At 42.8% G+C, this 285,233-nt stretch overlaps 5 protein-coding genes across 5 annotated transcripts in view; 2 read left to right on the forward strand and 3 right to left on the reverse strand.

Moving 5' to 3' along the window:
• The first annotated feature begins 33,355 nt into the window (after positions 1–33,355).
• PSMD6 (proteasome 26S subunit, non-ATPase 6) lies at positions 33,356–41,906 on the forward strand. Its single transcript, XM_065407472.1, is given in 9 exon segments — positions 33,356–33,381; positions 33,384–33,503; positions 34,588–34,793; positions 35,560–35,705; positions 36,965–37,184; positions 37,301–37,409; positions 38,638–38,806; positions 41,391–41,468; positions 41,600–41,906. Coding segments are annotated over 9 exon segments (1,167 nt in total). The 5' UTR covers positions 33,356–33,359; the 3' UTR covers positions 41,697–41,906.
• Positions 41,907–54,955: 13,049 nt separating this feature from the next.
• ATXN7 (ataxin 7) lies at positions 54,956–185,345 on the reverse strand. Its single transcript, XM_065407691.1, has 13 exons — positions 185,174–185,345; positions 155,003–155,095; positions 138,048–138,296; positions 137,228–137,296; positions 107,723–107,827; positions 68,357–68,609; positions 66,502–66,764; positions 65,604–65,686; positions 63,448–63,713; positions 62,311–62,509; positions 61,075–61,196; positions 57,311–58,250; positions 54,956–55,672 (listed from the first exon to the last, which is right to left on the reverse strand). The coding sequence occupies exons 3-13, from the start codon at positions 138,283–138,285 to the stop codon at positions 55,655–55,657; spliced, it is 2,556 nt and encodes an 851-aa protein (XP_065263763.1). The 5' UTR covers positions 138,286–138,296; positions 155,003–155,095; positions 185,174–185,345; the 3' UTR covers positions 54,956–55,654.
• A 3,461-nt stretch (positions 185,346–188,806) lies between these two features.
• On the forward strand, positions 188,807–205,906 carry THOC7 (THO complex subunit 7). The gene is made up of 8 exons (XM_065407806.1): positions 188,807–188,969; positions 189,831–189,948; positions 192,880–193,007; positions 193,381–193,467; positions 197,190–197,247; positions 204,033–204,099; positions 204,246–204,315; positions 205,529–205,906. Exons 1-8 carry the CDS (start codon positions 188,951–188,953, stop codon positions 205,594–205,596), a joined length of 615 nt encoding a protein of 204 aa, XP_065263878.1. The 5' UTR covers positions 188,807–188,950; the 3' UTR covers positions 205,597–205,906.
• Positions 205,907–208,520: 2,614 nt separating this feature from the next.
• C7H3orf49 (chromosome 7 C3orf49 homolog) lies at positions 208,521–241,502 on the reverse strand. Its single transcript, XM_065408273.1, is given in 8 exon segments — positions 208,521–208,585; positions 208,588–208,726; positions 209,933–210,046; positions 210,706–210,810; positions 212,842–212,972; positions 215,806–215,943; positions 218,984–219,052; positions 241,442–241,502. Coding segments are annotated over 8 exon segments (822 nt in total).
• A 43,646-nt stretch (positions 241,503–285,148) lies between these two features.
• Positions 285,149–285,233, reverse strand: part of SNTN (sentan, cilia apical structure protein) — a 4,944-nt gene continuing 4,859 nt past the window's right edge. The window contains exon 4 of the mRNA XM_065408760.1: positions 285,149–285,233. This exon is cut by the window's right edge and continues 74 nt beyond it. Within this exon, the coding sequence (XP_065264832.1) occupies positions 285,149–285,233 (85 nt within the window).

The following is a 285,233-nucleotide window of genomic DNA, read 5'->3' on the forward strand; positions in this document are numbered from 1 at the left end:
TGCAAGCCAGTGTCTGTAAGGCCCTACCTGTCTCTAGGCCTTGGTTTCACTTTTTGGTAATGGGGATCATGCGGTTTACTTCGCTCACAGGGGTAAGGTTAGTCTGAAATTATGAGACAAACACTATGGTGATGAGCATCCCAGAATAAATGAATGATTTGGGACCCTCTGATACCAGCTGTGACAGAGATGTAAAGTACTTACGTTCTGGTTTCATTTGAGGCCACATTTCCCAAAAGGCCTCAGCCCAGAAGGGGCCTGGCCAGTTTTATGTCAGTGTAGCCCCACCAGTCAGTGAGGTTGCACTGCTGAAAAGACAGGGTAAGGGACGTATCTGATCTTCAGCCACGCAGGCAATAGAGCTGATCAAAGAATGCTAGTCGGATAATTTACTTGCTGCATTTTGCACACATGCACAATAATGGTGAACTAGAATATCTGCACTCAATTATTTATTTACTTACTTATTTATGGCCTCTAAGGACTTACATTCTAGCCCACAACTGAGAACTCCACAACACTGCATCTGCAACCTACCCTGTGAGCAAAATTCTTATCCTTTTTAGGGACTTAGATAGCCTCCGTTACCATAATATCTGAATACTCCAAAATGGTACCGTACTTATCTTCATAATGCCCCGGTGAGGTAGGGAAGTGCTGTGGGGAACTGGCAGACTAAGTGACTTGCCCAAGATCAGGCAGCATGCATGTGGTAGAGCAGGGACCAATCTAAATCATAGGCTAGTGCCTTAACCACTGGACCAAGACAAGTTTTGAAAATGTGGCTTTAAGGTTGGGATTTGGCTCTCATCATTCTTGCAAGGCTGTAGAGGAGCCTCCATGGGTCCGGTGCATTAAATTCAACCATCATTAATTCATGATGCTTTATTGATACCCAGACATCAATCAATATTATTTACTTGAGTGAGTTTTGAGTTAGCCTATGAGTGCAATTTCATTTTGCTACAGAAAAAAGCCTTCCAATGGGGATTAGGAGCATGCTGTATGAAAGCAATATGCTCCAGGATACATTTTGGAGAGACATTCAGCATCTCAAAAATAGAACTAAAAGTGTTTGTGGCAAGGAATATGCTTAATTAGATTCATAGATGAGAACTCACCAGCTGTTCTGCAGACAACCAGAAATATTTGAGATTTCTTCCAGCTCTATGGAGACACAGAGATTGGCTTCTCTCCCTGTTGTTCACCCCAGTCTAAAAGAGCCTTTGCACATATATAATTATCTGTTGCTCTGGTTCAGACAGGTCAGAATGTACACACAATCTCTATGCACAGAGCAAATTTGGCAGGGTTTTTTCCCCCCCAGCACTGCTCACTTCACTTTTTGACACATCTTAGCTACATTTTCATGCAAAGGACTTTCTGGATGTTAGACATCGCACACAGTTATGAAATGAAAATATTTCAGATGGAAAAATAGCTTTTCTTTTAAGAAAGCTTTGTGAGCTTATTAAAAAAAACCCCACTCTGCAGATAACTGTCAAATGAAAAAAATCCTTCCTACTTTCTCAAGGATATGTGTTGCTTTTGCGTAGCCAGGCACTCTCTGTCCAGTCTCCAGTAAATTCTAATGGGGTCCTTCTAACTGGGAAAAAGATAAATGACTTCTAGCATTATCTAGGAAGCTTGTAACAAATCCATATGCTGCAGACAGACTATTATAGCTAAATCACACCTGGAGAGCAGCTGTGACTAGAGCCATGTCCTTTAGTGCCAAAACCCCAGATAGAGAGTAAAAGCCATGGTGCTGAAGAACTCCATAATGTCCTGTTAAGTAGCAGGTTCTGTATCCACTGGTGGGCAACAACAGTCACTCACACACCAAATGCTTGTAGATTAGGAGCTCCAACTAGGCAGTGACTGCTCTCATTTCTGTGAAAACAACAGTTTGATAGGCTCTGCATACATTAGTTTTGTTATACGATGGCAAATGTTACACGCCGTGTGCCTGATCTCAGAAACGTTTGGCATGCCGTTCCATGAACAAATATGCAAATCAGGCACCGGTGGCCAATCAGGTGCAAAATTGACCATTTCTGTGCATTAGTCCCTAGTTAGCAGGCAATGGCTGAAGCGTAGCCGAGGAGCACAAAGGCACACAAAGTGAGCACCTGGCATTTTGGAAAAAAAGGCTCTCACGAAGGCTTTGTTTTCACACGCTGGGGCGTTTTTCCATAAAGAAAGAGCAGACGGAGCTTTCAGATGGAATGACCTTTATTTTCTATCTGGAGAACAGCAAAACAAGAACAGAAATATCTCCACAGGAGAGCCCAGCGAGCAAGCGAGCATCCCCCTGCAACAAGCTACATCTGACATGCAAACAAGCAGCCAGAAGGGAGACTCTTCTTTCCATTTAAATTGAGAAATGACACAAAAAACAAGTCATGACAGATAGAAGCTACGGGAACCCCACACTGGGCTCCTATCAGTTAGTTTTCCATGAGTGTTGCTTCTCCCTTTAAATAAGACAGAAGCAGAAAATGGTGGCTGTTTCACTGCAAACTTTCCAGCAGGGTTTTCTCTCACACCTGCATACAATGGACCTATCTGTAGTTTGCAAGATCCAGGTCACCCCAGACAAATCGTCATTGTCACAAGGACTGCTCCTGACTATGACAGCAGGAACCTGGTTTAAGCTGGAGTAGACGGTCCTCTTCTGATGTCTTCTCTTTTGCTGCCACCAGAGATTTAATAACCATCATCCCACCAAGCTCTAGGAGCAGCCTCCATCCTTTAAGTTTTGACTCGTGTGAGCAAAGGAGTTTGTGGGGAGGGCCTCTTCTCCATTTGAAGTCAGACAGGCACAGAGCAGGCCCAACCCCCCTCCCTTACACTCTCTGTGTTTGAGTGGTTCATAGCGCTCAGTTAGGGAAATCCCGCCAGGCCTCAGGGATGCACAAAAGTCGGGTTTATCACCCAAAAGCAGCCTGTGGACGCTGCCAGCATTGATGATGAATAGTGCTGACCCTAAGTATCAGGCTGCTGATCCCTATCACCGCTCCTCTGCATAGACAGACACAGTTGGAATCTGAGGGAGAGGCAATATGTGCCTGAAATACAGTGGGCCTCAGTATAATGCACTGTATTCATTAATGTGGCCCATTGTGAATACAGCTATAGCATGGTAAAGGCAACGTAATGGGATGCTAAATGTGTTATACTGTTCAGCCACAAGGTGCTGCTATATGTAAAATATCTTATTGGAACTCAGCTATGCCAGGCAGAGCATTAAAGCATCCTATGATGAACACATCTAGGGTGACCAGATGTCCCAATTTTATAGGGACAGTCCCAATTTTTGGGTCTTTTTCTTATATAGGTGCCTATTACCCCCCACCCTCTGTCCCGATTTTTCACATTTGCTGTCTGGTCACCATAAACACATCTGGTTTGTATCTTGCTCTGTGATCAGTCCATATCTGGTACAGAAGTACCTGCCAGGCAATACTGTGGTGCTTTTATGATGACCACTGTAATTAGGTCACCTCTGTGACACAATGGTTATGTGGTGTCTGTCTGCTATTCCTAACAAACCAGACGCAGGTGACTGTGTCCAAGTTTGTATCAAACAAGGGGCCCGTAACCAATAACTTATTAAGAAAGTACGATAGCATAAAAATTCTGCTAACCAGGGAACAAAACACTCTGATAAAACGCACTTTGCTCTCTGATGGAAAGAAAAGAGAAAGAAAAGGCTTTTTTTTTTTTTTTTTACAGACTTTTACAGACTTTTTTTTAAAGTTCTCACTCTACGTCCTCCATGAAGCATCACTGACCACCACCAACCTGGATCTTTCCCTAATTTGCAAATGGAATCCCAGCCTCTTAGAATGATTGGCTCTCCTTGGAAATGCCTGTTATTTTACTACAAATACAACCAGGATGTAAGGGTCTTAAAGTCTAGAGAGTCATATGAAAGTCACAAAGCTCAGACAATTTGTTTTCATTTGGAAAGACAAATTCCTTCAACAAGGCTGTAAAACTTTTATCTTTAGTCTAACAGTGGGAGCAACTAGAAGGATGAATAAATGTTCAAGGAGCTTTGAAGAGCTAGCGTCTACACAAAGTAGTAACACTCATTATTCAGTTACTACTCTAAATGGCATCTATTGGTCTCCCTTGTGCTCGTATGAGCCCATGAGTCAATTGATTTGTTAGGCAGGGGTTGGTGGGTTGCGTAGCACTTAGGCAAATCAGTATTCAAAGTCATTCTCTGAAAATGCAGAAGTCACATTTGTTACAGTTAGGTACTACTGAACAGAGTAACAGGTTTCAGAGTAGCAGCCGTGTTAGTCTGTCTCAGCAAAAACAACGAGGAGTCCTTGTGGCACCTTAGAGACTAACAAATTTATTTGGGCATAAGCTTTCGTGAGTTAGAACCCACTTCATCAGATGCATGGAGTGGAAAATACAGGAGCAGGTATAGATACATGAAAAGATGTGATTTGCCTTACCAAGTGTGAGGTCAGTCTAACGAGACAATTCAATTGACAGCAGGATACCAAGGGAGGAAAAATAACTTTTGAAGTGGTAATGAGAGTGGCTCATTTCAGACAGTTGACAAGAAGGTGTGAGTAACAGTAGGACAGTGCGGCCCAGTGGCTAGAATCCATGTAATCGCCCTCGGGTGCAGGGCAGGGTGGCTCAGCAGCCAGTGTTCAGCTAACAACCCTCAGGTTCAGGGCGGTGCGGCCCAATGGCCGGAGATACAGCCTAATGGCTAGAGTCAATATGGCGGGGAAAGGTGAGGGCTGCCACCAGGGCGGGTGACAGCCCAGGTAGGGGGGCCCGGGCCCACCCAACTCCACCGGGCCCCAACCCAGGGCCCTAACAGAGACGGAGCGGTCTGTCACTGGGTCAGCGGGGAAAGCTGACATTTTGGCAAAGCTCAACAGCCATACACCAGGAAATAATTCTCTGTAATAACTCACAGCCCTCCCCATCTAGTGTCCCTTCACTGGCCTTTGGGGATATTTGCTACTAGCAGTCTCAGATTGGCGACATACGATTGTAGGCAATCTCATCATACCGTCCCCTCCATAAACTTATCAAGCTCAATCTTGAAGCCAGTTAGGTTTTTTGCTCCACTGCTCCCCTTGAAAGGCTGTTCCAGAACCTCACTCCTCTGATAGTTAAAAACCTTCATCTAATTTCAAGCCTAAACTTGTTGATGACCAGTTTATATCCATTTGTTCTTGTGTCAACATTGGTGCTTAACTTAAATAACTCCTCTCCCTCCCTGGTATTTATCCCTCTGATGTATTTATAGAGAGCAATCATATCTTCCCTCAGCCTTTGTTTTGTTAGGCTAAACAAGCCAGATGAGGTCTCTTCAGTGCCTTTTATAATGGTAATAACACTTCCCTATATCTAGTGGAAATACCTCGCCTGATGAATCCTAGGATTGCATTAACCTTTTTCATGGCCACATCACACTGGCGATTCATAGTCATCCTGTGATCAGCCAATACACTCAGGTCTTTCTCCTTCTCTGTTGCTTACAACGGATAAGTCCCCAGCGTCTAGCAAAAATTCTTGTTGTTATTTTGCACTTGCACTTGCCCTTGCAGTTTGCACTATTATTCCATTTCTATTACTCCAGTTTTCAAGGTCTTCCAGATCTTCTTGTATGATATTTCAATCCTCCTCTGTACTCCTCTGTACCTCTCAACTTTGTGTCATCCACAGATTTTATTAGCACACTCTGACTTCTTGTGCCAAGGTCACTAAAAAAGTGTTAAATAAGATTGGTCCCAAAACCAAGCCCTGAGGAACTCCACTAATAACCTCCCTCAAGCCTGCCAATTCACCTTTCAATATGACCCGCTGTAATCTCCCTTTAACCAGTTCCTTATCCACTTTTCAATTCTCATATTAATCCCCATCTTCTCTAATTTAACTAATAATTTCCCATGTGGAACCATATCAAATGCCTTACTGAAATCCAGGTAGATTAGATGTACTGCATTTCCTGTGTCTAAAAAAATCAGTTATCTTCTCAGATAAAGAGATCCGGTTGGTCTGGCACAATCTACCTTTGTATTTTATCCCAATTATCATTTGCCACTATGTCCTTAACTACTTTCTCTTTCAAAATTTGTTCTAAGACTTTGTATAGAGCTGAGGCTAAACTAACAAGCCTATAGTTTCCTGGATCACTTTTTTTCCCTTTCTTAAAAATAGGTATTATATTAGCAAACCAATTATAGGGTATGGCCCCCAAGTTTACAGATTCATTAAAAATCCTTGCTATTGGGCTCGCAATTTCATGTGCCAATTCCTTTAATATTCTTGGATGGAGATTATCCCCGATTTAGTCCCATTATTATGTTTGAGTTTGACTTTCACCTTGGATGTGGTAATTTCCACTTTCATATCCTTATTTCTATTAGCCACCCTGCCATTACCCTAACCTCCTAACTGTTAAAACACAAATTTTCAACATCACATGTCAAAACATACAGTCAATATCCTTAAATCAACAAATCATACATGTTTTTACTATTCATTCGCTAGTTAATTTGTAATAAGCCTAACTCAAAAGTCTAAATCACTGGATTTTGACTCTAATGAGTTCTAAAACAACATTTTTCTTACTTTGCCTATCTGTAAATTTTGATTATTATCAATGGAAATATATCTTTGTCAGTTTGGGTGTGTATGGTGAAATCAGTACTTACCGATATTTATCAACAAAAATCTAATCCTTGCAAGCCTAGTTATGTTTCATCACGGCTTAAACTCAAAATATGCTCCACTGAATTCGATTAAAATGTCTGGTTTGAGGCAGACAATCATCTCTACTGTAGTTTGCGAGAAAGACTCAAATTTTAGGATTTACAGGAAAGGTTCACTTTACTGCAGGTTTGAGAATCCGTTCTCTCAGAGTTCATTGGCATTGCTAAGTGCTGTTAAGAGCCAGAGCAAATACTTCTCTGGGCCTCCATTCACACGCAGTGTGTTTTAGATTACATGTAAAAGGATTCAAGAGAGAAAGCTAGAAAAAAAGGGAGTAGATTAGAATGAAAGGAACCAGCATATGGAAGAATGGAAAAAAACAGTCAACTCAAGGAAAAACAACACAAGTACAGTAAAGCGGAAGAGGTTTTACAAGTTGGCAGGGTTTGGTGTTGGGGAAAAATAAAGCCAAGAATTATATGTGCCAGAATGAAAAAGATAGTGTATCAAAGGATCAACACTCAGCACTTGAAGGAAGCATTGTGAGCAAAGCGGGGTGGAATGGAGTGAGTGGGAGAAGGGGAAGAGTAGATGAGGAAATAACAAAAAGATGTTGAAACAAAAGCCAATTTTTTTGCATGAACCTGCAATAAGAAAGTGAACATTGAGCCTAATCCGAAATGTGACCAGGATAAAAGGAATTAAAGGTTATCCCCAGTTTTATTGACATTTTCTAGAGCTAGTGACCTGGTAGTGTGGCAATACACCGGGTCTCCAGGTAGTTCTAACCTCGTTCTGAATTACTCAGATGAGCAAGAGGAGAGAGTGCTATGAAAGCTTTCAGTCCAGCCCCTCGGGGGTGTGCAGACTTCATTTTGCACTCCAGCATACCCCTATGGCCAGAGCTTTCTCAGATAATGGAGTGATGGGTGCGCTCGGAATACCTAGCTACAACGACAAAAAGACAGACAGATGGACCCCAAAATACAAAGTCTGATTACAAACTACAAAGTGAAAATAAAGGTGTGTATCTGGGATGACCACTGCTACTTCAAAATCAATGGAAACCATTATATGGATCAACTGGGAGGTGGAAATGAATGAGGCCAGAGCTAAATGTTGATTCCAACCGGAAACTGTCAGGAATGGTAATAAAAAAGATGGATCATAACTATGAATCAATTCTTGAAACTCAAACCACTATGCACAGGGAATGCCAGCAATAAAGGCCATATTAATACTTAGGTTTACTGGCAATAAATGTTGTGGGAGTGGGAGGGAAATTAGTAGGGAGGCTGAAAGGAAGAATCAAATCAAGAGAAAATGACAATATCCAAGTGGAAATTCTAGTCAGCTAAAAGCAAGTATTTAAAGCAGGGGCGGACAAACTTTTTGGCCAGAGGGCTACATCGGGTTTCCAAAATTGTATGGAGGGCCAGTTAGGGGAGGCTGTGCCTCCCCAAACAGCCAGGCGTGGCCTGGCCCCCACCCCCTATCCGACCTCCCCTGCTTTTCGTCCCCTGATGGCCCCCCCAGGACCCCTGCCACATCCACCCGTCCCTGTCCCCTGACCGCCCCCGGATTCCCCCACCCCTGACTGCTCTCCACCGCCCCATCTGACCCCCCCTCCTTCCTGACTGCCCCCCCGGAACCCCTGCCCCCATTCAACCCCTCTGTTCTCCGCTCTCTGACTGCCCTGACCCCTATCGACACCCCTGCCCCCTAACCACCACCCCGAACTCCCCTGCCCTCTATCCACGCCCCCTGCTCCCTGCCCCCTTGCCGCGCTGCCTGGAGCACCAGTGGCTGGCGGCGCTACAGCCACGCACCGCGCAGCCCAGAGACTGGGTCAGGCCGGGCTCTGCAGCTGCGCTGCCCCAGGATCTCGCAGCCCCGCCGCCCAGAGCACTGCGCCAGCGGAGGGGCGAGCTGAGGCTGCAGGGGAGGGGGAACAGTAGGGGAGGGGCCGGGGGTAGCCTCCCGGGCCAGGAGCTCAGGGGCTGGGCAGGAGGGTCCCGCAGGCTGTAGTTTGCCCACCTCTGATTTAAAGCTGGGGTGAAAGTGAGCCGGTACAGGCCGGTACTCTGTAAGAACCCACACCGGCCTATACCCAGTCCACATCCCTACCCCTTTTGCATCCCCTGTCGGGGGCCCTGCCGGTAGGGTCCGTACCGGCAGGGCCGCCGACTGGGGAGGGGAATGGGCAGCAATGTTAAAGGGAGCAGCTGCCCTGGGGCCGGTGATTTAAAAGGGCCCGGGGCTCTGGACGCCGCTACTGCAGCAGCGGCATCCAGAGCTCCGGTCCCTTTAAATCAACACGGGAGCCCCGGGCGGCGCGGGCCAAGGGCTGGCTGGGGGATGCTGACCCCCAGCCCCACCCCTTCCGCCCAAGGCCCCGCCCCTTCCGGGGACCAGACCACCCCCCCCCCCCATACCGGTAAGTGTCCTCAGTTACTTTCACCCCTGTTTAAAGTAATCCTAAACTGTAGATACCTACCAAAGCCAGAGTAGACTGAATTCTCTATCCAACTAACAAAGCTTAGTATAGGTTGTTACATGGCTATTTATGAAATAACCGTGTGTAAAGATTTCTATAGGTACCAAGCAGTTATTGCAGTGTTTCTTGGGGCACCCAGGACCGAGAGTCACCTTGTTACCCCTGCCACCAGCACAGGTGCGGCGCTGAGGAGCAAGGTGCGGAGGCTATCACCACACCGAAATTTGCCGCAGCCCGCACGTATCCCTCCCTCCCAGTGCAAAGGTCAAATATTACGCAGATACTTCTGCACTGCTGCTGGTGGCGGCCCTGCCTTCAGAGCTGGGTGCATGGCCAGCAGCCACCACTGTCCGGCTGCCCAGCTCTGACTGCAGCACCAGCAGCAGCACACAAGTAAGCCCGGGAAGGGGACCAGGATGCCTGAGAGCCTCCCCCAGCCCATGTCCCCACCCACCGGGGAGCACTGCCCAGGGCAGGTGGAGGGTCTGGGGCTCCCCACAACGGCCCAGATTGACCCACTCCTGCCCTGGCTCCTGGCCCTGCTCCCCACAGTCGCTGCTCCCTGAGGGCTAGGCTGGCCCTGGAGCCAGGTCCCCCCCGCCTGGGTGGCTCTTACTGGCACGAGCAGTTGAAGGGTGCTGGAAAGCTAAGGAGCAGCCGCAGCCCCGGGGCCCCAAGCAGCAGCAGGAGGAGAGATGGAGGAATGCCATGGCCACCCGCACCATGGCACCAGCCAGCACAGCAGCCGCTCTGCACTGCACAGCTTCAGCTTCCAGCCTCCAACCTGGCCAGGGGGCAGGGCCTTGGGGGAAGAGGGGAGGGGAGAGGAGGTGGGCCTGGCACTTACCTGAGAAGGAGAAGGGGTGGGGCCATGGAGAGGGGCAGGGCCTCATGCCAAGGGTACCACAGTCTCCCAATTTTCTGTCTAGGCTAGCCCACCTCAACCCCAAACCCCCCTCCCCCCCCCCAGTAAGAGGCTGGTGTCATCGCTGCACCAGCAGGAGGGAGTCATGCTTGTGCTGTCTGACACCACCAACTGTACCACTCAAGTACTCTCTTCTGGCCTATGCCAGACCTTACTTTGCTTTGCAAGTCAATAGGTGCATCCCAGTCCCTTTGAAGCATTCCCCTGCGATATCTAGCCCCTGACACTTGTTACCCACAGAAATACCAGGTCTGTTGTCAGGTCTACTGCCAGGAAAAGTACACACGCCAGATTGTAAGATTCAGCTCAGGACCCAGTTCTTTGCTTAACACCATAGCACTGAGATATAGTTATAGTTATAAATAAATTTATTATCAAAGTCTAGAGATTCAAGAGATAATGAGTAAGGATATTGGAAACAAATGGTTAAATATAAAACAAAATCATAACTCACTTTCTAGAGACTAAACTTAACTATGGGTTAACCTCCTGTCAAAAGAAGTTTCTCTCTCCACCTAAGTCTTTTGAAGCATTTTTAACCAAGGTTAGCCGAGATCCCTTTTTTATTGATGTAAACACACTGCCCATTTCCTTCGTGGGTGCAGGATGAGAGGGTGTCTTCTTTGCCTCCTACATATAAACTCAAAGTCCATTGTCTCCTGTTCTCAGAGACAGGATAACTACCAGTGGCTTGTTTTTTCTGTGCAGTTTCCCTATTGACTTTGCATCTTTTTGTTAACATTTGACTTTGAATGTACATGGGCATTCACTGTGTTAGCTTACAATGCTTAATTTCTTACCTCCTGTCTGGAGGAAAACCTTTTTCCACCTCTGTTGGTGACCAATGCCTTGATACAGACTTTAAAAACATATTTTTCAGTATATATGCACATAACTCCTTACATAGTATCGTACATACATTTCACAGTGATATTAAAGACCAGTGTGATCATGGCTTTCATTTGAAACCTTACAGAACATGGGGGATCCAGTGGATATAGTGTACTTAGATTTTCAGAAAGCCTTTGACTAGGTCCCTCACCAAATGCTCTTAAGCAAAGTAAACTGTCATGGGATAAGAGGGAAGGTCCTCTCATGGATTGGTAACTGGTTAAAAGATAGGGAAAAAAGGGTAGGAATAAATCATCATGTGACACCCTGGAACCCCCTTATTGACCACTGTCATATAATTAGGATATGTTTTGCACAAACTATGCCTTGTGAGGTATCATTCTAAAAGTCTTGATCTGCTAGACATTAATATCTCATTGGATTGTATGTGCTATCCTCGTATGTGAAGTTACGACCTTTGGCTATGTATCTGTTACAGAAACGTGTTGTGAGGTTGAAAACAACCACAAGCAGCCTTTCAGGTATAACAGTAAAAAGGCCAAACAATGTTTATGGATTATTGAGGAAAGGCACACAAGCACAAGGATTACCCCAGGAACTGTGTACAATAGAAACCTCTCAGAGATCGTTCCCATTGTGTAGTGCTGTTTGACCCAGGTCACAGCAAAAGAGCTTTCCAGCAAGTGAGAAGATATAAAAGGGTGATATCATCATCATGATGTTACCTTACTCTCTCTACAACAACACACCTGGAAACACCTGAGGAACAAAGACTGAACGGGGGGAAGTGATGGTCCCAGGCTAAAGGGATTTCTAGCCTGTGTATGAAAACCTGGGAAACCCAAGCTGCAAAGCAAAGGCAGCTTGTGCCTTAAGAATATGCCAGTGTGTTTATTATTCAGGGTAAGAATTTGCTAATTCATATCCTACCTATTTAGTATATTAAGCTCAGTTTGCATTTTTGTTTATTTGCTAGGTAATCTGCTTTGATCTGTTTGCTATCCCTTATAATCACTTAAAATCTATCTTTTGTAGTTAATAAACTTGTTTTTGCTTTATCTAAACCAGTGAGTCGTAGTGAAGTGAATGAGAATCATAGCTCAAGGGGCAAAGGCTGTTGCATATTCCTCTCCACAATGAGGGAGGGGGCAAACTTCATGAGCTTACGCTGTACAGTTCCCTGTGCAGTGCAAGATGGTATAATTTTGGGTTTATACTCCAGAGGGGGTCCATGCCTGGGGAGCTGGGAGTTGCCTTGGCTGTAGCCTTCCTATGCCGGGGCTGGTCAGAGAGCCTGCATGTAACTGCAGCTGGGTGTGTCCCTACCTGTATGCATGCTGGTGAAAGTGCAGGCTGGAGGGCTTTGCAGCTTGTCACAGCAGTAAAGTGTGAGAGCGAGCCCAGGCTGGTGGGTCAGGGGGCTCAGTGGTACCCCAGTTCCAGGTGGCACCCCGGGGGAAACCATCACAAGTCAGTTTTCACAATGGAGAGAGGTAAATAGTGGTGTCCCCCAGGGGTCTATACTGGGACCAGTCCCATTCAACATATTCATAAATGATCTGGAAGGGGTAAACAATGAGGTGGCAAAATTTGCAGATGATACAAAACTACTCAAGATAGTTAAGTCACAAGCAGACTGCGAAGAGCTACAAAAGGATCTCACAAAACTGGGTGACTGGGCAACAAAATGGCAGATGAAATTCAATGTTGACAAATGCAAAGTAATGCACATTGGAAAACATAATCCCAACTATCCATATAAAATGATGGGGTCTAAATTAGCTGTTACCACTCAAGAAAGAGATCTTGGAGTCATTGTAGATAGTTCTCTGAAAACATCCATTCAATGTGCAGCAGCAGTCAAAAAAGCGAACAGAATGTTGGGAATAATTAAAAAAGGGATAGATAATAAAACAAAAAATATCATATTGCCTCTATATAAATCCATGGTATGCCCACATCTTAAATACTGCATGCAGATGTGGTTGCCTGTGACAGGGTTGGGGGGACCCTGTCCAGTATGGGGCTAGTGTGCCCCATCTCCCTTAGGGTGTAGGTGCAGGGTGTATGTCACCAGCGTCTATGTCTCTGTAACCAGAGTCAATATACTTGCCTCTATTAGCGGGGCATTGAGGCCCAATGGCCAAAGTCAATGTATTAGCCCCGCTTAGCAGGACAGTATGGCCCAATGGCCAGAGTCAATAGATCCTCCCTCTTGGCAGGGCAGTAAGGCCTAGCGTCCAGGGTCAATGGATTCATCCCTCTTAGCAGGGTAGTAGGGCCTCGTGGCTGAAGTCAATTAGAACTGTCCCAGTTCGCAGGGCCGTAAGGGCTAGTGATCAAAGTCTACGGATTCATCCCTGTCCGCAGGGCAATAAGGCCTAATGGCCATAGTCAACGGATTCACCCCCGTTCACAGAGCAATAAGGCCTAGTGGTTAAGTGGACTCAGTCGGGGAAGGAGGCTGCCACGCCCAGAAAGGGATGTAGTGGCAGCCTGGGTCCTCCCTCTCCACCAGGCTCCAGCCCAGGGCCCTGGTAGTGGCAGGAACGCATGTCACTGAGTCAGCGGAGGTTAGGGAAACACAGAAACATGCTGACTCAATATTCTGGTTCACTAACCGGGCCACTATTTGTTTCCCCTGGGCCGCTTCCTACTGTGTTTCTCGCTGTTGCAGTCTGGGCATCTCGGCTGTCACTGGGTTCCGCAGGCTGCGCTGTCCCCCAGCAACTCTGGACTCTGCAGGACCTCTGCGGGTAGCCTGGCGTCTGCCTGGTTGCAGCATCTCTGGCTCCCACAGTCTCTGGCATCGGCTGATCCTTGGCTGGAGCCAGCAGCGTGTGACCTTCCTCTCCGGCGGGCAGCCCCAACTGAGCTGAGCTGCTCCCTTTTATACTGGTGCATTTGGAGCATGCTCAGAAGAGTTGAGGGGGCGTGGCTTCCTCAGCGCACAATGTAGGGTTAACCCTTCCCAGTCCAGTGCGGGGCGAGTGCTCCCCGTCACATCGCCCCATCTCCAAAAAGATATATTGGAATTGGAAAAGGTTCAGAAAAGAGCAACAAAAAATATTAGGCATATGGAACAACTGCCATATGAGGAGAGATTAATAAGACTGGAACTTGTCAGCTTGGAAAAGAGACAACTAAAGGGAGATATGATAGAGGTGTATAAAATCATGACTGGTGTGGAGAAAGTAAATGAGGAAGTGTTATTTACTCCTTCTCATAACACAAGAACTAGGGGTCACCAAATGAAATTAATAGGCAGCAGGTTTAAAACAAATAAAAGGAAGTATTTTTTCACACAATGCACAGTCAACCTGTGGAACTCCTTGCCAGAAGATGTTGTGAAGGCCAAAACTATAACAGGGTTAAAAAAGAACTAGATAAATTCATGGTCGATAGGTCCATCAATGGCTATTAGCCAGGATGGGCAAGGATGGTGTCCCTAGCCTCTGTTTGCCAGAAGCTGGGAATGGGCGACAGGGGATGGATCACTTGATGATTACCTGTTCTGTTCATTCCCTCTGGGGCACCTGGCATTGACCACTGTTGGAAGACAGGATACTGGGCTAGATGGACCTTTGGTCTGACCCAGTATGGCCGTTTTCATGCTCTTATGTTTGGTGAACCAGGAGGTACAGACCAGAATCAAGATATTCCTGTAACCCTCTGGCCAGTTGTCAAAAAGGGATACTTGAGTCACAGTTACGACATAAGAAGGCCACCAGGAACTAATTGCTGAGATTTACACTGACATGTGCAAATGCAGGTGCAGAAATTTCAGATGAAATAGACAACTAAAATGATTACCAACAAAAAAGAAAACTGTATAAATCCAAATCAAACTGATCAAATAAGAGTGACCACATGTTGACCCTCACCTCCCCCCACATAAAAGACAGAACTCTACAAACTCCAGAGTACCAGTAATTACAGGAACTATGCTAGAACTTAAACTAATACTAATTTAGCGCTTACAAAGGGTCAAATCCTACAATAATTTCATTCACTGACCATGGGTGTTTGCAAGAGGATCATCTCCTCCATCGTGTTCCTTTTCACCCCACAAGAGCATAGGATCTTTTGTTCACAGGGAGACACAGAAATCAGCATTAATCTCCATCTCAAAGTGGAATGTCAGTTACAGCTGCATTTAAGGAAGAGAAAAACAGATTAAAGGAAAGTAGCTATGGGAAGCTGGGCAACTACAGTTCTGGAAATTTAGGGTCTGATCTTGCTTGGTAGAGGCCATCCTGAACAACCATTGAGTTGAGATGCTCAGCACCTTGTAAGATTGGGGTCTTATGGTACACAGGCCAAAGGCTGGTAATTAGCAGAATTTCCATTCAAAGCCATTAATTGGAACTCACTGACTCTCTCTGGGTTGTTCTCCCTCCAAATCTGTATTTCTCCCCCTTTCCCAGGAAGAAACAGAAACCCAGTCCTGTTCTTTCCAAAGTTCCCCTCCTGTGTATTTATCCTGATGTATTGTATCCCATACACATTTGGTGGGATACAGGCTTACTGCCTAGCCACCTTGGGTTCCCTTCATCTATAGAACACCTGTAATTTGTCATGAAAGTGATATCACAAATTTAATATGGATAAGACTATTCAAAAAAATGAACATTTATATGTTCCAGGACAGTCTGTCGGGACTTAGACGTGGGTGCTTAGACCTAGTGGTCAGAGAAGGGGTGGTCAGGGCTAGTGGTCAGAGGCAAAGACAGGTGTCAGAGCCAGAATCAGAGTCCAGGAATCAATCCAGGGGTCAGAGGCAGAATCAGGGATCAAGGTCCAGTGCAGCAGCCCACCATGAAGTATCTCACTTGCTCAGACAACTTCCTGTGCTTCCTTCTGGCTTAAATAGTGTGGTTGGACAAATCGGTGGGGCCGATCATCATCCCCAATCAGGATCCTCCTGGGAGGTGGCTCTGGGAGGGGTCAGAGTTCTGCTAGCCCCTCACTTCCAATAGTTCTGGATGAAATATCTGGGGGTGGCCAGGGTGTGAGGGCTGCTTGGGAGGCTATGGGCCCATGTTTGAAACCTTTAGACCCTTACACACTGTCATAACCACAAACAACACTATATCTGCTAACGTTTACAACCCTTAAACCCTCACTGGATAGAGTTCATCCAGGAATCATGCTCAGTCAGTGAAACCAAAGGCACCTGATGTGACTTTTAACTTAATGTTTTATTCAAATCAGTGGGCATTATGAAACTGCTTTCCAGGCACATGTACATTCTGCAGCAGTGAGCAGAGCTGAAATTCACTAACCGTTAGGGTAAGCCTGATCCTCAGCTATTGTAATACAATGTTCTGAAACATTAGTACAATTCTGCTTGTTTTAAAGGATAACATTATATTGCAGCATAGTTGGCATCAATTCCTCTGGAGACGAGTGTGTGTGTGTGATTTGATAAGGGATCAGGCCTAAGGAGAGTGTATGTAACACTTCTTTGCTGGGAGCCTTTCTTATTACATGACGTGAAAAGGACTTACTCTTTGCAAAGAGAAAAGTGAAACAAATTAAACCCTCAGAGTCCTTGAGCTCGGAAGGGAACCTGGTTGCAGAGAATTGGAAATATGGTACAACGTTTTCAATGATATCTAGAATAAAGCAGCACACTGTAAGGAAAAAATATTCAGAGGGCAAAGGTGGTTACACTGTTCCATGAAATCAGAGTAGAGGCATGTGAGCTTGCTAACCTAAATCAAGCATTGGAAAATACCAAAAGAAAGGACAAAAATATTGAAATATTTCACAAATCCCATTCTCCATTCCAGATCATCTCAGTGGAAAGGCTTAACTGTAAAACTAATAATTCAGCAACCTGGTGATTCAAGCAATCATTCTGTCTCCAGCTCATGTAATAATGCCAAATCCAATGAATTCCAAGCAGATGGTTTATTTAAAGATCATGTTGTACATGGTATAATCAATATCCAAATTACAGCAGGAATGTTGCAAGGAAAAAAAGATATAATTGTACACATATGAAAACCCTCCAGTTTGGACCTAGACAGGGCAAGGGTAATCAGCACTTCTTAAAGTCTTAGAAATGCAGTGAAAGAGCTGAAGTGCGTGTAATTAACAGTGAGAGTCATTGTAGCAAAGCAGATAAAGTTAATTATACAGTAAAGGAACATTTTTATGCAGTCGATGTGGTAGTAATCAGAATCAACAGAAAAGTCCAGAAGGAACTGTGTACAATACGAACAATGATTTGGTAAAAGTGTACTGCACAAATTACTTAAATAAAAAGACATAATATATAGGCACACAGCTGGGGAGGGCAAATGGTAATGAAGAGTCATGGATTTTTGCATACTCTAAGTTATTTAAGAAAATAATGGGCCTCATGCTGCAGACTTTACTCATGCCAAAGTCTCATTTACTTCATTCTAGAGGCGTTCTAGAGGTTACACTGAGATTTGCAATTATAGCAGGGAACCAAAGCCCAAATCCATTGCCCATCAAAGCCAATAAAGATATTCCTACTGACTTCAATGGATGTTGACTTCTAAGGTATTTAGGTGTTACTGTGAGCCAACTCCTAAGTGCCTAAATCACTTTTGAGAGATTTAGGAGTACTTGTGGCACCTTAGAGACTAACAAATTTATTTGAGCATAAGCTTTCGTGGGCTACAGCCCACTTCATCGGATGCATAGACTGGAACATATATTGAGGAGATATATATACACATACAGAGAGCATGAACAGGTGGGAGTTGTCTTACCAACTCTGAGAGGCCAATTAAGTAATTAATTGATGAAGTGGGCTGTAGCCCACGAAAGCTTATGCTCAAATAAATTTGTTAGTCTCTAAGGTGCCACAAGTACTCCTGTTCTTTTTGCGGCTACAGACTAACATGGCTGCTACTCTGAAACTTGAGAGATTTAGTCTCCTAAATCAGTTAGGTGTTGCAACAGTGAGTACAGCAACACCTAAATACCTTTAAAAATCTGGGCTCAGATTATTTTGTTATATATGAAAAATAATCTGTATCCCCACCAAAGTTCATCCATTTACACTTTGAGTAGAGAGTTACTTTCCAGAAGTAAATCTGTACTTTAGGAGAAAGGAGAAGCTAAAATGTCCTTCTTCTGAAATTTAGACTTGCAATCTAGCATTTCCTTAGGATTCTTCTAGCTAATAAGTGGCTTGGTTCTAACAGTTCAGAGTTTGCATCCACAAAACTGTGGCCAGAACTTCAGATGGGATGAGGCTCTGGCATATAATGTCCAAAATGTAAAATTATCTTTAAGTTGCATTTCAAAAGCGTAAGTCGGAGATTTCCCTATTTTAATGTATATATTTATGAATGGTGTTTGCCAATTTCCCCTGCATTTTAATATTAGTTTGGTTTGGTAATATACATATTATGACAATCTTAACTCTATACTGATGAAGTACCGTATTTTATACTGGAACCAGAGACGACCCTTGCCTGCCGAGAGGGGGGGGGGCGGAGTGAGGGCAGCTGGCTTCAGCAGTGTTACTGAGCATGCTCAGTCTGTGTGAGCATGCTCAGTACAAGTCCAGCAGCAAATCGGGGGGAGGGGCACGTGACCCCGCATACCCCTCCCCCCCCCCCACGTGTCGCCTCTGGCTGGAACATATATAAAGATCAGCTTTCATCTAGTGTATTCACTGACCTTTTGGATGAGTGGGAAATTCAGCTTTAAATTTCCACGAGACAGAATTGTGATGAGATTTCCCCCAGATTCTGCACTGTGCCCACTTAGGTATCACACAGCTAACACTGAGCAACAGAATCCAGTGAATAGGGAACCAGACTGGGACTCAGGACATCTGGATTCTGTTTTTGGCTCTGACACTGACCTGCTGCATTTGGCCGTGTCATTTCCCCTAGCTATACCTCCGTTTCCCCTCTCAAACTTCTCTCTTGTCTAGTTAGATTGTAAGCAATTTTCGGCAGGAACTGTCTCTTACTATGTGTCCAGATCTTTGTTGGTACCTTTAGGTTTTACTATCACACAAATAAGGGAACGATAAAATAATAATAATTAATAGCAGACCCTGGGAGTTTCACCCCAGTTTTGTAGGGGGATCCTATAATGGAGTAGAGACAGTGTTGCAGCTTCTGTACCCTCCCCCTCCATGCTATCAGTGGAGGGGGTGTGGCTGGGACAAAAGTAGGGAAGGGGTGGATGGGTCTCCTTCACACTCATCTGATCTATAGCTAGTTTTGACACCTCCTGACCATCAGAGGCCAAAGGTCTCTCTAACTTGTAATTAATGATGATAGTTTAGTTTGCTTCTTCCCATGCTAATAAATTCCTTAAAATGGCCATTTGTTAGTATGTACTGAATAACAGAAAAAAAAGTTTAAAGAGACTTATTATTAGGACTATGTGAAAAGTTGTATCTCAAAGCATCATGCTGAAGTAACAGGAGGGGACTTGCTGATCGGAAAACATCCAGCTAATTTTTTCTAAAAAGGCTACAAACCAAACCCAAACCAATTAAAATGAAACAAATGTCTGATTGGTTCAATGAAATTAGCAACGTGGAGATGCCGGGAATGGGCACTCAGTGACAAAAGAATTCATCCAGTCCCCAGAAAGATTCAAGAAATTCTTGAGATGGAAAGATTACAAAACAAGGTCATTTTCTGGATATCATTTGACTTAATAATGTACATGGGAGAATGTGGGATAAATACTCTGTTGGCTTAATGCCACTCAGATAATGGAGTTACACCAGCAGAGATTTTGGTCCTGTATCTTTAATTTATCAAACACAAAGATTATTATTTTTGGATGTGAGAATTTCCACAGATTGTAAAATGTCAACAATAATCAGTTATTAAAGCAGATCACAATCTTCTAGACGACATATTCAGAGACACTCCCTGCAAAACACCCCCCTAGGTTTCAAAAAAGATACAGAGATATATATTAATTTGATAGGAAGCATAGATCTAGGACAGATCTTAGAGCTACATTCAACAGTTCATAGCAGTGAACTGAAAGATAAAGAATGAATGTCTCAAGTATCATCAGTTCCAAAGTCAAGTTAGGGCAGCCTGGAAAACGAAACAAGCTGTCCCAGCATTGCAGCATGGTTTCAAACAGTCTGAGAAAAGGTAACTGGCATTTGAGAGAAGAAACTGCAGCTTGGAATGTCATTCTGTACAAAGGATACTTAAGCATAATATCAGACACCACAATGGCTGAAATACTACAATTAGTCCATGGTATGTACAAGTATGCATTTGCAATGCAAAGGCAAGGGATGCCATGCTTGCAGATGACCCTGAATTCAGAAAGCAATGCTCTAATATCCATTCTGACATTTGCACCAAACACAGATGTCGGGGCAGAAAAGAGGAGCAAGAGCCCTCAGCCTCAAAGGCGCCATGGTAGATATCTCAGCCACAACGTCCCTAGTCTCACAGGGTATGTCTCTATTGCAACCCACGCTGTGATCGCAGCCTAGGTAGACATACCTGCACTAGCACTGCGAAAAATAGCAGCCGAGATGAGGTAGCACAGGCTTTGGCAATGCAAGTAGCTACCCATGTTCCAGGAGGGCTTGTACAGCCTGTGTTGAAGCCTGAACCACCACATTTACACTGCTATTTTTAGCAATGCTAGTCCAGGCAAAGCTGGAGCAGGTATGTCTACCCGAGCTGCAATCACTCCTTGGATTGCATTACAGACATACCTATAGTGACGTTTCTTCCTCCCACCCTTTTGAGATGGTGCCCAGAGCTCCAATACCAAAAATTTCTTGGTACCCTTTTTTAAAACTTTTTTTTAGTTTGATGGCAGTGAAGAGAGGCACTGAAGTGTCCTTGAAATGAGGATTACTTGAGACTGAGGTGACAGTAACAACAAGGACCTTGTACCGATTTCCTTGGCATCAATGAACACCTGCAGATTAAGTGAGGACCTACACTGGCTTTTGGCACTGAGAAATCTTTGTCACTGCGAATGCTTCCTTAGTATCCAATTTCTTAGCTACCTGCAGAGCAAACGGCACCAATGATGGACCCACATCGATGGGTTCCTAATAAGTGAAAAATCAGCCATGGCACTGGTGGAATTCTAGCATTGGCAGGCTCACTTCTTAAAGCTGATGTTCTCAGTGCCAATGAGATTTCAGTCCTGCAGAAGACTTGGGACCTACACTACTGCCCTGGAACCTGATCTATCTGCAGTGGACTTTGACCTCAGGACTGTCCCTGACTTTGAAGCCCAAGATGGACTGCTCTGTCCCTTCATAGAGACAGATGACTGATCTGACATTGGATCCAGCAACCTGGCACATGAGTGCTGCTGGCGAGGAAGGCCCACAGCCTCCACAACCTGTCTGGGTGGGCCTGGGGTGTGCACCAAGCAGTGATATGAGGAATGCTCTTCCCCCAGGCTGAACAAACAATCAATATGCTTCAGGAACATGAAGGCCTACAACCCATATCACTTAAATCTGCCCTGCTTATCTGAGTCCTTGGAGATTGGACCAGCCCTGACCGAAAGCTCTGAGCACCCAAGGCCCAGAATAAACTAAATGCCAAATCATGTAAACTATCTAATATTTGCTAACTAGCTAAGTACCTAATACTCTAGAAATTAAGGGAGCTGTGGATCAGAAGTTGCAACATGCACTGACAGAAGGTCATTACATCCACCGCTGGGCTTGGGAAAGAACGAATGTAGGTGGCTGGGGTCACATGACACTTTTATAATCTCAGCTCTACACAAGGAGTGTTGCAAGATGGTGTTTGTCGGCTCTAAGAGGCACTGGTATCCTGAAATTCCCAGGGTCAGAGTCCAACGTCCCCCAAGTGGGAACATTCACAGGCAATCCGTAAGGAGAAACAAGCATTCTTGATTTAAGAACAATGAATTTGGACAGATGAAAAAGAGGCAAAATCATCTCTATGGTAATTTCAGGCAGCCTACCCCAGACTTCCACAATTATGGCTTTAATTACCTAAGCATTTCGACAACTGTTGCTTAGTGATAATTTGGCGGTACCTGATCATTTTAGTTAGGATTTAGTGATGACATAGTTTCACTTTACATTGTGAAAAAACAACAAAAAGGAGAGGTAAAATTATGCTTCAATATTGCTCTGAAACACTGTCACCTTGTGGCAATTTGCAGGTGTAGCACTTCACATCACAGTGCAATCCAGATCACTTCTTGAGACTAGGCGCGGTGCTAGAAATAGATTACAGTTCAGAAGAAAGGGGTAGGAGGGCTCTTCTTTTGTCAAAGCAGTCCACCCATCCCTGCTACAGACCAGTATCTGTGGCTGAAGAGATGAAAGCAGGGGATTGACTGAGGATTAACAGTGCCTTAGCCCACTCGCTGAACTACTACTGTGTTTCATCTCCTCATCTAAAGCCAATGAATTTTGTCCTGTAACTCCTTCCAGCTACCCAAGCCAAACTTTTTACCTCACTACTTACCACTCAGTGGGCCAAATTCCTCTCTCAGTTACCATTGGTGTGACTACAGAGTCTCTCCGCTGACTTCAGTAGATTGTACATGCCACCAGTTCTGCATGAAGAACAGTTGCCAGACTCTGCCTTTGATATATGCAGCTCACTTACAAAAGGGTAACTCTTAACAAAAAATCCCCATGTTGTCACTGGAGCACAGGGCAGACCTAAACAAAGGAGAGGTGGGTAATAAACTCCTCGTGAGCTAAGGTGTTCATGCATAAGTGACTGTCTCATGGTTCTGGTACACTGCACTCTCAGGAAACAGGAGTTAGCTAGCAGTGGCTTCTAAAGTGTCATAAAGCTGGTCAGTGGAGCAAGCATATCAAGATAGGGTAGAGAGATGGCAGGAGAAGAAGCATCAGTGAGCAGGGAGTCTAAAGGCAAAGAGAAACTCCTGGCAGGACCACATTGCTGCAGCCGAAGAGGGCGAGGCCTCCAGTGCTGCCAAAATCAGGATAGCAGTGTTGGGCAAGATAGGTTCATGGCCCTGCCTGACGCTCCCTTGACTGAGAAGGGGTTAGTACTGGGTTGTTGGAGGAGCCATCTTATGAGAAAAGAGAGAGAGGGATGCCAGCAGCAGCAATACCAAGCCTTGCTGTGGAAGTTGGGCTCCCACCTTTCAGTTTCACACCAAGTATTATTTGCCTGTAGTATCTGTCAACATAGACAATATCAGCTCAGCAGCCACAGGCACATTTCACCATCTGTGAGTGAAGACGGGACAGTGTGTAAAACCCAGGCGCCTTCCTTCTGGGGAGTTTCCACCTGTTGTTGTGGCTGTTCTGGGTCTGAGCTGGTTATGGCAGAACTTTTGATGACTGAACTGAAGCAAGAAAGCTCCAGAAAGACTATGCAAGGCCCTTTTATTATCCCAGGCGGCAGCCATAGAAAACAAACCTCTCCATGTAAAGAGCTGCCTCATCTTTTGGGTTTCCAGGTTGAATTAAAAAGATGAAAGGGATTTTTCTTAGGAACTGTGTTAACGTCCTATGAAAGCACATGTTGGCACAGAAGTATCTGGAAGTACACTGCGAAATGCTGTAACTTAGTGGTGGGGAAGGGCTGGCTGTTTGAAGGGCAACAAGGAGGATAGTGTAACATAACTGGCTGTTGCTCTTAAATATGTTAATGTTGTTATACTTCTTGATTTAATAAACATATGCACCCAGAGGGGACTGGAGCCAGCTGGCAGTTTTACCAAACAGTGCCCTACCTAGTAATCCTTTCAACTAAATGGTAAATATAATTACTTTCTCCCTGATAATAATGCCGGCATCGGTAATTTTCACTCCAGGCATCTGAAGAAGTGGGTTTTTTTACCCACGAAAGCTTATGCCCAAATAAATCTGTTAGTCTTTAAGGTGCCACCAAACTCCTCATTGTTTTTACTTTCTCCTTGTTATTTCTGAATTTAGGACCACACAGATACAAGAACAGACAAACATGACCGGCTACAGTGGAATTGTGAAGAGGCAGAGGGCCTGTCAATAGAGATCTACTGTAGTCCCATTGAGGTCAGTGGAACTGCTCACATGCTTAAAGTTACTCCTGAGTGTCAGTGTTCACAGGATTGGGCCTAACAGGACAAAGAAAAACAATAAACTTGCTGGAGACCTTCTGCTCAGCAGCTGCCGCTGGCTAGGTGCCAGGCTCAGCACACAGTCAGGAAATGATGGGCAGCACTGCATTGTCCTTTTTTAATGGAGGCAAACCTCCGTTTTATATGAAGGTCTTTAGGAAAATCAGGGAACTTGTAAAAACAAATTTGAGTTGTGATCTGAATTTTGGATAATACGAAGATTTGCATATTTTGAAACTAAATACTTCACATATTATTCGCTTCTACCATATCACCTGAGGTTAATAGTCTGATAGTTTTCTATTCAAACTATACCTTCCACGTTCACACTAAGAGCACAGCAGAACTATTTAAAAATGGATTAACTAATACAACTGCATAAATATGGCATGTTAAGCCATTTAAATAACCATGTAAGAGCATCTACATTACCCCTCTTCAAGCACTACACCTGTTCTGGAATGGATGAAGTAATGTGAATATAAAGAAGCATCCCAGGAGTTCTGATCCCATTTCCCCATCTGACCATTTCAGCTCTACTTTTTGCAACATAGGAATTTATTTATTTGGATTCTTTTAGAGATCTTAATCCGAATTAGAATTATTACCACCAAATTAAGCCTTATTTTCTTCTTATAACAATTGGTGATATAAGAATTACCTCCCTGAATTCTAACACGTTTGGCATTAAAGACCAAAGGCAGACAATTAGGTTCCTCTCCTCCTAGTTATTGTTTCAAGCAACCACTAGGTAAGGGAAGAACAAAGATGCATAAATTTAGAAAACTGTGGGCTAAATATTTAGACAAAAATTGAAAAAGAAATTAACTAGGTTTTCACATATAATTGCCAAAACAAAATGCACCACTTTAACAATAATAGAAAACCACATTGAAAGTAAAATCAACTGTCTTATTCTCTTTTCACTCATAGCAACATACTGTTATAGGTTGGGCTAAACCTCATTGAATCTGGTGGGTGCAGCTGATGTCCATCATTTAAGATAGTAAAAACAGTTAAGCTCATTATGAAATAATATCAGTGTCCACTCACAACAAAGGCATGTCCAAGGCCACTCAGAAATGTGAAGTATGTGGGCGAAGGCCTTCACCAAGTATTGGCTGAATGAATGTGGGTGGATACTGGCGGAGCTAATTGACAGGCTAGGAGTGTATGCGTGTGCCTTTTCAAGCATATCATGCAATTCACAAAAGGAGGAGTCTGACACAAATTTTCACACAGGGCTATTGAGAAAGCCAGCCCCACACTCATCCGACAGCAGCTGCTGCAGTCCCACAGATTGGGCCTGGCTTCTTGTTCCAGGTGTTGTGATGTAGCACTGCAATCCCATGTACCATGCCGCAATGCCACACACTCAAAATTGACCCAGTCGCCCCTCTGTCATGATGGAAGAGTGGCCGGGCTCCAGGTGGCAACGCTCAGAGTGGGGAGCTGGGCTGAGCATTGGGACAAGAGCCACCACTGCCAGGAGAATGCATGGTGGGCTTGCTGTCCAGTCCACCACCGCTTCACCTCATCTGGATGCAAAACTTGATTCTGGCACTGGAGTGGGGGAAGACAATAAGAAAAGCATATAGAGACTGAAGGAAAGGAAGCTACAGACACAGCCTGGATAAGCATGGTGTGTGGCCCTGAGAGAAGCTAGAAAGAGGATTTTGGGGTCTGGCTAAGAGAGGATTAGCAGCTGTTGTTTGGTTCCTCGTGTGTTCAGGGAAACAGGACTTTGTACATTCTTTGTAAACAAACAAGACTGCACCAAGGTACCTAACTCCCTCATCAATTTCTTCTCCTAACTGGGCCAGCCTACAAAACCCAGAGTTATTGGGTGGGCACTCAAAAGGGGTAACAATAGTTAGGGCCTAATTAAAAAGTGGCAAGTCAAAAAGAAATACTTTTTCACACAATGCACAATTAAACTGTAGAACATATTGCCATAGAATGTTGTTGAAGCCAAAAATTCAGCAAGATTTAAACAGGGATTGAATATTTGTATGGAAAACAAGAATATCCAGAGCTTTCAGTTAATGCAAACAGACGTTTTGGAAGAGATATAAGCCCTCAAGTTTTGGGGTGAAAACTAATCACTAACTAATGGGGATTAGTTAGGAGACCTAATATGGGGGGGGGGGTATATTATCCCACATCTGCCTAATGCGAGGTTGCTTTTTCTGAGGAATCTGGTGCTGGCCAGTCTTGGAGACAGGATACTGAACTAGATGGACTCTGGATCTGATCCGCCTGGCAATTCCTATGTTTCCAATCCTGTCACAATTATTCACAAGGAATTCTTAACATTGTAAACAGTTTCATTGAGTTTAATGGGAATAAGTCTGTGTCTGAACAAGAAAAAGAGAGTCTGCATGTAAATGTGTGTGCAAGGGGAGTCTGTGTGTGTTGAGACATTAGCCATATTTATCAGACCACTGCAAACCAGCTTTTGTATTCTTAAATTATACCATCAACAAACAACATACCACAAAACCAACACAGATTGCCCAAAATATATCTGGGCACAAGAATCAAAAGAAAAATACAAAAGAGCCCTGAAACCCTAGTCATAGATAACCTGAACAAACGCTATGACCAACAGGCAAATGACATAAACATCGATGCAAAAGACCTACACAGAGTTCTCAGCAGAGCATCAAAGCAATCCCTAACCATACAAGCAGCAAAAGAAGACTGAACATTCAAAAAGAAAAAAGAAGAAAAAGAGTTTGATATAGGCTGTCATAAGCAAAGGGGAAAAACAAAGGAACTCTCCAAATTAAAACACTGAAACAAACACTTGAAGCTAACATATCTCATACTCACCACACCACAGCACTACTAATTAGTGCTTCGACAGGAATAATAAAAAAATAGATCCCATTTTAAAATATTTAGCACAAATCAAAGACGCATTGGGTAACAATTTCTATTGGCAAACCTGTCAAGAATTTAAACCCAATAAAAAAGAAAAACTTTAGGAATAGACAGTAGTAAAATCTGGACAAAACAGTTCTTTCCAAGATCTATATGAAGAAATCCAACCTCAAACCTTATTCAAGAACACAAGACCATAATTTTTAAAAAGATTCGACTTGAAAGTGCAGTTTAAAACCACCAAACCATTCCGGAGATCCCTTTCACAATACTCAAACTCAAGAAAATCCTTCAGAAACACAAATTCAGAAAATATAGGTAATATTTACAAAGACACTAATGGCAGTTAGGTGCCCAACTTGCATTAGCAGTCTGTAGGAATTAGGTGCTTGGCTGCCATTTTTGCCTTTGTAAATTTACTTCCATCTCAAATTGATACTGAAACACAACATAGAAATCATTTAGAAAGCTTTTTAAATTTTTAGCCCAACCTCCCCAATGTCGACACTTCCCTCAGAAAAGGTCAGATGGACTAATCATTCCAAAAGCAGAGAGAGACCCTCGACTCAGACAATCTCGGAGGTCGTTATATTACCGACAACATCATCAACTGTTCTGTAGCACCCCCAATGAAAACAATAATACATTTGAGTCTAGCCAGTAACAATGTAATAATAAAAAGCCAAACTGTATTAAGCCACCGATTGCATTTCACCCAGCAGATGATCAACAAACATATTAAAAAATAAAAGGGGATGAGAGTTTTCTGCTTTTTGTAACTTTTAAAAAAGCTTTTGATTCAGTCTGGCACCCAGGATTGACTCTTAAATTGATACTAACTGGAATTAGTGAGAAAACATGACACTGTATCAATCTACCAACCTATCAAATACAGAAGAAAAATAAACAATTTTCAAACAGCCCTAAGGCAAGAGAGGGGAATAACACAGGGATGTAATCTGAGCCTAAGCCTTTTCAGCATAGCTATAAATGATTTATCGACTCTGCTGGAGCAGTTCGCAAATTCAAGACTTCCACTAAACAACACAGAGATAGATTGTCTAGTTTTGCTAATGACCCAGTCACACTATCACTCATACAAGATTATCTGTATGTATAGTGCCATCTGGTGACTCCAGATAATGTTACAGTCTCCAAACAAAATCACACCACCAGAAATGGACTGAAATACATGGGCTTTATCATAGAATCATAGAATATCAGGGTTGGAAGGGACCTCAGGAGGTCATCTAGTCCAACCCCCTGCTCAAAGCAGGACCAATCCCCAGATAGATTTTTGCCCCAGATCCCTAAATGGCCCCCTCAAGGATTGAACTCACAACACTGGGTTTTTATGTGTTCACTTGGGAAAATATAACAAAATTGAGATATTTGGAGGGATAAAAAACAATCGTAAAATTTTATTAGACAGAAATTGAACACAGTCTAAATTATAAATACATAGGCCGTACTGCCAACCCTGAATGTTCAAAAATAATGTGTCTTGTCTATGTAAGTGGTTTCCTACATAGGGGCCTTAGATTGTAAAATCTGTAGGGCAGTGACTACTGACTAGTATAGTACCTAACACAATGGGGCCCCATCTCAGCTGACATCACTGGGGCTACCACAATACAAATACCTAATAACAAAAACAGTTTGCTATTCTAATGTCCAAACTACAATATTGTATAAGCTCAAATTATCACAAATGCCCAGACTTTTCACTAAAAATAAGAAGTAATGATGAGGCTGGTAGGTCTCACCTATATGCTCAGAGTCTAACTGATTGCCATATTGGGTTTCAGGAAGCAATTTTCCCCCAGGTCAGATTGGCAGTGTGTTTTGCCTTGCTCTGCAGTACGGGTCACTTGCTTGTTGAAGTAGAGTAAATGATGGATTCTCTATAACTTTTAAAATCTTTAAATTGAGATTTGAGGACTTCAGTAACTCAGCCAGAGGTTATGGGCCTATTGCAGGAATGGGTGGGTGAGATTCTGTGGCCTGCGATGTGGAGGAGGTCAGACTAGCTGATCAAGATGGTCTGTTTTGGCCTTAAAGTGTATGAGGGAGAAAAGAAAGCTACAGCAGAGATAACATGTTTTACACAGTGTGATGCTAACAACAACAGATGAAAAGTGTTAGAAAAGTGTGAAATATTAGAGCTGACAGAAATGTTTCACATTTCAATTAGAAATTTGAAAATTTGGGGGGGGGGGGGGGGGAACTGGTGGCTTGTGCATGTGTCTCCATTGGTGGAGTCTGATTATACTGAGGTCATGGTGTATTTGGGTCTCTTAGTGGGAGGAGTCAATGTGTGGGGGAGGAGTGTCTGTGTCAGTGGGAGGAGTCTATGGTGAAATATTTATGTCTCATTTGAAGGAGTCCGTGGGTGCATTGGGGGAGGGGAAGGTGTTAGCATCTGGGTTCTCTGGGTGCATCGGTGGGGGGGGGGGGGGTATTGGTGTCAGGGGGTTCTGGGTGCATTGTGGGGGTTGTTGGCCTCAGTGGTCTCTGAGGACATGGTGGGGGTCAGTGTCAGGGGTCTGGCGGGGGGGTTGGGGGAAGGTCGGTGTCTTGGGGCACCATGGGGGTGTCAATGTCACAGGTCTTGGGGGGGCATCAATGGTCTCTGGGGATAGTGTGGGGGCATGTCGGTGCTGGGGGGGTATCTGGGGTCATTGAGATGGGGTGGGAGGGGTCTCTGAGGGCACCATGTGTGGTGTCGGTGTTGGGGGGGGGTGTCTCCAGTTGGGGGGGGGTGTCTCCAGGGCATTGTGAGGGAGAGGGTGTTAGGCAGGTGTCGGGGTCTTGGGGTGTCGATGTTGGGGGGTGTCTCTGAAGATGTTAGGCGGATGTCGGAGGGCGTTATGGGGGTGTCTCTGAGGATGTTAGGCGGGTGTTGGGGTTCTCTGGGGGCGTTATGGGGAGTGTCGGTATCGGGAGTGTCTCTGAGGGTGTTAGGCAGGTGTCGGAGTCTCAGGGGTGTTGATGTCAGGGGGTGTCTCTGAGGGTGTTAGGCGGGTGTCGGGGGGGCGTTATGGGGGTGTCGGTGTCGGGGGGCATCTCTGAGGGTGTTAGATGGGTGTCGGAGTTTCTGGGGACGTTATGGGGGGGTGTCAGTGTCAGGGGCGGGTCCCCAGGACGTTGTGAGGGAGGTGTCAGGAGTCTCTGGGGGCATCGTCGGGGAGTCTCTGAGGTTGTTGGGAGGTGTCAGGGGGCGATATGGAGGTGTCGGTGGGTGTCAGGCGGGGTCTCTGGGGCGATATGGGGATGTCGGTGTCGGGGGGTGTCCCTGAGGTTTGTTGGAGGGGTGTCGGGAGGTGATATGGGGGTGTCGGTGTCGCGGTGTGAGACGGGTGTCGGGGGGCGATATGGGGGTGTCGTGTCGGGTGTGTGAGGCGGGTGTCGGGGGGCGATATGGGGGTGTCAGTGTCAGGGGGCGATATGGGGGTGTCGGTGTCGGGGGGTGTCCCTGAGGTTGTTGGAGGGGTGTCGGGAGGTGATATGGGGGTGTCGGGGTGTGAGACAGGTGTCGGGGGGCGATATGGGGGTGTCGGTGTCGGGTGTGTGAGGCGGGTGTCGGGGGGCGATATGGGGGTGTTGGTATGTGAGGCGGGTGTCTGGGGGCGATATGGGGGTGTCGGTGTCAGGGGTGTGAGGCGGGTGTCGGGGGCGATATGGGGGTGTCGGTGTCGGGGGGTGTCCCTGACGTTGTTGGAGGGGTGTCGGGAGGTGATATGGGGGTGTCGGTGTCGGGGTGTGTGAGACGGGTGTCGCGGGGCAATATGGGGGTGTTGGTGTCGGGGGGTGTCAGGCGGGTGTCGGGGGGGCGATATGGGGGTGTCGGTGTGTGTGAGGCGGGTGTCGGGGGCGATATGGGGGTGTCGGTGTCGGTGTGTGTGAGGCGGGTGTCGGGGGGCGATATGGGGGGGTGTCAGTGTCAGGGGCGATATGGGGGTGTCGGTGTCGGGGTGTCCCTGAGGTTGTTGGAGGGGTGTCGGGAGGTGATATGGGCGGTGTCGGGGGTGTGAGACAGGTGTCGGGGGGCGATATGGGGGTGTCGGTGTCGGGTGTGTGAGGCGGGTGTCGGGGGGCGATATGGGGGTGTTGGTATGTGTGAGGCGGGTGTCTGGGGGCGATATGGGGGTGTCGGTGTCAGGGGTGTGAGGCGGGTGTCGGGAGCGATATGGGGGTGTCGGTGTCGGGGGGGTGTCCCTGAGGTTGTTGGAGGGGTGTCGGGAGGTGATATGGGGGTGTCGGTGTCGGGCGTGTGTGAGACGGGTGTCGCGGGGCAATATGGGGGGTGTTGGTGTCGGGGGGTGTCAGGGCGGTGTCGGGAGGTGATATGGGGGTGTCGGTGTGTGTGAGGCGGGTGTCGGGGGCGATATGGGGGTGTCGGTGTCGGCGGGGTGCTCCCTGAGGTTGTTGGAGGGATGTCCGGGAGGTGATATGGGGTGTCGTGTCGGTGTGTGTGAGCGCGGGGTGTCGGGGGGCGATATGGGGGTGTCAGTGTCGGGGGTGTGAGACGGGTGTCGGGGGCGATATGGGGTGTCCGGTGTCGGGGGGTGTCCTGAGGTTGTTGGAGGGGTGTCGGGAGGTGATATGGGGGTGTCGGTGTGTGTGAGGCGGGTGTCGGGGGGCGATATGGGGGTGTTGGTGTGTGTGAGGCGGGTGTCGGGGGGCGATATGGGGGGTGTCGGTGTCAGGGGTGGTGAGGCGGGTGTTGGGGGCGATATGGGGGTGTCGGGGGTGTCCCTGAGGGTTGTTGAGAGGGTGTTGGGAGGGTGATATGGGGGTGTCGGTGTCGGGGTGTGTGAGACGGGTGTCACGGGGCAATATGGGGGTGTCGGTGTCGGGGGGTGTCAGGCGGGTGTCGGGAGGTGATATGGGGGTGTTGGTGTGTGTGAGGCGGGTGCTCGGGGGGCGATATGGGGGTGTCCAGTGTCAGGGGTGTGAGGCGGGTGTCGGGGGCGATATGGGGGTGTCGGTGTCGGGGGTGTCCCTGAGGTTGTTGGAGGGGTGTCGGGAGGTGATATGGGGGTGTCGGTGTCGGGTGTGTGAGGCGGGTGTCGGGGGGCGATATGGGGGTGTTGGTATGTGTGAGGCGGGTGTCTGGGGGCGATATGGGGGTGTCGGTGTCAGGGGTGTGAGGCGGGTGTCGGGGGCGATATGGGGGTGTCGGTGTCGGGGGGTGTCCCTGAGGTTGTTGGAGGGGTGTCGGGAGGTGATATGGGGGGTGTCGGTGTCGGGGTGTGTGAGACGGGTGTCGCGGGGCAATATGGGGGTGTTGGTGTCGGGGGGTGTCAGGCGGGTGTCGGGAGGTGATATGGGGGTGTCGGTGTGTGTGAGGCGGGTGTCGGGGGCGATATGGGGGTGTCGGTGTCGGGGGGTGTCCCTGAGGTTGTTGGAGGGATGTCGGGAGGTGATATGGGGGTGTCGGTGTCGGTGTGTGTGAGGCGGGTGTCGGGGGCGATATGGGGGTGTCAGTGTCGGGGGTGTGAGAGCGGTGTCGGGGGCGATATGGGGGTGTCGGTGTCGGGGGGTGTCCCTGAGGTTGTTGGAGGGGTGTCGGGAGGTGATATGGCGAGATGGGGGGTGTCGGTGTCGGTGTGTGTGAGACGGTGTCACAGGGCAATATGGGGGTGTCGGTGTCGGGGGGTGTCAGGGCGGGTGTCGGGAGGTGATATGGGGGTGTTGGTGTGTGTGAGGCGGTGTCGGGGGGCGATATGGGGGTGTCAGTGTCGGGGGTGTGAGAGGGTGTCGGGGGCGATATGGGGGTGTCGGTGTCGGGGGTGTCCCTGAGGTTGTTGGAGGGGTGTCGGGAGGTGATATGGGGGTGTCGGTGTGTGTGAGGTGGGTGTCGGGGGGCGATATGGGGAGTGTCGGTGTCGGGGTGGGAGGCGGGTGTCGGGGCGCGATATGGGGGTGTCGGTGTCGGGGGGTGTCCCTGAGGTTGTTGGAGGGGTGTCGGGAGGTGATATGGGGGTGTCGGTGTTGGTGTGTGTGAGGCGGGTGTCGGGGGCGATATGGGGGTGTCGGTGTCGGGGGTGGGAGGCGGGTGTCGGGGGCGATATGGGGATGTCGGTGTCGGGGGGTGTCCCTGAGGTTGTTGGAGGGGTGTCGGAGGTGATATGGGGGTGTCGGTGTGTGTGAGGCGGGTGTCGCGGGGCAATATGGGGGTGTCGGTGTCGGGGGTGTCAGTGCCGGGGGTCTCTAGGGCGCTGCGGGGGGAGCCGGGGCGCGGCCAGGGGTCTCTGGGGCCGGGAAGCCGCTCCCCCAAGCCTGCAGGGGGCGCTGCGAGGCGGAGCCGGGGCGGAGCCGGGGCCCGGGCGGGCGGAAGCTGCCGCCGCCGGTTTCCGTCTCTCGGCGGCTGAGTCACTGGCCGCGCCGCTCCCCGCCGCCGGCCGCTCGCTGCCCGGCCCCGCCATGCCGCTGGAGAACCTGGAGGAGAGGGGCTGCCCAAGAACCCCGACCTGCGCATCGCCCAGCTCCGCTTCCTCCTCAGCCTGCGGCCGCAGCGCCCCGACCCCGCCGTGCGCGAGGAGCTCATGGCGGCCGTGCGGCGCCACAGTGAGTGCGGGCGGGACCGGGACCGGGCCCTTCCCCCACCCGTTCTCGCCCCGGCCCTTCCCCTCCCCCCTCCTTCCCCCCCCACCCCCGGCCCCCGTTCCTTCCCCTCCCCCACCCCTTCTCGCCCCGGTTCCCTCCTCTCCCCCCCCCCCCCCCCGTCCACTCCCCTCCCCCACCCCCTTCTCTCCCTGGCCCCATTCCCTCCCCTTCCGATCCCCTCCCCCACTTCATTTCCCCCCACCCGGCCTTAATCCTCTCCCCCACTTCAGCCCCCGTTCCCTCACTGGTCCCCCCTCCATCCCCTCCCCCCCCACCAGCCCCTAGCCCTCTCCCCCCACATCCTCCTCCCCCGTTCTGCCACATCCCCTAGCACCAGCCTACAGTCCCCATCCCCCACTCCCCACCCCCCAGTTCCCAACCCCTCCCTCCCCAATCTTCCCACTGCCAATCCCCTTCCTGCCCCCTCCACATCCCCCCAACCTCAGACCCCATTCCCTCCCCCGCTGAGGGGGTGCAGCCTGGGGCTTCTCTCCTTGCCCCGGTAACAAGCTGTGGGGGGGAGAGGAGAGGGAGGTCTGTCCATAGGGACTGATCCTTTGGGGTCAGTGTTCACAGCATCACCTTATTCTGTGGGGTGTGGGTGCATCTCAGTCTCTGTGCCCCATGGTCTCTCCTGCTGAAGAGAAATGGCTGTTATTTATCTTGCAGTAGCACCTAGCAGTGCCGGTCCAGCTTCAGGGTCCAGTTGTGCTCTGTGCTACATAAGCAAGTAAAGAAAACAGCCCCTGTGCCACACTAGTAGCATGGCAAGAGTCAACAGGTGGATGACAGCGAAAGAGCAGGCTGGGGCCCAGGGAAGTGAATGAGTTGTGCATAAGAGGCAGGAGACCGTCAACCAGGAAGAGAACCTGAAACACAATCTTCAATGCATAGTGTCTAAACACCCTTTTAACAGGCAGCTCCTGATAACTAATCTGGTTATATCCCTCCCTCAATGGGAGTTTTCCTTTAGCACTTCACACTATTGATATGTGATCCTGCAGCAATGTTTATGACAGCAAGAACTACCCCAATTCTCTTTCAGATATGGCCCCATACTATGAAGCACTCTGCAAGCCGCTTGACTGGCAGATGGACATGGAGCTGTTGAATAAGATGAAAAAGGCGAATGAGGAAGAGTTGAAACGTCTCGACAATGAACTGGAAGATGCTGAAAAGATCTTGGGGGAGAGTGAAATCCGTGATGCAATGATGGCCAAGGCTGAGTACCTGTGCCGAATTGGGGACAAGGTGAGTTAAAGGCCCATGTTCCTTGGGCTGCTGTCATTAAAATCATTCTTCGTCTTTCAAACCAGGCAAATTCCTATGCGTTCCATCCAGTTAGAGGAGGCCCACTGACTCATGATCTGGAGAAAATAGAACCACACCTGGGTGGGGTGAATGGTGAGATCTAAGCAGTGCAGCAAGAGAAAGGAAAGGGATGTAAAACTGGGAAGTGAAAGGCAAACTAAGAAGAGAACAAATAAAAGTTTTCCATTTAAAACTTTTCAATACATTTTGTAGACAGTATTTTCTACCTACCTAGTGTTTTGTTTTTAAGCTGTTACATCATAATTGCATATGCAATGTGAGTTAGTTACTGTACTCATATAATCATTGGGGGCTCTGTTAAGGTATTTTGGGAGTAACTTTTGGAACTTCAGATTTAAACTTTGACAAGTTGTGAATGTTAATCTCCTTTTTTGAAGAAGGTTGGTATTTTAATTATTTAGGATAGACAGTTGTACAGTTCTGTTGTGGATGATACACCTTGATGAGAGCATGCTAACTTAGTTTAAACTGGCTTTCTAAGATGGCTGCCAGCTTTTTTAAGAGCCAAGACACATTTCACTTGCCTGTGGTTTTTTTGCCCCCAGAGTACTGCTAAAATGTCCTTCAGCAAGATAAATCTGTACACTACCCTGGTAACACCCAAGGCAGCTTCTCTTGATAAGACATTTTAGTGGGGTGCCAGTTCCTTTTTATGTTCTAATATTAGAAAATATTGTCTTGTTAGGAAGGAGCTCTGACTGCTTTTCGTAAGACGTATGACAAAACTGTGGCACTGGGACATCGTCTGGATATTGTGTTCTACCTTCTAAGAATTGGTTTGTTTTACATGGATAATGACCTCATCACACGGAATATTGAAAAGGCAAAAAGGTACCATTGTTAGATTTGTGGCAAATATCACCTTTTGAAGTAAAGCATCATTGGTTGCAATGTCTAACAAAACACTAGTTTTGAAGATAGCTATAGAACTGCCTGATTGCTAGTGAATAGGTTTGGCTTATTTGTTAATAATTTTAAAAAATAGTACTTATTCTTGTTATAAGTGCACGGTGCACTTTGCAATCTGAAAAATCTGAGTTCCTGCCACATGGAGCTTATAATTAAAATAAAGTGACATTTGTATTCTCATTATTTACTAATTTTCAGTTAAATCTAGTTGTTATACATTATGGTCCTGGGTAAAGTGATAGACACAAACGATTATAACCAGGGCTTGAAAAACTTACCAGATACCCATTAGCCAGAGGACTAAACCTACTAGCTAGAGTTAGATATGAAAGATGAGTGGATGCTACATCAGTTAGTCATGGGACAATCCCATAGGCGAAATGCTGATAACCTTACAGTCTCCAGCTGCTGGGAGTGGGGAGGTGGAGGTGTTGGGATTTCTGTGAGGCTGCTTGTTGCCCCTGGACACTACCTGGGGCTTGAATCTTTTGTGTCTGCTCCTGACTAGCCTGTGTTTGATGAGTTTGAATTTCCATACTTCTTCCTGCCTGTAGTTGCTAGAAGGGAGAGGAACTTTTTTCCCCTTAACACCGTGGAGCTTTCAGGCTGCTGTAATGAGCTGGTCTCCACTACTGGTTCCTGATCATCTTGGCTGTTGCAATGAGAGATCTTTGACTTTACTTTTCCCTCAGTCACTATTTTTTGTGTTCTCCCAGAATGGCTCCTGGACCTGCCTCTGCTGCTGCTTGTGGCTACAGCAGCATTACATGGCTCTTGAAAGTTTCACTGCTGCCCATAGGTTTTGGGGGGTTTTTTCCTCGCATTTTTTTTTTAAAATGATTTTAGTCTACTACTGGTGGTCAAAGCTGTGAGCAACAGAGGCATTGGAGTGTGTGCCTGCAGACTCAGGATCACAGTACTGCATAGGTTCACATTTGGAAGATTAGCATCACAACTAAATAGGCTAGAAACTTTTTAATTTTTTAAAATGTCGCTTGAATTCTGGCCTCACGGAGGAAAGCGTCCCATCTACCACCGACAAGCGCATTTTTGAAGCCCTAATTGTTACGATATAGTGTACTTCATAACTAAGATTTCCTCATGCACTCTAATCTTGTTAAATGTACTGCACTCATTTCAGATAATGAAAACAAGTAAATATATATCTTATTTGTTTTAAGTCTAATAGAGGAAGGAGGAGACTGGGACAGGAGAAATCGTCTAAAAGTCTACCAAGGGCTTTACTGCGTAGCTATTCGAGATTTCAAACAAGCAGCAGAACTCTTTCTTGATACAGTTTCAACATTTACATCCTATGAACTTATGGATTACAAAACATTTGTAACATATACTGTCTACGTCAGTATGATTGCATTAGACAGACCTGACCTTAGAGAGAAGGCAAGTAAAGCAAATGACTGCACTGATTCAAGCTGATCAAATTATTCTTAATTTTTTTTCTCTCTCTCTCTGATACTAGTATATGAAATTTCTAAATGTTGTTTGATTGCTTTCAGGTTATTAAAGGGGCAGAGATTCTGGAAGTGTTGCATAGTTTACCAACTGTACGACAGTATCTCTTTTCACTCTATGAATGTCGTTATTCAGTCTTCTTCCAGTCATTAGGTAAGGATATTTCATACACCAGTATCTTTCCCCTGTGTTTCTCATTAGGTCCTGTGAGCAGCTTGCTGCAAATCATAGCTGAGTTTTGTAGAATTGCCTAGGGGATGGGCTGTAGGTATAGTTAGTATTGTCAAACCCCTGACAGTTAAAATCATCCATTTACTTTAGGTGAATCATTCCTAAATACCACTCTCCCTTGGCAGCACAGTGAGGTAGAGTAAGCTGCTCTTGCATGGATTTATGGCTCTCTAAAATGTTTTTCTTATAAAATGAGCATTCTGAAAGATGGCATCTGGTTGGATGAGGGAAGGTTCTTACAGGGTGCCATCAAAGAGCCAATTTGCTATCTTTGGTCCTAATTGTGTGGTCAGACCCATAGGCTGTATGCAAATACAAGACTCCTGGTTGTGGAATTGGGACGGTAGTAGTACTTAACTCCATTAAAATGGGAATTCTGAAAGGCTTCCTTTAAAAGAGAATATAGTTTTTTATAAAGTTAAAACACTGGATGCATCAGGAAGCCAAAGGAGTCTAAATTCTGTAGGTCGATTTTTAAAATCTGAACTTTCAGGTTTAAATTACAAAGGGGAGATTTCATAGCCGCTGGCTATTTAGGGCTGTTTTGAACTGGTTTCTATGGGAACAGTGCAGAAACGAGGAAAGAAAACAGTTTTAAAATCCATGCTTTATCATTGGCACTGTTCTGTCAATTTTTATGCTGCTGGTTTCTGCTCCAGTTTCCATGAAAATGGCTTCTAAGGTAGCAAAAATAAGACTTAAAAAAAAAAAAGTCTTCCCCTTTACTTTGGGGAAGACTGGAGCTGAATGGCTGCCCTGCAACCAAAAGCAGAGGGCAGAAAATCTCAGCTGCTGTTGAGAACTGCAAGTGCCAGTCTGATAAAAACCAAGAGCTCCTGAAGCGTCTGTAGTTTCTTAAAGCCAATTTAAGACCCTCTCAATAGAGAAGTAGTCTTACCCTCAACTATTCTATTCTTAAGAACAAGTTTTGATAAAGCAAACACAAACCAAGTACTATCAAAGATGTGAGTATCTACTTTGATTGTGCCTTTGTATCTCAATGCACACATACGGGACACAGGGATCCAGTACAGTCACATACCATATTATGTTGCTTATTGAACTTCGTTATGTGTTGGGTTTTTTTGTATAAGCAGGAACAGATTAACTCAGAGATTATAGACTGTATTTGTGATTTTTATCTTTTCAGCTATTGTAGAGCAAGAGATGAAAAAAGATTGGCTGTTTGCTCCTCACTATCGTTATTATGTACGGGAAATGAGAATCCATGCGTACAGCCAACTCCTAGAATCCTACCGGTCACTGACACTAGGGTACATGGCAGAAGCTTTTGGAGTTGGTGTAGAATTCATAGATCAGTAAGTTAAAAGTAACTTTTGTAAGTTAGAGACTTTAGTCATCATTTATAAAGTAACGAGTTTACAATGATCCTGCTACAAATAAACAGACGATACCAAAAAGAGAGAAGAGGTATTTACTTAGACCATCCACAAACCAAGTTATCTGCAAGATTATTTTTTACTAGTCTCATGTTTAAGTGTAGAAATCAGTTTAACTTTAGTCTGTTTAAAAAAAGTCCAATATTTCTTTTTCTCTCTGCATAAGAAATTTTATATTTAGTTTTTACACATGAAGCATCATGAGATAATATTTTCTTAAGGTATCTTTTTTTCTTTAAATGATAAGACCAAGGGCTATCTGGATGACTACAATTGAATTTAGGGAACGAGGCTATAACACAGTTAAAAGTTACGATGTAGATGAGACTTCATCATGTTCTTTAAATTTTGACTGTCCATGTTCCAGTTTTGGGACACTTAAGTTCCATCTTCACTACAAGTTTTAACTGGATCGCCTGATTCACCTATAATTGCTGTGTTGATTGGACCTGATATTTGTGGTTTAAATCAGGTAAAGTGTAGGCAGCTGTTGTGCAAGCTTTCCAAAATCACACCTCAACCTGCACTTGTTTGGTCTCACCTTAGAACTGGAACTACAACTAGTTTTCACTGTGACCTAAATTGGGATTTGAAGCTAAATCTAGGGTGAAAGATTAGTGGATTTACCTCTGATACCTATAACAGCCAGCTTGTGTTTGAATACCTCTAGAGGAACAACTTGCTTCCGTCTATAAGTATTTTTTTTAAATATTCCCAATTAAGAAAAAATAGGCAGGAATCTGAGTCCTGACTGAAATGTACATAAATAAATTAGTAAAGCAAAAAATGAACATTTGAAAGGAAACTGAATATGATCATATTAATGAGATCAGCACTTAAGTTATACCAGTTTCTATTAATAGTGAGAGTAGATAGTTATTAATGATTGTAACTTACCTGGTTTACTATAGGTACTTATCCATGTTGTCATGCTCTACTATGGGAATATGGGTTTGTTTATTTTCCTAGCCACAAACAGTTCTGTGGAAACAGATCAACAGGAAGAGTTTAACCAATCCTTATCAATTCACAGGCACTTGTTCAGCACCAGCATTATTTTTTCCTTACTATCCACACTTTGATCCATAATAAACCACTCTAGTTCGTTTTATTGCGATATGGCCTCATAAGAATTAGTTGGACCAGGAAACAAAATTAACGTGAGCAGCAATTTATTAAGCAAATAATCTAACATGCAGGGCTACTAGGAAATGGCAAACAATTTTGTACGGTTTCTCTTAGAAAAACATATAAAATTGTTGACAGGTTGTGTTAAATCCGCTATTTTCAATGCCAGGCAGTCAGACAGGTTTTCCACTTATTGTCCAGTTTTTGACTCCTCCATACCATCAGTCTCTTCTGCTGTGTGTTCACATTCTAATGGACTATTTACTGGAAGGATTCAGGGTTTAACCACATGATCTTAGGAAATGGTGGAGAGCAAGTCACGAACTGCTCTCTGCTTTCCTCTACATTAGAAATGTTAATGGTTTTTAATAACTTGTGGGGGGGGACTTTCAGGCAAGGGACTAGGGTGGGTAAAAATGTGTAGTCAGGCTACTCTCCGTTATAGGAAGGGCTGAAACATGAGAAGTAGGCTGTACGGTTGAATTTTTCAGAGGTATAGGAGGGCAGTGGCAACTGGGAAGAGGACTGTCTAATCAGCACAGGTGCTACTGCCCATCACTGAGGATAGTTCATTTAACACTGCTGGTGGGATAAAGATACAGAATCAGAACAGATGTGCAGAAGGAGGAAGTGGGAGTGCTCAGAGCTGGTAAGGAGACTGTTGGCTCCTCCAACTGGCCCAGAACGTCAGGAGATGATAGGTGTGGCAAGAGGTTAAGAGAGACATCCATGGATTTTGGATTGAATGGGCTGGACATGGTTTGTAGTAGGAGAAATAGAAATGGTGGGGTAACCATGTTTGCATTGTGGCCTTCTGACAACTTACTTCAACCTCCAGAATTGAAAGGTGGCTTTCCACAAAGCATCAAATACATCATTCTGCACTTGGTGACGAGACAAAACTCCCATTGGCTTCAGTAGGAGCCTGGGCTGAAAAGGGAGTTCTAAATAGAGGGTCCTTATCCAGATTCAGAGTATAAGGGTAATCTTGTTAGCTTTTAGGAAGCAATGACCCCGTTATTTAATGTAATATCTAATTTTGTAGTTGCCCTGCCTTGGAGCCATTCCACTAATGTAATTGTAGACAGTGTCAAATGCTCAGGAGCTGTACAATAGAATAAAAACGAAGTGTACACAATACACCACCACCTCCTCACGTCCAAACAAATGAGGTGCAGCTTAAAAGAAGAAAAGGAAGTAGAGGAGCAAAGGTGGAACATGAAAGGCCCTTCTAAAAATAGCTGTGGGGGAAAATGAACTTTAAAGCATTTCTTTAAAAGTGGGGTGGGAGGAAAACAAGACACTTTGTGGGAGCCTGCAACTCTTTTGTGCAACATCTATATATTTAACATACTTTTTTTTTTTTTTTAATTAGGGAGCTTTCAAGATTTATTGCAGCTGGGCGACTGCATTGCAAAATAGACAAAGTTAACGAGATAGTCGAAACTAACAGGTACAGTATCTATAATCTGGTTTATAGGCTGTATATTCTAATCACAGTTACTAAATTGACAGCGTTGTTGAAAAGCTTGTCATGGTTTAATGTGACTTCTCACTATAAAACCCTTTCTTCCTAATTTGTAGGCCCGATAGCAAGAACTGGCAGTACCAAGAAACCATCAAGAAAGGAGATTTGCTGCTAAATAGAGTTCAGAAACTTTCCAGAGTAATTAATATGTAACGCTTTTTAAAAAATAACGGAATGCAAAATTTAGATGTTTAAGACCATTTTGGAAGTAATGTGTACTGTATGAGTTGATATGCGGTAGCTAAGAAAATTATAAGTGAGAAGTAGGGTTTTTACAGTCTGCTTCATTATGTAAACAACTGAACTGTATAAATGTTACAGTCATGGTTTCAGATCCCAGTTCATTAAATATATAATACAGTGGGATGTAATGTGCTACGTTCATGTACAATGTTCAGTATTTTGTTTCATAGTAAACTATTATGTTTAGAAAGCAGGGCTAATATTTGAGAGAGATATAAAAGAACTAGTGACAGTCCCAGAATTACTCATGGGACTTGTTCATTTGTGCCTAAGAAAACTAGATAGTTTAACAGTAGAAGGAAATATTTACAGTATAGTAGTACCCAAAGGCTTCGGGGCCCCATGGTGCTGGGCACTATACAGAGAGATTCCCTATCCTAAAGGGATTACAGTCTAAAGACACTGACCGACAAAGAGTAGAGGGTATACAGCAGCACACACCCTAACCAATATGGTACAGAATGTGCATAGCTTTGTTAGTTACATAGATTGTAGCTTTAATTCATTAAAGTAACATTGTCGTGAAAATGGTATATTTGCTAGCTGCCTACTAATGCTATATGTGGCAAAGAACATTGATCGGTTACATTATCTGAGCATTACAGTTGGGGTTAACCACGGAGTTAGATTTCCAAGTTTCAGAATGATGGTATGAAACAGTGGGAGACACTAATGCCATTTGATACATCAATCAGCAGTATAAATCACACACTGTAGATAGCCCTGGGCAGCTGTGGAGAAAGAAAGAAAATTTTACTCTGGTTCAGGAGTTGTCCCAATGACACACAGTTCTGTCTTTAACAAGAGCCTCCAGCAGCTGCTTCCACCATCCTTGCTTGAGTTGGATGGCTCAGAGCTTTCTCTAAAAAAGAAGAGCTCTCAAGTGCAGTGATATTAGCTGAAATTCGATTCAAAGTGCTTGGGAGCTACACCTTTTTACCTTGCATTCATTGCTGGTCTGATATCTGCTAGGGAAGATGCTCACCCGTGTGCTGATGGGTATCAAAACCCTTATCTGGGATGTATGGAAGGGAGTGCAGGTGAATGGAGGATAGAGGACCATAATTACACTCTATCTCCACGTGCCCTGGGGGACTCTGGGCATCTCCCTATGTCTGAGTAACTACCACTTTGCTGGCCTGCGGAGGTTAGCACTCTTAGCAACAAGCTCGGCAGGTGAGGGGTCACTTTATATCATGATGCTGTAGATCACTCTTCACTGGATTGTTCTGGAATTCATGCTCTAGGAAGTTGGGTCATCCCCATCCCCTCCCCCAAATACCTGAATTTGTAATCAGCTGGTTGGGAAAGACGAGGTGGCCAGCTCACCCATAACTTTTTCTAAGCAATACTAGTGTGGGCAGTGTTAAAAAATGAAAAATATTTCACACACATTCCCTGTTTAAAAAAAAATCCTGATCTTCATTAATTTGCCTCGCGTGGTCTGAATAATGGAGGAGAGTGTTGAGAGTTCGTTGCTGTGGCGTCAGCTCAAGCAGTTAATTACGTGTTGGGACAGTGGTAGGTGCTCTCACAATAATTGCTGTGTTTACAGTGCTGGAGTTTTAATTTGAATCCAGATTCTCTTTTCATTGTATTAGCAAGCCTCCCTTTAATACAGTATTTCGCTCACAGATTGTTTTCATTGCTGTGAACAGCTGGTTGCTGCTTTTCCTAACCTGCACTTGTTGTATATTAGATGAAGAGTAGCAAGCTGGTAGTGCTACACTTCAGGTTAGTTCTGGCTGGCCATGAGCAATCTTTTTGCCTTTAATTCACTCCTGGCCAGACCACACTACAGATGGCAGGAGCCAGAGGCTCAAGTAATGGGATTTTGAAGGTTGGTGGTGAGACTGTTGAATAGAACTTTTGGGGGGTACAGATTAATTTCCCCTGCTCAATAGTTCTATTTGATACTGCTTAAATAACCGATAGTGCTTTGATATGACTGTTTCTCTAAACCCCATGATGCCATGAGGTGGCTCCTCTCCAAAGGAAGAGAAAAATCACTGCCCTTTTTTACACAGCTCTTGTAAGTAGAACCTGCCAAAGTGAATCCTTTTAAGACAATTCAAGCTAAGTCAACAGGATCATCATTCCAAAAGCTGTCTTCAGGGACTAATTAAATGGGGCACAAATGCCACGGCTTCCTCCTTGTAGGGCTAGCCTGCATTTTGTTACAGAATTAAACTTTCACTAAAATTCTAACTTGGCTTTTCTATTTTCACATACATATTTCAACCCTACAGTGAAGAGAACAGACACCCTCAAAGTATGGATATGGAGTTACAGTACATGCCCAAATAAGACCTTGCAGATATTTTAACTCAGTTAAGAACAAGGGAAGAAACTAAAACATCATCCTCAGTACACCGTAATGCCACCCCCCCGTTCTGTACCTAGATTCCTTGAGGAACTGCCTTTATGTTTGTGATGAAGCTGGTTGTGAAGACTTCACATCGTTTTTTTTTTTTTTGTTCCTGCCAAAATGAAAGTGAGCAGAATGTTAGGATATTGCAAAAATAAGTTCACTCTATGAAGCAAACTTTCAGAGCATAAATAACGCACCTCCTAACCGCCAAAACTGAAGATTATTTTTAACTCTGTCTGGGATAAATTCAGTCTAGTAAGGTTAATCAAGGTGATTAGCCTTATCCCCTGGACCATTAATTGCACTAAAGACAAGTATACATGGCCTCATCTTTTAATCCCTCTCCTCTCTCATTCCGCTGCTCCCTACTCCTTTCGCCACAGGAGATCGCATGCTCTGACCTACACAGCCTCTGTTGTCACTCCCTGACCTGAGCGGGGTCAAAAGCTGGCAGAATGAGTCAGGAGAGTTCATACCTGACTGATCTCAGGCTTTCAGCTGTGCTGCGGTGATCATAGTCATAGGTGACGCTGAGCAGGGAGAGAAATCTTGGCCAGGTGCACTGCTCAGATGACACTGGTTGAAGGCCAGGCCTGTCTGGATTCACAGAAGACCCGAAGAAGAGCTCTGTGTAAGCTCAGAAGCTTGTCTCTCACCAATAGACGTTTGTCCACCTTGCCTCTGGATTCAGAGAGAGCAGCCACGGTTTATGCCGTTTACCTGAATGAGGAATATAAAGGTGGTGTACAATTTTTTCAAATGTCAGCGAAACAGTAGGGGGAAGAGGCCAGGACATTCACAGGCAGTGCACTTCCCATTGTATTTACCTATGTGTCTTGGGCATCATCACAGCGAGAGGTTCTGGGACTGCTCTAGCTCATCGCAGTGTGTGGTACAAATCTGAAAACAGGCCTTCCTGCAAAGATGAAGTCCAAAGATTGCAAGAATCCCACCCCAGTCATTCCCTAAATTCTTAGTATACCAGGTGCTGGAGAAACTCCTCAGTGGTCAAGGAGTTAACAATACAAACAAGACCTTCTAGGGTCTGTCTATGCTGTGCTTAGATCCCTGCGGCTGGTCAATGTCAGCAGACGCGGGCTCACGGGGCTGTTTAATGGCAGTGTAGCTGTTCAGGCTTGGGCTGAGGACCAGGCTCTGGGACCTCTCAGAGCCTGGGCTCCAGCCCAAACCCAGAGGTCTACACTGCCATTAAACAGCCCAAGTCAGCTGGCATGGGTCAGCCACAGGTGTGTAACCTAGATTGCCCCGGAGATTGGGGTAAGTATTCTTTTGCTTCATGCCCGTGACTTGTAGTTCTATCCTGGTTGCATGGATAGCACCTTACACACTTGCTCTCATGCTTTGGTTTTAACACCCCCCCCCCCCAAAGCCACGTAATCTGCAGGCCCAACTGCACATATTTTCCCATAACTCAATCCCACCACAACCAGTGTTGCTTTTTGAATTCTCTCCAACGCACTGACATCACGCTGGTAGTGATGTAGCCAGAACCAAATACAGCATTCAAGGTGCAGGCTCACCAAAGGACTCAATGCTTCCTGATCCACCTCTGTCTGTGCAGCCCCTCAAAACCAAACCCAGAAACACTTACGTGGTAGAAAACGGCATGCTCGTCTCAACCACGCTTTCAGTAGCCACGGGAGGCTTTTGCGGGTTCTGCTTTGCAAATGCGTGGCCTGGATGTTCACTCTTGCCCTCGTTCAGTTGTATTTTCCCAGGGGGTATCCCCATTTCTCTGACCTCTAGGTCAGAGGTGGGCAAACTATGGCCCGTGGGACCATCCTGCCCGGCCCCCGAGCTTCTGGCCCGGGAGGCTCGCCCTGGCCCCATCCCTGCTGTCCCTCTTCCCCCGCAGCCTCAGCTCGCCACGCCGCCAGCGCAATGCTCTGGGCAGTGGGGCTGCAGAGCCCGGCCTGACCCAGTGCTCTGTGGTGGCGGCGGTGGCGTGGCCCGGCTGTAGCGCCACCAGTGCTCCAGGCAGCGCGGGAAGGGGGCAGGGGAGTTTGGGGTGGTGGTCGGGGTGGGGGTGTGGATAGGGGTTGGGCCAGTCGAATAGGGGCAGGGGTTCCCAGGGGGCAGTCAGGAAGGAGGGGGGGTTGGATGGGGTGGCAGGGGGCAGTCAGGGGCAGGGGTTCCGGGGGCAGTCATGGGACAGGGAGAAGGGGTGGTTGGATGGGGCAGGGGTCCTGAGGGGGCCATCAGGAATGAGAGGACGGGTTGGATGGAGGGTCGGGGGCGGTCAGGGGACAGGGAGTGGGGGTGTGTGGATGGGCCAGGGGTCCCGGGGGGCCGTCAGGGAACGGGGGGGTTGGATGGGGCAGGAGTCCTGGGCCGGGGGGGGGAAGATAGGAGGTGGGGGCCGGGCCACGACCCCCTCCCCTAACCGGCCCTCCATACAATTTATGAAACCCGATGCGGCCCTCAGGCCAAAAAGTTTGCCCGTCCCTGCTCTAGGTCCTAATCTAAGGGTGGTTTTTTTTTTGGTGGGAGTGAATGGGAAAGGAAAAATAACCTCAGATAGATACGCCTACACAAAGCTCTCAGGCTTAGGGAACGAGGAAGCCAAGACCTGGCAGAAGCTCCCTGGAGGATTGTGTGCAAGCTTCTGCATTTAAGTGTCTTTACTTAAAACAGAAAAGCCGATCTCCAAGTGCCCTCCCCCACCAGGACTGAACCAGGCAGCCAGAAAACAGGTTGCTGTGTCTCTCCCCACACTCGTGAGCATACCAAGTGGGGTACTGACGGGAGTCCCTCCTGTCTGGCACTTCTACGCCCTGGGATGCGCCCAGCCCAAGCAGGTTTGCAGCCTGCCGCAAGAAATGCTAGAGGCTGAGCCTCCGCCCGGCTGTTGGTACCTTGCTTTTCCCTTTGGGCCGAGGAAAGCCTGTCCCTTTGCACTTGGATGAAGGGACGAGGGAGGTCTTGAGTAGCTTGTCAGTAACACACACCTGCACCGTGGTTGAAATCCTTTTGTTTACCTGCTGCTCTGCTGGGCTGCCAAAGACTGTCTTGCTTCTTTCACTGATGTGCCCTGCCCCATGATGTACCATCATCCGTGCACACACTTAACATGCTCACCTTAGCTGCTTCACGCAGGTGTTTCTACTGGGGGCCTCACACTGATCTCTGCAGGAAACCACTCGGGTGCCTTTCTCCAACCTTACACTTCGCTACACGCCTGGGAATCGACACTCGATCTTTGGCTACTGTACAAGTGTCACCTGTCATTGAAGTGGGGGTCAGGAATTGGGGCACGTTGGGTACCAGGTCAGAGCTTGCGGCTTTAAAATCAGCTGGACATGCTCCAGCCTTGTTTACGCTTGAAGCTAACCAGCGTTGAGCACCAGCTCAGCTCCACTTACTGTCAGAAGTGCGTCGTTTCTGGAGGGTGGACGAGCCCGTTAGCTGCAGTCCTTGAGCTAGGTTTCAATTTGCCTGCATTTTTAAGTAAAATTTCTCAAGAGCCTCTCGACAGCTAATTTGGGAAACCAGCAAACCACAAACAAATGCCATTCTTCTTCAATAAGCAGCCCATGCTGCTGCTTAGTGGTGAATCAAATATGTAATTGTAGCAGGGGAGCCAAACAGCCAAGAACTTGGAACAGCGTTCAGTCAAATCAGAGTCCAACTGCAGATTGGGCAATTGATGGCACGACCACATGTCTCTGATCAGTTGTTGTCGCAGGAGGTTTGTGATAAAAAGCAGAACTGGTGGAATAATTTCCCCTGACATGCAGCGAAGGGCTGGTTGCTAGATTGGCCCCTGTGGCAGCTGGTGCAAATAGGAGCGGCTCAGAGTGGAAGGGTAAGCGTAGTTCACAGATGGCCCAGGATTGTGGCTTGCCATGGCTTGGAGCCACTTTTCCACTCGCTCCCTGAGCCGTGCTGTGCACTCTCCAGCTGCAGCCGCCGTTTTTTCTATATATTTTGCAGAATCTGAATCCATCCTGGAGGCGGCAGAAATACACTGAGCAGGGAGGAGATTGACATCTTTAGGTTATACCAACACGCTACCAACCTTGATTCTCATTTAAAGGGATTCTGTATGGGAAGTGTTATTTACCCCTTATTCTTCACACAATGCAAAGTCAACCTGTGGAACTCATTGCCAGGGGATGTTGCGAAGGCCAAAAGTATAACTGGGTTCAAAAAACAATGAAGTTCATGGAGGGTAGGTCCATTAATGGCTATTAGCCAAGATGATCAGGGACGCAACCCCATGCTATGGGTGTCCCTAAGCCTCTAACCGCCAGAAGCTGGGACTGGATGATGGGATGGATCACTCGATAATTCTGTTCACGCTCTCTGAGGCATCTGGCACCAGTCACTGTCAGAAGACAGGATACTGGGCTAGATAGACCATTGGTCTGATCCAGCATGGCTGTTCTAATGTTAATTTGCTTTAAGAGCCCTGCCATTTTCAGCAGGGTAGACATTGCGAATGTTATCTGTTGGGCCCAAACTTTTCTACTTTACAGCCTTCTCTGCTGCTGTAAACTTGCTCAAATGCCGAGCAGGGGCAGGAGAGAAACTGCTCTTTACGGGCGTTAGGACGTCAGGTGGTGTGACTGGGCTGGGCTTACCCGTGGTGCTGCCTAGCGGTTAGGTCACTGGGTCCCAGCTCTCCCATCTCCAGTGTCCCTGGCGAGCAGTGACTCCAGCGGTGTTGCGGTCCCTCTTAGGGTAGTTAGTGAGTCAGTCCTCTGGCCAGGCAACTAGTGGAGTCATCCCCTTCCGGGGTGACGATCCCAACAAGACATATACATCCACATATGTCCCCATAGAAGGAAGTCTTCAGCCCACCTCTGGGCCCCGGTGGGTTGCAATAGCTCTATTCCCCCCTTCTCTCCAGGAGGGTGGGAGATGGGGTCTGTGCCCCCTTCATGGTTGGTTGATAGGGAAGACTGGGCCCAATCCAGGGCTCTATGAATAGCAGCAATACCAAGCATCCAGCAGGGCTCTGAGACTGCCTCCCTGGGCCACTTCCTAACACTTTCCCAGTCCGGGGCATGGCCGCAGTCTCAGAGCCAATCCAAGGGGCGGGTTCCTTAAGGATAAGCTAGTCACTCCTCTGGGACCTGGGGTAGCTGCTGCATGCAGACCCCTCCTTTCCTTCAGCAAGGGCTCCTGCTGTACCCTTACTCCAGAGATCTCAGGATAGATGTGTCCCCCTACCCTATCTGCTATTTGCCCCCCTTTCTGAGCTGTCTGGCTCTCCTTTGAACTCCTCCACCTAGACCAGCCAGGACCACTTGAGCCATGAACTGCTCCTTAACCCTGGCTATGTAACCCATCCCACGGGTTCCATCCTACATGGGTTGGGCACCTGAGCAGGCTCCTCATGGGACACCTCTTCCACTGTAGCCTACCAAGGTTCAGACAAGCAGAAGCTAAGATATACAAGAGAAACATCATCATCACACACACACACGCACTTCAGTACATCGTGGGAAGTGACACCATATTGGATGATGCCTGTCCTGAGTTTGATGCACCCTGCTTATGGGGAGCTTTGAGGCACCTTCTTTTCTCTCTTAAGAGCAGACATTTAGATAGCAGCCCTTTCATAAACTATCCACCCACCAAATTCCGGGGTAGGTGAGGGATGATGCCCATAATCCTACCTTTAAAAAGTAAAATAAAATGCCAAGATAACCTTCCAACTGTGAACCGAATGCAGCTGCCTCTTGCTGAGTCTGCGGCCAGCCTGAAACAGTAGCTCAGAGTCGCAAACTCCCTTGTCTTGCGTACATCTCATGGGCCAGCCATCTCTAAAGCCCAGTGATGAAACTTCAGTGTCAACATTAACTATTGTCTTGCTGGTCATCTTAGCATATAGAAGGGAGCGGAGCCCATGGGGAGGTGACAACTGGAAATACCTACAGGAAAGGAAATGCAGAGGGAAGAAGAGAGGAGAAACTCAGACAGGGAAAAAGGTGAGAAGCAGAAAGGAGACTGGGGAAGGAAGAGACACAAAGGTAGAGGTGGGTACTAAAGGAGTGCGTATTTTCTGAGTGCTACTGAGCGGGACTCAAAGGCAATAATAAATAATGGTAACGACACAAAGACTAAATTTTACACTTGACCTTGACAAACATCCTGTTGACCCTACGGGGAGATACACTGTGGCCTGAGGGGAGCTTGAAGCCTTAATGGTATAAACCACAGATCATCACTTAAAATAGAACGTGGACCTTCCCAAATGAATGCCCCGCCCCAGGTCGATTCGTGCCATTGGTTCGAGCTTAGCACGCCAGCTAACATTTGCTTTTTGTAAGCAAGCGATTTGTAAGTTAGAAGGAATCTGAAACAGCAGACGCCAACAATGAGTTCCAAAGAATGTCATCGGAAACCGTTAACTCCTCAACTACTAGATGGAGGAACTGGTGACTTGCCAGAAAATAAAATCTTTACCTCAGAAGTGGCGTAATTTTGGTTATAAAGAGCTGTTTTGTGTCTAACAGAGGGCTATAAATCCCACTTTACCTGAGCAACTCAATGCATCCTTTGCCCTAAGAGTCACTACGGAAGCCTACATAATAAACTGAGAAGAAAACATTAAAAAACAAAACAAAATGGGAACACTCCTTCCCACGCACAAACCCACAACTTTTGTGTCAGATACTCCTTTTAAAAGAAAAGTTTGGGGGAAAAAAATCTTCCCTTTGTGATAAAAATGACAGACACAATTACTGCTACTTAATGCAACCATGGAGCATCACATTACTAATGAGACTTTGACCAAAACTTATGCCCCCATCCTGCAAACTGACCCATGTGGGTGGACCAGCCCCATAGGTCTCCATCTGAGTCCATCCACTGATCAGCTTGCAGGCTCAGGGCTTTCGATATTGAGTGGGATACAGAACTGCTCACTCAGGCAAATTCTCATCACCATCAATGGGAGATTTGCCTGAATAAGGAGTGCCAGATCCTATTTCGGAGGCCATTTCTATTGATTAATGTTCTAGGAATACGTATGTTGATAAAATCAGAGTTCTGTCACACAATATTCCATGCCTGAAGTGAAGCAATGAATTATATTTTGGTAACCCTACGCCCTGGTATCTTTCTGTATTTTTTCACTGCAGAAACGTATTTTTAAAATAAAGAAATATTGTTCAACACACTGCATTTTGTATTTCAAAACAGAAATATTAAAAAGCTTCTTCCAATCATTCTACTTACACTCCATAAAACAAGAATCTTAAATAAGCAAACTTTCTGTGAACAGGGAAAAGTACTTAGACACTTCTCAAGAATATGCCAAAGTAAACAAGGTTGTACTTTTTAAAGGATCGGATGCTACCAGCCTCACGTACACGGGGGTAAGGGCTGGCAGAATCTGACCCAAAGTAATTCTCTGAAATTAGTTCACTAAGGCACCAATATGGATGTCTACCTTCAATGCTAAATTGTTTTGCTTGGTACTATAATGAAGCAGAAACATATAATGTATTTCATGCAACCAACCTCATTTATTGAAAAAGCCTAATTTTATTGCCTTGTTTAGTAACATCTGTGTGTGTAATTTTTTTCATGAAGCAAAGCACAACTTTTTCTTATAAATAGTATAAATTATTTTATTTACAGAAACTTGTTACAAAACAAATAGACTATATATTTATTTTTCTTTTAAATATCCAAAGTAATTTTTCTATCCCATGACATTTGTTCATGTACTATACAGCAGCCACCACAAAGTTCAGCTGATCAGATGCTCTTGATTATGTATACAAATTATCAAACTATTCACACATTTTACACAGGAGATTGCTTTTTAGAACCAGGCTCAACACTGAGCAGGATACTTTCGAGGCCTACATTCACATTGACATTATGTAGTGCTCATTTTTAAATTATCTTTCAAACGTAAAATATTTCGCACAAAATGTAAAAATGATTTTCTGCTCAACAGTGAAAAGTTAAGAATTTTTCAAGCCCGATTCCCTCCCCCAGGACAGAATGAGTGAGAGACAACAGAGATTCCTTGGCAAGAGAACTCTTAGAGGAAGACAACTGCCGTAGAAATGACATTTGGAAATCACACATTTTTTTAAATTGTTTTAAGAGGTACTTATCTGGGTTTTTTTGTTTGTTTTTTGTTTTTTTTCTGGAATACAAAATATTTTAAACATTCTCTTTTTCTAAACTATATCGTTTAAGAATGAATAACCAAAAAAAAGGAGACAGTTCTGTAAATTTCTGTTTGAAAAAAATATTTAACCCTTGGCATTATTTTGAGATGCACTATTAATGGGCTTGTTTCAAAACACGTTATTCTATTTAAAATGCTTTACAAAAATCACCAGCATCAGTCATTTTTGTTTTTTGAACCCCTTCTAATTAAAATGTTAGAAATATATAGGTGGAAAAAGCAAGCTCCAAAATTTCAACTGAACATTCAAGTCTTTTAAGGAGAAGCTGTCTAAACAGTCCAAGCTTAAAACTAGTTATATCAGGCACTTTCAGTTTTTCCATTAGTTTTAAACCACATGAGACCCATACAAATGCACGCGCGCGCACACACACACACACACACACACACACACACACACACACACACATACTAAAAAAAAGAGAAGCAGAGTGTCACTTAACTAAATGTAGTCTTCTGGGAATCAGACAACTGATAAGCAATGCCACCTAGACAATTTAGACCCTGATCCTGCAATCAGATTCTTGTGGCAGACCTCTGCATGGGTCCAACTACAGGATCTTGGCGTTAGTTTGTAGGTATCCACTCCCAAGACACTAAAAGGGACACAACTTTCACAAAACAAAGGCATCCCTTAATTTGCAAAGTAGGCATGTTACTGTTAGCTTGGCAGTGAACCACTTCAAATTATAAAAAAGGTATTTGCTATTTTTAATTAATTAATAAATAAATACTAGATGATCTCAATTGTACCAAAACTGGATATAAGAAAAAAAGACCTGTGCAAAAATACATATTTAAATATGTACAATCAATTAACAAAATATGTCTTCTGAAATAGGGATACTTCAATATTTATAATAGAACAAGAAATTCCAAAATAAAGATACAAAAGTATGTTGTTTGTATAATTCTTTGTTCATCATTGCAGCAATATTTTAGGTTAAGAAAACTGCAGGAGTCATAACGAGACGTTGGAAAGCCTATAAAAATTGTATCTCTTAAATTACTACGAAAATCTGTCTAGAAACAACCCAGCCACTGCAAATTCAATTTTGCACGGTAAATTAATTTTAAGCTTCCTTAAATATTTACAGTAAGAATTATGAGAGACAATAAAAGCTTCAGGAACCGGGTTCTGTTTAGAACCAAGATCTAACCTGTAATATTTAAGCTGGTCTGTACTCAAGGGCAGATGAAATTTAAAATGGCCTCACTTCCTAGTCCCAATAGATTAAAACTACGAGCCCTAATACAGGTGTAGTTAAAACCCGGCCCTACATGAAGCACAGAGATTAAATACTAACTTTCAAATGTCTGCATGGTTTTGAATGAGCTTTGACTTGCCATTAAGCTTTCAGATCAACATAATTTTTACACAACTAAAGATGTTCCATCACTTAAAGCCACAAAGGTTGATGAATATACATTTCTGTTCACCTGAAATATAAGTCTATCCAACCAAATTGCACTTGTGACTGAAACATGTAGGGGTGAAACCTTGGCACCACTGACTTCAATGGGGCCAGAATTTCACACCGACTGTGCAGGAAACAATCCTTTCAGTTGGGCATCATATTACATCTTCAACTTTTTGTTCCTGAAATACAGTTAGTTTATGTTTGCATAATAAACGTCTGAAGTGTTTTTTCATGGTGACCTTTTATATAAACTCAAAGCTAAAGTGTCTGCATAGAGGCTCGCTGTTGTTTTGCGGTACATAATAATTCTGCAGCAAGTTCATGTTAACTTGGAAACGTGAACAGGTAACCAACCAAGCACCTGCTGCTCTTAGTGGCTTGAGAATCCCTGATGTACGATGTGCCACCAAACTGGGAAGAAGAAGGCTGGACTGCGTGAATAATTTGATAGGCTCAGATTGTCTGATCTCAGCAATATCTGGTGCCCCTTTAAGGCAAAAGAGTATATTCTTGATTTAGAAGTTGTTTTCCTTTACTTCACCCCTTAACAAAGGTTCAAGTAAAGTCTCAAAATTCACTGTTAAAAAGCTTACTGAAAATATCCAAATCAATTACATTATAATAATGCTAAAGCCCTTTAAAGGATTTCATTTTTGAGATGTTTTAAAACAAGATACAAATCTCTCGTGAAAACTGACCGTCTGGACTGTAACATAGTATAGTCCCCTTTATTCATAAAGCATCTGTATCTGAGAAAAAGATGATAGTAACCCATCCAGGTGGACTTAAAGCTGAACTCAGTTGCTAACTAGCATCTAGTGCAGCATTCTGAAATATCTGATTGTGGGTAGCTGAAAGCATGACAAGTGTTAATGATTTGATTACAAGAACAAGGCATAAACTAACTGAAAAGCTTCCAGAAAATCTTTAAATATTTTAAATATTTAGTTTTAAAAGGGCTGTTTTTACAGGCCGGAAGGTACAACCAACCTAATTCAACTAGTAGAGTTCTTCTTTAAAGTAACAAAGGCTTCTGGTATACAGTATAGGTCAAAAAATATGTTCTTTGGGAATAGTTTTATAGGTTATTTGCCTTTGTTGATTTGATACTTTTGCATTCGGATTTCCTTCATCAAAAGGAATTAACAATTTTTACTTTCTTTTGCAATAGAATCTTATTCAAAATAATAATCGCTTTTCCATCAGGCAAGTACAACATTATTTTTATATTTGTTTTTTGAACGATGGCCTCAAACAAGTTTTTAAAAGTTTTTGAAACTCCTGACAGCTTCTTATCCCAAATTACTTGCAAAAGGCTGGGCAAAACACAGACTATTTAGTTTCTGAATTGTGCTATTTTTGTGTTCCATTAAAGGAACACTGCTATAAAAACACTAAAGCCATATTCCCTTCTTGAGGGCTTCTTTTCATTGTGCCTAACACATTGTACCCCCACTGGAGGGTTTCTTTCAATTGACAGCGCCTATCGGGTGGCTAATAACCTACAAAAGACACCACCAGCATAAAAAGAGTCCACAGTAATGGTTGTCCCCAAACATTCTTTTGCCAGCCAATCTATGTCAAATAGTGGCAAGATGATGTACTCCCGTAGGTAACATCTCACAGATTTGTAGCAAGCAGTCCAGACCACTGTTAACACTGGTAAGAGCAATTACGTGGCTGAACTTCCATCCAGTGTCCATTTACAATATTCACTGCTACAGACATGGCTTCAGGGAAATTCCTTGTTTGAATGACAGTCCAGTAGATTTCCACACCTGAGGACCATGGAAAGCTGGGATAACTCAAAGGCATCTTGGAGTCCAGAATTCCAGATGGAGGTTTTGCTTATAGTGAACGTTGTCCAGTTCTTTTCTCACCACGGCATATTCAGCTATCAAGGACGTGCCTTTGGCTTTCAAACAAAAAAGAAAGCTGTGTAAGCAAGCATGTTGTAATAGATACAGTAAAGGCCACATCAGGCAGGACCTTTCTGGACAGCAAGAGAACACGTCAGAGGGAGTTACAAGGCACCAGGTAGCACTATTAACAGCCAGTCGGCTTGTTTGCATCTGGAATTCTAAAGTTTCTGCCTTCCCAAGTAATTGTGCTCTCCAATTACACTCCTAAGTGGCTGACTGGTGTCGTAGTCATGACAACAATAATCAGAAGCACGAAGGTGTGACTTTCCTCATTTCTTAAACGTATACATTCAATTTAGTTATTTCAAAAGTAGCTTTTCCCCCATTAGGTTGCTGAGTTAAATGAAAACCGTCAGGAAGTACCAAAAGTGAAAGTTCCTAGAGCAATGATGGCTGAGCTGTATTATCCATAGATAGTCATTTCTTCTTCCTATACAGTATGTACACTAGTCAGCGTACAACAGCAATGATAGGCCTGTTCTTTGGAGGAAAGGGAAAATTCAGAGACCTGTCTAAGATGGACCTTTGTGAGCTCCTAACACTTCTGTTATATGAACTTCCGCAGTAATGAGGAAAAAAGCAAAGGGGGGAGGGGCTTGTAGGACTGGCGGAAATAGAAAGAAATCATCAATATTTCAACACAGTAGAAAACATAGCATGGGGAACAATCATGCAATGTCAGGGATCTGGATGATCTGATAAATCTTCTCCTTATCTAGCTTCTCTGAGTCTATTTTTTCCCTTTAAATAGTCTCTTTTCCTTCAAGTGATCTTCCAACCTATTTCTCATAGTTTTGCAAAAACAGCCTTATCTGATTTTTCTCTGTTATTTCCCATTCCTCTCCTCATGACCCCACTATGCATGGCAAAATAGTTTTTAAACAACACATTCATTTCAATGTGATTCTATTTTGAGAAGTAACTAGTCTATAACAATAGGACCCTACTCCCTCGCAAGATCTGATCCCTTTGTGTTTTCCTTGTAATTTCTGCTGGTTTTAAACTAACAAAAGTAATTGTTAACTACTCTTTTCTCCTGCTCCTACTGCAGAGCCAGTCAATAGAGCTCTGGGGAAGGAAGCTGTATTTTATTGCAGCTGAGTTGTAATCAAAACGGTTAACTATGTTCTGATTGTAGAATGCTTATTGGTGTGGAGATGGAAGTCAGAAAGTTCCCAGCCCGACTTCCAGATACTTGGCTCAGTTTGCGAGGCTGACACTCAGGAAAAATATTTTTACTTGTGAAGTGAGTGAATTTCATCTGGGAGTAATTAGGTAATAATTATGGAACCCATTATGCCACTTTTAAACGCAACTTTTCAGAGTAAAACCACACTTTAAAAAAAAGCGGATTTGTTGTAATAATCCGACAGCAAAAGATTCACAGTGAAAAATGTTTAAAAAGAGTAGCAGTCAAATAGGAAAATAGATATCCACCTTTCACTAACAGAGTGTCTAGAATCCGCTAGTCAACCAAAAACAACAGGACACGACCTAGATGTTGTAGGGGTCCCTTCTGGCCTTAAACTCTCTGACTATGACCAATATAACCATGTGCAGTCACCAGTGCAAGTCTGCAGATTCCAAAGCTAATCTGTCAAGTGAAATATCTTCAATACAAAATGTCATACCTGATGAAGAAGAGAATTGTTCATCAGTCCCTGTGTCCCTGTGATTGCACTGGTGTGTTTTGCATGAACATTGTTCACCGATGGCAATTTGGCAACCTTGTTTGATTTGCTGCTGTTTATGCTGCTTGAACCAGGTGAGCACTTTCTTTTCTTTCCTATGAATTTGTCCAGGGAAGTGTGTGCATGTGAAAAACTGCTGTGTGAATTTACAGTCAGTTCACTGGCCTGATGAACAAATGGCCCTAAGGAAAGAGTGGAATCACTACTGTTCATCATCACACTCATTCTTTTTATCGATTCTGCAGGGCTTCCAGTAGGAGGGCCCCTCCCTGATTGGTCATGTTTGAGGCTACCAGAGTTAGCTTTGCTTGTCATACAATTGAGGCCAACACTGTGCGACGAAGATGTCATCGATGAATGATAAGAGGTCCCAGAGTTAGCCACACAGTTTTTCCTAAAGGACTCTGTGGAATGAGACGAAGGTGCTAGCAGTGCGGAACTGTTTTTACGCTTCTTTCCTGAGCCGCCGCTGCTACTGTTGCTACTGGTACTGTTACAGTTGGCGCTGCTAGCAGAAGATTCCTTAGGTTTAAAAGACTTGCTGGATTTCAATTTCTGAGGTTTGCTGAGCATAGGTGAAGGTACTGAGGAAAGCACTGTAGGTGTTGAAGGGGACGAAGACACTTGTCTTGATTGCATACTGCAGACAGGGTCCATTGCACCCAGATTAGAAGGATTGGCATTTAGTGTAGTTCCATGTGATGGGACTGATTTACTATTAAGAGACACACAGGAAGGAGAAACCAATGTTGGTGATGACATAACCGTGGTGGGTAAAAGGAAACCTGCAGCACTGACACCATACTGTGACGCAGGCATTGAGTTTGTCCAATGCGGAGCACGAACAGACGCCGTGTTGCTAGATGCTGGGGGAATTTTCCTAGAAAAGAAAAAGAAGAAACGGTTAGTGCTCTTTGTGCACGGACACCAGGCTCTGGAAATTGTCCTGCAGTAGAATAATCCTATTTGCGTTTGTTCAGTGCAAAAATACTGACCTTATCAAACCCTAAAACATTTTGATAAATTAACCCAACTACGCTGCAAACAAGCGAAGCACTGCTTAGTGATCCTCTCCCTTTGGTGGATGTATACGTGGTTACTTATCTGTAACTGGAGTTCCCTAAATATCACTGTCTGCTCTTCTGGGTGAGATTTTCAAAAGTGCTCACCATAGGCCTAACTCTGCTCCCACTGAAATCCATGTGAGTTTTACAACTGACTTCAACGCGGAGTTCCCTCTGCCTCATAGATCTTGAGCCATGGACAGGCATCAAGTCACTAGGGGCGTCCTGCCTTGAAGCAGTAACCTCGGCATTACAAAGGAGGCGCCAGGACAGTTCTCAGCACCAACTGTGATGCCAACACCAAGAGCTCTTGCGGAAGTGTTGTGTTGAGGGGTGACGAGCAGGACCCTCGGGTTTATGGGGAGGTGCCACAGGAGCCTTTTTGACCCCAGAAGGAGAGGAAAGCAAATAGAGAAAAAGACCATAAAAGAACTGCTCTCACTGCAACAAGCTTTAGTGACTGGGCTGGAGCTGGCACCGTTACGGGCTCTGGGATAGCTTGAGCAGTGGGAAATGATGACTAAATGGGACCTGGATCCAGTCCAACCAAACAGCACCCAAACAGAACGCCCCAACTAAACAATTCAAGTGCTCATGACACTCCTGCTCCCTGCCTTGCCACTATCTCCTGCTCCCAAGTCCCCCACAATGGATACCAAACACCCTCTACAGCAGTGCTCTCCAACCTTTTAAAGCACAAGATCACTTTCTGAATTTAAGTGCAACCCAGGATCTACCCTGCCCCTTCCCCGAGGCCCTGCCCCACTCACTCCATTCCCCCCTCCCTCCGTCGCTTGCTCTCCCCCACCCTCACTCCCTTTCTCCAGGCTGGGGCAGGGGCTAAGGCAGGCTCCCTGCCTGCCCCGGCCCCACGGTGCTCCCGGAAGCTGCTGGCACTTTCATGTGGCCCCTGAGGGGGGGCACGTGAATCCACGCGCTGCCCCTCCCTGTAGGCACCGCCCCCACAGCTCCCATTGGCTGCAGTTCCCCATTCTCGCGAACTACCGGTTGATGACCACTGCGCTATAGGGATACCTGGAACCAAATTGTGTGGGTCCAGTAAGACCCTTCTTAATCTAGGGCCTTGATAATCTACCCCTAGCCTTGAGGATTATTCATGATGAGTATGATGTTGAATGCTTTTTCCTAAATTCTGTATACTACACTGCCAGCCTCACGCCTGGAATTATTTCCATACAACCTGGCCCAAAGCAAACCTTTTGAACACGATTTACCTATTGGTGAAAAATGTCTTTGTTCCAAACACATATACTACAGTAAAGCTCATCTTTGAAAAACAATATGACTAAAGTTATCCCTACTGTGTCTCAACCTGTTTTTTCCAAAATCAGAGAGAACTGTTAGCCCCAAAACTCCTCAGACAGGAAATCCATCAGTCTCAAAGAGCAACGCCACATGCACATTAACTGTTACAGGAAATAAATGGGGAATAACTGGCTAGGTGGTAGCCCTGCTGAAAAGGATCACGGAGTAACTATCCTCTTTATAACAGCCCATGGCATATTCGAAGACTTATCAGGTTGTCGTGTTCTCCCCTCCCCGGTCTTCTTGTCTCAAGACTCAATATGGCCACTAGTTTTAAGTTTTCCTCATAAAAGGTTTAGAAAATCTGCCCTATCATTTTTGTTGCTCTCATCTGGACTCTAAGAAAGATTTGGAAAACTGGGTAAAGTGTGGCCACAATACTCTGGCTGAGGCCTCACCAGTGCTGAGTAGGGCAATTGACTCATGTTCAGTTTATGATACATTATACGCACCCAGATCTGAAGATAGGACAAGAAGTAATGAGCATAAACTGCAGCGAGGGAGGTTTAGATTAGAAATCAGGAAAAACTTTCTAATTAGAAGGATAGTTAAGCACTGGAATAGGCTTCCAAGGGAGGTTTTGGAATCCCTATCACTGGAGGATTTTTTGGAGGTTGGACAAACACCTGTCAGGGATGGCCTAGGTTGACTTGGTCCCGATCAGCACAGGAGGATGGACTTGATGACCTCTCAAGGTCCCTTCCAGCCCCACATTTCTATGACTCTAGGACTAATAATTACAATTCATCACAAACCACATTGCTAAGAAAATTTAATATTGAAGCTATAAACAAATTAAACTACTAAAAATATTAAGAAAACCAAAGCTATAGAAAACAGAGATGGGATGAAAAGGTACAATTTGGATGTAGAACATGGATTCAAAATTAATGTTTGAGGATGAATCATAATTAGGGTTTGAGGAACTAGAATTTTAGAAACTGCTCAAGAGATTTCATCTCCGTGTCCAGCAGGAAAGCACAAGTTGTCAGCCGTCATATTGTTTTAAAGAGGTTCTAGCTACTCTCAGCGCAGCACAAGAATACAAAGAGAGGAGATCTGTGGGTACAGTTTTATGAATAAGTAAAGAATATAGTCTCCTGGTGAATGTAACTCAATCCCCTCCTATTCTCCAGATGACAGTTAAAATGGAGCTGTTGCTCACATTTACCATGTTATTGGGAGGTGCTAATTTAAAAAGAGGTCTTTAATGAATTATTATTACAACAGGAAAGCCATTTTTCTCTCAAGCTTTAATCTATTTGTATGATAGCAAGAATAATAATACAAAAAACCCCTTTCATTTCTACTCACTTCCACATCTGTGAATTAAGATGCTTGTCCACCATGAAGTTAAGTGCACATCGGATATGGTTCCACCGCTTATCAAACACGTAATAACCTCTTCCAATTTGCCGGCTCCCAAATGTGCAAAACTGAAAATACAGATTTTATTTTGGTGTTTTCTAATTTTAATAACAACTCTCTAAATAATAAATTAACACACTTAATTACAAAGCAATAATACACAGGAAAAGTCCAAGGACCTAAGATGGCAAACATGTACATTAGGACTTTGATCCTTATGGCCCAAAAAGTATGTTCAATATATATTCCCAAATAGCTCAGGCCCAACCCGGAAGGAGGACCTCTGAGATGCTGCCACCTTTAATTGGAGTCACCTTGATTAAAGAGAGGGGGAAAGTGGTAGATTTTTTTTTTGAGGGGCCATTAGGTTTGCAACCTTCTCCCATACTTGCTCTGACATTCAGGCCATGCTGTACGGTCTATGTGAGAAGGCCCTGAGGTTTATGGGGAAGCTTCTTTTGCTCTGAGGCTGAGTCTTGTTGGGAGACAGCTGCTGGTTTTTAGGTGAACTGGTTTTTTAAATTTTGTCAAAGGCAATTAGGATAAGATATACATTATATACAGGATAAGATGTACCTTATATATCTAAATAAATAAGTTAGCTCTCTATAAGAAATTGCTTGCAGTCATTTAAAATCTGTTTTTTAAATGATTCCACTAAAAGATCTAGGAGTTAAATTACATCACATGCACAAATATTTTAGTGAATTTTTTTTTTTTTTTTTTTGCTTTTGGAAACGAAAGTATGCCACATGTACCAACTGCTGCCAAGATTTCCACATTAAGCCGTGTTACTGCAAGCCATTATTTCTATGCAAAAATAAAGCTAGCACTGTGATTTAAAAACAGATCGAATACTGAAAGTGTTATTAAACCATACCACTATTTTGCATGTACCGGTTCCACATCTACCCTTTTCTCAAAACACTTTAGAATGTTTCCGCTTCCACCTCCAATATTTGTGGCATTTTGATTTCTCTTATGTTACAGTGGAGATATCTCAGAATGTGTTCTCAAAGCACACTGACTCTGATAATTATGATTAAACCCTTCCTGCCTATTCTGTAACAAACACATTTTCCAGTGGCATGAGAACATTTTAGTGAACCCCCCAAAAATACACTGAAAAACCGTAATCGATTTGTTCACAAATTCAGAACCAGTAAAGGATGTAGAACATACAGCGGCTGGCTGAGGATGATGACCTGAATAACGACAATCCAGTTTTTCAACATGTTCTTCTTTTTCATCACACTCTCCCTCATCGCTGGATAAACGGGATGCTGGCTCAGCTGCAGGCAACGGAGGGTGTGGAGATTCATGGACCGCAAGAGAGTCACTAGGGGCATTTCCGCTGTGCTGGGTTGGACAGCCTGGAGGCCTTGACAAGTAAATACATGTAAAAGGTATTACTGAACAAAGGCTACATTAGTAGGAATTACTTATGCCTGGAATTTTTTGCTTGGTGCTTTTTTTTAAAACCAGGTTTTCCACGTTTTCCTTTCTGTCATAATACCAGTATTTCAGAATTCTTTTAACAGTTACGTCTCACAACTCTCCAGGAAAAGGAGGCATCATTATATCCATTTTGCAGATAGGCAAACTGAGACACAAAGATTAAAGTGGCTTGTCAAGGCCACTCAGCAAGTCAGTAACAGAGCCAGAAATAAAAACAGTAGTCTAGTCCCAACTCCCAGTCCCCAACCACTTCCACCAGCTACTCCCAACCGCTAGATTTTCAGTTGTCCCTTCTTTTTCTCTCCTCCAAAAACTGCTGGGTATTTTAAAAAGCTGGTAACCTACTCATTAAACAAAGGTATCGCCTTCACACCATCCTGACTTACTGCTATTCTGGATCCGGAGGTAAAGCTAAACTGGATGCCTTAAATTAATTTACTGTTGCAACTTCTTCATTTTGCATTCACTTCCTTCTCCTCTGTACTCCTAAATCACATTTTTATTTATCCATTGCCACCTTGCTGGAGCACCAACACTGAATAGCTGCTACAGAAAGGAGCTTCTGGTTTGCATTTACTCAAGCCAGCATTTACCTCCCTGGGCCACCCATCAGGGCCTCTTGTTAGAAGGGCAGGAGATACAGCTCACCAGACTAAGGAAGGCTATGTCTACACTACGGGGCAGTGTAGACATAGTCTAAGATCCAGTGTGGAATTTTTGAGTGAGCAATCAGGCACAGAGCAAGAGCCCTCGGTTGCGAATGAATCTGCATTTCCCACATGGTAGCACTCATTGCCATCAACCCGTCAAGTTGCTCCCCAGACTAATTTCACACTTGGTGGATAAACAGATTTCACTTACCTTGGAAGACTGGGGGGGTGAGGTTTGGGTTTATTAGGTACTAAAGGCTTTGATTCTGTAGGAATAAGTCCATGAGAATTTTGGTGCAGCTCCTGGGAAGTTTTAGAAGGTGAGGGATGTGGTTCCCTGAGAGGGGGCATCTGCTGATGATGATCCGAATGTCGAAGCAATTCCTTTTCCCTGGTTTTGCTTTTGTGCTCCGCTAATAACAAATCAAATCGTTTTCTTCGACCCTGTACAGCCCTCCGCTGGGTTAAGGAATGTGTCTGCAAATCAAAGCATCAAACATTAATCCAAGGCAATTTGATTTGCGGAAAACAAACACTCAGATATATAACAATTCTAGAACGGAGGAAATAAAGCAAGGGATGGCTTTTACAAGAAACGTCAAGATGGTCTAATGGGTGTTTATATTCCTATTTGATAAACCAATAGTAATTAAAGTCAATGCTCTCTGTCAAAGGTCTAATAAGCCTTGAGTTTGAAATTCAAACCTTTTTCAATGTCTCACTTTCATTACTAATCCAAGAATGCTACCTGACCATTCATTTTAAATCATGAAGCACAGCACATGGTCTTCTCTTAAGAGAAAAGTACCAATTTTTTATGTTTATTTGTGGGAATATTGAACATAAGTTGTAAAACATACTTTTTAATAAAGAGTACTAAACTTAATAACCTTGTAAATGTCTTTGCTTTTGCAAACTAATGTATTCCCGGACATCTACTGTATGGTAATGGATATTAAAACCACAAAGAAACAGCAGAATCAACAATCACAACTCCAACAAAGCAACAACATTCAGAGGTTAAGGTGATACTATATCAGGTTGTCCCATTCCTGAAAGATCCTGAACACCCAGTGGAGTTAAATCCATGTAGTGCAAAATCTACATGCAGTAGGATAAAAGATTGTTTCCCTTGTTTACATGTGCTAAATTCATTCCCAAGGCCTTACTTTCACACAGTTTGAAGGGCTCAATAATTTGTATTTATTGTGGAAGTAAACAAGCCTATTTTCCACCTTAGTATTAAGCTCTGAAAATATATGAAAACAATATTTTTGAGAGGTAAGTAGAGTGGAAGGAATTTCTATGGGATGCTCTTATTTTCTTTAAAGCTTTTAGTTTATTTCCCTACTGTACAATCCTCTTTTAGAAGCGTGACACTTTTCCTTTGGGAGAACAATAGCGTTGTCCCGTGTTTTCAAGGAGGCATTACCTTCAAGTTTTCTTCCTTGTCATTAATATCAGTTATGTCTACACTGGTTCCGGAGGTGGTTTATTTGTTAGGTGGTCCCTCTTCTGGCAGCCCAGCTGCTGTGCCGGAGCATAGCTCAATATTTCAAGTTCACACGATTCATGTCTTTACTTTCTGTAACTTCTCAGGGACAAGTGATCGCTTTTGTTCAAATTGATGTTTAAAGCCTGGGTTCACCAGACTAACTTTTTAAAAGATGTTTTGTGTACAAAGTTTGGCCTACTAGACAGAGACTCTTTAGATAAGGACTTCTGAGAAAAAGAGTTGAAGCAATATCAAACTACAGTCCAAGGAGGCAGCATCATTTGGGTTGATACAACCACCTTCTAAAATCTGCTTCAGACTTGGTTCTCCTGTGGGAAACATTTTGCTTTGTCTAGGTCCCACATAAAGCAGTGACTATATTTTTAATTTCTTTGTGATTAAAATTAATCTTTATAGCCAAAGAGACATTCCCCAATAAGAACATCTAACAATTTTAAGATGGGTAAAATTACATAAGATGGGTAAAATTGAGGCCTGAAACCTTCTGTCTGATCCCAAATGAAACGTTACATTTTCAAGATTTTTTTTAAGCCCAACTCTGGTTTACAGTGGAAAAATCATCAGACCCTACTTCTAGATGTTAACAGTGACATTATTAATTGTACAAATCCTTAGACTTTTTTAACAGCAATTTTTATACATTAACATAATTTAATTAAAACTTTGGAAAAATATTTTTTCCCACCAGACCTAAGATTTTTACCAGTCTCCATCACAGTTTTATCAGAGGATATCATTTTCAATGGACATCACTGAAGTTTAGCAGTAAGCTGAATGATGTTGTTTTCTGTCATGATGCGCAGAAAATTCAAACTTTACTTCATAAATTTATTCTGAGGAACATGTCCTACCTTGCATGTCAAAGACCTAGTACAGGGTTTCTTGGTTTCCACATCAATGACGCCACAGTATATATCAGGATCAAACTCTCTCTCTAGCAAATACACACAAATATACCATTATTGTAAAACAAGAGATTAAAAAAACATGTTTTGAAAATATTGGTCAGAATTTTAATCATAATATATATAACTGAACCTGTTCTCAAGACACATGCATTTAATAATAAATATTAGAAATTGCTGAATTTTAAAAACATTTTCTTTTTTACTAGTTTCTGACTGGTTGAAACTTAAGCCCCAATCCTGCAGCAGGATCTATGCAGACAGACATTTATGACTGGGTAAAGTCTCACAGCAGAATCAAATTCTTCACAGCAAAGGAACATGTATTCATGTAAAAATAACACCAGACTTAAAAGGGCACCATATCAATTTGAATATTGATGTCTGAATTTTTTAATCTAAGATAAGTAACACCCAAAATTACTGTAACTGAAAGATTAGAGAAAACCATTTCCCTATGTTTCAGTTTACTTTGTGTAAGCCATTCAGTTTCCTTTGTACGGGTGGGTCTTTCACACAGCAACAGAAAGACATTTATGGTAATAGGAAAATGTAACTGTAAACCCCCCAACATTAGGGCACTCACAGGCAGGTATAATACCTGAAGCACACTGTCAACTCTTTTTAAAAATTAACTAGATATCAAATTGATGGTGTCCCTTTAAGAATGAGTCACTTTAAAGGGGAACATTTAAGACCAACCCCAACACGTAACTGGTCAACTTTCTGCACTGTAATTAAAATCTATCGACTACCTGTTTAAAAGAATGGTTTTGGTTATATTTGTATCTTCATACACTACTACTACTATTATTAATATAGCAAACAATATTTTTTAAATTACCTGACAATCTTTTATGTAAGAATTTCCTATTATTTGTACTATCTTCTGGTTTCTTTTCCAAAAATGGAGGCACAGAGAGAAGACCTTTACCAATCAGTATCTGTCCAGGGGAAGGCAAAGGTGGCTTTGGTATTGAGGGACAATTAAGGCCAGTCTTTATTGAGGAACTCACAGTAGTAGAACAAGTTGGACCAACAGCAGTTTTCAATAGTGCACCATCTATCTTTGGATGAATCTTTTCCACTTTGACAGATGGAGTCATGCTGTAGTTAGTGGGAAATAAAGGAAAAGGCCATTTGCAAATAACTGTAGTACCCTATGGTCATGATTGTCCAAGCTACCGAATAAGTGCTCTATTACTCGAAAATATTCTGAATTGTTCTATTCACAACAAAAACATAGGTAATAATATTTCTGCCTCTTTCCCCATTTTTAAATTTTAGAAGTTGTTCATTTTATATATATTTTTTTGCTACTTTCTGATGTCCACAATAAGATGAAAGTCAATCCTTTCCTGCTCTCTTTACACTATCTCTTCAGAAATGTTTCTACAGCATCAGCAAGGAACTGAAGCTGTGTGGTTTAGCAACACAGACAAATGTACATTACACAGTTATAGTGTATTGCACAAACAGCTGGGATGGCCCGATTTTGGCAGAAGACCCAGTGAGAGACGCCATGTTCTGATGACAGCAAATTACGGTGCTAGTACAGCAATCAGATATGTGCAGATCAACCCTTATGCCTGTGTGTGAGATACCACACAAGTCTGGATCGGACCATGCATATCAGATGATAGGATCTGGACCTATATTGGAAAGGTCTTCACTGAGAAAGATTCAAGCTGCACCTATGTGGGATTTCTCCTGGAACAATGCTGTTGGTTTGCCTACCCTCTAGACCAGTGGTCTCCAACCTTTTTATGCCCAAGATCACTTTTTGAATTTATGGGCAACCCAAGATCTACCCTGCCCCATCCCCGAGGCCCTGCCCCTTCCCCAAAGACCCGCCCTGCTCACTCCATCCCCCCCTCTCTCCGTCGCTCACTTTCCCCTACCCTCACGCACTTTCACTGGGCTGGGGCGGGGTTTGGGGGTTCAGGAGGGGGTGCAGGCTCAGGGCTGGGGCCAAGCAGTTCGCAGTGTGGGAGAGGGCTCTGGGCTGAGCCTGGGGCAGGGGGTTGGGGTGCAGGAGGGAATGAGGGGTGCAAGATCTGGGAGAAGTTTGGGTGCAGGAGGGGGATCCTGGCTGGGGTAGAGTGTTGGGGTACAGGAAAGGGTACAAGGTGCTGGCTCTGGGAAGGGGGTCAGGGCTTGGGGTGCAGGAGGGGTTTGGGATGCAGGAGGGGGCATGGGGTGTTGGCTCTGGGAGGGGGCTCAAGATGGGGCTTGGTGCCAGAGGGGGTTTGGGTGCCGAAGGGGATATGGGGTGCTGGCTCTGGGAAGGGGCTCAAGGCTGGGACTTGGGGTGCAGGAGGGGGCTCAGGGCAATGGGAGCTGCAGGGGCGGTGCTTGGAGGCAGAAGCAGCGGAGACCCCTGATCCCCGCTCCCCCCCAGCCGCTTCCGGGAGTGGCATGGGGCTGGAGCAGGCAGGAAGCCTGCCTTAGCGGCTGGCCCGCTTCACCACCAGAAAGCGCAATTAACTGGGAGATCCTCTAAGATCGACCAGTCCATCGCGATCGACCGGTTGGTGACCACTGCTCTAGACCGATCTCCTCTACAGCCTTTCCAACAGATCATTGCATTTCATCTTTCATAACCAAACACACAAAATACTTAAAACTGTTACAAATTTTTGCACCAGCTTCTGTGCAAGTGATAACATTGAAATTGATTCTCAAAAGAACATACTCACATTTTATCGTGGGGAACTTTGCTATGTTGTGCCGGATGCAGTAACCTATTGTTTCCACCGATCTGCAGCTTGTCTTTGGGTGATTTCAACAACTTGGAATTGGATGATGATGCACTAGTACCTCCACTGGATGAGCGATTGCTCCCACTTCCACTGCTACCTTTGCTCTTTGAAGACAAAGATGAAAAGAGGGAAAATACTGAAGAGGAGGGAGGGGTCAAAGGCGGCTTGCTGGAGGAGCTGTGTCTTCTTTCTGAAAGGAAAACCAGTGTTTGTAAATTTCAGAGTAAACACAGGAACATTTCCAAAGTACCATACTTCATCATTTGCTCCATTAAAGTTGTTCCTTTACTCGTCTGAGGGCGCCCTACCCCACACAAGCGCTATAGGATTCAGCACATCACAACCATGGAGTTCTGAGCTCCCTTCAATGCTGCTCCCTAATTAGTCCCTGGAATGGCTTTTAACTTTGTGAGGTTCATTCCTCCACCAACAATGCTTAGCTGAATAAGCTGCCCTTTAAAAAAATACTCCCATGTTCCTCTCAATCCAAGGAGCACGAGACTGGGAATCAGATCCAGGTCTCCCACATAGGGAAGCACAGAACTATCCCCTAGCCCAACCAAGCTTAACTCTCACATTTCATCAAGAATTATCAAATGTTTTGTTCTAATGCCTCCTAATAGGGTGAAAGAACTTCCATACTAATCTTTTGCCACTGCCTGCTAACTCTTAGCTCTGGAACACTTCTAGATTTATTCTGTAATTTTCCTGGGAGCAATTCTACTCCCCTTTCATAATCTGCCCAGACCAGTTACGGCAGAATTCTATCTTACAGCATCAGACATCAGTGACTCATTGCATTCATAGGAAAAATAATTATTCAGGTGTGTGCTTTGTTTTTAACCAGGAAAAAGATACCTGAATTGCTGAACAGAGAGCAGGCAGGTTACCATGATGCATATGTCAGGGAAGAAATGACTGAGTTTATGGAGTTATATTTAATAAAAGGATAGCCATGGCATTAACATAAATAAAAGTTTAGCTATATTTCATTTCAAATGTATAGCCTGTAGATTTTAAATGTGTGTATGTTATTACAGTTAATCGCTGAGTACCACTGCCTGCATACCTCACAACTTCATGGAATATCCAGTTCCACCTGCGTACAACCATGGTAATAAGCCATTCGCTCACCTGATATCTGGGTAACCCAAACTCCTGGTGGTTCCTAGATAACACTTATAGGCAGCTCTCCTGTTTACAGGCATGTCTGTGTCTCCACCAATCGGCCAAGTGCAGCATATCAGACCACAGAGCTAGGGTGCGTGTGTGGGGCATGGAAGGGCACATACTTGTTGTTAGTAATAATGTTTCTTCTCAGCCGATACTGTTAACATTGCTTAAAGCCACCCATTTGGCTATTCCAATCTCAGAAATGGCCACAGGGCTATGACAAAACCTAATTAAACTGGCAGGAAGCTTGCCCATCAAGTTGCACTGAACTCTGTCACCTGTTAGGCACACGTAATGATCATGTCCACCACTCCATACATCCTGCATGATGGCCCATCAGGCCCAGGGGAATGTGCAATACTTCGCTGAGGTTCTGTTAATTCAATCCAGGAAAAAAATTCCTTCCCAGCCCCAAATATATCACTCTGTGACCAATCCGGACACCTCAGTCACAGGTTGAAGCCATCCACAGAAAGTCACCAACCCTGTGCCAATGTAGCCAGCAACAGCACTGCCACCCCCAACTCTCAGCAAGAGTGTCAGGGGAGAAGTAACCATGGAAAAGTGAGTCAACTTCTCCTCACTAGGCAAGAAAGGTAGGGGGAGCGCCAGACTGAGGCCAGCAAACTCTATCCCCATGCATCTGGGAGCAAGAATTTTAAACATGTTCGTCGATGCTGAACTAAAGTATTTATAAACAGGTTAGTTATAAATGAACTGGTTAGATCAGGAAACTAGAGTCATGAAATGGGGTCTGTAACTGACTCACTGAGTGACTCTCAACAAGTCCCTTATGCTCTGTACCCGTTTATCTCTCTGCGAAATGGGTATAATACTGACAGCACCTTACAAGGATATTGTCAGGTTTTAAATAATGTTTGTAAAGAGCTTTGAGATCTTCAGATAACATTTTCTACAGAAATATAAAATAATTGCAGTAACTATCACCACTTTTTCTTTAAAATACCTGATTTAAAATGATACAAGAAATCTTCTATGATGTCCAATATTAACCACTTCACATATTTACAAAACTAGACATTGTACAAGAGTTTCAAGTGAAGTGTATTAGCATCTTATATCCTAGTAAATGGATGTGCTTCTAATATGACAAACTGTTTATTGCCAAATGTCTTTTTATAGCAATGGCAAGAATCCCTGGGTAGCTTTGATAAGTTACTATTTGAAGGCCATTAGTTCAGTGAAGTTTTATGATGCAGCTAGGCTCCATACATAAACCATGACAGAATCGTTGTGTGAATTACTGAGATAAATTAGTCAATATCCCCCAAACTACTGTATATTTAGCAAATTCAAAGTCCAAATGCTTGTCACTGTTAAGAATAGTTTTTGATAATTTCATAGGTCACCAATGTGATCGGTTTTTAACTTAATTCAATTTATTTAAAATAAGAGAAGGGTGTTACTTCATTTAAGTGTATTTGGAGAAGAAAAAAGGATTAGGATAAAAACTGAGGTTAAATATTACCTTGCAAGTCATCATTAGTGTTAAACTGTGTAAAATATCAATTATATCAATTAATCCACATGATCTGAATACTTTTTTTTTTCTAGTGAGTTTAGTCAGGGCTGTTCAATTAGCCCTGGATTAAGGTTGGATTGAAAGATGGCCAGACTATACTGTTGTTTGTATTGATATCATAGAAGGAAAGCCAGTCTTAGCATAAGTAAGATAATACAAAAAGAAAAACCCCTTTTAATTGGTGATAATTAAAGACCTGACCGATGGGGTTGAGACTGTTAATCAAATATCAGGGTTACACACCATACGGAACAGAACCAAGTTGTGATAAATGTTTTTAAAACAATGACCTGAATCAGAGTGTTTTCTTTTGTACAAACCCTGAAAACATTTGTCCCTTCATGGGGATATCTTGATTTTGCAGACTAGATATTTATACTAATATGCAGGTTCTTCACTAACTCAGCGGCATTGGGATATTCCCAGCATCCACAATAACTTCAAACTCTAGACTGCATCCACACTTGGAATTTTAGGGCATTTCCACAGCATTGCTCTAGCACCAACAGAGCTTCTCAGCAAATGGTGAGCCCTAGAGTAGGCCAACCACCAACGTTTTTACCACTGTCCATTAAAATGAGCTACGCTAGCGCTGTACATACAGTTGAACTAATCCCCAGCCAGCTCCAACAGGTGAGGATCTAGCTTCCTGTACAGAGCCTAGGGCCTAATAACCAGAAGTAGAACTCTTCTTTGCCTTGATGCCTACAAAAACACCTGACAACATTTAGGCTGCTGCCGCTTGGAGGCCACAGCCTACCATGGTGACTAATGTTGTCCTACTTTACTCCCCCACTGGTCTATATCCATCCACTGTCTCTCGTCGGACACTCATACTGTAAACTCTTTGGGGCAGGGCCCGGTTTTTTGTTTTCTATTTGTACAATGGGGCTAGGTATATGACTGCGGGTCCTAGGCACTGCGATGATAACGATGATAAAATAATAATAGACTTGTTCGAGCATGAAGATTGGCAACTTTTTTTCAAAGTAGGGACAGTATTTAGGGAGAAGGGCAACTAGAGAGTTCAACATAAAAATTGAGGTTTTCTAAGATATGTTTCAAGCACCAATAGAAATGCTTATTTTAGAAATTTAGGATAGTAATGCAATCTTTATCCTGCATATCGCAGAGAAATCTGGTGCAGATGCTATGACAATAGTGTAGTGTATATAACGTACTAGTAATTACAGTAGGAACAGGTTTTGAAAAATGTACTCACCAACAATGATGGAGAGAAAGGGATGCTAATATATTAGTTTCTGTAGATTATAATCTTTCATTTTTTAAAAAAAATTAAGTTTCTGGCCTTTATGATCGCACAGAAAACCATCCAAATGTAGTTAACTAATTACAATGTCTTCCTGAGTCTGCAAGTTTAAGTGGGGGAAGGAAGCGTGTGTGAAATTAACAAGATTCTGGTCACTATCACTGTTCAGAACTCTGTGAACAGCAGCAATAGCAAGCAGTGAAGTTATTCGTGAGGTAGTAGGACCCACTTGAGAGCAGTGTCACTGTGAACCACATGGATCAAGCTTTTGTGTAATTATGGGTCGTCATTTGAAACATTTTTCTTATGGTGGGTTGAGACATAACAGAGGCATTCTGCTTGTGTTGTTTGTTGCAAGGAGTTGTTGTGAGCTGGTAATGCTAGCTGTTGCTTGTATTTAATGTAGGTTGTATGCTGAAAGACTTGGCAACAGGCAAAATGAATAGGACTCTCTGGCAAAAAATTAATACATTTAAAGTTAGGGGCTAAACCCCAAATTTAGGTACCTAAATAAGCAGCCTGATTTTCAAAAGTGCTAAGCACTTAGTAGTTCCTGCTGACTTTGAGAGCTAGTGGGTACTCTCACACCTCTGAACTCCTGCTATTTTTGCAACATCTTTTTCAACAGAGCATGACCAAAACGATATGCCAACATCATGGGACAGAGAGATAACAGTCCCGCTTTATGGGACTTATCCATCATAAGAATGAGACCACTAGTAAGAATGACACCTACAATACTCACATACCCTTCGACCCAAGGAACCCCAAACCAACCAGTGAATGTACAAACAAAATCTGAAATAAATCAACCTACAATCAAATAATTGGTGCTCAGATACTAACTATAGCGATGGGTGGCAGTATAAACCGTATGAGAGATATAAAGTTTTGGTTTAGTTATATCTGGAATATTGTATTTGATTTTGGGTTGTTCAGCATCAGGAAGAAATTGACCTAATGCTGCCAACTCTCACGATTTTCTTGTGTCTGGTGATATTCTTAAAGACTTAGCATCTGCAGTCACGAGCATCTTTTTCCTCCCTAGTCCTCAAAATCCTTGAGCAGAGCTTGAAAACTTTAATCCTAAAGGATTAAACATCAGAAAACAAATAAAAAGAACTGCATATTTTCATTTTGATTATTAAGCCAATCTCAGGTTTTGAACACTTAGGGATGGCAATACTGTGAAAAAAGGAATGAGTTCAGATAACACAAACAAAAAATGATGAAGGAGCAAGCGTGTTTATTGCACGTTTTACTTTTGCTTTTCCCCCCGGTTCACATATAATACAGAAACAGCTTATGAATTTCTTCAATCTTTCCAATACTATTCACCAAATAACGTTGGCTAATTATTTCCAATCTGTAGATTGTATCCATGCAGTTCACCAAGAATATTCAGTACTCGTTTTAGCTCTTTTGAGTAGTTTTAGTTAGACTTAGCACACACTTCTGTCCTGAGACTGGAAGAGTGTAATTCAGAATCAAGCTTCCAGTGAGAATACTCATTTATTAATTCAAAAATTTGTTGTTAATATTCTCCAATATATTCTTAAAATTAGCTATTTCTGTTTATATTCCTGTCAGCAAACTCATTTTCTCAAAAGAACCAAAAAGGAGCATTAACACAGTCAAAATGCTCTACTTACGAGGAACGATTAGAAGAACCAAATATGCATTACTTGGTTAAACTATAAGAAGGAGATGGGAAGAGACATGACAACAGTCTACAAACTAACACCAATGCTGGAAAGGAATTAAGGACACAAGTAGGAATAATGAGATGAAATTAAAGGCAAATTTAGGTGAAATATCAGGAAAAGATCTGGAGATGAAAGGTCTGTTAGGCTGGGAAACTATCTCCCAAAGGAAGTGGTACAAGCTCTACTTATAACTAAACTCCAGAAAATATACAGTAGGGGAACAATCCTGCCTTGGCAAGGTCGTCTCTAATTTCTATGGCCAATACTGAGACTGGTACTGACAATCAGGAGACAGATGCAGTTTGTCACAGATGCACAACCGTCACTGGAATGTGGGGCATTTGCGGGCAGAAGTGAGGTGCAAAAGGGGTCAGTGAATTTATAAAATAGGTTTTGAATTTTAAGTCATCTTTAAATTAAAACCTGAGCACCAGTATGTTAGTCAGGATGATTTATTTTTTCCACGTATTGTAATACATTAAAAGATTTGTGAGAAATAATGCAGAACACAACAAAACATTTTCAGAAGAATAACTGTAAAAGTTTGTATGTACGAAGTGTTTACCTAATTTAGCAACATTGAATGTATTGTATTGTATTGCATTGCGGAGTTGTGGAAAAATTACAGACTGTGGAGATTACATATAGTATTTTGTTCTGATCTCCATCTCAAAGAGCCTTACTTGAACAGTTTTGGTATATTAATATATATTCACAACATGAAAAAAACAAACAAACAAACAAACCAAGCTTGTTTTAGGCTTTCTTCTCCTGTTGCAGATGCTGCATCTGTTCTGGTTTGGGTATATGAGTCAGGAAAATGCCCATCAAACATTAAATGAGAACCTCTTACACTATAGTGTGTCCATGAAATGTGTTATAAAATATTAAAACAGTAAAAGTAACTAATAGTGTAATGCTGGAATACTTGGAAATGTGGACTCAATTTCTTTTATGGTGGTACATTATCAATAAAATAAAATGAGGCCTTTTCCCCTCAGCTATTTCCAAGCCTTTGATCTCTAATTTTGGGTAATCTGCTCGTCCCTGTTTGCTGTTGAATGATTTACCAGAGGTGGGGATACTATTACTACCGGTAGTTTGGGAAGATACGAATGGGAACCAACAGCTGCACTGTTCAATCACATTATTCTGCCCGCACATTTAATGATAGTATGTCTCAATCTTGGTGTTAAATTCACATTTTCAAGTGCGATTTGTTTAAACTGTGTCATGTAAAAACTAGTTTAAGGAATACAGCAGCTCTTCCTTGTGTGAGAAAGTTAATACTCTTCTCCAAACTCGACCTTCATTTTAAGGTACGGCTATGGTGAGACGTATTTAGTATCAGTTTGATAGTGTCCTTTAATGGAATGATTACCATACAAACTTACTGAACAATCGAGAAGATTTGGCATACTATGCTAAACATATGACATTGCTGGACACTGCTTAATCATCTGCCAATATATTACAGTTCCCATTTGTCATGATCTATGACTCAGTCTAAAAATATTTTAAAATAATTATGTTCAGGTGTTTTACAGTTTCTATAACATCCTTGTTTCCTTCACTTCACATCATTCTCCCCAAATCAAAAAACCTATACGTTAATAATATCTGATGTGTCTTTTATAGGACAGCTCAAAAGGACATTTCAAATGGGACAGCAGTGATTTTTCAAGCTAATAACTTAGTTCCAGTATCAACAATCTTTTTTAAAAAAAATCAAAAGATGTAATCTAGATTGTGGACAAACAACTTAGAAGTATTGTGTTACCCTCTTACGACATGTGCTAGACACAAAACAAACCTGCTGCCACACAGAAAAGTAAAAACGAAACCATTCCATATTTTTTGGACTCTCCAAGGGCTCAATCCTATGAGGTGCTGATCACTCTCACCTCCCCATCCAAGCTCAAGACTTCGCAGGAGCCTCAAATAAATATTCAAGCACATTTTTAATGAAACCTTGACAACCCCCTAAAAAAAAATCTTTACCAATAATTTGCATGTGGCTCATTTTCCATACAGTGATTAAAAAATTACATAGATCCAGAGTTAGAAACCCCCTGGAAAAGGGTGTACATTTTTGCAATTTCTATTACTACAAGATATGTTCCTGAGTACCAATGGACTCATGATAGAGCAAGACATTTGTGTGTGAAATGATTACTGCCTAAGCAAGACAGAATATTGCAATAGAAAGGAACATATTCACTTGAAATACATTCAAATTTAAAAAAAAATTAAGCAGTTTCTAGCACTTCACTTGCCCCTTAGTTCTACTGCCAACGTTTGTGGTTTTGTAAAAACATTTCTGTTTTATTCCCTTTTGCTGTGTGAAAGCCTCGCATGCAGAAAAAGGGAACCAACTGACTACACAGGGAAAACCCTTAAATTAACTATACTCAAAGTGCTGTCAAATGCATAAAGTACGCCGGAGGTGGGGGAAAGCAGCTGATTACCCTTTTCCGTTAGTACTAGGCTGTTGTACCACTAGTGGGTAAACAGTTTTCAGACTAAAGTGTGATTTTTAACCTTACTTCCCCTTAAGACTCACACCACATCAGAAGGTATCTCTTGTATAAAGTTGAAGAGATTGTTTTATATACATCAGCACTCTCATTGCTGTATGTTTAACACAGCAGGTAGCGGAGCAGCAGCCTTTACAGTTTTCCAAATGTTCTGTTCAATAATATACTTAATTGAAGAACCAAATCTTTCAGACACTTTTGGTGGTTTTCATTATTGCTATATGTCAATTAATAGGCATGGGCAACAGAATATAAAATGACACATCGAAAGTTTTGTAAACTCAAGTTTTTGCACTGACTCCTTATGTAAGTGTTGGGCAATGAATCAAACTGACCTGTGCCAGTGCTAATAGACCACTCATTAAAAATGAAGCAAACCCACTCAGCTGAACACACAGAAATCTACTTCTATGAGAAATGCTGTAACCTTAATTTTCATTCACAAGGCTAGAGCTGTTTCACTTACTTACATGTAAGAATTTAGTGCAGATAGTGGAAGTACTTCGACATACATATGTTTTTGCTACAAAGAGTCAAGAATGGTTCTATGTTTAAAATTCATTTTGTTTGCTGTTTCACACTTCTAATTTCTCCTACAAAACAAAGATAATAAAAGTGCTAACTAGAACACTTAACGTCTTCCACTAAGTAGAAGTCCCAAAGTGTATGATTTTCATATTTTTGCTACTCTTCAATTGTGTTGTTTTATTGTTAAAGTGTTCAGACTGCCCCATACAGTATTATACTATTCAGACAAAACACTGAAATAACTAGTTTTCACACAAATCCATGTGAACAAGGAAATTTAAAGTTAAAACTGATGCTTCTTCCTACAAAGTATTTAGATCACTGTGGAATTCTATGCATCAGGCAGTACTGTAGCTACAGAAATAACTAGGTACAACAGAAATAACAGGAGTACTTGTGGCACCTTAGAGACTAACAAATTTATTAGAGCATAAGCTTTCGTGGGCTACAACCCACTTCTTCGAAGATGAAGATTCAGACTTAATTTCATATTTGCATTTCATGCGTGTGTGTCAAATGGAACGTAAAAACAATATTTTATCGGTTTCCTTCCTTCCATTGTCAGAGAGGTGCATAAAGCTGATCCAGTTAGAAAAAGGACACGGATTAAAAATAGTATTGAAAAACCTCAAAACAAATACCCATAGACACAGTACACCGGGTTACTCCTCCTCTGGGGCTGCACTAGCAACACGGGGCTGGCTGACAGCAATCACCTATGAGCTACATTGGTCTGCCGCTCACTCACTCACTGCTGCTTCATTATCATGTTCTAATCATGGGGCCTAGATACAAGGATTCTGCCTTAATCTTCAATTGATGTTCCTTTAATCATCAGATCAGTTTTGTTTGCCTGGTAAATCAGGACTGGGTCAGTTCATTTTCTATTGTGTTGTGTTTTAAAGTATGTTATTTATTGAACAGACTGTGTTTAAACAAATGATATTTCCCCAAACAAGAGATTTAGAAGGACAAATCCTTCAGAGAGCACAGGTTATTGATCTGATAGATTACCAAGGCTCATTAAGCGATGTTCCAATCTATCAAGCCAGTCTGGCTGTAATGCATGTTCACTAGAAACTTTTACTGAGAATTCTTGTTACATTTTTGTAACAACGATAATACAAGTGGCCAGCAGAGGATATTAATGTAATAACTACTGTTGAGCAAAATATCAAAGGGTAGGTAACAATATAGTTTGTCACATCCTTCACACAAGACTTACACGACAAAACCACTGTTTTGAGGTGGGTTAGTTAAGGTAGTATATAGCTAACTTTGAAGTGTGACAAGAAATGCAACTCAACTGCATAGCACATCCTGTAGGTCCATGGTTCTCAACCAGTGGTACATGTACCCCTGGGGATAGGCAGAGGTCTTCCAGGGGAGTACATCAACTCATCTAGATATTTGCCTAGTTTTATAACAGGCTATATTAAAAGCACTAGAAAAGTCAGTATAAACTAAAATTTCATACAGACAATGACTTGCTTATACTGCTTTATATACTATACACTGAAATGTATGCTCAATATTTATATTCCAATTGATTTATTTTATATTGTATGGTAAATATGAGAAAGTCAGCAATTTTTCAGTAACAGCGAGCTTGCATCTGAAGAAGTGGGTCTTCACCCATGAAATCTCATGCTCCTATACGTCTGTTAGTCTATAAGGTGCCACGGGACTCTTTGCTGCTCTTACAGATCCAGACTAACATGGCTACCCCTTTGATATGTGACACTTTTGTATTTTTATGTCTGATTTTGTAAACAGGAAGTTCTTAAGCTAGTTGAAACTCAGGGTACACAAGACAAATCAGACTCCTGAAAGGGGTACAGTAGTCTGGAAAGGTTGAGAACCACTGCTGTAGGTATTATGGCATTTTATGTCCGATTGTATACTCCTAGCACAATGGGGCCCCAGATCTTGGCTGGGGGTCCCTAGGTACTATAAATAAATAATACGCATAAACTATTTAACTAGGAAAACAGTAATAGAAAACATTCCTTATGTGCAATGTGGCCAAGTTAACATTGCTTCTGCAATCTTAATCCCTGCATTTCCTGATTTAAAATAAATAAATAAGTATGCTTACAACATAGTGTGTACTCTGCTTTGCCTGTGATTCACAATGCCGTCATTTAAAACGCTGAGTAGGATCTGTTGGTGATACTTCATTAAGAGTATGTCTAGTGTACAATAAAAGGTGTGTCTTTTGTTAGTTAACACGTTTTAAAACCGTCGGGTTCCCCTCCACAGCTAATAGATGTTAAAATACAGCTTGCCCTGTCCACACTAGAACTTCAAAATGTGTTAGCTAACATGAATTAAAACTGCACCTTAAGATGAGTGGAGAGGCAGAGGAGTGAGTTCACATAGGTAATGCTCTTGTTCGGCTAGAGACAGTTTTCTAGCCATTTTTATTGAGATGCTTGTATCTTCCTCGGAGAAAAAGACAGGGGCTTATTTTTTTTAATTTAAAGCTTCAAATTTGCATAATACTGTCACAACTACAAAGGCCCCACCCACCTCATCCCTCAGGAATGAGAATTCACAGTTCTTCAGATTTGCTCCTGGGATGTTAAAAGCAACTTTCTGGAAGATTCTGCTGGGTCCATGTCTGTGAGGCAGCAACAATCTCTCTCAGGCTACTGTGCCTCCCGACAGCCTCTTCTGACTGAGCCCTACGGCCAAGCCAGACCGGGAGAATATGCAGCAATATCAAAAAAGAGGTGAGACTTCATTAGACTCTGCTGAAGTCTTATTTTAGCAAATATTGACTGAGCATATCAGAAGAGATTTTTCAGACCCTAATACACTGAATTCTCCCCCCCCCCCAACCCCAACCACACGAGAAATTACTCCTCACTGAGAACTATATATAACGGTCTTACATTTTAAACTTCAGTTGTTCTTATGCATCCTTGTTTTAAAGTTTTCAAAAAAAATTTTTTTTTTTTTTACTGCTTTAGGGCCTCATTGTGCTAGGCACCGTATAAACTGAAAGGGAAGAGTATATTTTTTTCTTCCCTCCCACGGTCATCAAACTCAAAAATATTACTGAAATTATTTTTCCTCAAAACTGCCCATAAAATAATCACCCTCAGGCAGAGAACAGGAGAAGATTTCATAAACGTTTAGAAAAGTTAAGAGCATCTGAAAATAGAGCGCTATCAAGCAAATTGTTTTGCAGCTTTAAATGCAGCTGATAATTCCAGAGGTCTTGCTATAGTAAAAAGAATAATAATTAATAATATCCAGCATTTATATATTAAAAAAACAGTGCCAACCTTAACTTCATAACACCCCTGTGAGCTAGGTGAGCATCATTCTTCCAATTTGCATATGTCAAGAGGCGCTGATGCAACTTGCCTAAGGACATACAGCAAGTCAGTGGCAGCGCAAGGATAACATATAACTAAGAATCTCTTGGTTCTCAACTCTGCGCTCATCTCCTCTGATTTTGCTGCCTATTCATTGCTATTGCAACAGCACCCTGAGGCCCCAATCAGGGATCAGGCCCCCTTTGTGCTAGGCACTGCACACACATACTCAGTGAAAAAACAGTCCCTGCTCCAAAGAACTTCACTATTCATTGCTTAAGTAAACCTGCTTTTTCCAACGGATTTTAAATCCAGACACAAACTAGGGACTCTGGGGTAACATGAAGCGAATTCCCTGAGGCACAGAATTATAACAGCTCTTCTTATGCCTGTTGACCCAATTATAATGTTGTGATAAACAAAATAACCAGCAGTTTCTGATCATACTGAACAATTGGGAACATACGAAGAAAGTCTGGTTAAGTATGTTGGCCCATAGTGATCAGTATTAAACGCAAGAAAGATTTAAAAAAAAAAAAAAAAACAGTGAAATCAGTGTGATAGGATTTCAAAATGGGAATGATACTTATAGATACATGGCTGTCAGTGTATGTGACTTGTTGCATTCTGAATAAGCTTCATAGCAAAACAAAACGTGCTCAATACCTTCAGGTTAGAATCTCTATTATTTATTTACCACTTGTTTGTTATGCTGCACAGATATATATATATATTCTGGCTATACATTAAATTCAACATATGAACAAAAAGTCATCTTAATCTGCTCATTTCTACTATTTTTGGTAAATACATGAATTAAATACCCCCCCCCCCCCCATGTCGTGTATATGTGGGGAAAACTGCCTTTTTTCTTTTAAACCAAAGGTAAGAGAACAATTATTCCTAGCATCAAGAACTGGTAAGAGAACAATTTTTATATTTCTGCCCTAAGCTCTATTTAAAAAAACAAACAAAACAAAAAACAAAAAAACGACCAAACCAAAAAACCCACTCCCTTCCCTAATTTGGAATTTTATCATGAAAATGTACAACTAAACCTAACTACAGCTGAGACAGCACAACACTATAATATCCTGGTATCTTTGATATTTCAGGTATACCAACTCAGCAGCCATGGCTACATCACTATTAAAACTGGCAGTACAAAAGACAACAAAAAAACCCCACAACAGATTACAAAGAAAGATTACTTAAGAGGAAAGAAAAACCGTGAATGGCCTATAAAAGTTACTAAGAATATAGCAGAAATATGGTAACATTAAAGATCTGTTAAACTGAGGAACTCTTACTTGCTACCCCTCCTATCTTTCCCTTTCTCTCAGACTCTATGCATTCCTAATGCTAGTTTTAAATTTTTCCATATAGATGACTAATCTGTTTAAATCCCAGATAAATACAATGCGAGGGAAGCTCAGTAATAAATTTTTACAGAATTTAAGATCTCTTTTAACTTTTTTTTTTTCCAAAGCCCTCAGGGTTAAAAATAACTTTCAAAATAAGAACCGATGGCAGTGCTGTTTCCCCAAGTCTGCAGAAAGACATCTTCTGGCTTTTTTTTACAGCTCTCCTGAGAAGTAAAAGAATGAAATGAGCAACACTCTGATCAGGTGCTTTTCAGCTATTCAGAACCTTATGGGTCGCATTGAAAATGTCAAGAACCATGTGGGAAAGTCAGGGTGGCAGAGGCAGGGTCTTGAATTATTCATAGGGCAGAATCACTAACACAAAATGGAGCCACAGACAGGGGCAGTCTGGTGGCATAGGGCCTTCAAATTTACCATATCCCTACTAGAAAGAGACTGATGCAAAAGATGGAGCCACTGAGCACAACTCAGGGATAGCATCCAGGAAGGAATCCCAACACAAACCCAGCAGCTCGACAAGAGGTCAGGATGGGATGGATTTCTCACCAGGAAATTACCTCTGGAGTTTGAGGTTAATAGATGTCTTGTAAATCTGTCAAGCCCCAGGTTATTATGGAAAGATAGAGCATCTGCGTGGTCTCAGATTGCAGAGATTACAACATCCATAGTAGAGTATATGAACACAAATCTCTGTGTTGCCTGTTGAGGACATTACAATATCCGCATGGTTTGATTACGATATCAGGCACTGTATAACCTATACTTTTGCCTATACGGAAATTCACTGGTGTGATTTTTACCAAATCATAGCTCAGTTTAGAACACAGTGATAATATATAAAAACGCTGGCAAACAAAGACAACCTCCACCTAACCAGCAATGTACATTAAAGTACCACAGGGGTCATAACAAAGAAAAAGGTTGGGGAAGTTACTGGGGAATTCTCACACCCGCACTCAAGCCAAATGACCTTAACGAGATATTATGGGTTTCCAAATCAAACAAGCAGGCAAAAAAGCCATAGAAAAAATCAAAGAATGCCATTGTAGACATTCTTATTGAAGGTTTTACAAAAGATGAAGTGTTGGAAAGCATGGAAATACAGACCTAAGGTAATCTGAACAACCTTATTTCTGACTCGGTATCTCTGCTCATCCTCCATCCAGCAACTACAACAGCAACAAAAAAATGGTTACATTACACCAGTACAGTGTTCCTCTTCAACTCTGACAATATGAGTTACACGATCTTACTACATACCGGTAGTATAATACTGGTGTATCATATTCATTGAACAAATGAAAACACCACTTACCCACTACTTGTGCCACCTAAATGACTACAGGCTATGCTCCAAACTTATCTTTCCATGAAGAAAGAATATCTCGTCACATACTAAAAGACCTACCCTGTGTCCATTTTGCTTTCTGTGCCCCTTCACACACAGTTGTGAATTTTACCAGATTACTCTTTTACTATCTATCTACAGTAGCTTGTGTCACCTATAGTTACCAAAATCTGAATCCTCATACACTGACTGGTAGGGTCTGTGTACCCAGCCAGGAAAATCATGTTGAATTTGCAAACTTCTCAAAATTTGCAGCTGAACCAATGTATAAGGAATTTTAAAATGGCCCAGCTGCTCGAGTTCCTGATAGACAGGTGACAAAGATATTATTGCAATGAAAAGATTTCCATATGAGAGGAGAATGAAAAACACTGAGACTGTTGAGTTGTGAGGGGAGATGAATCAGAGGAAATATGATAGAAATGTATAAATAATTAATTGTGTAAAGTAGGTAAGTCAGATCCACCTTTTTACAATCTCAGAAAACAAAGAGCACGGGGACTGTCACCGCAAAGAGCAACTGCACCTGAATTTCCCTTTGGTGGCCCAGCGAAGGCACACCCTCTTGGGCTTCAGGCTCCCAAACTGTTGCTTCTTGGGAGAAGACTCCCATCCCCATCCATCTCTATCTATCTGTTGACTCGTATTTTATATTTAGATTATAAACTCTTTGGGGCAGGGACTGTCTTTTTGTTCTGTGTTTGTACAGCACCTAGCGCAATGAGGTCCTGGTTTTTGACTAGGACTCCAAGGTGCTATGGCAATACAAATAAATAATAATAATTGTTTACACCAGATACACTTAAACTGTGGAACTCATTGTCACAAGATATCAGTGAGACCAAAAGCTCTCTAGGATTCAAGGAAGGATAAACATTTACATGAATAATTAGAATAACAGTTATATTAAATGTTATACAAAATATATAAAACCTTTATGCTTCAGGGCATAAGATAATCATTAATTGTTGGGCTTTAGAAAGGAACTTCCCTTATGGACAGGTAATTCCACTATTATATATGAGGGTATTCCTGCACTTTCCTCAGAAGCATATGGCACTGAACGCCGTTAGAGATGGAATACCAGACTAGATGGACTACTGGGCTGATTCAGGATGGCAATTACGAAATGCTAAGAAATATTAAGTTAAAAGACACAACAAGCTGCAAAATCAGTGTGCTTCTCATAGTGACTAGATCGGGGAAATAAAAAGGTGTCAGGGATACAGGGCCAGAGTTCAGACTGATTGGGGTAACTCTCCATCTTCATGCTTTCCAATTTTTGTTTTTGTAAATGGCAAGCCTTAAGAATTGTCACATTTCCTTGTGGGGAGGCGGAAGAGACAGTAAATTATAATTTTTTCAAGGCTCTTTGACTTAAGATTCCCATAAGTATGAGAAACCTTATCTCCACTTTAAAGTTGTGTGTCTTGGAACATAATATTCATGCTGCAACACCCAGGGCAGAAGTGATAGCATTTATTTGTTTTTGTTGTTTTATGTAATGCTATTTTACACTGGTTTTATGCCTTTGTAGCATGAACATTTTATTACGCATAGGAAAAGAGCAGTCACGGGTATTCCATTAATTCTGCAACAGCTCACTTGGAGCACTAAATATATACAAATTTGCTAGGCTTCTGCAGAGTATGTTTACTACGTACTGCCTAAAATGTTACAACCAAAGTTTTAGTACACACAAAGTCTCACTCAGCCATTTTAAATTTTATTTTAAAGGAGTCCAGCAGCCAGCTGGGACATGACAACCTAGAACTAAAAATTAATGCACATCGAGAAATAAAAAAATATAACTGTAGTATTCAATACATTTAGACTAATAATTTATTCTCATATTTCAGCCCACTGAGTACCATTAAAGGGAAAACGATCACCCTGCCCACCCTAAACAAAAGACCTGGCTTTATAACAGGGAATGCATTAAATCTCTGACTTTTAAATTACACTGCTGGGTGCCACTAGGAAGACAGTTAAAGTAAACATGTTCTTACTAGTTTATCTCCTTAATTAATAAATTGACAAAATGATACTGAAGTGTATAGAAGATTGACAGAATTATAATCTACCTTTTTAAATGTTTAACTGCTGTTCCTGTCCTCGTTAAAATAGTTTCTTTAAATAATTTGTTTTGGATTTCACATTTCTGTAGGGAAACAGTTTTAATTTAACAGATTATGCTCTGTTCTCAGCACTTCCTGTGTCATGAAACCACAGTTACCACAAATAAGATACGGTACTTCTCCCCCCCTCAGTTAAAACTTTTTAAAACGTTAACTCCAATTTTAGACATCAACTAGGTAAACAATCATATTACTTTATAGTACATTTTAAAAAGAACTACTGTTTCAAGATACTTAGATGGTTTAGTGCAAACCTCAGCATTTTGAGTTAATAGCAAACTCAACTCCCATCTGCTTTTGAACTTTGGCCAAATCTCTCAAATGACATTTCAGAATGGTTTATGTGGGCCGTTTGCAGCAGTTAATCCCTCATTTTGAGATTATCCACTTTGATCAACTAACTCTGCAAAGGCCTTCTACACAACTTCACCAGTGTTCAACTCCACCCCTGGCAGAGTATAAACAAACTTAGAAAACGCACAAAGTATACGTCTTTTAGTTCCATGTAGTGTTAGTACAGAACTATACCAACCTTCTGCAACCTCCATGCAGATCTGGGCTCTTTGCCAACTCCTGCCTCTGAAAACTGCACAAGAAAAGTTACCCAGAGCTTTCAGCCCTGTGCAAAAAGAAAGGCTGTTCTGGAAAGCCTTCTTGTTAACTCCCATTCACATAATTTGATTGTGCTTCATTGCACCCTTGCTACTAAAGCCTTGCATCATAATTTGGGTCTGCCCACAAACTCCAAACAAGCTCCATGTTTGGGTTTATGTAACATTTGCTACTACAGTAAAGTGCACTTGAATCACAAAGGTCCTGGCAGATAAATAGTAAAACAGGAGGTGGAGTCTAATTTTATTTAATATGGTCATACCAGGAGTCCTTGCTGATGTAAATTAATCCTTCTATTTTCACAGCAACTTGTCAGAGTTTGAGAAGGCAGCACTTAAACAATTTATCACATTGACATGCTAATCACTTACTATCCCAATTTTCTGACAGTTTCTTTAAAGTAACCTTAGCACCCCAGGTATATTAACAGATGTATATTACAATAAACATATAATACTTAAATCTATCTACAATTACCAAGAATAGTAATACCCCAGTTTACAGCGATCATGTTTAAAATACTCAAGTACAGAATGAATCTCTAAAATTACCTTTTACCACTGTACACTGCAGTTTTTAACATTTTCAGATTGTAGTACACGTTATACAAACCTTTTATACGCTATTTTTATGCCAAAGCTCTACAAGAAAAATATGAATTCCTTCCCCATAATTATTGTATGGGTACTAATAGGTGAAATAATGATTATACTCCTATGACTGAAGACTAACATAGAACTGATTAATATTAAGTACTTTGCTGTTAACTCTGCCTACCCCATTTAATGTTATAAAATCAATATTCAAGCAGCCCATCTACATCATAGCAGAAAGAAAAAAACTGGTATATCTGACAGTTTGCCAGCCAGAAGGTGGTTAACACCTGAAGTCATGTATTTGTTTATTATTCACCTCTCCAAACATTACTTAAATTTCCTGGGTAGTGCTAAATTACTAACTTCAACTCTATTTCCTGACTAGTCACTTAAAAAGTTCAGTATACTACCTGACGGAAAAGCATACAGGAGAAGTGGTTTGTGGGTGGTTTCGTTTGGTTGTGCTTTTGTTTCTTTGTTTTATCAAAGCCAAGATTTCTTTTCACACATATCAAATTGCATTCAAATACATTTTTAAAAAGTAAACAACGGCTTCCGTCTTTGAAATACAAAGGTGCCCAGAGGAAAGACATCTGGCTTGTACAAGTGTCTTTGTGTTGTCAGTTTACTTGTTTTACCACCAAGAATGGCTAGCAGAAGCAAGGAACAGCATTCAAGCAGCTTCCTTTTAGGAAAGCACAGAGCCTGGGGACTACTATTCTAATCAAACAGATTAGAAACAAATAAATCAAGGCATTGCTGAAGCTCACTTCACATGTCTTGCATGTTTAAAACACCAGATAGCAATCAGTATTTCCCTTTCCCGGGAACTTCAAGAAAGAGTGGTAAATGCTATCTGACCATTAACCACATGAAAAAAACAACTCAGTATGACAAGGACATTTGCCTGGATTTTCATTGTGAAAATCTACTTCACTCCACCTATAATCCACTGTTAAAAGTAGTTACCAGCAGCATATAAGTTTTGTTTGTTTGTTTGTTTTGTATTTACTGCATAATATTTTAGTGCACCACCAACAATTACATTCTGGTAGTCCTCTGCTTATCTTTAATAGTACACAGAATTCAACTACTGTGGGGGATATCAACATTGTTGTCTTTGTCCCCTTGCCATCTCACATTTATTTTTCTTCATTTCTGTCTATTCCCTTTTAGGAGCAGCAAGGTGATGATCACAGAAGTGCTTTATTTGCAGAGCAGGCTATGGACTAGGATCATGCAATCACAGTCAGTTTCATTCTAAGGCAGTGGCATTTATAAAATCATCCTGCTGCTGACTGGGGGGGTGGGGAGGTGAGTGATGGCAAAACAGGGGCAGGGAGGGGAATTAGGAAGCATGGAGGGGTAATTTTCCATGGGGAGAAGTTTGGAAAAGGATAATGGAATGGCCATACAATTGCTTTGAGGGAAAGTGCTGTGATTTTATGCTTCTTTACGTTGTGCTAGCTAGCAACACACATATTCACTACCTCAGTATCAGAGCTTTTTTCACACATTTTCCGTAACTTCTTCATAGCTGGCTGACACGTGGAGCATGATATGGAAGCTTCCAAGCAACTTTAAACTCTGTCTTTAGTAAATCTCTATTTATTTTGTCACAAGACTTTGCCTTTACACTGCCCAATGTATGTCCCACAACTTAATGGCATTTTAAAGGGCTTTTCTGCTACAGCAAAAAAAAAATAAATACTGTCTGTACGATAATAAAATTGAAAAAGGCGTTGAGTTTAATTTCCTTATGATAATAAAGGTCTTAATAGGTTTTTAAGTTTTGGTTTCTAAAAATTCTGTTCAAAATTCTCGAAAACATAAAAAAATAATATAGTTGAGATAAACAATTTAAGCTGCCGGTTAACAGGATCATTTCTAGGTTAAGAAGCCTAAAATTAGCCCTATGAGCTGTGGTTTAGTCTGTGTGCATCCACGTCACGCTGGCCTCAACCCTCCCCAACACACTCTCGCTTGTCTGCTCCATTCTAGGGAACAGGAAGAGTACAGAAAATGACAAGAATCTTGCTTTCTAAGTGTCAGCCTGCTTACAAGAATGGAGCAGACAGCTAGGAGCAGGGAGAGGAAGAAACAGTGTGATGTGTCCCTGCAGAGAAAGCGAGTTCCCTGGTCTTTGTTATTGTAAGATCACCCAGCAGAGTAATGTCAATTTAAACTACACTGGAACTATAATACTGGGAGAAAAATGGCTTCCCTTGGATCAGCAGAGCGTGAAGAAAAATGTGCCCCCATCTCTTTACTGCGTGTATACAGCAATACAAAAAGGAGGATGTATGTCAATGGATTCATATTTTTATGCACACACGGAATACCAGATAGCATGGTAGAAAGGTTTGTATTGGCATAAGTTTTGGGATGACCACACTGCTTGTCAGCGGCAACATTATATAATGCAGATCACCTCAAAGAAATGCGAATGAAACCATTATACCACAATATAATATATTCTGCATATTTCATACATGATGCAAAAAAACGGTTTTAGGAATGGTTAGAGAGCTTTAAATACGTTTAATAGGGCTATTTTTTGTATCATGCTCCCTGTAAATCCAGATATCTTATTTACCAGGTGTGATGGTTGTATAGCTGTTATATAATAATCAAAGAAGCTAAGAGGTAGTTACTGGATAACTATAGTGGGTTATTAGAATTTCCTGTATGAATGTATTGATCTAACTTATACTGGGGTAGTGGAATGTTTCTGAAACACCTATAATGATAGAATTCAAGGAGAACTGTCTCCAAGAGGAAGATAATGGCCCCAGATAAGGTCACCTCACCATACATGAAAGACAATGGGCAAAGTTTTGCAGAGCTTACATCCTCCTCACAAGCCTTGTTCTGCCAATGCTAGGAACGAACAGATCACAGGGCTATAAATGTTAAAATAGTGACTTGGTCTTGGGGAAAGGATGTGATCCAAAGGACGAGTAGGCAGCATTTAAATGACTCTCCCCCTGAAGGTGAGAGAAATGGTTTGTGAGTTAAGGAAATGGTCTAGGACAGCAGACCCCAGAGGTCTCTGGGGAGCTCCATATGAAAGATATCTGGTATCTAGACATGCATGTAGTCTGTTTAATTGATTTAAGACTTGTTGTCTCTGAAATGCTTTTGTTGTAAATATTTTGCTTTAAGGAGGCTGTTTGATTACTGGTTACCTCCATTGTTGCTCCCGGAAGGAACAGAACTGCAGGGTCTGAGCTTAAGTCAGGCCTGCTGAGGTAATCACAGTTGATCACAGGGGACTGCAGCCCAGACTTGGTTGGAGAGTAGGACAATTAGGTGATTCCACCCCAAGATAGGGGTGACACAAATCTAAAATTTGAGAGGGGGTGCACTCAAAGAGACTGGTGGGGGGGATGATAGGAGGTGCAGTTAGCCTGGGAACTGAGACACATGAAACCAACTATACAGGGATCAAAAAGACCCATAAAAAAAACCACTGTACCTTATATCAGATTTTAAAGTCTGATATCTCTTTTTCCAGAGCTAGAAGTGGGTGCTCCATGTTCTCCTGTGAACTCTCTCAGCCCAATAGCATAAACTTCTGTTTCTAGTCCCTGCAGGGACATCAAACAATTGACTTTGGAAGTCATGACATTTTTGTGTCTAGAAAAACTGCCACTGACCCAGGATTCAGTATTTCCTCTCCTGGGCCTCATACAATTGTTTGTGTTTGCTTTTGTTTGTTTGTTTTTGTTGAGTTTTTTGGGGTAGGTGGGTGGGGGGGGTGTTGAGGAGAGTGGGAGAAAAGGAGGAAACGTCTCTGGCAAGTTGATTTAAAAAAAAAATAGCAGCTGCTGGATGCTGCTCCGTGTTTGGAAAATTAGTGTAAATCCTGGAAAGATGAATTGGGGGCAGAGAGGTGGTGCGTGATAAAGTCACTGGTGTACGATCAAGTTATACTGTTCTGCAGTCTGTCACATGGCTATCAACTCCGCATATGCAGGTACATTTATACAAAAATCATATATTACTAAACACACACATCATACACACACTAACGCTTATACATTGTCCTATAGATTTTTTTTGTTTTTTTTTTTACTATTTTCAAGGATTACAAATTTTACGGAAATAGATTTCTAGTAAATCTTTTCAATCTCAGCTATTGCTGAACATTGCTACTAGGACAATCGGGGCTGGGCTGCAGAAGTAGGAAGAAGCTCAGTGCCTTCCCAGTGCTTCTAGCACATTCTAAATAGCCAAAAAGCCTCTTGCTTCCCTGTATACAAACTGGTGGCTCTGCAGAGAGAGAGTGATTGCTACCAAAGATCAGTAACTGGCCCCACTGCACTATCACTATGCATCTGGGCATTATGGGAAGCATGCTGCCTAGAAAAACACTCCCTCCTCAGCAGCAGTCAGAGTCCATACTACACAAAATTTAGTGAGCAACAGTTGCTGTAATATTCACTCTGTGACTAATGTGATGCGGACACCGAGGCTTACAGTATTATGGACACACACAAGTTATACCAACTCCCTGAGCAACAGAGAAGTGAGGAATATTTTTAGAAGTTGATAAGAAGATAGACGGCTTTGTGGCCCAGATGCTGGGTTGTGGTCAAGGAAGTGACAGTGCAACTACTCTATGGGGAAAGGTTTGCACAAAGGTGGCTAAGAACCACTCTCCTGATCCTGGGCCATTTGTGGGTCAATATACACCTCTACCCTGATATAACACTGTCCTCAGGAGCCAAAAAATCTTACCGCGTCATAGGTAAAACCACGTTATATCGAACTTGCTTTGATCCACCAGAGCGCGCAGCCCCGCCCCCCCGGAGCGCTGCTTTACCGTGTTGTATCGGAATTTGTGTTATATCGGGTCGTGTTATATTAGGGTAGAGGTGCTGCCAGGGACCATCATGGCCAGCGGGGTTTACAATAGGCTGGCAATGGAGGGCAAAGGCGAGTTGGCCAACTCTATGCCACCTATAGGTACACCACCTACTTCCCAGAAGTGTGGTGAAGCTGAATTAATGTTTCTGAAGCACTCAATGCTCTGCAGTTGAAAGGCACAGAAGAAATGAAAAGTATTACTTTAATAACTTCCTCCTCACCAATGCAGCTAACATTAAGTATGTGTGACACATGTGGCAGTTTCCTGCAATATCTGTGGGAGACCTTACTGAATTAATTTAAGTGTCTTTGGGGACAACTGTATGAAATGAATGGTTTATGTATTATTGTGGGCTGGGATTATATGTAACCTCTTGAAGGGGGAGATGTGACAGATGTGAGACCTGGGGGGTCATAGGACTATATTGAACAAGACAAGAATGGACACTTGGAACAAAAAGTGCTAAGTGGTTTTTCTTGGGAATATCTAGGGGGAGGTGAATGTAAATTCCCCACCTCTGGTTATGCAAAAACCCAGCCTGCCTTTTGAAGCTATGCTCTGAGGAGGGGCCATTGTCTGATGATCCCCAGTTACACGAGACCAAGATCTAAGTATCACACTGTATAAAGGAAAGACTGAACTATTCATGGTTGTTTACTGGTTCTAAATCTGAGGCAGTTATAAACTTTTAACTACGGGGGAAACCCAGTTGTGGGTTTTGAAGGACTGACACCTACAGAGCCTAAAGTTGGGGTTGTGGTGACCTCTGGTAAGCTGTTTAGCATGCGTATAGGTTCTTTTATTGTTTTTACTGTGTTTTCTCTGTAATGCTTTTACCTTAAAAATAAATGTGCTTGCTTATAAAGAGTTGTGCAGTATCTTGTAACTGCAGACAGTATGCTACTCATAGCCACTGGAGAGAAAGCAAAGCAGACACTGGCCTGTTTAGACAGTCTGGCTTCCTGGGTATATCACAGTGTAGATAGGGAACAGTGCAGCCTGAAAAACCCTCGCTCAGGAGGGAAAGAGATGCAGGTCTCCACCCAAGAGAGGTGACCGCTAAGGAGTCAGGAGCCTTTGCTGAAGGGAGGTACATCTCCTACCCCACCCACTGAAATAGCTGCATAACGGTGATTACAGACTAAGGCCTCATCTGACTGACAGACAAGGTTCCTGGGAATTACTGGAGCCCCCTTAGCATTCATGGTCACATGAATTCCTATCTCCTAAGATCAGGAGAATGTTCTTTTCTGGTAGAGGCACATGAAGTATATCTAGCTGAAAGAGAAGTCTCCCATTTTAAGGCCACCCTGTATATTTCAGAGATGTGAGCCAAATATTTCCTGACAGCACTTGCCTGTAGTGAGTGGAAGCTCAATTACATGGGAACTGCACTGCCTCTGCAGAAGCCTTGCCCAATGCCAATTCCCAGTAATCAGGGAGTGGAATGAGAGTCTCCCACCACCGCAGGAACAAAAGGATTTATTTTATTAACAACTGGGGAAAAAAATTCTCAAAGCCAGTCCTTATTTCACCCCAACCCGTGCCAAAGAAATGAGTTATTAAGGCACTGGAGTAACTCTTGTAGGTTGCATGACACCACTGGGGGTGGGCGTAGGGGTGGAGGGGGAAGGCAATAGAAAGACAGAACCGAGTTCAGGGAATAACAGCAGGCAGGAAATTTAGATGAGCTCTTTACCTTTGAGCAGCCTCACAATACTAGGTACACAACATTTTTTCCCCCTCCAAACTTCTTTTGGCATTGTGCAATGGATCGACCTGTATTCTCAATGTCAATCTGCTGCACAGCCTCCATATGAACTTTTGGGACCAAAACGTTGCATAAATTTTAGGGTGGGAAAAAACCTAAAACTACTATTTTGTCAAACTATGTATAACCTGCATCCTCCAGGTGGGAACAATATATCCTTCCAGTTCGATCGAAAGGAACTAATGTAATATTTTGGGTATCATTATTACTATCCCAACTACTCAATGGTATTTCACATATTCAGCTAGGATGGCATCTTAGGCTTGTGTGGATACGTGTAATATTACATTTATCTATTTTAACTTTCTGCCTTCTAAATTTTCTAAACCTTGAGAGGATTTATAGTTTTTGGGGAGTTTCACAGTGCAGAACCCACATTATTTTCCAAAGGAAATCATATAAAACATTAATGTGTTTTATTAAGTGACATGTTCAGTACACACCTAGCTGTTATAGAGAAGAACACATAAGGAAAACCAAAATTAGATAATGAGTAGAACATTACTTGTTAAAATGATTAAATATTACAATATTAATTACAACTAGACATACTGTGCAAAGTTCAGAACTCTAGAAAGACTTTAGCCTCCATTGTTGTTGTTGTGACACTTTTTATAGTACTACAGAAAAAGCAATAGTAGAAATTCAGAAGCCAAGCTGACAAATTTTCTTGCAATTATCTAAACAATTTGACTAAAACAGACTTGGGGCCATTCCTGTAAGTAGAGCCAATTGGACATTCTCCGATGAAACCAAGTTTCATCAGAAAATGCCAATTAGTTAAACCCAAAGTGTTTCGTGAAAGCGAGCTAGAAACTGCCTAGTTCTCAGCCAGCTGCCTAGTGGGCTGTGGAGAGGCCTGGAATTCCAGGCTGCCCCGGGATGGAGAGCCGAGGTTTCCAGAGTTTGCTGCTCCAGGGCAGCCTCATCATGCCAGGGCTTGTAGGCTCCCTGCCATGGAGCTGACAGACTGGAAGTCCTTGGAGCTGCAACTCTAACTGCAGCTCAGCTGCTCACTCCACAGTAGGTAGCCTAGAAGGCCCAGCTCACCCAGAGACTCTCACGACTCCCAGGTTCCCTGCTGCAGAACTGGGAATCTAGAGATCCTGGTAAGGGCTTTCAGGGTCTGTGGCTCCCACTCCAGGGGAACCAGTTGGTCCTGGAGTCTGGAAGCCCTGGCGTCTTCAGGCAGTATGCATGGTGGAGCAGTCCCAAAGCCCCAGACTCCAGGAGCCCAAACACTGACAATGTCAATTTCACTTGGCAGCGGCTGTCCTAGGGAGAAAATTTCACTTCTAAATTTTTTTCCCCAGGATTTCCAGTTCACAAGAAGTTTCTAAAACATTTGGTTACAATCCAATATGGAACAAAACTGAATTTTAGAAAAATCAAAATTTCTCCCAAAACAGATATCCTGAGTTACGGCCAGGTCTACCTGTAAACAAGTAATCTGCAAACAGTTTTGATGTATTTGTGGTTCTAGTCCTCCTTCTTCCAACCTGCATTAACAGAGTAAATACTTTCCTAATATTTTCCATGTACGCAATTGCCACAAGGCTATTGTAAGATTGCATATGACAGAAATGATGGTGTGTGCAATTGTGGCAGGGAGGTGACGATCTCAGTATTAAGTTGTGATCTACACTATGAAAAGTGATAGAAACTGTGCTGTAAACCCTGAAATGTGAATATTCCCGAGTTGCACGAGCAATCCTATTGGCTTCAATAGGACTACTCACATAAGGGTTTGCAAGATCGGTTTTAAATTACCCAATTTATTCACATAATCTATAGCAACAAGTGTCTTTAATTTTGGTTCACTGGTCATTACAATTCGATATTTAGGACTTTGTCGGTATTTCCAAAGAGGTTAATTTTTACCATTTTTAGAAAATTATCCTACAGAGTAAATGCTGTTCCACTTAATCATGCAAAAAGTCACACTGAGTTAATGGTACAGCTAGTTTTGGCATTAATTCTGTTTTCTTAATACTGTGAGTTTAAATCAGCAATAAAGGTTTACTTATTTTTTTTAAGTTATATATATAAATCATGTATTTATTGATTAGACATTTGACAATATGTTGGCAGATGATATTACATAGGAAATGTTATATACTCCCTCTTCTGGTCATACTTAAAAAAACACAGTTTGTAGGCTTTAAATATATGAGATGTGTATTGGATGTCAGTTTCTTTGCTTTGTTTTTGTAAGTCTCTGACACTTTTCCAGGAATTAATAATATTGTCACTATCAGGAAGTTACTGAAAGGTCAAAGAAAACTGGTAAACAATAAATGTGTAAATAAATACTCAGTAATTTAAAAAGTCTATGTAATGCCTAATTAGAAGGTTGAAAATAAATTATTATTTTTTCTATTTGGTACACATTAGCTTTCTCTTGAGTTTCTACAAGAGCATAACATTAATGCAGCTTTTTGGTTTGCTACGATTGTGTAAAGATGAGAACACAGCTTCGGGAATGCTGTTTGCTTGCTGCATGGCCAGCAGAAGGAGCAAGTACGCACAAAGCATTGCTTTTTGTGTAGGCCTGGCATGAACAATTTTCTTCCCTCTAGTAACGATCCTGGACATATATATTCGGAAGTCGGAGGGCATTCCTCTCCATGCTGTTATAAAAGCAGTGATACATCCTACTGATCAGAGCAGAAGCCACACCCATATATTAAGTGCCCCTTATTTTCTAAGAAGTGTTACTTAATTTTATTTCTATGTTTCTTACATAAGCAACAAGAGAAAATGCACTGAAGAGAGGCACAAACAAAACTGCATACTGAAGCATTCTAGTAATATTGTGTGTGCACGTACGCAGATATATGCGCCCATCAACATCACAGGCAATGTGTGATGAAGTGGGAGACACATCCAAAATGGGCCCAGTGCATATAGAATTATGTAAAGTGCTGCATTCACAAATTATATTAATGTGATCGCTTTTGCTGAAATAATTTTAAAAGGAAGAAGCCGTGATAGTTTCTTTATTGTAATCCTCTTTCCCCTCCTTTCTTCAATATTTTTCTAAAGAAAAAATTTGCGAGTTTGTATAATTCCATCTGTTTTTTATGATTTATTTTTCTCCTTTGAGCCTATTTCCCCTTCGTTTGCTTATCTTCCTCCTCACTGTATTTTCCTTTCACTAAGTTTATTTCAGTTCTGCATTTGATTCTCTGCTTTTTTTTAGCTATTCCCCTTCATTTTCATGTTTCTTCCCATCCATTTACCCTCACACTATCTCACCTCCTCTCAAGTTTATCCACACCTATGGGATTTTTTTGCACTTTTCTCCTCCTCCCTGGACATGTCCACCCAGATTACAACTACTGAACTCTAGCCTTGCAAGGCTCTCCTGATAAAGACTTATTTTTGCTGCTAGTGTCACCATCAGTCCTGTACCTCTTGCTCCCCTCTCTCTAGGCAGATACTGCACCGTGCTCCTACTTTCCCTCAGCATAGTAACTGTGCTGCAGGCCTGGAGAAGTGTTGTGTGGTTTGTGCACTGCTCAGACACCACCACAAGAGAATATGTGAATGGCCCCTCTCTGGTGAGAAAAGGGAGATGATTGTGAGGAGAGGGTTGGAAGTGAATGGGAGGAGGACAGAATCTGTGCAACATGAAACTATATGTATGCATGAAAGTAACTTTTTTTTGACAGTTGGGGGGGGAAAAAGAAGTCTCTCTTTATCTTTGTAGTTCAATACTTAACAGTGTTTAAAGAGGTTCCCAGAATGCACCTTTCTGGGATTGTAAGGGTTGTGGTGTTCATCTGAGGTTTGCATTTCTTGGAATAGTTTAGTCATGAGAACACATACTTCCCAAAAGAAACAAGCCAGGAAGGCCTTATAAACATAACTATTTTATAGTTGGTCACATTTCAGGATTAAACCTTTTGACAGCGTCCTTTTAATAGTGAGTCCTTGTCTTAGAGGTTTTAAACTATGGGCTACCATCCCCTCTCTCCTCTCCACGCCAGTAGGAACCCGGTTTCTTTTTCTTCTCTGGAATAAGGCTCCTCCCACCTTCCTGGCATTCCTCCCCCAAACAGGTTGCAGCTTCAAACTTCTGTGTACAGTGCTGCTCTGGGCTCCATGCCAATTCCTCCACGCCTCTGGCCTACCCTCTCGATGCATGCTACCTCCTCTGGCTGGGACCCAGACTGAAGGAGCGGTTAGGAACTAGAAAGAGCCCTTACAGTGGTGAAGAAATCCTTCTAAACATACACAGCATGTAAATCGATGCAGCATTGCTTTTCCTGAGTCTGCAGACAGTCTGAAACAATAACTCAAAGAGTGCTGTGATCTTAACCATGTATCTTAATGAGATCTAAATGATGAAACTTAAGATGATTTAAAAGTCAATATTATTAACTATTTCAGTGCTGATCATTTTAGAACAAACTAATGGGCTTATCCCACAATCCCAAATTACTCCTTAAAACTTCCCAAGTGGGACTTTAGTTATGTGCACTTAATAGCCATGTTTCAGAGTAGCAGCCCTGTTAGTCTGTATCCGCAAAAAAACCAGGAGTACTTGTGGCACCTTAGAGACTAACAAATTTATTAGAGCATAAGCTTTCGTGGGCTACAGCCCACTTCTTCGGATGCATATAGAATGGAACATATATTGAGGAGATGTATATACACACATACAGAGAGCATGAACAGGTGGGAGTTGTCTTACCAACTCTGAGAGGCCAATTAAGTAAGAGAAAAAAAACTTTTGAAGTGATCAAGACAGGCCCAACAAAGAAAATAACAGAACACCACTAGCTGTCACCTTCAGCCCCCAACTAAAACCTCTCCAGCGCATCATCAAAGATCTACAACCTATCCTGAAAGATGATCCCTCACTCTCACAGATCTTGGGAGACAGACCTGTCCTCGCTTACAGACAACCCCCCCAACCTAAAGCAAATACTCACCAGCAACCACACATCACTGAACAAAAACACTGACCCAGGAACCTATCCTTGTAACAAAGCCCGATGCCAACTCTGTCCACATATCTATTCAAGTGACATCATCATAGGACCTAATCACATCAGCCATACCATCAGGGGCTCGTTCACCTGCACATCTACCAATGTGATATATGCCATCATGTGCCAGCAATGCCCCTCTGCCATGTACATTGGCCAAACCGGACAGTCTCTACGCAAAAGAATTAATGGACACAAAACTGACATCAGGAATCATAATACTCAAAAACCACTGGGAGAACACTTTAACCTGTCTGGTCATTCAATGACAGACCTGCGGGTGGCTATCTTACAACAGAAAAACTTCAAAAACAGACTCCAACGAGAGACTGCTGAGCTGGAATTGATATGCAAACTAGATACAAGCAATTTAGGATTGAATAAGGACTGGGAATGGCTGAGCCATTACAAACATTGACTCTATCTCCCCTTGTAAGTATTCTCACACCTCTTATCAAACTGTCTGTACTGGGCTATCTAGATTATCACTTCAAAAGTTTTTTTTCTCTTACTTAATTGGCCTCTCAGAGTTGGTAAGACAACTCCCACCTGTTCATGCTCTCTGTATGTGTGTATATACATCTCCTCAATATATGTTCCATTCTATATGCATCCGAAGAAGTGGGCTGTAGCCCACGAAAGCTTATGCTCTAATAAATTTGTTAGTCTCTAAGGTGCCACAAGTACTCCTGTTCTTTTTAATAGCCATGGTTTAATTTATTAAAATTGCTAACCTTTTTGTTCCAGATACTCTCTCAGTTCTGTTTAGCAATATGCTGCATTTAGTTAAATTATTCCTCCCTCATGCCTAAGATTTGCTTCTCCATAGGAAGATGAAGATGATTCTTGCTTCTTCCCCACCAATACTAACTGTTGCTTCTTCCTCCCTCCTTTCCTCTTTTAGACATCAACCCTGAAAAGAGACCCATCCACATGTAGTCCCAAACCGTGGGATTTAAGCAGAAGGCTCACTGTGCAGGATTGGGATTTTCACTGGAAGACTTTATATCTTTACACAGTTCCTTCATTTGAAAATATTTCTCCTTCAAGTTCTCTCAAATAGAAGAGAAGATATTCTCTCTCCATTGTGTTTCAATCATTAGGTGCTTTCTGCATTGCGTGCTATCTGTTCTGGCAGAGTAGCATGAAATTCAATTTGTACTAACCAATCTGAGGCAAAGAGAGAAGAAAGCATACCATGGTAATTTTACATTTTAAGTATTTTAGCACATATAGTAATATGAATTACAGATTAAGCAGTAAACTGTACAATGACTTTTCCTTGGTTTTTAAGTCTGAAATTCAACACCACTGTATTTCATCAGATACTGCTACCAATGATTGCTTTATACCTACATTCAGGGCTTGAAAAAGCCATGTGCCCACAACAGGGAAGCAGTTTTACCAGGAAACTTCCATCAACTTCTTCAAAAACTAAGCTTTCATTTAACAAAGTTTATAGCTCTTACATGTGTAAAGAAACACTTCTAAATATGAACTGATTGTGACATTACAAATAAACACAGTACACAACTACTTTATTCTGTAAAACTGCAGGGGATGTGGACCTTTGTTATTTTTCATCCTGGCTAGGAGGCATAGTACTTGCTAATAGGTTATGGGTATACATTTCAAGTCCTGTCTATAACTCTGGTTTATTTCCAGTGAGTTTCTTTCCAGGTGGTAGTACTTTTTTATTTAATGATGTTCTATTTAAAAATAACTAAATAATCACTTGAAAGATTTCTCTGAAATAAATCCCATACTAAACTTTGAGCCTTTCTGGGAATATGCCAAAATGATTCTTGCAAAAGGTATAGAATTTCACATAGCTCAGCCAAGAAGAAATTAAACTAGTTGTTACTGGACCTAGAAACTAAAATCCAGGTGCTGGAAACTACTGTATGAGAACTGCCTGCATGTCTAAATGGAACCTGCTAAAGTTGCCAATGATAATTTGCTAAATCACAGAGATTAACTTGGACTGAGTATATGTCTAATACCACCTGTGCCTATTTGACAGTATGCTTGGCAGATTGCTAGCCCATGTGTAAAAAACTAGAGGGTCTAGAAAGTTTTATTTTGACTATTAAACCATTACAGGAGGAGGGGTTTAGGAAGACTGATAGTTGAAATTCCTACTATTTGTATAAAGTATTTTTACATTAGTTAAGAGAGTCCTAGATGAACAGCAGGCACTTCATTACTGAGAAAAATTAGTCAACTGCCCAATAGATTGCTAAATATAATGAAGACCCATCCGTCCAAAAGACGTAAGAGCTCATGCAACCTTCTACAAAAAAGCCCAGGTGCAATGGTTTGGGAGCCAGGTTCAAAACATTCCTTTCCCATCTGCATTAAACATTGACTTGTAAACACACTCCATCTTTGACTTTGTGTATTTTTTAAACACTCTATCTTTCTCCCTAAAAAAAAAAAAGCCTAGAAGTTAACAAAATATATATATATGACTTAAATATTGATGTCAAATTTTCAGTTTGGTCAGCTGTCAGTTCTAGTTTATAGTAACCAATAAGGCTTAGATTTATGTTCAGGCTATAATGTGGGAAAAGCAACAAATGCATATGTTATGCTGAAGGTTCTGAGATACTAAGTTACGTGTGATATCAGAACACGTCAACTTTCTACAACGTATTCCAAGGGTCAAGTATAGCAACACTGATTACAATTATCTCTGTCAAATCCAAGAAAAGTTAATGGGGTCATTTATCTTGATTAAAATCGGGTTGGGTATAGCATTTCTAACCCAGTTAAAAAAAAAAAAAAAAAACAAGTTTAAAAATTTACCAGACCCCTACTAGGCAGAAGACAGAGGACTAAAACCTGCTAGTCGCAGACAGATACAACACCCGAATAAATGTGTGAGTGGAGGAGGGGGAGGTAAGCTAAAGAGCCTGTGTAGTGAGACAATCAGGTGACGGCAACTCCTGATGAGAAGCCCAATCTATAGCTTTCAGCTGCTGGGAAGAGCGTTGGTGCTGTTCTCGGACTCTATCTTTCATATCAGCCTCTAGCTAACAGGTATCTAACAACATGAAGCTCCCCTTCTCTCTGCAGACTGAAAGGAGCAGGTATTTTCTGTCTCTTCTCTTCCTCCTGGCTGTGGCAAGGTTGGGTGTGTTCTTTGCTATTCTACCTCCAACCCTAGAGCTGCAAAGAGAGGATAAAGTGGTCTTTACTAGTTTATCCCTTCCACATTCTCTTTTTTTTAGGTCCTCCTTGCTGCAGGTCCTCCCTACAGAGTTTTCCAAAAGAGTAGCAAGGTGAAACTGACATTCTGAACAGTGTTACTGTTGCCCACAGAACAGCAGAAGTGAAGCTGAACAGAGTCATTAATCTCATTTGTCACTACATGCCAGAGCCATGAGAATGAGTAGAGGCACCAGACATGCCAGTCTAAAGACTCAGGAACAGTATACGGTATCATTTTCTCTTTCCAATATTTAACCCTTTTATAGCTTTTTACAACCATTCAATAATTAAACAGACAACGCCATTACAGGTCTCATTCATAGCTCTTATGATACTTTATAAGGTAGCAGGTTTCAGAGGGGTAGCCGTGTTGGTCTGTATCAGCAAAAACAACAAGGAGTCCTTGTGGCATCTTAGAGACTAACAAATTTATTTGGGCATAAGCTTTCGTGGGCTAGAACCCACTTCATCAGATGCATGCAGTGAAAAATATTTATACCTGCTCTTGTATTTTTCACTTCATGCATCCGATGAAGTGGGTTCTAGCCCACGAAAGCTTATGCCCAAATAAATTTGTTAGTCTCTAAGATGCCACAAGGACTCCTCGTTGTTTTTATAAGGTAGGTAACCATTATTATCCTCCATTATAGGTATAGAAACTGAGGCTCAGAGAAGTTAAGTGACTTGGCCAAAAGCACAAAGGTAGTCACTAGCAAAGATTAGAATGCAGGAAGCCTTTGCTTTGCAAACCCATGTTTAAATCCACAAGAACATGCTGCTTCTCACACCACTGAGCTGCCTCCCTTCCATGGGACCAGAAGCCAGACTAGCTACTTAGCAGGGACGTGGCTCATTGCAGACACCTGGCTGGCAACCAGTCCGGGATGGGAAAAGCTGGTGAAAGCTCTTGAACCACCACCAACAGCCTACGTGTCCCCCCCACAACCATGCACTGCTCTGGGATCTCCACTAAAAACTAAAGGAACCATGGCAATGGGTTTTACATACCCACAAAGACCAGCCATGTGCTGAAGTATGTGGAACCGTGAACTTTAAATTTTTCAGGGCGAAAAAAAAAACAAAGAAAAAAAATGCATCCACTGGAACAGACTTTCAATCCTAGTCATCAGTTTCCATCAGTTTAGAGTTGTCATCTGAAACCATGAGAGCTTATAAAAAGATCTGCTAGGGATGGACCGTGAGGAAAGAAAAGGAAGGAACCCAAGACAAAGCCCAGGATGCCATCAGAGAGCCACAGAGAGGAGATGTTTATACACCACGTTAAATAGAGTAAGATTCTGCAATGACTGCTGTTGAAGGAAAAGTAAAGTCATGACTGTGTCAACGGAATTTATTCAAACACAAAGAATGAGGAATCCCAAATTCTCTTCTGAATGTAAAGCAATGTGCGTTTGAAATATGTTCACCACCATATATTGAAAGTGTAGAAGACGACACACAGTACAAGCAGTCTACCCAAGGATACATAAAGAAATTGTACAAAGTTTTCTGTGTGGCCAAAAGCATTTTTTCCCCACCCAGGACTTAAACTAATGATCACTGATAGAAACAAATGCATTACTTCACTCTATTAAAGCAACTTTTTTCTTTCTCCAACAACAACAACAACAACAACAAGGTATTATGCATGCCAAATATGAAATTGCATTTGCAATTCAATTTTAATGATTATATTTATTCTATAACAAATACCAGTCATCACTGACAAATTACAATTATTAAATATTTTATATATTAGCTTTATTGCCTCAAGAAAAGTAAAATTTAAATTTAGTATTATGATGAATATCCTTTCGCATAACAAAGAACAGCCGAAATTTTAAATAGATTTCTATTTTGCTCAAATATTCTATTCTATTTTGCTAAAATATTAAATGTGGTATATTTTGAGTAAAAATTGTATTTCAATTTATCTAATTGCATGTGGTCTAGAAAATTTTAACATATGAACTAAAAAACTCTTTCAGACTACCTTGTCTTGTAGTTTACCACAAACATGCTTTGGGAGGAAATTAGCTCATTAAGTTCTGTGAGTAGTTTGTTTACCCTTCCTCTGACAAAAGTGACATTTTGAAAGAGCATATTCTATTGTGGAAACTAAAAAGCCCACCAGGACAAGCTTCAAAGAACATCAAGTACAAGCAACACACAGCACCAAAAGCTATATAGTATTTTAAGAAACTCTCTCTCTAGTAATATTCCAAAACAACAACAAAAGCACTGGAAAATGTATAAAAAGCATTACTTCGCTACACTTGTGATTTTTCCCAAACCTGGTGAGACTCACCATTTTAAAAAAAATCCTGAAATAAAACCACAAATTACAGATTTCATTCAGTAGAAAATCTGATCGTGAAAAATCCAAAGAAAACTATTTTCTTCACTTTTAAACATGAGCTCAACTCCTCTATCTTGTTACTTAATATAATTTGACAATGTTTACATTTTACTTTATAAATTTTTTTGTTTCCATTATTTCTATCATTTCTTCACTTTAGGCATGTTGAGTCAGATAAGTACACTGCTGTTTGGTAATCATTAATCACCTGTCTTGTCATATTGATGAGCAGCTTTCACATTTATTATGGTTAAAACAAGAAACAACCTCCAAATAAACTGAAAACAGCTAAAAGATTAGCTAGCCAGTTTCATACAGAACCACCCCATCGTATGTCCTGCTCACCTTTCTGAAATTACTTAGCAAACCAAACTCTTTGAATAGTTTACATCTCCACCCAACCTCATTTTCCGCAATCACCAATGACTCCACCCATTTCCTTTCTAAATTTCTAGACAGTTGTATTAGAGAGACAAGGTGAAGTAGTATCTTTTATTGGACTAACTTCTGTTGTCTCTCTCACCAGAAATTGGTCCAATAAAAGATATTACCTTGCCCACCTTGTCTCTCTAATATCCTGGGAGGGACATGGCTACAACTACACCGCATAAGTAGATAATTTTATAACTTTCTTATTGTTCATAATAGTCCTGACAGACATTAACAATAACCTTGACGGCCTCATCAATGCCTTTTTAATTTATGTTAAAGTATCTAGTTCTAATTTACAGATTTAAAATTAGAGGCTAATATGTCTTGTATTTGAAATCTTTTTGATACATGTTATTATGCATACAGTATACATACACAAGCGACAATAAAAAAGATAAAACCAAAAAAAATTCACTCTTTTAAAATGGAAAAAAAACCCCAAATGTGTTTTTCACAATTCTACTTCACAGCAAACCCTTCTCTTTTAAAGTGAATGTAAAGCAAGATTCTGAATTAACACGCTTGGAAACAAATCAACTTTTTAGTCACAAAACAAGTTCTATGCTGCTAGTGGCAATGCAAGCTTCCACACATCACCCAACTAATATATTCACTCTTTAGGGGTGAGACAGCAATTCAGTTTCTAGGCCCACACAATTCTTGAACTGTGTGCTGAGCATGCCAACACAGTTGTCATGCTAACAACTATGACAATGGTTTCTATGAGGTAGAAACTTTTCTGTGAAGAACCGGACAGAGATCGCCAACAGCTTGTCTATATTATGGGGGCTACAGCAGCAAAGCTACAGCCCCACAGATATGCAGCTGTAACCACCACAGTGTAGGCACATACAAGTACAAGGACAAAGGCACATACAAGTACAAGGACAAATGCAAAGTACTCTACTTAGGAAGGAACCATCAGTTGTACACATACAAAATGGGAAATGACTGCCTAGGAAAGCGATCTGGGGTCATAGTGGATCACACGCTAAACAGTGTAACACTGTTGCAAAAAAAGAAAACATCCTTCTGGGATGTATTAGCAGGAGTGTTGTAAGCAAGACACAAGTAATAATTCTTCACTCTACTCCATGCTGATTAGGCCTCAACTGGAGTATTGTGTCCAGTTCTGGGCACCATATTTCAGGAAGGATGTGGACAAATTGGAGAAAGTCCAGAGAAGAGCAACAAAATGATTAAAGGTCTAGAAAACATGACCTATCAGGGAAGATTGAAAAAATTGCATTTGTTTAGTCTGAAGAAGAGAAGACTGAGGGGGGACATGATAATAGTTTTCAAGTACATAAAAGGTGTCACAAGGATGAGGGAGAAAAATTATTCTTAACCTCTCAGGATAGGACAAGCAGCAATGGGCTTAAATTGCAGCAAGGGCGGTTAGGTTGGACATTAGGAAAAACTTCCTGTCAGGGTGGGTAAGCACTGGAATAAATTGTCTAGGGAGGTTGTGAAATCCCTGACATTGGAGACTTTTAAGAGCAGGTTAGACAAACACTTGTCAAGGATGGTCTAGATAACACTTAGTCCTTCCTTGAGTCCAGGGGGCTGGACTAGAAGACCTATAAAGGTCCCTTCCAGTTCTATGATTCTATCCTTCAGCGCAGAAAGGGTTTTAGGGATGTTTGCGCATGGGCATGCATATTACTCCTGGGGGAATTCTGTGCAACTGCGGCGCAGCAGAAACCCCTGCCCTCCCGCAGATTCCCTTTACTTCCTTGCAGAAAATGGTTTCTGCGGGGAAGCAAAGAGAAGCTGCACCACTACCCACTCACCCCTTCCCTGCAGCTTAGAGGTGTCTGTTCGAGCAGCTGGGGGAGAGGTAAATCACTGGGGGAAGGGAGATGCCCTGGCCATCCAGGGACGTTAGTCCCAGCTGGAGCACGGAGCAGCCGGAGCTGGGTCAGATCAAGCCCCAGAAACTTCCCCTGGCTGCAGGAAACTGTGCCCCGGGGGTGGGAGTGGGGGCGGGGAAAGGCTTTCCAGGTCAAGATGCACGGAGTTTGGGTGGACAGGGGGAGCAGCTCCTTTGTACAGAGATTCCCCCTCCCCCATAGAGCCCCCTCTGCATCAGGGGCCCCCTGCACCCAGAACCCCCACACTGAGCTCCCAAACCCCCACCCTGCATCATGAGCCCTCCACCCCCGGACCCCTACCCTGTTGAGCCCCAACCAGCTGCACCCTGACCCTCCCCCGCCACTGAGCCCCACTCCCCCAGCCTCCTCCCCACTGAGCCCTAACCACCTTCACCTGGACTCCCCTGCAGAGTCCCATTCCCCCTGTACCCAGAACCCCACACCAAGCCATTGTGCATCCAGATTCCCCCCTGCACCCAGATTGTTGCCACACAGAACCCTGGAACTCAAGGGAATTTTTCACCAAAAAATTAAAAAAATATTAAATTCTGCAAAGTTCTGCATAATTTGTCAAAACAACACAGAAACACAACAACAATATAATCACTCCATTTTCAATTATTTTGGTAATTTATTTCAAAATACTTTTCAGCAAATAATTGAAATGGTGTGATTATACGGTGTTATTTTGACAAATAAAATATTCAGATTTTTGCAGATTTTTAAAACCTTGTTCGCAGAACATTAAATTTGTTGGTGTAGATTTCCCTCAAGAGTAGCATATGCGCACACACCTACACATCCTGTGTGTTTGGGAAGAAGGAAGTGGAGGTGAAGATATACTGGGGTTCTCACCATCTTTTGTATTAGCACGTTTAGAAAAAGTCTGCTAAATTTCTTTAGCCCTGCATATCCAAAAATGAATACCAAAGGGTCCCAATCAAAATCCTCCATCCCTTTAAAATTGTCTACCACTCTGGAGAGGGGCAGAGGAAAGGGTCTGAAAAACTATCCACCCTTCACCCATTGAATATTTTATATGAAGCTACTGAATACTTGAACTGTATAGAACTTTAGGTTTTCTTGGTGCTGTACAAATACTGTGTTGGTTGATGTTACCCACACACTTCTAGCATAGTTTATACACAAAAACTTCATCTGACCATTAAAACAAATAACAATTGATACTTTTTAAAATAAATAAGTTTACTACTTTCAAGTGCACCATGTTTGCTCTATAGCAAAATCTGCAATTTTAGTTTTCAGCTCAACTGCAATTGTATGACATTTAAAAACATTTAAAGTCTTCAGATATTAAGAAACATACATACACACACACACCATTTCAAAATGGGACAACGCTGATGTAGTACTTAAAGGGGGGAACATTCAAATACTTTACTAATCTCAACAAGGACCATCCTTTCGCATTCATGAACATTATTTTTTAAATAGTTAAAACATTTTGCAATGAACACAGGTTACCTTCTTATACTGTATTTACATTATAATACTGTGTGCACCATCAGCTTTAAAGATCACAAAGACGGATAATCAAAAATTGCCAGGCTTAATCCTGATTTAACCTCACCCTTAATTATTAAAAATGGTTAAGCACTTACCATAATGTGATTGAAATGCCTGTGGTTTTACGACCTGATTACAGTGGTTACACATCACCAAATAGAAATCATCATGAGCCGGGCAAAGACCAAATATTGGCATATCTAAAACAAAAAGACAAAGGGCATATCTCTCAGCTGCTTACAATTACTGAAAAACAACTGTGTTCGAGGACCATATGATGCTATCACTGAACTATCATTTATAGCTCATTTCAATACATTCGGAAAGTGAGAAAAAAGAACATACAGTACAATAGTTAGGTTAGTGTTGAAATATTACAAACACCACATATTTTTCTTCAAAGCTAAGTATAAAATCAAACTGACTGTTGCTTGTAGACCAGCAATCTGATGTAGGAGTGATTATTTCATGCCATCTTCAAAAGGACAACAGAAAATCATTATATTTTGATGACATAGTAAACGTAAGCTATTCAGAGAGTAGTTTAAGTTCTATCCCACTTTCTTTAAACAATCTCTAAAATGAAGGTTGTTTTCTACTTAAAAATTTGTAACCATTTTAAATGCACAGTCATTTACCAGGCAGTATAATGTGTCTAATGGTCTTATTTGTTTAACAGTGCATTATATTCCAGCCATCTGGTACCAGAGATCTGTGTAACAGGCATAAGAGGGAGAAAGAGATAAGAGTATGTCAGTGTGTATGTGTATTTCAATGATAAACACACATACTTTCAGTCTTTTCAAGTAAAATTAGTTTCTGCAATGTTTATGAAAACCAGTTCCTTAAGAGTATTGCTTAATGTTTAAACACTTACCAGTAATTTCTGAATGCAGTGAATACAAACTCTACTTACCACAAATCTAAAAGAGTATTACATTTAAAAATGAAACCTGTCAAGTATTACCCAATTATTCAGTTGTTCAAAAAACCAAACATATAACTAAGTAGATAAATGCAGTCTCCTAACAGTATGTGGCATAAAGCAATCAGTAACATTTTCAAAAAAAGATTATACATCATTTAAATGGTTAAATGTTGTTTTCTTACCTTAAAGAACACTAAAATAAATGTGTACATTTATATGCAAATATTAAAATATAAGTAAATGCAACATAATTATTAATTTGACATTGACAATAGTGTTACATATTTTAAACATTAACATGTGTCATGGATATTCACATATTTCATATATTTTACAGGACTAATACATTCTGGTCATTCAAGAAATCTGAATTATGCAAGAATTTAAAACTGATTTTATACCATGTAACCCTTTTCTGTGGGAATGAATAGGGCCATGATCCTGCAAGATGATCTACATGGGCAGATCCCTGCACTCTTTCAGAAACTTAAACTCAATAGGGCTCTACACAGATCAGCTGCCAGAATTAGGGCCTACATTTGTAATAAGATACGATACTTTTAAATGCAGGCATATTTTCTTTAAAAAAAAAAAAAATGTTGAACTTTTTAAAACATGTATCTGAATTTTAGATTAAAATGATATAAAACAAACTCCCCATGCAATGGCTGCTACTGAAATCCCTTGTATACACAGATGTGGATAAATCAAATATGGATTGAGTATGACTGCGATACATCACATCTAGATTCATCTGTTTTATTTAATTTTCTCTCATATGTTTATATTTTAAGTGCCTATCTAAACCATAGGTGCTTATACAGAAATGGAAATTTCAGTAAAAGATATGTACTATTAATAATACACTTGTAATTTGATACATGATCAGGGTCAAGCATTTTATAATTTGTGCAAATACCAAGTCTAGCTTTTACATAAACAATTTAAGAGATGTCATTAGAGAAATATTTGGTAAAACATCAGATGATGACATTTTAAATTAATGCAAACTGGGCAAAGCACAAGCAAATATACCGCACATAATAAACCAGGGGATAGACTAGATTAATAAACAGCTATTTTCCAATACCTGCCTTCCCTGATAAATATTACATTTCTTCATGAAAATAACTGTACAAACTGAAAAAAGCCATACGGTGAGATTCTGTGACGCGCCTCAGAGAGACAGCACTGAGCTCTCAGCCCAGGTGGAAGGGATTGGGGATAACATGGTTTTAAGCCACCTTTGTGCCCTCCTGCTTCTGGGCTTCTCTTGGAGCTAAGTTCCAGAATGGTAGCCGTGTTAGTCTGTCTCAGCAAAAACAAAGAGGAGTCCTTGTGGCACTTTAGAGACTAACGAATTTATTTGGGCATAAGCTTTCGCGGGCTAAAGCCCACTTCATCAGATGCATGGAGTGAAAAATACAGTAAGCAGTGTATATATACACAGCATATGAAAGATGGGAGTTGCCTTACCAAGTGGGGGGTCAGTGCTAACAAGGCCAATTCAATTAAGGTGGAAGTGGCCCATTCCCAACAGTTGACAGGAAGGGGTTAACACTATTAGCACTGACCCCCACACTTGGTAAGGCAACTCCCATCTTTCATGTATATATATATATATATATATACACACACACACTGCTTACTGTATTTTTCACTCCATGCATTTGATGAAGTGGGCTGTAGCCCACGAAAGCTTATGCCCAAATAAATTTGTTAGTCTCTAAGGTGCCACAAGGACTCCTCGTTGTTCTTGGAGATAAAGAGATTCCTGGTGTAAGATGGGCAGCTCACAGTAATGTCAGCCTCCTGGGACTGCCCTGTGGGTCGCAGTGATGTGTAATATGGCTTCCACCCCACATTTCTTCCTACCCCCCAGCATGCCCCACGTCAGGGCTTGTGATGGGGTCCTTGGAAAGCAGACTTACAGCTGTGCTCCACAGTGCCTAAGTAACATATGGGAGGGAACAAAGTGAGGTTTGATTACAATGTAGGCTTTACATCATTTAACAGAGAACGCTAAAAAATTGTTGGCAATATGGGGGAAATATTGTCTATTGCTACTTATCTGGCAACATAGGAAGGACCTCTTGGCATTATTTTGAGACACCCATCATTATATTTAAAGTACCCTTTTACAAATATGTAGGAAATATCGAGGTGTACTTTGATACTACAGGTGAATTATTATCTGAATGTCTCAAGGTTCATCAGAAATTTTCACATAGACAAAAATGTATTCCTGTAGAAGTTTCAAATTACACGGCAATTTTTGCATAACATGGGCATACCTTTTTCAGATTATTCCCGTGCAGAACATACGGAAGGAATATATACATAGAAGTAACATTTGGAATTAATTAGTTTTATAAACAGGAGAACACAAAATCACAGGACAGATTTTCCGAAGTGCGCACATTAGACTCCTGGTCTACTACACAATCATCTATCTTAGGGTTTTATACTGCTGCCCATCACCATAATACCACAGTGCCTTCCAACAGCAAGGTCCCTAGTGAACTTCATGGAATCTCTGGCTCTTCTCTGTTTTGGGGGCAAAACTGTTCTAAGAGTATGTTTGTTTATTTTTTTGATGCTTGTTTTTTTTGAAAGCTCTTTTGTGGGGTGGGGCGGGTGGAGGATGGTATCTGGGTAGACCAGTATTGTGAATGTTATTTTTGCTATGGCATCAAGACTTTTTTGAAGAAGGTTCTGCAGCATTTCCTAAAGACAGACTCTGGATTCACTTAATCAACTCTGGAAGTTTCTTCCATAGCTGGATCCCCTAAGCCAAAAATGCTTTGTCCCCAGCTCTCCTGAGCTTTCGCCTGATATTTGTGACAACACTGTCCCAGAAGAGCACAACTGTCTCAGTGGATCATCAACTGATTTTCAGTCTTTAATGTAGCTGGGGCCACTGATCCATTAACTGCTTTGAAGATTAGGACCAAGGCCTTAAACTGGCATCTATGGGACTTCAGCACAGGCCTAATGTGCTCACTGTGTATTAACACTAATAGAGACCCAATATTCAGTCTGAGTAACATTTATAGACTCATAGAAATGTAGTACTGGAAGGGGGTCTCAAAAAGTCATCAAGTCCAGCCCCCTGCACTGAGACAGGACCAAATAAACCTAGACCATCCCTGACAGGTTCTTAAAAATAACCTATTCTTAAAAATCTCCAATAATGGGGATTCCATAACCTTCCTTGGAAGCCTATTTCAGAACTTAACTACCTTTACAGTTAGAGAGAGCTCTTCCTAATATCTATGCTAAATCTCCCTTGCTGCAGATCAAGCATGTTACTTCTTGTCCTACCTTCAGTGGACATGGAGAAAAATCAACACCCATCCTCTTTATAACAACCCATAACATATGTGCAGACTGTTATCAAGTCCCCCGTCAGTCTTCTTTTCTCAAGACTAAACATGCCCACTTGTTTTAATCTTTCCTCATAGGTCAGGTTTTCTAAACCTTTTATCATTTTTGTTGCTCTTCTCTGGACTCTCTCCAATTTGTCCACGTTTCCTAAAGCGTGGCGCCCAGAACTAGATGCAGCACTCCAGCTGAGGCCTCACCAGTGCAGAGCAGAGCGGGACAATCGCCTCCTGTGTCTTACAACACAGCCCAGAATGATATCAGCCTTTTTTGCAACTGCATCACATTGTTGACTCATATTCAATTTGTGATCCACTACAACCCCCAGATCCTTTTTCAGCAGCTGCTGTAGTCTGCAAATTTTAAGAGCATGTTCTTTACTCCATTATCCAAGTTACTCATGATAACCAATCCCAGGACTGGCCCCTGTGGGGCTCCACTAGATATAAATGGTGCGCTGTGAAACTGGGAGAGTATAACGGCTCTTTGAGTACTGTCTTTCAACCAGTTGTGCATCCACTTTACAATAATTTCATCTAGATTGCATTTCCCTAGTTTGCTTATGTGAATATAATGGGAGATTGTGTCAAAAGCCTTATTAAAATCAAGATATGTCACATCTACTGCTTCCTCCCATCCGCTAGACCAGTCAAAGAAGAAAAATATGCTGTATTTCAATTGTCCTTCATATTCTTAACATATTAGCTTCCCCAATATAGGATACTATTGACAGAATGCTCACTTCTCTGCAAGGTGACCAGATAACAACAAACATGGTGTTTGTACTTACTTTTGATCTCACACAAACACACACATGCTTGCTGCACCTTCCTTCTGCTCCATCTGTTCACTCTTTTGGAGGGGGAAAAAAAAGGGTACTGAAATATACCCACTCAGAGCAGAATTTCTAGCACTCAAAGAGCAGCATTTGAGTGCATTTCAATGCTCTCATTGCTCACAAGAGCAGAGCAGGGATGTAGAGCAGAAGTACTGTGCTTCATGAAATTAATACATCTGGTGCTCTGAGAATTAGGCCCTGGCAGATTCTCTTTTACCACAGCATGCTAAACACAAAATTATTCATTAAAAACTATACAACAATCTATACATTTAGGTTAACCTTACACCCAGAATTTTTAAAAAGTGTTGAAATATTCTGTAGCTCTAACACTTACAATTCTAATTTTGAAAATTTTAGGGAAACAGTTCCAAAGAACTGTATTAGAGTGATAAAGATAACCAATTCAGAGGGAACAATTTTAGTACAAAGTAAAACCAGCTGAACCTAACAAAAGGAATTCACTGTACACACCTAACATCTAACACCACCTAACACCTAACAAAAGGCATTCACTGTACACACAAAACTCCAACCCACTTCAAGGGGAGGTACACACACAAGTCTTGCCGGCTCACACAAATCATCTGAACTGCACTTTCACCTCAAATCATTACCACACAACTACTTAGATAATAGAGTATCTAATTTAGCTTTTAAGAGCCCTTTGGAATGTTAGTGTCACAAATCCAAGTGTTTCGCCAGACTGTCTAGCACTTCACCTTCATTTCTATGAGGGTCAACAAAAGGTAATTTACTAATTGTGTATGGATGTAAAAATTGAAGAATAGGACTAATGCAAGCTATCCAAGGTGAAGGATGGGTGGAAAAAAGCATTGTAATGACGCTACTATCAAAATTATTCTTAAAATGTGTACAGTGAAATCCCTAGCATTATTATTTGTATTACAATATTGCCTAGAAGTCATAAACAAGATCGGGACCCCATTGTGCTAGGCACTGTACAAACATATGGCAAGAGGTAGTCCCTACCCTGAACATCTTATAGTCTGATTGGACAAGACAGACAGAGTGGGAGAAAGGAAGTATTATCATCTTTTTACAAATGGGGAACTAAGGCCCAGAGAAATTAAGTGACTTGCTCAAGATTGCACAGGAAGGCTGTGGAAGGGCGAGGAATTGAACCCAAATTTCCTGAGTCCCAGTTAAGCGCCCACCTACTACTGGTATGTTAGAAAAATAATTTTCTTCCCCTATTTTGGCATAATTACTATGGTGTTGTTCAAGCTGAGCAACAAGCAGTTTTCAGTGAAACTGTATCTTTAGTTCGGAAGAGGAATTTAACCTTTGGAATAGAGAAACAGTCACACTGTAGCATGTGTGTATTGTGCAACAAGTATCTTATAAATACTAGAGAACCTAGGTAATATTTTTAACAAAGACATTTCAATACCAAAAATCTGCTGTGAGCTATGGGACATGAATCCTTCATATGGTTGGTTCCCCCCTTTTTCCTCATTTAGGAGTTACAAAATTTTGTAATTGATGCTATATAATATTATACTTTTATATTCATCTGATTTGATGCCATGCACATTCAATCTGAATTTAAAAGTCTAATGCAGTTCATAGTATTTCAACAGTGCCAGTTCCAAGGTACGGTTACTTTGAGCTTAAAGATGACATTTTAAAATACTTAACAGTCAAGCGCTTTCCTCTCGAGTGAGAGCCTTGCAACTGTGATCTACACATTCGTCTCAAGGCTGGGCTACTACAACTTCCTTCATCTGGGGCTGTCGGTCTAGGCCAAACAAAAAATTTCAATGTAGGATTCCAACTTTCTTTTTTAAATAGACCTAGTATTTACATGAAGCCAATGGAGAAGCAGTATCTTTTGTAGAAGGTGGGAATCACAGGGGCTGCACTAAATTAAAGCAGACTTCAGGTGCCTTTATATTATTATTGATGTACATCCCGTGAGCACCGCAACTTCCCACATGCATTTCTCCTTTTCAATGTGAGCAACGTGGCTGCATTCCCTGCTGTTACACATGTTCTTCATGAGTCAAACGTTTGCGGTGAATCTGAGAGCAGCTGTATTTGGCCTTCAAGCCACACTTCAGCTTTCTCTGAGCGCCCGCATTCCCCCTCCTCCCTCCCAGCCACGCGAAAAGGGCTGCCCGAGCGCTACTGGCTTCACGGTTTGCCGGGCAGCCCCCAGACCCTGCACCCCCGGCCGGCGCTTCCCCAGCGCAGCTGGAGCCCGGGAGGGGAAGCGCCCAGCCGGGGGCGCAGGGTCTGGAGGCTGCCCGGCAAATCGTGAAGCCGGTAGCGCTCGGGCTTCAGGCAGCCCCCATGCCTCCGGACCCTGCGCCCCCGGCCGGGCACTTCCCCTCCCAGGCTCCGGCGGCTGCTGTGCTCCCTGAACTCCAGGGCTCTGTAAGCGCCGAGCTGCCCGAGCGCTACCGGCTTCAGGCAGCCCCCATGCCTCTGGACCCTGCGCCCCCGGAGCCCAGGAGGGGAAGTGCCCGGCAGGGGGCGCAGGGTCCAGAGACATGGGGGCTGCCTGAAGCCGGTAGCGCTCGGGCAGCTCGGCTCTTACAGAGCCCAGGAGTCAGGGAGCACAGCAGCCCCCGGTGCCCGCTCTAAGGTAAGCCAGGGAGTATTTTTCCCGGACATGTTCGGCTTTTTGGAAATTCCCCCCCGGACGGGGGTTTGTTTACCAAAAAGCTGGACATGTCCAGGAAAAACCGGACGTATGGTAACCCTAGTTTAGGTCATCTTGTGTTTTCTGCATATTTTTAGTATTTTCTTTTCAGCACCATTTCATTGGGGAAATTCATGTTCATAGACATAAAAAGTAATAGCATCTGTGTATTCCTGCTCCATGACATATTATAGAGAAAACAAAAGTTTTATATATTAATGCCCAGCTTTGGCATCATTCAGCAGCTGATTCCTATCTCAATTGCACTCCAAACTCTCCACAGATTCCCTCTTTATTTCAAAATTTAATCTGAGGTCCTGATACTAATCTTAAAGTCCCTTAACTAGGGTATCTACCACCTACTAAGACAAATTTCTCATCCAAAACTGTGAAACTTTCAGGTAGCTTCAATGCTGGGTCCAAAATAGTGGAATAATCTAGTGGAAGAGATCAAAATGAGCCCTAAATCTGACTGTTTTCAGAGATCAATGCACAAAATTCCTCTTTTTTGCAGAAGTGTGCTCGCTGCAGTTTAAAAACAGAGATGAAAGTGAAAAGTGAAACAGAGGAAGAGAAAGAGAAAGCAGAAGGGCAGACAAAAGCAAGGGTGGGGAAAAACTACTTACTATTTCAGAGACTTGGTAAAAGGATACAAATCTGAAGACAGATTTAAGTAAAAGCATTTCCCATAAAAGTACTGCATTAATATTTCTAGATCTAACCTTTCCAGAGCTCCACCTTTCACCCTGTATGTATTTTCAGGTAAAAAGGAGCTTGGTAAGTCTAAATAAAAATGGCCAGGCCTGACTAATGTACTATTACAAATATGTTGGTGTTGGTTGCTATTTAATATAAATTGGCAATGTGCATTCCACTGGCTGATGTGAATAGCAAAATGTTTAAATTATCTAGAACACCTGATTCAGACAAAAAGGTGGAACAAAATGCCTTAAGTACAATATAAACCTGATATTACAGTTCGGACAGTTTTTATTCAAATAGAGTTAACTTTAGGTATCTACTCACTGTAATGTAATATAACAGATTCAAACACAGGTGTAATACCAAAAACTATTCAACACCTTGTTTAAAATACATGTTACTAACTCTTGCAATTTTTAGCATAAGTCTTGCAGTACCTTGCTTTGGCTGCTGGAATCAGCTTATCACAAAATCTCAGCTTCTGTTTAAAATAAAAAGGATGTTTGTAGAGCTCATGGCCATGGAGAAAAGAGTGAACCCTAAATGCTCAATACCAGAGGGCAAATAAAATGAACCCTCATTTATTTTTAAACTCTCCTGACTTGGGGTGGGGAGTCTGACTCCTGAGTTTTGAACACTTGAGGTTGGCCTTTTCAGTTTGGCATCGAGGTGCTAGATTTCAAATGGAAAGCATCTGTTTAAATGCAACAGAGGGTCCTGTGGCGCCTTTAAGACTAACAGAAGTATTGGGAGCATAAGCAGTTCCACTTAAACTGGTTTCTACCACAGGATTTATAGCCAGCATCATCAACAAGGTAAAATTGTACTAGAATCATGTTTAAAAAAACCTGTTCCTCTAAGTTCAACTGGATATGTTGCTGATATCAGTTGTCTGCATCACGTAATATTCATGGTGCAGACAAGACTTGCTCTGTGTTGTACTGTGCTTGTAGAGCCAGTGGTACAACAAGGATAGTTCCCGACCACAGGTTCTGGCAACAATAATAAATAACGGCAACAAGTCATCCTAAATAAAGTCTTCCTTTGTTCTAAAAACAGGTATTCCCTATTTCTAAGCCCTGGTCTACACTGGGGGGAGGGGGGGGGAAATCGATCTAAGTTACGTACTTAGATTGACTTACCGTGGTGTCTTCACCGCGGTGAGTCGACTTGCTGCCACTCCCCCGTCGGCTCCGCTTGCGCCTCTTGCGGCGCTGGAGTACAGGAGTCGACGGGAGAGCTCTTGGGGGTTGATTTATCGCGTCTAGACTAGACGCGATAAAATCGATCCCCGCTGGATCAATCGCTGCCCGCCGATCCGGCGGGTAGAATAGACATACCCTAAGAGAGGCCATCTATATCTTTGAGCTGAAAACTAAAGGAGACCAGGTGCTGTCAAAGTTGGCATCACAAAAATCTTATCTTTTACACACACATTCAACTTTCTGTAATGGCCACACATTTTTTTTAAGAAGTTTTACTGTCAAAACAATATGCTTCAATACTATTTTTCAGAAACAGAGCCAACAGTTCAGCACTCGTGAGCATTCACATCTATCTATATATCAATATTAAAGTCAAAAATCAAATTGATGTCACAGTTCTACTGTGTACTTTGGTAGTCAACAATGTAAAGAATTATATTTCTAATCTGATGCTCATTTTTAATTCACAAAGCATATCTGTCTAACCTTTGATAATATTAGAGGTGTTTTAGGAATGTTAAGTTATTTCCCTTAATTTAAAACAAAAATTTTACTAGTAAAATATATATTTTAGCTTTATCTTCATTTTTCACAGGAATATATTGTCAATTATGCAAGGATAATTTACTTAACCTATTAATAGTATATAAATATCTTAGGGTCCAAAAGGTGTTTTGAAACCAATGGAAGTTTTGGATACACATTTCAAACAAATTTAATATTCCTATGAGCTATACTTCAGCTCATTTTTTTTTTTAAAAAGGCAAGATTTTACATATTGTCCCTTTAAATCTATTACTTTTTTGTGTATGCGTGAGCATGTTTGTTTTAAAAAATGAATTTCTGACCTAAATGGATAATAGCAGTTTGTTCAGGTATATACTACATGATTTCAAAATTAGTTTGTACATCAAATATACAGAAGATTTTTTTTAAAATGGTGTTTTCTGCAATCTACTTTAACTTTGGTCAAAGCAAAATAAAATTAGTAGATAAATATGTGGTCAGTAATAGTCTGATTAACTCTCAAAAAAGCAAGATAATACAAAGTGAAAACAAACCTCATCTGTAACCTACTTCATTATATATGATAAGGATCCAACAGTGGTCAACAGAGATCTGGCTAATCTAGTGCTTATATTAAAAATTACAATATTTCTAGACTGCATTAAGTAAGGATAATAGGGCGTGTTCAGATGGAGTTTGACTTTCCTTGCTTTGCAAGTGATTTCAATAGTTTGTCAGTGAATATAAATATACTGTAGCTTTTGCAATTAGTAACACGGGAATTAGGGAAAATGTATTAATTTAAAAACAATGACAACCCTTTGGCTTTTGAGAGATGAAAAAGATGAATTAATTCATCAATCCTCATTTAACACCTTTTGAAACAATTTAACTTCTGGAAAACTTTAAACAAACACAGCAGGCAGGGACATTTCACTCTGGCTTTTAAATGTGCATCTGCTGTCATTTGTGCATGCATACAGCATGTGCTACTGCAAACATGGTTTGCATGTGCAAACCAGGTGCACATCCAACCATCAAATTTGCATGCACAAATTTAGACACTTTTTAAAAATCTGGTCCTAATGTTTCTACTTGTGCTGTTCCAAATAATAAAGAACTTTAATTTCAGCATAAAATAAGGCAAGACAAATGGACATTCCCCACACCATAAGGCCACAGTTAACAATCAGCAGAGATGACTGAGCTGGAGTTCACTTGGTATGTAAGAGAAGGAGTTGATGGCAAAGGGTTCTCTGCAAGGACCCTTTGACTTTGGAATTCACAACCCATCCCTACCTGTATAGTCTGAAATAGCCTATATCTGTTGACCTTCTGGGCACACTGTAAAACTAATCTGTTTGAGAAGGCATTTATAAAGGGGTGGCTGTAACAGAGTTCTTTGGGGAACATAAAGATGGGGGGAGGGTTGTTTTGTAGTATGTTTGCTGACTGAGAAAGGGGGCAGAGAAAGGAAAGGCTGGTGTTTTGGTTTGGTGATTATTTTAGGGTTACCATTCGTCCGGATTCCCCCGGACATGTCCGGCTTTTTGAGCTAAAAATAGCGTCCGGGGGGAATCTGTAAATGTCCGGACTTCCCCCCCCATGCAGAGCGCGCGCGGCTAACAGGGCAGCCGGCCGGATGGTGCCACTTACATGGGGCTCCAACAGCCAGAGAGAGCCCCTCCTCCTCCGCTTCCCCTGCAGCAGAGATCACTCCCTCCCTCCCTCCCTCCCTGCATTCGCAAATCGCCTCCGGCAGTCTGGAGCTCCTCCCTGGCTCCTCCTCCCCTGCTGCCCAGTGTGCCGCGACGAGCGGCAGGGTAAGGGGGCCAGGGGGTCGGAGAAGGGGCAGGGAGGTTCTGGAGGGGGCAGTCAAGAGACGGGGGGGGCTTTCTGAGGGGTGTGGATAAGGTTTTGGGCAGTCAGGGTACAGGTAGGGGGTAGGGTCCTGGGGGGCAGTTAGGGTGGGGGGGGGGGTCTTAGGAGGGGGCAGTTAGGGGACAAGGAACAGGGAGGCTTAGGTAGGGGTGGGGTTCTGGAGGGCAGTTAGGAGCAGGGTTCCCAGGAGGGGGCAGTCAGGGGACAAGGAGCGGGGGGGTGTTGGGAGTTCTGGGGGCGGGGCTGTCAGGGGGCAGGGGTGGGGAGAGGGATCGGAGCAGTCAGGGGACAGGGAGCAGAGGGGTTTAGATGGGTCGGGAGTTCTGGGGGGGGCTGTCAGGGGGTGGGAGTCCCAGGGGTCTGTCTGGGGGTGGGGGTGTAGATAAGGGTTAGCGCAGTCAGGGTACAGGTAGGGGGTAGGGTCCTAGGGGGCCAGTTAGGATGGGGGGAGGGTCTCAGGAGGGGGCAGTCAGGGGACAAGAGGCAGGGAGGCTTAGGTAGGGGGTGGAGTCCTGGGGGGCAGTTAAGGGCAGGGGTCCCAGAAGGGGGCAGTCAGGGGACAAGGAGCAGGGAGAGGGTTGGCGGTTCTGAGGGGGGCGGGAAGTGGGAGGGAGTGGAAGGGGCAGGGGCGGGGCTAGGGCGGGGCTCCTCCCGTCCTCTTTTTTGCTTGCTGAAATATGATTATTTTTATATTGCATTTTTAGTTATAGTAAGAATGCCTAGAACTCAGTTGTTATATTTAAACCCAAATAAATCAATAAATAAACATACTAAGGATACCCAGTACTGTAAGTCTCTCAGTCAAATGACACCCAAAAAACTATCAACAACTGAATGGCATTGTTACTGACCAATATCAATGTTCCAAAGCAGAACCTTTAAGGGCAATCCTATGTCTGTAGCCAGTCTCCTGCATGTATACATTCTATTCTTTCAACAATACCAAGTATTGCAAAGCTGAGAAACAATGCATTGCACTAAAGGTAGATTCCCCCCCTCCCCAAATTTAAGACAGAATTTACTGTGGTGAAAGTTGACAGGATAGAAATAACATACCTTACAATGCATTTTCCCAGGATTAAGTCATCCTGCATCCCTCAAAAAATCAGATTCCTGCCCCCCCCACACACACACTTAAAAAATAAGAAAGAAAAAAGGGAGCTTTGCAACATATTTTAAGTTAAAATTACTCTAGGAATCCTAAACATAAACCCACAGCCACTGGTTTTCTTTCAACACTATTAGCAAATGCACATTATACTTTTTTCTGCAGCTTTTTTTCTGTTCCTGTGAGGATACAGAATATTGAGATTTACAATTACCCTGGTCTCCAAGATTTAGGATTCTTGAAAAATTTCAATATCCTGAGTACTGACAAGAGCAGAGACATAATAAGAGAAGTGTGTCATGTACGCATGCACCTGCAATCTACAATGCAGCTGTGAGGTCTAATTACAGGCTCAAGCGATATATAAAGCATGTATCATATCAGCCAATAACCATTAAATATTTAGTAAAATTATTTGAACACAAATTCTGTTATACATAATTACTTAAAAAAAACCCCAAAACACATTTAAAGCTATGTAATAACCATTACTAACTACTGTACTATTTTAGTTCAGATTTGTTACATTCAATCCTCCATTTATTTCAATGAGCCACCTTACAAGTTACTGCCTTGTTTTGGAACTTAACATAGGTACCATTAGATTTAAATCCTTTCAGCAGAACAAAAACCCCACCACACACAGTTGGTATTCTATTACATGAGGGTTTCATCAGATATTTGAGTAATGACGATAAGACAGCCAGTTGCAAAGCATATTCCCCATTTGGTCTTTAATTACTATTCACAGAATTAATATTATTTAAAATTTCCCTAGCCATTTTTGTATAACATAGTTTATATTACATAAAAAGAGCTGTATGTACATAATAGTGACACGTACACAATTTTTCATCATAGTGCATGTCAAAGAATCCATGCTATGTCCTACATTATTTTGGATAAGACGATCTCACAATATCATAAAGTCATTTCTGAAAAGTCTTTTTGTGGTAGAAAAATGTTCAATACATACTCAATACAAATAAACTCAAAAGCGCTACATTAATTTAATGTAAAGATTACAAAATTAAACTCAACAGAATTCAGGAAATAGAAATATCAAGGTTTACATGCTAACATGAAATCAATCATATACAGATAACATTTTTGATTACCAGACTGTTAAGATGTTTCTCTCCATGTACACAGTGTGAGCTATACAAACCATTTGTCAATATGAGTACCGGTTATTATTTTTTTGATTAGATGAGTAATGTTATAACTATAAATTTAAATAATGTAGTTTTTGTACTAGATACCCTTTTGTTGTTGGCTTTTTACACAGCCGAAGCACACTGGTTTTCTTTATGGCAGCTGTGCTTTTGTAATAGGAAAAAAAAGCTAAAACTTAGATTACAATAAATTGCAGATTGCAGCAAAAATTACTTAGACACACTAAAAATGCAGAACAGACGTTTTCATGCTCAAATTTTCTCTCGTCCATGACACAGGCATGATTTTTTTATTTTATTTTTTTAAGGATTTTGATGTTTCAACAAAAATATTTACAACCCTCCCCCATGCAAATTATCACAGCAGAAGTCTATGCAAGAATGGTCAATTCCTTCAATCATCCACATTACATTCGAGGGGACAGATCTGATTATGCGCTGGTAAAATCTTAGTTACTAGTACATACTGACTCAGCAACAGAGCAGTGGTGTTTCAAATCACTTATAGCTTTATCAATTTTCCCCCCAACTGAGAGCTAGGAAGATATGATGTAAACTTGACTATCACTTTTGTGACACAGAAAGCTAGACTATAATAATATGGCAATTAACAAATCTATTTTCTAGAGAATGTAAATAAAATAAATAACTACAGCCTCAGAAATACTGTAGTCTCTATTCTATCTCTACAATAGTTATAGCGCTTTTTACCAAATCAAATAGTTTGTATAAAAAAAGAAAAAGTTAAGAATCATACCAAATGGTGATATATTTATGGAACTAATTTAAGAAATCACTGCAATTTTATATTAAAAATGCCATTCATTAACACAGATGTTGGTTTCCCAGGTGCGTAATATTTATATCATATACCACATTGCGTTAGGCTTTGAACCTAACTATTTTAATCTCTTCCCTGCTGACCATGACTGTAACTCCTGTGTGATAGCAGTATGTGTCAGCATTCTTTGAAGTGTCACTTCAAAGACTATGCATCAGGAATGTGACACAGCACCACTGGACATTTTACATCACATACCTAGTACCTGAGGCAGCAAACCAGCAGTTACAAACAAGAAAAATCATAGAGGTTATTACTGATGATCTTTCAATTGATTCTGAATTCAGATGCATTAATCTCATTACCTGAAAAATGCCAGTCCCCTCTGTTTCATTCCCATCCCCTGTGTACTTGAACATCAACTTCATAAATAAAATGGATTTTGTTTTAATTAAATCTAACATGATTATAAGGTTAACAGATGCTTTCCAGTTTTCAATTAGAATGATTCAAAAGAAGTTAAGTTAATTATTTTAACCAATTATAGAAGGCACTTATTGCATTTCTATTAGGAATTTACTTACTTTGTTTTATATATTTACGAGAACGATATTTAATTTGATATAATTCAAGTGCCTGTACAATATTTCAATGGTGAACTGAAATTTTTTTTAAAGTATTTCCAAACTTATAAGCAGCATACTTGCCAAATAAGTATGATCAGTGAATATTTAGCCAGGTTTTTTAAAAACTGTTTCCTGAATTGTGGAATCATGATTGTTGATGCGCCACTAATAGTGCATACCAGCGAATAAAGAGCTAATATTATCAGAACCCACCATGGAGAAGGGACTCTACCTATGGACAAACTGTCAGCTGTGTTCAATACCACATGGTATAAAACTTTATGTGATTCAATACCAAATATAACCGGTAGATAAATGTGTACAAACTGAAGCAAAGCTGACCTACTTGCCCAGCGATTCAGGACAATCTTCCTAATACCCTGCTGATCAGTTGTGGTATAACACCAACTTACTGCATCCTACAGCATCTTCACAGAAGGGAAACTGTCAACTGTTGTGCTGCAACTTCAAAGATTTAAAGGGAGAAATTTAGCTTTTGCCCTTTCACATCATCTGTTGCTTATGTCAGCACCTCTCCATTCCCATTTCAGCACCGCTTCCATACACTTTACAACAGCACGTTTTTTAGCACTTTGAACTCTCTCTCTCCTAAACATTATACATTAAATGTTCTTAAAATAATGGAACCAGCTTACGCAGAAGAGACGCCACAGACGGGAGTGGGAATGTCTCAGGAAGAACCACCATTGGGATATGTTTTTACATAACACGTTATTCAAAAATGAAAAAAAAAAAACTTAGATTATACTGTGATGTAGAAGGAAAGTCTGAAAAGATTTGCTTTTTAAAAAATTTTTCCTGCTTGTTTTTAATTAGAAATCTCAGGCTTTTGACTTCCCTGTTTTTGCTGCAGACTAATTAGATGATTAAAGAACTAGTACAATTATGACAGGACTAAATATTGAAATCTGGTCAACTGAAGGAGAAGGGAATTTATCCAGATTGTATAAAGCTTTGGTTTTATTGGCTATGATTAACAACTAACAAACTCTTGACAAGCACTTGGGGGGGAATACCTTTCTTCCCTTGTCTAATGTTCCCTGCATCTCCAGCTGAGGACTGAATAAGCTTCCCCTCCACTTCTGTAGTCCTCCCATAAAAACAGGGAAGACAAAAACATATTTAAAATTTAGAAACAAGAAAAGAAGACTTAAAATACATATTCCACCTTTACACATCATTAAGTATAAAAGAGGCCCTTTCCATACGTCAACTTTAAGAATGGGATAGGAAACAAAATACCGTACTGTTATAGAAATATATGGTATGACCTCAAATTGAACACAGCATTCAGTTGTAGACATCTTGCATCTAAAAGGACACAGCAGGAACAGAAATGAGGCAACAGAGAAAGGCTTCCATATGCAGATTAAAGTGGATTAGGAACACCTAGGCCCTGATCCTGAGATGCGAGTCCTGCAGAGCTCCCTAGATTTCACTGGGTCTCTACGCGCGAGTGCCAGTTTCCTGAACACATCACATTGCAGGATTAGGACCTCATTTGTAAGGAAGTTCAAGAGGAGGTATTATATGGGTATATAAAGATCACAAATCACATTGCGAAGGACAACACGATGCTCTGACTGACTGCGTCCAACAGTATGAGACAACACTCAATGAAATTAGAAAAGGAACAATGTAACATGGAAAAGTAAACTTATTTCTGCAGTATGAACTTGTGGAACTTACGGTCTCACAATATTATTGAAAACAAACAATGTACGCTCTGTTCTATACTAAACAAAAGATAACTACAGCAAGTCATTGCTTGAATTACACAACTTAAATTTACAACCACCTCTATAGAATGCTTTGCCTGGCATAGCTATTGTGCGTGCGTGCATTTTGGCATTGGTTACAGCATCTAGGTTGAGGTCCTTAGCTGAAATCTGCCTGAAGACAAGCGCAGTCTATAATGGTTTCTCTCCAATGCAGGCAAGAAGCCAAAATCACCGCAGTTGAACTTGTTCAGCCAGTCTTCTGAACTCTGTCCCACAATGCAATGTTTCATATTTGGAAATTACTCATAAGCTTTTGTTTCCAGCAACAGTGATGAGCATTTTAGGTTAAATTCTTTAGGAGTCCCAGAAAACATGGCTTCTGACCATAGCAATAATGTGCACATTGCAAAATGCTTCTGTCAAAAGCGGTGTTGCTGTACAGCCACACAACACTATTGCAAGGAAAAGATGATACAGTCATTTCCTGCAGTCCATATCCCTTCAACACTATTCTTAGGAGAGCAGGAACTGTTTTAGTTGAGATTCATAAATATCTCTAAACGATCAATAAAACTCATAATTATGTATCTCACTATCAAGTCTCCGTATTTTAATCTAAGGATATTCAAGTAGCCTGAAAATAATGTTGGTCTGTTTCCCAGTGGATACGTATGTCTCTGCGTCACAAAAATCATCTGTGGCACCTTTACTGACAGTGTCAGCAGTAAGACAAGGAATTAAATTATTACAGAGACAACTATCCCCTTTCTACTCTAGAGGTGATCTGCAGGTCATAGGTGAGGTACATTGGCAGAGTAGTGTGGAGAAGTCTGAAATCTCTTTCTGTGCTGTTCCTATTCTATGGATAAATAGAGAACTTTTCAAGATCACCAAAATCGGATCATAAAAAGCAACTGCAGATACTCTTCTGTTATATAAAAATAAACAAAGGAGTACCGACATTCACACTTCATGACAAAAGCTGATTACCACATGGAGTCAGAAGAAATTTTCCCCACAATACTCCACAACAGGCCACGTACTTTTGGAGTTCCTCCTCTTCCTCTGAAAGTTCTAGCATAAGCCCTGTCTGAGTCACCATGACAAATCAGACAGCTGACTGACCTAGTCAGCTACTGTATTTTAAAGAAATTTCTTCCATTTAAATCTATTTCTGTAGGATAAACAAATATATATTCTGAGGGCCCTTTCTCCAGCCTACATACAAAGCAATATTTACTCAAATCAAAATTATATTTATTAGATATATTTTAGACAATATTATAATTAGAAATAAATGCATCACTCCAACAATTTAGCTACAAATAAAACAAAATGCTTAGGGCCGAACTCTGCAATCAGATGGACTAACATGGACTGCATTGACTTCCAAGTGATACACACACACACACACACACACACTCTGAATGTAGCCTATATTTTCCCCCTCAAAATACTGAATACAGTATACAGTAGATGCCACTTAATAGGAATGACTTATAAATGGTTGCTTTGGTTGAATGTGTCTTGTATAAACAAAACAGAACAAGCATTAGAGGAATGGTTTTCTGAAATTCTTCTTGAAACTACCTTCATGAAATAAAAGCATTCTGACTGGAAATTCACTTAAGCCTCTCCTCCCAAATATTTTCATTCAGTACCAGCAAGAAGAGGCTGCCTTCAGTCTACCTTAATGAAGGAGTGTATTTGAGTTTAAATATTTCACTCTGAAGCACAGATCCTGCATTTCAAAAAATAAAACAGCTAAAAAGAAACGTACTGAAAGCAAAAATTATATTATTTGTATGTATTCTGTTAATACATTTTATTACTTGTGTTCTGATAGCACCTAGACAGTGGTTCTCAAACTTTTGTACTGGTGACCCCTTTCACATAGCAAGCCTCTGAGTGCGATCCCCCCCTTATAAATTAAAAACACTTTTAAATATATTTAACACCATTATAAATGCCGGAGGCAAAGCAAGATTTGGGGTGGAGGCTGACAGCTCGCAACCCCCCATGTAATAACCTCACGACCCCCGAGGGGTCCCGACCACCAGTTTGAGAACCCCTGACCTAGAGGCCCTAACAAGGTCAGGGTCATACTGAAGCATACTACTTGCATGGAGGCCAGTCAAACTACTTTAGTGCATTTCAGAATAGCTCAATTGCGAGGAGGAAAGAGACAATTTTAAGATTTTCTGGTAAAAGTGAAATAAAATTCATTAATTTGAGAGCTGCTTTCCAGAGTTGTTTTACTTGATGGATGCCCATATTAATCTAGTATGCATTGAAACTGGATGGTGGGGATATTTTCTGCCATACTGAAATATCCTATTAAAAATGTAGCCATTTTCCCTCCTTTGCAGAGCTCCTGAATTAGGGAAACATGGCTATTCCTGACTCAAATGGATCTGTTTTTAAGGGGAATAACAACATTTGGTCTAGTTTTATAGTTCAACTACTTCAACAACAACAAAAAGTCAGCCATCTTTTCCCCGGGAGGCTCATTTACAACACCACCTGCTATGAAAGATGAACATAAATGGTACCCTGTCCTTTCCCTAATAAGGAGAATAACTCAGAGAGCAGACCCAAAGTGTTAGTTTCTTCAACTCAGAAAGTAACTATGAATTGCCTTGAGCAATTTCCATTAAACAAAGCTTCAATCTCGCTAATTTGCTTTTTGATACATACTTATAATTGCTGAAAATTAAAAATAAAAAACAAACACACCAATATTCAGCAGATATAACACTTTGATATAAATTAATTCTAATTTTCCTCTACTTTTTCTGATCCATTTATAAATTACTACCAACCCAGACTACCACTGCTTGTTAGCCACTGAAATGTGGTGGCTTCCCATTTGTACTCTTTCCATTCACCAATGATGCTGCTATCTTTAAACTTAAAGATCAAAGAAAGCTAGCTATACAATATAAAGTTATGTCTGCCCCAAATTTGACACTCCTTGAAAAGTGTTACAGCAGGGCTCAGTGAATTTTCAGATTCATAACCAGAGCACTTGTTGCAAAATCCTTCCCTTGCCACAGAACTATGTTGCAGAATTTAAATCTTTAATTTTTTAAAAAAGATATCTAGCCTTATGGTTCTGAAAATAACCTTATAAGCTAGAATGAAAATAAACTGGTGCAAGTTCTGTTTCTGTACATGTAACAATAGCCCTGAGGTGTCAACCGGACTACATATTTCAATGCACTGATTGTTGTGAAACCTGGAGATGACAATATAAGTATCATCACTGTTAATATCATTGTTCACTGCTCATCATTTGATCACAAAGTTCTAGCTAATGGGCTTGACCCACAATCTCAAACCACCTTTCACACCTACCCAGGGGCTTGATCATGCATGCTCGGTGAAGTCAATGGCAAAACTCCCTACGACTTTTATGGTGCAGCACCAGGCCTCAAAACCCCAGCTATCCCTTACTCAACTTGCAGATCTCCAACTTCCCCACTGACAACTTCTCCTACGTAATTTATGAATTATCAATATAAAAATCTGTGGCATAATGAAAATGGAGTCTGAACAGCAGCAAATAAATTGCATTTGACATAAAAAACCAAACATGACTACTATTATTGCTGAATTACTCATTTTTCGTGTTTGACTCATTATAAACATCCATTTTTTATTTGAATGGAAGTTGGCATAGTATTTTTGATCTGCCATACCAGAGTGCCACAGAAGTTAGTCCAAACAATGCTCACGGCACCTACCATTCAAAACTGCTCAAACACGGAGTTTAAGAGGTCACAATACTTAGCATAGACTCTATAAAAACAAACGCTGCGTAAGTATTGTATTTTAGTACTGTAAATAAATTTGTTTTGTTTGGGAAGCCGTTAAAAAAATAACACATTTCTTAATATAAATGTAGTTGGTGAAAGGTACCAGATACACAAAAATGAAGTTCTTTTTATTCCCAGAAAAGGCATACCAAAAGCATCAGCAGTCCAAGTCTTTCTACACAATGCTTTGCTTCAACTCTGTTTTGGTGGGATTATAATCAAGGGCTGAGAGGACAGTTCATTATCTATGGTCTCGGCTGAAGCTATCCTCAAGAATACAAATGGGTAACACAGTATTTTTAGAATGTGGGTTTTTCCCATTAGGAAACATATTGAGACTAATAGCTCATTTCACACACACCAAACAGAATTCAAATTAGATATTTCTGATTTGTAACTTTGAGATAGTTATCCAGAATTTTCATTGCCAATCCATTACGCCATACAGTCCTGTTGTACAATACAGCTGCAACCATTAAATACTTTTTTGGGGGGAGTGGGAGAGGGAAACAGGTGGGGGAGGGGGGCACATCATTCATATAATTCATCTGCCAGGATAACTTTAGATTTAAAAGCTTTCCAGAAGAGGGAAGTATTTTGACTGCAATAAAACTCCCTGGCTCCTGTACGTTCATTTCTGCTGTCCTACACTAGAGAGTGAATTCACTTTACCAGGTTTTAGCATATGTTGGAGAAATCTTGCAACGTATAAATATTAATTTACTGCATCCGTTCCTTGTGCTGTCTCCTACCCCACTGCAAAAGCACTGAGAAACAGCAAAGAGGGCTTCGTACATACCGGCACCTTCCACAGTAGCTATAGCTTGTCTTCCATTCAAAAAGGAAGAAAAAGTTTAATTTTTAGCATCTTGCAAATAAAGAGAACATTTGGACAATTGGAATAAAAGGCGGTGATTATGAATCAAATATTTCTATGCTTTGGGGATGATAAAACTTTGCCCATATGCTTGTAGTTATTATAGATTTTAGGTTCTAAACGACAACTCTCCAGACTCCTTCATACACACTTTCACTGATACACTGTGCTGCCCTCAATCCTCTGACTCTTTGCATAAAACCTACCACTCCCATCTTTATTATTTCTTCCTTATCCCAAGGGTATCTTTGTTCCTATTAACTTATGACAAACCACCAAAATGAGAGATTGTATACTTAGCTGTTACACTTTGGCCTAGGTGTTGTACCATACATTTGAGCATTTTGGGTGCTGGGTTGTGTTCTGAGTTTGGCTGCATAGTAACTTGTAAGTGATAAAAGTCCGATCTGGCCCGAGTCTGCACTTTGGCCATTACTGCCACAGGCATATGTGTACAGAGGAGGAAGATAGAAATCACTATGTGCATCTTCTTTCCTAGATGCATTACAATGAAAGAAATAGCTTTCAAAATCATTTTTGAAGATGGCAATTTCAGGATAACTTTTGATTGAGATGACATTTTTTTCTGCATTGTTTACACGTTTGATGATGTTATAAATTGTTACAGGAACACTATATTTAAATACCGTATTTTCTGAGCTATTCTCCTTTGCCTGAGCTTTTATTGTTATTTAAGAATACAGCAGAAGCCACTGAAAAGGCAACATTTGCCAAGCTTTATCGGATATCTCCTATTCTAAGTATAGGGGAAATCTGTTCTAATTTCCGATACCACCTTGTGGGAACTGCTAGCTAATGGTGACTTTTTGGTAATCACATGTGTATGAAAGAGAATTTAAGCACTCGTTGTTCTTGCTTCTTATAGGGTTTGAGGTACTCAATATCCTGGACTCCCACGGAGGCACTAGATATCTTGCAAGATCAGGCTTATATCATTATAGTACTCCCAAAACAGGCTGAGTATTGTCCAGACAGAAAGGAAGACACAGTCCTAGCTTACAATCTAACATGACATTCTATTTGTAGCACCACAATCATCTCCTCTGCAATAATTGTGATGTCATAATCAAAACCTGGGTTTCAAATAAGAAACAACAGGGATGGAGAGAATGAAAGTAGACACTATAGATAACCTTATAAGTAGCATCATCTCTGAACACAAGATTTTTCAAACTGTTTAATAGAAACACTTATGATTTTTAAAGCACCATAACTCACCTTTATTGTCCACCTGTAACTGTTTTATTCTATCCAAAAGACTCACAGGCCCTTGAAACACTTTGTATGATGTCTGAATCTTAATATCCCATTAACATAAAATGAGATATGCAGAGGAAATTTTCCTGATAAAATATTAAATGTGACGTGCAAAGGCTGTTTTTAAGACTGTTGTGCCTTTTTGCTCATGTCGTTTATTTCAATTTAATAAAAATATACACAAACTATTTGCAAACAAGGGCCTATCTGGAACCTTTGACATGATTTAACAAAACAAAAATCATCTCAACCCAGCAGCTCCACTAAAAGCCCTCCATAGAATTTGAAACCAACTCATCTCAACACTCAACCAAATAAAATTTAACTTTTTGCTTGGGCTTCCTAATCAGCACCATATCTTCCAGTTGTTCCCCCAACCTGCTAATATTGCCCCCGTCTCATTGGGATTGAGCTTTAGAGTCTGGACTACGGGTATGTTTCCACTGCAATTAATAACCCTGACTCAGGCTGAGGGGGCTCGGGCTGCTGCGGGGGTCTAACTGCAGTGTACACATACACTGATTGGATCAGGTGATATAAAAGGGTCATAAGCACACTGAAGGCACTGCAGCAAATACCTTTTAACTAACCCTCCTATCAGCCCCATACGCACAGAAAAGAAGGGGAGATACAATAAGTCCTATTTCAGAGTAGCAGCCGTGTTAGTCTGTATCAGCAAAAAGAACAGGATAAGTCCTATTGAACTTCACATGACAGCACCTTTAGGGAAGTGCAACTGTCTCAACCACCTTCTAGGAATGCTCTTCAAAGCAAAAATAGTGCCACCCAAGGCAGCACCATCCACTTGCACTGAAGTATACAGGTGATTCAGCAACACCTGATGGGGAACAGTACAGCGAACTGCTGATAGATCTATCATCAGAAAGGACACCCATCTTCACCCATCTACCAATGCAGTTCTATCTCATATCCACGTCTGTACCCTGACTGACAAGGAGATCTGAAGCATCTAGGTATTCTAGAGTTGTTTTGCCACAACCTTCTCTATATTATTAAAAAGAAATACGAGATTCAATACCGGACAACAGTTAGCCATATTGTGAGTGTTGAGTGTTGACTCCTTGAGCAAATGTGACATAATAACTTCTTCATGGGCTTGCTTTACTAGAAAATTAGGTAGCTTTAGAATAACCTTGTGGAATCATGTTAACTAGCATGGTGTTAAACGTGACTTTGCAGTGGATACAGATAGGAACAAGCTGTGTTTAACATCTTGTCAGCTGGCAATGATTAAACCTATAGTTCCAGTAGAGTTTAATCACAGCCAGTTGACATATTAAACAAAACTTGTCCTGTCTGTGCTAACTGCAAAGTCATATTAGTGGATATGATTCCTCAAGACTGTGTTTTAATTTTCTAGTGAAGACAAGGTCTAAATAAAAATGGCAACCAGCCCTTCCCAAGGGAGGAGTTAATCTCCATTCGTAAGGACTTAGTACTTTTCCCACTGGCTATTACCAGACTGGAAGAACATAGATTCAGTGGACAAGTTGTGACATGAAGTATCCCCAGCACTATGTCAGTGAGCATTACTGTCCTAAACTCAATCCAATAAAACCTAACATTTGTCCCCTTCAGATCTGACTCTACAGCCACCAAGCAGACAGCTGAATCTACTCAATTTTGTCCACAAAGTAATCAGAAATTTCCTCGTGATAGTAGGGACTCTAATCAGCCACTGAGTTGAATCAGCTAGAAAAAAAAATCGACTGGCAGACTTTGTGGATGCTATAATGGAGACAAAGAACCTCTTCTTCAACCATGGCATAAGAATTCAAAAATTCTTTATGAGACATCCGAGTCAGCCCAAGAGTTCCACCACAAATGATGTCTTCCCTTATGCTCCATTTGTTGCAGGTCATCTGTAAACCACTGTAAACAACTGAAGAAGGCACCCAGGGACCACCCTATCAACAGGATATACAGAGAACGCCTAAAATGTTTCTTTTTCCATGTATGTTTTTTCTCTTCAAAATATCAAGCGTGTCAAGCCTGGTCGTCTCTCTTTTTTTCGGAGGACTTCTTCGGGATGGGGAGCCTCACATGTATAATGTGTGTGCATGAATTTACTGAAAGAACAGTGTGAAAGTATGGCACCTCATGTGTTCATTAGACATCAAAATTTAACTAGACATTAAAATTGTTTGCTTGTGTCTGTTTTTTGTTAAACTGACTAAGCAAAGTGCCCTTTCTCTCTCAATTACTCTGCCTTCGATCTTGTGATGTCATAATTCCATTAGCTCTTTTGTCACCACAGAGCATTCCAGGGTAGGCAAGACACGAACGTATGCAATAACCAAACAGAATTTTCTCCCCTAACCACTCTGGAAGGGTTTTATACATTGATGAATGTTAGTGCACATGTAAGTACTATATCGATGCCAATGGCAGACATCTTTAACAACTCCCCATCCCACCACAGTGTCCGTATTTGTAATTACTAAAATTAAATTAAAAATACTACAATAACTAAAGTTCTGTCTAAAATGAAATTAGCAAAAAGATGCTCGTAAGTTTACCACTATCAGTTACCGGAGCCTGGGTGGGGAGCGGAAGGGGTGGGACTAGCTGCTTCTCACGCCGGCTGCTCCGGGTCGCTGCTCTGTGCAGTGTGGCAGCTGCCTGAGAGTGAGCCTGGCTGGGGAGGTGGTGGCAGGCTACCCGCTGCCCAGGCCCGGCTATCGGAGATAGAGGCCAAGCGAGCCGGAGTCCCCTCTCTCATGTTTCTGGCTTGCTTGGCCACTGTCCCAGGCAGTCGTGCCCGGGGCAGCCTGCCGACACCACCTCACTTGCGAGGCTCTCACAAGCAGCTGCTGCGCTGCACAGAGTCAGCGATCCGGAGTGGCCAGCTTCAGCCGTGTGAGAAACGCTTCCGTCCCGCTCCCCAGCCAGGCCTGGCTGCCAGGGAGAGTGGCCAAACATGCTGGAGGGGAGGTGCACCAGGAAAAAGATAGAGTCCCCCACCCACAGATAACTCTAGTGGGGCAGGGAGAGCGCAGAGGTCCTGTGGTGGGGGGGTCGCTGGGCAGAGGAGACACACGGGGCGTGTCCTTCCCTTTAGATTGCGCCTCCTCTCCCCCCAGTACGGGGAGGCAAGCGTCATCTATGATAAGAAGGATGAATATGAATGTTACCCTATACTGAGGTTTCAAGTTCATATTGGGAAGGTACATTAAAAGGATTAGGCTTTATGCATCATTGTTTCTGAACAGTACCTAGTGAATACAATGCAATATGTTGTGGTTATGTCCCACGGCAAGAAGCTGGTTTGCAGGGGAATTGAATCCCTGGTTGGTTCATGGGCAGTAGGTGATAAGATGTTGGATGAACTGGAGCACAGTCTGTCATATAAACCACGTAGATAAAAATAATTGTACTGAATTATTTCCAGCACAATCTTACATGTAAAATATTGAACGTAGTGAAAAGATTCCAGTACACAGAATACTTCAAAATACAACTCTATGAGCTAAATGGTGTCTAGTCTTCACTCCCAGCGGCCAAAGACCTCCCAATCCAAAAGTCTGTTTGAGATCTTGGGCTCACACTCCACACTAGCTGCTGTAGTCCAGGCAGTGCTTCAAAGCTCAGCATGGAAGGATACGAATCTTAAAAAGCAACACTAGACAGGGTCCACTGAGATTCTATCTTTGGTAAATATCCTTGAGGATCTGAGAACAAATGATTGTATATAGTGTGTCAACTGAAGGGAAAGGAGTGGCAGCTTGGAGTGAGAGACAAGTAGCTACCAACTGAGAAATACGATGGTCCAGTGGTTAGGGTGCTAACCTGGGACTTAAGAGACTTAAGTTCAAGTCTCAGTTCTGTCACAAACGTCCTGTGTGACCTTGGGCAAGTCATTTAGGCCCAGATCCTCAAAAGTACTTAGGGGGTTAGGTGCCTAAATATTTCAGGATCTGGGCCTTGGTCTCACTGTGCCTCAGATAATCGCACTGCCCCATCTTCTAGGAGTGCTGTGAGAATAAATATTAAAAAGATTCTCAGGCAATCAGATACTCTGGTAATGGTGGGCATAGAAATACAATAAATAAGACAGACTATATATTTTTGGTGCAGGGGTCTAAAGTTTGCAGGAGTCCAGTCACGTATAAAAAGTTTCCCTGTTCACATTTTCTAGCATGCAACATTTTCCCTAGCCAAAAGGTTTAGTTATAAAGTTTTCTATGTCTGCTTTGGATGATTAAATGGATACATGCTGGCATTTGTTGTTGCCCATCAACATTACTGACAAACACTAAAGCATTAATAAAAGTATTTTTTTCTTTTTGTTTTATTCTGTAAAGAGAGGTTCTCTCTGAACCACATAATATGTATTATAATCCCATCAAATACAGGTTTAAAATCTGAATGAATTGCCAAGATAGAGGGCTGAAAAGGAATAGACCTTTTAGAATCTTGACAGAATGTTGTTTTCGCTTTAATTCTAATAGTATGTTATGAATTTCCTTCAAACTTAGGCCCCAATCCTGCAAGTTGTTCATGAGATTGAAGTCAGTGGGCTCCGTGCAGTCTCAGGGCGCAAGTTGCATGACTGTGAAAGAAGAATCTCATTCACCCTGTTAACCTTCAAAATACAGAAACCTTAGAGCAGTGGCTCTCAAACTTTTATACTGGTGACCCCTTTCACGTAGCAAACCTCGGAGTACGAACTCCCCCACCCCCCCTTATAAATTTAACACACTTTTTATATATTTAGCACCATTATAAATGCTGGAGGCAAAGCGGGGTTTGGGGTGGAGGTTGACAGCTTGCCTGAGGGGTCCCGACCCCCAGTTTGAGAACCCCTGCCTGAGAGGTTTGCATTTTAATACCTGAAGGTAGGAAGAAAGAGGTTTGAAAATCAGCCTTAACTGATGGAGCCAGGGTTCCATTAGTTAAGGTTGTAAAGATTTTTGATGTTTCCGTAATATTTTGCACAACACTTAGTATAGCAGGCACAAATAATGCTATTTAAGTACCTATGGAACTATCACACCTGTGTGGAAGGAATGAACTTATAAAACAAAGATTAAAATATACGTTATACTGGGACAATGGCAGAAAGATCTCAGTGTTTTTGAGTCACATAATATGCACTCCACTGCAATTCCTATAAGGGCTGCTGCTTATTGATTTTGACCCAGTCTTTGGCAGCAAAATTCTCATCAAATTTCCAGTTGTTGCTTACAGCAGATCAGTACTACCAGCCTTAGCAAGGCTCCGATCCCTACTATAGTCTGGCTGTAAGCTACCACTGACATTTTCAACTGTCATATAAACTACTCAAAACAGGTCTAATTGACTCAATGTTTAACACACCCGTGGCTCATATATGCTACACTTCCCAATGATAATACCACCAGTGGAGCTCAATCAATGTTAGCAACATTCGAAAATTCTGAGGCCATTGCCCTGGTGTAAACAGTGTCTTTGAATTGAGACAACCAGTCAAACATGAAAACCAGACTTATTACTGTTTTTTTTTCATCTCCAGTTACAAAATTACTAACAATGTATATGCTTCACCAACTTTTGTCTACACCTGTAAACAGTATTTCTATTTGTCCAAGTTCAGGCTGTTTATCCTTGCTTTACTGCTTGCTGTCTGTATGCCACTCTCCCACTATGTATTAACACTGTCCTAAGTAAAAAACATGAGGCACTGACTTGATTGGAAAAAAAGTAGATCAGTGCTCTAGTACTAAAATAGAACTGATCAAGTCAATTTAAAAAACAACAACACAGGATACTGTAGAATGGTCCATGGGTGCTGCTCCCAAAGATATCGTGGCCCGCTAGAGATTATTTAGGGACAAAGATCATCATGCTTACCAATTAAAAACCTGGTCTGAATAATATGGTAAGTCAGACAGATTTATTATGATACCTTTGGTTTTAAGAATCCAATTAATACCTTAAGACATCCACTAAGGAACCTTAGGTACAAAACAATGGTCTCGAAGATCTGGTGAGTTTTCTCCATATGCATGTTCTAACAACATAATTACAAGCAGGGAAACCTCTTCATGCACGTTTCTTCTTAATAACAAACCATGCTCACCTTCTCTACAGAGTCGCATCGCTTCTCGATTTTTCCCATACTCCTTGAAACTTTCTTCCAATGCTGTTCCTTAAAAAAACAAAAACAAAAGAACACCCAGCCATTAGGGCTTACACAGTCGTGGTGATGCAGTCACCCACCAGTACACTTGCCAAAACCCTGTGTGGTCCTACACTGATATACAGGTGAGACTGGCACATAGAACTTGCATATGCACCGTTCCCTACCATAAAAACCAGCATCGATATGAGGTACAGACCACCGGTCCACCCAGGATCCTGGAGCTCACACAGTTCCTCCAACAGTGTACCTCTGAAGGGTGATGCCCCACCGGAGGCTCACACACACCTCCTCCATCAGAGTATGCAGAATACCGGGGGGGGGGGCGGCCCCTAGGACTTACTTACATCTCCAACTGGTGCCCCCGGGATCGCACGGGCCCAAGGTGCCCACCGGGATGTCTCTCTCTCACGCACCCACCAGCGCTCCCAAGATCCCAGGGATGGGGGAGGGGGAGTTTCCCGACCCCGGGCTCACACAGACCCTCTGTCCAGTGCACCCAGGATCCATCCCGGAGACAGGGGTGTTGCAGGAAACGCACATCCAACCCTGCCTCGCACAGATTCCTCCAGCAGCGTGCCCAGGATCCCGGGGAGGAGGGTCCCGGTCCCGGCCCCGGGGCTCGCACAGATTCCCCCCGGCGGCGCTCCGCCTCCAAGGCTCCCGGGGGTAGCTCTCCCGGAGCGGTGCCCGGCGAGGGTGGCCCCGTGCCCGGGCGCTCCCGAGCTCCCCGGGGAACGTGGGGGGGCGCTCTGCTCACCATCGTTTCCGTGAAGTTTAGCAGCATCGACCCAGTGGCTCCAGGGCTGCCCCAGCATCGCCTCCGGGCTGGGCAGGGACCTGCGCTCTCCGACGGTCGCCATTGCCGCTGTGGTGGCGGAGGGGCCGGGGCCGCTCTCTCCTCCTCCTCCTCCGTGCCGGGGCCGCCGCCGCCGCTGCCTGGCCGCCGCCGCTCTGCGCTGTTCCCCTCTGACGTCACCCGCGGCCCGCGCCGACATTCTTTCCGCTGCTACAATGTAACGAGAAAAGTCAGCGGGCTCTTAAGGTGGCGCCGCGGTTAAGGAGGCTCCGAGATGTTACCAGCCCACCAACAAGACAGCGGGCTGCGGCCGCTTTGGACACTGACAGCAGCAGAGCCAGCCTCTTCCTCGGATTCGGGTCCCCATAAACTTCCTATGAGGGCCCCTTCAGAGTGTCACTGAGGCCAAAACGGTCTGAAGCGGGGCAGTGTTCTAGGATCCCACTCATGGCCGGGGGTGTATAAGTAGCGTAGGTGAGCCGGGATGTTCCCTTCCCCTTTTGCCCCCACAGTCGCTTTTAGGTCACTGGTGGCAATAAACGCAGCTGTTCTCCTCCCACAGCCCTACAATTCCTACTCAAGAAGCTGCTTTGCAAAAAGGGATGGAGGTGAAAACCCTACAAAAACAAAGTCCACATCACCCACCCGCCCCTCCCCTCCCCTCCCAAACAAGTGAATTCTGAGAGGCAGACTCGTGGGAGGAGGTATATGGCTGAAGAGATGATACAGTAACGTCTTCATCAGCTACAATTTCCTCATTTTAGAAATAACTAACCAACATCTCCCCCTGCACAAATTGTGATCCGATTAACGTAGGTCATTTCTGCCCAGCTGCTTGTCCAGCAGCGCTCACCAGACTCCCTTAAACAGGGCGCCTCCCTCCCCACCTTAAAGTCTTCACGTCACGCCCAGGAGTAGAGGCTGTATAGGAAACAAGCAGGAAACTAACCCCATGTATGTAACTCATCCTCACCCCACCCTATACATACTCCTTTCACAAGGGTCACCCACCAATCTTTCCTTAAAAGGTGCCATTTAATATCTAATACAGTTCGCATCATTTTTTTTTCCAGCTAGGTAGATTTACTAGTGTGAATGTCCCTTCTCCCAGGCTATGATTCTTCACGACTTTACATCTGTCAAAAAACACAGATGAAGACACAGGCTGCCAACTTTCTACGCTCTGGGTTATTTGGGGTTAAAAGCAAGCAGCAACAGCAAGAAAAATCTTTTCCTTTAATGAGAAAGATTTAAAGCTAAAATGATGACTAGCAAGACAAATTATTCTAAAGAATCCTTAACTGCTTCAAGCTCTTATGTCAGCAGCTCCACTGACCGCTGTACAGTGGCACACTGAAATTAAAGGGGCACAACCCATTTAAAGTGGATATTTAAAAATAATCCAAAAAATAAACATTCTTTGTTAAAACTGAATATATTAATTAGATTGATACCGTTTTGCTTTTTACATTCCACTCAGACTGCACAATTAAATATATTTTGAATAGGTAAATTTCACTTTTGTTTTTACTCAATTTTATTTTCCAGTTATTCACGCACAAATTATTGGTTCGTTACAAAACTGCTGGGTCATGTTTTTGATTCACAGATTTTGTAACTACTGCCCAACATTTTATTTTTAATATCTTCATTTTTTGCCTAATAGATGGTGTTGAGCAGTATTTAATTAAGTGATATAACTAGGGCTGTTAAGCGATTAAAAAAATTAATCGTGATTAATTGCACTGTTAAACAATAATAGAATACCATTTACTTAAATATTTTTGGATGTTTTCTACATTTTCAAATACATTGAATTTAATTACAACACAATACAAAGTGTACAGTGCTCACTTTGTATTTATTTTTATTACAAATATTTACAATGTAAAAAACAAAAGAAACTGTATTTTTCAATTCACCTAATACAAGTACTGTAATGCAATTTCTTTATTATGAATGTTGAACTTACAAATGTAGAATTATGTACAAAAAAATAACTGCATTCAAAAATAAAACAATGTCAAACTTTAGAGCCTACAGTCCACTCAGTCCTACTTCAGGCAATCACTCAGACAAACAAGTTTGGTTACAATTTGCAGGAGATAATGCTGCCTCCTTCTTGTTTACAATGTCACCTGAAAGTGAGAACAGGCGTTTGCATGGCACTATTGTAACCGGCACTGCAAGATATTTACGTGCCAGATGTGCTAAAGATTCATATGTACCTTAATCTTCAACCACCATTCCCGAGAACATGCGTCCATGCTGATTACAGGTTCTGCTCGATAACGATTCAGAACAGTGCGGACCAACACATGTTCATTTTCATTATCTGAGTCAGATGCCACCAGCAAAAGGTTGATTTTCTTTTTTGGTGGTTCGGGTTCTGTAGTTTCCGCAACGGAGTGTTGTTCTTTTAAGACTTCCGAAAGCATGCTCCACATCTCGTCCTCTCAGATTTTGGATGGCACTTCAGATTCTTAAACTTTGGGTCAAGTGCTGTAGCTATTTTTAGAAATCTCACATTGGTACCTTCTTTGCGTTTTGTCAAATCTGCAGTGAAAGTGTTCGTAAAAGGAACATGTGCTGGGTCATCATCCAAGACTGTTAGAACACGAAATATATGGTAGAATGCGAGTAAAACAGAACAGGAGACATACTATTCTCCCCCAAGGAGTTCAGTCACAAATTTAAATTAACGCATTATTTTTTTAACGAGCATTATCAGCATGGAAGCATGTTCTTTGGGGTGGTGGCCGAAGCATGAAGGGGCGTACGAATGTTTAGCATATCTGGCATGTAAATACCTTGCAACGCCGGCTACAAAAGTGCCATGCGAACGCCTGTTCTCACTTTCAGGTGACAGTGTAAATAAGAAGCAGGCAGCAGTATCTCCCGTAAATGTAAACAAACTTGTTTGTCTGAGCAATTGGCTGAACAAGAACGAGGACTGAGTGGACTTGTAGGTTCTAAAGTTTTACATTGTTTTGTTTTTGAGTGCAGCTATGTAACAACAACAAAAATCTACATTTGTAAGTTACACTTTCAGGATAAAGAGATTGCATTACAGTACTTGTATGAGGTGAATTGAAAAATACTATTTCTTTTATCATTTTTACAATGCAAATATTTGTAATAAAAATAATAATATAAAGTGAGCATTGTACACTTTGTATTCTGTGTGTAATAGAAATCAATATATTTGAAAATGTAGAAAAACATCCACAATATTTAATACATTTCAATTGGTATTCTATTGTTTAACAGTGTGATTGATCGCGATACATTTTTTAAATCGCGATTAATTTTTTTGAGTTAATCACATGAGTTAACTGCCATTAATCAACGGCCGTAGATACAAACCTTTGGTGACAAATATTTCTGATTATTAGCAGCTTTGCATGCTTGGAAGTAACCATAAGTTTTGCAAAATTAAACTCTTCTATGAACTGACTCCAAAAATATTTTTAAAATTCAGGGATTTTTTTCCCTGTGAATTAAAATGTTAAAGTAAAATTACCAATTTAAAATCACAGGCACTGATCCTGCGAAGTCTTAGACCATGTCTACACTAGCGAGCTTACAGCAGCACAGCTATACCGATATAAGTGCACTGCTGTAAGATTGCTCATGTAGTGGCTCTATGCCAACGGGAGAGAGCTCTCCCTTCAACATCATAAAACCACTTGCATGAGCGCCGATAGCTATGTCAGCGGGAGAAGCTCTCTCACCGACATAGCGCTGTCCACACCGATGCTTTTGTCAGAGTAACTTATGTTGCTCAGAGGTATGTTTTTTCACACCCCTGTGTGACATACTGTAAGTTATACCGACAAAAGTGGCAGTGTAGACAAGCCCTCAGTCACATGCTTAGTCCCACTGACATTAATCTGATTACTTACACTGCATAGAGTTAAACAGGTGTGTAAATCTTTGCAAGACCGGGGCCATATACTGTAAACAAATTTAATTACCTGTTACTTATGACATCTTAGATCCTAATCTTACAAAGATTTATGCACATGCTAAACTTTAATTGCAGTGAGTAGCACCACTGAAGTCCTAGAGCTTGCATGCAAACACTTAAGCACACGCATAACATTCATGTATGTTGTCTTATTGAAGACAATGGGACTACTCATGTGAGCAATGGTACACACACATGCTTAAGTGTTTCCAGGACTGGGATTTTAGATTATTAAATGTTAAAGAATTTTAAGAATCAAATTTACCAGTCACCACTTATGCTCTTTATAAGCATATTGTCCACTTCAATGCGGAAATAAAGTTTGTGGACAACACTAAGCTCAGAGGAGTTGTAAGCAAGGACCTTGATAAATTTGAGAACTAGTCTGAAATCAACAAAATAAAATATAGGCAAGTGCAAAGTACTACACTTAGGAAGGAAAAATCAAAGGCACAAATGCAACATGGATAATAACTGGTTAGGCATTAGTACAGAAGAAAAGGATCTAGAGGTTATAGTGCGTCACAAATTGAACATAAGTCAACCATGTGATGCAGTAGCAAAAAAGACTATAACATTCTGGGGTGTATTAACCAGAGTGTCCCAAGTAAAACACAGTAGGTAATTGTTCTTCTCTACTTGGCACTGGTGAGGCCTCAAACTGCAGAATTGTGTCTAGTTTTGGATGCCACACTTTAGGTAAGATGTGGACAAATTGGACAGTTGTTTTCTATAATATGTAAAATGCATACATTACACTCAATATTAAGTCTGTGACATAAGCAAAAAAGCAAGTGATTCAGGTGGTAACAGATCTCAAATTCTTTCTTGAATGATACAAAACTCTTCTTTCTGCTACAGAATCTAGGTGGGAAAAGACCCTATTGGCTTCTCCCAAGTTCACGGGGAACCTAACATCACATCATTACTGAGCTCAAATACTTGTATATTTAGGGAAAGTTAAAAGACAGAATTATAGTCTTGATGTTGAATTTTTCTAACTTATGTCACAGATCTTATTTGCTAACACAGTTCTGGCTTGTTATGGAGGAAGCTGTCACAGGCATTGTAATCAATAAGGTTTCTTTTTTCTTTTCTTTTTTTGCACATTGTTGAAGGAGATAAACCAGTTTAGCCAAAAGTAAAACAAAAGACTTAATTCTGAAACAAAATTACACGATGAACTAGCCCTTAAAATGAGCCAATATATTTGCCTATTTTTCTGTTAAAAATGTTGAAAATGGTCCAGTTATTTAAACATGGTTACTGCTTTAAAACGGCTTGTGCCAATCAGTTAAACATACACCTTTTTATTTATCTATTAGACAGATACACATATGTTGGTTGTCCTCTTTCTTGCTACTGTCTACTCTTTACACCTTGTTATTACCCCTGCCCCTCCCCCCATCAACAATGTTTTTGCTATACAGGATCCTGAGCGGGCCTAATTCTGCATGTTGGGCCTCAGGCTGGCTTTTACTAGACTATTTGGAAACATTTCCCCAGCATGTCATGAATACATCAGTATTCCAGTAGAGGGAGAAGAGTGGCAGCAGAAAGAGCAATTCATCAGTTCAGTGGACAAGATTACTGACTGTCAAATCAGAAACTAGGAATAATAAAGTCAGATGAGAAACTGATTTTATGGGAGCTGTAGATGGAGTGACAATTTTCTTTTTCATGGCTTGAGCAGACCAAATGTATGTACTACAAGAGGAGAAAATTACTATTCTTGCACATGCGTTACTTGTTTTTCTTTCCTGAATCACTCAAGTATCATTGTTTTAAAGTATAAAAATAGTTTTGGGCAGTACTAAAAAAAGATCTGTCAATGGTTTGGGGGGGGGGGAATAATTTTGAATGCATAAACAGGGTTTGAAAAACTCACTTGCTGGGGCGATAAGGAATTTGGAACAAAAAAAATCAAGTGGGCATACTGGGCCTGAGCAAAAAGAAAAGCCTAGAAGATGAATGATGCAGGAGCCAATACTCCTTTAAGAGAAAGGGAAGGGAGACCAGTAGTACTGCTAATATTCTCCTGCAGGAGGGGGCTTAACTGATGATGCAGAGCAGTTCAGGGGCTGCTGTTATTTTAGGTAGAACAGGATGCAGAAAGGAGCCTCTGGGCGGATGGGTGAACTTGTAGGGGGAAAGAGGTGTATAAAAGAGAGAAAGGGTGGACATGCGGGGTGAGTGAGAAAGCAAATGGGGAGTACAAAACAGATGCATAGACAGAGAAAGATAGATCTTTGGGAAGAAGTGGAAGAAATGTGAGACCAAAAATATAGGTGAGAAGGTACAGTACAATACGTAGGAAAGAAAACAACAAAGTATAAGGACACAGAAGAAGAGAAGGAAAAGAAGGAACATCACACACCTAAAACAACACAGACAATAGGAAAGAAAAAGACGAGTGAAACAAGAAAGGGAAACCAGGTTAAAAACCCCCACAAAAGGCAGAGTAAATTACAATGTTAAAGTTCATTAAATAGAAAGTTGATTGACAATGCTACAAACAAATATAACACAAAACCAGTAAACAACTGGTTTTAATTGTGGGTGTCATTACTGGGGGACATGAGGGGTAGATATTGCTTCACCTGGGCAAGGAGGCTTCATCCTTGTGCTAGGTGGTGCTGGAGAAATTTTTCAAGCCTAAGTCATAAGCATGGAACATAACAGCCATACTGGGTCAGACCAATGGTCTATCTAGCCAAATATCCTGTCTCTGATAGCGGCCAGTGCCAGATGCTTCAGAGGGAATGAACAGAACAGGGCAATTTCAAGTGATGCATGGCATCTGCTCCCAGCTTCTGGCAGTCAGAGGTTTAGGGACACCCAGATCATGGGGTTGCATCCCTGACCATCCTGGCTAATAGCCATCGGTGGACCTATCCTCCATGAACTTATCTAATTCTTTTTTGAACCTAGTTATACTTTTTTGGCCTTCACAATATCCCATGGCAACAAGTTCCACAGGTTGATTGTGCATTGTGTAGAAGTACTTCCTTTTGTTTATTTTAAACCTACTGCCTATTAATTACATCGATGACCCCTAGTTGTTGTGCTATGTAAAGTGGTAAATAACACTTCCCTATTTACTTTCTCCATACCATTCTTGATTTTATAGATCTTTATCGTATTTCCCCTTAGTCGTCTCTTTTCTAAACTGAGCAGTCCCAATCTTTTTAATCTCTCCTCGTATGGATGCTGTTCCATATACCTAATCATTTTCACTGCCCTTCTCTGCATCTTTTTCAATTCTAATATATCTTTTTCGAGATGACGCAACTTGAACTGCACACAGTATTCAAGAAGTGGGCATACCATGGACTTATATAGTGGCATTATGATAGTTTCAATTTATTATCTACCCCTTTCCTAATGGTTCCTAATAGTCTGTTAGCATTTGACTGCCACTGCACATTGAGCAGATGTTTGCAGAGAACTATCCATGATGACTCCAAGATCTCTTCCTTGAGTGGCAGCAGCTAATTTAAAACCTATGATTTTGTATGTATAATTAGACTCACCAGCCTGTAATTTCAAGGATCACCTCTGGAGCCTTTTTTAAAAATCGGCATTACATTAGCTATCCTCCAGTCATCTGGCACAGGCGCCGATTTAAGTGATAGGTTACATACCAGAGTTAGTAGTTTTGCAATTTAAAATTAAGAGTTCCTTCAGAACTTCCTTCAATTTATTCTAAAACCGCCTCTACCGACACCTCACTCTCGGGATAGTTCCTCAGATTTGTCACCTAAAAAAGAATGACTTGAGTGCGGGGTTCTCCCTCACATCCTCTGCAGTGAAGACTGTTGCAAAGAATTAATTTAGTCTACACAATGGCCTTGTCTTTGAGTGCTCCATTAGCACCTTGATTGTCCAATGGCCCCACTGACTGTTTGACAGGCTTCATGCTTCTGATGTACTTAAAATAAATTGTGCTATTAGATTTTTTGTCCTTAGCTATTTGCTCTTCAAACTCTTTCTTGGCCTGCCTTATTATACTTTTACACTTGATTTGACAGAGTTTATGTTCCTTCCTATATTCCTCATTCGGATCTGACTTCCAATTTTTAAAGGATGCCTTTTTGCCTCTACCTGCCCTCTTTTACTCTGCTGTTTAGCCATGCTGACCTTTTTTGGTCCTCTTACCAATTTTTTAAAATATTTGGGGTATACATTTAGTTTGAGCCTCTATTATGATCTTTTTATATTGTTTCAATGCAGTTTGCAAGCATTTCACCCTTGTGACTGTTCCTTCTAATTTCCGTCTAACTAGCTTTCTCGTTTTTGTGTAGTTCCTTTTTTTGAAGTTAAATGCTACTGTGGTGGGTTTCTTTGACATTTCCCCCCCTACAAGCATCCAATTCTTCCTATATAATATTCCAGTCCCCCTTTGTATTGATGATGCCTACCAACTTTATGTCATCAGCAAATTTCATTAGCACACTTTGTGTGCCAAAATCATGAATGAAAATATTAAGCAAGATCAATCCTGGAGGAACTCTTGTAGTAACCTCTTTCCAGCCCTGCAGGTTTCCTTTCAGCACAACCCTTTGTCATCTTCCCTGTACCCAGTTCCATATCCACCTTACAATTCTTGTACCAATCCCCATGTTCTCCACCTTAACTAATGATTAACCATCTGATACAATGTCAAATGCTTAAATGAAGTCCAGATAGATTAGCTCTACCACTTCCCCTTGTCTAAAAAATCTTTTATCTCATCAAAGCAAGACATCATGTTAGTCTGGCACAATCTACCTTTGGTAAATCAATGTTGCATTTTATCTGATTTTCCATTTAGTTCCATGTCTTTAATTATTCTTTCCTTCAAAGTTTATTCTGAAGTTTTGCATACTATTGAGGTGAGACTAACAAATCTGTAGTTGACTGGATCACTTTTTGTCTCCTAAACTGTTATATTTACTACTCTCCAGTCATACAGTACCACCCCCTAATTTGATAGATTTATTAAAAATCCTTGCTACCAGACTTGCAATTTCATGTGGCAGTTCATTCGGTATTCTAGGATGGAGATTACCTGGACCTCCTGATTTGAGCGCATTAAGCACTTTGAGTTTTGCTTCCAACATGGATGTAGTAATTTCCATTTCTATACACTCACTCCCATTTGCCATCTGGTCTTTGCCCCCATGATCTACATTATCATCTTTACTGAGGCAAAGTATTAATTTAATTTTCAGGTCGTACCTAGATTATCCTTAATTTTTACCACATCCTCACTGCTTAGGGGCGCCACTTATTTACTTATTCTTTTATTTATATGGCTAAAGATCCTTTTATTATTTGTTTTAATTTCCTTTGCAAGGAATTCCTTGACTTTGGCAATTCTCACTTTCTTCCTACACTTTCTGACCTCCAAGGCATAGTTTTCTTTGATGATCAATCCCTTCTTCCTTGCAGGGTCTGCTTACTCCAAAAATTATTTTTCAGGTGGTTATTCGACCAGTCAGGTATGGAGCCTTTCCCTACAATTTTCTTACTCTTCCTTGAAACACAAATTCCAGAAAGGTTTTGCACCCCGACTCAAAGAAATTCCAAGGGCTGGTCTACACTGAAAATTTACATCAGCATAGCTACATCTCTCATGGGTGTGAAAAATCCACATCTCAGAGACATAGCTATGCCAACCTAGCCTCCAGTGTAGACAGTGCTAGCTTGACAGAAGAATTCTTCCATCAACCTAGCTATTACCTCTCGGGAAGGTGAATTAATGACAGCAATGGAAGAATCCCTCCTGTCGCTGTACTGAATGTCTATGCTGAAGTGCTACAGCGGAGCAGCTACAGCTGTGGCATTTTAAGTGTAGACATACCCTTAGTCTCCTCCACATTTAAGTCCCTGAGCTCTACAATCCAGCTAAAAGTGAGAATGATTCTATACCCTGGAGATCAGGACACTTTCCTAAAATGTGGGAGACCCAAGTTCAAATCCCTTCTTCACATCAGGTAGAGGGGGAAACTGAAGCCCAAGTCATACCAAGCAAGTGTTGCAATCACTAGGCTAAAGGTTATAATGGAAGTCACCTCTTCCGGAATCTACCCTTTACAAATGCCTGAAGAAATCCATTTTGGGGCAAATGAAACATGTTTTGTTAGCCCCTAAACAGACGGGGTTTTTTTGATTTGGCAAAATTTTCCCCAATTTTTTGATTTGGTTCGACCAAAAGCAAATTTTTTTTTTTAAATGTATGAACTGCCAGTGAACTGAAAATTCACTTATTCGCCCAGCTCTACAGTGGTTGGCAGCAGTGTAACTGAGGAGAAGTATGTCAATTTCAGACAGCAGCTGCCAGGGCTTCTTGGGGCCCGGCAGCCTGCCAGGCAGGTAGCCACGCCCAGGGAGCAGGTTTTCGAAACAAAACATTGTGGGATTTTAGTGTACAAAAACTCAGAGGCCCAAGATTCTTTTAAAGGTATTTAGGGGTTGCTGCGCTCAGCATCATGTCTGACTGATTTAAGAGCCTAAATCTCTTCCTTTCCACAAGCAAAAGAAGAAGGAGGCAGAAGATTCCAGAAGTGAATCACTGACAAGGTAAGCAGTGGAGAGTTTTGTTTTTGTGGAACAGTGGTGCACCTTCTATGGGAAGAGGGGGCTGTATAGTTTGGATGGCTTCCACCTCAGTAGAAGGGGGACCAATCTCCTCAGGGACAGGCTGGCAAGAGTAGTCAGGATAGGGTTAAATGAATAACAGAAGGGGAGGGTAAAAAGAGGTAAGATATGAGCACACAGCACAAAATCGAGATGCTGAGAACAAAATTAATCAAGGAACCAAAAGACACAAAGAGAAGAAATTTCTGAATTGCCTATTCACCAATGCTAGAAGCCTGGGTAACAAAACAAAAGGAATTAGAATTGCTCAGTTCTGAGCATAAATTCAGTCTAGTTGGCATTACGGAAACCTGGTGGGATGATTCATATGATTGGAATGTTAAAATCAATCATTAGACTTATTTAGGAAGGATCGAATGGGCAAAAGGGGAAGGGTAGTGGCATCCGAGGGTGGTAAAGGAGTTGGCGGATGTGATTGCAACTCATGGCGATCGGGGGAGGTCCTGGATGACTGGAAAAAGGCTAATGTAGTGCCCATATTTTAAAAAGGGAAGAAGGAGGATCCGGGGAACTACAGGCCAATCAGCCTCACCTCAGTCCCTGGAAAAATCATGGAGCAGGTCCTCAAGGAATCAATTCTGAAGCACTTAGAGGAGAGGAAAGTGATCAGGAACAATCAGCACGGATTCACCAAGGGCAAGTCATGCCTGACTAACCTAATTGCCTTCTATGAGGAGATAACTGGGTCTGTGGATGAGGGGAAAGCAGTGGATGTGTTATTTCTTGACTTTAGCAAAGCTTCTGATACGGTCTCCCACAGTATTCTTGCCGGCAAGTTAAAGAAGTATGGGCTGGATGAATGGACTATAAGGTGGATAGAAAGCTGATTAGATCGTTGGGCTCAACGGGTAGTGATCAATGGCTCGATGTCTAGTTGGCAGCTGGTATCAAGCGGAGTGCCCCAAGGGTCGGTCCTGGGGCTGGTTTTGTTCAATATCTTCATTAATGATCTGGAGGATGGTGTGGACTGCACTCTCAGCAAGTTTGCAGATGACACTAAACTGGAAGGAGTGGTAGATACGCTGGAGGGTAGGGATAGGATACAGAGGGACCTAGACAAATTAGAGGATTGGGCCAAAAGAAACCTGATGAGGTTCAACAAGGACAAGTGCAGAGTCCTGCACTTATGATGGAAGAATCCCATGCACTGCTACAGACTAGGGACTGAATGGCTAGGCAGCGGTTCTGCAGAAAAGGACCTAGGGGTTACAGAAGACAAGAAGCTGGATATCAGTCAACAGTGTGCCCTTGTTGCCAAGAAGGCTAACGGCATTTTGGGCTGTATAAGTAGGGGCATTGCCAGCAGATCGAGGGACGTGATCATTCCCCTCTATTCGACATTGGTAAGGCCTCATCTGGAGTACTGTGTCCAGTTTTGGGCCCCACACTACAAGAAGGATGTGGAAAAATTGGAAAGAGTCCAGTGGAGGGCAACAAAAATGATTAGGGGGCTGGAGCACATGACTTATGAGGAGAGGCTGAGGGAACTGGGATTGCTTAGTCTGCAGAAGAGAAGAATGAGGGGGGATTTGATAGCTGCTTTCAACTACCTGAACGGGCTCCAAAGAGGATGGATCTAGACTGTTCTCAGTGGTACCAGATGACAGAACAAGGAATAATGGTCTCAAGTTGCAGTAGGGGAGGTTTAGATTGGATATTAGGGAAAACTTTTTCACTTGGAGGGTGGTGAAGCACTGGAATGGGTTACCTAGGGAGGTGGTGGAATCTCCTTCCTTAGAGGTTTTTAAGGTCAGGCTTGACAAAGCCCTGGCTGGGATGATTTAGTTGGGAATTGGTCCTGCTTTGAGCAGGGGGTTGGACTAGATGACCTCCTAAGGTCCCTTTCAACCCTGATATTCTATGATTCTATGACTATGTCAGAAATGGCATTACCTGTTTCTGAGTCACTGATAAAACTCAGAAGAAAATTATCTTGAATTCTTATGTTCTAACAGATAAAGCACAACACGGGTATTAGTTGGTGTCTGCTACAGACCACCAAATCACACTTGGGAACAGGATGAGGGCCTCCTTACTGGCCTACCTATAATGTGTAGGGAAAAAAGCTGTGCCTTGGAATTTCTAAAAATATAGAAGCCAATTTCCTAACTTAAAAAGTGTTGCAATCAACATGGGAGAATTCTTTATTAGATCTTGTCCTAACAGATAAAGAGGAATTGGTCACAGAACTAAAAATTAATGACAAGTGATCATGACTTGATCACATTTATAATGTGCAAGCAGGATAAAGACCAAACTAGTAACAACACACACATACTTGACGCTTTAACTGGGCCAATTTCACAAAACTGAAAATAATTATGAGCCAAATCAGCTGGCAGGAAGAATTTAATCAGAATAAATGTGAATGATAATTGGGCATAATTTAAGAACCCCTTACTAAATACTCAAAAAGCCACAATCCCACAATCGAGGAAGAAGACTGTACTGATTAAAAAACCGATCTGGTTTAGAAGGGAAGTGAAGGCAGCTGTAAAAAATAAAAAGGTAATATATAAAACAGATGGAAGAAAGGGGAAATTGATAGTAATGAATGTAAATCAGATGATAGGAATTGTAGAAAACTGATTACGGAAGCCAAGGGACACAAGTAGAAGTCTATTGCTAATAGAGCTAAGGTCAGAGTTTTTTAACAATATTAGTAACAAAAAGAATCCTGACAATGGTATTGATCCAATACCATGTGGACCAATAATGCAGAAAAGGCAAAAGCATTCAATAATTATTTCTGTTCTGTATTGGGGGGGGGGGGGGAGCGGAAACAGATGATACAGTCTCATCGTATGTGATAATAACACTCTAGTATCAAAAAGTAACAACTAGTATCTCTGAAGGTTGTTAAGCACAAGCTGCTAAAGTAAAGTTAGACATTTTTAAATCAGAAGGGCCACAAAACTTGCATCCAAAAGTTTTAAAAGAGCTGGCCGAGGAGTTCACTGGACGGTTAAATGTTGATTTTCAATCAGTCCTGGAACACTGGAGAAGTTCCAGAAGACTGGAAAAAAACCTAATGTGCCAATTTTTTAAAAGGGTAAACAAGATGACCTGGGTAATTACAAGCACATCAGCCAGACATTGATCCCGAGCAAGATAATGGAGCAGCTGATATGGGATTCAATTAATAAAGAATAAAGGAGGGTAATACAATTAATGCTGATCACCATGGGTTAATGGAAAATAGATCCTGTCAAACTAACTTGATTTTTTTTTAAATGAAATTACAAATTTGGTTGATAAGGGTAGTAGCGTTGATGTAATATATTTAGACTTCTGTAAGGTGTTGACTTGGTATCACATGACATTTTGATTACAAAACAAGGCACACATTCAATGAATTAAAAACTGACTAACTGATAGGTCTTAAAATGTAACTGTAAACGGGGAATCCTCATCAAGCAAGTGTATTTCCAGAGGGGTCTGCAGCGGTCAGTCTTTGGCCCTATGCTATTTAACATTTTTATCAATGACCTGGAAGAAAACATAATATCATCACTGATAAAGTTTGCAGACGACACATAAATTGTGGGAGTGGTAAATAATGAAGAGGTCAGGTCACTGATTCAGAGCAATTTGGAATCACTTAGTAAACTGGGTGCAAGCAAACAATCTGCATTTTAATATGGCTAAATGTAAATGTACCGGTACACATCTAGGAATAAAGAATGTAGGCCATACTTACAAGATGGAGGACTCTCTCCTGGGAAGCAGAGATTCTGAAAAAGTTTTGGGGGTTGTGGTGGATAATCAGCTGAACACGAGCTCCCAATGTGACACTGTGGCCAAAAGAGCTAACGTGATCCTTGGATGAATAAAAAGGGGAATCTCAAGTAGGAGTACAGAGGTTATTTTAGCTCTGTAGTTGGTACAGGAGTGACCACTGTTGGAATACAGTGTCCGGTTCTGGGGCCCACAATGCCTAAAGGATGTTGATAAATTGGAGAAGGTTCACAGAGGAGCCATGAGAATGATTAGAGGATTAGAAAACATGACTGATAGTAATAGACTCAAGGAGATCAATTTATTTATCGTAACAGAAGATTAAAGGATGATTTGATTACAACCTATCCCAGGACTACAGATTATATGTATCTACATCGGGAACAAATATTTAATAATAGGCTTTTCAATCTAGCCGAGAGAGGTAAAACACAATCCAGTGGCTGGAGCTAGACAAATTCAGACTGGAAATAATATGCGTATTTTTAACAGTGAGAGTAATTAACCACTGGAACATGGTGAATTCTCCATAACTGACAATTTTAAAATCAAAATTGGCTGTTTTTCTAAAAGATCTGCTCCAAGAATTATTTATGGCCTTTGTTATATAGGAGCTCAGATTAGATTATCACAATGGTCCTTTCTGGCCTTTGAATCTATTAATCTATTTTCAAAAGGGATTCAGACACTTAAAACTCTAAATCCCTTTTGAAAATACGATTTAGGCTCCTAAATCAGCTAGGTCTTGTGACACTGTGAGCAGAAACACCTAAATACCTTTAAAAATCTGGGACTTTGCCTTTTGGGATGGGAAAACTTTCCACAACCTTTTCCCACCCACCTCTGCTAAATTGGGGTGAAAATATTTAAAGTAAGTTTCCCTAATGGTGCATTTAGTATGCATTTGCACATTTATAAACAAATAAAGGGAAAATAAAAATAAAAGATCTTAGGCCTGATTCTCCATTGCCCTGTACATGTACACAGTGCTGTAATTTACACTAATGTAAAGTCAGTGTAAAACGCTACTATTCTGATAGGACAGCCTTTAAAACCATTCTGCAGTCTACACTCACTTTGCACTAATGTAAATGACTACACAAAGTGCAGGCCCAATGTACCCCACACTATACATTACTGTCTTCTTCAGTCATCTCTCTTTTTAAAATCCTACACTATGCAAGGAAGATAAGCCAAAAAGGAAAAATCCTCACTTTTCTTCTGTTGTTCTGTTGACATAAAATTGCTAATATCAAGCATACAGTAGAATACTGTATTAATATTGACTAACGTGTCCTTCTGGCATAGTCAGGTATTCCAGTAACCCTGTATGGATTTAGTGCTTGAAAGTTGTTCAATTCATCAAAAGGAATTTAATTACCTACAAAGGCAGTATTCCTGGTCTCTGTTGTGTGGTACAAAGGCTCAGGTTCACTTGATATGTGCTGTAACAGTTAGGTCTAAATTGTGCCAAGCAGCATACCAAGTCCTAACTGTTGTGCTCTGAAGTGAAAGTCTCAACTGCTGAGCCATAAATCTATACTTCTAATTTCACATGCCAAAAATCATATGACCTTGCAATGTGGGTCCACCAATAATACTTTTACAATGTTTTCTTCCCTTCAAATAGCACCTGACTTGATGTAATTACAAGTTCCAAGTAAAAAGTTTCAATATAGGTTTTCAAAGAAAAAAATGCTAGTTTTAGCTGAGCTGCTCAAGAGAAGATATCAGTAAAAAGTCATACTGTGTAAAAAAAGCCATACTGTGACAAACATTCTTCACTCTTCCCCAGATTATCTCTACCACTGAAATGAGTTCTGCTTCATTCAGTTTTGCAGTCCAGCTCCATGCTAACTTTATGGCACTTTCTATAATAATCTATTTTTAAAAGCATAAAAAAGCTGGTTTGCACACGAAAAATTAACTAAAGTAGTCTCAGCTCTTCAAATTTGTGCATGAAAGGCAAATAGAACAAATCCATTATATTTTTAAGTTGTTTCACCATATCAAAGAAAAATACACACAAACAAGTAAAACACAATTGAAGGGGTAAAGGAGAGAGAAATGCAAGGGAGACCAGAGGAAGAAACTGCATCATGATACTATCTCAAGGAATTTTGCACCCCATCATAAAATAATGCTGTTTTACCCAAGACTATATGAATATAGATAAAACTGAAATTTGATTATCAAAAAAACCAGTTAGTATCTCCCAAAGTATATCAAACACATAGATAAAGACTCTTCTTACACAAAACTCTACTCATTCAAGTTACTTTCATGTCCGCTATCTCATTCAGATAAATGAAGTTTGACTGAATGTTTGAGGTTTGACAGGTATGCACAGAGAGCTTATTCTGGCTGTTTGGAAGGTCTCTTTACTTTCCACTGAAACCTGCATTTAACACCTGCATCTTATCAAAACATCACCAAGCTGCGTCTGATAGCACTTCAGTCTTGCTTTGCAACCCTGTGAATATCCTGTTCTTCATGTTTCTCACATCTGAACTATGAGAATACGATGTTTAAGAAAAAAAATATATAGGTAAGTATGTCACAGTACCTTTAAAGTATGGTAAAACTCTGGGTTGATTTATCAATTGATCGTCATCTGTTTGGATTGTGGAAGCTCTCTCTGACTTACAGTCGTTTAACTCTGAAACGAAACAAAAATATATGACTACTACAATAATAGGAAATTTACAATCTTATTTAGCTGACATTCCATAACTGCAATTTTTGCCTTGAAATATTAAAGTGCTCTAATACAATGCATTTTACCTATTTTACACCAGAGATTATTTAGTTTTTACAGTGAATTTAAATGTTAATATATATTGTAAACAGAGAATGTAATTCAGCATAACGTGCACAACAGGTCTTTCAATCATAGCTCACCAATTTCAGAATATTTATTTAAAAATGCACCGATTTAAGTCTCAACCATCACACCAGTAGTAATATTAATTTAGACTAAAAATGTCTGTGTCTAATTTAGATTCTAATCTTGCAAATAGGTGCATTGGTGTGGACTCTTACACACATACAGAATCTGCTCCTATGTGCTACAGCAGTGGTTCTCAAACTTTTGTACTGGTGACCCCTCTCACATAGCAAGCCTTTGAGTGCGACCCCCCTTATAAATTAAAAACACTTTTAAATATATTTAACACCATTATAAATGCTGGAGGCAAAGCAGGGTTTGGGGTGGAGGCTGACAGCTCGCGACCCCCCATGTAATAACCTCGTGACTCCCTGAGGTGTCCCAATCCCCAGTTTGAGAACCCCTGGTCTACAGGTTCAGGGCCTTAGCAACTGTTTTTACACTAGACTTTTTTCCCTCCACAGTGCAGCTCCACCAACGGTAGCAAAGAAGGGCCATCCATTTGTGTACACTGGCCAACAGCGTTTTTACCACCGTGGCATGTAACTCAGGTGCCCCGTGGTGATAATTTACATGTAACATTGTTCATTATTTTACCACTGACAAATTATGTAAAAGAATGAGAGAGAGAGAGAGAGAAGCATATTAAGGCCTTATCTACATGAATCTGTTTTTAAACCAGTTAATTAAACCAGTGCAAGCCTCTGCTTTGACACACTTGTTTTGTTTTAATTTTCTCTAAGTAGCTACTAGCTACTAAGCTACTAGCTTCTAGTAATCCTCTCTGGTGCCCATTGTGAAAGGTAGTATAGGCACCCACAATATTACTTTTTTCTATATCATCTGCTAGGCCAGCCTTTTTGGTTTGTATTTGTACACTGCCTAACACTATTAGGCTGGGCCCTCTAGGTACTATCACAATATAAATAGAATTTTATTAGGAAATAGAGAACCCTCGGCATGTAGATCTCCTCTACTCTATGTGGAAGTTTGCCTAGGCAGGCAAAAGAGAAAAAGTAAGGTAGCCAGAAACTGTATTACCTTTCAAAATGTTCTATGGAGCAGAGACTTTTTGTTTCTGCTTCCTTCATCAATAACCCACACACTTCCATGTAGAATAGAGTAGTTATATCATTTATATTGTGATAGCACTTAGAAAGCCCAGGCTCTTTGTGCTAGGCACTATGCAAATACGAACCAAAAAGTCTATCCCCCAAAGAGTGTACAATCTATGGGCTTGTCTCCACTTATCGGGGAATCAACGTGCAGCGATCAATCCCACTAAATCGACCGCCGATCGCTCTCCCGTCGACTGTGCTACTCCACCGGAATGAGAAGCATAAGGTAAGTCGATGGGAGAGTTTCTCCCGTCGACCTAGCGCAGTGTAGACACCGCAATAAGTCGACCTAAGGCACATCGACACCAGCTATGTTATTCATGTAGCTGGAGTTGCACAACTTAGGTCGACTTAGCCCCGTAGTGTAGACCTGCCCTAAGTATAAGTCAAGAGGTAAATACAACAAATATTATGGGATCAGAAGTCAGAAATGAGGTTATTATAATCAGCATGATAAACAACATGGTAAGCAGCAACCTAACCACTAATCAGTTTTTGTCGGTATCACAGCAGAGTTGAGTTTTAAGGAAGGATGTGAAGGAGGACAATGTGGTGGCTTTACAGATTTTTATGTGCAGTTCGGACCTTCTGTGCATAAGAGGTGGCAAGGAAGAAAGTAAGATGGTGCTTGTTGGGAGCTTTTACAAACGAGCAATCAAGATTGGCACAGTTTGCAGAGAAAAGTGTAAAAGAGATGACAGGGTGGGTGGAGATGAGCCTTATATGAGAAAAGCATTTGGGGCTTGATGCGATGGAGATGGGGAAAACCAGTGAAAAGATGTAAAGAGAAGAGAAGAGTAACATGGTCAAAGCACCAAGCCCTACATTTTCAAAACAGTATGTCAGGTTTTAAGCCATACATCTCCCATGAAAAAGTCAATGGAAAAAAGTGTGGCTGCAAACATGAAGGAATACTTTAAAAATTTGCTGTTAAAGAAAATAAACAGGAGTAATGTTGCAATTCACCAGAGCAAAAGCTAAATCCCAGACAATACATATCAGCAGTTTAAGGAGAAATATCTTTACAAGAAAGTTGTAGTTAATAAAAATCAAACCAAAAGCCCACGAAAAACCTTAAAAAGCCAGGAAATTGAAAGTTAAGATTACAAGAAACTTTAACATTTGAAAGTATGGAAATTCAAATTTAACATAGCCAAACTACTGTCGCCCCTTTTCAAACCAAGCAGACAGTCAAATTTCAGGGCACTGGGAATGTTCCAGTTGGAATCAGAAACTGATGGGAGTCTGATATTTTCTTTGATGCAATCTTGTTTATTTACAAGGAATGTACAAGTCCTGCTTTTCCAAACGCAGGAGGAACCAAGAATAAAAGAAGCAGTTTCCTAGCTTACAGCCCCAAGCCTCATTAGCCAACTCCAGACCCAAAAGTACTCTAGCTTTTTCCAGGGCCACACAGTGCTCACTGGGTACTGCTTGGCTTTCTTGCTTTTTGCCTTTGCCTCTCCACTCTCTATGTTCTTGTCTGTTCTCAGTTTGTGTATGTTCTCACACATCCACACACACCTGGTCACAGTCCCCACTGGAACAACAGCCCATTTGGTGCTAGTTTCTGGGCAGTCTCTAATAGCCCTTGTTTTAGGAGTGGCCCCTTAACTGTCTCTTACAACTATATTAAATGAAGGATGTGGTCACGCACATTGGTTTGTACAAGGTTTCCAGTCAATCCATAACAAGGCACCACCCAACTCATAAAAACAGCACATACCTCAGCTTTGCCAATCATCCCAATGAGGCCTAAAATGGTGACAACCAATAAATCATCCCAAATAGAATATATATATATATATATATGCATATAAATATAAAATATATTATATATATTTATATATATATAATAAATTACCAATGATACAAGGTTAACTATTTACAGGTATACAGTATCCTTCTGTCAGGAGAGGTTTGCATCACCAACATGAAATAAGTGATTCCTACCCAAATCCCTTTTGGGCTTTTCTTTCCCTGGATTTCCCTTCAGTCACCAGTGAGGGACTCCTTTCAGTCAGCCCCTGAGGAATATCTACTGTTTCTGTGGAATTGGTTGGCTGAGGCAGACCCAGCCCATTCTGTTTGAATGGGAGATTCATCTCTGTAACAAATTTTCCAGCCTCAACTTCCACAAATACATTCTCAGATTTGGGGGGGGAGGTATTAGGGGGTAGGCAGCTGAAATCCTGTCCCCCAAACTGTAAGCTCTAGTATCTATGTCTAATATGAAAGGGGTTTGAAACACAAATAAGCCAAGAGAGGAGCAGTCCCAAAAAACTTTTTCAACTTTGAAAATGCTAAATAACACCCGACTGACAAATGAAATGATTTTCCTTCTTCATTATTTGCTACTTGCCAGAAACATTCAGCAAATAAACAGGGATCAGTTCTTCTTTCAGACCCACAAGAACTTTGGCAGCTAAGGTTTCCCTGAAACCTCGGGTCTCCAAACAGGTTTTAACCACTTCCCAACACTCCTTTGCTGAAAAACTACCACAGCATATAGCTGTTATAATGGTTTCTACCGCCTGGGGCAGGACAATTTATTCACTGCAAACCACTTGCCTACAAACCATTTGTCTCACCTGGGCCATACCTTCCCCTGAACAAGCGGCGGACCGGCTTTGAGAACCACTGATCTAGTCCAACCCCCTGCTCAAAGCAGGACCAACAGCAACTAAATCATCCCACCCAGGGCTTTGTCAAGCTGGGCCTTAAAAACCTCTAAGGGTGGAGATTCTACCACCTCACCAGGTAACCCACTCCAGTGCTTCACCACCTTCCTAGTGAAATAGTGTTTCCTAATATCCAACCTAGACTTCCCCCAATGCAACTTGAGACCATTGCTCCTTGTTCTATCATCTGCCACCACTAAGAACAGCTGAGCTCCATCCTCTTTGGAACCCCTCTTCAGGTAGTTGAAGGCTGCTATCAAATCCCCCCTCACTCTTCTCTTCTGCAGACTAAATAAGCCCAGTTCTCTCAGCCTCTCCTTGTAAGTCATGTGCCCCAACCCTCTGATCATCTTCGTTGCCCTCCACAAATTCCTTTTGTGAAGCCTCCAGCTCCTGTTTCAGGAACTGTTTTAAATCCCATTGGCCACTTGTCTGTAAGCACCTTCATTACTTGTTCCATCTTCATTCAGGAAGAACACCAGCTCACAATCTCTCCTTGGAAATTGGATCCCATTACTAACACCAGTGTTGCCCTTTTGACTCAAACAGTTCCCCACAGACTAAGGGTGTGCCAGGACAAGAGAAGGTCTGTTGGATGAAGGAGTTATAAGCACAGTGCAATGAACTATGGCTGTTCAGGGCTGCTGGATGTCCTTTAGGGACTATTGTAGCCCAAGAGTACGACAGAGCATCTCTTGAAGCTGAATCAGCACCCTGCAGCCACACAACTCTAGAGGTGCAAAGATGGAGTTAAAAATATAAACAATACCAAAAAAATCAATAATTTATTCTCCTCCTCCTTAGATATAATATCCATTTTTACATGTACAGATTACAGAATCAAAATGTAAGGACAATGTTTTAAATGGATCCCCCAAATGGAAAGTAAGACAGAATCTTGAGATTTACCTTTGATTCAGCCGCTCATGATTCCATAGTATTGTAATTTATACTAAACTGTGAAGATGCTTCCCATTACTACTTGGATATTTACTATTTATTGTTACAAACAAAGCACAATGGAATTCCCAGTGGAAAGGTACAAGATTTTTCCTCAAAATACATCAGAGTTTTTCTTAAACATTTCCATAAATATCTTTACAGATAATCAGATTGTTGCCACTAATATCTGACAGTCAACAGACGACTATCAAAATCTTTTTTGTAACTATCTCAAAATGTTGGTAATGAAAACCTATCAAATAAATTCTTGACAATAAAGTTCACTTAAAGTGTTTTTACTTCTCTGTCTGCTGTTTTTATCTGTATAATTATTGCACACACATGTCCAAATTTATTGTTTTTGCCCAAATAGCCAATTATATAGTTTTGCCAGTGGTTTCAGCTGCATCTTCAGTAATTTTCCTTTTAATTTCTATATCTTACTCAACAGTAGGCAGTAAGGTTAATGCTATAATAAGATGTCTTTGCATACTTGCTTCAGCTGTTTAAGTAAGTATAAAACACAGACTAGGAAAATACATGGTTTTGGAAACAGTGAATGAAAATTTGGTTGCAGTTTCCCCACATAAACAGGCAAGTCTACTTTATTCTAAAGTACTGTATCTTATGGTATAATTTAAGCCACCATTTGAAGGGTCAGCACACAAACAACATTAGCAGCCAGCTAGGACAGATAAAGACAACAGAATAATATTTTTACATTTTATGCAATATTTCATTTGTGAAAAACAAAGTGAAAAATATAGTTTATATTTTTGATGCTATAAGAATATTCAATGCTGATCACAACTTCTTATATCAACAACTCCTGAAGTATTCTATACAAAAGACTGTTAGGCAAACACTACTAGATTCCATGACTTTCCATATATCAATGTTAAAAAAAAACACCACCCTTTATGCACCATTTTTAAAAAACGAAAGGAGAAAAGCATATTAGGTCAAACAAGGAGTACTTAAAAAAAAATTAAAACAAACACACACACATACTTTGCAAGTGAGGGCGTATCTAATCAAGACAATAGAGAGCATATGATTAGACAATTTACAAAATGTATTATTGAGCTTCCATTCCATGTAAAAGAGATAGTGGATTATTCAAAGTACACAGTTATGGTTACTACAAATTTAAGATTTTAAATGAGCTCTCTGGGTATATCACTATTTGAAGTTGTTGCAGATCAAAATCTGTACATATTTATATTACTACAAGGTAGTAATTTAAAAATACTAGCAATATAATATTCAGATGAATATCATCTGAAAATTTGACGTATTATTTAGGTGCTATACCACTAACCTTAAAAGAGACGTTGGTTCTTATACAGGTACATCACTGTTCTCAATGTAAACAAAGGACAGTGGCATGCACCCCAGGCTAAGGATGTCAGCATTTTTCAAACACCTTTCTGACTGTTCTATTTTATGGTGATGCAATTTGACCTACATTTTCAATGGCTAAAGAGAGACAGAGAAATACAAAAGGGAGAGATGGAGAAGAGAGAGACATTTTCTGTCCTCACCCTCCATTAACTAGATCTTTGTCCCTGGAAGGAGCATTAATAGGGAAGAGACAAGGTGGAATATCTTAGTAGTAAATTTTGAATGGAAAACTAAAAAATTGAATGATATAAGAAAAAATAAGATTTTTCTATGATCCTGTGCCCTCAATAAGCAAAGCAGAATGTAATGTAGAATCAGTGTTAGATGCTAGAAATAGGAAAGCTCATTTTATTCAATTAGACCTCCCATCATAAGAGGTAATGGGGGCTCTTTCTTGACATACCAACACAGAATCCTGGCAAAATTCCAACAATACCTAGACCTCTTCTTTATTGTACATGAAGTTTTCATGCAAAACTGTACTAGATCATTGTCAACTCTCACAAAGCCTGGATTTTAAGTACCACGTGTATCCTGTAAATTGGACTATGGCTAAAGATCTTTCCAACCTAGAATTTCTTTCAACAATTACTGACACAGCTCATCCTCCCCTAGTGTCTACTGTCAGTTTTACCAATTTATGTCTAATTTTAATCACTTATAATCTATCCCAAAGCATGTAAAAAAAATACTGTTTAAAGTAAAACCCACTAGCACAGATAAACTTAAGTACAGAGAAACCCAGTGAAAACAGCAGTACAAAACCAGGCTGTCAATATTCAAATGATGCCCCCCTATTGTCAAGTATTCCTAAATCAGCTATATACATTCATTTAATACTAAAATGTGGCATAATCAATGTGATATTTTCATTTAAATGGTTTGATAATTTCACACTGAAGACAGAGAAAAAGTTTTAAATGCTTTTTCATTCTATTGTAACTAAAAACAGCTTGGCTTTTAAAATACATTTTTTTTCTCTCTCAGCTAAGCTATTGTAGTTGCAATGTCAGATGCCTGCTATTATGCAGTCACTGGTGTAAAATAAAATTGGACCTTTAGATTGCAAAATCTTTGGCTGTCATTTTTCTGCATGTCTGTAGAGTGCCTACCACCACCCTCATCCCTGGAGTAGTGCTCTTTACTACAATACACATAAACAATAATAAGAGAAACTGCTGTAATGCATCAAAACTAAGTGACAGGTTTTGATCTTACTTACACCAGTGTAAATCCAGTGTCTTCAAAGAAGTTTCTCTGGTTTTACACCAATGTAAACGAGAGCAGAAACTGGCGCTAAGTGTTGTTTTAATCCACAAATCAACACAAAGTTTAGATTAACTCCTAGTATTGACCACTAAGGGCAGGTCTACACTTAAAACGCTGCATTGCAGCTGCGTCGCTGTAGCGCTTTAGTGAAGACACTACTACGCCAACATGAGAGCTTCTCCTGTCAGCATAGTTAATCCACCTCAGGGAGAGGCGGTTGTTGCTCTGTCGATGGGAGAAGCCCTCCCATAGCGCTGTCTACGCCCGAAGTTAGGTCGGTATAATTGCGTCGCTGCAGATTTTTCACACCCCTGAGCGACGTAGTTATACTGATGTAAGTTTGTAGTGTAGACCTGGCCTAAGATATTACAAGGATAACTTTCTTGTTTATGACGTAATAGTTATATCTTGGGCTGCAAGCCTCCTTGCCCAGTAGGGAATAAGCCCAGGTCTACACTAGCGGGGGTTGACCTAAGATACGCACCTTCAGCTACGCGAATAGAGTAGCTGAAGTCGGCGTATCTTAGGTCGACTTACCTTGGCCGTGAGGACGGCGGCGAGTCGACCACTGCTGCTCCCCCGTCGACTCCACTTCTGCCTCTCGCGAGCTGGAGTTCTGGAGTCGACGGGGAGGACGATCGGGGATCGATTTTATCGCGTCTACACTAGACACGATAGATCGACCCCCGATAGATCGATCACTACCCGCCGATCCGGCGGATAGTGAAGACCTGCCCTCAGTAGCTCTCTTCCTCCCTCCAGTGCTGCTGCCTCTGCTGTCATAGCAGTGTTATAGGAAACCACTCAGTGGTGGCTTGGGTGGGAAGGCAGAGATCATATTGGTGGGGATAGGGAGTGAAGGGGAGAAGGTAAACTTACAGCCTACCATGCCTCAACAGAGAAAGGACAGACAGTAGAATCAAGGGAGGGGACACAAGCTGGAGGGGGGAGTACAGCAAAGATGAAGGAAAGGAATTAATTGTAAGAGGGTTGGAGGGAGATGTGGAGAGAACCAGGAGGACACTGTGGAGGGAAGTCCCTGGATGTGGACAAAGAGACAGGGTTGAAGGAAATACTTCCCAAATGTCTGAATTCCCCACACCTACAAGAGTATGGGGAAATCCTCCCTCTCCAAAACAAAAAGTCATGTATTCCTCCATTCCTATTATCCCTCTGTCTACATCTTCTTTATCTATCTGTCTTTCACCAGATGAGCAAAAGTCTTGTCACCACAAAAAGTGGAATATATTTTAGTTTCAAACAACTGTGTAAACAGACTTAGGAAGGAGATGCTGGAATTTTTCTGTTGTAAACACAAACTTACTTCAGTTACCCTGAAGTTTTCCTTTCTGACTCGGAGGGAAAGGGTGCAATGATTCACAGAGTTTTCTTAATTATTTTGCCCATTATTAAAACACTTTTCTTTTTGGCTGTTTCATATTCATAGCTTTTGTGTTTGGTTGGCTGCTTGGTTTTTGGGGTATTCCTATTGTTTCAGGATTCTGCTTCAGTTAGAAGAAGAGAAGCTGAAGTTGTATATTTGTTGCTGTCCAACAGCTTAAAAATTCCAAGTACAAGAGCCAATCAGAGGAAAGAGACTAGCACATTCCAAGAGAAAAAAAAATTACAGTGATCCCTCCAATCTAATTTAGGGATATAGAATATAGGGATTCACATAAAGTACTCAGTGGTTATTGAGAAAAGAACATATAGGGATTACAGTAGTGCCAACCCCAAGTGTTCAAAAACCATGAGTCACGCCATCAAAATGATAGATTCATGGTAGAGATTGGCTTAAATATCATGAATTCTTTTAAAAAGTTATATATTTTGCATTTAAAGTGCAGTCAGGTCATGTTTTCAAGCTTTCCTCTGCAACAATGAGGGCTAGAAACTTACTTCTTTTTAAAGTAAAATGATATTCTCATGTATATACCTGGCCCTAGAAGCTAGGCTTATAAGAAACACACTAAATATCGTGAGACTCATGATAAAATCATGAGAACTGGCAACACTATGATTATGCAAACCACACACCCAGAACTAGAAAGCAGGGAATTGCATAACTGGGAGTGGGGAAAAACATACAGTTTTACAACATAATAGCAGCATTCCAATAGTTTGGTTGAGACAATTCCATTTCAGTAAAACACGTGTTGTAGATGAAGAAAACTAAAATATTACTATGATGTTTCTCAATTAATCCAGCTGTTTTAGAGGTTTTGTTTTTTGGTACCACTTTAGAATCTAAGATCAAGAACTCCCTAGTGATGTCCGCTCTAACAAAACAAAACACAACACAAAACAAAAACAAACACCCCTAGTCAAACTTATGTACATGACATTTTATGAACACATATATGCCATGTTAAAAATCTGAATGAAAAGTTTCCTCATTAAATTAATGTTTAGTTGCTAAATTTTAAACCCCTGAAGACAGCGGTGTCACTGCAGAAATGCTTAACCTTAACACTGATGACACTGATGAACCTTAACACTGAGGCAGGGGACTGGAATAGATGACCTCTGAAGGTCCCTTCCAGTCCTATGATTCTAGAACATTTGTGAGATTAGACATGAAATTACACCTCTACCCCGATATAACGCGACCCGATATAACACGAATTCGGATATAACGTGGTAAAGCAGCGCTCTGGGGGGGCGGGGCTGCGCACTCCGGCGGATCAAAGCAAGTTCAGTAAAACGCGGTAAGATTTTTTGGCTCCCGAGGACAGTGTTATATCTGGGTAGAGGTGTAGTACCACAAATCTGTTTTTAAAAAGCTCAGTATTTGTATTTTATGAAATATATTCAAAAGGGCCCCAGTTTAGCAAAGTTCTTAAATATGTGATTCGTCCCCCTGAAGTTAATAGGTCTACTCATGTGCTTAACAATAGACACATGCTTAAGTACTTTGCTGAATCACAGCAGAAAGACCAAAAACACGATAAAACATTTAATAGCTAACTTCTAAATGCTACTCTCAATCTAGTGAAGCAATTTAATATGGCATTTAAAATTCTGTTATTGATCAAATTGGCTACTCAGGAAAAGTATTAGAGGAAGAGACTTCTAGTTAATCTCTCTCCTCAAAATAATAAATAATAATAATAATAATTTGCAATTTAACTTCATTTAATTATATGTCAATTATTCTTGGCAAATGGTATATTCAAACAATACTTCCAATCGGTATAAGTACCTGCTAATACCTTGTGCAGTTACTGCAATTATTTCCTAACATCAGAATCACTGTTATTAGCCTCATATGAGGAAAATAGTTCACTAGTTTCTTCATTCTTCTTTTGTTCATGGTCAAACACACTGGTAATGAAGCATTATAAAAACACTGCAAACTTCTTTACAGCTTTATCATTGTTGTAGCAGATATACCAGTTTAACGTTATTCAGTACACTTCCTATTGACTGTTACTCCCACCAAGAAATGAACACATGCCAAAGGCTGATACATTCACAGATAAAGTGGAATTAAATGGGATTAAGAAACTCACTGTTCACACGGTTAGCTATTTATGAACCAAATGATCTAACTGTAGTCTTTTGAAATCAACTATTTCTATCCCCTGCTCATGTGCAACCACTATAATAGCTGTTCACAGAGAAATATACTCACACCACAGTTCTTCCCCACAAGGCACTGCATGAAGCCCCTTACGTTTCTCAAGCAGAAATGACAGCTTTACAATTGAACTGGATATAAAAGAGTGCAGTGATATCTAAACAAAGAGGAGGGCAGGTACTCTTAACAAGACACAGAACTTAGAGGATAAGGTGTCAAAAATAAGATGCTTAGGGATACACAATCGTTCTTGATGTTGCTTTGATGGTCCCTCCCCCACTGACAGCTAGAATTCAATTGTTGCATTTCACCCCCTTCCCTGATCTGGTAAATTTCTGAAGCATGGGCAGTTATAATACTACTCCACTGGAATCAAGGAGGCAAAAAGGGAATCAGTCTCCTCAGTCACTGCCCTCCTCCCCATAATTCACCCTTCTATTTTACCCTGAAATGACGGACAACTCCATGGGCATTTCCCCACCAGTAAAAAGAAAAAAAGTGGAGCTTCTAGAAAGACAAGATAAAGAAGAGAGTGCATAAATGAGGCAGAGGAATTGTAATAGAAGATGTATTAGGCCAACAGTCCTAAGGCATGTAGGTGTTAGGAGAGTTCCAGGCCCTGGATGAATATAAATAGACAAAGCACATTTTTCTTAAAATCTAGCCCATGATCTTTTCTACCTCCAATACACATACACATACACACATCCATAAACACAATTTGTTCTTCTCCTTTTACATTTTTCAGTGTGTCTTTAGACTGTATTTTTGAGAATCCATAAATAAAATCATTTTCCTACCAGAAATATTTGATATAAAACAACAGCAGAATAGCAGGATAAAACCAGGTGACAGAGCCAACATAGCGGCTATCCCTCTGGTCCTCCATCCAGCACAGGGGGATGGCCAAAAAGAAGAGATCATAGCCATAGGACTGCTACAGTCAGCTGAACCTTGTTTGGCATAATTTCCAAATGGAGCAAATGAAAGCAGCCCTGTTGCAATCCTAGGAGCAGCTTGGTGTGTCAAGGTCTAGATGTAACTTACAGCCCTCTGTATATCCCCAATCTCCCAGAACTGTGCTAGCCACAAAACAAACAGTCCTAAGGATCTGGAGCAAAGTTTATTTTTAAAAAATGGAAAGGCAAGTGTATAAATAATTACAAATGGAAATATGGGATAAAATAATTTTCAAAAGAAAACATGGAAGACCATGATTAAATATAAAAAACAGAAAAATGTAAAAGGCAAGAGATACAGTACAGACCCATTTACGCGCGAATCCACTTAAAGCGCGGTAGCGCCATGCCTCCCAGTGCTACCTATTTAACACGCGAGACTTGTTAACAGGCGGTACAAGAACTTGCTCTGTAGCGCTACAGATTTGCTCACTAACTCACTAACATAGAAATCGACAGGAAGTGCGGAGCGGAAACGTGTTGTACGTCTTTACTGATATTGGAAAAGACGTATCACGCACGCTTAGTCACTGTCATGCTAGAGAGAGTTATAATATACAGTACACTAACTCCTCACTTTAAGGCCTGGTCTACACTAGGAGTTTATGTCGAATTTAGCGCCGTTACATCGAATTAACTCTGCACCCGTCCACACCACGAAGCTATTTAGTTCGACATAGAGGTCTCTTAAATTCGACTTCTGTACTCCTCCCCAACGAGGGGAGTAGCGCTAAATTCGACATGGCCATGTCGAATTAGGCTAGGTGTGGATGGAAATCGACGGTAATAGCTCCGGGAGCTATCCCACAGTGCACCACTCTGTTGACGCTCTGGACAGCAGTCCGAGCTCGGATGCTCTGACCAGCCACACAGGAAAAGCCCCGGGAAAATTTGAATTCCTGTTCCTGTCTGGGCAGTTTGAATCTCATTTCCTGTTTGGACATCGTGGCGAGCTCAGCAGCACTGGCAACGATGCAGAGCTCTCCAGCAGAGATGGCCATGCAATCTCAGAATAGAAAGAGGGCCCCAGCATGGACTGATCGGGAAGTCTTGGATCTGATCGCTGTGTGGGGCGATGAGTCCGTGCTTTCCGAGCTGCGATCGAAAAGACGGAATGCAAAGATCTACGAGAAGATCTCTAAAGCCATGGCAGAGAGAGGATACAGCCGGGATGCAACGCAGTGCCGCGTGAAAATCAAGGAGCTGAGACAAGGCTACCAGAAGACCAAAGAGGCAAACGGACGCTCCGGATCCCAGCCCCACACATCCCGTTTCTACGAGGCACTGCATTCCATCCTAGGTGCAGCCGCCACCACTACCCCACCACTGACCGTGGACTCTGAGGATGGGATATTGTCGACGGCCGGTTCCTCGGACATGTTAGCGGACGGGGAAGATGAGGAAGGAGATGAGGAGGACGAGGCAGTCGACAGCGCTTACAACGCTGATTTCCCCGACAGCCAGGATCTTCTTCATCACCCTTACAGAGATCCCCTACCAACCGTCCCCAGGCGTTAACCCGGACACAGAATCAGGGGAAGGATCAGTCAGTAAGTGTTTTAAACATGTAAACATTTATTTTTAACAGAACAGGAATATTAACAATATTAACAATGGCTTTTTCATGTTTACTTTGCCCTAGGCGCTTAACGTTTCAGTCCTTGGCAGTGCAACTACTGAAAAAAAATCTAACAATGTCCGGTTTAGCATGATTGTTTTGCCCTAGGCGCTCTACTGTTTAGTCCCTGCCAGTGCAGCTACAGTAAAATCCGGTCTATATGTCCGGGGATAGAGCAGAAATCCTCCTGGGACATCTCCACGAAGCTCTCCTGGAGGTAATTGGAAAGCCTTTGCATCAGGTTCCTGGGGAGAGCGGCCTTATTGGGTCCTCCGTGGTAGGAAACGTTTCCGCGCCAGGAGACAATCAAGTACTCGGGTATCATTGCCTTGCAGAGCATGGCGGCATACGGCCCTGGTCTTTGCAGGCTTTCCCGAAGCATCCGTTCTTTCTCCGTCTCTGAAATCCTCATCAGAGTGATGTCGCTCATGGTGACCTGCTTTGAATTAGGTAGGGAAATGTTAGTATTGGGACTGCTTGCCTGTTCCTTTACAGAACTGTAACCGGCGGTTTAGAGCCACGCGGTGGAGGCGGGACAGGAGCAGCATACAGGGATCTTTCCCTGGGACAGCCGCGAGGGGGTGGGACAGGGGCAGAGTTCATGCTTGCCGGATTGCTGGCAGCAGGGACTGGCATTGCTTTGAACGTGAAAGGAGGCCAGTGCTATTATTAAAGTTTTAAGCAGCCACAAGTCTACGGCTTACCATGTCAGCCTGTTACCCAAATTCCGCTGTCCTGTCCCGCTTGTCTGATCTGCACTGCAAGACCCCAGGCACTGAATGCGAAGGCCGAAAATTCGACCTTGTCCTGAGTGTGCATGTGATAGGTGCTGTGCATGGTCTTGTTCACAGAGAAAGACTATGTTCCTTGTTCACAAAAAAATGTATCTTTCTGAGGAATTCACTCCCTTTTTCCCATCCCACAGCTGCGACTGTCTCCCGACCTACCCTGGCATCACACTCCCAGAGGCTAACGCAGATTAGGCGTAGGAAGAAGAGGACACGGGAGGACATGTTCTTGGAACTTATGGGCTGCTCCCGAGCCCAGGCAGCCCAGCAGACCCAGTGGAGGGAGAACTTGTCCCAAATCCACCGATCACACATGGAACGGGAGGAGAGGTGGCGGCAGGAAGACCAGCAGGCGACTCAAACGCTGCTTGGACTAATGAGGGAGCAAACGGACACGCTCCGGCGCCTTGTGGATGTTCTGCAGGACCGGAGGCAGGAGGACAGAGCCCCGCTGCAATCTATCTCTAACCGCCCTCCCCCGCCACAAAGTCCCATACCCCCCTCACCCAAAGTCCCAAGAAGGAGGGGCGGCAGAGTCCGTGAAAACTCTCACTCCACCCCTGCAGACTGCTCAAGTACCAGAAGGCTCTCATTCCCCAAAATTTGATAAGTCCTTTCCTTCCCGCCTCACCCAAGCCCCCGTCCCAGTTTCATCCCCCAGTTTCATGTGTAGTTGCTAATAAAAAATAAGTTTCTGTTAATTACTGTTTCCATCATGTTCTTTTACAGGAGAGTCTGTTTGAAGGGGGGGAAGGGGGTTGGTAATTGGACAGGACAGTCACCTTTACCAGGGTACAGACACGGGGGCAGGTTCAGCAGCAGGGCACACACACACTGCAGTCACTAGTTACCCTGGTCAGTCTGGGAGGTGGTTTTCATGTTCTGTGTGTGTGTGTGTGGGGGGGGGGGGGGCTATGTGACTTTGTGGCGGGGGAGGGCGGTTAGAGATCTTATGCAGCGGTCCTTATCCTGGATCACAGAGCCACGCAGCAGGGGATCTGTAACCGTCCTCCCCCTGCCACAAAGTCACATAGCCCCCACACACAGAGTCCTGAACAGGAGGGGTGGCAGGCTCCGTTGAAACAACCAGTCCACCAGTGTGGAGCCTGTCATTCCTGGAGTTTAGAAGCGTCCTTTGCATCACTACACTACACCCGCTCCCCACCACAGTCTGCGTCCCAGGTTCAACACTTTCCCGCGAAAACAGTAATAAAGAAAACGGTGTTCATTAACAAATTTCAAGTGATTTTATTTTTAAACGTGTGTTGGAAGGGGGGGAACGGGGTGAACGGGGTATGTAACTGGAGAGGATAGTGAACATTTACTGGGTAAAGAAACGGGGGCAGGTTCAGCTTCTCTGTAAACAAACTTAATAGTCACAGGTTACCCTGCTCACTCAGGAACCTAGCTTTCAAAGCCTCCCGGATGCACAGCGCGTCCCGCTGGGCTCTTTTAATCGCCCGGCTGTCTGGCTGGGCATAATCAGCAGCCAGGCTATTTGCCTCAACCTCCCACCCCGCCATAAAGGTCTCCCCCTTGCTCTCACACAGATTGTGGAGCACACAGCAAGCTGCGATAACAATGGGGATATTGGTTTCGCTGAGATCAGAGTGAGTCAGTAAGGTTCTCCATCTCCCCTTGAGACGGCCAAAAGCACACTCCACCACCATTCTGCACTTGCTCAGCCGGTAGTTGAAGAGTTCTTTTTCAGTGTCCAGGGCGCCTGTATAGGGCTTCATGAGCCAGGGCATTAGCGGGTAGGCTGGGTCCCCGAGGATGACTATAGGCATCTCCACATCCCCAAGAGTTATTTTGTGGTCCGGGAAGTAAATACCTTCCTGCAGCCGTCTAAACAGACCAGAGTTCCTGAAAACACGAGCGTCATGAACCTTGCCCGGCCATCCGACGTTGATGTTTGTAAAACGTCCCCTATGGTCCACCAGTGCTTGCAGCACCATTGAAAAGTAGCCCTTTCGGTTAATGTACTGGCTGGCCTGGTGGTCCGGTCCCAGGATAGGGATGTGAGTTCCATCTATAGCCCCACCGCAGTTTGGGAATCCCATCGCGGCGAAGCCATCTATGATGACCTCCACGTTTCCCAGGGTCACTACCTTTGAGAGCAGTAGCTCAACGATTGCGTTGGCCACTTGCATCACAACAACCCCCACGGTAGATTTGCCCACGCCAAAGTGGTTCGCGACTGACCGGTAGCTGTCCGGCGTTGCAAGCTTCCAGAGGGCTATGGCCACTCGCTTCTGGACAGTCAGGGCTGCTCGCATCCGGGTGTCCTTGCGCTTCAGGGCAGGGGACAGCAACTCACAAAGTTCAAGGAAAGTTCCCTTACGCATGCGAAAGTTTCGCAGACACTGTGATTCATCCCAGACCTGCAGCACTATGTGGTCCCACCAGTCCGTGCTTGTTTCCCGGGCCCAGAATCGCCGTTCCACAATATCAACATGACCCATTGCCACCATGATGTCCTCGGCGCGGGGTCCCGTGCTTTGTGACAGGTCTGTGCCACTCTCAGACTTCAGGTCCTCACCGCACTGCCGTAGCCTCCTCGCCCGATTTCTCAGCATCTGCCTCTGGGAAAGGTGGACGATAAGGTGCGAGGTGTTGACAACGGCCATAACTGCAGCGATGGTCGCAGCGGGCTCCATGCTCGCAGTGCTGTGGCGTCCGCGCTGTCACTGACCAGAAAAGTGCGCGAACTGATTTCCCGCTGGCGCTCTCAGGGAGGGAGGGCGGGAGTGACGGTTGGATGACGACAGGTACCCAAAACCACCCTCGACACATTTTTTTCCCGAGAAGGCATTGGGGGCTCGACCCAGAATTCCAATGGGCAGCGGGGACTGCGGGAACTGTGGGATAGCTGCCCACAGTGCACCGCTTCCAATGTCGACGCTAGCCCCGTTAGTGTGGACTCACAAAGTCGAATTACTGTCCTTAGTGTGGACACACACGTTCGACTCTGTAATATCGATTCCACATATTCGATTTAAGTAAAATCGAACTACTCTCATAGTGTAGACATACCCTAAGTCGTCCAGGTTAACGTTGTTTCGTTGTTACATTGCTGATCAATTAGGGAACATGCTCATTTAAAGTTGTGCAATGCTCCACTCTTACGTTGTTTGGCTGCCTGCTTTCTCCACAGCTGGCAGCCTCCATACGCCCCCCCTCCTCCCTCCAGCGCCTCACGCCCGCCGGCAGACCCCGCAGATCAGTGCCTTCCCCCTCCTCCCACCGCCTCCTGCCCACAGCAATCAGCTGGCTTGCGGCGTTTTAGAGGCAGGAGGGAGGGGGGAGGAGCAAGGACTCGGCGCGCCTCCCCCCTCCCTCCCCTGCCTCCCGAATGCGGCAATCAGCTGGCTTGCAGTGTTTAGAAGGGAGGGGAGGGAGAGGGGAGGATCCAGGACGCAGCGTGCGAAGTAAAGGGGGAGAGGAGAGGCGGGTCAAGGGTGGGGGTTTGGGGGAAGGGGTGGAGTGGGCGGGCTGAGGGTTGAGCCCCCCGGCCCTGGTGCTTGCAGAGTAGGGGAAGCTGCCCTGGAACCTAACCCCCCCTATTTACATTAGTTCTTATGGGGAAATTGGATTCGCTTAACATCGTTTCACTTAAAGTCGCATTTTTCAGGAACATAACAACAACGTTAAGTGAGGAGTTACTGTAGTTATATAGTGTATATGTATAATATATATATATATATACACATATACACTACATTAGAAAATTTTAACCGTAGGCCTAATATAATGGCAGAGGGCAAGCATCAGCGTTCCTACACTATAGAAGAAAAGCTAGCTGCAATAGATCAAGTAAATAGCGGAGAAACTCAGGCCAAAGTTTCAAAAGATATTGGGATTGCCGAATCTACTCTCCGAGGATGGCTAAAAAACAAATCTAAACTGAATGGCTTTGTACAAAGTATCGATTCTGCTGCGGGGCTTAAGCAAAAACATGTGCGCTATTCAGCAAAACCCTCAATAGACAAAGCCATGCGCATGTGGTTTGCTCAGAAATGCCGCTAAGTGGGCCAATTCTTCAAGCCCAAGCGACAAAATTTGGAAATTTAACAGGGGATGAATTATTCCAAGCCGGCAAGGGGTTTATAAGTCGTTTTTAAAAGTGTCATGGCATAGTGCAGGTATCGGTTTCTGGAGAAAGCCGATCAGCCGATGAATCGGCCGCGAATGCGTTTCCCGCCGAGTTAAAATCTATTTTACAAAATGAAGACTACCACGAAGAACAATTTTATAATTGTGATGAAACAGCTTTATTTGCAAAACTGCTACCTGATAAGACTTTAGCCTTTAATTACAAGACACAGAAAAGAGCTGGATTTAAAAAGATAAAAGATTGTGTGACTCTTCTTTTTTATAATAATAAGACGGGCAGCCATAAGCTTGCCCCTCTTCTCGTTGGCCGTTTTCATAACCCTCGCTGCTTTAATCACCTCAGTAGAGCCAAACTGCCAGTAATATACGCTAACAGCAAAAATGCTTGGATGACGAGACACATTTTCGACGACTGGTTCCACAACAGCTTTGTTCCAGCTGTTCGTAAGCATCTGCGGTCGAAGAAACTCGAAGCCAAAGCACTTTTGCTACTTGACAATTGTCCAGCCCGTCCTCCAGCCGAATCACTGGTATCAAGCGATGGAAAAATTCGACTGCTATACCTACCATTCAATACATCATCAAAAACTCAACCTTAAGACCAGGGCATTATTCAGAATTTTAAAAACAATTATCAACGGGAGCTGATTTCGGCGATCGTGTCATGCATGTCTTCAGGCATTTCCGAATTCCTGAAACAGTTAAACATGAAGGAAATTATTTATTTAGTTAAAAAAGCTTGAGATGGAGTAAAACAAAAGTCCTTCGAAAACTGCTGGATGAAGGCTCTCGGTGATGCCTTTTCTGTCAAAGACGGCTCAGACTCGGAAAACTCCAGCAGTGGCGCTGATTCAGAGCCAGACTTGAAGGATTTTCGGAAGAAGACGTCCTACAAACACGCATGCAGACAAAGGAGGATAAAGGTAAACTTCTCTTTCAAATGATAAAAGATTTTAGTTTGGATACGTCGCCGGAAATCATTACCGAGTGGCTGGAGATGGATGAAGACTGCCCGACTTCAGAATTTCTGTCCGAGGAAGAAATATTAACGGGCTGCGAGGCTACGTTGGACCGTAAAAGTGATGGCGAGAATTCTAATAATGCAGGCCTAAAAGACAATGACGATGACGACGAGGATGTCGTTGAAAAGGTCAAAATTTCGCCCACAGAAGCCCTTAGTGCTCTAGAAACTGCTGTAAGATGTATGGAGGAGCAAAATGCGGAAAATATCGAAATCATTCATCTGCGGTGAATAACAGACTTCATAAGAAAGAAAAAAATGCGAGCCAAAACGAGCAGAAAATAACGGCGTTTTTTTCTAAGTGAATCAGACACTTTTTTCAGCATGGTCCTCTTAACCCACGGTCCGTTAACATGCAGTCGTGACAGCTTGATTCCCGACATCCGCACGTAAACGGGTCTGTACTGTAATAACTTTAAAAACAATACAGGCAAAGATTAAATATAAATGTATAGATAAAAGACATATATACCCATTTTACAGATAGAAAACCAGAAGCACAAAAGGTGACATGATTTGCAGCAGGCCAATGGCAGTGCCAGAACACTGCCTCCCACACAAAATTTAAAAAGAGACAAGGAAAAGGTTAAAATACAAAACAAGGAACACTAGCCTAGGATTAACAATAAAAACAGAGGCAGTGGAGATTAGGTATGTGGTACAGCAACAAAAAATAGTAATTTATAATAGGTATTTTTCTCCTAAAGAAAAAAACTAAACCTAGTGATGTGTGCAAACATCACTCTGATCACTTTGCTTGTATATGGTTTCCCTTTTTCCATTCCCTTTGGCCCTTATCCTGCAAGCTGCTCCACAAAGGCAGATCTCTGTACTCATACAAAACGGTAGGAGGGCTGCACAGTGATTCACATGCAGAGAGGAGTTCACAGAACTGGGACCTTCACCTTTTCATTTATTTTTAGACCATAAGCTCTTTGGGCCAGAAACTGTTTCTATTTATATATTTGTACAACACCTAGCACAATGGAGCTTCGATCCTGATTCGGGCCTTTGGGCGTTACTGCAATATAAATATTAACCAATAATAATAAAACAAAACTTTGTTTCCTCAGCTCTGTCAATGCATGCAGAGACTTGCTCTACATGCCTGCAGCTAATTAATATTTGATAGCAAATCTTGAAGAGGCAGGGCAATCTGGCCAGTCAGTTTCACAAGAGTAGAAATGAGACAGTGTGTACAGGCCTGCTAAACATAGGGCATCCTTCTAATGGTGTTTACCTTCCAGTTGCAGTCTAATACCACTAAACGCTTTGGAGAGAAAACCGGAGAAGCACCTATCTCAGATTTATTAGAAGTTGTAAATATAAGAACAGTTACATATGTATAATTCTTTGTCTAAGAAGATTTTAAAAGTTCATCAGGGATGCTACCAACATATCAAATTCAAAACCAGACCAATCTTAACATTGTTATAATCTAGATGGAAAAAATGTCCCGATTTTATGGGGTCCATTCTCCCAACAATGTTCTGCATTTACATGCAAAAGTAATCAAAACCATATCATACTCCTATCACTTAAAAAATTCAGCAGTTTTCTAGACAAGATAATAAAATTGTCATTATGGTGTGAGCACAAATATAAAAAGGAGTTTCCCTATAGCAAAACTATGAACATTCCTGCTGACATCACTGATGATTATGGCTGATGCACAGGGAAGAGCTGGTAAGGCACAAGAAACAAGAGAAAATGTTTATGAAGTGGAAAAGGTAACCAAGAGTAAAAGAAGAAATTTAATTTGAAAGCTTCAAAGTTATTTGCAAGGCATAATCAGAAAAAGTGTATATAAAATGAAGCTGATGCATCTTTTTTAATTTTGTAAAATTCTTTACGAATAGTATAGGGAAGAGTTCTCTCTCAACATATATTTATAAAACACAATCCTCCAATATAGCATAATTGTATAGGCTATTGTGTATGACGAGGACTTTAAAAGCAATGAACTACTGTTACAGCTAGAATATGTATATACGTTTTCATTTTCAAATTTTCAATTGTTTATAAATAAACATTAAGTTAATTATTCAAATCTTGATCTTTAGGTCCAGTGGTTACAGAAAAATACTGTCTAACAAAATCTTTAGAAATTCTTTGTTATGAAGAAAAATGTCTGGAAGGCTGCTTCACTTGGCCATCAGGAGAACTGATCTCAAACTTTCAGACAGCTCTTCTCTGCTTTCTCATCCTAAAACAATGATAGCACTGCGGATCATGAATCCCCCAGCACAATTAAGTAGTACAAATATTACCTAAGGAGTAAGCCTTCTCTAAATATACTGAGTAACAACATGTTTTCCTACTTCTGTAGACACCTGAAAAGACTCCTGCACACTTTGAAATCTATTACTCCATTTCAGTCTTTGACTCTGCCATGGTCTCATTGTTGACCATAATAGTCAGCCTTGAATCTCAACAACAGATACAGGAGGTTACACTAATTAGAGCTGCTTTTTATTATCACTTCCCAAGCAATGAATGACATTCATATTGTGCTAAGAAGAGCACTGTGTGTATTGCCACTATATCAGAAATCTATACAGACAATTGAGTGTGTGTCTACTTGTAACCACTGTGTTCTTTTGGTAGCCTGTTAGTGAAGGAATCAGTGAGTTCCTTACACAACTGTGGTTCAAGAGATTCCATGGTATATCCAACACATTTTAAGAAAAATGTTGCAGGTCTGGGTTCTGCAAATGTAGTTTGATTCTACAAAACATGTCTACTACCACTCTTCATATTTTTGCCATAATTATGACATTAACAAGACTCCATTACATATTTCAAAATGTACAATCCTTACAAACACTGATAATTTCTCCATTACAGGGATGCCAACTAAGGCCTGGTCTACACTACCCGCCTGAATCGGCGGGTAGAAATCGACCTCTCGGGGATTGATTTATCGCGTCCCGTCAGGACGCGACAATCGATCCCCGAATCGACGCTCTTACTCCACCAGCGAAGGTGGGAGTAAGAGCCGTCGACGGGAAGCCGCGGAGGTCGATTTTGCCGCCGTCCTCACAGCGGGGTAAGTCGGCTGCGATACGTCGAATTCAGCTACGCTATTCGCGTAGCTGAATTTGCGTATCTTAAATCGACCCCCCCGTAGTGTAGATGTAGCCTAAGTCTCACTTCTGATTTTTTTTTAAACCTACTACTGTTACAAGCAACATCTAAGGCCCTGATCCTGCAATCCCTTATGTATTTGTTTAACTTCCCTATGTCCCAATGGAACTTCTCATCATAGTAAGGTTAAATGCACACATTAGTGTTTATAGGATCAGGGACCAAGATTTCTATAACTTCAACATTTAAAAAGTATTTTCTCTATTTTTTCCATTTGACAGCATTTTGTGTACAGTCACTTTCACCTGTTTGTGCGAGTCTTTCACATAGCAACAGGGAAGATTTTTTTTTAAAATAGGAAAATTAATTGGAAGACCGAAATTAAATAAATAAATTGGATAGGGGGGTTCAGGGTCAAATATATTGCCTGTAACTACTTTTAACTAATTAAGAAAATATATTTAGATTTCAAGTTGATTGCATCAGCTTAAACAATTCTCATGAAGCAAGAGCACAGATTTATTTCATGTTATTTGTATTGTTCAGCACTAGGCTAACTTTACATATTGTCAACCTATAGGCAAGGCTTAGAGATGAAAAAAATCACTAAATAAACATAACTGCCAAAGCAATTAAGAGTGTGAAACAGAAGTGAAAATATTTACAATAAACCACAAAGTCACAGATGCATACTTGTGTTGATTCTTAATATAGTTTTGTTTTACTTTCAGCTCTTACAGGTCAGCCTTTATTCATTCAAGTGTTAAAATCAAATTTCTGTCCCTTCTTTGTTTTTTAAATCAGTTCATTTATTTCTTTAAAGACAAAAAGATCTTTCAGACATCTGGTTCTCAGCCTCTTCCACATCACATTTTAAAGAAACAAAATGTTTGTTTATACCCGTACTCTACTAAAACATTTGTATAACAAAAATGCTCTTAAGTCTTCTGTAAGCCCTTAATACAGGAAAAAAGGATGAATATGACACACTGGGGCTTAATCTTCAAAGTGTGTGTCCAAACGGGGCCTAACTAGTATGTACAATTACCATGATGGCATGTACATATAACCAATTAGCTATAGAACTAGCCATTTGCTATCATGGTCATTGAATTTGCAAATTAGATCCTCGCACGCTCATGCACTTTTGCAACTAAGATCCTTTACATCAGGCTTCTTTTCTGCTAGTTTGTACAGTAATTTTTTCTTTTTTATTTATCTTCACCCGTAAACTACAGCTTTCAAAGTAGATTCTCTTTTATTCAACTTTTTGGTTTCTTATTGGACTACACTTTTAAAGCCAAATTCTGGTCTCAGATATGCATGTAAAAAACCACCCATCAAAGTCGATAAGAGATGTGGACACGTATCTTGTGGCAGAAACTGATCTTTATATTGAATGGGCTGCTGCAGTTCATTCACACTTTTCTCTCATATCCGTAACAGCCAGCTTGCTGCTATGGAATATATATTGCTAGTGGCCTGCCACATCTGTCCTATGTGTAGCCAGATATTCCTGCTATGGGATACTCTGCTGGTAGTCTCTCTCAATCTCTCCTATTGAAGCCATTCTACTTTGTATTAAATATTTAAATAGGTACTGGGCCAGAGAGAGATGGGAATGACTCTACAGACCAATGGTCAGGGCACTCACCTGAGAGGTGGGAAACTCCTGTTCAAATCCCTTCTCTCCATCTGGTAGAGGGGAGAATTGAACTGGGCTCTCTCATTTCACAGGTGAGTACCATAACTAGGCTAAAGGTTATAAAGGGATGTCCTTCTCCTCTCCCCAGCCCATTTTCTGCTGAGTTAGGTGTGCTTAGAGCATGCGAGATAGGCAGGGCAACACCTGTCTTCACCTGATGTAAGGATCATCTGGGGCTTTGGTGTGAGATAGAGGTCTGGGCACCTACCTGATGCAGCAGTATACATGGCTAGAAACAGAAAGTTAGGCTCCTAGGTGACTTTCACAGCAGAAATATAGTTGTTGAGTGAGTTTAGGTGCCTATGGGGTTAGACAGCAGCTGAACAAGGTTTTTCATGACTGCAGTGGAGCCAAAATCTGGGTTTTAGGGGCACAAGTCCCTTTGTGGATTTGGGCCTTACACACGTAAGTAGTTCCATTCGCTACTCACATGTGCAAGTTCAGTATGTGCACAAGTGCTTGCAGGGTTGGGGCTTAAGTGAGCAAATGTGGTGACAGAAAATCTGGGGGTCGCATTCACTCCAAAGTCCAGAAACTGGAGTGAGGGACTAAGACGTGGTGGCAAAAAAAAAGACAACCTACATGAGGACAGGAATACAAGTAGTTAGTTAGAGGCAAGCATCACCCCAAAAGTAGGCAGCAATGACAACACTGGTGAGGAAGTATGTAGATCAGCACCTCTGCTAAAAAATTCCAGCTGGTATAATTCCAGTGAAGCCCCACCAGGTATTAAAACTGCTATCCCCCTTCACCCAAATGAAAACCTCACACATGACAACCCAGAACCACCACCTGCCCTCATCTGGGATTTATTTTCCTTTAGATCCAAGGAATCTAGCTGCTGCAGTATAAATAACTGATGTAATTTACACCTCCCTTCACAAGCATAATTGAACCGGCCTTATATGTCCTCTGCCAAATTACCTTCTCTTGGTCTGTCAATATACAATGCTTTTTAAATACTGGGTTAATCCATTGGCTATAAACACAGGTATAAGAGTGATATTTTAGCAGGCATTTAGGTAGATTCTACCTTAGGCCCATTCCTCAGTGAAAAGTCTTTGCTTGAGAAGTTTCTATGTATTTTAGGATTTTATGCTGCTGTCTATCACCACAGTATCTGAGCATTTTCACTGCAATAGTGGAGAGCCTTACAATAAGGTATTTCCATACAGAGAGTAAAGCAGCAAAACATGAACTGTGTGTGTGGATGCTGCCACGACTCTCACTTTATTTAGGCTGAAGCTTGAATGCTGAAACAATCTTAGAAGTCAAGATACTGCAGCATGGCATGCCCCGTCATGTTTTAGGAGAATTGTAAAGTGACTCTTCATAACTATTACCAAAAAAATTACAATTATTTTATTAATAACAATTATATCTAGGTATTATATAGTGCTTTTCAACTGCAGACCTCAAGGTGCTTTACTTCTATTTAAAAATATCTTTTTATTAACACAGATTCAATATATTCTTCCTTAATGTTCTGAAGACTATGGTCTTTATTCCATCCTCCTCCCACATCATCTAGATTTCCCTTGCTATGCTGAAAGATTTGTTTTAATCTTCTGGGTTTCCTTTTACTGCTGTGAGATTTTTTTTTTAAATATCTTGTATTAAATATTTAAAAGCTGACTCAGAAGTTACGCCATAGCTCTGATTCAGCTTTCTTAAACAGATACGGAGTCAGAGAATCTGGCCACATGATGAATGAAGCACTGTTCAGAGCCACAAGCAGCAGCTGCTTTCTGAAGGGGTAATGGCTGTTTTACCTGCATATCTTTTCACAAAATTCCCTCAGCAGTATCAACACTTATTTATTTAGATATTTCAAATGTGATAATCATAACTCCTAGTATATGTACTACATTTAAAATTATCAATGGACAAAAACATTTACAAACTGGCTCAGTGCCAACAAAGGATTCTTCCCGTGTCTTGAAGGCCACCAAACTCATGAACTGAGAGACTCAGGGAGGAGAAGTAAACTGCAGAACTGTGACCCCACACTAAAAACACATATCCATAGTTCCCCTTCCGGTACATCAATGGGCTTACTGGCTAGAGCACCATGACTGATCACAACTGCCACAAAATTACAAAAGAAAGAGATTATCTCAAAGATCACTGGGCATAAACCAGTTAGTATTTTATAGGCCACACCAAACACTTTAAACTTCACCCACAATCCAACTGACAGACAGTGCAGATCATGGAACACATATGCAATGTGCTATTAAGGAAAATCTCCCTTAATAATGGTCAGGCAGTTATATTCTATACTGGCAGTAATATCCAGATAGTTTGAAGGCCTAGCCCCATGTAGTCCGCAGTGCAGTAATCTCACTTTGAAAGGACAATGGTGACCATAGTCTCAAAGGTCCCAACTGTCTTGCAAGCACAATCAGAGGTAAGATACTGCAAGTGTGCCATTTCTACCTGTTGGTTCTCCCACTTTTTAAGCATTATCTCTGTTTTATCCAGGTTGATCTCCATCATCTAGTCCTCATTCATACCCTAATCTCAGTTAGCCCCTTATTTGACATGTGTGAACTGAATGTTTTCAACAGCTAGGATAAAAAGGGCAACTCATCACATTACAAGCCCGACTGTGCAATTTCTGAGTACCCAAACTTCCACTGTCTTAGAGGTTCAACTTTGGTTTGACAAGTATAAATAAATGACCGACCATCTTAAATTTATACAGTAATTAATCTCAACACTCTGTAAAGTAAATATTAAAGAGGATCCCACATATTATATCTGGTAAGATGTGACAGTATTCCTGGGACAAGATCTGAGAGAAGAAATTACCAAAAATGCCATCAGTGAATAACATAAGGAACAAGATCCTATAAGTAGGAAAAGTTACTTATAAATAAAATACTGTAAAATACTATTCTTCTCATAAAGTGAGAAAAATAAATCCACGTCCCCCCTGAATTCTTGTGACGTATGGCTTCTGACGGCATAAACAATGAATTAATGTTGGGTAAGTGATGTAGCCAATCTATCACGGCACAATCAGCCAGAGACATCAAGCGCATCAACCCACCATTATGATGATAAAGGGAGCAGTTCAAGGAAAAGCAAGCTGTTTGTTCTTGAGCTCCACAGAGGCAGGACAGGGAGTTCAAGACGAACCAAGGGTAAAGATATGAGTTAAACTGTGGTCACGGGCAGTTTATCCTGTTGTAACGAAGAAGGATCTTTCAGTTCATATGGCTGTTGTGAAGGGCATGCAAGAGCTGAATGAGCCATCATTAGAGAAGGACTAGTGGCAATATCAAATATCTAGCAAAACTGCAGGTAATATCTGAGGATACAACGTACAGCTTCCAGGATTTTAATTAAGCCAAAATGCTACTACCAAAAATTTCAAATGTAATGATATATTTGCTTCTGCCAGAAACAAAGATGAAGACCAATTAACTTTGTATGACGCTGTAGCCCAGAACTCTGTAGGATTTGCATTATTATGTGATAATGGACATTTTTCAAGCATGATATTAAGTACATTTTTTAATCAATCATGGTAACACAGATAATAGGCCAAAAACCTGACTACTACATGGTTAATAAAGCATTGGATTATTATTTTATATTAGTAGTCTTATAGTAGTGCCAAGCTTTGTACCCTCTCCCTCACTTTTATGCCCCTATTCTGTAAAAATATCCCAGCATGAGGCCTGCACAAATGCTGGAGTCCCTGCAAGCAAACCTATCTGCATCCATACTGCATCCATCCATTTCTAATAAATGGTGGACTGCTAAGTATGTAAAGCCGCGGAGATTGTTACCCAAGTTAAGGAATATTGTGGTATAAAAGATCCTATTAGTAAAAATGCTCCATAGCAGATGGCTGTCCAGTACTATAAATTGTGGTCTTTAAGACATGAAAATTCCAACAAACAGAGCTTTTTGTTCCATTGGTATCTGTGTACAGCTATAATACTAATATACTATTGAAAAGGGCAGGAAAGAATCAAGTTCTAGTGTCTAATTTTGTAGGGGTTTCTTTTGTGTGTGTGTCCTTTATTGCCATAATTGTGCTGTTAGAGTTGCTTTACCTGTTTTGCAGGATTTCTTAAGTATTTGTTTTAATAAATTTGTTAGCTTTATCTTTGGTATTCTTGAAGTGTTTTTTCCTTGAAGCATTTACAATGATCACACCTGTGGGACCTGCTTTTCTTTTTCTCGTTCCATGATCATATAAAATAATGTGTTAGGTATATCAATTAATGATAAAAGTTTCAATAATAATGCACAAAAAGCAGAAGTGTTCAAAATATTTTTGTTCTGTATTTCAAAAGAAGCTGGATGAGTGGACTTGTAGGCTCAAAAGTTTTACACGGTTTTGTTTTTGAGTGCAGGTTTTTTGTACATAATTATACATTCGTAACTTCAACTTTCATGATAAAGAGATTGCACTACAGTACAATGGGGGAATTGAAAAATACAATTTCTTTTGTTTTTTTATAGTGCAAATATTTGTAATAAAAAAAGTATAAAGAGAGCACTGTACATTTTGTATTCTGTGTTGTAATTGAAATCAATATTTCAAAATGTAGAAAACATCCAAAAATATTTAAATAAATGGTATTCTATTATTGTTTAACAGTGCAATTAATTTCACGATTAATTTCGATTTATTTAATGACACGATTAATCGTGATTTTTTTAATCGCTTGACAGCCCTACTTGCAACCAATTAATTAGATTTCTCAAAGTAATTATTAATGAGGAATCATAACTGAAGTAGTGTGAATCTAGTTGTGTCCTGCAACAATCTGTTCTTGCCCTACTGCTGTTCGGTATCTTTATCAATAAGCTGGAAGAAAATATAAAATCATTGCTGGTAGAGTTTTCAGAGGACACAAAGAATAGTAGAGTGATCAATAATGATAAGGACAAGTCAGTTCTAGAGAGTAATCTGGACCGCATGGTAAATTGGGCTCATTAAAACAACATGCATTTTAATACAGCCAAAAGTAAATCATAAACACAGGAACAAGGATGTAGGTCACACTTTCAGGATGAAGGACTCTATTCCAGAAAGCAGTGATTCTAAAAAGGGATCATGCTGGCTAACCAAGTGAACATGAGAACATGGGCAAGGCTGTGGCTAAAAGGGGTAATGCAATCTTTGGATGTATAAAATGGAAAATATCAAGTAGGAGTAGATATATGGTATTGCCTCTGTATATAGCATTGGTGAGACCATTATTACTCTATCCAGTTCTGGAGTCTTCATTTCAAAAAAAGATGTTGGAAAATTGAAAATGTTTCAGAAAAGAGCTATAAGAATTATATGAGTTTTGAAATCCTGCCTTTCAGAGACCTAAGAAACTCAGTCTTTAGCTTATCAAACAGAAAGTTTAGAAGTGTCTTGATCACAGTTTATTAGTACCCACATGGGGAGGACATTTCATTTAGCAGGAAGTTCTTCAATCTATCAAGATCCAATGGATGAAAACTGAAACTAGACAAATTCAGACTGGAAATAAGGTGATTTTTTTTTTTTTTAAATAGTGAGGATAATTAACCATTAGTACAACTTACCAAGGGATGTAGTGGATCTCCATCACTTGAAGTCTTTAAATCCAGAGACTGGATATCTTTCTAAAAGACATACTCTAGTTCAACCAGAAGATAGGAACCTGAGACAGGAGTCACTTGGCCTGTGTTATGCGGGAGATCAGATTATATCATCATAATGCTCTCTTCTAGCCTTAAAATCTATGAAGTAGTTAAAAAGATTTAAATAGCATTTAAAATCCTGCATTTTTATTAAACAAAAAACATTGATAGTGTAGATGTATTAATATAATTTATGATGGGGATTTAATAAACAGCAGCAGATAAGATCTAAACCTTAGCCTCATTTAAGAATAGAGCTAGAACTACTGACATTTTCTTTTAAATCAAAGTGCTGTTAATGAAAGCGTGAGACAAAGACAGAAAACAGAGGGCGCATTCTAGAACCCTGAAATGTTCTAAAATCAGTGACACATATGAAGACAAGAGTCACACAAACATCATTAAACAATGTGAACTATTCAGATGATTTGCTGGATTCTAAATTAACTTTAACCAATAAAGAAAAGTATCTAGATATCACTGTGAAGAGTTCAGTGAAAACATCTGCTAAATGGCCAGAGGTGATCAAAAAACAAAAAGTGCCTACACTGGATAAAGAAAGTGATAAAAAGTAATACAAAAATAATATAATGGCATTATATAAATTGATTGTAATTCTTCAACTGAAATACAGTATTCAATTCTGGTCACCTCATTCCAAAAAGGACATAGCAGAAATAGAAAGAGTCCAGAGAAGGGATACAGAAATTATTACAGTCATGGAAGGACTGAGGAGAGTTTAAAATGTTTAAGATAATATAGATTACAGAGGAAATGAAGAAGGGGGGATAGATAGAGGTATATAAAATAATGAACAGTTTAGAGAAGCTTAATCAGGCACTCTTATCTATCCTTTCTCATAATACTAGAACAAGATCAGGGTGATAGGTGCCTTAAAAAACAAAGCAGACAGTTTAACTAGAGGCAGCCAATGAAATTAAATGGCAACAAATGCAAAACTGATCAAAGGAAGTGCTTTTTTTAACCACACAAAATTAACCAGTGAACTCACTGCCATGAAGTATTATTGAGGCCCAGAACTAGCCCAATTAAAAAAATGGATTAGATACTTATATGAATAATAAGACCATCCACAATTACATAAAATAATATAGAAAATTTAAGAGATTGAAATGACTTATCTATGCAGATTTCCTCTGCTGTTACTCATCACTGTAATATCTCATAACCTAAACTCATGCTTCAAGATGTTAACCAACCACTAATTACCTAGGATTAGGGAGAAACCAATTGTCAATTATGGGGATTCTTGTACCTTCCATTGAAGAATCTGATGCTAGACACTATAAAAACAAGATACTGAACTAAATAGGCACTTCCCTGATTTGGTATGGCAATTCCTATGTACCTATTAAAAGGCCAGTCTCAGGAGCAAAATGAATCCCTAAGCAAGTTCACCTTTAAACCAGGAAACTGCAAAACATTACAGCGCACACACACTTCACTGTTTCTGATATCAATTTTCAAAACACTACAAAACATCTTTCAACAATGTCAAAGCAAAAGACTGACCCTGGTGAGAAAAACAAATGTTTTGAGCATAAAAAAACCCATCAAGCATATAAGTTATTTAACACATCATGATCAAAATGAAAAGAGAAAACTATGGGGGAAAAAACCCCGTGCATTAGACCATCCAGACAAAGCCCACTAAAACTCTTGAAACACGTGTGTTTGTTAAAATATACCACATTAACAGTGCCACTTGCTACAGTTCACTATGCTGTTGCTGCAATGTCAGAGCCTGTGATTCCACATGCTAAAGCTCACCATATGGCATCAACAAAACCCTAACCTCTCCATCCCCTTGATCTCTCCTCTATGTTTTTGCTGGAACCTAGCTTGGGTCTGAAGGGAGCTGTTCTACAGAGCAATGAGGCCCTGCCAGCCATGCTAAAACAAGAGATTGCTTCTGCCTTGGTGTGAACATCTTTAGTGTGGGCATTACTTCTGTTCCCACTGCAAACTGATACTTAGCTGGTCAGTAAAAGGGTACGCAAAGTGCTGGAGACAGCACCAGTCAGTGGGTGAGCAGCTATCTCAGAAACCCTGGCTTCAGTAGGGCCAGCTGGGACCCTGAATGGAGAATCCTACCAGATTTAGATGTCTGGTCCTTCTTGGCACAGGGAGGGGGAAGACTGTTATTATTGTTGATACCATATTACGTTATAAAATTAACATTGACACTATGGGGCACTACCTGCTCAGAGATGAGAACAGGGTCCAATGTGGGTACTGGCCATGTGATCTTAATGAGCTAAGAGAGGATCATTCACACCCAACCAGGAATTAGAAGTTGTAGGGATGGCACAAATACAAGGGCGACAGTGGTAAGGGATACGAGTAGCGATGAGTAAAACAGCAGCAAAGGCGATGAGGGAAACAATGGCCACGGCAGCCAGGAGACGGGAAATGGGGTGAGAGCCGGGACAGTTCTAGAGAGACGATGATCATGCCAATGCCAATGGAAAGAGCAGAACTGGTGGGGACGGTGACATGGGGAATAACGGAAACGATCACATCCAGGGGAATGATGGGAAAGGCAACTGCGATGAGGGAAATGGCAGCAGCAACAACAACATGGGAAACGATGGCAAAAGCAACCACGAGGCAGAAAATCATGGTGGTACCAGGGACACGATGCCAACAAGGGAGGCCAGGGGGACAGTGCGCAGGACACGATGTCAACGCCACAGGTGAAGGCGAGGACGGCACCCAGAACACGAGGCCGACGCCGAGGGAGACGGTTGGGATGGGGCAAGGAACACGACGCCGAGGGGGGCCGACACCCGGGACACGACGCCAACGCTGGGGCCGAGGGGGACGGGGCCAGGGACACGACGCCGAGGCTGGCGATGACACCAGGGACACGAGGCCGACGCCGAGGGAGACGGTTGGGATGGGACAAGGAACACGACGCCGAGGGGGGCCGACACCCGGGACACGACGCCAACGCTGGGGCCGAGGGGGACGGGGCCAGGGACACGACGCCGAGGCTGGCGATGACACCAGGGACACGAGGCCGACGCCGAGGGAGACGGTTGGGATGGGGCAAGGAACACGACGCTGAGGGGGACGACACCCGGGACACGACGCCAACGCTGGGGCCGAGGGGGACGGGGCCAGGGACACGACGCCGAGGCTGGCGATGACACCAGGGACACGAGGCCGACGCCGAGGGAGACGGTTGGGATGGGGCAAGGAACACGACGCTGAGGGGGACGACACCCGGGACACGACGTCAACGCTGGGGCCGAGGGGGACGGCGCCAGGGACGCGGGCAGGGCCACGGCGCGAGGGAGGGCAAAGGAAGGGGACGGTGCCAGGGCCACGGTGCCAGGGGCAAGGGCCATGGGAGCAAGCCGGGGAAGGTGACAGCGAGGGGTGAGGCAGGACGAGGCCGGCAAGCGGGGGTGGAGCCTGGCGCCCGCCCCTCACCTGCTGAGGCTGCCCGCGGCGAGGAAGAGGCCGGTTCCGTGCGGGGTGCAGGCCTCGCCCGCCCTCTCCCCCGCCAGCCGGTGGCGCGGCAGAGCGGGGCCCGGGGTCCGCAGGGAGCAGCTCAGGCCCCAGCCTCCGCCTCCATGGCTGCCGCTTACCCGGCTGCATTGTGGGAAGCTGACCTCACTCACTGCCGCCGCCGCCCCGCCGGCTCCAGCACCCGCAGCCGCCTTCGCCGCCATGGGGGCCGTGACCGATGGTGAGAGCCCGGCCCCGGCCCGGCCCTCTCCACACAGAGCCAAGCCGAGACCCCAGGCCCCCGCCTCATAGAGCCCGGGGCTCCGGAGCATCCCCCTCCCGGGCCGGGCCGGGCCGGGCCTCCGCCTCGCGTACAGCCCGGGGCTCCAGAGCGGCCTCTCGGGCCGGGCCAGGCCTCCGCCTTATACAGCCCGGGGCTCCAGAGCCTCCTTCCCGGGCCCAGGCCTCCTCTCGGCTCCTGACCCGGACCCCGCAGCTTTGCACTCGGGTTCCCCCTGCTCTCCAGAGACCCCAGAGCCTGGGGGGCCGTGGGCCCCTCCACGTCACCGCTCTCTGGGGTGCCCCTCAGCCCTGCGTTTCAGTCCCAGAGAGACCCCCCACCTTTCGGGGTTCCGGATGATCCCCACTCCAGAGTTGTGCTTACTCGCTTCCCCAACACCTGCATTTTGTCCTCCACCCTACCCCACCCAGCTATGGGCTCCAGGCTTCTCCCGATGCCCCCTTCCCATTCCAGAACCTCTCCCCCCAGTTCTGGGGGCCCTTCTCTTCTTTCCACTCCAGAGCTACCACCCCTACACTGGGCTCCAGACTTCCCCAGTCCAGATCCCCCCCACTCAAGAGACCCTTTCAATTTGGGGAAGTGAAGGGCGTGCTGTTTTGGGGGTTGTGTGGGTTTTTTTTGGATATACCAAAAATCCTTCTGCCTGCTACAGGAAATGTTCACTTCCGAGCCAGGCTGTAATGGGAGGGCTATCATTCAAAATCAGGATAAAACTTGAACCAGGGATCTATCGTAACCATAACTTATCTAATGTTAACAGCAGAGTTCATGTGTTTAAAAAATGATCTTCCTCTACTTTAGATGAAGTTATTCGTAAACGACTTTTAATTGATGGAGATGGTGCTGGCGACGACAGACGAATTAATTTGTTAGTGAAGAGCTTCATTAAATGGTGCAACTCTGGATCTCAAGAAGAGGGGTATTTCATTCTCTGTTTTTCTTCTTTAAAGCAATGTTGTCTACATACCAGATGTTTAGATCCCAAAGCTTGTTTTGAAAAACCATGCAGTTCATCTTAAAATATATATTTTTATTTAAGCCTGTTGATTAATCACAGTTAACTTACACAATTAAATCAAAAAAATAATCGCGATTTAAAAAAGTAATCACGATTAATCACAGTTTTCATCGCACTGTTAAACAATAGAATACCAATTGACATTTATTAAATATTTTTGGATGATTTTCAAATATATTGATTTCAATTACAAAACAGAATACAAAGTGTACAGTACTCAATTTATATTATTATTTTTATTACAACTATTTGCACTGTAAAAATGATAAAGGAAATAATATTTTTCAATTCACCTCTTACAATACCGTAATGCAGTCTCTTTATGGTGAAAGTGCAACTTACAAATGTAGATTTTTTTTTTGTTACGTAACTGCACTCAAAAACAAAACAATGCAAAACTTTAGAGCCTACAAGTCCACTCAGTCCTACTTCTTGTTCAGCCAATCACTGAGACAAAAGTTTGTTTACATTTATGGGAGATAATGCTGCCCGCTTCTTATTTACATCACCTGAAAGTGAGAACAGGCGTTCGCATGGCACTTTTGTAGCTGGCATTGCAAGGTATTTACGTGCCAGATATGCTAAACATTCGTATGCCCCTTCATGCTTCGGCCACCATCCCAGAGGACATGCTTATGACGCTCGTTAAAAAAATAATGTGTTAATTAAATTTGTGACTGAACTCCTTGGGGCGAGAATAGTATGTCTTCTGCTCTGTTTTCCCGCATTCTGCCATATATTACATGTTATAGCCATCTCGGATGATGACCCAGCACAAGTTGTTCATTTTAAGAACACTTTCACTGCAGAGCTTACAAAATGCAAAGAAGGTACCAATGTGAGATTTCTAAAGATAGCTACAGCACTCCCTCCAAGGTTTAAGAATCTGAAGTGCCTTCCAAAATCTGAGAGGGACGAGGTGTGGAGCATGCTTTCAGAAGTCCTAAAAGAGCAACACTCTGATGTGGAAACTACAGGACCCGAACCACCAAAAAAAAAAAAATCAACCTTCCGCTGGTGGCACCCGACTCATGATGATGAAAGTGAACATGCGTCGGTCCACACTGCTTTGGATCATTATCAAGCAGAACCCCTCATTAGCATAGACACATGTCCTCTAGAATTGTGGTTGAAGATGAAGGGACATATGAATCTTTACCACATCTGGAATGTAAATATCTTGCGATGCCGGCTACAACAGTGCCATGTGAACACCTGTTCTCATTTTCAGGTGACATTGTAAACAAGAAGCGGGCTGCATTATCTCCTGCACATGTAAACAAACTTGTTTGTCTGAGCGATTGGCTGAACAAGAAGTAGAACTGAATGGACTTATAGGCTCTAAAGTTTTACATTGTTTTATTTTTGATTGCAGTTATTTTTTATACATAATTCTATATTTGTAAGTTCAACTTCATTTTTTTAATTTAATTGACAGACCTATTTTTGTTACATTTAAATATGGCCATGCATTGTTTACAATCCAAACCCTGCAGCAATCACATAGCTAAGATAATTAGCATTGTGTAGCCATTTTTTGCCAACTTCCGTGATATTGGTATTTTATTTAAAGCCCCAGGTCTTGGAGTCAAGTAATTAGATGAGAATATCTGCTTTCATTTTTTTTTTTAAGTAAGTATCTAGCCCTCATTGGTGTAGAGAAAAGTGTGTACTTTAAGCACTCAAAAACCAGAAGGCAAATAAAAATCCCTTTTAAAAAAAATCTCATAATTTAAATGATTTTTTAAAAATATTTTGGGTCGGTAATATTGAATCTATGCCATTGCTTAAGCATTATTGAGAGAAGCTCAGTACTGTTATAATCTTTCTGCTATTGCAACTGGTTTTACAGCAACCGACAGCTCTGTAAAACGATGTGTCAAAGAAAAAGCCCATTAAATTAACTCAGTTCAAAATGAAGGGGAGGGCTTTATTAGAGAGAACACTGTAAAGCTAGATGCTTGGAGGAAGTCGTCTTTTGGATGACTGTGTGAGCATTCCCCAGAAAGAGTGTTCAGGGAAAGACTTTGTAAAAGAGAATTGACAAAGTAATCCATATTGCAAATCAAATCTATTCAAAGTAGACACAAGTTTTAAATTAAACTATTAACCATTAGAAAACATCTCCATAGAACTTCAATGGTCTGACTTGTGAAGAATTGCATTTATGCTAAAGGTCAGCAAACAACATAAAGCAATCCTGTGTGAAAATGTGACACACACAAATTAAATAAACCTGCATCTTCCATTTACCAAAATAAGCATCCGATAGCTGTGAGGGAAAGTAGGTATCTGTGGAGCAAGGAACTTGCTTTACAATAAATATTTCTGTACTATTCCATTGTTATACTATCGTTAGATATAAATTCCAGAACGCCCCTATAAAATTATGTATCTGCTTTATACAGGGATATAAGCTCTTTGTGGCAGAAATCCTGTCCTCATATGCATTTTTATAGCAGGAGCACCATGGAACTCTTATCCAAGTAGGACCTCTGAATATTACTGTAATATAAATATTAAATCCTAATCTCAGTGGATAAGCAGTCTTCTCTAATGAGACACTTAGATTCACCCATGGATTGCGTCTATTATGTTAATGCCCATTTGGCATCCTGAAAATAAACTGAAAGACTTAATGCTTTAGTTAACCACTATGGTATATGTATAATTAAATTTTCAAGAATTATACATTAAATGCTTGGAATATTACATTTCTTCAATTGCTGTTATATTTCATGAGATATTTAGTCTTCCATGGCATTGTAATAGTAAATGAACATTTCCATTAAAAAAATTTTAACTGCTTAATAACAACTTATCCACCTTTAGATACAGCCAGTACCAACGCATGCTGAGCACTTTATCACAATGTGAATTTTCAATGGGAAAAACTCTGCTTGTCTATGATATGAACCTCAGAGAAATGGAGAACTATGAAAAAATCTACAAAGACATAGGTAAAGAGAACTAAACTTACTGAGTATTTGTGGTATCATGTGTAAGGCAGTCTAGTATTAAAGTCTGAGACAATTTCTGGCAGATTTAGCATCATTTATCTACTGTTTCTACAAATATATGTATTTCAGTTTTTAATGAAAAACACCCATGCACCGGCTTTGAGCATCCTGCCAGTATTTAAAATACAAATTCAAAATGCACAAGGGAATACCATTCTATAAAGGGAATAAACATTTCCAGTGGGGCCATAGGTTTGAAGTCTGTGACACTATAGTTTAGAAAATTGGCTTATTGACACTTAAGAGTACTTTTGAATCAAATACTGTTCATCTTACCTTTTGGGATTTTTTTTGTTGTTGTTTTTTTGTAAAGAAAATAGTATAGCTGCGGCACATGAGAAAATTGCTGAATGCAAAAAGCAGATCCTGCAAGCAAAAAGAATACGAAAAAATCGCCAAGGTAAGGTGTTACTTTAGCTGGAGCAAATGCCTGTACCTAAAGTTGCCTAACTATTTCAAATCTAAATACTTACAACTTTTGGTTTTAGATTTGTCAGTTTTGCTCATTGTCCATTTCTGAGCAAAAAGGAGGTTTAGCCATCAAGGGAAAAAATCTGATTTGTTAGATTCTTACTTTTTAGGTATAATTCAATAACAGTAAAATTTTAAAAAAATGCACTCAGTCGTGGCTAACCAATTTGGGATGAGTACTTAGACCCCAATCCTCCAAAGATTTATGAACATGCTTCATTTTACACACACTAAATAATCACATTCAGTTTAATGGGACTGCTCACAATATGTGTAGTTAAGCATGTGCTTAAGTCTTTGCTAAATTGGGATCTTAGTATTCTTCATCTTCAAAGTGTGCTAAAATTGGACAGATACTGAAAAACTAAAAGCAAAGATTTGTTGTTTTGAGGATGGACTTGGTTTTATGCATAGTCCAAGAAATAAATTAAAAAACCAGCTATTTTTAGAGCGCGCTTGTTCCAAGAAATTACAGTAGTTTGTTTTGTGAATGTATTAATGTCAAAACAGAAATCTAGTTTATATTTCAGAATTACTTTTCATTAATAGCATTTGAAATTCTTAGGGTGTGGACATTATTGGAGGGAGGGAAAGACAGGGGGAATCCCATGTCGATGTGCAAGTATATTCCAGTTTTCTTGTACTTTCCAAACACCTCCGCTCTCTGAATCATGCAGGAGTGTGCTGGGCATTCTGGGAGCTGTAGTCCCCAGTTTGCTCAGAGGGTGGAGGTAAACTACAACTCCCATAAGGGAGTGATCCAAGCACCATTTTGAAGGTGGGGTTGTTCTTTAAACGAGCAGGCGGCAATGGCTGCGTGCCTGAGAGCCACCGCAGTTGCGTAGGGGTGTCCGAGCCCCCCACAGGGAAGGCGGTGCTGCATAGAAGGACCCAGAATTGTAGCCTCCCTGCCTGGAGCGGGGAAGGAGGTACAGCAGGCGCGGAGTGCGCAGGGCTGTGTCAAGCCCCCAAAGCACGCCCCCCCCCCCCCCCTCCAGCCCCACTTCTCCCCAGAGACCTGCTGCCCACTCCGCAAATTTTTGCAGATCGGATGCGGATACACCTTTTTGTATCCGCGCAGGGCTCTACTTATGACTATCCAGAGTGACCTAAAGGACCTCCTGATGCCAACTGATAGAGGACACAGGGGTACATAAGGGTTACAGAGTGACTCTGGGCCTGATATCTACATACTCTGTAATATCTACAGTCTTCTGATGTAAGGTCTTTAATGAAAGCCTGTGTCACCCTGGTCATCGTAATCAGTGAGAGAGAGAGAGAGATGGAAAATATGTAAAGAGTTATGTATATAGTAAAAATTACATTTTCTAGGTGTATGACTTAAGGTAGTCACCAAAAGTTGGTCTACATCCTCCTGTCAGGCAGGGGGACAGAGATGCTTATCTCACTCTGATTGATCACATGCAAATTGAGTATTGTATAGTTCACAGTGGATGCCTATTTTCAGTCTGAGCAAAATGCTAATCGATAGATTGCAAAGACTGCAAGAAAAAAATAGCAGGGGTTATCCTATTTATCACTAAGACAATGAACTTTTGAAACTAGGTGGGGTGCAGATGAACCCCCAGTTATTCAATCTATGAGGCCAAGCCAGCAGGGGGCTTGATCTTAGGAGATGGGATCTTGGCCAAACTGGTTGAAAATGCTGAGGAAAGGACTTGGGGTAAGCTGTCTTGTAGGAGATAGGGGAATGCCTTGTCGGTTAAGTTTAGGCTCTAGAAAGTGTTATGATTTTGTTTTATCTATAACCATTTGTTTCCAATATTCTTACTTTCTATCACTTGAATCTCTGTTCTTTGATAATAGATAAATTTATTCTTGTTTTCGTTGTAAATATAAGTGCTGTGTTTTGAAGTAATCCCGAGTTGAATCTTGCAAGGTGGGGTGTACTTTTCTTTCGGGAGTAGTGAATCAGAGTTCTCTACGTGTTCAATGGAACAGGCGCTGAGCACCCCAGAGGTGTTGGAGGACTTGGGAGTTTGTGTGGGCTTTTTGCTAACCTTTACACGGAGAGATGGCCTGGAAGGCAGTGCTTGTGTTGCCAGACGCTGATTCAGGGAGCTGATTCACAGCAGGCATAGACAGGGCTTCCTCTTGTTAAGCGCAGGTGGTAGCGAGGTGCCTCATACCGCTGGGTTCCCCTTGGAAGCATTACAGCCTTTCCTCTTCAAGACCTTTATCCAGCACTGAGAACTATACAAGTGCACCCATGTGATTTCCAATGTAGGATTGGGGCCAAAATCCAGACTGACACACATACACACAGCCAGCAACAAGTCAATTACTCTCCCTGTACAAACCACATCTGAGGAGTTCCCAGATGTACATTTGATCACTTCTCATAAAAAGGAGTATATTAATAATTTCAGTGGAAACATTTTAAAACGTTCCCCTGCAATATTGTACACTAAAGCATTGTGCTAAGGTACAAAACTAGAAGTTATTGGAAATAAGAATCTTTCTTTGTCAAAGGTAAGTAAACAGTATTATAAAAACCCAGTACATTTGTCTTACTCAGAGGCAAAGATATATTCAAATTAGTTATTTTGCCAGTATCTCTTGGCTGGATAATTTTGAACTCAAGGTTCTGAGTGCACTTAGCTCCCATGTATTTCAGTAGAAATTCATGACACTCAGCACCTTGCAGGACTAGGTCTAGATTTAGGCTGGGAGTTAGGTTACTAGCCCTCGAAGGAATGACATTCAGTTTATGAATAGGATTTTATGATAGGATTGCTTATAAGAGCAGGAGAATTGATGATCCAGGAGGTCCCTGCCGGACCTTTATTCTTATGTTAAAGTTTTTGCTTGTGCCATGTTCCCTCTAGTTCTTGATGAAAACTTTATACACACACTGCACAAAGTTTTTCATGTGAATTTGTAGATAAACTGGCAAGGCTACAGTTGCCCACGTGACTGTAGCTCTGCTCTTTAATTACAACACAAGACTATTTCTTAAATACAGTATCATACCATCAGTTTTAAAACAATAGATGTGGTTGGGTATTTATCTAACACAGGGGTCGGCAACGTTCGGCACGCGGCTCGCCAGGGTAAGCACCCTGGCGGGCCGGGCCAGTTTTATTTACCCGCTGACGCGGCAGGTTCGGCCGATCGCGGCCCCCACTGGCCGCGGTTCGCCGTCCCGGGCCAATGGGGGCGGCGAGAAGCCGCGGCCAGCACATCCCTCGCCCGCGCCACTTCTCGCCGCCCCCATTGGCCCGGGACGGCGAACCACGGCCAGTGGGGGCCGCGATCGGCCGAACCTGCCGCGTCAGCGGGTAAATAAAACTGGCCCGGCCCGCCAGGGTGCTTACCCTGGCGAGCCGCGTGCCGAACGTTGCTGACCCCTGATCTAACACATACCTTGAAGATAAAAAGTCAGAAACCATGTATATTTAAAGTACACAGTAAACTATACTTACAAAACAAATAGGTATAAGCATTGAACAGTAGTGAAAAATTACTAGACTCGATAAACTACCTACCATTGTATTTATGGGCCCAACCCTACAAACCCTTAGTACTGAGCATGGGTCTTTCCACTATGAGTGGTGCTATTGACTGGATCAAGCTTTAGAAATCCTTACCCAGAAGAGTTTAAAAGTTTGCTTTTTTTTCCCCTTTCAGAATATGATGCATTGGCTAAAGTAATACAGCACCATCCAGACAGACATGAAACATTAAAGTAAGTATAGGGCTGACTGAAATGAACATAAGCCAACAGCTGTTCCGTCACTTAACATAAATTATCTTATTATGGATCTTCAGCATTTAAATCAGTTACTACATATTGTAGAGGTTTAGTTTATTAATTAACCTACTCTGCAAAATATTTTTGCTCATTCATGAGCTGCTTCGATTCTTGCTACATAGAACAAATTACATTAATTGGTTTCATGTTTTGGAAACAAACTTACTTTTACATCTAAAGAGATATGAGATGGCGGTCTACCCATCTTCTAGGTGACATATGAGCCGCAGACCTAGACTTAACCATTTATGGAGATTCTTTCTATATTGTTAATTACTATGGAAAATGTTCTGTTTACACAGGTTTTTGCACAGATGCAAAAAACCCTGTAGTCATTTTTTCATTTGTAATCTTCACTTGTGCAAACTTTGCACACCATACCTATTCAAATGGACCTCAGGTTGTTTAATATTGAGGGTGAGATAATTGTAAGCTAACTCAGTGTTGTTCATTAAGTATCCCAATTAATGCTTATTGCTTAGAAAATAGTGTCTCTTCATTCAAGTGCTGTTCACTTGATTTTATAACAAACATTTAAAAGCTAAGTTTTTTTTATACTACTATTGGTGGAGGTTTTTGTACACCATATTCTTCATTTGCTTGTTCGAAAGGGCTGCAATGTTTCTATGTTTAAAGTTTGGTATGTGGTGACTTTCTTTTAACAGGTTTATTCCTTAATATTTTAATTAACCTCCATGCATTTCTGTTCAAAAGTATTGCCATTATTTTGTATTTGAAATGTTATTTATATATTATACTTAGTGGGTGAAACTCAGATCTGCATGCTGGTGCATCTAGGCCCAAACTCACTGCGGACAGGTTGATCAGAAAAAGAGGGTGTAATGGCAAAGTAACGTGATTGTCACCAGTTTGGAATTCAGTAGTTGTGCAGAACATGTAACATATGTGCAAAAGGGATGCAATAAATGAGTAGCAGGAAAGCCCCTGCTACTTTGTTTTACATCTTCCTAGTATCAGAGGGGTAGCCGTGTTAGTCTGTATCCACAAAAACAACAAGGAGTTCAGTGGCACCTTAGAGACTAACAGATTTATTTGGGTATAAGCTTTTGTGGGTAAAAAACCCACTTCTTCAGATGCATGGAGTGAGCTTGTTAGTGCCTTTTCCTACAATGGCCCCACCTACTCCGTTTATAAATTACTAGTTATTTTCCAATCAGGCAATTTACACCTTCTAGCTGTCCAACTTACCCTACCTGTAACTTACATCACTGGTTATGTGATAGCTGAATTTGGACCAAAATCTGTAAAATTGGACATTTAGTACTGATCAAGGAGGAGGATGGGTTTTGACCTCACAGTCTCAAATATTCTAGCACTGTCCTCTGAACTTGATTAAAGATGACAGTCACTGGGTGGGAACACTACAGTTTAGTGTTTTCACTTGAATGTTGCTTATACGTAACATATCTGATTTACTCTGGCCACCTGCCTTTAAATTACAAAGGGAAGCTGTCATTCCATGTTTCATGATTTTCCATATCAAATGGAAGATCTATAATTGTCTGACTTTAGAAAATACAACTACTAGGATAATATTTTTGAGCTGGTGTAAAAATTGACACTGCATGCAGCATAGAAATTTCCTATTTAACCAGTCGTCGTGCCACTCATCACTAGAAAGCTCATGATATGTAGATGTCAGAAGTGGCTTTAGTTTTTCAAATAAATCATCTGGAACAGTTAAAAGGTCATGCATATTTCTTGGAAGGAAGCCACTCTATTTACCTTACACGCCAGTCATCTGAGCACAAGTGTCCTTAGCAAATCCATAGATAGCAGCAATAGTATTTATCAAGTTTGGTTTTCTGCCCTTTCCTTTATGTCATTTTCTCTTCCTATTATTTGTATTACAGGAATAAGTGGAGGCCTTACTATGGGGTACCCATCTTATGTATTACACCCTGTACAAATACATAGGAAGAGAGAGTCCCTGCCCTAAAGAATGTATGCTCTAAACAAGAGAGACAGACTAGGGCAATGAGAGAGGATTAGTATCTCAATTATACAGGTGGGGAACTGGGACCTAGAGACTGAATGACTTGCTCAAATTAATATAGTAAGAACATGGTAAGAACTGAACCAAGGTCTCCTAAATCTTAGTCCAGTGCCTTAACCACCAAGATCATATTACATAAGAGTGGCCATACGGGGTCAGACCAAAGGTCCATCTAGCCCAGTATCCTGTCTTCCAATGCCAGGTGCCCCAGAGGGAATTAACAGAACTGGTAATCATCAAGTGATCCATCCCCTGTCACCCATTCCTAGCTTCTGGCAAACAGAGGCTAGGGACACCATCCCTGCACATCCTGGCTAATAGCAATCCATGGACCTATCCTCCATGACCTTATCTAGTTCTTGTTTGAACCCTGTTATAGTCTTGGCCTTCACAACATCCTCTGGCAAGGAGTTCCACAGGTTGACTGTGTGTTTTGAAAAAAAAAAAAACTACTTCCTTTTGTTTGTTTTAAACCTGCTGCCTATTTGCTCTCTTGTTTCTGATGGACACTTATAGAAATTGCTACAAAGCCAAATACTACAAGCCAAGAACCACCAATCTTAAATCAGGAGACTCGTTGAATGAAAGACTCTTAGCTAATGAAACAGAACTGTTTTCATGGTACTCTTAATCACTGCAGAAGCTGGAGAAAAATTGGTCAGGAAAAAGATTCTGGTTTATTGTGCATGTACATATACTGGTCATATGGCACAACGGGACACACGAGTCTAGAGAAATAATTTCTTGACAGTAAGTTATTAGAACTAGCTGTTCCAAATCCTAGAGCAGACACGAGGAGAGACTGTTTTTGACTTAATCGTCATAGATTTGAAGAGCGGAAAGGACCTGCAATCGTCTATCCTGCCCCCTGGTATAACACAGTCCATAGAACTTCCCCGAAATAATTCCTATAGTACCTTTTAGAAAAACATCCCATCTTGATTTTAAAATTGTCAGTGATGGAGAATCCATCACGACCCTTGGGAAGTTGTTCCAGTAGTTAATTATTCTCACCATTAATTTATGCCTTTTCCAGTCTGAATTGTCTAGCTTTCATTTCCAGCCTTTGGATTGTGTTACACCTTTCTCTGCTAGATTGAAGAGCCCGTTATTAAATATTTGTTCCCTATGTAGGTACCTATAGTCTGTAAGCAAGTCACCCCTTAAACTTCTCTTTAAGCTACATAGACTCAAAGACCTCCTCACTCTAGGGCATGTTTTCTAACCCAGTAATCATTCTCATGGCTCTTCTCCGAAATTGCTCCAATTTATCTACGTGTTTCTTGAATTGCAAGCACCACAACTGGACACAGTATTCCAGCAGTGGTCACAACAATGCCAAATATAGAGGTAACATAAACAGGAAAATCTCAAGTAGGAGTAGAGAGGTTATGTATCCTAGGATCACATTAGCTCTCTTGACCTCAGAGTCACGCTGGAAGTTCATGTTCAGCTAAGCATCCTTCACAACCTCCAAATCTTTTTCAGAGTCACTGCTTCCAAGGCTTGAGTCCCCCATCTTGTAACTGTGGCCTACATTCTTTGTTCCTAGATGTATATACTTACATTTAGCCATATTAAAATGAATATTGTTTGTTAAGACAGCTAAACTAGGCACAAGCACACAGGATCTAATTCAAGAAGTGACAGTAAGTGAGCTAGTAACAGTGACCACAGTATAATTAGATTCAACATCCAAAGCGCAGGTAGACTACCAAAAAGTGACACTAAACTTTAGAAAAGGAGATTTCAATAGAGAGAGAAAGTTAGTCAAAAAGGCCCTAGAGCGAAAAGTAAAGGAGGTAAAAATCCCTAGACGTAACTTGGATGCAGCTTAGAAAAATAGTAAGTCTGAAGTCATGTATTGCTGAACAAAAAGGGAACTGGGAATGCAAGGTGTAAAAAACCATTGTGGCTGAATGGTAAAGTTCAAGAGGCTGTTCAAGCCAAGGAGATTGCCTTCAAAATCTGGAAAATCTAACCCGAGTGAAACCAACAGTCCCTGGGGCTCTGAGGCACTATGATAATACTGCTGATAATAAAACAGGAGCATGAATTACAGCAGGCATTAAGAAAGAAGGAAATTAGAAGGGCCAAAGAGGAGTCTGAAGAACAAATGGCTCACTGGGTAAAACCAACAAGAACTTTTTAAAGTATAGTGGAAACAGGAAGCCTGCAAAAGAATCTGGGCTAAAGGGAGCAATTAAGGAAAATAAAAACATTGCTGAGCAGAAAACTGACGACTTTCCATCAGTCTTCACCACAGACAATGTTGGGTAAATTTCTGCCCCAGACCTGATATTTCCTGGTAACAAAGATGAGTTACCTTCATAGATCTGGTATGGTGGAAGAGGGGTAGTGGAGCAAATAGATAATTTAAAATGCAGTAAGTCACTAGGCCAAGATGGTAGATATCCAAGAGTTCAGAAGAAGCAGCTCAGCTATTTTATACCTAAGCTAACAAAAATGTGTAAATCTCTCATTAAAAAAAGCTAATGTTCCAAAGTGTGGCAAACGTTGTACCCTTATTTTAAAGGCCCTAGGGATGATCTGGCTAATTATAGACCTGTAAGCCTTATGTCCATACCTGACAAGTTGGTTGAATTGATAATTAAAACCAATACCAAAACATTTAGAAGGTCATGATCTAATAGGATCTAACCAGCACGGATTCAGCAAAGGAAAGTTGGGTCTCACTAATCACTTAGAATTCTCTGAACGTGTCAGTAAAGTAGAGCATAAAGGAAAACCAGTTGACAATTTAATTCAGTGGCTCTCAAACTTTTTTACCGGTGACCCCTTTCACATAGCAAGCCTCTGAGGGCGACCCCCCCCTTTATAAATTAAAAACACTTTTTTATATACACCTCTACCCCGATATAACATGACCCGATATAACACAAATTTGGATATAACGCGGTAAAGCAGTGCTCCAGGGGGGCGGGGCTGTGTACTCCGGCGGATCAAAGCAAGTTCGATATAAGGCGGTTTCACCTATAACGCAGTAAGATTTTTTGGCTCCCGAGGACAGCGTTATATCAGGGTAGAGGTGTATTTAACACCATTAGAAATGCTGGAGGCAAAGCGGGGTTTGGGTTGGAGGTTGACAGCTTGTGACCCCCCATGTAATAACCTCGTGACCCCCCGAGGGGTCCCGACCCCCAGTTTGAGAACCCCTGATTTAATTAGACTTGCAAAAGGCCTTCAACACAGTCCTTCACAAGAGGCTACTAGAGAAGCTAAGTACTCATAGGTGAGAGGAAAAGTATTCTCTTGAATCAAAAACTGTCTGTGAGAGAAAGCAAAGAGTAGGATTAAATGGTCAGCTTTTATCATGGCAAAAGTTTAACAGCGGGAGTCTCAAGGGGCAGGACTAGGTCCAGTGTTTAATATACCTGGAAAGGGGTGGAGTGTGAGTAGAGAGGTAACAAAATGTGCAGATGACAAAGTTATTCAAGATGGTCAGGACCGTAGAAGACCATGAGGAACTTGAAAAGACCTAAACAAGCTAGGTGAATGAGCAACACCATGGCAGATAAAATTCAATGTTGATAAAGGCAATTGAAGGGGAAAAAATGTAAACTACTTACCTCTTACAGGGTTCTAAATTAACTGCATTAACCCAGGAAGGGGATCTGGGAAATCACTGTACACTGCGTAATGGGGACCAACTGCTGACAGAAAAAACAATGTGAGGAAGCATAAGGAATGGGATGGAGAATAAATACTGAAAACATTATAATGCCTTTGTATTAGTCAGTGGTGCATTGTCCTAGCAATACTGGTCACCTGATCTCACAAAGGATATCGCAGAACTGGAAGAGGGTCAGAGAAGAGTGACAAACATGACCAAAGGCCTGGAAAAACTCTCGGGTGATGTGTGGTTGAAGGGGCTGGGATTGCTTGGCTTAGAAAGGAGATGGATAAAAGGGGACGTTACAAAAGTACATAAAACAGTAAGTGTTATAGAGAAGGTAGAGCAAGAGCTTCTGTTCTCCCATATAATGCAAGTATAGGGAGGCATATTAAACTGAAAGGTAGGAAATTCAAAACCAACCAAAGGAAATACTTTTTCACACTTCTTAAGCTGTCGCACTCATTGCTACAAGAAGTCATTGAAGCCAAGAACTTAACAGTTAAAAAAAGTATATGGATTAAGAATATCCTGAGTTATAATTAATGACCACACCATTTTTTTGGAAGGAATATTAAACCTTGTGCTTTGGGACTTAAGCCAATTTCTAACTATTAGAGAGTGGGGTGAGACCTAATGGTGGGGGATGGCAGATTATTCCACATATGCCTATTGCAGGGTTCTTATGCTATCTCCTAAACTAAGCATCTGGTTCCAGCCACTATCAGAGATGGGATACTGAACTAGATGGACTTTTGGTCTGATCCACTCTGGCAATTCTTGTGTTCCTATATGGAGTATGTAGTTATTTCTTACATGCTCCACTGTGCCCTTCTGTTACTGCTCTTGTAAGACACGGGAGTTGATGAAGTAGTGCATTCATGTGAAAATATCAGGGGTATCTTGTGGAGTTTGTTTCTTCCATTTCCAGGCATTTTTAATCAGGCAATCCAGTATTTTAGCAAAGCCACAGAGAATGATTCAGTTATTTTTAATAATTCACAAAAGTTGTGTGTAATTTGTTATTACACTGTTTGTACTATGACAATTATTGGAATTTATTTGCAGGCAGCTAGAAGCTTTGGGAAAAGAACTTCAACATCTTTCTCACATTAAAGAAAACGTTGAAGATAAGGTAGGAGTATTCTTTTATTTTGGTATCTATATTTATATTCATATGAACATAATTATGAGAAATCTACGGAAAGCTTCGTAGTTCATGTATACACTCACTTAATTGGCCATGCTTTAGTCGGTGGGTTGTGTTCTTTGTCATTCTAGCTGGAATTGAGACGAAAGCAGTTCCATGTGCTTCTGAGTACCATCCATGAACTTCAGCAAACTTTGGAAAGTAAGTGGTTCCTAAATGAAAATATATGGGGCCAAACCCTCCTCTGCTTACTCCGGAGTAGTTCTATTCTAGCCAGTGAGACGATTTCCATGAGGAAGGGGAGCGGAATGTGTTTTTTCCAATTAGCGTATACAAAGTAATGCCTTCTAGCCCTGAAATGATTAAAGTTGTAGTAGTATCTGTATTTCCTATATTAAACTACTGCATTCAGCACTACTTAAGTCAGAGAATCTTTTTCTAAAACAAAAAAAGTCTTCTCAAAATTTATTCTAGGAGCCAGCTATGATGGAGTAGAGTATGGGCAAACCTTTCATAGTTTTTAATAAACTCCTTTGAAATGTGATTGTAAAAATAGCGACATATCTATTACCCTTCAGAGCCACAATATAAAAATATGTTCATAAATATTTGTTGAACTAACCAAAAATGGTCTCTATCTAAGTTACTGATATGGCTCCCATTTCTGTAGTGTTGGACATCTCAATCCATACTGTATTTATCCTCACAACACCCCTGTGACATAGGTAAATTAATAGGGAACCAAGGCCCAGAGAGACTGGGTGACTTTCCCAAGGACATGCAGGAAGTCTGTGGCAAAGCAGGGAATTGAACTTGGGTCTCCTGACTCCCACACTAGCGCCTTAACCACTAGACAATTCTTTCTGATATAATCTTCATATAGTATACTCTGAGGCCAGATATGTACCTATTCCAAACAAGACATGTTCCTGTCTTTCCAAGGTTGAGTATCTGGCATACTAAGGCTACAGTTTTGTCACGGAAGTTTTTAATAAATTTCACAGCGGAAGTGCAGATGAAAAGCATTAAATGAGTCAGGTATTAGTACTGCTCTGATAAAAGAGTTCAGAATGTGAGAAGCAAGGACATTAGTAATGGAAGCTGATACATAAACTTTGTTCATTGATATTACAGGATTTTTCATATACAAATACACAAACACTAATTGCTGTAGTAGCTGAAACAGAACCAATTCAGGGGCAAATGTCAGCCTTAGCTTTGAATTAGTGTTTTTCCCCTTTTTTGTGTCAGTCTTAGTTATTTAATATTCTGTATAATGCAGTGCTAAACCACAGATCTAGGCCCACTAACACAAAAGATTTTTAACTGGGATAACATTCTCCAGTACAGTTTATATATAAATATCAAGTCTAATCTGAGCATGTTTGAATAACAGATACAATCTAAATTTCAGATGATGAAAAACTTTCAGAAGCAGAGGAATCCCAAGAAACTCACATGGAAGCAGAGACTAAACAGTAGACAGACTTTGGACTTACCTGAGAATTTCCATAGCTCTTGAACTTTTTTTAAGAAATAAAATCTTGCTGCCACTTCTGTGAATTTGTATGAATACTTGTTTTGTTAGTGCTACAGTAAAACAGTTACTGATCAGTAAAAAGCCTTCATAGACAAAGTGTGGCCAGGCACTGTATTTGTTTTAATACGAAAAGCTTTATATTTTGTGAACTAGGAAAATATTTTAGGCTTTTAAGTTGCAGAGTGAAACGTTTCTGTACGGTAATCAGCTATGATGATAACAGTGTTGGCAATAAAACGTGTTTACAAATAATTTTCTCTCTTTTTTTTTTTTTATTTTTTAGGCTAAAAACCTAGATTTACAATAAAGTACTAAGGCCCTGATCCTGCATTGAGCCCACCAATCAGGATTCCTGTACCTGCGTGCAGTCACAGTCATGCCAGTAGCCTCTACTCATATGCAGGAGTCCACACTAGTGGACCCAGATGCAGGTTTGGGATCTAAGTCTGGACCAAATGGTTTACTTGTAGTTTTCCAAATGCTATGAGTAGTGCATTTTAGAACCCACCAATGAGAGTTAGTAATTACTCCTTCGTTTCAAATACACTATAAACCTTAAGAATCATCTCACATTAGTATATGAAAGTTGGCTCACCAACAGCTTTAAATCACTAACATCTTAAGGTGTGTCTATACAGCAGTTTAGTGTGCAGTGAGCTGGAGTGTAAACAGACAGCCTGTCAGGCTCTACCTGGCCACGTGGGCCCTGCTACCACACACTTAGAGGGTCCCTGGTGCACTTTCATCTGCTCGACTTTTAAATGGAAGTAGATCAAAGCGCACTATGGACCTTTTAGTGCACAGCAGGCTCATGCTGTAGATTTACACCCCAACTTGCTGCAAACTAACTGTCCAGATAGACAAGCCTTTATTGTACTACTACTATTTATTGGTACAGTAACTCCTCATTTAACGTCGTCCCACTTAACGTTGTTTCAATGTTACGGCCTTGCTCAATTAGGGAACATGCTCCTTTAAAGTTGTGCAATGCTCCCTTATAACGTTGTTTGGCTGCCTGCTTGTAAGATTCTGTGGAAGAGCAGTGACTTTACAAGGGAGCATTGCACAAGTTCTGCTTCTCCGCCTCCTCCCTCTCCCTCCCGGTGCTTCCCCCACCGCCAAACAGCTGGGAGGGAGGGGGAGGAGTGGAGAGGAGACGCGGGGCCCCGCTCCTGCCCCTCCCTCCCAGCACTTCGCGCTTAGGACTTTCTGGGAGGGAGGGGCAGGAGCGGGGAAGTGCTGCATCTCCACTCCTCCCTCTCCCTCCCAGAAAGTCCTAAGTGCTGCCAAACAGGACTTTGTGGGGGGGAGGGATATGGCGTGCTCCGGAGAGGAGGTGGAGTGGGGATGGGAAGAGGTGGGCCTGGAGTGGAGCAGGGACAGGAAGAGGCGGGCTTGGAGCATTCCCGGCAAAATCCGAGCCTGTCCTCCGGGGAAGCTGCCGCTGCTGCTGTAAAGGTGCTTCCTAGCGTCCTTGCCTGCAGCGGGCTGTGCCTGTGTGGGGTAAGCCAGGGGCACTTCCCCACCACAGTACAGTACTGTACAGTATACAGTATAATGCCTTTTGTCTGCCCCCCAAAAATTTCCTTGGAACCTTACCCCCCGCATTTACATTAAATCTTATGGGACAATTGGATTCGTTTAACGTTGCTTCTCTTAATGTTGCATTTTTCAGGAACAGAACTACAGCGTTCAGTGAGGAGTTACTGTATTGTAGTAGTGCCTAGGAACCAGGTATCCAGGCCCCATGGTGCTATGCTCCCACAACATAGACACAACCAACACCCACAGTGCTTATGGGCTAAGTAACATACTTAATATAATTTGATTACCACAGTTAAGGATGAAGAGGATCTAATACAATTCGCATTCAGAGTCTGTCCTGCTTTAACTATATCAACAGTAATTGAAAGTTAAAAAAAAAAATCTATAATATACATGACCTCAGTTAGTTAGTTGCAATATAATATAAAATCCAATATATTAGCTGACATGGAAATCAGTCAATTATAGGTGTTTCCATTCATTCTCTCCTTGCAGAAATTAAATTTATCAATGAGTATTCTAGGAGAACCTTATCAAATGTGGCATTAATGAATCTGACTCTTCCTCCTGGGTTAGTACAGAGCTAACATCCCAGTATAGCATTTGAGGGCATTATCGCTTCTTGGCTCTCTGTGAGCTGAGGGGTGAAAACATTTTCTACCGGCTGTCTTGATCTTGTGTGATCGCTGAAGAGGTCATGGCACTTTTTGCAAGAGTAAAAGTGGTGTCGTGGCCAAATTCCAACTTTTGTAACGACATTCTGCTCATTTAGTTTTCTTCTGTAGCTTATAAGATAAAATATTCTATTCCTGTCCAAAACCATTACATAATATTAATTACCATGTAACATTCTGTATCCAGCTGCTTTTTAGAAGTTGCTAATGTAAAACATACACAGTAGAACTTTAACTTGAAATATTGACTGGGTTACCTATTGTTAGTTACTGAATTTTGCAAATTAAAGAACAAAACCAAGTCAGATTTAATTTTTTTTAAAGAGACACTAACTTAAAGAATAATTTGTTCTGACTAGTATAGTTCAGTTATTGTTTCCTAATAGTATATGAATTAGTAAGTATTCTGTAGCGTATTGTGAAAGAGCAACGACGCTTAGTAATAAACTTCACTGCAGTACAATCATTGCTAAGAAGTCAGTGGAAGACCCCTGTCTTCAATACACAAATTATGGAGCTTGAAAATTGGCAAGGCTCATCCGTTGTTTGTAAAGCAAGTTGGCATCTTTTGTAGACTAAAGGCCCTATCTATAAATATAGATCATTCTCACTATGCTAGTATGTTGAATTTTAACTGATTTTACTATTTAAAAAGGGTCTAAGCAACAGCATGTGCATGGGAAATGCATATGTTTTAGTTTATATGTCTTCAGGTTCTTTTAGAAGCCGATTGAAAATGCTTAGATGATTGAAGTATCTCCTCTCCCAGAAACTCACACTGCTGGAGTTCTGCATGTTTCTGGGCCAGTAAATCTATGGACTTTTCAGTTACTTTTTCTAAGCGATCATCCACCTGGTGTGGAACACAAATTAAAATGAAACAATCTAGTGTACAGATTGAACAGCAAATTCCTGGATGCTGGACCGAAGATAAGTGGTTTGAGTATAGGTGTAAGTAAAGTTACATTTTCTAATTCAATTTATGGTGATGCAATGTTGAAATAGTTACCTTCCAAGAAAATCAAGAGTCCCTATTTAAGTCATCTGCAAAAGATTGGTGGGGATAAAGAGCCACCACGTTATAACTAGATTTAGTTAGGGAGAGTTAGTGTCACAGTTAAGATAACCAACTGATTTCTACATTTACTGCCGTTTCAAATAGTACTACGTTAAAGTAAACTAGGGAACTTTTAGTGTGTGACAGCAGCGTCCACACAGGCCAGTTAGTACACAACACATTAGTGTGCACTAGAATTTACACCACTCCAGTGCAAACTACCACATCGTGTAGACAAACCCGAAACCTACTTCCGTGGCATCAGTTTTTTAGCAACACATTTCAGTTCCAGTCTGCCATGACTATCCTGAGAATATGTAGTTGAAACCCCCCTTATTCTTCTGCTTGAATTCCTCCTTCTGTGAACTGTTGAAGCACAGATGAGATACTCTCTGCCCTTATTCTGGAAACTTATCCATTGTGATGTTGCTTACCTGAGTGGCTTCCACATGTACAAATATAAAATGCACTTGGGATCCCAGCTACACACTATACTACATTTTTTAAAATGGAGATTATTCCTACCATTCTAGCCTGCTTTTTGTGCTTCTCTCTCTGAGGTGGTAGACTGTGTGTTGCCATGATACTACGTCCTAGTCCCACCGTCACATGGACATTGAATACCAAACAGAGGAGACAACACCACGATGATTTTTAAAAGGGATAAAGCTGATATTTCCTACACTAGGGGGTTTTGTTTTTAAATTAAAAAATAAGTTATTGTATTCTACCTCAAACTGCCTGGGGCGCAATTTGAATATTAGGCATAGCTAGGGAACATGGGCAGAATTTTTAACTTAGAAAGAAGAACAAGCATGTGATGTAACTTCATGCACTGACAGAATAAGCGGTCATGGTGACACCAGTGCCAAGTGATACTATCACTGCCCCTTCGTGAATCTATGGTAACTTGAAGCTACATCTAAGAAAATTGCAAAAACACAGGTTTAAGATACGTGGCATTGCACTAGAGAGATTACTAATTATTTTTATTACAGATACCTGCATTTGAAGCTTTCCAGCTGTAACACCTGAATGATACTGCAGCTTCCGCTCATTCTTTTTCTTCTTTTTGAGGCCTAGAAAGTTTCCCCTCTTTTTTGACAAACAAGGAACCTGAAAACAAAAAATGTATTCAGACAAGGCTAGCTAGTGTGGCTTTGGGAGGTCTAAAAGAATTATTTTTGTTTTATGGTATCTGTAAGTTGTATTTCTTATAAAATGGGAAATACCCAATATGTAAAAAGTATTAGACACTGAATATGCAGCATAGGGAGAAAGCAAGTCACCAATAGAAAAATATGTTCTCATTCCTCCCTCATCTTCCTATTTTCAAGCATTTGTTCTTGGTTTACCTTGACCTGCCACTGCTGAAACTCTTATTCATAATTTAGGGATAAATCGTGCTACAACCTTGAAGCAGCTGGCACAAGGAGATGGGATACTAGCAGTGTTCTGCTGCTTTACCTCCATGGCACCTTGCATGTATGGTGGGATAACTCAAACCAGCCTACTGCAAAGCACTTCTGGGTGTTGTTTACTACTCCTCTCCAGTGAAGTAATTGAGACATATGTTCAGTTACTGTTCATAACGTGGCACGTACATATGATGTTGCCTGGGGGCTAAACATACCCCTTATCCTCCAACTAAGACCTTGCAGTCTATGCAGGTAGGTACATTAATTGGGCTGCCACGGTAGTGTGCTATGAGAGCATCCCACTTGACTATTCGAGCAGGAGTTAAAAGCTCCTTACACCATTTCCCATCTACTCACTTCGTTTGGCAGTTTTAGATGGTAGTAACTGTCCTTTTTGGAGAAGAGAGAGGAAGTGAGTTGAGATGGGCTGGATCTGGTGCTGTTAAAGTCCAATCCTGTTTTCTAGAAAATAAAAACCAGACAAACACTCAAAAGGGGAAAGAAAAGAAGAGCAAAGATAGAAAATGGAACTTGGGTCTCTGGTGTTGGTTCTCACTTTCCCCCTCACTGTTGGAAAAACATCGGCACAGCACATGCTCTTACCAGCCACTCTGAGACCTGGCAGACTGGTACCAGCGACGGGCTGTTTAAGGCATTGCTTTTAGCTGCTTCCTTCTGGTCACAGGCTTACAGCAGTGTTGCAAAATATGCAGTCTTAGGTGACTAAGCCAGAATCTTATTAAACAGAAGGCAAAAGGAGAGAGATTGGAAAGAAATGAAGTAAGGTGGGGAAGGAAAAAGGATACACCGAAGCAGGCAGGGAAAGAGATGAAGCCTCATATTTCAGGTGGTGTTTGGAATTTAGTCTATGCTGGTGGAGATCTGGGTCTCTCTCTCTGGTCCAGTGTGGTCAGGGCATCTCTCAGGATTAGGACAAGGAAGGTCCAGGATCCCAGGAGACGATGGGGGTGGCAGCCATGATGGTGAAGCTTGTTCCTTCCCCGTCTTTTTCAGTCAGCCAGTATTGCGGAGCCAGCTTTTCCCCACAGTCTCTTTCTGAGGACCCCAAAAGGGGGGTGATGGGAATAGCCCGTCTCGTCCGTATTTTGGCCCTGTTTCCAACACACCAATTTTGGTTAGCTGATTTCTGATTCCACACTTTTCTTGTTTACCAAGCCTGGTTTTAAATACAGTCTTCAAGTTGCATCAGTAGGCCTTTTTCTTTGGACTAATTCAATCTCTCTTGCATTTGCTTATTTTCCCCATCAATATTTGTTGTTATCAGTTATTGTGACATTTTATGAACTTTCACTCACTTCTTACAGTTGAGCTCACAATTAGGGTAAGCTTGTAGGCCCAATTATCGCAACAGGCCCCTAGTCTATTCTTCTCCCAGGGCCCTCGCTACACTCTCGCTCACACCGTCTCCCCTTTTGGAGCTATTCCACTTTGTATAAGTAAATATTCATCTGGCCACAGAGAGTTTAAATAGAATTTTTGTTTTCTGGCCAGCCCTAATAAATGGCAACCCAGGGAAGATCAAGGCTATGCAAGTGTGGGCCTACCATTAGGGGTAACCAGCAGATGGCGCTGGTCTCCATTCATTCCCCACAGCTAGAGCTTGTCATGAAAGCAGTTTTTCCTGGAACATTTCACACCTCTCTGTAGGTTTCCCAAAGGAACCATGTTTACATTTATTTATTTGTAAGCATTTTTGTCAAAAGTGTTTCATTTTTGAAGTTTTTCCATGTTTGATTTTTCCATTCCCGCCCACCTCCACGGTCATTTTTCCATTGAAGAAAAAAATGGAAGATTTTGAAAGTGTTTTTTGTGAAAAATTTGGATTTTGAAGAGAGCCTTTTCTGACAATGTTATTTGGCTCCGTTCGTGACCTGCTCCAGCCCAGCCAGGGGCATTCAGAATCCCTGCTCCCCTGCCCCTAGTCCAGGGGGTCTCAAACTGGGGGTCGTGAGCCCTCAGGGGGTGGCGAGGTTATTACGTGGCGGGTCGCGAGCTGTCAGCCTCCACCCCAAACCTCGCTTCGCCTCCAGCATTTATAATAGTTCTAAATGTAAAAACAGTGTTTTTAATTTATAAGGAGGGGTGGGGGAGGTTGCCCTCAGAGGCTTGCTGTGTGAAAGGGGTCACCAGTGCAAAAGTTTGAGAACCACTGCCGCTGTGAGGCTGCCTCCACCCCACTGCAGCAGGCTGCTCTCTGCCTCCCACCCCTGCTGGCTGACTGCTTGCTGCCAGAACTCCCCTTGGTGGTCAAGACATGAAGAAGGATCTCATGGGTGACTGAGCGGCACAGACAGGGTCTTCCCAGGTGGGAGCTGGGAAGGAGAGTTTACAGGGGCAGGGAATTGAATTAGGAAAATATTCTGGGTCTGAGCCTCCAATCAGGCAAATCTCCCATTGACTCCAGTGGGGCCTGCACACACAATTGAATAAAAGACATTTATTTTAGTTGTCTGACCATCGTCAAAATTCTACCGTTTGGAGTTCAGCTGTCAGAGATGTCACCGACAAGTGTCTCCTGGTTTGTCTTGCTCTCACAACCGTGTTTTCCCCAGTTATCCTCTCTGCTTGTTCCTCCATGACATTCACATCCAGCTGGATGGTTGCTTTGAAAGAAAAGGAGATGGAGAGACTTTAGAAACATCACAGTGCTGTTTCTGAGCTAGAGACGGACAGCTGGAAGCTCAGCCAACATAAAATAATTTGTGTTCTTTATATTCTCCTCTTCCCTCATCTCAGTTCTTCCTGTGCTGTGACACACACACTGAACACCTGGAGGCTTGAAGTACTAATGCTGGATGGGCTCAGTGAAACCTTTCATTACTTACTAATCCCTTCCAGGGACAGCTCTGGTGACCGACCTTCTCCTCTTTATCTCCTGCTCTAGTTCCAGTAGCCAAACTCGCTCACGTCCCAGTGTTAACATCAGGAGCTTCTTGATAGAAACTGACTTTGTGTGTTATTTTCAAAAGGTGTGTCACATATGTTCTTCTTCGATTGATTGCTCATGTGTATTCCACAGTAGGTGTGCGTGCTCGCCATGTGCACCGGTGCCAGAAGTTTTTCCCCTAGCAGTACCCGTAGAGGGGAGCACCCCCCGCAACCCTGGAGTGGCGCCTGCCTGGCGCGGTATAAAGGGAGCTGCGTGCTTCCCCCACCCTCAGTTCCTTCTTGCCAGACAACTCCGGCAGCGGGGAAGGAGGGCGGGATGTGGAATAGACATGAGCAACACATCTCGAAGAACACCAGTTACGGAAAAGGTAATTCTCTTTTCTTCTTCCAGTGATTGCTCATGTGTATTCCACAATAGGTGATTCCAAGCTATATCTGCTGGAGGTGGATAGGAGTTCACAGACTCTCTGGACGGCACACAGCCCTGCCGAACCCAGCGCCCTCCCTGGTCTGGGAGACGATCACATAATGCGAGGTGAAAGTGTGAACTGAAGACCATGTAGCAACCCTACAAATGTCCTGGATGGGGACATGGGCCAAAAAGGCGGCCATGAGGCCTGCACCCTAGTTGAGTGTGCCCTCACAATTGACGGCGGGGGGATTCCCGCCAGGTCATAACAGGTACGGCTACACGATGTGATCCCGTTGGAGAGTCACTGAGTGGAGATCGGCTGACCCTTCATGCATTCGGCCGAGGCGATGAACAGCTGCGAGGATTTTCTGAATGGTTTTGTCCGCTCCAGGTAGAAAGCCAGAGCCCGTCGCACATCCAGTGTGTGGAGGCGGCGCTCCTCATTGGACGCATGGGGCTTGGGGCAGAGGACCGGCAGGAAAATGTCCTGACCCATGTGGTAGCCGGAGACCACCTTCGGGAGGAAGGAAGGGTGTGGGTGGAGCTGGACCTTATCCTTATGGAACATCATGTACGGGGGTTCAGAGGTCAGGGCCCTGAGTTACGAGACTCGTCTAGCTGACGTGATCGCCACCAAGAAGGCTACCTTCCATGAGAGGGGCAACCAGGAGCATGTAGCTAGCAGCTCAAACGGGTGGCCCGTGAGGCGGGCCAGCACCAGGTTCAGATCCCACTGTGGGACTGGGGGCCTGACGTATGGGAAGAGATGATCCAATCCCTTAAGGAATCGGCCAGTCATAGCATGAGAGAACACCGTATGGCCCTGCACCGGCGGGTGGAAGGCCGATATGGCTACCAAGTGCACCTTGACGGACAAGGGCGCCAGGCCCTGGGCCCTAAGGTGAAGGAGGTAGTCCAAAATAAGCTGGATCGGGGCAGCCAAGGGGGAAACGCTCCGCTCATCTGCCCATCAGGAGAACCGAGACCACTTTGCCACTTTGCGCATGGAGGGTCGCCTAACACAACAACCTGTGGTGTACCTCATCCAATGCCCTACATGCCCCAACAACTATGGGGGCGATACCCGACAAGCATTACCCTCTTGAATGAACTCACACAGAAAAGTGATAAAAGACAAAAAAAAAAAAACCATCACCCATGGGCAAACACTTTCCACAAAGCGAGCACTCCATCTCTGACCTCTCAGTCCTCATCCTCAAAGGAAACCTGGACAACACCACCTCCCAAAGGCAAGCTTATTTTACCGAATCACCTCTAGAAACGAAGGTTGAATTGTAGACCAGCGCTGCTGATTTCTTGGAATGAAAGTGTGCTATTAGTCAGCAAATACACTTTATTCAATGAAGTTGCCATGCAGTATCAAACAGCATATCTGACGGAAGCCTGCAAGATCTTACACCAGTTCTGAAGTGTACATAAGAAGAACCATTGGTCTGACCTAGTATGGTCAGTCTAGCCCAGTATCCTGTCGTTCAGCAGTGGCTAGTGCCAGATGCTTCAGAGGGAGTGAACAGAACAGGGTGATCATCTAGTGTCCCAATCCCTGTCATCCATTCCCAGCAGCTGGCATTCAGAGGCTTAGGGACATCCAGAGCACGGGGTAGCCCCCTCTGAAAACCCTGATCGAAAGTATGCACATGTAAACCTCAAACTCAGAACTTCTACTATATTTTAGTACAGTTGTTAACAAACCTGAAGATTTCTGGGGCTTCTTAAAGGTCAGTATTTGTTTCAGAGCCATGTTAGCTCTCATGAACCTAGTCCTATATTTCATGGACACACTCAGAAGACCTGGTTCTGCTACAGAGAAGAAAATCCATCACTGAGGTTAATGAGAGGGTGGAACTGAGGCACAGAGAATCAGGACTGATCCCTCATTCAATGTTAAATTACCATTCTGAGAAAGCTTCCATGTTTTCATTTTTGGAAATCCTCTGGGAGATGGCAACGCCTTAATTATTTTTGGAAGACGTCCATGTGCTCCACAAAAGCCACCTGCTCTGTAGCTAGTTAGATTTACAGGGCTGTCATCATGTAGTTTGAGTTTTTTAATGTGTTCTTCGATAGGACAGAAGCATTTTTCCCCATTGTTGTCCTCATATGCGTCATAAAACCTTTTTTCTCATTTTCACAGATTTCAAGACAACCTGAGTCACTTCCACTGGAGGAGTCGTCATCTTTGGGTATCAGGAGATTTCATTTCAGTAAGTTAGTAGACACAGCTCTATGCCACCAGAGACAAAGAAAAATGACTAGTAATTACATGCAGTAAATATAGAATTCAAATACCTTGCGTCTGACACAAAGGGTTTTTTTAAAGTCCTATGTCTAACAATGGGCCTAACCCTTACAAGAGCTCAGCATCTACAAAACCCACTAATGGGTGACACGCTGGCCCTCATGAAATTACCGGGACAGCCACTAAACTTCAATGGGCTTTTGTCCATTTTTTCCTGTTATGGCCTATTGAAAATGTAATGACTATAGAGAAGTTTCAAATTACTCAAAGGTGGGAAGAAAATAAATGTTCACCTCTGACATCCCCACAAATGCCAATATCCCAGAAACCCAGCACGTTGTATTTCAACCCAGCACCATTTTTTTCTTCTGTGAAGTATGGTGAACACAGAAAAGGAGTTTTAAAGTGAAGCGATGTTTTGAAAGTTGGTCGGAAGTTTACTTCTGAAAAGTTTTCTAACATTTTTCACACAGAATCTCTCCGTGCTAGCAAAATGCCAACATTTCTCTTTTGTTTGGTTGATCTGCTGCCAAGGAGAATAATTGCCTTTTAGTACTTTGGGTGTGGGAGGTAGGGAAGCACTTAAGCATGTACTTAAGCAGTAACTTCAATGGAATTTAAATGCTTTGCTGAATCAGAGCTGTACTGGGGAACTTATAACTATATATGAAGTGGTTTGTAAAAACCCTGCACTAAGGAAAGCAGGAACCGGGCTCGCTAGGAGCTAGCAGAACGTTGAGGAAGAGGTAAGTACTTGCCCACACCATGTAGTCAGGAAGCAAGAACTAGGAAACTACTAAAAAAAAGATGAATAAGGCCATGTCTACAGGAGGACACTCAGGAAATCCAAATTAACTGCACTAAACCCCCGTGTGAGCTCTTCTAGATAGAATTAAAGTTGCCTTCATTTGGTTTTAACTGAATTAAGGCCACTTCAATTCTGAATAAGTATCCGCACAGGAATTTAATGCAGTTCACTGATCCACTTTAAATTCACACCTTTAGTTAATTCAGATTAATTTTACTGGAGAGTCCTTAAGGCTCTTGTCTACATGGGAAAGTTATACTGGAATAAAAGGGGCTTATAGCTGTATAAGAGTGGCTTTTTGGCTGGTTCAGTTTATGCCATTTGGCAAGGCGTTTGAGCTAAACCAAAACATTCACTCTTCTACCAGACTAAGAATGTCCAAATGGGGGTTTACACTGGTATGTAGCAGTTTAAATTCACACCTTAACTTAGACCTTGTCTAGAAAGGAAAGCTCTTTTGGGGCGTATAAACTGTTTGTTTCCTTTCCTACTGACTCAACCTTAAGCAATGTGTTTCTTGCTGGGTTTGAACCAGGCTGAAGCAAACGCTTGATCTGGCTGCACATTCAGAAGTATTTCCTCCAGGCTCTACACAGAGGTACGTTCATCTCACCATGGCAGAATGCAGTAGCGTATTGCTTTTTCCCTCCCTCCCTTTTCATTACCCGACAGCCTGGGCCACAATACTCTTAGGCCACGTCTACACTACCCGCCGGATCAGCGGGTAGTTATCGATCTATCAGGGATCAATTTATCGCATCTCATCTAGACGCGATAAATCAATCCCCGAATCGACGCCCGTACTCCACCTTGGCAGGAGGAGTAAGCAGAGTCGACGGGGGAGCCGCAGCGGTTGACTTGCCGCCGTGAGGACGGCCAGGTAAGACGAACTATGATATTTCGACTTTAGCTACGCGAATAGCGTAGCTGAAGTTGCGTATATTAGATCGATCCCCCCCCACACACTGTAGACCAGCCCTTAGTCATTGTGATGTTTGTTTACATTTCCAAAAAAAAAAAAATGCTAGGGGCAGAGTGAAGATTGGGGAGTTGGTGCTAGTCAGATGGGAGGGGAAAGGTTTAAATGCAGTGGGAACTGGCTAGGTCTTTTAACTGTTTACCAGGCATTTTAATGTTTAGGGGGTTTAGAAGATGGATAATTTTTGTTTAAAAAAAAAGTAATGTTGGGAGTTAGCTGAACTCCACCGAAGCACACGGTCAGCATGAACTCTTTTGTAGCCAAGTTGCTTCTCTGTGAATTTAGAATAGTCCTGGTATTCGCTTAAACCTCACCTCTGCCACTGTGGCTGCAAATATCTTAGTAGTGGTCTGGCAGCTGGCGTGCACCGAGATCTCAGCTTCTGATGCTGGCCAGGATTGTCTCATTGTCTTCCCCCCACCCACCCCATCTGTCTGTTGTAGCCGATGGTTGTCTCTGTGGCAGGGACCATCTTTTTATTCCACGTCTGTACAGGGCCTAGACCCATGGGGTTCCCATCCATGCCCGAGTTTAAGTGCTACCACAATACAAATAAAAAAGTAAACATGCCACAAAAAAACTCTGTATTGACTGCAGTAGGACAGTAAATACATACAGTGTTTAATGAGTGGTGAACTATTGGTTGTTACATATGGATCACTTGATGATTACCTGTTCTGTTCATTCCCTCTGGGGCACCTGGCACTGGCCACTGTCGGAAGACAGGACACTGAGCTAGATGGACCTTTGGTCTGACCCAGTACGGCCGTTCTTATGTTCTTATGAGTAATCACAACATCTCCACTAACTTTGTCTATTGCATTGAATATTTTGTAAGTTATACCTTATAAGCTGTGCCAAAAATAATAAAACATATTTTGATCCTCCGAGTCTTTATGCTTATGATGTGGAGACAAAAATATCTAATCCCAACTCAATATGTAAGTTTATTATTAAGTCTAAAACGCATTCGGGCAGGGAGTAAAGAGATCTGTGTTGTTTGAATTAAAGTATTCCAGATAACAGCTGCAATTTTGTATGAGCTGAGATTTTCTCCAGTTACCTTGTATGCATTCTCAATGCCTTAACTCAGTGGGGATTTTCCATTTGTTTTAAAGCATGAGGTGAAAATTGTATAATAACTTTCTCCCTTTAAAGACCAATGCATCAGACATACTGGGCCCTGTTTCAAAGTATTATAGCCATCCCCTTGCATTCTACCAGATTATGATATATAGCTGCATTGAAGTCATTAGTATTACTTACCTCTCAATCCCATTTTTCTTTTTGATATGCGGTATTTTATCATCATCATGTGCCCCGTTTCTGTAGCTCCTAAAAGAGTTGGAAAAATGCATTTGCCTATGGTGCATAGTTAGTTCACTGCAAGCTAATTGACTAGTAGAGATTCTCAGCATCCTAATAGCGACACTTTTAGACTGTCTGATCAATTTGCAGATGTTGAAGTGGGTGCTTCCATCTCAGACCTGCTTTTAGCCAAGTTTTAGGAATTTCATCTCCGTTCACTGGCATGTATTAGGTTCACCGTTACGAGAAATGTCCTGCTTGAGGTAACTTAGGGCTGATAATAAATAAGTTTGTCAGAGCTATGGGAAATTCCATGATGTGCAGCTAAACATTTTGTGGTGTATTCCTTACCCATCAAGTGAACAACACTTTAGTAAGACAGCAATTCCCCCCCTGATGATTTACACCCGGGGCAGCTAGCCTGAGCCGTTGCTCACCATGGTCCATGCTACCACGACTCCATTGCTATTTTTAGTCAGGTAGATCAATGAGAACTAGTGTGGGTGTGCCTCCTCGAGATAGGAATCACATCCCGACCTGCAAGTGTAGACAGAACCTGACACACGCCTCCCACCACCCCTCATCCCGGGAAAGTCTGCCTAGGGTTTCACAGATTTTACCAAAGTAATAGCTAAGATACCCAGAAAATCTTCACCCCTATGGCTACACAGCAGCTGGGAGGTGTGATCTCCAGCCTGGGTAGACAGACGCATACTAGCATGTGGACTAGCAGTGTGGACGCTGCTGCATGGGCAGCCTCTTAGGCTAGCCGCCAAGCTTGGACCCAGGGGCTGAGCAGCGGTTCTAGCTTCACCTGGGCAAGGCTCTCTACCTGCGCTGGGAATCAGACCTCCCAGCAGTGGTGCTGACACACCCTTGGATTTTGAGAAGTACACAAAGCCCAGACCTGTTTGGTGCAACCAGGAGAGACAGAGTCAGACCTTGTTCCACAGAAAAACATTCAGAAGGGAAAGAAGGGACGTAGACCTCTTCTTCAGTCAAGATGTTGGGCGGGAAGGGATGGCCTCAGGATGCTATAGGCATCTTCCAATAGATTAGCTCCTTTCTGGAGGGAAAGCTGAGGGGCCTCAGATCTCCCTTCAAGATTTCGAGAGTGTGGAGAGAGAAGAACAGGAGTACTTGTAGCACCTTAGAGACTAACAAATTTATTTGAACATAATATAATTAAGCTACGAAAGCGTATGCTCAAATAATTTTGTTAATCTCTAAGGTGCCACAAGTACTCCTGTTCTTTTTGCGGATACAGACTAACACGGCTGCTTTTCTGAAACCTGGAGAGAGAAGGTGGAGATGGGGGTTGTTTCAGAGAGAGAGAGAACCAAGGAGCCAGTCATGGTGCCACTGGAGGGAAAGAGCTGAGCCCGACGACCAGTGTCTGCAGATATTGCTAGTAGAATCATAGAATCATAGCATATCAGGGTTGGAAGGGACCTCAGGAGGTCATCTAGTCCAACCCCCTGCTCAAAGCAGGACCAATTCCCAAATAAATCATCCCAGCCACGGCTTTGTCAAGCCGGGCCTTAAAAACCTCCAAGGAAGGAGACTCCACCACCTCCCTAGGTAACCCATTCCAGTGCTTCACCACCCTCCTAGTGAAATAGTGTTTCCTAATATCCAACCTAGACCTCCCCCACTGCAACTTGAGACCATTGCTCCTTGTTCTGTCATCTGCCACCACTGAGAACAGCCGAGCTCCATCCTCTTTGGAACCCCCCCTCAGGTAGTTGAAAGCAGCTATCAAATCCCCCCTCATTCTTCTCTTCTGGAGACTAAACAATCCCAGTTCCCTCAGCCTCTCCTCATAAGTCATGTGCTCCAGACCCCTAATCATTTTTGTTGCCCTCCGCTGGACTCTTTCCAATTTTTCCACATCCTTCTTATAGTGTGGGGCCCAAAACTGGACACAGTACTCCAGATGAGGCCTCACCAATGTCGAATAAAGGGGAACGATCACGTCCCTCGATCTGCTGGCAATGCCCCTACTTATACAGCCCAAAATGCCGTTAGCCTTCTTGGCAACAAGAGCACACTGTTGACTCATATCCAGCTTCTCGTCCACTGTGACCCCTAGGTCCTTTTCTGCAGAACTGCTACCTAGCCATTCGGTCCCTAGTCTGTAGTAGACCATTAGGAATCAACATTAGTCAACTAGCTGAAAGTGAAGTAGCCAGGAGGGATAGCACCTCTCAGGGGATTGGAGTGGGGGCCTCAATACCTTTGCAAAGTGACCTTCACTAAAGCCACTTTTCTGAGACTCACATGGCCTATTGCTGCAGCCCCACTGAAGCCAATGAGCCAACCAGTATTGCCACTTCCCAAGGGTTGAACCCAAATATCCCAGGACTCAGGATAAAAATCCCAAAGGCTGGCAACATTCCCTAATGCTGATTTACACCAGCTACGGATCCGGACCTGGGTTTGCAACAATGCTCTGTGAACCTGGCCATTTGGTTTCCTGGGGCAGGAAGTTTGCAAGCATCTGCTGGAAGATTTGTTTCCAGTAAAAAATATTTTAAAAGAAGAACAACAAAATTAAACATCCAGAGGGAAGCAATTGCAATGTCTCCGGTATGTGCCCTACACCCCCCCGCCCCCCCCAAAAAACATACCCCCACTACCACCCAGCAAGCCGCACACCTCCCTCCTGAAAAGTCTCAAATAAAATTGATGGGACATTAGGCTTGCTGGCGACGAGAATAGCTGATGTGGGGAACAAGGAGCACTGGCACATAGTAGCTACTTGTTTAGCTACCTACTCTGCGTCGACACATGCAGCACGTATCGAGCCACAAACACAAGATCAGTCAGAGCAGAAGCTGAATGTGAATATTTCACACAACTCAAAAACAAGGTAACTGGCCAAATCCCTGGCATAACAATCACTATCCATGTTCTCTGGTTTAGGAGTAAGCATGCATTGGCACATCAATGCCAGCAGATGGCAGCAGAGGTTAACAATATTTTTCCATTCTTGCCTGCTGTTCCTGGGTGTTTCTTTTAACACATACATGATTGTTAATATAAGTGGGTTGTAGCCCACGAAAGCTTATGCTCTAATAAATTTGTTAGTCTCTAAGGTGCCACAAGTACTCCTGTTATTTTTGCGGATACAGACTAACACGGCTGCTACTCTGAAACCCATGATTGTTAATATTCATGAATATTTAGTTTTATTATAGTTCAGTCCTGCCCATTACATGCTACATATTTAATCTGAATTGTACACAAGTCCTGTATTCTGATTCTGTTTTTCCTAGCTTTTCTGCTTTCCTTTAGGGAAAATGCATAACGCATGTTCTTTTGACTGGAAGTTGGTATTGTGCTGGCTTTTAGTGTGAATAAAAGGCAGAACGGTTTAAGAATTATAGTGATATTTGACTTTTCCAGGACACTTTACATACTATGGCCCTGATCCTGCAAAATGTTCATATATCCTTGTATTTATTCCTATATTTATTCACAACTAGGCCCTTTGAAGTCAATGGAACTGTTTAGCAGCAAAGGGTTAAGTTTATCTGCATAGGATCACACCCTTTACAGCTACAAACAGCTTTACTGAAGTTCGGTAGGTACAGCTGAGGTAGAGCGGCATGACAATGGAGATAGTGTCCTTTTTGCCCTAAGGTAAATATTTAGAGTTATGAAAATACTACAAGTTCTTTAACGTCCACACAGAGCAGACAGGACCTTGGTTTTCAGAGTCTCCTCTGAAAGCTCCAGCCACAGAAAACGGTGGAACTGACGTGTGTTTCGATGATAAAACCTTTGTTAGTCTGTAGAGCCCCTAGCATGCTGTGAGCACAACGTAAATGTTAAGTAAGAATAGCCCCCATAGCTATATGAAAAGGGCTGATTCACCTTACTGGCAGGCATAGCTATTTCCAAGGAGACAGTTTAAGATCAGAAGATAAAGTACCTGACGTAGATGGAGTCTGGACTTGCTAAGGGCCTAGTTTTGCCTGCACTAAAGCACATGCATAACTTTGCTCATGAGCTGTCCCATGTGGGAGAGGGCATGGAATAAAAACTGCCATTTGTGGCTGGCATCCTTTCCGTTTGGGACCACTCCAATACTGGCTTTGCAATGCAATGTTAACGACACCTGGCTGAGAGATGCTGAACTAGTTTCACTGAATGAGAGCTCTGCGATATTTTTAATAGAAACGATACAGAGACAGCCAGGATAAACATTTAAAAATTGTTCTTGTATTTAGGAAAAATATTTATGCCTTGCCAATTTGTAATCAGGATAATGTAAAACTGATCTCTGTGGGAAAAGGATCAGGCCTTAAAGAATAAAATGTCAGTTGTTTAACACTATAGTGTTACATCATAGGTAAATAGTGGAAATAATACACTGTACTTTATGTAACGAATTAGCATCATTAGCATACTTTTTTGGCACAAGACTTAGCATATAAGTTATCAGCTAGCAGGCCAGGTTGTTTGCTAATGACTTTTCAATGTCTCTTACATAAAATGTGCTATTCACCTTAAATCTCATTTTACACTAAGTCAAGTGAAATTAATCTGTTGAGTTTAAACTACTGTGTAGAATTTTGTGTCAGCAAGTATTCCAAGTCAAATATTTTCCTGTCATACTGTATTTCACAAAAAAACCTCACAAAAACAATCTCCCCCCGACACAAACAAAACAGCGTAAACTTTTAATCACTAACTACTTTATTTATGTAGCAAGTCACTTGTAGTTGACAATTGTACACAGAGCACCTGGGAACAATGTTGACCAGAATAACATTTCCTACTAATATTGTGGAAGTGTTATGTTCACTTTTGATTGACTTTCTATACGGTAAGTGGAAGTCATTGAAATACACGTATAATCAGCCCAATCAGTGGGAAACATTTAGAATCGTGTCAAGTAACAGAGGGGTAGCCGTGTTAGTCTGAATCTGTAAAAAGCAACAGAGGGTCCTGTGGCACCTTTAAGACTAACAGAAGTATTGGAGCATAAGCTTTCGTGGGTGAATGCCCACTTCATCAGACGTCTGATGAAGTGGGCATTCACCCATGAAAGCTTATGCTCCAATACTTCTGTTAGTCTTAAAGGTGCCACAGGACCATTTAGAATCGTGTTTCACATGCATCTTCTTCTTCTGCGGTTGGACACCCCTCCAGGTCAGTATTTGGATGTTTTGATTCATGTGCTATGAATCCGATTAAACCGATTTAATGTGAAATAGAATTGATCTGAGAATGTTAATTAATGAAAAGTTACTTTGGTAAATTTTTGCTATTAAAAACATTGAAAGTACAAAACCTTTGCTGGTATGAATATTCATGTCAGGGGATATCTTAAATTGGCTACAAGAATAGGATACTTCTAGATTTCAGGAGTGTTGAGTAGACAATCCTCTCAAGAAAGCTGATTCTTTTCTTTACTTTTGTAAGTTACAGATAGGCTGAAGTCTCTGGAATTAAGACAAATACTTGGGTGTTTGTTCAGTTTCTTAATTCTCAAACTATGGCCCTTTGTAGCAGACCTCACTCGAGCAAATTCCCCAACTGTGGGACTAAAGAAGGAAGGTCTCCAGGATTAACATCCTAGAGTGATGTGCTATTCAATGCGAACATCAGCGTCTGGGCCAGCGTGAACACCACATTTCATGAAACTATGGAAAAACCAAACAAAAGCCAAATCAAATAAAATGCATCATGAATGATTTCATAGAATACAAATTCATGTCTTGGTACAGTCCACTTTGTTTAGCTGCTGAAAGTGTGGCTTAAGTACTGCCACTTTGCAAAGAAGGATGGCAACAAAAGAGAAGCAAGGGACCTGTTTGTGATCCTATACACTTGTACATGGACAGTGTGTTAGAAAAACCTGTCTTAGCAGAGCTACTAATGACAAACAAGCCCTGTAATACAGAGCAGTTGTGTACAGTATATTTGTTACAACAGATCTGTGGGTTTGGGGATTTTATTTTTTATTTTTTGGACCTTTAAGTAATTAAGATTCAAGGAGACGCTGTTAAAGACAGCTAAAGCATTATTTGGCTAAGTAGGCAGGGTTGTGAATTTAAAACACGCATACGTTCTTTGTGCTGATTTTCCCCTCCACCTCCCGAGTCATCAAATTTTATCTGCTTGTTTTCATAAGCACAAAACAATGACAAAGGACTTGATTCTCTGCTCACTTACATCAGGGCAAGACAGAAAAAGCCCATGTAATTTCACTGGCTTCAATAGAATAAACAGTCAGTGTAAACAAGAGGCGAGCCAGACCCCACGACACTTCCATAGTCATTAGTGAAGACACTTCCATAGCGAGGCTGACCGAACCGTGTAGCGTAGACCAGGCCGCAGTCAGTGATTAATTCCCAGAAAGTACTACTTCCTTCTGCAAAACCCTGGGAAATATTCTCTGCTTGATCTTCAGGGAAATCAATCTGCAATTCTCAGATGATTAAGGGCCCTCTAGCAATGAAGGCACGTGACTAAGACCCAGTTTTCACCTCACACCACTTCCCTGTGTTCTCTCCATTTCCTATGACCGTGTCTACACTAGAAACTAGTACCTCTAACTGCTCTAGTTGTTTTATAGCTATTCAGGGAAGGGAAGGGGAATAAGCTATATGGTACACAGCATCTTTTTATCAGTAAAACTGTGCCCACACTCGGAGTTGTATTGTATACCTGTATTGTATTCCTGTAAAAAAGTCACATCCCTAACTGAAATTGTTATTTCAGTTCAAAAACTGTCTGCAGACCTGACTCAAGGCTGCAAGCAAGCAAGGTTAACAATGTTTTAAAATTCTATTCACCTATTCTATTTTAAGACTCTTCTGTACCACAGAAACCAGCCTGTTGGGTGAATCCGAAACGGATTTACTGTGTATACAATAATCATGGTGAATGGCATGCAGTAAACATCTTGTCAGAAGTGTCTTCGGTGAGAACTGATGGATTGAATTAAACAGAAGACAAAACTAGTCATTGAATTAAACAGAAGACAAAACTAGTCACTGAACCAGGGTGTGTGTGTGTCTCCGCGTGCTGCCCCCGCCCCGAGTGCCGACTCCGCAGTTCCCATTGGCTGGGAACTGCGGCCAATGTGAGCTGCGGGGGCGGTGCCTGTGGAGACCCCCTGACCCCCCGCCTAGGAGCCGCTGCCAGAGGGGTACGTGTGCCGGTCGCTTTGGGAGCCGCGCTGCCCGAGGTAAGCGCCGCCCCCCTGACTCCCTCCCACACCCCAACACCCAGAGCCTGCACCCAAACTCCCTCTCAGAGCCTGATCTCCGCACTCCCTCCTGCACCCCAACCCCTGCCCCAATCAAGGTACCTCACTTCATTTTCATTTACTTCCCATTACTTATAATATAGGAGGAGGAGGAAGAAAAAAAGAATGAAAAATGGGGGAGAGCTAAGTGAGACTGTTCTTTTTCTTGGCTGGGTCCCGAGAGGGCCCCCCGAAAATGAAGTTGCGCACAGGGCCCCACTAACTCTAAATCCGCCACTGGAAGGAAGAGTGAAAAGATTTCAGAACACCACTCAGTATAAAAACCCAACCAACTCCACACCCCGACGGACAGAAAAAGGAATGGAGTGGCAGGAACACAGTTTTCGTAGACAGAAGGGACCATTACATGACCTCTGATCTCCACAGTGCGGCAGGTAAAAAGTAGCACAATATTGCTCAAGTGCATAATGGCCAAGGGGTAGGGACAGTGGTAATTGATGGGAGGAGGATCTGTTGGGACCTCTCCTGGCTCCTGCTGGTGGCTCCCAAGCAGTATGTCCTGGCAATGGACTAACCATGTCATTTGCACAGAGCAATGGGCTGGAGAATAAGGTGCTTTTGGAGACGTAAGAGGGCAGGGGCAAAAGTCAAACATTTTTCAAATGAGCTTTTTTCCAGCTCTGGAAAAACTAAGTGAAAGGAGACAAATAAGAGGGATGTTTACTGTCTGAATTGATTCACCCTGTGCAATGACTTATGGATGGAAATGTTGGCCATGATTAAGAAAAGGATGCCTAAAGTTAGAGGTACCTACATAATTTGCCCCAGTAATGAACACAGCATAGCTCTCAGTGGACACTGTTTGGTTTTTAGCATTTTTGAAAAGTTATTTAGGGCCCTTATGGGCTAGATGCACAGAAGGATTTGTGCACCTACCTTCCAGTTTTGGTATCACGGCAATGCACAAGACCCCTGCCCCACCACTGAACCCAGTAGGCGTCTTGCTAGGTGTTTATATTTCCAATGTAAAAGTTCCCTAGGTTAAGTTTTTGCAGTAAAAAGGACCCTAGGCACCTGTGTTCCTGCATCTTGGAATGCACCCTGCTGCTCCCCTCTAGGCATCTGGATGCCTGTCTTCTGCCTAAGCCGCAGTGCAAATGCATTCCTCCACCTAATTGTCCTGAAGGACCTGATCCTAATTATAAAAGGTCTCTCTTGGGGCCCGTGAGAAAGCAAAGTACAAGAATGAGCCTATAGCCTGTTGGTTAGAGCTCTCACCCAGGATCCAGGAGATCCAGAACCTAGTACCCCTGACCCAGTATGGCCAGTCTAGCCCAGTATCCTGTCTTCCAGCAGTAGCTGGTGCCAGATGCTTCAGAGGGATGGACAGAACAGGGCAATTGTTGAGTCATCCATCCGTCATCCAGTCCCAGCATGTGGCAGTCAGAGGTGTAGGGACAACCAGAGCATGGGGTTGCCTCCCTGACCATCTTGGCTAATAACCTCATGGAGGATAGGTCTATCAATGGCTTTCTAATTCCTTTTTGAACCCAGTTATTCTTTTGGCTTTCACAACGTCCCCTGGCAACGAGTTCCACAGGTTGACTGTGTGTTGTGTAAAGAAATGCTTCCTTGTGTTTGTTTTAAATCTGCGGCCTATTAATTTCATTGGGTGCCCCCTGGTTCTTGTGTTATGAGAATGCTTGAGAGGTTCACCGATGAGAACTGCAAGCACAGACAGGTGCGCACGTTCAGGCTGCATAGAGGCCTCTAGCTCGGTAACAGGGGCAGGACTCAGCAAACATCCCTCTTGTCAGCATCTCCCTCTGGCTAGCTTAGATGGCTCCCACCTGGCTTTTGTGGAGCACGTTCTACGGTGTCTCTCTCTCCCCATTCATTGTATAGTAGGCCTGGGCACCTTAACTCAGGCTTTATGAAGTGCAGTGTTGGGCCTGTGATTTTCTATGCTGAGCATTGTAACATGTTACCCCCTTTGTACATCCAGGCCTCTGACCCTAACTTTAGGCTCCCTTTTTAAAGATCTTGGCCCAATGCTTAAAGTGCACTTTCACTTCAGGAAAGCCAGCGTTAAACTCATGCCCTAGTTTGCTGCAATTTGTCCCCATAACATTGCTAAATAGTTGTATTTGGCGGCTGTAGGTTTTCTAGCATTGCTTAATTTAGCTAGAGCAAATCCTAGGCCTCCGGCAGAAAATGCACCAGAGCGTACAGGAGTTAACACCACAGCCACTGTTTCTCTTCACAATTGTTTAGCTGGGGAGCGGCTCGTTGTTAATGCTAACCCAGTAGTATATCCATTTATTGGAATTCCCAAAGCTACAAATCAATGGGAAGCATGTATATGTGTGACATGTATATTTGTGTACTTTGTCTTGTCTCTCTTGCTTAAAAAATAGCTCAATAACTATCTTGCACTTAGAGCTGAAGACATTTTTTTTTTTGGCCAATGGTTTATTTGCTGGAAGTTGCTCTTTGAGGTCAACCAAAACTGTTTGCAAACTTGGGTTGAATTCAGCAGATTTCCCCCCCTTTTGGCAGAAACGTTCAGAAAAAAGTCAAACACATTTGTATTGACATTTTCAAAAAGTGAAATATTCTGACTTGTTTCAAAATGATGTTTTATTTGAAAATTTAGCTCAATTTAACAAAAAAAGCAATAAAAGCCACATACAAAAAGAAGAGTCAGCTTTTGTTTCAATGAGAAAAAAAAAGTTTAAAAAGTTCATTTCAGCTTAACCCAAAATGATTTTTTTCCTGGATTTTTTGGTTTGACCACCAAACAAACAGAGCAATTATTCACCGAGCTCTACTCGTACCATATGTTCAGGTCAACTCTGATGCATGTTTTAAATGGCCCAGGAAGCAAAATAAAGTGAATTTTAGGGTCACCAGGTTCCAAACCTGCAATCAAAGGAGCACCTATCAGAATGAATACAAAAACATGCATCTTTTGCTGTCGTGTTTCCTTTATCATGCCGGTAGCCACTAACACCCTGTGACATCAGTGATGATATATGAACGCACCAAATGGTCATTAAATATATGCTGTTGGGAGAAACTGAGTAGATTTTATATAAATCAATTCCACAAAGAAAATAGAGCAAAGAAAGTGAGCAAATAACCCCTGTAACTATTTATCTTGACATTTCAAGATGTGTTAGAAAGTTAATTTACCTTCCTATTTTTGTGTTATCCTATCATTATCCATTGTTAAGTTTCCTTCCTTTGCTTGTTTGCTTTACAATTACTCATCCAACTGAGGAGGGGGAATTGGGCAGCCAGTCAAGCGAGAGAATAGCAATTTCACAGAGAAACAACAGTAATGGACTGAAATGAACTGATTATATAGATACATCAATGTAAATGAGACAAGAAACAGTCCAGTTATATAATCTTCAAATTGCTACCTGTCTGTTGCTCTGACTGCGATTAGCCACGTAAGTTGTACTGAAAATACAGAACGAGAAAATGAACTGAAGAAGCCCATTTTGGATCCAATCCTGTTCCTATTCATTTCAATGGCAAAACTTTCATTGACTTAAAAAGGAGCAGGTCCTTTGTGTTCGCTCTAGTACTGTAGACCACACTGGCTGTGGACTCAAGCCAAATAAAAGGTGAAGGAAAGCTCTTCGTTTTCTGTATACAGAATTTCAAAATATATTTCCCTGTCTTTCCTGTAAAGTTAGGTAGAAATGCAGGAGGTCAAGGTTTTAAAGACGTACTCATAGAGCAAAATACATGACTTGATTTCAACGTTCTTATATTGTACCTCTTCTCTCTTGGCCAGTTAATCACCCTAGCTGGATTTTGAAACAATTGTCCTTTATCTTTCACCAGTACTAGAAGTGACTACTCAGGGAAGTTCAGCTTCTTGGACAATCTTTGTTCAGATTGTCAATGTCGACCTGACCAAAGTATGAAGAACTTACATGTAATATTCAATAGGCGTGCATAACGTGGTTGCAATGAGCTTGATTCTGATCTCACAAATCAACGATGTGCACTGGCTCTCAGAGTCCTAATCAGGCTCTCAGAGTCCAACAATAATTTGTTTGCAATAAGCAAACACGCGGCAAGTTTGTTCCTTACCTGAAAGCTGGTGTTCTGCAAAGGACTCCCCCAATAAGGAACATTGGGCTGCTCCACTGCTTACCTTTGACCCAGGTTATTCATCCAATCAGCCCTTCTGAAGTTTTGGCACCCAGCATCACCATAGCCTTGATTATACTTCCCTATCCTTTAGAGGGCAAAGTTGGAGGTGCCTTCCCCATAGGGAAAGTGTGTTATGGGGTGGGGGTGGAGGGATGATTCAGATGCTGAATTGTTTAGATGCTTGCTGTTATCTCCTGGCTCCACAGTCTACATTTGGGTCTATGCAGACTCTGGAATGAATGCTGGAGCTGACAAGAGACGGTGCATTGGCCCCAGTAGGATGAAGGCTAAGAAGAGTAGAGGTTTCACTATACCACTAGGGAACTTCTTTTGTTCCTGATGGCTTTAACTAGGGCACTCCTGTAGAGTCTCTCTCTCTCTCTTCCTCCCTCCCTCCACAGATGGGTGTAGCAACATGGCATGACTTGGTCTGGAAGTCAGTTTCTCTTGTTTGAAGTCAATGTCTTGCAACATGCAAGGTTATTACTCAGGGGACAAGATGCTGCATTCGCTCTGGTTTCTTGCATCAAACCAAACCAGGCATCACCTATTGGGTCTGAGAAATATTCTCGATGTGACTCTTTGGGCGTATTCCCTTGCATGTCCTTGGCAAGCCAGACACCTAAGGCAGTGCAATTATGGCCGATGCAGACCTATATACCGTGTGTTTCAATACAAGCTGACAGCTCCTTGAACAATTGGCTCCACGTTGCACTCATGCTTCTAAGCATATTGTCCTTTAGAAGATGTGGCTCCTGGCCAGTCCCAGGGAGCACGCCCCATAGTCTTGAGGCTAATCACGTCATTCTCGTCAATGCCTGATGGTCTCTTCACTATCCAAATCAATTTGAACACAGTCTCCCTCTACCTCCAAGGAGCTGGAGAGACCCCTGGTCCTTCTCTAGGGGCCATGGCCAGCTGCTGGGAAGAACAGAGGGGCAAGTGACTTTCTCCAATGGAGAGTAATCTCTTCCATGCTCCGTGAAAGTTCTGTATGCAAGGAATGGGTGGGGAGCGAAGGGAAACAGGAGAGAGGTGCTGGTACAGGAGATGGGACAGCAGTGACCATGCAACAGCTTGCCTGGGAGGAGATCCTGATGCAAACTTCTTTCCCTGTGAGCCTCTACCAAGGTCTGTGCCCAGGAGGAGGAGTTGGGCTAGACAGCTAGAAGGGGCTGGGAGCCCATCACATGCTTACTGTGGTGTCACGTGGATGCTGGTTTTACTTCACACCAAGTGCCTGGCCAGAGAAGCCCAATGGATTTTTGGCATCAAAATGGGCAGAAAATGCTGGCAGATGATGGCAGATTTAGCTGGGATTGGTCCTGCTTTGAGCAGGGGGTTGGACTAGATGACCTCCCGAGGTCTCTTCCAACCCTAATCTTCTATGATTCTATTTTGCTGGTTTTGCCAGCTGGGCCCTTATCTCTTCTCCTTTGGGCCTTCAGAACAGCTAGAGCTCTGAAACAAAGCCCTGCAGTGGGCGAGCCAGGTGGAGGCACAGCTCTGACTGCTGGAAGGAAATGCTGGTAGGGTCCTAGGCCACAGATGGACCCACCTGTTACCCAGATTGCAGGGGCCCTGTGCCCAATTGCCATGCTAACCGTCCTCAGCTGATGGCAACTGGTACAGCTGGTTCAGGGAGGCTACGACAGGGTTGCTGAGGCAGTAGTTCATTTATTTTCAAAGTAAACCCAATAGCCATCCAAGTCTAGGAACTCTGGGCTGGTATTGCAATCGGATAGGCTAGCTGACAAAAGGCACTGAAAGATGCTGTTGAATCTAGCCCTGTCCATCTCATTTAATTTAGCTCATTGGCTGGACCCTATCACACTGATTTCCATTAGGCAATTCTAAATCTCTTTGCTGGAACACATGCTTTCTACTGTCCACTGCTGACCTGGCCAGTCCATTCTGCACCTACGTTACCAGTGTAAGATCACACCTCCATTCTGGCAGCTCTTCCCTTGCTCCTTGACGCTACTCCTCGGAGAAGCCCCAGACCAAAGATCCTCTCTAATCTCTCAACCCTCCCCAAACCACGACCACCTCCACCCAGCACTTTTCCCCCCACGCAGCTTCCTGCTGGCCCACTAACTACCAGTCACACAGAGGTACTACATGAATCTTAGTCGTGGAGTAGTTTTTATGAAGCAACGCTGCTAGATCTATAGAGAAAGTATTGTCTGTGCAGTAAGTGCTCCTTATTAAAAATGGATCATATTGATAGCTCATAGCATTTTCATCTACTCTGTTTTTAAATATACACTAAGTGCCTGATCCTGCCTTCAATCCACCCTCAGTGCTCCCATAGTCCTGAGCAGGAATTGCAACTGGGCACACAGGCAAGGATTTCAAGCATTGCTGCCTAGGCCTGGCAAAGGAATCCACAGATGGTCCTGCAGTATGATTGCACAATGGTGCGTGGTTGATGTTACAGTATCTTCTCTTCCCATGCCTCCCTGTTTGCAAGTGACATACAGTGGGCCCTGATTATCCTCCTGGAGGCCTTTCTCAGCTAGAAAGAATCACACTGAAGCCCTCCAGGAATTCAGAGAGAATGTGACACCGAATCCCCAACTGGGCCCACGTCAGTTTTTTACTGCAGTTGCTGAAGGTGGTATGGCAGAGGACAGGGCCGGCTCTAGCGTTTTTGCCGCCCCAAGCAGAAAAAAAAAAAAAAAAAAAAAAAGCCGCGACCGCAAGCGGCAGCAGCTCTACCGCTGCTTCATTCTAGGGCGGCAATTCGGTGGCAGGTCCTTCGCTCCGAGAGGGAGTGACGGCCCCGCCACCGAACGGCCGGACGTGCCGCCCCCCTCTTCATTGGCCGCCCCAGGCACCTGCTTGCTAGGCTGGTGCCTGGAGCCGGCCCTGGCAGAGGATCTCCTTGTCACTTGTCATTTTTACAATCACCACCAAGGAGCCAGAAGCAGCTGCTTTAAAGATAATTTACAGTAACTGTTTTGAATGAGAAATTAAAATACACTGAAAGTGACGTTACTTTAATGCAGTGATTCTCAAACTTTTGCACTGGTGACCCCTTTCACATAGCAATAGGGTTACCATATCTATTAAATAAAAAAAGAGGACCCTCCATGGGCCCTGGCCCCGCCCATTTCCCCACCCCCTGCCCCGCCCCAACTCCGCCCCTTCCCCGCCCTAACTCCGCCCCCTCCTCCCTCCCACTCCCAGCCACGGGGAAAGGGCTGCCGGAGCGCTACCGGCTTCACGGTTTGCCGGGCAGCCCCCAGACCCTGCGCCCCCGGCCGGCGCTTGCCCAGCGCAGCTGGAGCCCGGGAGGGGAAGCGCCCAGCCGGGGGCGCAGGGTCTGGAGGCTGCCCGGCAAACCGTGAAGCCGGTAGCGCTTGGGCTTCGGGCAGCCCCCTTGCCTCCGGACCCTGCGCCCCCAGCCGGGCACTTCCCCTCCCAGGCTCCGGCGGCGCAGGGTCCGGAGGCATGGGGGCTGCCCGAAGCCGGTAGCGCTCGGCTCTTAAACAGAGCCGAAGAGTCGGGGAGGAGCAGAGCTGCCGCGGCCGGAGGCTCTGCTCCTCCCCTGACTCTTCGGCTCTGTTTAAGAGCCAAGCTGCCCCAGCGCTACCGGCTTCGGGCAGCCCCCATGCCTCCGGACCCTGCGCCGCCGGAGCCCGGGAGGGGAAGTGCCCGGCCGGCGGCTGGGGTCCGGAGGCAAGGGGGCTGCCTGAAGCCCATAGCGCTCGGGCAGCTCCGCTCTTAAACAGAGCCGAAGAGTCAGGGGAGGAGCAGAGCCGCCATTTTCCCCGGACATGTTCGGCTTTTTGGCAATTCCCCCCGGACGGGGGTTTGAGTGCCGAAAAGCCGGACATGTCCGGGAAAAAGAGGACGTATGGTAACCCTACATAGCAAGCCTCTGAGTGCGACCCCCCCCCCTTTACACATTAAAAACACTTTTTTATATATTTAACACCATTAGAAATGCTGGAGGCAAAGTGGGATTTGGGGTGGAGGTTGACAGTTTGCAACCCCCCATGTAATAATCTCGCAACCCCCTGAGGGGTCCTGACCCCCAGTTTGAGAACCTCTGCTTTAATGGGTTTGTAATTACAAAAGTTTGCTCCTGCAGTGAAATATTTGTTAAGAAATAGACTTGTGGTGGATAATGTCCTACTATTGCTGATATTTTAAAAATATGGATCATCAGTGCCTACCTCTTATATAGCACTTATCAGTAGATTCCATTGCACGATACAGAGGAGGTCATTATCATCACCCCCGCTTTACAGATGTGGAAACTGAGCCTCAGAGAGGGCAAACGTGACTTGTTCAAGGTCATCCATTTGATCAGGAAGAACTGAGAAAGAGCCAAGGTCTTCAGAGTCCTAGTCTAGTGCTCTGACCACTAGGACACACAGCCTCCAAAGCATCCAAGTAATAGGGGCCAAATCTTGCAAGCAACCACCTCCTCATCTCCTGTGAGACTAGGGGCAAGGACTGGAGGATTTAACCCAAAAAATTTAGGATTCTACCCTCCCCTTAATTTAGACAAAACGATAGAGAGATTAAAGAAAATCCTTATAGCAGTTTTGCAATTTCCCCACAGGATAATGGAAGATGGATAGAATGTCGAATGAAAGAGAGAAACCCAGCACTTATGCCAGCTTAACTCCACCGATGTCCACAGAGCTATCTTCATTGCCAGTGGTGTGAGAAGAGAAGCTGATCCTTAACGTTTCTTGGGTCAGATCCTTGGCTGGCCTCAACTGACTTCAGTGGAGCTGTGCCAATTTGAACAAGATGGGTATCTGACCGTGCAGTTTCTTTCTTACTGAGAGAGATGTCGTGTTTGACCAGAAGCCATTGATTAATTGCTTAACCGTGCATTGTTTTAAGCACTGTGCATTTCTCTGGCAGGTAGACTGACAGGGAATGAAAAGATCAAAGTCTTATTGAGAATATTTTTCTCTAGGATCTCCAAACAAAACAATTAGTCATGTTCTTCATCAGAAGGCTAACCAATGATATAGTAGTGAATGGTATTGTAGCATTGCCTATAATTAAGGGACTGTTTGCATTTTAATTATTAACGGCTATCTCCGGATGTTGATAATTCAGCTATAAAACAAACATTAAAGCAAGTTTGGCAGTTTCTGAGCTATGGAATAGTTAAAAGTTTAATTTTTCATAGAATCAGAGAAATGTAGGGAAGGGACCTCAAGTGATTGTCTAGTTCGGTCCCCTGCTCTGAGGCAGGATTAAGTATTATTCTAGACCTTCCCTGACAGGTGTTTGTCTAACTTGTTCTTTAAAACCTCCAGTGATGGAGATTCCACAGCCTCCCCAGGTAACTTGTTCCAGTGCTTGTCTACAGTTAGGAAGTTTTTCCTAACGTCTGACCTAAATCTCCCTTATGACAATTTAAGCCCATTTTGTGTATATGCGCGTGCTCGCGGCTTGTGCCTGGCTTTTTTATAAACATTGGAGAAATTTAAACTAACCTCACCAGTAAGTGTTTGGACAGAACATTAGTCTGAGGGGTAATGATTCAGACCAGTGTCTGTTTAAGTTTGCATGACTCCCTTGAAGAGAAGGTGAGTCCAATTCCGCTCTCCGTTACCACGGTGCGAGTGAGAGGAGAATTGGTGCCAGTGCGAATCAGAGCTGATGCCAAATACAAGTGTTTGAAAATTACCTTAGTGTAAACCTGTGGTCCCCCCAACTGTGAGGCGCACCCCATTAGGGGGACATGGAGGAATGTTCGGGGGCTGGGGGACATGGCAAGGTCCAGGCCACCCCCTATTGCGGGCAGAAAGGGAGCCCCACTCTTCTCCCAGATCTTCTCCGGCCCTACTCCCAGCTGTGGCCCTGTTCCTGGCCCTGTGTCCTGACCGCGGCTCCTGTGGGGGGCCTGGACAGAGGTAAGGGGGGGCACAACGTAAAAAGTTAGGAACCACTGGTGTAAACCCCAAAACAGCAAAAAATTCAGCTAAGACTGAAAGTCTGCCCTGACTTTATGGGATGAATTTTGCTCTGACAGCACAAAATCTGACCCTACAGTCTTCATTTATGGAAGTAACACAGGAGAAAGTAAACAAATAAAAGGGATGATCTATCTAAAGCAGAAAATCCATGCTAATACTATGGCCTTCCCGCTCGATTACAGTTGGCTAGGTTTCATTCTGAGCAGATCTGAACACAGGGCCACATTCTGCAATCTTTTACTCAGGTGAGTAGCCCAAAAGAAATTCTGCACAGTCGAGGATTGCAGGATTGGGCCCGTAGGCCAATTACAAGTCAGTGTAATACTAGGTTTCAGAGTACAAGCCGTGTTAGTCTGTATCCGCAAAAATAACAGGAGTACTTGTGGCACTTTAGAGACTAACAAATTTATTAGAGCATAAGCTTTCGTGGGCTACAACCCACTTCTTCGGATGCATATAGATGCATATGCATCCGAAGAAGTGGGTTGTAGCCCACGAAAGCTTATGCTCTAATAAATTTGTTAGTCTCTAAAGTGCCACAAGTACTCCTGTTATTTTTAGTGTAATACTAGTTATCTCATCCACACGATGGCGCTCACGTTCATAGCATACATTCATCAACAATAGCTAAAAGGCTGTAGTTGAAGTTCTCTATAGAGCAGAGGTGGGCAAACTACGGCTCGCGGGACCGTCCTGCCTGGCCCCTGAGCTCCCGGCTGGGGAGGCAACCCCCAGCTCCTCCCCTGCTTTCCCCCCTCCCCAGCAGCCACGCCGCTGCGCAGGCAGCACGGCTTGCGCCCGCCCACCTCCCAAGCTTACCAATAAACCTGTCCTGCCGCTCTGAGCGGCATGGTAAGGGGGCGGGGAGGGGGGTGGGGGGTGGGTAAGGGGCAGGAGGTCCCGGGGGGGAGTCAGGGGACAGAAAGCGGTTGGATGGGGCAGAGGTTCGGGGGGGAAGGTCAGGAGACAGTGAGCAGGGGGGGTTGGATAGGGGATGGGGTCCTGGGTGGGGACGGTCAGGGGACAAGGAGCAGGGGGGGTTGGATAGGGGGTGGGGTCCTGGGTGGGGACGGTCAGGGGACAAGGAGCAGGGGGGGTTGGATAGGGGGTGGGGTCCTGGGAGGGGACGGCCAGGGGACAAGGAGCAGGGGGGGTTGGATGGGGAGGTTCCAGGGGGGCGGTTAGGGGCGGGGGATCCTAGGAGGGGGTAGTCAGGGGACAAGGAGCAGGGGGGTTTGGATGGGTGGGAGGTTCTGAGGGGGGCAGTCAGGGGGCGGGGCCAGGCTGCTTGGGGAGGCACAGCCTTCCCTACCCGGCCCTCCATACCGTTTCGCAACCCCAGTGTGGCCCTCAGGCCAAAAAGTTTGCCCACCCCTGCTATAGAGCCTCAAATGGTAATAATAAATACTTAGTTTCAGAGTAGCAGCCGTGTTAGTCTGTATCCGCAAAAAGAACAGGAGTACTTGTGGCACCTTAGAGACTAACAAATTTATTAGAGCATAAGCTTTCGTGGGCTACAGCCCACTTCTTCGGATGCATATAGAGTGGAACATATATTGAGGAGATATATATACACACATACAGAGAGCATGAACAGGTGGGAGTTGTCTTACCAACTCTGAGAGGGCAATTAAGTAAGAGAAAAAAAACTTTTGAAGTGATCAAGACAGGCCCAACAAAGAAAATAACAGAACACCACTAGCTGTCACCTTCAGCCCCCAACTAAAACCTCTCCAGCGCATCATCAAAGATCTACAACCTATCCTGAAAGATGATCCCTCACTCTCACAGATCTTGGGAGACAGACCTGTCCTCGCTTACAGACAACCCCCCAACCTAAAGCAAATACTTACCAGCAACCACACATCACTGAACAAAAACACTGACCCAGGAACCTATCCTTGTAACAAAGCCCGATGCCAACTCTGTCCACATATCTATTCGAGTGACATCATCATAGGACCTAATCGCATCAGCCATACCATCAGGGGCTCGTTCACCTGCACATCTACCAATGTGATATATGCCATCATGTGCCAGCAATGCCCCTCTGCCATGTATATTGGCCAAACCGGACAGTCGCTATGCAAAAGAATTAATGGACACAAATCTGACATCAGGAATCATAATACTCAAAAACCAGTGGGAGAACACTTTAACCTGTCTGGCCATTCAATGACAGACCTGCAGGTGGCTATCTTACAACAGAAAAACTTCAAAAACAGACTCCAACGAGAGACTGCTGAGCTGGAATTGATATGCAAACTAGATACAATCAACTCAGGATTGAATAAGGACTGGGAATGGCTGAGCCATTACAAACATTGAATCTATCTCCCCTTGTAAGTATTCTCACACTTCTTATCAAACTGTCTGTACTGAGCTATCTTGATTATCACTTCAAAAGTTTTTTTTCTTACTTAATTGGCCTCTCAGAGTTGGTAAGACAACTCCCACCTGTTCATGCTCTCTGTATGTGTGTATATATATCTCCTCAATATATGTTCCACTCTATATGCATCCGAAGAAGTGGGCTGTAGCCCACGAAAGCTTATGCTCTAATAAATTTGTTAGTCTCTAAGGTGCCACAAGTACTCCTGTTCTTTTTAATAAATACTTAGTGCTTCTCTAGCATTTAACATCTTCAAAGCACTGAGCAAACTTTATTCAGGTAATATTTAGACCACTCAAGTCCCATAAATGTCACAAGTATCAGTGGAGATTTCATGAGGTTAGTTACTACGTTGAGATCTGAACAGATGGAATATATTCAAAGTTTTATTGTTGTTTAAAAACTAAAACAGTAAAAACTTTTGCTAATTCAATTATTCACTTTCTAACACAAAATCCATAAAGCTTGTCACAAATGACTAGTATCGGATAAATTTTAAATCTGAATATTTGCAGAATCAAACTGTTGAATGACAAGAGTAAGCAAAGAAAGAATATTGATTTTTTAAAATGCATCTCTGCAGAGATTAAATCACTTTGGAATATTTGTTTGCATAAGTATTTACATCCTCTAGGCATACTCTGTGCAATGCTACTAAGTATGCAAGGAGCAACAGCTAAGAAGAAAGAACTGACCTGCCTGAATAGTCAATGACAGAGGACATTACTTACTCTCAAAGCAAGGTTTTATTCTAGCCTCATTTCCAGCAAGTCTGCTTGGGGTGGACCAGTGGTTCTCAACCTGTGGCCCACGGGCTGCTTGTGGCCCAATCAGCACAGAGCTGCAGCCCATGTGACATCCTCAGGGCCATACAGGTAGTATTGGATGCAGCCCACATAATACATTGTGGGCCATATATGCAGCCCACAATGGCAAATAGGTTGAGAACCAGTGGGGTCAACACTGCATAGGTAGTTCTGTCGCTTTAAGAGGACAAATCAAGCCTCCTTAGCTTAAGTCTAGGTTAAAAAGAAACAAAAATTGGTTGACGCCCTGTATGAAAGGAGAGGCCAACACCTCTTTGGCTCAGTTGCAAATCAAGCCAGGTGTGACCAGAGACTGGGGCAATGGGCTATTCATTTGCATTGAAGGCTGCAGGAAGATCATTTGCATTGTAAACCACAGGAGACTGCAAAATTAACATGGTTTCACCTCCCTGGTGGACACAGCCCAGGTGGGCTTCCTGACTTTGAAGACAGAGATATGCTTTGGGGATAGAGGAACTGCTGAAAGACTTTGGGGGAATCCATCAGCTGAGAGAATAAAGAAGCCAGCACTTTGTACCCATGAAAGACGGGTCCTCCTAAAACCAGGTGGGAGAAAGTTGACAACTTGCTCTGAGTAAGAAACTGTTAGGCAATGCCGTATCTTGCTAGAATTACATTTAAGACACTTGAAAGCATGTTATTTTAGTTGGTAACCCTTTCACATCTCTTACTCTTGCTTGAACGCAGGTAAAGCTACATTCTTTCTTAATAAACATATTCTTGGTTTTACTACAAACCACCTCACTGCGGTGTATTAAGGTGGAGCGTATAACCCCAGCTGAGCTAACAAACTGTTGTGTGTACTGGCTCTTGGAATACCTCAGTGAGTGTCCAGCCAGAGGGACTGCAGAAAAGGACCTGGGAATTACAGTGGATGAGAAGCTGGTGTGCCCTTGTTGCTAAGAAGGCTAACGGCATATTGAGCTTAATTAGTAGGAGCATTGCCAGCAGATTGCGGGAAGTGATTATTCCCCTCTACTCGGCACTGGTGAGGCCACACCTGGAGTATTGCATCCAGTTTTGGGCACCCCACTACAGAAAGGATGTGGACAAATTGGAGAGAGTTCAGAGGAGGGCAACGAAAATGATTAGGGAGCTGGCGGACATGACTTACGAGGAGAGGCTGAGGGAACTGGGCTTGTTTAGTCTGCAGAATAGAAGAGTGAGGGGGGATTTGATAGCAGCCTTCAACTACCTGAAGGGGGGTTCCAAAGAGGATGGAACTCGGCTGTTCTCAGTGGTGGCAGATGACAGAACAAGGAGCAATGGTCTCAAGTTGCAGTGGGGGAGGTTTAGGCTGGATATTAGGAAACACTATTTCACTAGGAGGGTGGTGAAGCACTGGAATGGGTTACCTAGGGAGGTGGTGGAATCTCCTTCCTTGACAAAGCCCTGGCTGGGATGATTTAATTGGGGATTGGTCCTGCTTTGAGCAGGGGGTTGGACTAGATGATCTCCTGAGGTCTCTTCCAACCCTGATATTCTAGGATTCTGTGACACTGCTGGGGAGATGATTTTGGGGAGACTCAGGACTGGAAGGGTTGTTGGGGTCAGGAGCCAGACTGGAGGAAGCCAGGGTGAGACCGTTGTGCTGTGAGTAAGCTGCACAGCACAGAGGTAGGACAGGTGGCGACAGAACCACTTCCTGGTCTGGGTGAACCCCCAAAGCGCCAGACTCTGATTAGGGCTGGCTGAACAGGGAGGATTCCGTTTCACGGAAAATGTAGAGGCGTCACAATTGGTTTTAGAACAGTATGAAAATGAGACACTGAAATGTTTCATGAAAAACATGAGACAGACTGTCTATCCCAAAAGAGCCGATAGTGCTGTGCTTAGAGCACTCACCTGGGAGCCCCAGGTTCAAGTCCCGGCTCTCAGCCTGGCAGAGCGCATCCAGAAATTCCATCCTGGACCTGAGAAAGGTTTATGGAAACTGATAGGTTTCTGTGAAGAGTTTGGTGTTTTTCAACAAAAAACAGACAGAAATATTCCTGACAAGCTCTAGTTTCAATCCAGCAAGACACCTTTAAAGCAAGGAGCGATCCCATTGGACTTTACTGTATTAGGTGTTTAGTGCTGCTCAGATTTAAATAGGAGTTCCCAGGACTAGCTGGCTTCACCCACCCCACTCTGGGTTTGTGCATTGGTCAGGGACTCCTCTCCCTCCACTCGTGGGGAGAATCTAGACAGGCCAAAGCCTTGTCTCAAAGCTTTTGTTCATGGAAGCTAAGTAAGGACAGGGAAAGGGATGCTAAATTCCCATTAGAAATTATTTGGGAATGGGCTTCCAAATACACTAGATGCCTTTGAAAAAAATTGCACTCTCAGCTCTTAGGTGATAATACGCTGATCTTCATATCTACCATTGCGCATATTCCCAATACTTCCTCCAAAATAAGTTATATTATTTCTGCAATGAGATCAAGGAACAGACATGGAAGGATCTATCGTTATTGTCAGCAGCCTGCTGCGTAAGACCCAAAGGAAGACATGTTTACTGCCCCAAGGAGTTTAACATCTGTACAGACTATCCTTCCTGCTGAACAAGAGCATAGAGGCCGAAAAGGTCATGTGGACTGAAGGCCTAAACTAGAAATGGATTTACAGTCTTATTACCCTGCATCCGGGCTGTGGGAAAACAGATCTTCAGCTTTGAGTGTACTGATTCCTGAACAATATACTGGGGGGCGGGGGGCGGGGGGGAAATCACTGACTGTTACCCTAGGCGGCATTTTTCAGTCCTCACGTGGGCAATCCTACTGCGGCGTTCAGGGAGAGTATTGCCTGGGAGCAGCCTCTAGGATGAGACGTGTAAGGCCTTGATTGCTGGAAACCCCACTTCCAGGCATTGTTGACATTCACACTTGACGCTCGCAGGATGGCTAGGCCAGTTCAGTAGTGATTGCAAGCCACTTAAGATCACTCGTTAATCTTGTGATCATTCATTCCGGTAGCTTCTTAAGCAATTCAGCTGCCTGCCAGCCTTTACATTGCCTAGCAACCATGCCAGCCACACGGCAGATGTCAGAACGTAACTACCAGCAAAATTATTTGTATAAGAAGATAAAAAATAAGGAAAAAGCTGTGGCTATAAACTCAAGTTCTCATCTCATTTTATAGAAACAGTGTCTGGAGTTTTAAAGGTGTATAGATTGATTGCAGGATAGGTACCCAAGTGTATCTGCTAACAGAGCTGCACAGGTAAACTATTGCTCCAATATGGAGCTCTGTTGACTTAAACGGGACCCCCTGCTTAAAACAAGGGATTCCCCATGCAGAGATGATTACAGTTTATTCCCCCCGACCCATGTGGGTATTTATCAGTGCATCCTGGTATTAAGACAATCAGCTGCTATCCAGTTTAACAAACTGGACACAATAACCACAAATATAATTTCTCATTGTCTGGAGCACTGGACTGGGATTCAGAAGACCTGGGTTGTATTCCTGGCTTAGCCACGGACCTTGGGCAATTTCACTTCATGGCCCCGCGCCTCTATTGCCCCAGCTATAAGGAATGGGTATAACAATACTGACCTCCTATGTAAAGTATTTTGAGATCTTAATACCCAAGGAAAACAAAACTTTCTATTTCACTTAGATCACCTGGACCAGAATCTGATCCCCTTATGCACAATGAGTAGCGTCTTGCTCCATGAGTAGTTGCACTGAAGGTAGTAGGATTGTTTGTGCAACAAAGCACAAGTAAGGAAGGATTGAACAATCTTCTCCTGTATGAGTCAGAGTTAACCACTCCTTTCTTATTACCGTACACAGCCAAGGAATTTTACACCAACCATTTCACAACACCAAATTGTTACAGTATTTGCCACCAAATTTAGTTTTTCATATTATTAGAACTTCGACTGTTTTTAGTGAAGAATTTGCTTGCAGCTTAGAAACAGGTTCAGTGACCCTGATAACAAGATACATGCTTTTAAAGGGTAAATTTTATTAAATAATATATCATGCTATTTAACTGGCTGGCACGCAGTATTAACTTTGGAAAAAAAAATTTTGGGGACATTAAGGGAAGCCTGTGTATGCACACAGGAGTGTTTGTAATGCCTGTTTCTCCCCTAATTGTCCAGAGATTTTACCAATGGGCCAAGAGTTTACTATTGAGGATACTGAGGTAAGTTCTACAACAGCACCTTTTGATCTGGATTGAAGAAAGAGAGAAAAAGGTAAGTGGAACTACGCTAGGTACAATATTGCTGGCCAAAGCATTTTTTTTCAAGTTTCCTTCTCATTCAGGAAAATGTCCACTGAATGAAAGCCTCAGGATTTGGGTCTGTCTGTGTTTACCATCTTTTCTAAAATGCCTTTTTGGAGACATACTGTGGTACTGGTACCACCGAGACTTGGAAGAACCACACAAACCTTCATACATTCTCACACAAGTGGGCCCAGTGTAGGGCAGACAGTGGCAGAGAAATCATTTGGCAGGATGTCTCCCACAAAGCTGCTTCATACAGCCCATCTGTGGCTCAGGCCCAGAGCTTTTCTGCCCCACTCCGTGGGTCAGTCGACTGCCCAGACAGTTCATTCAGGGCTAAGGGGATCACTCCTACACAGAGATGGCCCCTTGTCTAGCCCGACATACATGTAATACGAGAACTATAAACACCCTTCCCCCATTTTTATGTTACACACGGATAGGGCCAGACCTTTCATAGTTTAGAAATAGGATCATCTTTGCCCCACCTCTATGTCACCTACTGAGTGATGAACCACCAGATTAAAGCTCAAGGCTTTTTTGCAGCAAGTTTTGAAGTGTAGTCCTCATCTAACAAGACTATGAGACATTGTTCTGTCTTCCCAGCTATGATCTGGAATTTATTTAAGCTGCGCTGCGGTGGAATCTTCTTTTTGGGAAACAATTCCCCTCCCCGTCACAGAAGGACTTCACGTTAAGTGGAGAATCTCTATAACCAGATGGGTAATTTGCACATTGCAATGCATAAAGTGATTCAGGACTTTCATTCTGCTTCACTCTAGGTGGATACCGCAAGATATTAAAAAGGTTCAATGTTATAAATTTGCAGTCACCAGAAGAGGTACCGTCATTCAGTATTGAGTTATACATTAAGGGTGCCAACACTGATTGAAAAAGTTAAAGATTCCTCCCATTGTTATTGGTTATTTCCTATATTTTGAGATCACAAATGTCCATGGATTGATAGATTTAAAGGATAGAAGGGACAAATGTGGCTGCATAACCAAGGCCATAGAATTTCACCCAGGAATTCCTGCACTTGTTGTTGAATTAGAGCAGATATTTTAGAGGGACCTCTCTCTACTATCCTGGGACCAACACAGCATACGACATATTTAGAGACATCCAGTCTTGATTCGAAGACTCCAAGTGAGGGACTGATAAACTGTTCTAAAGGTTAATTATCCTCACTAAGACAAATGTTTATTATTTCTGATTTTGTTTTTTAAACTGCAGCTTCCACCCACTGGTTCTTACTATGCTTTGCCTCCTAGGCTGAAATTGACTTGCAGTCAATTTCTGGCTTGCAGTAGACATCTCTCTCATCAGACAGTGTGCATCATGAAGACGAATCCCTTGGTTATATCTGGGGTAGAGCTGGTCAGGAATTTGACCCCCCCAAAAATATTTTTTTTAATTGAAAAATGCTGTTTTGTCAAAATCAAAACTGTTTTTGCAAAATAGGAGCAGTCTCCTAACTTGAAAAAAGTATCAAAATTGTTTGGAATGATTCATTTTGACATTTTCAAAATAAAAAACCACTGGCTTAGAGTGACTTTTTCATTTTGAAATGTAAGTTAGTTACTGAATAAAGGTGAAAGAAAAAAGGTCAAAATCAAAAGAAAATGTTTCAAAATGATCAGAATTAAGTTTTTTTAATTGACCTGAACTGAGAAAAAGTTTCCATGAAAGATTTTGCAAAAATTTCAGCTCTTCATCTCAAATTGGGACAGTCAAAGTTTTCAAACTCAAAAATATGTGTGTGATGGGAAATCCATTTCCCACCCAGCTGTAGTGGCTTGGCAGCACAAAACGGCCATAGTGGATGACAGCAATCCTGCCTCTATTTTGGTAGAATTTGGAACTCAAACCTAGTAGAGATTAAAAGACTCAGACAAAATTCTTCCCAGTGCCTGAAATATTGCTATACTCAGTTTATACATACCTAACGAAAGTATCCATTCCAATGATAACAGTTACCTTTTCCGTAACTAGTGTTCTTCGAGATACGTTGCTCATGTCCATTCCATATTAGTTGTGTGTGTGCTCGCCACATGCACTAGTGCTGGAAGTTTTTCCCTCAGCAGTATCTGTAAGGGACCAGCTCTGGCGCCCCCTGGAGTGGTGCCCGCATGATGCGGTATAACCCTCAGTTCCTTCTCGCCTCCAGTGACGGTGCTTCAGCTAGCATTGATTCCCTCTGTTCTTGCCAACTTTGAAATCCTGTAAAATAGTTATACATAGTTAGTAGTTTTCTTAAGTTACCCTTAGTAGTAGTTCTCAAACTCTTTGTTAGTCCCGAATGGGACCCAGCCAGGGGTCAGGGCATGGCACGGTCCCCAGGCTTTAGGCCTTGTGATCACTGCAAATGGCCTATGATCCACATACCAGCTGCCTAAGGTGCTTAGGCGAGGGGCACATAAGTGACAAGTGCCGTATCTGCAAGTCCTTCAAACCTAGGACGAAGAAGGAGCACAATATCCGTCTAAGAGTGATTCTAATGGAGTTGGTACTCACTCCGGCACCGCAGCCGCGGTGTTGTTTTGGGCAACAATAAATTCGCATATGTTAATAATACTACACTCAAAATAGAACAGCAGCTCTCCTAAGAGGTGTGTCACACTAACCGACTGTGCTGACTATGAAACCTGGAGGGCTCACATGTACTGTACTTCCTGTGTTGCTGGTCAAGTGGGTAGGAACATTGATGAGCTCATCGGGTAAACGTTGTTTGTCATTTTATTTTTGATATTAAATTAGGAATGTTACTATTTCCCACTGAATAGCGTTTGATAAGATTTGGCCAAAACTCGACCCTTTTGTTGCTCTTGGAAAGACTGGGTTATTTTACATCCTCATAATCCGTGTTGGACATTTGCTCCACACCAAACACTGCAGGCAATGAACCTGGTTCTCCCCTTAGGCACGCTGGTGTAAGGCCCTAACACTGCACCGGGGGGGGGGGGAGGGGAAAGGGGGCAGGTAGGGGCTGCGCTGAACTGGGACATCAGGACTAGATGCTAGGCCAGGGGTGGGCAAACTTTTTGGCCCGAGGGCCACATCGGGGTTCCGAAACTGTATGGAGGGCGGGGTAGGGAAGGCTGTGCCTCTCCAAACAGCCTGGCCCCCGCCCCCTAACACTCCCACCCCCGACTGCCCCCCTCAGAACCCCCAACCCATCCAACCCCCCCTGCTCCTTGTCCCCTGACCACCCCCTATCCAACCCCTCTGCTCCCTGTCCCCTGACTGCCACGCCCCCTATCCATCCCCCCCCGCCCCCTGACAGCCCCCCTGGGACTCCCACCCCCTATCCAACTGCCCTCTGCTCCTCGTCCCCTGACCACCCCCTCCCAGGACCCTCCGCCCCTAACTGCTGTAGTTTGCCCATGTCTGTGCTATACCATTTAAGTCAATGGGCATTTTAACGCTAGCTTCAGTGGGCTCAGAGTTGAACCCAAACCCCGTAACGCCAATGAACGTAGCGCTTACACTCACCTAAAACTGGTGTCAATGAGATCAAAATGAGTCTTTTTCATAACCTGACTCATCACTTGCTTTACTGTGTTTTTGTAGAACCATGAAACTCTCTCATTTGAGCTTTGCCAAGATATACCTCCTCGGTATTAAATTCAACAAGCCAGATTCTGAGCTGCTGTAAGTCACCAGAGCTCCACTGACATCGGCAGAAACACATCAGTTTACTTTGGTTGAGGATACGGCCCCATATCGGTTCGAACGGATGGCAACATATTAGCATATACATAGCCGATGGGAGGATAATTACAGCTATTGCCAGAATACCCATTTCTTTGACATTTTAATGGCTTCTCTTTAATTAGATAGACGGGCACTGAGGTTACTGCAAATAGTTCAGTTGTTGCTGAGCTGAAATGTCACAACCAGCACATCTCCCCAGATGTGCTTCACTATGCACCCAACAGCGGGCCGGTCGGCGCTGGGAAACTCTTTGAACGGGTCCCAGGGGCTGAACATTCCAGTTGGGTGAGTAGTTTTACGAGCAATGCAAGAGACATGAAGTAAGGTGTGATGGGGCACAACCCTCAAGTGTGTCCCCTTGCAGCACCTGTGAATGCTCTGGCTCGGTCCCTACCCCTCAGCCCCTCCTCCAATGGCCTATCTGGCCATAATGTCAGCCTAGCCCTCTGGCCAGGTGACCTCAATACATCCAGCCCCTGCCCGGCTAAAGGAGTCCTTCAAACACGACGACGCAAAAGGTGTGCAGCAAAGGAATCTTCTGCCCAGCCAGGCTATACCTCCAGTCCCTCTATGTGACTGCCAGCCGCTATGCCCTGGCTCTGCGTCCCGCAGACAGACCGTTCAGGTTCAGTCACAATCTTCCTGGCTCAAGCCTCCCTTTCACCAACCAGCTCTCTTTGGCCTCAGTCCCCAGCCAGTTCCCTACTTCCCAGCAAGCTGCTAGCCCCTGTCTGCACCCTTCCCCGTCCCAGTCTCAACTGCTGGACTTCCCTCTTTTTAAGACCAAATCCAACACAGATGCAATGGGTGTGGCAACCTCAGCCCAAGTCTAGACTTCAACCCTTTCTAGCCCAGGATGGGTCTCCCCCAGTCACATAAGGATACAGCTGGTAGCCACCCCCCAAAGGAGACAGAACTAAGGCTCAGACAGGTCTGGGTGAATGGGATGGTACCTCTCAGACATCATGGGGATGAAATTTGGCACTGGGATTGCATTTTAATGAAAGGAGTAGAAGGAGCGAGAGAAAGACTACAGGAGTTGCATGGCCCAGTCATGTGAGGCTAGCTCCCGGCGTGGGGAGTTCTGCCATCCCTAACACCTGACTCTGGACTCACAGCAGCTCAAGATTCTTTTTTTGTGGTTTGTTTTAACTGAATGAGTTCACAAAATTTTTATTCTTCAGCTGAAACAAGCTCTGGCTAACTGGAGTCAGTCGGAAAAACATTGATAGAACAGTTTTCTGCTGTAAAATGCAGTTCCATCAAAACTGAAGTCCTTCACAAAATCATGTTAATTTCACTGAAATTTTGTTTTAGAAACAAAAAAAGGGGGGGGGGCGGAGTTGAAACGCCCCATTGCAACGTTTTCAGAGCCTCAGGGTCTGATTTTTTCTTTCAAAATGGGTTTTGTTTAGGTGGGTTTTTTAAGTTTGTCTTATAATAAAATAAAAAAAGCTAAATTGAAATGAGTGTTTTGATTTTCGTCATTGTTATTGTCAACATAAAAAAAACACTGAGTTGATCTGAAATGAAATTGTTTGAAATTTTCGAGTTTCATTCTAAACTGGAACAAAACTGTATTTCAAGCTCTCAAAATACTCTAAGAAACAGAAATTTCCAAAAAGATGTTAGTTTTTTAAAGTAAGAATACACAATTGCCTTTTATGGTGTCTAGATAACTATATAATTTTTAACAATTTATAATGATCTCAAATATTGAAAGTAATTTTCTCTGATGGAGTTTGACAGCGTTGTGGATCCAAAGTTGGCAAAAGCTTTTGAGTGAAAAAGAATTCTTTACATTGCAAATAATTTTTCAGAAGAGCAGATTTAAAACACAAACTAAAGTTCCTTCACATTGTGCTGTAAATCACAAGGGAAGCATAATTCATTTACAATAGATTTCAGCTAGAAAACTTGGCAGTCTTTCAGCAAGTTTCATAATTGCTCTATTTTAAACTTCATCTTGAAGATACTCAAGATAGCTTTTCATTTTATTGAAAGGTTAATTTCACACCTACAGAAAAATATCTGCTTTCCATTTGATTTAACGGAGTGTTAAATGTGAAAATTACATAGTCTCTGTGCAGCGTTTGTTGCATTTTTAACCCTCGTTGCTTTTTAGACTTCCCTAGCAGAACTGAGGAAGAGTAGGCAGTACAGTAGTATTGCCTTCTTCTTACCGTTATTGGCAACAAAGCTTGTTGTTCAGATTTTGCAATGAGAGAATGTTTCTGTACAGTTTAATATTATTCCTTGATGGGAACTGCAAGATGGTGTCAGTGCATGATAATTACAGCACTGACAGTGCAGAGTTGTGGGTCTTAGTAACAGGCCGATGAAAAGTCCACAATACGAAGTGATGCTCATGCGAATCCAAATGGTACAAAGAGGGAATGTGAATCCAAATTAGAACAGAGTAGGCATGAGCGATTTCCCGAAATATCGGTACTAGCTGGCAATCGTTTTGGGGTTCACATCCTTTGGCAGTGTGAGGTATCAGAATGGATAAGCGTTCAATGGGTTCATCCCAAGTGGTTGTCTCTCCAGGTCAGATCTAGGCACGTTGGTGAGATGTGGAGTTTTTAATCTGCTGCTGCTCATACTACACTAGTGGTGCCTGCAGCCATACATGTTACATGTGGTGCGTGCCATCGGCAGGAGCAGGGCTGTCCAGAGGGGTGGGGAAGGGAGGGCAAAGGGGCAGGCTCCCCATCTGAGAGAGCTCCCAAACGGAGTGGCACTGTAATCCTGTGTGCCGGGTCACAAGGCCAGTCGGTGAAATTCGGTCAGGCGGCCCCTCTGTCGCAGCCAGGGCAAACCTGGGTGGTGCCGTGCTAAGGGAAAGTGGTTCAGTTGTGCATGCCATGTGAAAAATGTCCAAGGGCGCCCTTGTCCCATGCAATCTCTGTCATGTGGATTTCCGTTAGCAAGCCTGGGAAGCCAGCACTTCCATAAGAATTAATGGAAGCAGTTGGTGTTCCAGATGTTCTGCTACGTCTGAGGCAGGATTTTCCAACCCGTGTCAAAGCGAGAGTGTGTGTCGGTGCATAGCTTTCTCCATGTGTCTACATAACCTCGGGTGCATGGCAAAGATGCAGTCTTGCCACCACACTGTTCTTTTGGGTTATCGACGGAGTATTAGGACTTGCTGCTCCACATGTTGGAATCAAGATTTGTCAAGACGTGTTCACCAATCAAGACAACGCCGACTTGCTTCTGGGGAAGCAAGAGAATTTCATCCCTGCCTTTCTGGACTATGGAGTTGAACATCTCCGGGCAGAAGACCATGGTCCAGAACCTCAGAGCTGGGCCACTGTGATGGGGTCCATTCACCGAAGGTTTGGCACGTCCTCCTGACCATTCTGGCAAATAGCTCGGCAGGTCAACGCCCTTCCCCATGGCTGTTTCTCCTCTGCAGCTCCTCTCTGATTCCAGGAATCAGAGTCCTCTTCGTGACTCAGCCCTCGGGGCAGCCACTGCTGTGGTTTCCCCTTCCAGGGGAGAGTGTATTAAGGTTCCTGCTCTTCAGCCATCTCAGGCAGTCCTCTGGGTTTTCCAGTCTCTTAATTCCCTCCTCCAGGGAGTTACTTTAGGCAACTCATCTCTGTAGCCCCTCCAAACACTCCTCCCTTCTCCCAGGGAGTGACTGCAGACTTCTCCCTGCCACCTCCTCTGCTTCCAATTTCCTGGCTTTTGTAGAAGCCCTGTCTGTCCCGCACAGGTGAGCTTCTCTCTAATCAGCTGCCTTCAGCTAAAGCTCCCCTGTTTGCAGCCTGCTTAGCTCCTTCAAGGCCAGTGTGGGGAGCACAGCCCATCACAGCCACCGGAACCCCTGGTGCAGGTGAGGGCAAATACCGGTGGAGAGCGAGAGCGTTGACAAGTTTCTCTACCTAGGCTGCAAGCAGAGTTCAAACAGTTGCAGCAAACTGGAAGGTCTCCAACGAATAGTTCTCGTTGCCTCCTGCATAAAGTCCGTGTCTCACTTATGGACTTAAAAACATTTTGTGCTGAGACAGCATTCGGGATTTATCAAACCTGCGTACTACTTGCATTGCTATATGGGTCAGAAAGCTGGACCTTCTTACAAGCAGACATGGAAGGCTTCTAGCCGCTCCAAATGCACGGTCAGAGCCAAATCTTGAGCATAAAAGTGCATTTAAGTTGGATCTTCATTCAAGGATTGTTGCATTTCAACCACAATACCATCCTGCCCAGCTGCTTTACCTCACTTTGTACTTTTTAGCACTCTTTCTAGTTCCCAAAGTGTAATATGTGGTGATTTTCCCCCATTTTTCAGGATAATCGAAAAGTTCCTTCACACAGTCCATCCATCTTTCCAGGATGCTGTTTGGTTTTGTCACCTAAATGGCTAGAAGATGCAATGAAATTGAAGAATTTGAAGTCAGACAGAACCACAAAGAGATTCATTGCACCATAAAAAGAACCATGAGACAAATAAAGAAGTAAAGAAAACGAATGATCTGCATTAAAACTGACGATGGCAGAGAAGAGACTGGGTGGCTGAAAATGAGCCAGGAAAGTGAAAGGGTTAGAAACCAAGGAGACATGAAGAGCAGAGAGCTAAGTGGCAGAGGTGTGGGGGAAAGAGAGAGAAGGGGTGGGCAACTCGATAAAAAACCATAATGGTAAAGAACCAGGGATTAGTGTGGAAGTGAAACGAGAAGGAGCAAATGCTAAGAGAAGGTGGGCTAAGATGGCAGACGTGGACGGGTGGCTGGGGAAAGGGAAAGAAGTGGCAGCTGGTTAGATGAAGCAAATCACTGAGTAATCAACTAGCAAGAGGTCAACAGCCAGCCACTGAATTAAACTACAGCCTCCTTGGTTTCACTGGAAGAGGACTATGGCTTGCCTTGGAGTGGCTGGTAGCAGAGGGATGATTTAATTGGTTTTATTTTGCTTACTGGTAAAAGTAATAGCCAGGTGAGTCAGGATGGGAGCAAGGGAGGTCTGGGGGCAGGAGGGAGGAGGTGTTTACACATACAATGAAGGATCACCGTATCACAAGGATGGGGAGGGGGCATATTATGCCATGTGCCTACACTGCTAGGGGTGAGTTATGGATGTTGTTTCTTTGGGGATTGGCAAAAACTCCCCGTGCGGCTGGTACTATTTTCAAGTTACGTTGGAAATAGTCTGTGCTTATGCTATAAAAGCACAGTTTGGACACACTTGTGAGCTTGTACTGATATTGGTGGGATTGCACTAATGTGAAACCATGCGTGAGGTCAGAACAAGGCCCATTCCATCTACAGCGTTTTGTGATTCTTGAGCACAAGAAGTCTTCCTGAAGCACCGGGCAGCCCAACCAAAATGTTTCAGCTCCAAATTACCCAAATCCTTCCCCTTGTTCAAAAATCAACAACCTCTTTCCTCAAATACAGACACTGCACCATTGGGGCTGCCACAATTTTCGTTTCCAACTTCGCTGGGATTATGTTAACATGTCATGTTCAAACTGCTGCCGCTCTTTTTGTCATGCGTCCATAAAAATGAAGTCTGAACATTGTTATTTTCATGAAGAATTGATCCGGCTTTGCTATCTGGTGAAAACTGCTGCATAAATTCACGCCGTGTGAGTGCAAAAATAATTCATCCTGGTATGCGCATAGAAGTACTTGCTGTCTAGTTTGAGAGCCGATATTCAATCTAAAAATGCTTCGCTTTCCAGTATTAATTGCACTGCCTCATGCAGCCCTACAGGGACAAAGAAAATCAACAGCAGACAAGTTACTTTCAGTGACATGACACAGCAGCCAAATGAGAGCTGTAATTTCTCAACAGAACTCGCATTCTTTTCAGAACAGATTACTGCTTCAGTGTGGACAGGCAAGGATTTGATCCAGAATAGATGCCGGGGAACTAGACAAGTACAGACAGACCGGCTCAATGATTTTAGGAGCTAGGTTGACTCTTCTCCAATGCCAAGGAGACAACTCATTCACAGCTGCTTCTATTCTAGTGACCACAGAACAGGCTTATCGATTTTTATTTCCTTTTCATGCTGCATTGCACTTGAAGGACCAGAGTGGGGGGAGGAACTTGGTAAAAACCCATCGTGGTAAACTGTGCATTGGGAGAGCTGAATCACCTCAAAGCAAATTCAAGGAAACTCTGTGCCTCGTGTTCTTGTGCACAGAGGTACAATGCAGAAATGGCTAGTCCTTTGGAATGGCACAGCCTGCCACCTCGCCATCTACTTCTATAGCCACCATTATCATAGTCTGTGAGTACCTATGAGTCTTCAGAACGCCGCTGTGAGATAGCACTACCCTGTTATCCTCATTTTAATGACATAGAGGCCCAGAGAAACCAAGGCCCAGCTCCAGAAAGGTCCGAACTTTCCTTCCAATAAACGGAACTTCAGAGCTTTCAGCTTGGAAAAGAGACAACTAAGGGGGGATATAATAGAGGTCTATAAAATCATGACTGCTGTGGAGAAAGTAAGTAAGGAAGTGTTATTTACTCCTTCTCATAACACAAGAACTAGGGGTCACCAAATGAAATTAATAGGCAGCAGGTTTAAAACAAACAAAAGAAAGTATTTTTTCCACACAACGTACAGTCAACCTGTGGAACTCCTTGCCAGAGGATGTTGTGAAGGCCAAGACTATAACAGGGTTCAAAAAAGAACTAGATAAATTCATGGAAGATAAGTCCATCAATGGCTATTAGCCAGGATGGGGTCCCTAGTCTCTGTTTGCCAGAAGCTGGGAATGGATCACTTGTTCTGTTAACTCCCTCTGGGGCACCTGACATTGGCCACTGTTAGAAGACAGGATACTGGGCTAAATGGACCTTTGGTCTGTTCTTATGTAGCTTAAATATCTTTGTGTATCCCAAGGCCACGCAGGAAATCTGTGATAGGGCAAGGAGTTGCACCTGGGTCTCCCATACACACTGTTGTCCTCACCCCTGCACCATCCTTCTGTGGGAATAGTAGGGATTAGAGTCCCTCCTCCTTCAGGTGATGTGCTCCCCAGGATTGCCCATAGGAAGCTGTCCTAGTGAGTTCTGGGACTGTCATTGTGAAAGGCCAGGTGATGGTTTTGCAATGAAATTATACTACGGTCACAGTTTTGATGTAAAACTCAGCGGTAGTTTGCTTAGAGATTTTGGGTTCAGCTTCCCCTGAAACCAGTGGCCAGGAGGTTGTGAACCCCTGTGGTTAGAAAGCAAAGGAAATGTTTGCATGAACTCTTGAGATGTGAAACCACCACTTTGGTACATCAAGTACCAATGCCTGGTCCTGTCTTACCCACTAGGAAAAAACCCACACCCTACAAAATTCCCCCATAATGAAAAGAAATCCTACATTATTCCAAATGTCTTCAACTCCCTATCAACCTGGTTTATCACAAACATTTTCATATATTTTGATACATTAACAACTCAGAAAGTGATTTGTGACCTGAAATATACATTTAGTTGTTTTGGAGCATATATACTGCAAGGTACATATCGTAATGCACAGTGAACCAGAGTTATAGAGCGATGATGCTGTTGGGATTCCCTCTGAGACCTTTTCCATTCAGGTTATCCAGTTTTGGGAGAACAATTCATCCAGTTCTCTGGGATCCAAAACACTTTGTTTGACTTTGGATTTCGTCAATCAGATTCCTTTATTTGGAGTACAGCAAAGCTACGCTGAGTTGATCAGACTTGAGCGTAGGGGGTGGGTATAGGTCGTACCACACACCCAAAGTTACAGACAACCTCTTCCTTTATAGACATTTACACCATACATTTTTGGCTTTGCAGGAACCAATCCTTGTACAGCATGCTCTGTCCATGTGCTGTTCACCTGGAACCTGATCTTTACATTCCAGGTTATCTTGTTCATAGGCCCTAGCATCAAACAAGGTGTGGCTGCTTATCTTAGCTAGCCCAGATATCCCGACTCCAGCGTACTGGTTGTCAAGCCGCTGTTTACAACTTAACCTTCCATTCACCTTCCCAATTATGCCCACTAAGAAAGGAGGCAAGTTACTAATGTCAAGCCAGGCCTACAGATGTCAGTACAGGGGGGACTCTGCAAATAAAATAAGACTTCTTCAGGATGAAACAGCGTCCTTGCAATTAACATGTATTCCGGGCCCAAGAAAGAATAAACTGGATGGTAGCAGAATAAGCCTCAACCTCTTCCTCATCCACTGTGGGATAAAGACTATAGAACTGCATGAGCGAATGTAACTTACTACTGTAAAAAGAAGAGCAGCCCATCCCCCCTGCTCCCCACTCTTCTTTTCCAGTTTTGTGGATCAATAGGCAACAGTGAACCGAGGGACTTGGAGCCATGGCTGATGCTTTGAGGAGCTCCTTGCGGCTGTCTGTCATGCCAGACACACTGTGAGCTGATCTACAGCTCACTTGGTATTTCAGAATGAGTGGGGGTTGTTGCGTCCCAGGTTACGGGGAACATTTTAACTAATACTTGCCGACACAGGATTAATGTAATAAAAGGAACAGGTTTACTGATTAGAAGTTACAAGCCTGATGGTGGGTACTTATCTATCCCAGCATGCAGTGATGCTACACCAAACCAGCGATAGAATGTGCGGGGACCAGCAGATATTCCAGATGCAGGTACCCAAGCCACCTTCTCCCCTTAAGTGGTTTCCATCTCTCTTTTGGAGGGGGTGAAGAGAGGCTTTTCGGGGTTGTCTGGGCTTTGGATGGAGTTCTGCCGATAGCAGTGGTCACTACTACAGTCTTTGTATGTGCCATCTTCAAGTAATGAATGTTACCCAATAGGGCCCCAACTCTGCACCAGTAAAGTCAATGGAAGCTTTACCACAGATTTCAACGGGAGCAAGATCAGGACACTACTGCCTATCCCGAGTACAGGGAATACCGGCAATACCATGGTAAAGTTAATGACTGGAAACTGCCAAACTGTAAGTAGTTTTTGATATCTGAGTTGCCTCAGTTGCTCCACACACTTACAGCTAGTCTGCACGACACAGGCTCTGCTGATGCAGCCATATCGGCAGAGCCCCCTAGTGTAGAGGCAGTATATGCCGATAGGAGATTTTCTGACGGTGTCAGAACACCACCTCCCCGAACGACAACAACTAAGCTGTCAGAAGCACTGAGGGTTTTGCCAACATAGCTCTGTCGGCTAGGGAGTGTGGGTTTTCCACACTTCGGACTGACGCAGCGAGGCTGCCAAGATTTGCAGACCTTGGAATAGGAAACAGCTGTGCTATCTTAGGGCTTGCCTACATTAGGAGCGCTGTGCCACTGTAGCACGTCTGGGGAAGACGCTCTATGCTGACGGGAGAGAGCTCTCCCATTGGCATAACAAAACCACTTCCACGAGTGCCGGTAGCTCTGTCAGAGGGAGAAGCTCTCCCACCGACATAGCGCGTATGGTTTATTCACACCCCTCGGCGACATAAGCTGTAATGTAGACATAGCTTAGATCTTCCCCATCTGGAAACAGCTGGCAAATGTATTTTATAAGAGCAACTACTTACTGCCTGTGTGAAAATAAGCTTCCTCTCTGAAAGCTATCAGCACTGCAAGGCTCCTAGTGGAGACAGAGACTGAGCTCGGGAATTGTGCTTTTGGACAGCTGCCTGAGTGCTGAATAAAGGCTCCTGTAATTTGGCTGAGTTAATAAAAAGTTGAGGAAAGTTAAATCATCTCTCCAGGGTGTTCTTACAGGAGACAAGCACAACAGGGTACCCCTGTGAATGTCACAGGTGAAGCGCCATTACTCATCTCGGAGGCAGATAACCTTTATACTTCAGTCTGGCATTCAGTCACTGACATTTTAGAATCATTGATACTTTCGACTTTGCACCGTGCATTAGCACACTATTCTCCCCATTTGGTGATATTCTAATTAGGAAAACTGCGACAAGCCACTAATGATGGCCATCACACATTTCGAATCACTCCTGTTCCTCCTGTCAGCATGCAGTGTTGCAGCTTGCACATTGGGGAAAGGGCCCTGAGCCAGAGAAAGATACAGTATAGACTCCACTGACCTCCTGTCATTAAGCACAGCTAAAAAGTTCACAGCAAAAACAATCAGAAATTCATTTGCCGTCAGCCTTGTTTCAGATTCTGATGTGGTTCAGTGGAGTCCCCCTCATCTGGTTTACCCCTAGCGATCAAGCACATAGTCACTTCCATTTCTCAAAAAAAAAAAAAAAAAAAAGTTACCTGCTGTCTTTGGTACCAGCATGACATTATGCACAACAGATTTTTTGGCCTTTGGGTAACTAAGGACAAATGTTGTTGGTATTTGTACAGGCTTCCTAGCTGAAACCTCTACATCACAACATCGTCCACTTCAGCTAATAGGGCAGGGAGCTGGTAAACTCCCCCAGGGAAAGAAGAACCAGATTGGAGAGACTTTATCATTGGAAACAAAATGGAGGAATTAACAATCATCCAGGGGGAAACCTGCCTGAATAAGCCCAGATGTAGGAATTTGCAAGTATTGCTGAGGGATCGCAGTTGGGGGAAATTTATATATTTATATATAAATAAATAAATAAATAAATATAATCATCTGTGGAGTTTATAAGCTCCCAAAAGCCATAAAAGTTCGTGTCAATATAACAGGCTAGAGACACATGCCCAGAAGTTTTTATATCTATATTCATAGCCTGGTTTCCCCCTAAATGCAAACTTTAATGAACGATTGTTGGTTGGCCATAAAGAGTGTAGGGTGACTGAGCACAGTTGTCTGTACTAAGCTGGCGGGAGAAACTCTAACTTTTGACAGCAGATGTTTCAACCTTTATGCTGAATTAACACCCATGACAACGTGGCTGTCAGGGCCTGAGACAATTTTGTTGGCTAAACCCCATTAAACAGGATCTGGTGATTTCAGTGTCTCCAAATCAGAAGCTTCATACCCAACTCCACAGCATCACCTCTATGGCCCAGAATGAACTAGTGTTGAGGCGATGGGTTCCCCACTAACCGAGGCTCGCATATGCCCCTGCCTCATGTGGAGCCTGACCGGGAAGGATGAGAGGAAGGATGGTCTGGTCCCTGCCCCTTCACAATCTGTGTGACCTTGGGCATGTCACTTAGTCTCTCTCTGTCTCAGTTCTCCATCTATAAAATGGGCACAACAACACTGCCCTAGTTCACAGGGGAGAGGATTGTGAAGTGCTCAGGTAATGAGAGCTAGATAAGTACTTAAGACACAGGGACACGTAGGGAGGAGGAATGGTAGCACATGGTGGCTCATTCCTTCCTTTCCATGCTGGGCAGGGGAGACACACAGTACAGCTGGCCTATAGCAAAACTGTAATGCCTACAATAACTTGATTTACAAAGCTCATATGTCGCCTGGCCTCAAGCCACTGCAGCTAAGAAAAACCCACCCCATAGTTCAGAAATTCAAACAACTTTTTAAAGCAAAAATGTTTAATGCACTCGATTTCATATTATACAAGAAGAAGTGCAAGCTCCGAATGGCCTGGCTGTGGGCAGTGCAGCATTGAAACTGGCATCTGCAGTGTCAAGAGAAGAGAGAAGTGTCAGCTTGTAGCATCAAAAGCATCATTCACAGCTATCCAGCTAAGTAGTAGATAGTCACACTAGGGAGTTAAGCTTTTAGCCGTGCAAGGCCTGTGAATTACAGCTTTTTGCAGTCAGTGAATCTACTATGAAGATTCATGTTGTCTACAGAATATGCATGGTGCACGAAGGCAAATCATAAACTATAACTATATGATCTATGGGCTCATTCATTTTTCTTCAATCCTTGAACAGGTTACAATGAACACTGAAGAAAAGAATGATGAACCACCAGCATGCAAGTCACCTAGGGATAAGGCAACTGTAGTTGACAAAATGTTACTTTGGGGACAACTTTTTGGCTTAGTTGCCATGACTCTGCAATACGGTTTGGGATAGTATCTGGTAAAGGCTTTTGTATTTGCTGCAACTGTGACTCAGCTACTGAATGCTCCTAAAGGAAGCATTTATACCTTTTCTATTTCAAATGGTAATCTTATGTTGCCTTTCAGACAATTAAAGCACTGAAGATTAGTCCATATTAATAGTGCTAATTCATTTGCTCTATATTATCTGTATTTATTGATCATGTGCCCTTTGCCAAGCATCTGAGGGCTTGTGCATCGTTTATACACATAGTGAACATTAATCAGTTCCCAATAGAATGCCTGCAGCAGGCAGCATTTGGAGATATTATGGAGAGCACCTTGTGGCACTTATCTTCCCCAAACCAATGTTCAATGCAAAAGAAAAGGCATGCTACAGTCTAATGGCAACATGTGTTGGCAAGTATCACAAGTCTAAAGTACTAAACACACATCCCACAACCCAAACACATTCCTGGAGGGTCCCATCTCAGTAACAGGTTGGAAAACCCTTCCCAGACACCTTCCCTCACATAGCTGGAGGCACAGTCTCTGCTGGCTCCCCTTTTCCTTTCTGGATTTCAAGTGACGTCAAGGAGTCTTTCCATGCACTTTTCTGGACAAATTCCTGAGTTCGGGATGCAACAGAGAAATGCTTCTGCTTCATCCACAAGCTTCAAGGAGAGACAGAAAACAGGCAAAGGAAACGCACGTTAAACCTACCAATTATTTTATCGACTCCATCCTGTATGATGGACGTTGGCTTCACTCACACCTTTTATTGTCATTGACACCCATGCAAAGGGGATGTAAAATGCTACGGGTAGAACGGTAGCACTGGCCATCCACTGCACAGTGGCTTAAGTGCCGGCGCAAGGTGCAGGGCAATTGGGAATCAGACTCTCTCGCTTTACTTAACAATCTTTAAAAGCACGTTTCTATACTGGATATTCACCAGATGAGTTTTCAGATTTAGAGACTGAACAGAATGTTTTAGGCTTACAGGACATAGCGTATTATGGACTTCAGGCTGCAGAAGACAAAAATACTTCACAATATGCTGAAGAAAATTAAAGTTCTGAAGAGATTAATTTTTTCCCTTTTAGGCAACAGGAACAATCATTTTGCATTTGTCCCAGCTCGGGGTTCCAACACACCTCAACTAATTGGGAAAAACACTTCACTGTGGAGCCAAGGCTGAATTCTAGCAGTGCTATCGCCTTGTGGTTAACATTGTTGATGACAACCTGTACAACATGACAGCTGTCCAGCCCATGACAGGGACTGTCGTTATGGACAGACGTGATTAGAACTAATACACTGCCTCTGCCAAGAACAAGTTTTGACGTAAGAGCTGCTGACACTTCATTGTAGTACAATAGCAACCCTGGACTTCTGAAGGATTTGAAAGAAAAGTGACATTACCAAGGGGCAAATTGTTTGATGGGCTAAATATTCTTAGGGCACGTCTACACGGACCTGCAATCGCAAAGGTGTGATTTTTAAGCACACTAATTGATCCCTGTGGGCCGAGCCGGGGCACTGTAACAGAGCTCTGTTTCAAACAGTGCCACATTAAAGAGCGCTAGGAAAGTTTTAGCAAACACCAACAAAGTCTACACAGACCAATTAGTGCCCAACGTGGTAGAGCACTTACAAATCACACCCCTGTAGTGTGCATCGTTGGTCTGTGTAGACAAGCCATTTAGTCCTGAGTTATCAGACAGGGAGCAGAACAAGTTCCATAGGAAAGGGCCATTCAATGATGTCTATGGGAAGAGAGATGGAGTCACAGATTTAAAAAGACTGCATATGTTAAACGTAATGATTTGTATTCTGGTATTGCAGAGTGGCCTCGGCTCCATTGTGCTCAGCAAACCACACACACACACACACTTCTTGCCTAGAGGAGCTTACAGTGTAGGTAAAAGAAAGTCTTTGTTGAAGATACTAGGGATCACAGAGAGTGAAATCCAACCCTGTGTAGTGGATCAGCACAAGGCCTAGAAATATGAGGGGCTTACGTGGGTCTTTCGGGGTGCACAGACCTTGAAATTAATTGGCACAGGGGGTGCATTTCATGCACCAAACTTTTTTGCTGCTCTGGATGTTTGATGCCCCAGGTGAAACAGTGAGAGGTTGTGATGGGGTATGTACAGGGTGCTCCACTCACGGCTGGGCTGGCGCCGCCTCCTGATCACTCTGGGGATTAGCTCTCAAGGCCGACACCCCCGTCTGCAGTTTGCACGCCGTCACTCCGACTCTGGTCTGCAGCTTCTCTTGCTCCAGGACCCTCAGCGTCTCCTTCGTGACTTAGCCCTCCAGCTAGGTCACTCAGTGTTCCCCCTCCTGGGGTACAGTCCATCACCAGTCCTAGGCAGTCCTCCCATTCACTGCCTCAGTTCTATGCCATGCCCTCAGTGGCTGGTAGGGGGACTGGGCCCAACCTCTACCCTAGGGTCCAGTCCAGGGACCCGCAAGCCAGCAGTTCTGGGGTTTCTTCTCCCAGCCCTCACTGCTCCTTCCCTGGACTGCTTCTTCTGGTTCCTCTCCTGTCACAGGGTGTACCAGCTCAAACCTTCCTCCCTCTTCCCAAGAGCTGATTGCTGCCTGCCTTCCTGCAGCCTTTCCCAGCAGCCTGTCTGTTGCCAGTTATCTGTCTTTATACAGGCCCCACCTGTTTCTGTACAGGTGAGCCTGTTCCTCTAACTGGGGCTTTCTTCTCAGCCTTGAATCTACTCTGTTAATTGGCCCATCTGGCCCCCATTAACCTCATCACACCCACACACAGGGCCTGAAGGGGTTAATATGGGCCTGAGGGGCCAGTTAGGGTACTGGACTGCACCTGGAGGGAGAGCCAAGCCTAAATGAACAAGAAGCCCAGCTGAGCAGGAGTAGGCTGGATTATAAAACCAGGAAGTTTGCAGCAGAAAGGAGCTCCAGGGAGAGCGTCTACAGTCAGTCTGTGGAAGCAGAGAGAAGGGGAGGTGTCAACCCAAGAGGAAATTAGCCCTGGAAGAAGTGTCAACCCCAGAGGAGTTGTGGGGAAAGGAAGCCTGAGAGGATTAGGTAGGAAAAGCCCAGGGAAACAGCAGCAAGGGGTAGGACTGCAACATGTTCGTGAGTGCCCTCTATTAACTATTTACATAAAAAATTAAGTCATGCTAGGGGGTTGTCTAGACATACACACACCTCTCTCATGTATCGGTCACTCCTGTACACATTACATTTAACACCATACTGGGGCACTGGTTCAGTAATAACTCGGAGGGGAAAGTGGCACCTGGTGAAGCATCAAAGCCATGTATTACAGTCTCTCCTTGGAGTGTCTATTGCAAGAACTGATCAAGTTAGCTGATGGGGGTTCTGAGGGGCATACAGCCCAAGGTGACATGGCTGCCGGCACATTGAAGTAAAATCATGGCAAAGATTTACTTCAAAGTCTGGATTAGTCACACTTCATGAACTGGCTACCCTTCCAACGTGATCAGATCAAAAATAAAGATCTGAAATCAAATCTGGGTGTTGTGGGGCGAAGTCTGTCATGTCTATGAAAAAGATTTCTATGGATGATTTCTATGGATGATCTAGGTACGATTATTTACTATAGTTGGCTATGTTGCACTACACTGTTTACCTGCTGAGACTGAGCAGGGAGATTTTGACTGGACATTGAAGAGTCTAGTCACTGAGCATCACCTCCAAGTAGTAACTGGCTGTTCAGAATTCTCAATTTGTAACATCTTTTTATTCACCACAAAAACGTTATCCTCCTTTACCCACTGTGCAAGTAGATTTATCTTTAAATGCTAAATTCATTATGTGGACAGCCAGTCATTTGCTGACAATATATTATTTTCAAATAATAGGAACACAGCAATACTGCACTGTCGAAGCAAATTTTTCTAGAAATGCAATTGTCTTTGGATGACTGAATCTCAGTTTGCACTATTTAAGAACATTCTGATAAATAGTTTAAATTGACAAATTGACATTTTCATTGCGTTCTTAATAGATCATCATCATCACCACTGATACACATTCCCAGAGTACCTCAGGAAGCTGTCCCGTGTAGTAACCAAAAGAGACTTCATTTCTAGATACGCAGTAAATAAAAACAAACACATTTCACATTCATTCAACACTGAGCACTAGTCCAAAGACAACACTCCATTTACACTGAGTGCAAGAAATGAGATGGTACATGGTCTGCAAATTAACTCAGCATCCAAATAAGAGGAACTCAGCATTTTACTCAGCCCTGGATCTGGTACTTTAAATTTGCCAACCCGAGATTTCTTTAAGGGAATACTGGGCTCTCAGGGCAAGCAAGTCACACAAGAGCAGATTCTAGCCCAAGGACTACAGGCTTGATCCAAGCAAAAATACTTTTATAACAACATAGGACTTGATTTTAGGATATGTTGCAGGTCACACAATCCACTAAGAAATCTCTGATGTAACAGCAGTCAAATAGTGTCAGGCTGGATCCCGAGTTAACTATTCATGCTGCCTCTGGAGCAGCCTGGGAAGGAGACAGACTTGCTGTTCCAGTCTTCCTGCTGCTCTGAGGAGGGGTTTTCTGCCTGGCACAGCACATGACTGATGTGCTGGCACAGCTGGGCTGCCCAGCATGTTGGGAAGGGTAGAACTGAGGCTCAGCCCTTTTTACCCACCTACGCAAAGTGGTGGTGGGGGAAAACAGTTCCTCTGCAGAGCCATCTTCCTCTCCCACAGTTGTATATATATATATGTATATATTACAGCACATGGCAACTCCCATCTTGTCTTACCAAGTGGGGGGCCAGTGCTAACGAGGCCAATTCAAACAAGGTGGAGGTAGCCTATTCCCAACAGTTGTCAAGAAGGGGTGAGTATCAACAGAGGGAACATGCGTCTGACAAAGTGCGTATTCACCCACAAAAGCTTATGCTTCAATATATTTGTTAGTCTATAAGGTGCCACAGGACTCTTTACTGTATTTTTCACTCCATGCATCTGATGAAGTGGGTTTTAGCCCACGAAAGCTTATGCCCAAATAAGTATTGCAGAGTTTTCCCAGCTCTCTCAGCCATCAATATACATGAAGGGCTATAACAGCTTCCAAGTGCTTTGTATGAGCCATGAATGGAGAGACAGTTACAGAATAATTAGCATTTCATTTCCTGTGAAAGTTCTCTCTTTATTTTAAATACAAAGAACTGGCTAAGTAACCTTAACGTTCTGACACAAACTGACCAATGCCAGGCTGTTCAAAGTCAGAGCACATGTCCTCCTCAATGTTAACCTTCATGCTATGTTAGCAAAGTATGATTTAAAAGGCAGGGCACCAGCCTTTATTCAAACGACTGGGCTTTTATCACACTGAGCATTTTTCAAACTTCAGTCATTTGCTCTGCATTGTGGATCCCACTGACAACACAAAGAAGACAAATGGTGACAGACAAAACGCGGTACTAGAGGGTGAGATGATGTATGGACATAAGAGCCATGTAATGGAGGCCAGAGACAGACGGGCAGAACGGGGTGGATGGTACTACTGGAGTGATGCAGCTGTACAATCCATTGCACAATGACAATACACACAGGCCCCTTTAAATGGTGTCCTTTCTAGGGAGTTGGACATGCTGAATCTGATAAAGATAAAGCCAGGAGTTAAAAACAAATACATTGGTCTGTGCTTCACGTCCTGTTACATTTAAGAGTTGAAGTTCAAAACTAGCCATTCAGGATTTGTCTCAGACTTCCTAGCATCTCAAAGGTATCATTTCCCTGAGGGGCCCATCATCAGCTGGCATGGGTCCTGGAAGCTGTTAGGTTATTAAAGCCCCATTACAGCAGCTCACATTAACCTAATTAACCACAATTATGACCCCAGATACTTGCTTGATTAGACAGCAAAGGCAGTTTCTCACAATTTTTGACTTCATTCCATCCCACCCTGCACTGTCCACAGAACCCCCAACAGTTCACTCTTCATGGAGAAAAAGAAACAGTTCAGTAAGTTCTGATAAGCACACCCCAAAAGTTCCCATCTTAGGTTTCTCATTTTTCCTGTAGGCTGAGGTGGGGCTTTAGTTTTATTTCCCCATAGCTTCAGGTTGCTGACTGCAGCCCCTCACACCCATCCTGAATCTACAGCCTTCAAGGCCACCATCCATGTCACACGAGTTATAATAGTGTCTCCTCTGTCATCGCAGCATTTGCATGACTGAAAATACAATCAGAAAGTTACACCAAACTACTTTAGGCAGCATACAGTCTATTCAGGTCGCCTGCGAGCACTCAGTTTGGCCAAACCAACATAGCAATGAGCATGGTTAACTGTCCACAATGGGTCAAGTATCAGGGGGTAGCCGTGTTAGTCTGTATCTACAAAAACAACAAGGAGTCTGGTGGCACCTTAAAGACTAACAGATTTATTTGGGCATAAGCTTTCGTGGGTAAAAACCTCACTTCTTCGGATGCATCCGAAGAAGTGAGGTTTTTACCCACGAAAGCTTATGCCCAAATAAATCTGTTAGTCTTTAAGGTGCCACCAGACTCCTTGTTGTTTTTGTCCACAATGGATCACATTTCATTCAAGAGAAGGGTAGAGAACAACATCCCGTCTTCTGACAGTGGCCAATGCCAGGGGCTTCAGGGGAATGAACAGAACAGGCAATCACTGAGAGATCCACCCCCTGTCATCCACTCCCAGCTTCCGGCAGTCAGAGGCTAGGGACACCCAGAGCATGGGGTTGCATGAATTGTACTACTGGCAGATAATTAGCATTAGAGAACTTTGAGAGAGAGAAGATACGCTTGCTACCCAATAAGCCCCATACCTATTGACTGTTGCATAAACAGCTCATTAGGTCTGGTTAGGGTACAGCAGTCACACAGGGGTATTTGGTATTCCCTGGCCTACATTCAACAGTTGCTCATGTTATACCTCTTTTGACCGCAGGTGGCTGAAGTCTTTTCTTTTGATGTTTCGCTGGGATGTTCTGCCAGGCACCTCTCCACTGCACTCCTTGGTGTCCTCACTCCAGACAAATTCTGGGAACACAACTGATAGGCAAAAGACAGTGGAGTCCCCTGTTAACATGGAAATGTGACTGCTTTTCAACCAAACCACAGAGCACATGACTGTCCCGAAGCATTCCGGAAACGGAGCATTCAGCCACACAGGGAGAAGCCGGCTTTATTTTTAACATTGGTTTTGCAAGTGTAAAGTACTGATTAATGCACATCTACTGCTGCCTTCTACTGGTTGGACTCAGAACTGCTCTACTGGGTGTCACAGCCCTTAAGTTAATACCAAGTCAATCTCCTTTCATTCAAGCAACAGACCTGTACTTCCAGAACAGTGTGATCTGGGTTGTCTCTTCTGAAGTGATGTGAAACATAGTGACAACCCAGAAGTCCCAGGACACTATGATAGTTAATGGTTGCATTGTGTCCAGCACAGACAAAAAAAGATATTCTCATTTTTAGATGCCAGATATTCATCATGCACCAGGAAAGTGCAAACCTGCACTGGAGTGGCACAGATCCACCCCTTGCCCCAGGCTGCTTGCACATTGCACTAGCACGTAGGATGGTGTTGTCATGTCTCCTCCTACAGCCAGCCAGCTTGGCTATGTAGTGTGGAGGGGTTTGGGGGCCCCACCCTTCTTCTAACCTCCTCCCTTCAGCATGGCATGGACCCATAGGGTACTGGGAGTGAACAGTCCCTATGCTTAGAGACAGTGATTGTACATGGCCCTGGCACAGATGGGTGAGGGGCATCCTCCTCAACAGAGCTGCAATTCAGTCCATGGCTAATAACTGCTGATCATTTTCAGTTTCATGAGCATCTTGACTAGTCAGTGCTAGCCTGCAGAGATTCAGTGATGGGAAGATGCCTGTTAGCTCTACATTGTCAGTGATCAGCAAACTAAAGTGTTCCTGCGTGTGCCTTAGCTACCAAATTGCCATTTGCTACCGAATTGCCATTTATTCCATCAGTCCATAAATGAAAGTGGTCCCCAGCAAGGCTCAAACACATCTAGTTGCAAGATACCATTAGCTATACAGCGTGACTTTCTTTTGAATAGGTTTACACAATTGTCACACAAGACAGCGCGGACAGTGGCACAAAGACATTGTACTCCGAATACACTGGGCCAGTAAATCAGCATGGCTGCATCACAGTAAGGAACTGTACTGTGTTACACCAGCTGAGGACCTGGTCCATTGAGGGAGAGGGAAGTTCAGTGGTAAGCTGCAGTTGAAGATGGGCTTTGTGAAGGGATAGAGGGTTGATGATACATAGAGGAGCTATAGAGAAAGGCTACCTTAAAGAGCAGGTGCCGAGAAATAGTTGTACAGCTTTAAGCTAGTCTAGAACTGCTAATACAGTTTTCAGAGGGGTAGCCGTGTTAGTCTGTATCAGGAAAAACAACGAGGAGTCTTTGTGGCACCTTAGAGACTAACAAATTTATTTGGCATAAGCTTTCGTGGGCTAGAACCCACTTCACCAGATGCATGGAGTGGAAAATATAGTAGCAGGTATAAATACACAGCACATGAAAAGATGGGAGTTGCCTTACCAAGTGGGAGGTCAGTCTAATGAGACAATTCTATTAACAATAGGATACCAAGCGAGGAAAAAAAAATCACTTTTGTAGTGGTAGTGTTCCCCCTACAAATTGGAGCAGGATCTGCAGTTGGGACGGCTCTCACCACAAGAGCTGTGAGATGGTGAGAGAATGGACTCAGAAGAAGAGGGCCAGTCTTAATGCGCTATTCACTGTATCTTAAAGGAGGCTACCCAGCAATGTTTCACAGATACGAAGCACAAGAAGAGCAAGAGGCGTTGCAGTTAAGGCTGACATTCTTCCCTGAACCACTTCCCCCAACGTTCCCCTTTAAAAACAAGCTCTAACAGTCCTGTAAACCAAGGGCAGCTACGTGCTTTCCCATTGCATGGCAACCCTGGATGTCAAAGCTGATCCCTCCCAGAGTGCACCTCACTGGTGACTCACTAACTCTCCCTTCCTGGCTCAGTGCCCTGGGACCTCTCTTGAGCCTCCCCTACTCACTTGTCTAGAGCTATTACAAAACCCATTATTTCCCACTGGGAAACAAATAGAAGGAAGAATTTTATTGCAATGTTTTTCATTTAAAATTTTCATTTTGATTTTTGAAAAATAACCTATTTTGGGGCTTGAGTTTTAGTTACTGGATTTTCCCCTCCCCTCTACTTTTGGCTCCAAGTTCAATAAAATGAATTCAGTCCAAGGTAAGGCAGGTTCTTCACTTTTCCCACCCTCTCAAACTTCTCCAACTCTGATAAAGTTATAGAGCAGCAAAAGGAAAACAAAATGTTGTGGTTCTGCAACTCTGGAACCTGCCCACAGTTCATTCAGAGGGATGGAAAAGGAGAGAAAGGGGGGGGGGGGAATCCCAAAGAATGAAAACCAAATAAAAACCAAATAAAAAACTGAAGTTTGAATTTAAATTAAAAAATTCCCCTTGAAAAATCGAGAAACGACATTTTCCCATTAAAAGTTTCCTGATCGATGAAACCCCATTTGTTGGCATGAGTTTTCAGCCACCTGTTCACTTGACCATTCCACTCAAGTCCATCACCTTGTGATGGTGGACAAGACTGTTGAGGCTGTGACCCAATGAGAAGGCTCTGATGTGAAAACATTCTTGCATGGGGATGTCAAGCTACCATCTGAACCCTTCCTTTGACCGGAGCAATGACGCCTCCCCAGACCAGGCAGTCTACCATACTCTTACTAGCATAAGAATCTAAAGCACTCATTTTGGGTTCTCTTTTTATCTTTCCAGGTAATTATACAAATCCCAGACCCCTCTCTGAAGAATCATTAGCTAATGGCTAACTGAGATCCTATTTTGAAGATACAGCTTTCAGCTCACTTTAGCATATGTCATATGGGGTTGCTAGCAAATATTTGGCTCTCACAGTGTACACCTGTTACAGGTTGTCTCTTGGGAAAAAGTGGATCATTTTTCTGCAGTAATAATCCTGCTCTTGATGCAGTTAAAATTCAGCTGCTTATTACAGACAAAATGGCAAAACAGCAAAACTAATTTCCAAAAAGGAACACTGCTGTTTTTATAGAGAAAAGAAACATCTTTCTCTTATAATAAACTCATTATATTAAAGTAGGAGATATTGTGAATGCCGGATAGGATGGAGAAATCATTCAAAAGGCACCTGCGTGGGTTGGAAACTCTGATTTTTTAGTGAAGTTTGTTTTTCAACTTTCTGGTACCAGCTGAGGGTATACAGAAATATTAAGATCTGAGCAAAGCTGATCTTATGGCATTTCCAGCTGGACCAACATCTAGTGCTAGAAGTCTCATGAGAGAAGCAATTCTTCAAAGATTTTCCGGCTAGAGCTGGAGAACAAAGAAGTTTGGATAAGATCATAGAATCTCAGGGTTGGAAGGGACCTCAGGAGGTCATCTAGTCCAACCCCCTGCTCAAAGCAGGACCAACACCAACTAAATCATTCCAGTCAAGGCTTTGTCAAGCCCGGCCTTAAAAACCTCTAAGGATGGAGATTCCACCACCTCCCTAGGTAACGCATTCCAGTGCTTCACCACCCTCCTAGTGAAATAGTGTTTCCTAATATCCAACCTAGACCTTCCCCACTGCAACTTGAGACCATTACTCCTTGTTCCATCTTCTGCCACCACTGAGAAGATGACATTAAGCAACAAAACAGAACCTATGGACTGTAGGAGGACTTGCGTGACCTTAGACAGAGACTGCTAAGCCATTCCTGTGAGTAAATGGGCTACTTCCACTGTTCAAAAGGACTCATGATACCTAGTCTACTCACCAGCTGCTGCACACAGAACCCAAAGGTAGCTGTCTGTTGGCCTTCAGGGCACTGTGTGCAGTCAAACTTTGTTAGACGAATTTCATCATGGTCATGCAATGAGTCATGGAGACAAACAATAACACTCCCTTAGCTACAACAGTTCATCGATCTACCCATATGTTGAGCAGGTGCGTGTGTTCCTTTTAAGTTAGCATAAAGAACCCAGATGTTATGGCTTATGGTGATGGATTCCGCAGACATTTGAAAAATAAAACCAGCTCAGCTTATTTAAATGTTTAGCTCACTGATACGGACCCGGTTTTATTATTTAAACCAACAGATTAAATATTTTAATTCACGTGAAAGTACTCGTTCGAAACTTGGCAGGAATCTCATGTTTCAATGTAGGGAACACACACACACACACACACACACACACAAAATATCAATCCAGCAGAAACATATTCCCCCGTTCATTCAGCAGAGCAAGGGCATTTTTACTCTCTCCAGCATCCTTTCAGCACAGAGTCCTACCTTTTAATTTTAAACTCTCATTGCGTAGTGGAGGGCAAGTGAGAAGGACACAAGACATTGGCTTGGATGTGTGTTTTCCTTCTGCAAAACAGTTCAGATGGGCACAGCTCCTCAGCCGGCGTAAATTGAGGTCAGTGAAGCTGTGCTGATTTGCACCAGCTGAGGAACTGGCCCTTTTTTTTTTTTTTTTTTAAGCACCGTGGGTCAGATTACACTAGTTTCGTGCCACTGTAAATGTGGAACGGAGCAGCAGTGAGTCGAGTCCTGTGTTCCATCATGTCGCAATAGTTCTGCATTGCTGCGCCTTCACCTACTTTGTATGATCATTAAATGATGCACTTGGTTCCTTTTGTTGTGATGAAAACATGTTCGACAAACTTCCCACGTCCTTCTCAAACCCCAGCTGTAAGACTACCATCAACTCTTCTACATATCCAGATTTCACTAATTGGAATGCTTGGGAGCCGAACGCCTGCCTTTCATTTTCCACTGGAATGTACAAAGGGAAAGCCATCACACATATTGCTGTAAAGCAGTAACATTAGCCCACACGATACAACAGAGATCATTTTAAGGTTTTGCTGTGACTTCAGTTTGCCATTTCTAAGTGAAAGAAAACTAGACTTGAATCCAGAATGCTGCACCGCTTCAGACACATCAAATTACTTCAGAAATGTACCAAAAGGACGTCAGCATGTTTTTTTAAAAGCACTGACTCCTATTTCTTTTGGCTCCAATTTTTCAAGAGTCTAATTATTCTGAGTGCATCCTTTTGCACGCTGCCTATGGAAGACACAGCAATACTGATGTACAGACTATCCTCATGTGCCTCAAACACGTTGGTGGTGCCGATGGAGTTCCTCTCCATCTTGTAGTCCCTGGGGAGCAGTATCCCCCTTGTGTCCAGGCTGAAAGTCCTTGGAGACTTCAATGTTCCTGCAGTCAATGACTCTTCAAGTTAGCCCAAGAATTGGGTAGTTTCTGGCTCAACAGGTAAAGTTGGGCACAGTCTGGGTCCTGTCCTGGGCATGGAAAATAGGGATGACACTCTGAGCATGATAACCATGTTATCTCCTTTGGTTTGAGGTCAGCAAGGCCCACCTTTGGTACTGTTAGGCAGACCACCCATTTTATTGGTTCACCCTTTTATTCTGTCCAGAACTATCAATACAATAACTCTTAAACATACACACACTACTCCTAAGCAGTGAAATCCTGGTTCCGTTGACTTCAAAACTCCCATTGTTTTCACTAAAAAGCGACAAAGAGTCCTGTGGCACCTTATAGACTAAAGTCTATAGACTAAAGCCACAGGACTCTTTGTCACTTTTTTACAGATCCAGACTAACACGGCTACCCCTCTGATTGTTTTCACTGAGGCCAGGATTTGCACTATTACCTGGCTACTATGGCTCTCCAATGGACAAGTCAATGGACCGACAGTCGTTAGGCTTGTCCATTGGAGAGCAGAGGGTTTTCACTGAAGGGACCTTGAGTCTCGAACTCTTCCCTCCCCTTCATGTCCAACAGAATCCACATTTGCTGAACTTCAGAGCATGTGACAAAGACTCTCTCTTGAAGGGGTGTATAAGTTGGTGGGTAAGAAATATTTTAATTCTGTTGGCATTGCTTCAGGTATTACAAATATTTAAGGGTTATTTTTAGAAAAATTAAGGAAAAAAACCACACTGTGGTAAATTTCAACCATTGTATCCCACACACGAAGCTGAAACATTTCTCGTCAGTGTACATTCAACTTTAGCTTAGGGTGCTTGTTAAAATTTCTAGTTTGTTTGGCCTTGCTGCTCACAATTATGTATGCAAATTGCATCTCACTTTGGTTTCTGTATTCAGCTTAGCCCACTCCAAATGCTAAAGAGTCGAAAAAACAAAAACAACCCCCCACAGAATGCAATCAGGAGATTGGCCAATCTAGGTACAACTCAAAGCTTTTTCCTCCAAGGCGTGACTTTAGATCATGTGCTGCACTGAGCCACACATTTCAAAAAGGAACATTTAGCGAAATAAGTAAAGGTAAATTCATTGGGACAGTCCAGGCATGGGAGAACACATCAGATGATAAACTTAGTGCCCTTGTTGATACTAGACTAATGCTAAATACTACATGATCTGCTTATTAATGTCAAGTTTTACATAGAAACTGTTCTTCCTTAAGGAATATGCTATTTTTTGCCAGAGGGAAATGGATGATCTCATCCATATAATTCAGTTGTATATGGAATGAGGTATTAATATTAGAAATTACTTTGTTGAACACTATATGATCTGTTTTTAATTTGAGTTCCTTATTACGGTTTGTTCTTGCTGCCTAATAAAGACTGTCAGTGAAAGAATCAGACTGTTTCTTCTAGCATGAGATTAGCTGAATATGTAGGAAATTTCTTGTAGAACTAACCATTTTACTATTTCTTTCTTTAATTAGACTAAAGTCCATGAAATTCTTACTGCAGAGGACAGATCCTTAGCCAGGGTAAATAGTCTCATCTTCAACTGGCCTAAGGAATCAGATCCCGCCAAAGATCTGCTCCCAGACCAGGTTACATACCTTGAATGCAAACTAACATTTCCAGTTGCACACAGCGTTAAACCACATTATACAGGGACTGCTTCTGCAATCTGTATTAATGTGTGTAGTCCTGATGAGAGTCCTCACATTCTTTTATTCATAGATTCCCAGGCCAGAACGGATCATTGTGATAATCTAGTCTGACCTCCTGAGGTCAGAGAACTTCCCCCAAAATAATCCCTAGAACAGATCTTTTAGAAAAACAGCCAATCTTGATTTAAAAACTGCCAGCGATGGAGAACCCATCACAACGTTTGGTAAGCCACTCCAATTGTTCATTACTCTCACTGTTAAAAATTTGTGCCTTATTTCCATTCTAAATTTGTCTAACTTCAGCTTCCAGCCATTGGATCATGTTACATCTTTCATGAGACAAGACTACAGAATCCAGCCTTTAATGTAGCAGATACATACTAATTCAATTCAGTGGTTTGAGCATTGGCCTGCTAAACCCAGCGTTGTGAGTTCAATCCTTGAGAGGGTCACTTAGGGATCTGGGGCAAAATCAGTACTTGGTCCTGCTAGTGAAGGCAGGGGGCTGGACACGATGACCTTTCAAGGTATCTTCCAGTTCTAGGAGATTAAATAAATTAATGGAAATATTCTTTCTTATTTACTCTGGGGTCAAGCAAATGATCTACTGGGTTTGGAAAATGTATCTGTCCATGCAGAATTTAATGTGACAGCCTGTGTGTTCAGGGTCAGCCCCAGAGTCCCAGCCCTAACTCTTCCGCTTATTAAAAAAACAAAACAAAAATCCCAAACCAAACCAGCCTGATGTTTTCAGTGGTGGAATGAGGATTTTTCCCCCCCAGCTTCTCTCCTTTTGTCAATTTCCTCCTCTTCGGATACTGCTAATCCTTGGAATGTTTAATTCTGCCATGCAATAGCACAGCAGTCCCCAAACTTTTGACGGTTGTGCCCCCCCTTATCCCTGTCTGCAACCACCTCCCCGAGCCGGGGCCATAGCTGGGGGGTGGGTCTGGGGCCAGGAGCAGGACTGCAGCCAGGGGCCGAGTCTGGGGTGGGAGCAGAGCCACAGCCAGGCTGCGGTGGGGGCCGGCAGGTGGGCCCGGCAGGTATGGCTCCACTCCTGGCCCCACCCAGGGGCGGCCTGCCGGTTGCTGTGAGGGCAGCAGTCAGGCAGCCTTCAGTGGCATGCCTGCGGGAGATCCGCCGGTCCCGCGGCTTCGGCAGCCATTCGGCAGCGGGTACGCCGAAGGCGTGGGACCGGCAGATCACCCGCAGAAACGCCGCTGAAGGCCGCCTGACCAGCGGACCGCCCGCAGGCATGCCACCAAAGGCCGCCTGACTGCCGTGCTTGGGGTGGCAAAAAACATAGAGCCGCCCCTGGCCCCACCCCCAGACCTGGGCCGGGAACAGAACCCTGGCCAGCTGGGGACGCGGGAGCCGGGGACGCAGGAGCCGGGGACAGGACCGGAGCAGAGCTGGGGGTGGGGAGGGGCTGGGTGGTGCTCCCTCCCCGCACCTTGTGGGGGCTGGCCTGGGCCCCGTCACGCCCCCTGGATGTTCCTCCGTGCCCCCCTAGGGGTTGCACCCCACAGTTTGTGGACCTCTGCAATAGCAAGAGGGTTGCACTCTGAGGACATGCTGCTGCTGAGATACACTTACTGGAATTCACGCCTCAGCCTCTCCTCCCTAGTCTTTTTCTCTTTTTTTGCAGGGGTGGCCTGCAGATGGGTGGCCCAGCCATCAGCACCCACAGTGAATCTCTGGCACTTGGTGCATGTCTGCCATTTTGTTTCCCAAGCTGGTGTAGCCACATGGGCTTTAGCATTTTACCAGGGCAAAGAGCTGTTCCAACTCTGGCGGGCACTCCATGACAGACAGTGTATTTCGCAAGCCTGCAATGTTTAATCCCCAGACAAGCCATACAGGAAATATACAGTAAGGCACGTTTTGCAACGAGGATCATTTACCGTGACACTTATTCTCTACTGATCCGACCACTCATGTGGCAGGAGGCCAGCTGGCTCCTGTGTGTTGTCAGCGGGCTAGCTAGGATGGCAGAGTGCAGCACGTTTTGAGTTTGTCTATTTAAGCACAAGTTTGGGCTCTGATCCTGCAAGATGCTCTGCACAAGCAGACTTCTGTCCCCACCAGGAGCCCCGCTGACATCAATGGGGGTTTGCCCGCTCTGATTTGGGTGAGGGGGTTAAAAGCAAATATACCGGAAGAGACTTACTTGCCTCTAGTCTGAAGGCACCTGAACGCCCATTGATTACTGCAAGTAGAACCACCACCAGATCAGGCCCTTATGCGCCTCCAGACACAAAGACCAAGCAGTTGCTCACAGCGAGGAGTATGTTAGATGAAGAGAACAATAAAATGGAGACAGGATGGGAGTGAAATCCCCAGGAGAGCATGTGCATCGCCATAGAGCCCAGAGAACACAATGGCCACGTGACCGCCCAGCACACAGGAGAGCGCCAAGAAACACACAGGGGCAGAACATCAGACTTCCATTGCTATGAGCAGCACTGTGAACATTTAACAGGTGCTGCCCTCCAGTGAGGACCCGCAGCAGATCTGGGGGTGCAATGAGTGGGGATGCCAAAGGAACAAACTCTCTCCCCCCATTGTTCCCCCCCCGTTAATCCTTCTTCAGAGAGACGGTTGGGGCCTTTCTTGTGTAGCTCTGGAACTGGAATGCTGCTTCCTGAGTGTCCCCTTCTGGGGAGAGGTCCCTCAGGAGCAGCCTCCCTCTGTTCTGCCCCTTCAGGGCCCCTTACAGATTCCCCTCAGCCTTTCTTAGAAGGCCTACCACCCTCCGCCTGGGGTGGGTTTAGTGCCCACAAACCATCCTCCCACCCCCAATAAATCCCATCACTGCAATCCAAAGGTTCATACTTACCTCTGGCTCCTCTACTATTCACATGGAGCTCCTCTCCAGCCACAGCTGGCTCTCCACAGGGTCACGTCTCAGAGCTCTCCCTCCCTGGAGTTCATAAGAACATAAGAAAGGCCGTACTGGGTCAGACCAAAGGTCCATCTAGCCCAGTATCTGTCTACCGACAGTGGCCAATGCCAGGTGCCCCAGAGGGAGTGAACCTAACAGGCAATGATCAAGTGATCTCTCTCCTGCCATCCATCTCCATCCTCTGACGAACAGAGGCTAGGGACACCATTCTTACCCATCCTGGCTAATAGCCATTTATGGACTTAGCCACCATGAATTTATCCAGTCCCCTTTTAAACATTGTTATAGTCCTAGCCTTCACAACCTCCTCAGGTAAGGAGTTCCACAAGTTGACTGTGCGCTGCGTGAAGAAGAACTTCCTTTTATTTGTTTTAAACCTGCTGCCTATTAATTTCATTTGGTGACCCCTAGTTCTTGTATTATGGGAATAAGTAAATAACTTTTCCTTATCCACTTTCTCAACATCACTTATGATTTTATATACCTCTATCATGTCCCCCCTTAGTCTTCTCTTTTCCAAACTGAAGAGTCCTAGCCTCTTTAATCTTTCCTCATATGGGACCCTCTCTAAACCCTTAATCATTTTAGTTGCTCTTTTCTGAACCTTTTCTAGTGCTAGAATATCTTTTTTGAGGTGAGGAGACCACATCTGTACACAGTATTCGAGATGTGGGCGTACCATGGATTTATATAAGGGCAATAATATATTCTCAGTCTTATTCTAGTTCGGCTATCTAGCTTCCTTCTCTCCCTTCCTTGGTCCTGTCCCAGGGAGAAGGCCGTCTATATAGTGCCCTCCTCCAGAGAGCGCCTCCTGATTGGCTGGAAGAGAGGGGATCCCTGCCCTCCCCTACACTACAGGGCTCCTGATCCCAGGCCCTTAAAGGATCAGTGTCCTGGGGCTCCTCCCCATCCAACTCCTAATTCCCCGGGACCACTTCCTGTCTTCCGCTACCAGGCCATTTCCTGGGCTCTTGTGCATTCCAGCTCCCTGGGATGGGGATTTCTGGCCCCTCTACTCTTAAAGGGCCAGTATACCCCATTACAAGCTCTCATAGCTGAAAACAGGGCTGGGCCCACCTCTGCACTCCTCTCCCTCTGAACACACCAGGACAGCGAGTGGCTGCCTCTCTCCTGCACTTACAGTCAGGGGAAAGGGCAAGAAAGATGTCTAGCCACAGCCAGGCTCTCCCGTTTGTTTCCTCTGAGTCTCTCACACATTCGGTGTATGCTGAGGAGCCCATTCTTCCTGGGGAGAAGGATGCCAGGACTACTTCCCTGATGGGCTGCTCACCCTCGCAGCTCTACCATCCTGTCTATCATGTGGTTTGGACTTAGAGGGAGGCTAAGTAGTGTGACAAAGCTCCAACCTTATCTCAATGGGTCCCATGCTTTCAGGCGGATTTACACTAGCTTCAGAGGCTCACTGTGACCCTCCATGTAGCCCTTCTCTCTCTAGAGGCAAGGGTCAAAGCCTACTGAGCTATTTTCATCATAAGCCAGCAAGGGAGGTGGGAAGAAGCAACCCGCCCTCACACAGTCTCGGTTGTCTCACAGTCTCTGTGATTAATCAGGGAGAATAGGGGTGAGGAGGAGACCAGGCCCAATCTCTAGTACGGGCTCCAGCCCAGGGACCCTAATAGTAGCAGCTATTGGTAGCTGACTTTTTGAAACAGGACAAGTACAATTCCCTGGGCCACTTCCCCACAGCAGCCCCTACTTCCTCAACATCAACACCACCCTTACCTCATGACCTCCTTTCTTGTGCCTGATAGCATTTGTACTGCCCAGTTTCTCCAGCAGCACAGCTTCCTCCTACAGCTCCTGACACATGTACCCAACTGACTAACTGGGAGGCTTTTAACTAGTTCCAGCCAGCCCTTGATTGGCTTCAGGTGTCCCAATCAACCTAGCTATCTCCCCTGCTTTCTAGAAGGATCTTAATTAGCCCCAAGTGACTCGATTAACCTGGAGCAACTGCCATTTGGTTACCATGGTAACAGGGATTTGTTTAGGCTGGGGCTAACATACCTGTTTCTTTCTACTTTCCTATAGCCCTCTGGCCTTGCCCCATCACCGTAGACAGAGGATAGCCATGGGCTTGCAGGGAAGGCCCTGCACTAGGCCAATGGAGAGCTGCCTTCTGTTCTCAACTTGGCTATAGAATCCCCGGGTGTGACCTTGGCTATACCAATCCTACCTTGCCTATTTAGATTGCAAACTCTTTGGGGGCAGAGACTGTTTCTCCCTATATACACACCAAACACAACGGGGCCCTGTCTCCTGTAGGAGTGCTAGACATGACTGCAATACACACCATAATGAGGATTAAAAAATACTCCCTTGGCCCCAAGAGGGTATGTCTACACTGGGAGGGAGCTGTCTGGCCTGGGTAGACAGATTCAGGCTAGTGTGTTGAAAATAGCAGTATGGATGGTGTGGGTCAGGCCCCGAGCCACCCAACCCCATAGACTTGTGATGCAGCATCCCCACTGCTATATTTTAGTGCACTAGCTTCAGTCTGCCTATCCAGGCCTGGGTGGCTCGCTCCTAGCTGCCATGCAGACATACCCCTAGGGTTCAGGCTGATGGCTCATGTGTCTGCCTGGCAGGTAAGAGAGACAGAATGACTAATCTGGCTGGCTAGTAGCAGGCTGTTGCTTGCCTTTTCTGGAAGTGCACCCAGAGCCAAGGCGATCAGCCCTTCTGGGGACATCTGGAGAACCACGGAGAAGAGACAGCTTTATGGCTGCACTGCAAACTGGGAGAGCTGATGGACGTAATCAAAGTCAACACAGGCATTACCAGCAAGCCAGCAGTTCAGAAAGCACTAACAACCCCTTCTCTTATATAGTCAGTTCTCCTGGCTGGTCCTGAAGCAGATGGACAGCTAGAGCTTTTTCAAGCCGTCATTGCCGAGTGCACCTTTGGGGCTCACAACAGCCTCTAAAGCAGGGGTGGACAAACTATGGCCCGTGGGCCACGTCCAGCCCATCAGATGTTTTAATCTGGCTCCCTCAGGCTGGGGAGCGGGGTCTGGGGCTGGCTCTGCGCAGCTCCTGGAAGGAGCAGCATGTCCCCCCTCCAGCTCCTAAGCGTAGGGGCAGCCAGGGGCTCCGCACGCTGCCCCTGCCCCAAGCGCCGCCCCCGCAGCTCCCATTGGCCTGGAACCGTGGCCAATGGGAGCTGCAGGGGCGGTGCCTGTTGACGGGGCAGTGCGCAGAGCCACCTGTCTGCACCTCCACGTAGGAGCCGGAGAAGGGACATGCCGCTGCTTCCGGGAGATGCTCGAGGTAAGTGCCACCCAGAGCCTGCCCCCCTGACCTCCTCCTGCGCCCCAACCCCCTGCCCCAGCGCGGAGCCCCCTCCCGCACCCTGAACTCCTCATTTCTGGCTCCACCCCAGAGCCCTCACCCCCAGACGGAGCCCTCACCCCTGCCCGCACCCCAACCCCAATTTCATGAACATTCATGGCCCGCCATACAATTTCCATATCCAGATGTGGCTCTCAGGCCAAAAAGTTTGCCTGCCCCTGCTCTAAAGTATAAGATTTGGGAAATACTGTAATTTCAGCACAAAATAGTAAGCTCATAAGCCAATGCACTACCCGTGCTGCCACCTGATCTATTCAAATGCTCTTGAACAGGGTCCTTAAAATGAAGCCATGGTTTAAATGCTGCCCACATTGCTTGAAAGTGTGAGCTGCAGCTGCGTTGTCATCCTGCTCATTGCACGATGAGGCAGAAGATGGCCAGCTGTAGTCATCCCTGTTGGATTCGTGCAGCAAGAAATGCACCTCGCAAGAAGACACAAGTGCAAGCCGTTATTGTGGGGTGTGTGTGTTGTTTCCCTTTTGCAAAGAGCAAAGCATGCACTTGCAGCCCAGATGGCTTATTTTAGGTTAAAGAAAACAACAAAGAACTAATTTAAAATGAGGGAGCAAGCAGAAGGTCTGTCTCAGTCAAGAAGATTGTCTAACCTCCCTAGCAAGCAGATTTAAAGGTGCAATGCCCAGCATAGAGAATCCTGCACCCCCCCCCCACCCCAATCCCCTTCCCCAGGCCTGGGCAGGGGTGCTAGGTTTTGTGTGATTAGAAAGTTGGCAACCCTAATGCTTTAGCTGAGATGGGGTGTGCTGATGCCCTACATCTCTTGCAACTACAGTGTGGCCTTGATGCCTCATATTACCCATGCAGAATGACTGGACACCCCCATTTGAAATCTGTCTAGTAAGGCTCTCGGTAACCAGACAAGTCACATTTCCACCTCAGACTAGATGCTGGCAGGCAGCTCCCAAGCCAGTGTTGCTGTGATAGAACCAGCCAGGTAGGAAGAACTCAAGGCAGTGGCAAGAGTCATCCCTGCGGCCTCTGCTTCCTCCCAGGGTAAATTGCAGATATCACCTTCCTTATTTCAGTTTGTGAAGGACTCTGGCCTAATTCTTATTTGCACTAGGGCTTTAGCAGTGTAAGGGGACTTAAACCGGGTCTACATTACAGTTACACCTTCATCCACATCCTTAGACACTCTCAGACTGGTGTAAAGGAGAATCAGACTTCTGGTGTTTTATTAGGATGAATGAACATAAAGAAACTAGTGACATGGGTAGCTCCTCAGCTGTTTTAGCTCTATTGACTTCAACAGAGCAATGACAAGTTGCACCAGCCGAGGAGCTGCCCCATTGGGTGAAATCCTGACCCCCACCGACATCAAATTCCCATTCACAGGACTGTATGTAATCTTACTTGACTCTCGGGGAAAGAACTTCTGCTGTTTGGGTAAAATAAGACGTTGGCTTTACAAAATCTCCCCAAAGATTAACCCTATGAAAAGTACTGCCTAAGGAATGCAGTTGACTGTGTTACAGTAAGCTTCTCCAGCTGGAGAATTAAACTCAGGTAAAAGCTTCTCAGGTAGCCACCCTGAGATATGCTCAAAATAAGTTGAGTTTTCCCTTGTGGCCACTGAAACACCTGGGCATTGTTTTAGCTACACTTACTGACCGAGACCCTGAGTCCTTTGGCCTATGAAATGTGAACAGGAAACTATTAAGAAGTGCCGTTTGTAGGAGAAGGATGTCCGACGAGGAGTGCCTGCTGAATAATGCACAGCTCGCTGCACGCTAGTGCCTGCATTTGTCTGGCTGAGTTCAGTGGAGAAAATGGAAATTCTATTTTCCTGGCAGCCAACTGAACGCCTGAAGTCTGTACTGTCACAGGGATTAGCATCTGCGGCTGTTACAGACGTAGCAATTTACATCATCTCAGAAACCAGCCAGGTAATGAGGAGGGCGAGAATGGATGTTGTTCCATTGATCAAATATTAGCAAGTGGAAGATGAAGATTTGGGGTGAGGGGTCCATATTTTTAGCCTAGTCCTAACCTAACCTTTACTTTGAAAGTGCAAATAATTGCAGGGATTATTTAGACTTCTCAGGGCAGTACTTAAAATCAGATCTAACTCCCACTGAGGTCAGTGCAAAGACTCCCGTTGGCTTCCTTGGGAACTGGATCGACCCCTTTAACCTTCCGATGTCCTAAATTGTGGTTGCAGTTATTTACATCAGCAAAGTGCAGTTGCAAAAAAAAAAAAAAAAAAAAAAAAAACAGGTCAGGTTTTAAACATCTGCTCTGAATGCTGCATGAGCCTCTTTTTACCCTAGTAGGTCTGGAGGGATTCTATATTGATGTGATATTGACAAAGCAGAAGAAGCTGTAAATTACATCCACTTAGACCTTCTCTAGATTCCCTAGCACTTACTTGGGTTTACTTAGTTTAGAATAAATGTATGGGCTCTAATCCTCTGCCATGTGAAATCAATGGCAAGACTCCTATTGTCTTCAATAGGATCAAGACCAGATCTTAAATGAAACATGACAGGAGCCTTTTAAGCAAGACAAGCTTTTAAGCAGTCTCCCGAGGATCCAGCTTCATGCACTGTGTGTGTCAGGTCAGGCATCTCAGCTGTCAGACTGGAGCGCTCTGGGCAACCACAGAAAGTCCAATTTCACACAAGCACATCCTCTGTAGCAAAGCTGCATATCTGCCCACAGCCCTAATTGTACTGAGAGTGCTAGCTCTTATGGGCAGTGGGCATCACATACAAATGGACATAGTGGATCAGACCAATGGTCCATCTAGCCCAGTATCCTGTTTCCAACAGCAGCTGGTACCAGAACTTCAGGGGACATGTACCAAACAGGGCAGTTGGAGAGATCCACCCCTATCTTTCCCTTCTACTTTCTGGCAGTCAGAAGTTCAAGGTCACCCTGAGCAAAGGATTGCATCTCTGACAACCTTAGCTAATAGCCAGTGATGGACCTATCTGCTATGATCTTACCTAATTCTTTTTTGAACCCAGTTATACTTTTGGCCTGCAAAACATCCCCTGGCAATGAGTTCCACAGGTTAATTGAATGTTGTGTGAAGAAGTACTTCCTCTAGTTTATATTAAACCCTCTGCCTATTAATTTCACCGGGTGACCCCTGGTTGTATTGTGGGAAAGGGCATCAGGCAGGACTTCAGTGCAGGATGCACAGGCATGGAGCCAGCCAATCACATGACAAGTCCCATTCTCTTCAATAGAAAGGCTTTTATAAGTTATCAGCTCCACAAGCTTTCCCTTCCTGCCCTGAATCCATCCTGACAGGCCAGTGGATAAACCACTGAACTGGGTTTATTTCACAGTTCTAGTCTTACCTGCTAAGCTTCGTTTCAAAATTCAACACTCTCATTGTCTCTTTCAGCTCTGTCCCACGTTGCAAGAACCCATACTCATGTCATATCAGGACGCAGCACCACCCCTCCTGAAATGACTGATCATTGCCCCCCCCCCCTGCCGCCAGGCATCTTTCATCTGCAGGAATATCAGCTGTGAAAAATCCTGTTCTCTCAGTGACCTAAACCTAGTTCCTAACAACATATTTTCCCCTCTCTGTTAGAACCAAAGGTCAACAATGAATGTGCCAGTTTTTGCTCTCTTTCTGCTTAAAGAAAGTAAGACTAGGGCAAGGCTAAATTGTTATCTCTTGTCTCTTGCAGACCTGGAAAGAGAGAGGATTAGGAGGTTGTAATGTCTTTGTTGGCTCTGTCACCGGAGTGCTCTTTTAAGGGTATGTCAAGATCTTGTTGAGAAATCTCTTTTGTTTCCAATTCCTCCTTTAGAAACTTTCCCCATGTAAAAATTGACCGTGGAACTGGAATTTGGATGTGTTTTCTGTACCCTACCAGGCTGTTTAAAAAGCTGTGGATTTTCTATGGTGTGTGGGTGTTTTAATCGGCTATATATTGAATGTGAACTACAGCCTGAGCTGGTATGACTCAGCAAAGAAACATCCTTATGTTGAGGATCTGGCCCTAATTAAGCACAGAGTTGGGTGGTTGGTGTCAGTTTCAATAGACAACCCTTTAAAGAAGCCCTCCCCCACCCACTTCTTGGGCAGTTGTTAGCATGGTCATTTTCAGATCATAAAGCAACTGATTTAAACTCAGTTATCATTCGTGAGCACATAATAACTGAGATGAGATGGAGCCCACTGTGAAAAGTCAGGCTATCTGGGGTCCATTTAGGACATTATCCCCGTTTCACGGTGCACAACGGAATAGGTCACCTGACCTCTCCATGGGCTATTTTCCCCCCACTGAAGTTAAGAACATAAGAACGGCCATACTGGCTCACACCAATGCTACATCTAGCCCTGCGTCCTGTCTGCCAGCAGGCCAATGCTGGATGCTTCAGAGGGAATGAACAGAGCAGTGCAGTTATCAAATGATCCATCCCCAGTCATCCTGGATGGTTGAGGGACACCCAGAGCATGGGGTTGCATCCCTGACTATCTTGGCTAATAGCCATTGACGGACCTGTCCTCCATGAACTTATCTAGTTCTTTTCTGAACCTGGTTGTTGGCCTTCACAACATCCCCTGGCAACAAATTCCACTAGGTTGACTGTGTGTTGTGAGAAAAGTACTTCCTGATGTTTGTTTTAAATCTACTGTCTGTTAATGGCATTGGGTGACCCCTGGTGGTTGTGTTATGTGAAGAGGTAAATAACACTTCCTAATTCTCTTTCTCCACACCATTCGTGATGTTATAGATCTTTATCATATTCCCCCCATTAGTTTCTTTTCTAAGCCGAATAGTCCCTGTCTTTTTAATCTTTCCTCACGTGGAAGCTGTTCCATACCCCTAATCATTTCTGTTGCCCTCTGTACCTTTTCCTGTTCTAATATATATATATTTGAGATGGGGCAACCAGAACGGTACACAGTATTCAAGGTCCAGCGGTACCATGGACTTACACAGTGACTTTATGAGATTTTCTGTTTTATCTACCCCTTTCCTAATGGTTCCTAACATTGTTTGCTTTTTTGACTACCACTGCACAGCGAGTGGATGTTTTCAGGGAACTATCCACAATGACACCAAGATCTCTTTCTTGAGTGGATAGTGCAGGACCATTAATTCCAAGCCCTTTGATGGAAGGTGCTATGTATAAGTGCTAAGATTTAGTCATTATTATTATTACTACATAAATGATCAAATGGAAATTCCTCCTAGGCTTTTAGGAGTGGAAGGTTCTACCATGTGTAAGTTGTAGAGATAGTTGGAAAATTATGTTTTCTGTGAATTTTTTTTCAAGTAATTAAAAGATGTTGGGGGAAATTCTCAAGGAAATTTTCCATTTTTTAAACAAAAAAATTGAAAATGGATTGTTTTCCCAAATCTGAAAAAAATCATTTTAGGTATTAGTGCATCCAAATATTTGCCATTTATTCCTGTTTTCCCATTCCTGGCTGCTCCTTCCCTTATGTACACAGCTCTTCCTTTCAGTCTCTGAGGGGAGAACGGCTCATTTCATGGTTCTGACATTTCTGATCTCCTGCAGGAGGTCTGACATCAGAGCGAGGCTGAGGAGCAAGATCATGAAATCTTCA

Source organism: Emys orbicularis, chromosome 7 (assembly GCF_028017835.1).
Source record: "Emys orbicularis isolate rEmyOrb1 chromosome 7, rEmyOrb1.hap1, whole genome shotgun sequence".
Classification (NCBI taxonomy): domain Eukaryota; kingdom Metazoa; phylum Chordata; order Testudines; family Emydidae; genus Emys; species Emys orbicularis.

Bases quoted from the DNA above. Each gene is read 5' to 3' on its own strand.
- ATXN7 (XM_065407691.1), bottom strand. From the start codon at position 138,285: ATGTCGGCGCGGGCCGCGGGTGACGTCAGAGGGGAACAGCGCAGAGCG. The intron at 62,510-63,447 runs GTAAGTGAAATC...TTACTTGTCAAG, and splicing joins CACCCCCCCAGTCTTCCAAG to GCCTCCAGGCTGTCCAACCC. The intron at 58,251-61,074 runs GTGAGTAGAAAT...TTTCTTTTCTAG, and splicing joins CTTAATTCACAGATGTGGAA to GAAAATTCCCCCAGCATCTA.
- THOC7 (XM_065407806.1), top strand. The intron at 197,248-204,032 runs GTAAGTATAGGG...ATTTATTTGCAG, and splicing joins GACAGACATGAAACATTAAA to GCAGCTAGAAGCTTTGGGAA. The intron at 204,316-205,528 runs GTAAGTGGTTCC...TCTAAATTTCAG, and splicing joins ACTTCAGCAAACTTTGGAAA to ATGATGAAAAACTTTCAGAA.